At 39.2% G+C, this 221,073-nt stretch overlaps 2 protein-coding genes and 1 pseudogene across 3 annotated transcripts; 2 read left to right on the top strand and 1 right to left on the bottom strand.

Annotated features, from left to right (window-relative positions):
• Positions 1-28,078: 28,078 nt before the first annotated feature.
• Positions 28,079-44,773, top strand: INIP (INTS3 and NABP interacting protein). Of its 2 annotated transcripts, none has more exons than XM_028107891.2 (5): positions 28,079-28,217; positions 29,371-29,453; positions 40,452-40,554; positions 42,880-42,970; positions 44,072-44,770. In XM_028107891.2, exons 2-5 carry the CDS (start codon positions 29,429-29,431, stop codon positions 44,165-44,167), a joined length of 315 nt encoding a protein of 104 aa, XP_027963692.1. In that variant the 5' UTR covers positions 28,079-28,217; positions 29,371-29,428; the 3' UTR covers positions 44,168-44,770. The 2 variants fall into 2 exon arrangements, with proteins under 2 accessions (XP_027963692.1, XP_027963693.1); XM_028107892.2 differs by lacking the exon at positions 28,079-28,217 and adding an exon at positions 37,422-37,464 and having other exon boundaries at positions 29,376-29,453; positions 44,072-44,773.
• Positions 44,774-47,877: 3,104 nt separating this feature from the next.
• On the top strand, positions 47,878-51,335 carry LOC114212827 (large ribosomal subunit protein P1 pseudogene; annotated as a pseudogene).
• Positions 51,336-66,076: 14,741 nt separating this feature from the next.
• On the bottom strand, positions 66,077-213,277 carry KIAA1958 (KIAA1958 ortholog). Its single transcript, XM_028107872.2, has 5 exons — positions 213,199-213,277; positions 138,947-140,141; positions 103,980-104,063; positions 78,435-78,607; positions 66,077-67,139 (listed from the first exon to the last, which is right to left on the bottom strand). The coding sequence occupies exons 2-5, from the start codon at positions 140,115-140,117 to the stop codon at positions 66,333-66,335; spliced, it is 2,235 nt and encodes a 744-aa protein (XP_027963673.1). The 5' UTR covers positions 140,118-140,141; positions 213,199-213,277; the 3' UTR covers positions 66,077-66,332.
• Positions 213,278-221,073: the final 7,796 nt, after the last annotated feature.

The following is a 221,073-nucleotide window of genomic DNA, read 5'->3' as shown; positions in this document are numbered from 1 at the left end:
GAGGCTGCCCTGTGGGGGCTGCGCGCCGTCCCCAGACACATGTTTAACGGAAATCAGCGGTGGAAAAAGACGTTGGAGCATCCTGTTCCATTCCACCCGCGTTTACTGAGGCGTCCGCGGCAGCCACGCGGGGGGCGGTGGGGGGGGGGGGTGAGGCCCGCACGTGAGTCGGGATCTTCTGGCCTCGAAGATAACCCAAAATGGAATTACGCCGCGTATTATAAGAATGGCATAAAAGGCTCTGAGGCGCAGAGGAGCTGGAGGACCTGGGGTGGGGAGCCCAGAAGGGAATTCAAGGAGGCAGTGGGAGGTTTCTTCCCATGCGCGCCGAGATCCCCCAGGCCATCTTGCTTCTCTGCAGGGAAGCCCACTTTGTGTCAGGCTAAACCTCAGTGAGCATCAGGAAAGAAAGAGGGAATGCTACGAATGATGTATGATTCAAACTCACACCTTCACCCAACTGCCTTTTGAGAGAACCGTGTTTTTCATGCGTTTGTGCTTCCTTTCCAGGCCTGTGGCTGAGCTGAATTCTCATTTTTATTTGTTAGCAGAGTGGAGATAGTCACGGCATTACGTGAGCTCTTTGGGGTGGAAGTTCGCCTCCTTTCCCCACCGTACCTGTCTCCGCAGCTTCTCTCCTTAGGACCGCGTCAGCAGAGGGCGTCAGCCCGCGCAAGAACGGCTGGCTTCTGGCAAAGTAGAGGGTAGGGTGGCTCACTGTGAGGGTGTACTTTTTCCTGTCGATTTCCAACCTCTTTAGGTTTGTCCGGTTTTACCGGACACATTTTGCAGTTGGAATTCACCGTGCTCTCCGCCACGCCTCTTACCGCGAAACAGGTAATACTTCAGCAGGAGGAGAAAGCAGAGAGTTGAACCTGACCCAAAATACCGCTCAGAGTCCCCCTGAGCTTCAGAGACCTTCCCTTATTTCCCCTGGTGTGATTCGCTGGGCCTTAGCCCTCAGGTTATCTTTTCTCTCGCCCACATGGGTCTGCCTTGGTTGGGGAGAACAGGATTCAGTGGGCACTGGGAACAACTTTAAACGCTGCGTCTGTCTACCTCACAAGAATGCCAATGTCTGGTCCTCCTAGAGGTGGGTAAAATTAATACTTTTATATTCAAGGGCTGCTTATAACTACTACAGACCCTATTAACTGTTCGTATGAGCACCAACATAAATAGCATGGATATAACTAGAAATGAGTGTTCTGTAGATGGATAACATTGGTGTCTCTTCCTGAATAGTGTTATTTATTTTAACAAGCAGGCCACCTTAACATAATAGAGAGCTTACCTTATGAAGACTCCGCTCAGCTTTCTCCTCAGGTCCCCAGGGAAGAGTGAAAAGAGAGCCACATTTGGATTCCTGCTTAGTCATTACAAGTGGGTGACCATGAGCAAGTTACCTAACCTTCATGAACCTGTTTCCTATCCTAGAAAGATGGAGGGAGCAGGTAAAAATATTTGCCTTGGTGGTGGTTGTGGAATAGCATATTCGGTATGTAACATTCCTAGCAAAATGCTGGTGTGGAAGTGACATTTCCTAAATGTGAATTCCCTTTCTCTCCCTCAGCTTTTCTCTACTATTGTTACAAAACGATAATCCTAGACTTTTCATAACCGAACATGCTGCCCTCCAAACTCTTCTCCTTGCTTAGTTTGGATCAGAGTACCATTTTTCTGTGCTCCTACCAAAAACAAACAACCCCTCCCCCCGAAAACCAGAGTTCCTAAAAGGCCATATGAAAGACTTTATTCATTTATTTTTCAGTTTCCTGGTTGGTCAATGGCATCTGGCCACAATGATCCGGTGGGTAGTCATCAAAACTAAAGAAAGTGAACTTCTATGGAAAACATTTTCGTATAAAGTTTCCACCATTCAAATTTAGCCCAGGACTGCCTATTCATACTCACCACTTCCTGTTGTATTTCAGTGTTCCTTGTGGTGGGAAATTGTCCCTGAAATAACGTTAAGTGTCCTAGAGTATGTGGCTACACTTCTACTGAAAGCTTTCAGAACAACATGGTGGGAAGGAAGAAACGTGAAGTTTTTATATCTGAACAGAAGTTTGTAGTGTTTGTTGGCATTTGTGGAGGGAAGCTTGGATCTCTAGGGCTGAGTTGTGAGGAAGAATGCCCTGGATGTTATATGCCTGGGGGTATGGGGGTGATGCCACCAGATCCCAAGAACACAGGATGGGATGGGGCCTTACACCATCCACAGGGAATCTTGGGCACTTAGGAAGGCACCTTTCAGGAGACGGGGCCTTGGACCCCGGAATTTGGTAAGTTTGCCAAGCTGGAATCCTGTAAACCTCGCTAGCAAGTCTATCAGGGCTTTCCATGTGCACCCAGACTTCAAACCTCAGAAACAAAGCAGAGTCACAACAAAGCATTCTCTCTTTCTCTCCCCTGGTACAGCATGTGCTTAGGCCTTATTCATGTTTGTGTTAGCTGCTTATCCTCTCCTGGTTTTTAATACAATCGTAGCTTTATTTTATATGGCATCCCAAACCCTGCCTCAAAATAACACCAGCACTTCTGAAGTGGACGGCTGAGGAGGACAAAGGAGGTTTTCAAAGAGCATTCAGGGTGACATGTAGAAAGCCACAGAAGGCTGTCTCAAACAAGAGGGGCCACTGAGAAGACACCATCACCAACACAGGCAAAATTGTGAGGACAATTTAATTCAGCCAATGATGGCCTGGGAGAAAGCAAGAGCCAGTAGGTCCACTTGAGGCCAGGATCTGAAGAGTTTTGCAAACAAGAAATTGGACCTTGCCCCAGAACCAGCAGAAAGGCTTGTGGGTAAATGGTAGGATTGTTTAATGCTTCCATATCAAAACTCCTGGCTCCCAAAGCATAGAGACCCTAGGGCATTGGATAGTGCAACACAGACCATGGAGTTGGTGCCTCCGATCCACCTGTGAATTTGTCAAAATGCAAATTTTTAGACCTCACGCAAGAGATTCTGATTCTGGGCTGGTCCTGGAATCGACATTTTTCAACCCCCCACCCCCGCCACTCCCCGCCCCGAGGTGACACTGATACTGATCTATAAACTATACTCTGAGAAACACTCTCTGAGCTCCACCCGTTTGTCTAAACCTAAGATGACATTCCAAACCACCTTTGGTAAACAGCACTTTTAAGTGCTTACTTTGGAGAAATTTCTTGTTTGCTGAAAAGTTTCTTAAAAGACAAAATTCTCTTACAAAATTCTATTATAGTGACCTTCTACCCTAAACTTTTTATGGAGTTTCTACCAGGTGCTTAAAATTTGGGAGAAGAGCATAGATGAACGAAACTATCTGTTGACAGATTCATTTCATAGCTCTGCCAGTGAAATGCCTCACCATGGAGTGGGTATTTTTCAGAGCCCCCCAAAAAAGTTCTTGGGATGGCCCTGCCAGCTTCGGGTAACTGGGCTTCATCAGGCCATAGCAGTGTCATTCACCACCTTCACAAGGGGTACCTGCTACTGGGCTTTCTTCACAAGCAGGCTCTGGAGGGCGTGGGGGTGTTATGCATGCTGTTGTGGAGGCTGCCCATTAGAGAGGGTGAGCTGGAGGACTGACAGGCGCTGGAAAACCTGGCATTGAGTCTCATTGGCCATGAAAGGAAGGGAAACCTATTTACTGGCTGTGTGCTCCAGGATAGTGTTTGGTTTCATCACCCGGCATGCTCCTTAAAAGGCATCTAGAAGGTAAACATCCAGACATCCTATGACCCAGTAGTTCCACTCCCAGAACACAGCAGAAATGCGTGTGTATATGCATCGAAGGATGGATTTGAGAATCTCTACAGCAGCGCTACTTGTAATAGCCCAAACTAAAAACAGTTTCCATAACTGCCAACACTGGTATAGTCACACAAGGGAATGTTAGACAGCAATGACTGGAGGAACAGCATGGTGAGTGAATCTCACAAACACAGTTTTTTAAAAAAGCCATCCCTATGCCTAAGGCAGGGGGTGGGGGGGCAAACTCACGACCCCAAGATCAAGAGTCACATGCTCCACCGACGGAGCCAGCCAGGCGCCCCTCATGAACACAATGTTGAATGCGAGAAGCCAGATACAAAAGAGCGTCTACTTGGGGCTCCTGGGTGGCTCCATCAGTTCAGCGTCCAACTCTTGATCTCAACTCAGGTCTTGATCTCAGGCTCATGAGTTCAAGCCCTGCATTGGGCTCCACGCTGGGCATGGAGCCTACTTAAAAAAAAAGAAAGAAAGAAAGAAAGAGTATCTACTTTATGACTCCAATTGTCTGAAGTTCAAAAACAGGCACAACAAAAGTGCAGTTCTAGAAGTCAGAATAGTGCGACTTTCGTGGGGGTTTCTGGAGTACTGATAATATCGTTTCTTGGTCTGGGAGCTGGGTTCACACAATGCATTTATGATCCGTGAGCCTTTATGTTAGGCTTTATTCAAAGTTTACGTAAAAAAAAGGCAACTAGTCTACGCCCCTCACTTCATAAATGAGGAAGTTGAGGCCCAGAGATATTAAGTAACCTGTTCAAGGGCAATCAGCTAGTTCTACTGTTAATTGCTTCCTTCCACTTGGATGCATAGGGCTTCCCATGTAGGCTTGGGCAACACTCGTTTAAGTAAAAGGTAAGGGAGTGAGGGCAGAAGGAAAAAAAAGAGAGAGTGGTGTCAGCAGCTATTATGTACCTACCAGTCCCGGCCACTTTCCCTGCTGGTCGCCCTGTCTCTCTTCCTCCCTCCCTTGGAACGCAGGCTTGTGAGGGCTGCATGCCTGGAGCTGCTACGGCCATCTTGTGGCCGTGAGCGGAGACATCCCCGCTACTCGGGCATCCCTGAGCCGTGGCCCCTGACTCCAGGCTTCTTCGGTAAAAAGTAAACCTCCCTACGGTCTCAGGCAGTTGAACTGGGATCCCTGTGGCATGCAGCTCAACTCCTCATCCACAGGGATTCAGAGGAAGGGGAATACAAGCAGGCAGAGAGGGTCTCAGAAGAGAGCCCCCCCTTGTGGGCAGCAACGTCCACAGCGGCAGCACCATCCCTCTCTGGCATGCCTTCGCGAAGGGGGCAATACTGTCCCCGAAAGGGGTGAAAATTGGTTCTTGGGGTCACAGTAGGGCAAAAAAGCCTTAGAGATTACAATGGTTTATGGCCCTCCAAAGCTAACCAACAAAATTTTATTCTTTAATATTTAATTTTTTGTGTTTGGGCAAATTGAAACCTACTTCACTTTTCCCCCGAAGGGCAGTGATGAGGACAAAAGATTAGGAAACACTGCTCTCTCAAGCAGGAAAAGCTGTAAAACAGAAGAGGAATAGAGAATTTCCAGCTTCCTAAGGCAGAGCTCTGGAGCCTTCCCAAAGCCTCAGAATTCCAGCAGCTCTTCCCAGAACCTTGGCCCAGGCTTGACCACTGTGATACATCTAGCCAGGCCTGCTCCTCCCAGACCCTCCTGTACTTTGTCACCCGGGTGATAAAGGAACATGCAGGCCCACAGTCTCGTCCGCGTTATACAGAGGGAGGAGTCTGCGGGCAGGAGGCTTCATCTTTCTGCAGGACCTGTGGGCACTGTAGCAAGATGGTGCCTGGGGCACAGGCAGGAAATTACACTCAGCACCCAGACTGTTGGTCCAGGGGAGGTGACTTGCTAAAGGCAGGGCTTCCCCCACACCACCATCTAGATAAGGTAATTGATCATGCTAATATGTCAGGTTCTCTGATTGGCAGAGCAGGAGGCTTGGTTTTTCCTACTTGGGGTCTCTGGTAATGTGGCCGGTAGCCCACCGTCACTACCCACCCCTGAAGAAAATGGCAGATTCAGGAAGCTGCTCGCACCACACACCCATTAGTCTGATTCTCTCTGTTTGCTGGAATAGTAGCCTTTGAGTTGAGGGCAATAAATGGAAACTTTTAGAAGTTTTATCTTGTTGACATGCTCACTTTTTCCAAAGTCAAACCCAGTCCTTTGAAAGATTTCTTAAACCACATGGTGCTACACTAGAATGAAGGTTCATTCAACTTCCAATTTCTAGGACGTGTGGTGTATCTTGGCTCCTCCAAGTCAGTATCCTTGGGAGGTTGTCCCAATCTACTCATTCGGCTGTTTCTTGTCATCAAGTCAAAGCAGACCTAAGTTCTTCCTAGGAAAAGCCACACATCCAGTCCCTCAGAGTGGTATCTTAGGAGGTTATTGATGATACAAGTAAAGTAATTTAACAGTGAAATGAGAGCAGAGTTGTAGCTTCACTTTGAACACGAGGTTTCTGTACAGTCTGAGGGTAAAGGTCTGCTCTGCTGATTTCAGTCTCCATCAGCACCAGTACTACCCAGAGCCCTCTAGAGGGTTAATACCTGGGTATATGGCCAGTGCTGTCTGGGGATCAGGAAAGTTTAAGGGGATACCAGAAACTAAATCATGCTGCTGCTCCCTTCATAAAAAAAAAAAAAAATCTACCCAATCGTAATTTGATATATTAGCATAATTACTAATAGAATAATGTTTTTTAAGCTATTGCCATCTGGACAGCTCCTGTAATTTTCCTGGAGTAGAGAGGATGCCTTTTATATTTGATAATATCGCTGCTGATGGTATTCTGTCACACGGGTAAGAGAAGCTACACAGTGTCCCGTCCTTCCAGCTGAGACCCAGGGGCCCTTAGGCTGGTTGGGCAGGAAAAAATGGTAGGAGGAATATCTCTCCCCTACAGCTTCAGGTAGTACAGAAGTCATGAAACTGTGCCGAGTTGAGTAGAGTCAGAAGCCAAGATAGAAAAACCAGTGTAAGGGGTCTGAATTGGTCGCTAAAGCGAGGGGGTGGGTGGTAAAAGCAAGTGTCAGTGGTGAAGAAAGGAACAAGGCCTCAAGAACCAGGAGCAACAGGTGGAGAAAATAAGGCTCTTGGCGGTCCCGGAGCACCATCCTGGGGCAGGAGGGGATAGGGATATCATTGCAACCCATTGAAACTTGCTGGAATGGGAGGCATGGAGTGAGTGCCCAGGGCAGCCAGAGTCAGCTGTTCTGAAAGGCTTCTCTGAGCTGGCTGGAGAATTTGGACAAAGGAAATGACTTTTCAAAATTCATTTCTGACCCACCCATAAAATTTGTTCAAATTAGGCACTAGGTGGTAGAGGGACACCAACTCTTTGGGAAAGCAGGATGCTTTCTTGGCCCAGATATATTCCCTCAGGAAGGATGTGGCTAGCAAAAATGTCCCCCTCCCTTTTAATTAAAAAAATTGAGAATAATTTTAGATAATTTTAGATTTACAGAACAACTGCAAAGATAGTAGGAGAGTTTTCACATACTCCTCACCCAGCGTCTTCTATTGTTAACACATAATAACATTATGGTACATTTGTCATAAGGAGGCAACATTGGTATGTTCCTATTAACCAAGGAAATGGTACACTTTACTGGATTGTATTAGTTTTTCCTTAGTGTTTTCTGTTACAGAATCGTAACCAGGATACCTCATTACACTGTGTAGTCATGTCTCTTAGCCTCTTCTGGTCTGTGGCAGTTTCTCACACTTTATTTATGATGCCCTTGCTGCTTTTGAAAAATATCAACCAGGTATTTTATAGAATGCCCCTCAATTTGGGTTTGTCTGTTGTTTTTCTCATGGTTAGACTGGCATTATGGGTTTGGGGCAGGAAGGCCACAAAAGTAAAGTGCTATTCTCATCATATCATGTCAAAGGTACACACTATCAACATGATGTTATCCTTGTCATCCTGATGTTAACCTTGGTGACCTGGTCCAACTAGTGTTTGTCAGTTTTCTTCACCGTGGTTACCCCTTCTCCCCACCCCAGCCCTCCCCATACCGTAGTCTCTGGGAACACAGTGCTCGGTGCAGTTTGGCTCCTTTCTGACCCTTGCGGTTAGGACTCCATTTTCAACTCTTTATTTGAAAGAGAAAGTTATGTGGTCAAGGCAGGTCTCAAAGCATCACCTGAGCACCCATGCTCTACCCTAAGCACCCACACATGGGATGATCGAGACGCTGCCTTTTGGAAGTGTTCTTCGTCCTTGCTCTTGCTCTTTGTTCCCGGCCCTCAAGTGTTTACCTTCCCCCCAAACCTGTTGAAAGAAACTTCTCTCTCTTAGATACACTAATCCCTTCCCAAAACTAGATTTTGGGATTCAACAAGTGGGATTCTACCTGATTAGTGATGAGGAAAAATTGAGAATACATTCCAGATGAAGTAAGACATAAATGTAAAAATAAAATATTAGCATAATGTTTAAAGAACCTTGGAGAGAGTAGAAACCTTAAGCCACACAGGAATTTGGGAATCAACAAGTGGGATTCTACCTGATTAGTGATGAGGAAATATTGAGAATACATTCCAGATGAAGTAAGACATAAATGTAAAAATAAAATATTAGCATAATGTTTAAAGAACCTTGGAGAGAGTAGAAACCTTAAGCCACACAGGAAACTGGATAGAAGTTGTAAAAGAGAAGAGGAATATTTGACTACAGGAAAATTAAGAAAATTTGATACTAAAAATGCCATATGTCAAAAGATTGTGATGGAGAGCCATAGATAAAGAGTATGAGATTGCTTTTGGGGGTGATTCAATGTTTTAAAATTGATTTTGGAAATGGTTGCACAACCCTGTGGACATAGAAAGAACTACTGAATTGTAGAGTTTAAATGGGTGAATTGATGGATATGTTAATTAGCTTGATAGTGATAATCATTTCACAATGTACACAGATATCAAAATATCACACTGTACACCTTAAATATATACAATTTTTTTAGATGTATTTATTTATTTTAGAGAGAGACAGCAGGTGCATGAGAGTCAGGGGAGGGGCAGAGGGAGAGAATCCCAAGCCGACCCCCTGCTGAGTGCAGAGCCCAATGCGGGGCTCCATCCCACAACCCTGAGACCATGACCCAAGCTGAAACCAAGAGTCAGGCACTCAACCGACTGAGCCTCCCAGGCGCCCCTTAAATATATACAATTTTTGTCAATTATACCTCAGTAAAGCTGGGAAAAGAGAATATTAATCAATCAATCAATGGGTAAATTATATGGTATATGAATTAGATCTCAATAAAGCTGTTACCAAAAAAAGACAAAGGATAATCTGAAGAAAATTATCTGTAACACATATGACCTGCTAGTATTAACATCCCTAAACACAGCCCCTACAAATTAATAAACTACCAAAAAATGGACAAAAGATCCCAGTCCACGTACTCCAAAAAAAAAAAAAATGGACAAGAGAGGGGTGCCTAGCTGGCTCAGTTGGTAGAGTGTGCAACTCTTGATCCCGGGGGTCATGAGTTCAAGTCTTACATCGGGCATAGAGCTTACATTTTTTTTCTTTTTTAAAGATCGAGCCAGCAGGGTGGTGGGGAGGGGAGGGAGAGAAATAATCTTAAGCAGGCTCCATGCCCAGCACAGAGCCGGAGGTGGGGCTCAATCTCAGGACACTGAGATCATGACCTGAGCCAAAATCAAGAGTCAGAGGCCCAGCAGACTGAGCCACCCAGGCGCCCCTAGAGCTTACTTTAAAAAAAAAAAAATTTTTTTTTAAAAGGACAAAAGAATGTAGATAGTCAATTCAAAAAAGAAGAAATACACGTCCAGTATATATGTAAAAAAAAATGTTCAATTTCACTAGAGATCTATGAACGTCAATGAAAGCAAAAAGATACAATTTTCGCTTATCTTATTGGCAAACATCGAAAGACCAATAAATTATAATTAGGTGAGGATTCATGCTTTATGAGGCCTGAAATTTAAACAGTTTGAGGTCCCTTTCCAAGCAAAATAATTTAAATTTTCATTACAAAACTTAGTACAAAGGTAAATATTTATTTAAAATGAGAAATCACCACAATGAGAAATGTTACGAATCTGATCGCGAATATAAAAAAAAAATTTTAAGTTGCTTATTAACTGCCTGACATACCTCTACAACACTATTCTTCTTTTTCTTTTTTTTTTTAAGATTTATTTATTTGAGAGAGAGAGAGTGTGTGTGTGAGCAGGGGGAGAGGCAGAGGGAAAGACCCTCAAGTAGACTCCCCGCTGAGCATGGAGCCTGACTCGGGGCTCAATCCCAAGACCCCGAGATTATGACCTGAGCCAAAATCAAGAGTCGACGCTAACCGACTAAGCCATCCAGGCACCCCTACAATACTATTTTCCATAGTCTTTGGATGCATATTCCTTAAGAATTTCTTCATAAGACAACTATTTTATAACATTGTTTTCTACAGAAAGAATAGAAAGATATTGAAGTCTTTCTTCTAGCATGGCTGTTTGAAATTTGCGTTTTTATTACTGATAGTTTAGAGAAGTTTCTTTCAGCCCCAGATTCGTTGTTGGTAATGTGCTAAGATCCAATCTGATACATTGACAGGCATAAAATACATGGTTTACCACCAAACATACCTGCTGTTGGTAGTGCTGTTACAAAGTTTTAACCTACAGACACAGGAATTCTTATTGTGTTTCAGGTAAGTTCCAGGTGAGTTTATAATTGTATGTACCGCTTTACCAAGGATATCCCTGATAGAAGAGAAACACTTGCTTGAATTCTATCACTTGGATGATGGAAAGAATTGTCTCCAAGCCACTCCAAAGCCATACAACCCAAGGGGAAGTGTGAAGGGAGGAAATCTGGAGTGAAAAGTCACAGTTGTCTTAAATGGTTGTGGATAAAGGAACCTACTTTTTCAAATATTACAGAAGCACATACCCCTGTGAGCTCATTGCTAAGACTTTTCCCAAGGCCTGGGGCGGGGATTGGTAGCAGTGTAGAGACACCTGTTCAAGCAAAGAGCCCTGAAACAAGCTTCACCTGAAATCTGCCTCCACCTCCACCACTACTAAGGGTACCAGGAGTCAACTGGTTGCCCTCAGTGTCAGCACAAACTTGTTTCGCTACCAAAATAAAAGCACTAGTCCCTGAGGATATATGCGCAAAGATGTTTACTGCAGCACTGTTTGTAAAGGGAGAGAGAGTGGAAGCAACCTATATACACATCACTAGGGAAAAGGCTGAACAAATTATAGTACCTCCACACTATATTATGCAGCAATAAAAAATTAGAGTTTTATGTATCAGAAGGTCTATGATAGGGGCGCCTGGGTGGCTCAGTCGGTTAAGCATCTGCCTTTGGCTCAGGTCATGATCCTGGAGTCCCGGGATCGAGTCCCGCATCGGGCTCCCTGCTAGGCGGGGAGTCTACTTCTCCCTCTACTCCTTCCCCCTGCTTAAGCTCTCTCTCATGCTCTCTCTCTCAAATAAATAAATAAAATCTTTTAAAAAAAGGTCTATGATACATTAAATTTTAAAAAGGAAGTGGTGAAATAACGTATAGTGGGATCACTATATATGAATGTATATATGTATATATACATATATGAACGTATGTGTGTATAGGTTTATATGAGAATAACAAAGAAAATATGATAGGATATGCACCAGACGGTTAAGGTTTTTATCTTGGGGTGAGGGTGCAGCAGGCAAGAGATTCACATTTTCTTTCTACAACTTCATATTGTTTCCCTTTACACATTACAAAGAGCATTTATTTCTTTTGCAATTTAAAATTTCTAATAAGGAACAATTTTTAAATCAAAGCATGAAACATCTGAGTTAAACGTATTTACAATACTTCCTACTTCTTTTCCAAGGCTAAGCCATATTCTCTGTATAAGTCAACCTTTCACTTAACCTTTCTCCACTCCAAAAGTGATATAATTACAAGAACTGTAAGATAATCTCCATTATATCCCAATTAACAGCACTTAAAAAAAATCTCTTATGACAGGTTTCACTTTTTTTTTTTGATTTTAAGTAATCTCCACACCCAACGTGGGGCTCATTTACAACCCCAAGATCAAGAGTCATATGCTCTACCGACTGAGCCCGCCAGGCGTTGCAGGTATCACTTTTTTTTTTTTTTAAAGTAAGCTGTGTGCCCACCGTGGAGCCCGATGTGGAGCTTGAACTCATGACCCTGAGATCAAGACCTGAGCTGAGATCAAGAATCGGATGCTTAACTGACTCAGCCACCCAGACTCCCCTGCCCCCGATATCACTTTCTATTTCAAATTATATTTATATGCTACACAACAACAACAAAGACAAATTCAGGCACAGTCCCAGACCTCCACCTAATAGCTATGTCCCACCCCTCTCCTCCACTTTATGACATACTCCGTTCTATCTCACTTTTATCAGATGCATCTTGGGACATGTGTTAACAAGCAAGATTGAATTTACATCATATAATCTGACCTACACTATAGAAGCATTTCCAATTTAAAAAAAAACTTCAATTTCACTTACTAGAATTGTTTTAACACTTCAGAAGTATGTGTCTCTTTGCTGTTAATTGTATATATAATGTTTAATTTAACTGGAACTGCTATGTTTTCAGTGTTTCACTTTGATGATGATCTTAAAACTTTTTTTTAATATTCTGAATACTACATATGTATAAAATATAACAGCCTAGTCTGAATTGTCTGGGTGACCACTGTTTAGTTGACTAATGAAATAGATATCAGTTCCCACATTTATATTTAAGATCAAGAAACCATCACATATTTCAACTTTAATTTCCTCATGTTAATGACAAAGGTAACACATGTAAACTTGTACCTGGCCAGGCGCATCTGAGCATCTGGGGGACCTGGGGCCACGGCACAGATGCAAGGCTCCATATGTCTAAATATTTACAAGTTATAAACCAAGCTAATAAATACACATAAAGCTATGGCTTTGAAATGACTGAAAGTTGGCTAAATATCAAAGACAACTAACTTTATTATTTTTCGTGTTTGGGTAGTCTGTTGATATTTGATATGAGTAATAATATAAATACATACACAGCTTATAAACTTTTCCTTGCCTTTCTAGCAGCAAAATAATTGTTTACATTGTGAGATTATAAGGTTTGTCACATAAATTGTTTACCACTGACAGGGTTAATAGATAAACTGAGACATGCTTAAAAATTTAAGAGTTTGAGCAAAAAAAAACCGATTCAAATGGGGGCGGTGCCAAAGTGCAATTCCACCAACAGGAGCTAAGGAGAAACTTTTATAAAGAAAAGATGGAAGGAAAGCAAGGAGATTATTGATTGGCTATAGTTTAAAGTTTAGACGGTTCTTTGTGATTGGTTGTCCTGAGGTTTCAATTTCATCACCCTGAAGCATGCACAGGCTTAAATCGAATTAGAGCCACCCCAGTCTAATGGCCTTCCTGTTTAATTAATTTAACAACAGTTGATGTAGAATTAGACAAAGTAACTTTCTCTAGTGATTGTAGTTCTTAGATAGTGTTTTCTTAATTTCAATGTAGAGGAAATGTATTCACTGATAAGGAAACAACGGAAATTGCCAATTAAATTCTTAAAGTAATACTTAGATGGCAGAAATGAATCGCAAATTTTATATCCCATTAAAACATTGAAATGCGGATGCAGGATAAATTATCACAGAATATTAGAATGTATTTTAATCTTGTCATAATTATCACTTATATTGAAATTTTTACCATCTCTTAAAGCAATCTCTAGAGTCATACAGTAAAGGATCAGTATTATGCCTCACTCATGACAAATGTAAAGTGACATATACACAAAAATAAGAGGAACATCAATTGTTTAATATTGCAGGAATATTCTTCAGCCACCAGTATAGCTGTTGTGAATACTACAGTAATTCAGGAGCAACTCCAGAATCACAAATAAGAGTAAGAAGAAAATCAAGAAAATTGAAAATTTAGCACCAAAGACAAATGACTGTTGGTTATGCAAGAATTTATTGAATTCACATCTGATCTGAGACACACTATTTGGAATTTGTTTTTTGTCTTACCTAAGTACTTCTGCTGCTCACTTATTCCCTGCACTAAAAAGCAATGTCCATTTCTAGCCTTGTGTGATAATAGAAAAAAATATACGTTGATTTCTGCCCCCTCTCCCACCTCATTCTTGGCAAAGAGCTCCTGAAACCCTTGTAAATTCCTAAATGATAAGAACACAAGAGCAACTTTGTTCTAAAATGTGGTCTTTGACCCTGGCTCCTAATACAGGGCTCCTAACCCCCTTGGAATTTCCTGGGTGACAGGAGGGTCTTTTGTTCTAATGAGATGACTGGGTGGGCTCCTGCATGGCTTCAGGAAGGGGGGACTGGAAGCTTGAAATTTTCTCCAGAGAAAGGAGAGGGGCTGGAAATGGAGTTAATGATCGATCATGCCTCTGGGAGGAAGCCTCCATAAAATTCCAATTGTACAGGGTTTGGAGAGCTTCCAGGTTGGTGAACACATCTACATACTTGGAGGGTGACACAACCCAACTCCACGGGAAAGAAGCTCCTGAGCCTGGGACCCTCCCCAGAGTTGACACTATGCATCTCTTCATCTGGTTGTTCATCTGTATCCTTTATCATATCCTCTAATAAACCAGTAAATGAAAGTAAGGGTTTCCCTGACTTCTGTGAGCTGTACTAGCAAATAATCAAATCCGGCAGGGAGGAGACTCTAATCTGCAGCCAAGTTGGGCAGAAGTTGTAGGTAACCCGAGGACCTTCTACTTGCGACTGGCACCTGAAGTTGGGGGGAGAGGAAGAGCAGTCTCATGGGACTGAGCCCTTAACCTGAAGGATCTGACACTATATCCAGGAAGACGGTATCAGAATCGAGTTAAATGGCTGCACACCCAGCTGGTGTTGCGGAATGGCTTGGTGTGGGAGATGCACACTCCCACCTGGTGTCGGAGCTGCTGTGAGTGGGGTAGGAGTGTGAGAGCACACAAGAGGAAGACTGGGATTTTCCCAAGTCAGACCTGAAAGGGCACAAACCTTAAATCTTCACAACTTTCCACCTCAGCCGCCTTTTGATTCAAGAACATCGGGCAAGGGGCACCCAGCTCGCTCAGCTGGAGAAGCGTGTGGCTCTTGATCTCAGGGCCGTGAGTCTGAGCCCTATGTTGGGTGTAGAGATTCCTTAAATAAATAAAAAACTTTATTAAAAAAAAAAACATAGGGCGGGCGCCTGGGTGGCTCAGTTGGTTAAGCGACTGCCTTCGGCTCAGGTCATGATCCTGGAGTCCCGGGATCAAGTCCCACATCGGGCTCCCTGCTCAGCGGGGAGTCTGCTTCTCCCTCTGACCCTTTTCCCTCTCGTGCTTTCTATCTCTCATTCTCTCTCTCTCTCAAATAAATAAATAAATAATAAAATCTTTAAAAAAAAAAAAACATAGGGCAAGAGATATGAAGTGTTTCCATGGGGCCTGTAGTGTTCATCATAGCAGCAGATGTCCAAAGTTCTAGGTTGTGTGAGCCAGTGCTGACTGCCAGATCTCAAGGGACAGAGTTTTTCATCCACTCTTGAACAAATGTGTGTATGTTGTGTGTACACGTGTGTGTTATACAGAAGTCCCTCCTGCTTGGGTCTAAAGGTAGTCCTGGGCTCAATGAAAGCCAAATGACTTCACATTACCCTACAGAGGTGAAGATTTTACAGTCATTTTGTTACCGAAACCCAAGTTCAGCTGCTCACAGCTTGAAAGCCCGTACTCAACGGGCAAGTGTTGGTTAGAAAGGAAAGCTTGCTTTATTCAAGAAGCTGGCAACCTGGGAAGATGGCGGACTAATGTCCGAAGACACTTTCCCAAAGTCCTGGACCAAGCAAGGGAAGTGGTGAGGTCGACCTGCAGGGGAAGCATTCTCAATGTGATCTCATGCAAATTTGCTGACATCAGGGAAGGCTATTCTCTAGTGTGGTCAAGCTTCATCTTCTGGGAACACCTGGTTCCTTGTTTCCCCAGGGTCAGTGTTCTGTTGAGATCTCAAAGAAGGTATAATTAGTCAAGCTGTAAGCTAGAAGGCACCAGTTAACGAGTTAGAGATATGTAGACTTTAGGCTGCTGGGAACACAGCTACGTTTTGAATGAAGAAAACTGGTGGGAGAGGCAAGCGAACCCAAAGAAATGCATGCTGTTAAGAGTATCATCCTCACACTATCAACAGAGATTCGAGTTTGGCAAAACATCAACTGTCACATAAAATATAATGTATTGATTTGAGTGTAATAGTTTTGTGTGTGTTGAAGTTATGAACCTGATTTCTAAATAATTCTTAATTTTGAGAAATATCATATTTACTTTGAAAGTCTTGCAAAGGTAAGTAATCCTCACATGGAGGCACAGGACTTATACTGATTTACGGGTATTAAGAGATTATTGAAAATCATCACTCCCATTGCCAATTGGGTATTAGATGGTAGATACTGAACAGGAACCTTCCTTTAAAACAATGGGAAAATATCCATAAGAGATCACATCTGTAGCTCATCTAATAGGCTCATGTCGGTGCAATATTGTCCCGTCTGATTTGTCTTGTATCATCCGCACAGCCCAACATGGTGATTTGCATGTAGAAAGCACTCAGTGAAAAGTTCAGATAGTTATGGAAAAAAGGCAAATTGCAAAAGGTCATATGCATTTTTAGCAAGTTTTAAAATAATGTAATATATGTTTTAGGGATATAATGCAGTAAAAGTTTAAAGGTATGTATTGGAGCAATGAAAGCTACATTCAGGGGGCGCCGGGGTGGCTCAGTCGGTTAAATGTCTGCCTTCAGCTCAGGTCATGATCCCAGGGTCCTGGGATGGAGTTCCACATCGGGCTCCCTGCTCAGTGGGGAGTCTGCTTCTCCCTCTGCCCTTACCCCTGCTCGTGCATTCTCTCTCTCTCTCTCTCTCTCTAATAAATGAATAAAATCTTAAAAAAAAAAAAAAAGAAAGAAGGCTACATTCAGGAAAAGTGGCTCACCTCCGAGGGTAGAGAGAAGAGAACAGGATGGAAAGAGTGCCTGGGAGGATTTAAACATATTTGAAGCATTTTGGTTTTTAGGCTAAGTGGTATGTTCCGGGGTGTCTATTATATTATTAGCTACATATTTTTAGAAGCCTGAAAACAGTTCATTAAAATGTAACCCAGACATTATCAACAATAGCCAAACTATGGAAAGAGCCCAAGTGTCCACTGACTGATAAATGGATAAAGAAGATGTGGTATATATATATATATAACGAAGTATATATATATATATATATATACATACATATATATATGTGTGGTATATATATAAATACCACACATACTGGAATATTACTCAGCCATCAAAAAGAATGAAATCTTGTCATTTGCAACAATGTGGACGGAGCTAGAGTGTATTACACGAAGTGGAGTAAGTCAGTCAGAGAAAGACAAATACCATATGATCTCACTCATATGTAGAATTTAGGAAACAAAACACATGAACATGTGGGAAGAGGAAAAAAAGAGAGGAGAGAGGAGGCAAACCATAAGAGACTCTTAACTACAGAGAACAAACTGAGGGTTGATGGGGTGAGGTGGGGGGTGGGCTAGATGGGGGATGGGCATTAAGGAGGGCACTTGTGATGAGCACTGGGTGTTGTATGTAAGTGTAAGTGATGAATCACTGAATTCTACTCCTGAAACCAAAAAAAAAAAAAAAAAAAGACACTTAAGCTGAGATATGTTTTTCCCTTTATAAAATGAAGGTAATGGGGTGCCTGGGTGGCTCAGTTGGTTAAGCGACTGCCTTCGGCTCAGGTCATGATCCTGGAGTCCCGGGATCGAGTCCCGCATCGGGCTCCCTGCTCAGCAGGGAGTCTGCTTCTCCCTCTGACCCTCTTCCCTCTCGTGCTCTCTATCTCTCATTCTCTCTCTCTCAAATAAATAAATAAAATAAAATAAAATAAAATGAAGGTAATGATATTTTTCTAATAAAACGTGAAGATTCTGGGCTTACTCAGATACACACTAAAAAATAATAATTAATAAATAATAAAAATAAAATAAAATGCAACCCAGACAAAAAAGCCTCTCCGGTATTCGTTCTCAGGCACTCTCATATCTGCTCCAAGGGGCCAGGAATAGCACTGTATTAGCTTCCTGCGGGGGCTGTAACAAGTGACCACAAACTTGGTGCCTTAAATAAAAAACAGAAATTTAGGGGCATCAGGGTGCCTCAGTTCGTTGAGCATCTGCCTTCAGCTCAGGTCATGATCCCAGGGTCCTGGGATCGAGTGCCGCATTGGGCTCCCTGCTCTGTGGGGAGCCTGCTTCCCCCTCTCCCTCTGCTGCTGCCCATGCTTGTTTCTCTCTCTGTGTCTCTGTCAAATAAATAAATAAAATCTTAAAAAAAAAAAAAAGCAAAACAGAAATTGATCCTCTTACAGTTTTGGAGGCCAAAAGTTCGAAATCAGTCTGTGCTAAAATCAAGGCCATGCTCCACGCACAGGAGGGGAGAAGGTCCCTTGCTTCTGAAACTGGAGATGCAAGCCCCCTCAGACACCACAATTAGGACATACGGCTCCGGGCTGCCTCTGACCAGAGTCACGTAGCCCTTAGTTACTGAGAAAGAAACCTGTAAAATTGCCTCAGGAAATAAAAGGTGCCTCCCGAAAAGTCTGTGGGATGCTGTTCTGCCTAAGATAACAAACATAACATGCTGTGTTTGCAAGAGAAAAATAGTTTGCAGCTTAGTAATAGTCACAGGATGTAGAACCTTTGCCTTTGTAGTCTAGGGGTGACATCGCTAATGCAGTCTGAGGAGAATGTCTTGCAGGGCCAGGCCCCTGACGCAGAACAATCACCTCACCACAGTCACACTGAGACCAGACAGGGAGTCACCCAAAGGGACAGGAAGATCAAGAAAGAATTATTACAGCTGGTCAAATCCCTAATCAGTCCCTTAGCCTGAAGTTCCACCGTTTGAAAACCATTGCTCATAAGCCATGTGGGACTTCAGGAATTTGAGCACTTAGTTCCCCCTTCTCCTGGGCGGTGCCACACCAACACACAGCCTAGCCTGCGTCACTGCAAAAACTCAGTGTCAGATTTTTCACTGGCTTGCCGTGTCTTGGACAGATGAACTCTTGTTTGGTTGGGTTACACTTCTTCCGGGACACTGCCTTCTCTTCTGCTTATGTCAAATCTCCCTATCTCTCTCTCTCTTTCTTTTTAAAGTGGGCTCCACACCCAACGTGGGGCTTGAATCATGACCCCTGAGATGAAGAGTCACATGCTCTACCAACAGATCCAGCCAGACTGGCTGCTCAGTCCCTGCCTCTCTCTTATAAGAACATTTATGATTGTGTTTAGGGCTCCCCAGGATAATCCAGGAAAACCTCCCCATCTCAAAATTCTTAATCTCACCTGTAAAGTCCCCTTTTTCCATATAAAGTAACGTTTACAGGTTCTAGGGATTAGGACCTGACGATGAATAACTTTACCTTAAATCGCAATAGGAATGCAGTCCATTCCTAAGGTTGGGGTTGAATAAAATTGGCCCAAGAATAGTAAATTAAAGGTAATAATTAATTAAAAAGGAATTTTAAGAATGCTGGGGGATTTGGAGCATACAACACGCGGCTGGTATTTTACCATTAATGATCTCCAATCAGAGCCCTTCGGGCAATTTATTAAATTTACAACGGGCACCAAGCCTGGAGGACCTGTTAATAATGCTAGTGTAGTAGTTTAAGAAGAGCAAACACCTTGAACTTTGATGGAACAGTAATGCTGAAGAGCATATTAGCTGCATACAGTAAGAGTCCACAAAGCATCCTCTAGGATTAGATTAGTTTTCAAAAGAGTGAAAAAGCAAAAGTGGGGTTCTGGCCTGCACACTCACATTAGAGATAAGGACAGATCATTCCGTTTGTATTTTCATTAAATGTTTATTGAATAAATGAACCAAAGGCCACATCTTGGCTTCTATTTGGTCTAAAACAAAGATCAAAGATCAGTCAGTGGGTGTGTCTGCTTAGTATGCTTGTAGGCACTTAGAGGATACCAAAAGATACTGGAAACCGGGCCCCTTAGAGGTGACCACGTTGGAAGCAGAAGACACGAAGCATTACTCTGTGCTCACGTTGCCATGCTCCGTGAGTAGCTTAATGCAATTTTTCGAGTCTGCTTCATGGCCCACTGAAAACGTCAGGGTTCGATTTAATTAAAGGGACAAACCAGGGACTCCTGGGTGGCTCAGTGAGTTAAGCGGTTGCCTTCGGCTCAGGTCATGATCTCGGGGTCCTGGGATCGAGTCCTGCATCAGGCTCCTTGCTCAGTGGGGAGCCTGCTTCTCCCTCTCCCTCTGCCTGCCGCTCCCCCTGCTTGTGCTCTTTCTTTCTCTCTGACAAATAAATAAACAAAATCTTTTTAAAAAAATAAAATAAAGGGACAAACCAGTGGTAAAATAAAACTCTTACTTTTTAAAGTCAACCAATCTGTTAAATAAAACATTTCCAAACTAATTTCACCCACTCTTGTGGTCCTCTTCTCCTTGCCCTACCTGAGGAAGTACCCTTTGACCTCCCTCCATGGGGAAAGAGGCAGAATGACCTAACCCCTTGGTGCCCCTTGGTGCCCCTTGGTGCCACACAGACTTGACCGGCAAACTGTGGACTAGACCTGACTCCATGTGGGGCCCAATCTACACCAGCCGATGGCATGCGACCACACCACACACTATCATCCTTGGCCACGGTTATAAACACAAGGGGCGGCTTCACCTAGTGGTTGAACTCTGTTAAAAGGAAACAGGCTCGGGCGCCTGGGTGGCTCAGATGGTTGAGCATCTGCCTTCGGCTCAGGTCATGATCCCAGGGTCCTGGGATCGAGCCCCACATCAGGCTCCTTGCTCAGCGGGAAGCCTGCTTCTCCCTCTCCCTCCACTTGCCGATCCCCCTGCTTGTGCTCTCTCTCTCTCTGTAAAATAAATAAAATCTTTAAAATCTTTAAAAAAAAAAGAAAAGAAACAGGCTCAAAATGGAGGAGTCACTTATGTCAAGTCTCACTGAGGCTTAATACCTACACTAACTGCAGTTTCAGCTTCTCCCAGGGGTGAAATTTTAAACCAATCTGTCTGGAATTTCTTGATCAGCTCTGGTGGAGAAATCTGCATGATAAGACCCCATGCCCTTTCCCCCTAAGCGAAGGAAGGTGACCTTGCCTGAAACAATCCTTTCTTTTCTTTTGCTGATAATTTCCTTGTCCTGACCTGTTTCTGCCTATAAAAGCCTTCCACTTTGTACAAGTCCTAAAGCATCCTTCTATTTGAGAAGATAGAAAGCTGTTTGATTCATGAGTCGCTGAATAAAGCCAATTAGAGGTTGAAACTTTTGTCTTTTAACAGTTCATGATTATAAACAGAAAACGGTGACATTTTGTAAAACTTACTTCATTTCTCAAAGTCTCAATGTCTCCACATCTTTTTTTTTAAAGATTTTATTTACTTCTTTGAGCGAGCGAGAGAGAGAGAGAGAGAGAGCAAGAGAGAGTATGAGTGGGAGGAGGGGCAGAGGGAGAGAGAATCTCAAGCAGACTCCCTGCTGAGTGCAGAGTCCACCGCAGGGCTCCATCCCATGACCCAGCAATTATTACCAGGACGGAAATCAAGAGTCAGACGCTTAACCAACTGAGCCACCCAGGTGCCCCCTGTCTCTACATCTTTAAAGCTGAAAGATGATCATTGTATCCTTCTCAAAGTTTTTTTTTTTTCAAAAATTTTATTTATGTATTTGAGAAAGACAGAGCACATGAGAGGGGGGAGGGTCAGAGGAAGAAGCAGACTCCCCGCTGAGCAGGGAACCCGATGCGGGACTCGATCCCAGGACTCCAGGATCATGACCTGAGCTGAAGGCAGACGCTTAACCAACTGAGCCACCCAGGCGCCCTAACCTTCTCAAAGTTTAGTCTTGAGACAATGCAAATAGAGTCCTAGCATTATAGTAAAGACTCCATAAAGGATACCAATTACTCCTAAAGTTTCTAGAGGTTTCATTTCATGGTACGTAAATTCCCCTTAATCAAATCATCAGACTATCTGTCTACCTTTTGATTTAACTGAAACCCACTCTCCTTCAAGGGTAGCTTCTCTGAGATTCCTAAAAGATGGAAAATGCTCGAGTCCAACCATACAGATCATGGCAGAAGCTGCTTTTATTACTCCTTTCCACGGATGAGGAAATTGAACAATTGCACAGTAATTGAACAGTGTTAACTCAGTAAGTGGTAGAGCCAGAATCTTCATCCAGATAGTGTGGTTCTAGAGGTTGCTCTCTTAACGAGTGGGTAATTCTACCCGTTTTTGTAGCTAAGAGTCTCCTGAACTAACTTCACCCCATTTTATGTTACAGGATCTGAAATAAGAATACTTTTTTTTTTTTTTTTTTAAAGCAATGTAGTTTTCGTAGCCAGTTCTACAGTGATCCCTGCTTTGGTCTGAATGTGTCCCCGCCAAAATCTGTATGTTGAAATCCTAGTCCCCAGTGTGCTGGTATTTCGAGATGGGGCTTTGGGGAGGTGTGTAGGTCATAAGGGCAAAGCCCTCATAAATGGGATTAGTGCCCTTATAAAAGAGACCTCAGAGAGAACTTTACCCCTACTGTTAGAGTTGGCAGTTAGATAGGCTTTGATAGGATGCCTGGGGGCCAGCAAAGGGGGAGTCATGGCCCATTATCAAGGAAGATAGAGACCTGTCTTGGCAGCATTCCAAAAACAAAGCCACAAGCAGCTGATCAAACCAGACAGGCCCAAAATAAAGGAGGCCAAAGACCCTGACCAAGTAAGGGAGAAAAGGCACAAAACCCTGAGAAATCCCTTCCCCAAATAATAAGTGCTCCACCCCTTAGTTAACAACTGTCAATAAAAGAGACGCAAACCCCTGGCACAGCTTTCTCTTGAGCTCTCTGGATCTCACATTTTTAGAGTGTACTCCTGCCTTTTTTTTTTTTTAAGATTTATTTATTTATTTTAGAGAGAGAGAGAGAGAGAGAGAGAGCGCGAGCAGGGGGAGGAGCTAAGTGGAGAGCCTGACTTAGGGCTCAGTCCTAGGACCCTGAGATCATGACCTGAGCTGAAATCAAGAGTCAGACGCTTCATGGACTGAGCCACCCAGGCGTCCCATGACCTGAGCCGAAGGCAGACGCTTAACAACTGAGCCACCCAGGCGCCCCAGGCATCCCCTTTTTTAAAGATTTATTTATTTAAGAGTATACTCTCACTTTAATAAACTCTTCACTTGCACCGCTCAACCCCTGTGTCTGGTCTGTCCTTCAATGCTCTCTTGCAGGAGACTAAGAGCCTCCAGTGACATCTGGGGGATGGGCTGGGTGGAGGCCTCAGGGCCCAAGGGTCTCCCCAGTCCACTGGGCAACACTACTACCATATAAGGATACTGCAAAAAGACAGGTGTCTATGAATGAGAAAGCAGGCCCTCACCAGAACCAGATCATACTGCTGCCTTGATCTTGAACTTCCCAGCCTCCAGAACTGTGAGAAATAAAATTGTTCTTTAGAAGCCACCTAGTCTATGGTATTCTGTTATAGCAGCCTGAATGGACTAAGTCCCCAGTGATCTTATCTCTCTGTATGCTTTGTAGTCCCTTCTGCGCTGTACCAGGGCCGTACCAGGGCCGGCCCGCGAGCAACAGTATATGGCAGAAGAGATGATATGTCACTCCTAAGATCGGGTGATGAAAGACACTGTGGCTTCTGTCTTGGTCACTCTCTCTCACTCTTGTATCACGTGCTCCAGCTGTGAGTTGCCATGTCATGAGCAACCCTGTGGAAAGGCCTGCAGGTTGAGGAACTGAAGCCTCTTGCCCTCAGCCACGTGAGTAAACTTGAGGCAGATCCTTTCATCCAACTGAGCTTTCAAATGATTACAACCCCAGTTAGGATCTTGGCTGCAACCTTACAAAAGACCCTAAGCCAGAACCACCCAGCCGTGCTGCTGACATTCCAGTCCCTCAGAAACTATAAGAGAATGTACATTTGTTGTTATAAATTGTCAAGTTTGGAGGCCCCTGGGTGGCTCAGTTGGTTAAGCGTCTGATTCTTTGTTTTGGCTCAGGTCATGATCTCAGCATCCTGAGATCCAGCCCTGCACTGGGCTCTGTGCTCAGTGGGGAGTTGGCTTGGGATTCTGTCTCTCCCTTTCCCTCTGCCCCACCCCCCTCTCTCCTGCGCACGTGCTCTCTCTCCCTCTCTCAAATAAATAAATAAATAAATCTCTTAAAAACTTGCCAAGTTTGGAGGTAATTTATTACAAGCAATAGATAATTAATATGGCAATTGTCTCAAACTTCTACACACTTTATTTTAAAGGCTTTCTAGCTTAATGCATTCCCCATAAATATTTAATCACAAAATAGCAAAAGAGAGTTAAGGTAGCTCCAGCTGGAAACTGGGAACTCTTCTCAACTCTTTACTTTGATATTAAAGGCCCATAATATTCATAATGCCTTCATAGACTGCTACCTGGCAGTCTTATCAATTTCCTTATCAATTAACAGAGCCACAGGACTGTCTTATGCATTCCTTTTATCTTGGACTCCTCCCTAGTTGATGTGTAGGATCTGTGTATTTATCAGCTGACCTATGACTGAATACCAAGGTGTGCAAGAAAATGCAGATCTTTCATAGTTGCCACAATCCCCGCCAGACATCTCCAGAACTCCTTTCATCTTGTAAAACTGAAACTCTATAACCCATTAAACAACAACTCTCCATTCTCCCTTTCCCCCCAGCCCTTGGCAAACACCATTCTACTTTCTACGATTTTTGACTACACTAAGTACCTCATACAAGTGGAATCACACAGTATTTGCCCTTTGTGACTGGTTTATTTCACTTAGCATAATGTCCTCAAGGTTCATGCATGCTGTAGCATATGTCAGAATTACCTTCTATTTTAAGGCTGAATAATGTTATAGTGTATGCTTATACCACATTTTGCTTATCCTTTCATGTGCCGATGGACAAGTGGGTTGCTTCCACCTCTTGGCTACTGTGAATAGTGCTGCTATGAATACAGGTATGCAGATATGTCTCTGAGGCCCTGCTTTCAATAATTTTGTGTAGACACCCAGAAGTGGAATTGCTAAATCATATGGTGATTCTATTTTTAATTTTTTGAGTAACCATCATGTTGTTTCCCACAGTGGTTGTACTATTTTATATCCCCACCAACAGTGCACAAGGGTTCCAATTTCCCTGCCAACACTTACTATTTTATTTTGTTTTTTATAGTAGCCATCCAGTGGATGTGAAGTGGTTATTCATTTAATTTTTATTTCCTTTTTATAGATGACAGAACTGAAGCACTGGAAGGTTAAACAAGGGCTCACAGTCATTAAGTGTTAGAGCCAGGATTTGAATCCAAGTAAACCGATCCACTCTTAACCAAGATGTCAAAATTCTTGTGAGGCAGAAGTTCCAAAACTCTCAAGTAGAAGACAGAGGGGGTTCAAGGGCTAACACCCACCAAGTAAAGGGCAAAACAATTAGGAGCAAGTTAATTTTATCTTTCTCCTGATAATGTTCTCCCAATGCTTGGAGGCTGAACTTGCCAGGAAATTACAAAATATTGTTCTGGAGGTAGAACTCTTTTTTTCCCCCCTTTTCTCCATAAATGAGCTTTTTTCAGAATGTCCATTAGGACTTAGACTGCTAACAGACACATGAAAAATGCTCAACATCACTCATCATCAGGAAAATACAAATCAAAACTACAATGAGATATGGCCTTACACCTGTCAGAATGGCTAAAATTAACAACACAGGAAACAGCAGATGTTGGGAAGATGTGGAGAAAGGGGAACTCTCTTGCACTGTTGAGGGGAATGCAAACTGGTGCAGGCACCCTGGAAAACAGTATGGAGGTTTCTCAGAAAGTTAAAAATAGAACTACCCTATGCCCCAGCAATTGCACTACTAGGCATTTACCCAAAGGATACAAAAATACTGATTCAAAGGGAGACATGCACCCTGATGTTTATAGCAACATTATCAACAAATAGCCAAATTATGGAAAGAGCCCAAATATCCATCGACTGATGAATGGATAAAGAAGTTGTGGTATATATACACAATGGAATATTACTCAGCCATTAAAAGGAGTGAAATCTTGCCATTTGCAATAACACGGATGGAGCTAGAGGGTATTATGTTAAGCAAAATAAGTCAAAGAAAGACAAATACCATATGATTTCAGTCATATGTGAAATTTAAGAAACAAAACAGATGAATATAGGGGGGAAAAAAAGAGAGGCAAACCAGGAAACAGAATCTTAACTATAGAGAACAAACAGTGCTCCTGGAGGGAGGTGAGTGGGGGATGGTCTAAATGGGGGACGGGCATAAAGGAGCGCACTGTGATGAGCACTGCGTGTTATATGTAAGTGATGAATCACTAAATCCTACACCTGAAACTAATATTACACTGTATGTTAACTAACTGGAATTTAAATGAAAACTTAAACAAACAAATCAGACTTAGACTGGAGCTTTCTTATACCCTGATTTCTGTATTGTCTAGTCACGCCACCTAACACCAAAAAAAATTCATTAAGGTTTTGTCAGCCATATACATCCCAGTTGTCTTTTTAGTCAATTCAGGACTCAAAATTGCCCCCCCTTTTTTGGTAAAGATTTTATTTATTTATTTTTTTTTAAGTAATCTCTACACCCAACATGGGGCTCAAACTCACAACCCTGAGATCAAGAGTCCGGTGCTCTTCCAACTGAGCCAACCAGGCACCGCAGGCCTCTTTTTTTTTTTTTTATATATATATTTAAAGATTTTATTTATTTATTTGAGAGAGAGAGAATGAGAGACAGAAAGCATGAGAGCAAAGAGGGTCAGAGGGAGAAGCAGACTCCCTGCTGAGCAGGGAGCCTGATGCAGGACTCGATCCAGGGACTCCAGGATCATGACCTGAGCTGAAGGCAGTCGCTTAACCGACTGAGCCACCCAGGCACCCTTTTTTTTTTAATATTGATTGATTGATTGATTGTAATCTCCACACCCAACCTAGGGTTCCAACTCACAACCCTGTGATCAAGAGTCCTGTGTTCTTGCAACTGAGCCAGCCAGGCACCCCTCAAAAAGGCCTCTTAATTGAAAAGCCGCCCTGGCCGACTACCAGAATGCTCACATATTACACTTTATATCTGTATTAAAGATGCCAACAAGAGCTGGCCTCAAAGAAATTTCTTCCTCCAGAGCAGAGACAATGTGTGAGATTTAAGAACATGGGCCTTAGCATCTGGCAAACATTTACTCCTTTGAAACTCAGCTTGTTACTTGACATAAAGTAACCCAACATTTCTAAGTTTCATATATAAATATGTAAATATAAATAATATATAAATCAGGAAATGATAGGACCAGAACTCATGCACAAGGAGAATCTAGCGTGCAGAAGGCACTCAATAAATGCTTGATAGTGTTATTACTTCAGTCCTAGATCCGTGCACAACAAAACTGTGCATTGTAAACATTTACCATTGAATGTATGTTCAAATTCTAGAAACTATGCGTAACGGGGGTTACCGACCACAGAACAGGTACACATCAGTACACGGTTACCTTCCAATGTAAATATGTAGATTCGTTGCACTAGAATCATGCATCAAGTGAACCCATTAGGAGGGTCTTCGTGTTCTGAGATGTGGCACAGCCACTTCTTGAACAGATTATTGCACAGTAGCAAAAACTTCTGCATGTTTTGTGCTTTTCTTATGTATAATTATGCGAACTATTAAAAAAAAATCCCTGGGATTTGTGAATGTGTGTGGGCGCACAACCTCAGATGTTTGTTGAATCTCGAAAGCCAGCCCAGCCTGTGAAGATTGGCCCTCCCCTCATCCCAGCCGAAGTGCAATCCTATCGTCGCAGGCCTAGCCGGGATGGTGACTTTTCTCTGAACAGTGGTGGCTTTGAGAAAAGGGCCACTCGCGGTGCTCGGGACCCAGCGGGTGTCAGCCCCGCCCCTGCCCAGCAGAGCCAGCGGCAAGCGTCTCCGCGCCCCGCCTGGGCTCCGCCCCACTCGGGCCCCGCCCCCAACAGCGCGGCCTGCATCTCCCATGAGCCTCTTCGGCTGCCACACTTCGGAAAGGAAGTGGCCTTCTGCACCCGGGCAGCAGTTAAAAGATGGATCGCCGCGGGCAGCAGCTGCCGGGCGCAGGCGGGAGGCGGGACTTCCGTTCCTTCGGGTGTACGTCAGGCAGGAGGCGGAAGCGCAGCGGGGGCGGGAAGGTTGTAGAGCCGCACGTTGGGCTCTGTTTGCAGGTCTCTAAGTGGTCGCGCCCCCTTTGAGAGAGCGATCCGAAGGCGAGGAGGGTCCTAGGCGCTTTCTTGGCCCTGGTAAGTAGGACCGCCTGACGGCGCCGGGGGAGGGAAGTGTGTGGCCCCGGCGCTGATCTGCTGCTGCTGCTGTCTTTGTTGCCATAGGGTAGCGGCCTCCCCACCTTCCTCACTTCCCTTTCTCTGGATGTTGGCCGCAGCCGCCCAGCCTGCCCTCCACGCCCTCCAGCAAGGAGCCTTTGAGACGCAGGTGCCGCCCTGTCTCATCCCTGCTTTATGTTTCCCTTCACTAGATGGCACTCTTTCCTCTCGTCCCAACCGGCTTGGCTCGCCCTGTGCTTCTGCTTCAGGGGCATGTAAGGATATTTTGTTCAAAACCGAAATCTGTTTGCCAGCACTTGTACTTTGCCCGGGTTCCCCTAAAGGCATCCCTCATCACGCCGATAGAATCAGTTCCTCTCTACTTCCGGAGCACTGTTTGCGCCTTTTAAAGAGCGCGTTTGTTAAACTTTTTAGTAAGGTTGTTTGAATGAGAGTGTATTTTCCCGCTGGAACTGTGTGTTCCTTGAAGGGAGGAGTAGGGTCTTTGCTCATTTGCGATCTCCCCAAGGCCTAATACAAAACCCACAAAGTTGGAAACTAACAGCCCTAAGTATTCTTACTAGCTTTGTGGGCTTGGGCACGGAACTCCCCATCTATAAAATGGTGATAAGTAAGAGAATTTCAAGCATCTTACGCAGTGTATGGTGCAGAGTATGTACTTGATAAATTCTAGGAGTGTTTTCCTTTTTAGCTTTCAGCATACACAGTAGTTGCTGGATATATTTTTTAAGTGAATCAAGAAGTACCATAGAGGAGTGATTTTTTTTTCTTCTGTCTAGCACTGATTGTATTGATGCCATCAATTGGTTGATACATTTGGTAGTGTTTGGTAAATACAACGTAATGGTGTATATTAAAGACAGCAATGCTAAATGTTGGTAACAACATCTGCAAGAGTAAACATTTAACCTTAACGTTCTAATTAAATACTTGAGGGGCTTGCAGAATTTAAATTTGTGATTTAAGTCTGTGCGCTTCTCAGATGTATATTTCTGAAGCGATGAAAAAACTGAAAACATTTCATTGTAGGGAGGCTAGCTTTACCTGAAAGCTTTTAGTTTGTTACAAAAGTATGCTGCATTTTATATATATGTATACATATTTTTTACAGGTGACTGTAAAGTGCTGACCAGTTGCCACTGAGCATAGTTGAAACAAAATAGGAAGATATGGCAGCAAACCCTTCAGGACAAGGTAATGCATGCTGGAACTTGTTATTACTAGGAACTTTTCCCCCCCTTTGATAAACATGTTTTAATAGAAAAGTTAGGATAGGGCAGTTACTGTAGTCAGAATAAAAAGTGAATAGCAAAGTAAAAACCCTGTACTTGAAGTAAGTCCAACATTGTGTCAGATATATAACCTTAATAGCTATTAATCCTATGTTTTAACCTGTGTTAAGATTATTCACAACCGTGGGCGCCCCAGTGGCTCAGATGGTTAAGCATCTGCCTTCAGCTCAGGTCATGATCCCAGGGGTCCTAGGATTGAGCCCCGCATCAGGTTCCCTGCTCATTGGGGAGTCTGCTTCTCCCTCTTCTGCCCCTCCCCCCGATCGAGCTCTCTCTCTCTCAAATAAATAAAATTCTTAAAAAAAAAAAAGATTGGGGACCCCCTCAGGTGGCTCAGTCAGTTAAGCATCTGCCTTTGGCTCAGGTCATGATCCCAGCATCCTGGAATCGAGTCCCACATCAGGCTCCTTGCTGAGCTCGGAGCCTGCTTCTCCCTCTGCCCCTCCCCCCTGCTCCTGTGCGCTCATGTGCGCTCTCTCACTCTGACAAAATCTTAAAAATAATAAAATAAAATAAAAAGATTATTCACATTGTAAACCTTAGGCCCTCCTCTGACATCTGTGTTCTCTTTTCTTTGAAATCAGAACCACTTTTAAAGAGGTTATATTGTCACCAGGCAATATTCATGCCTTTATCTTCATTTGCTCTAGAAACTTTCATACACATTACCTCTGTTTAGAAGCTCTCTAAAGCAAATCAGGTCAGACACATCCTAGAGAAATTTTTATTTAAAAGTAAGTTTTAAGAAATAAAATTTAATCTCAAGAAAGTATTAAATCCCACTCTGGTAAGTTATGTCCTGTTTCAAAACTTGAAGCAAACCTCTATTTCCTTTCCCTATCAACTCTAAACTCTTGTTTGACCCATATTTTTTTGTTACTTAACTCTGTTCTGATTTTTTTTACCTTAGTTTTATCTTAACTTAAACCTCATATAAATGTAATCATAGAGTGTGTACTTGTTTGTGTCCAGCTTCTTTCACTCACTAAACTGCGAGTTTTATCCATGTTGTGCCATATATCAATAGCTCATTCTGTTTCTTGTGGAGTAGTGCTATTGTATGTATTTACCACCATTTTTAAAAAATTCATTCTCCCATTCAGGAGCTTTGGGGTTGTCTCAGTTTTTGCCATTGTGAATACAGCTGCTTTGAGTATTAGTTTATAAGTCTTTTTGTAGATATTTGGATTAATAGCTGAGTATATTGTTAACGTTTTGAAAAGCTGCCAAACCTTTTCCCAAACTGGCTGTACCAATTTACATTCCCTCTGGCAACGTGTGAAAATTCTGGGTGCTCTATATATAGTGTTATAGGTCGTCTTAATTTTAGCCATTTTAGTGGTAAAGTGACATCTCATTGTATTAACTTGCATTTCCCTGATGACAAATGTTGAGCTCTTTTTTTGTACCTACTGGCCTTGTAAATCTTTTTTTCTTTTTTTACTTAAGTCTTTTGCTCATTTTTTAAAAAATTGGTTTATTTTTATCATTAAGTTTTCTTTTTTTTGGAGTCTAGATACAGGTCCTTTGTCACTGCTAATTGCATCATGTGGGTCATCTTGGAGTTGGTTTCTGTTGACTGCATTTTTTTTTTTGAGCGTGGGTCACCTTTTTTTTGCTATACTTTGTGATTGGATATTATGACTAATATATTGTAGAGACTCTGGATTCTTTTGTATTGCTCTGAAATGTGATTTTTGTTCTAGCAAGTGCAAGCCTTCAACTCAAACTGCAAACTCTTGTCTTCCTTGTGTTGGGCAGTAGCGGAACTTTCTGCTCAGTCTTTTCAGCTTCCAACTGCCGCTTTATTGCTGGATCCCCCTGGCAGGAAGCAGAAACATTGGGTGGATTGTATAGGCATGTTTTGGGCTTTACTCCTTCTGCCTTTCCCTCTGGCGTTTCTCCCCTCGTTTTCTGGCTACTCTGCAAGCCTGAACTGTCCTCTGATAACTCAAAGCCAGTAAGGTGGGGCTGTCCCAACTGTTTGTGGATTGAACAAAAGGTCACAAATTCCCGAATCTCACTAGTTGCAATTTCTGCCTGATTTTGGTCAGTCTCTAGTGCCTTCAAATAATGAATTTTTAATCTTTTGTCCAGAATTTATAATTATACTGTGGCAGGGTTCGTCTAACCAAACTACTCTGCTACTACTGGAAGTTGGAAGTTTGCTGTTTCATTATATATAGATCTATTTTGGTGTATTAATTGCATTTAGGGCACAGTAGCGGTTGCATGAGTTTTATAGAAGTGGAGTAGTGTAAAAAGCCATAGCTGTGGTGACAGTTGTAACTAGCTCCTACCGTTCTGTTCTCTCAAATAATCAGGTGTGATTTGTGTGCTCCGGGGATTAATCACAGGTCAACATTCGCTTCTGATCTCTGATCTCTTCATCAGGTTATCAGATGAAAAATAATTTAATTTGAACCAAAATGAAAACAGAGAGACATCTATTTTGGAAGGAAAATATGCTGTTAAAAATCATACAATGCAGTCCAGATGAAAATAAATTTTAAATTATCTGTTCTAATAGCACAGTAATTGAGATTTACAATTTGCTGGTTATTTATGTATTTTTTTTAGCATTTGCAATAAAACACGATCATTTTTAGGGTTGCCTTTGATTGATCCATAATCATATCTGCTGTGAAACATCCTCTAATCTAAATAGAAGTGAATTTAGATTAGCCTTCGGCCTCTGTTCTTTTGTCAGTGATTTTGTTGGTGTCCTGAGCTGGTATTAGGCACCAGCAGAGGGAGTCCATATCATGCTCTGTAGACGCCCAGTGAAAATTTTAAAATTCTCATCTATTTGGATCTATTGCATTTTACTTTCTATATTAAATTATTTCTGTACTCTTTATATGTATAGAAACTACTTAATACAGAGATTGAATGCCAAGTGCCATAATTATCTTACAATGATTGTTGAAAGAACCATGACTTAAAAAAAAGTCCTGATCCGTACATTGCCATTTGTTAATGTCTCTGGTGTAGGATACAGAGTGCTGTGGTGTTCACTGAGCCCTCTAGCAGATCTAGCAGTCTGTCATACTGTGCTAGCAGTCAGGACTGCTAAATTTCGTAAGCTCTTGGCACACAGTCACTGAAGTCTCCTCCTTACCATCCATCGTAGTCTGGAACATTTGGTTGGTTCTTAATAACTACCTGACTGATAAAGTAACATTTTGAGAATTTTAATATGTAGAGGCAGATTCTCAAATTGGAATTTGGCCAATGGACTATGTAAAAGAATCTTTCATTATTGGTAAATATCAAGGTCCTATGATCGTGTGGTGGCACCTGATTTCAGACACACAGAAACCTAGTGAAATACTGAGTAAGAAATGTGAATTATTTACTTTGATTCTTTTATTTTCTAGTTATCTTAAAATGTTTATAGTAATAACTATAAGCCCTGCAGATCAGGTGGTGGGAACTTTTGACTTGGGGCCATTCTGGATGCTCTTAGCTGTGATTTCAGGGTGCTTTGTAGGAGTGGGGTGGCATAGCTCTTGGGAGGTGTCTTGCTTGGCCTCAGGCCCAAATACAAGTCTTACCCCAAACTATCTATGGTCCAGAAGAAAAGCAAGGTATGCTACCTGTCAATTAACATGTAAATTAAATGTAAATTAAAATTTACGCTGATGTGTAAAAATAATTTAAAATTCTTGTGTTTGTACTTTTTTAAAGAGGAGAGCGTGGATGCAATTTGCAGTAGGTTTTTAGAAACAAAAAAATTTGTTTTTGTCTCATTTTTAGCTGCAAAGGCAGAATACAGTATTTTTCTGATGTGCTAGGAACGATCTGTAGTCCCCAGGCTGAAATGGGAATTAAACTGAGTTGAGGCAGAATATGTTGTAAAGGAGCTTCAGATCTTGTGTATAGTTAGGAGAGAGCTTGAGATTCCCAGGCCCATTCAGACTGGTCTGGGAGGCCTGTCATGTGAGCGTAACCTGGAAAGCTGCATGCTGATCAGTTGTATTCTTTGTAATGAAAAACTATTCACTAAAAGTGAATTGGCAGAATGGGGCTGAGAAGAATCTAGTGATGTTAACTCACTAATGCAGAATGCTAGAGAATGACAGTAATAGTATTTATTAAGCAGTTACCATGTGGCATGCTGTGTGCTAGGTATTTTACTTCTATTTTCTGTACCTCATATAACCACCCTTCGAAGTTACTACTATTGTCTCTTTTGGTCCTGTCTAGTGAGATAATTTCCCAATATTAAATAGTAACTGGTAGTAGTGATATGAGAAGTCAAATTGATTCTTTACCCCGGTACCCTGTTCATTGTTTTTCCATACTGCACTTTAGCCAAGGGATTAGAACATTGTAATTAAGAAAATTCTAAGAAAAAAATTGGGCGCTCTAGAATAGGGGCAAAAGACTTCTTAATCTTTGTATCTCTTTTGCATCTGTTATTAAGCAGAAAATCCTTACAATGAAATGGGCCTGGGAGTTTATCTGTAAGAGGAAATATGAGTGATGAGGAAAGGTCAGTTCAAGCGGAAGATAACTCATCTTTTTATTTAGCCAGTCCTGAAGAAGGGAAACCTCAAATGGGTAGAGAAAGTGGCAGTAGCTCACAAGGAGTAAGTCCTTGACTGAGAGAGAATTTGAAAACAGGGAGGTCACTTGAGCAGATATTAGGGTTCATTCCTTTCCTTTGATATGTATTTTCAGTAAAGTCCAAAAAGTAGCTAAGAGTTGAATAATTTTTAAGATTTTATTTATTTATGTGAGAGAGAGCACGAGCAGAGGGGCAGAGAGGGGGTACGCGGGGCTCGATCCCAGGACCCCTGATATCATGACCTGAGCCACCCAGGTGCCCTGAGTTGAATAATTTTTCAATCTCTCCAGATACAAGAAGTGTTTGCCATTAACTAGATACCGAAAAAACTAATTGGTACTAATCAACTCACATTAACTTAATAATGTTATATGCTTTTATTCTGCTAAGACTTAGACATCAAGCAGTCTCCTCTGGATGAGGTTTAAGCTTTAACCACTGAAAACATTACATATATTATTGGGGAATGTGGTAGGCAAAATGATCCCCTCCCCACCCCACCACCAAAGATGCCCACCTCCTAATCCCCAGAACCTGTGACTATGTTACCTTCTCTGGCAAAAAGAACTTTGCACATGTGATTAAGGTTAAGGGCCTTGAGATGGGAAGATTATCCTGGATTATCCAGGTGGGCCCATTTTAATCTCATGAGTCCTGAAAAGCAGCACATTTTTTCCCTAGCTATGGTCAGAGAGAGAAATGATAGAAGAAGGGTCAGAGAGATACAGTGTTGCTGGTTTTGAAGGCAGAGAAAGGGTACCGTGATCCAAGGAACTCAGGCAACTTCTAGAAACTGGAAAAGGCAAGGAAACATATTGTTCACCAGAGGCTCCAGAAAGAAATGCGGCCCTTGATTTTAGCCAAGACCACTGAACTACAGAACTGTAAGATGATAGATTTGTGTTGTTTTAAGAGACTAAGTTTGTAGTAATCTGTTACAGCAGCAATAGAAAAATAGAAATAATTCACCATTTAATTCTATGAGCCAAAAATCTAGGAGCCATCCATGACACCTTCTTTGTTATTCCTTACTTAATCTTTACTCTGTCACTGTCCTGTTGATTTAACTTCCTAAATAGCTCTTGGATATGTTCCTATCTTTCCATTTCCCTGGCCCGTAATAACTTTTGTCATCTCTAGCTTGTTCTACTGTCATAGTCTCCTGTTTCTTGTCTAGTCTGTTCTCAACACTGCAGCCACAATGCTGTTGTTACAGGGGAAAGTGTCATTTTCCCCTGACCCCTAATGAACTTGTTTGTCCTTTAGATTTCAGTTCAGGCATGACTTTCTCTGGAAGCCTTCACTGCTCCCCCTACTCCTAGCCTAGGTCAAGTTTATTCAACATTGGTTTCCATAGTCATGGATTGTTATCAATGCTTATAGAATTTTCTTTCTTTATTTCAGACTACTCATCTTAGATTCTAAGTATACATTCATTGCTGTAATTATCTGACCATCTCTCTCCTCACTGGACTGTTTGAGAACCATGAGAGCTAGAGTCATGTCCAGCTTTGGCTCGTCATTGTATCCTTAGAACCTGTCTAGTGCTTGTATATGATGAATACACAATAAATATATGTTGATTCAGTAAATAACTTAAAACATATTAAATAGTGCCACAGTGACTTTCCTTTAATACTAAACAGGTATCTTAAGTATGATGTGTTGATTTAATGTATAGTTGTAATATATAGCCTGTAGGGTAACCACTTGAAAGGATTTGAGTAATTTTAGAGTAATTTTCATTCTTTGGCTTTAGATTTTTTTCCCAATAAAAAGAATTCCAGTTAGTGCTTACTTAAGTGTGATAGAGCTATTCATGTAAAGTGGTTATCAGCTGTTAGGTTTAAAATGCAACTTGATGTGATGCCAGTTCCTTGGGAGTGTTTTTAGTGACAAAAAAAATGTGTGGGAGTTATATGTTTCTATGAATGGATGTAGAAATGAAAATATATATGATTGTGAATGGAGATAGGGTTCTAAAAGTAGAAGTAGTTTAGAGTGTGCTGCTTTATTCTAAGATAATTTTATTAGGAAAAAGGTTAATTATAAAGGAATATTAAGTACTATACATGAGATATATCTTTAACACTTTCATGCTTCTGAGAATGTAAAAGTTAACATGTAACTATGATATGTATAAAAGAATGTAAAAATCAAATGTTAAATTATGGCAAGAGATAGGTGAATGTTTAAAAAAAAAACAACTCGCGTAGTAGCGAGTGTAATAAAACAGTTAAATGTTACATATTGATGTCCTAGTTAGAGTTCGTTTGTATAAACCCTGAAGGTGGGAGAATCTTACTATAGAACATTATACTTCGTATAACCAGATAGATTACCTAGTTTGTGCCTTAAGTTTCAAATTTGAAATAAGCTATTATTATCTCCTCAGTGCTATCTGTTGACTTTCATATACTTTTATAATGTAAATGTTTTGTGTAAAATAGACATGTAAAATAATACTGTATTATTTTTTAAAAAATCAAGACGGAAGCATAGGTTTCAGGAACATTAGACAAGATCAGAAAATAAAAGCCTAAAAGATCTGACCATACCCTTTCTCTGTAAAGTAGCTTTTGTGGCTCTCAGCTGCTTGCAGATATACATTAATATCTAGAATATTATGCAAAAGATAATTTTGCTTGGTTATACTGTGGAAAAGGAGTTGAGAAGGGAGGTTATTTTAACAGACATTTGGGACATAAAATTCACTGGACTCGGGGATTGGTTAGCTGTGGGTAGTAAGAGGGAGGGGTTATAAGGATAAAACTTGGGGTTCTGGGTGGGAGTATGGGGCACTAAATGAGATACAGAGATAGGCATCATCCCATCTTTACCAGGGAGGGAAGGCTATGGGCTAGCCCACTCCGGTGACCCCTTGTTTAAATACTTTAATGAGTTCTTTATAAAGTCCAAGGGGATCTCTGCATGGAGAAAATACTCATCACTGCTCATAACTTAATTAATGGTGTATTAAGCCTACACTCATCTAATAAAGTAACTTCTAAAATAAAAAATTTTAAACATTTAGGATTGATTATAAACTTATTTTGTTAAATTCTCTATAATAGTTTAAATTAGAATTATAAATGACTATGTAATACTTCACTTTGTAATGATTGCAAAACTTAGTACACTTAAATCTATTTTAAAATATTAACCCATGGGTTTAATTAATTAATTTACTCTTTCTGTACTTGTTTTTTTTATTTCTTCCTGGGGTTATAATAATCTTCCCAGATTCTTATTTCTGTACTTTCCCAGGATTATAGTAATCTTTCTATGCCTTCCTAGGGTTACAGTAATCTTACCACTACCAAAACAAACCAAATTTCAGGTAAGTCAAGATTTAGTGTTTTTTGATAAGTTTGATTCTCAGCCAAAACGCAAGATTTGGTTATGCCTTTAAAGATGATTTAAAAGCTGTGTTGTTGTGCACTGGGTCCCTTCTATCATTAAACTTTACCTACTGAGTTAATGGGATTTTTTAAGCTCACGCTTGTCTCATAGATTTTTAGTTTCTTGCAGCCTGAAGTTAGTCCCTAAATGAAATACTTCCATGTTCTGTTTTCGTTATGAATTGCCCTTTTCTGGTAGCTTTACTGCCACAATTTAATGCATTTCATCTCCCAAGAGGTCAGGGATCATTAGGTCTTAGAGTTAGCTCTCTTTAGGAATTTCACTAACTCATCCAGTTAGAACTCAGAGTTTCTGCTTGGTCCTTGTGTGACAGGGGTGCTCATCACCACTGGGGCTCCTGTATGGGTGTGTGTGTGTGTGTGTGTGTGTGTGTGTGTGTGTGTGTGAACATGTGTGTGTGAACCTGTGCTGAATCCACCTCTCTTGTTCTTGGTCCCGAACATGCTTTTTCTGGAACTATTTGGCTTAGCCCCAGTTCCCTGTATTTACCCCTTCCTCGGTGTACCTAAACAAAAAAGTATACAGCTATACTTTATAAACAGACATAGACTTAATAGGAGAAACAAACTCCTAAGCGTTAACACTAACCTAATTATTAACTGTGATTATTACAACTGACCTAATTACTAATTATAATAATTATTTTCACCCTTCTTTACAACTATATTTTTATGTATTTTAACTTTCCCTTTTGTATCTTATTATGGAGTCATGGCTTATCATAGATTTAATTTGTTCCATTTAACTATAATTATTATTCTATTATGGCTAACCTCAAATGTGCTTCTTCTTTTTTTTTTAAGTATTTTATTTATTTATTTGATAGAGAGAGAGCATAAATGGGGGGAGGGGCAAAGGGAGAGGGAGAAGCAGACTCCCCGCTAAGCAGGGAGCCCAACATGGGGCTTGATCCCAGGACCCCGAGATCATGACCTGAGTCAAAGGCAGATGCCTAACCGACTGAGCCACCCAGGCGCCTGGCTTCTTTGTTCTTTCAGCACTACCCTGGATGTTTAAAAGAAAAAAAACTAATTGCTTTCTGACAACAAGATGTTCTAGGCACATCTTGATTTTTTTTTTTTCTTGCCCCAAGACATGGAACTAGTACTCTCCCTAGAACTCTGGTTCCTTTTCACAGAGGACAGACATTTAAAATAATATAGGTAAGCTTAAACACATTGAAGAACATTGAAAAGCTCAGTTGTGCTTGTATTTATCCGAACATTATTGATCAAATTATCTTCATATAGTCTTTTTAATGCTTTGTACATACAATTTCTATGTATATACCATTTCTTTACTGATAGTGACCCTAAAATATTATTTGTGAACAAATTAATCTTGAGAGAAATGGATATTTCCATAAACAGCACACCAGTACTTTTGAGTGTGGTTGTTTATTTTGCTCATCACATAATTTAGACACTATCGATTTTTTTTTAAGATTTTATTTATTTGTCAGAGAGAGAGAGTGTGCACAAGCATGAGGAGTGGCAGGCAAAGGGAGAAGCAGACTCCCCGTGAGCAAGGAGCCCGATGTGGGACTTGATCCCAGGACCCTGGGATCATGACCTGAGCCAAAGGCAGATGCTTAACCAACTGAGCCACCCAGGCGTCCCACCACTATTAGATTTTTATATCTACAGTATCTCTAAATTCCTACAAAGATGGAACTACATAATTATCTCCTAAGAATGCATTAGCCTCTTCTGAGAAGTGGAAAAAAGTCTTGTCCTATAGTTAGAAATACACCTAGTGACATCACTTGCTTTTTATATATGCATCTTCATATATACAAATGGGAGAGTGCTACTTTCCCTTGGAAAGCATTCTTCACTTTACAGAGAACTCACTTTAGGCTTTGTTTTCTAGCCTTTTATCTTTCCATTTGTTTTTTTCTAAATTAGGGATCAAACTCAAATGCCCACAGGCATATAAACAAATCTGATAAGGACTGTAATAAGCTAGGGAGTGCCCAGTGTCTTTTTAATGTGATGAAATAGCGATGATTATTTCTTCGTTTTAGTTAATTTTTACCATGAGGATATCCAGATCCCTTGTTGCCAGTGCTTGAGATGTTTCAAGAGAAGCAAGAAATCTGAGGATTTTGTTTACATTCTCGCAATGTTTACATGTTGGCATTCAATTCAGATTTTAATTAATTTCAGAGCGAGCACGGTGGGGGGGGGCAGAGGGAGAGAATCTCAAGCAGACTCCCCACTGAGTGTGATGTTGAAAATGTGAGGCTCGATCTCATGACCCCGAGATCATGACCTGAGCTGAAATCAAGAGGATGCTTAACCAACTGAGCTATCCAGGTGCCCCTAATTCAGATTATAAAACCTAGTTGGTTGCTGCTTCTGGGCCAGGACTTTGCATCCTCTGCTCTAGATCTTATAAAACTTGAAGATCAAAATCAGGCCCAGTATTAAGTAGTTGATGAAGGACACACATTTTTGTACCCCATCTGTTATGCTCCATTTCTTTCTCAGAATTGCTGTGTAGTCCATTGCAGTTCTTTGACTTGTTCCTTGAAAGACTGTGTCACTTCTGACTGAAAGCAGTTGACAACGAAAAATAAATATTGTTTGGATCTGAGCATGTCTGTTGCTGTTTTCCTCCTGAAAACCTTGGTGATTACAGTTCTTTAAAACTAAGTCTTCAAAATCCTCAGTCAGTATTCTACTTTGCATCCATCCATGTGGGCTGTGCTGGTAAAGTCGCTGGGAAGCGGTAGGAAAACGGTATAACCGTCTAGGGGAACTATTCACTAGTGCGTTCGTTATCTTGTTAGAGAACAGAATTTGCTTGCTGGGTTTTTAGATGGCCTGGGTTTCTAAAAATAGCTCTAAAATGTTTTTTTCTCTCTCTCTCTCTCTCTCCTCCCCCCACCCCCTTTTTTAGGTTTTCAAAACAAAAACAGGGTTGCAATCTTGGCAGAACTGGACAAAGAGAAAAGAAAATTACTAATGCAGAACCAGTCTTCGACTAATCATCCTGGAGCGAGGTATTGAAGAATAATGTGGTTTTCATATTCAGGATATAAAAAAGATCTTGGACAAAATACCTCAAGTTGGTTGGCAGACGTTTGTCTCTGTAACGTTGCAATTTACATGTTTTGTTTCTTTGTTAGATTTGAAAAAAATTAAATGAAGTGATTAGATCTTAAATATTCCAATTCTAATTAGAATATTTAATGGTCCCCAGAGCCTACTTTTAAAAAAAAGAAAAGGGTTTTGTGTGGTTTTTGTTTGTTGCTGAAATTATTGTCAGTGTCCCCCTTTTTAAGCATTCTGCAAAGCAGGTAAAATGTAGGTGGCTTCGTCTTTATTGTGTCCAGTTTCTGCCTTCTTCCATCGCATTTAGCCACTGCCCTGGCCTTGCCCCCTCTTTCAGCCAGACCTCCTGAAAGTGCTGTTTGTCCTCACCTTTACTTTCTCACTCATTGACTCCTCAGCACATTCCAATCTGACTCGAGAGCCACTCTCCCCTTCCTAAGAATAGGTGCTCGCCTTGGTCACCTACAGCCTCATGGTTGTAGCTAAATCTGGTGGGCCGAGGGCCTTCCCTTATTAGATGGCTTAGTGTTGTCTGACACCACTGATCACTCTGTCCTTCTTGAAATACTCTCTTTCCTCGGCTTCCACTGGCTCTGTGCCACATGGTCTTGGTTTCTTTTGCAGATGCATCTCCGCTGCCTGTGTCGTGAATGTCCGTGCCCTTCAGAGTCCGTTCCTACAGCCAGTTTCCTGTCCTCACACAGCTTTTCACTGGGCAGTTGCCTCCACTTCCATGACCTGTTATTTATGTGCCAATAACTTTTATCTCGTCTTTTCTCCCAAGTCCCAAATTGCCTCTTGGGTAGCTCCACCCCGATGTCCCTTAGGCATTTCAAACTTGGTGTGTCCCAAGCTGAACTCCTCTTCCCTTCCCGTGCTCTTACTCACCACTTACTATTCTTGGGTTCCTTGTCGTGGTGAATGGCACCGATCTACCAGTCCTCAAAGTCAGAAGTGTGGACTTCGTCTATTATTCCCTTTCATGTCCGTCTCCGATCTGCCTATTTTTCTTCATGGCTACTGATGCCACCCTCGTCCTGGCCACTCCCATTTTGATAGCTGCTTCCTCACTGAATTTCCTGTAGTCTTCAGTCCTGAATATATTTATCAGTTGTGTCAGTTAGGATGTTTTAATCTGGAAGTAACAGAAAACCAAGAAAATTGGCATACACGTTAGGATGTATGTTTCCCGGGAGTGTGAAGAGCCGGTGGTTCCAGAGGGGCTTCATGCAGTGGCCAGTGGTGTGAGCCGTGCTCCGGCCTCCCTCCAGCCTTCCTTTCTGCCTTTCTGTGTGGGCCGGCAGCTCCCTAATGGTCCAGATGGGACTGCCATAGTCTCAGCCTCACCGCACGCTGAGCCAGCTACAGAGGCCAAAGCCAGAAAGGTGCCTGTGCTACGTTTCCCTTTTAAGAGTGCAGAGAATGTTCTCAGAAGCCTCCCAGCAGGCTGCCCGTCAAGCCTGGCTGCCCAGAACTGTGTCTCTTTCTCTTGCTTAAACTAGAAGCCAGCGAGGGGAATGGGAATGGCATTGTCTTACACTGATCAGAGTTCATTCCCTGAGGGATGAGCCTGGCCAGCCCTGAAGCGTGGTACCACCAATACTTGAATGAAGTTTGGATTCCATTAGCAAGGAAATAGGGAGATAAACAGTTGTGGAGGAGGTGACCAGCGCAGTCTGCCTAGCGTGGTCTTTCTGAGCCATCATGTGGTACTTGTGATCATGTCACTCCTCTGCTTTATTAAACTCTCTGGGAGTCTCTCTTTACTGTGAGGATAAGATCTACATTTCTTAATTTATTTCACAGGGCACCTGCCTTTCTCTCCGCCCTGTCATCTTCTGCCAACCCACTTCACCCCTTTCCAACCCTGACCTCCAGTCCTGTCAAGCTCTTAATTTCTTCAGACACGCCAAGGTCTTTATCCCTGGGCTTTTCGCATGCTGTACCTTCTGCTTGCAACATTCAGTGCTTCTGTTTTCATCATAAATGTAACCTTATGATAGACTGGAGTACCTCAGATCAGTTTGAAAGTACGGGACCATAGATCATCCAAAAAATAATCAAAAACAGAGGTGATTTGAAGCCCCAGTAAAATAACATAGGCTTTCTTCATATAAATTAATATAAATCATGGGAGAAGGAAAAAAAGACTTATTCTGGGAGGCCTTTTTTTTTTTTAATCCCTATAAAGAACATATAATGAAAAATGTGATTCAGAAGTAAGGAAGTTTCTTCTACCTTAAACAGCCAAATAACTAAGATTCCCATTTTAGCATTGCACTCTCGAGACCCTCTCTTAATAAGGACTTCCGGGATCATGCTGAGCAGCAACATATTGCAGCCCAACAAAAGGCGGCTTTGCAGGTGAGCAAAGTGGAACTGACACTTGGGTCTCTGGAGAGTTCCCGGGTCTTGGAGGCCAGCACAGTTCCTAGTTCGTATTTCAGTGGAGCAGTATCAATAAAAACGTTCCACACATAACTGCAATGGTTTTCTGATGTTGAGTCATGCCCAGAGGATTTGAAGGACCCATACAGCAGTAATGAAAGTATCCTTTATGGTTTGACACGGTCATCATTGAGTCAGGGCTGTCCTTGGCAAGGGATTGCTTGCGTACAAGGATATTTGGATGGACAGAATGATCTTAAAAGCTGAACCGGCTGGTTGAATAGTACATACATATATTTTTTCAAATTTGTCATGCTGTTACACTCCTTAATAATCTTACTGGTGTACTGGATTCTCTTTTTAATGGTCAGCATACCTGTTGTGCAGGAAATGATAATCCATCAGTTTAAAAAATACTGTTCTTCATAGTAATAAACAGTTTTAGTATCACAGTGATCTTGGATTGTTTAACTGACATTTCCAGAGACCTGGAACAAGCCATCATTACCTATGCTGTTAAACCTTTGAATCTCAGAATTGGAAGAGGCATAAAAGATCATCTCACATAAGGCAACCTAACAACAGTCTTCCTTTCTCTAGTGACAGAGGGAGGTCGCTGGTGGTTTTCTGTTACTTACATTTCAACATTCTCTACAAAATGTTGGAATCTTAATCACCAGTAATCAGCTCCCTTGCCCACCCACTTCCTTCCCAACTACTGCCCTTCTTTCTCAAGCACCTGCTTTGTTGATCAAAGCAGATTTTGGGGATCTTTGTTGCAAGTTTCCGCACTCCAAGGAACAAAGTAATTCATGTCTTTGACTCATTATTCACTTTAGAGAATCACAGAGGACAGAGTGGGTCTGATAAATGAGTGCCTGGTGCAGTTTGTTAATATAAATTCTTTTTTATTATCTATCTCCTGTGTATTTAAACAAAATTAGCAGCAGCAGAACTGATTTTTAAAATAAATTTGGTCTTAAACACTCAGATAGGATAAGTAATTTTAATGCCTTGGTTGAAAAATTGTGATGTCTAATAGTTTAATTGCCTTTGCTTTTTTTAACCCTTCCCTAGCATGCACACGCACACTCATCTGGATACTTCATCACCCAAGACTCTGCTTTTGGGAATCTGATTCTTCCTGTCTTACCTCGCCTCGACCCAGAATGAAGAAAAGATTTGTGACAAAAGTGACTGGAATATCAGATGCCAAAGCTACTATCATTTAGTGCTTTACAAACTGTGACTTTCAGAATTTTGGTGAACTTTTATACTTTTATTGCTTCTTTAAAAGAAAGGCATGTGTACGTCAGAGCAGAAAGAAGGGTCTCCAGGAGGATAAGAGCTCTGGGGGCTGTGGTATCTGAGGAACTGGTGCTGCTGCCTGTGACTGTTTTGGAACACAGTTTGATTTTCTGAACCCAAATCAGAATTGAAGGGTCACATAAATTCACCCCTACCCCCACCCCCCCAACTAGGTGGATTGAGTATATCATTGTCCACAGTAGACTTTCATGAACGATTTATAGTACTTAACTTTAAAGAAATGAGGGTGCTTTTAAAAACGTGAACCAATAGGCTTAAATAAGTTACATTCATATTTGCTGTTTGTAGAACTGCTATCAGTGTACCTTTTGTGTTTATAGTCAACTTGTCATCCTGAAATACTCTTTCACTCATAACCAACTCCCTTATTCTCCATTTTCAAAGAATCTAAGACTAAGTTACCAGTCTTAAACATCTTTTATAAACCTATGCTACTATAAATTATGTGATTAAATGCGATTAAAAACAATGATAAGAAATGTGATTTTAAAATTTGTACATGCTCTTAATTATTTAGTGTTACTACACGTATGGTGTGCCCACGTTTTATTTATCTAACTAAAAACAGATGCAAGTGGGGCCCCTTTTTAGTTACTCTGAGGAGTCAGGTTAAGCAAGTTCCTCAGTATGACACATCTTGAACAGAATTTGGGGTGCTTATTTAAGCTTGCAGTCCCTCCCACCTTACCCCAGTCCTAGAGAATTAGAATTTCTAATTCAAAACAAAGTCTGAAAAACCTGGGTAAGGAATTCAGTTTTCTTTATATCTATATATCTATATCATATAAACTCATAGATTTCTTTTGTCCCTGAAACTTAGCTAAAATTAGCTAAAATCTACGTGGGTTTTTTTTTTTTAACCTTTAATAGGATTGAAATTATATTTTATACTATATCACAGATACAGTACTTTATAGAACTACTTGTAATTGACCTCATATTAGGCTTGAGTCCCCCTCATCTCTGGGGGTAGGATGAAATTTAAACTTAAAATTCCAGTTTGGGTCAATATTTAATTGAAGTTCATCTCCTTTTTCAAAGAGTTTCTTTCCTTCCTTCCCTAGATATTTGCACCAGCTGCACAGCCCTAGGTTAACCCAAACTAATTAAAGCAGGAATGGAGAATTCTAGACTTGGCTGTGCCATTTAGATTCTTTCTCTTGAGAATTTGAACTGATTTTCTGCACTTGGGTGAGGTGACAGCCATGCCCATCGTAATGGTCGCTATTACAGCTGTTATACTCCCTGCTGCTGAGGAGGTCCCCAGGGGCCTCTGGCTCCTGTCCTGCCCCAGGTCCATCCAGCCCTTCCTTGGGTCTTCTACAGTGGCCCTCATTTTCTTGAATTACTTTGACAGTGTCAGTTCTGTGCAACACATGACCGACTGACATGGTTCTAAATCTGTCTACTGATGCTAAGGAGATAAACAATTTGGATTGTATACTTTTTATACTATTGAAGCCTCTACCTAATGTGTGACTTTGATAACCTAGGTAAAGAGATCTTTTTTCAGTGGTATCTTTTCTAATCTCTTAGCCTTTTAAATAGATGTTAAATCCTGCAGTCCTGGCTAGGAAGCACTTCCTCCCACCCCTCGCCTGTGAGTCCCTTACAAATTCAGGTCAATTCCATATGTGTTTGTGAATACGCACTCTGGAAAGCACCGGAGTATGGAGGAGGGTGGGGAAAGGTGAGAAAGATGAGACCTGCTCTGAAGGAGGTCACAAGGAGAGGAGCCTGTTGTGGGACAACAGAAATGATAAAGGAAGGCAGAGTGCCGCACGCCACAGAAGAGGTCCCCAGAGCACATCGCAGTTTAGATAGGCCTGGGAGGATTGGTAGGATTTCACCTGGAAGGGCAGAAGAGCTGCTCCAGGCAAAGGTCAAGGTCTCATAATCAAAGAGAAGGAGGGACTAAGGCCGTTGGGAGGACTGCAGAGGACCAAGGGAAAAGCAGTGCACTAGTCAGAAGCCCTGAGGTGAAGCTGGGATGGGGGGTGGGGAAATGGGGGTAACTCATTTCACCTCTCTCTGCATGTCACTCTGTCTCGCCTGTAAAGTAGGAACAGCACACAGCCTACTTTATAAATTGTCTAGACCAGTATTTCTCGAAGTGCAGGCTCAGCCTGTTACTGAAATGAGAAGCCAACTAACTTAATGGTTTAATGGAGTGTGACCAGCATTTTTTTTTTTTTTTTTGGAAAACTAGGAAGCATGAGAATGCATGGCATGTTGTAATAGGTTTTGTTTCATGAATCTTCTGTGTGTTTGTGTGTGTTTTACTTATTTTGTTTGTTGTATGTTGTACCAGTATGTAAGGTCTTTGAGGCAATGGTTTGTGTTTCCTTCCCTCCTTTCCTTTTCATTCACAAGTGTATTTTGCTTAGACTAATATTTGGCATATAGAAGGTGACCAGTACCTGCTTATTGAAGGAATGAATGAATGAGTATATATGACCTCTGGGTCATGATGGAAAGGGTATTTATTATTATTTTTTTTATTCTTGAGTCATGGCAAAAAGAAGTTGTGAAAGCTATTGCTCAGTAATAGAGATGATGGGGCACCTGGGTGGCTCAGTTGGTTAAGCGTCCAACTCTTGGTTTCAGCTCAGGTCATGCTCTCAGGGTTGTGTTACTGAGCCCTGCGTCGGGCTCTGCACTCAGCATAGAATCTGCTTGAGATTCTCTCTCTCCCTTTCTAAAAAAATATATATAAATAAAATAATAATAATAATACAGATGACAGTGCTTTGTATGATTCTGAAATTAAAACTGAAATGACTCAGTAATTTCAAAGAGAGATTTTGTTTCCCCTGAGCAATCTGTAAAATGTCTCATTAAGTTGTCTCAGTTCTTTCCTTCACTTTGGCAGCAGAAACTCAGCCTTTCTATGAGTTGAAGGCCCACTGGGGCAAGGCTTTTGGCAAATACGGTCACACTGAGAATAGAAGATCAGCCTAGAGAGCGTCAGGTCACTGGGGCGGCGCCACAGCACTGCGGGTGTCCCGCCAGCCAGCACGAGTCCCAGCTGAACACCAGCTCAGCCGGTGCTTACGGAATGCTGTTCTCCTTCCCCTCTGTATGCACAGCGGACACAACAGTTGTAAAATGAGCAAATACAGCACGAGGAGGAGGAGGAGGAGAACTTCATTGTCCTCAGCCTGAGAATCTAGAGCGGGTGGGACAAGCCCACTAGAAGCTAACACTGGTTGCCCCTTATTGGTGAGAGGATGGGCCTGGATAGACCAGTGAAGCCTACAACAGAATAAGCATTTGAGGGGCACCTGGCTGGCTGTCGGTGGAGCGCATGATCTTCATCTCGGAATCGTGAGTGCAAGCCCCACACTGGGTGTACAGATTACTTAAATAGATCCTTATTTTAAAAAGAAGAAGAAGAAGAAGCATTTGAACTTGGCTTCCGAGAGAAGAGGATCTCAGCCAGGAGAGCTAGGACAACAGTGAAAGCAAAGGAGAAGGCTGCACAAAGAGCAGACGGGCCATCGTGAAGCTCCAAAAGTCCAACTTGGCTGGACTTGTGTGGATAGATTTGGATAAATTTGTATAATGTGATAATCAGAATGAGGCCAAAGGCGCTGAGATGCTCGTCTTTCCAGAGAAGCTAAGGCTGCTTCAATCAGCGACTAGCACGGGACCCGGACCTGGCAGCACCACGGCCTCCAACTCAGCGCTCGCCTGCCTCTGCTGGGCCCTCATCCTGCGCAACGATGAGCTGACAGTCCGAGGGCAAGATTGATGCCCCCATTAAAGCAGCGGGGTTTGACGTTAAACCTTTCTGGCCCGACTTGGCTTGCAGAGGTCCTGGCCAATGTCTACATCGGGAGCCTCAGCTGCAGTGCAGGCGCTGAGGGACCCGCCTGGCAGCCGGTGCTGCGCCAGCAGGAGGCCCCACACCCTCCACCCCTGCTGCCCAGCTGAGGAGAAGAAAGTGGAAGCAAGAATCTGAGGAGTCTGCTGATGACGTGGGCTTTGATCTTTTTGACTAAACCTCTTCTGTAACCTGTTCGATAGGCTGAACCCCCTTTTTGGGGGATATATTTTTCAAATTCATTCATTTAAGTAATCTCTATATATACCCAACGTGGGGCTCATTTGGTTTGGTTTTTGGTTTTAAGGTCGGGGGAACATGCCGATCCGGGTAATTTTTGGCACAGCCAGTGTCCAGCACTTGGCATTTTACAGACCGCAGGAATGGGTTCAGGATTGGACATGTTAACCAAATTCAACCCAAATGAGACTCTAGGAGAGATTTGCTGGGCTTATGGCAAAGACATGTTCTCACCTTTGAGAATGCTAACAAAAGGGAGTCTTTCTCTCTAGATGTGTAAAAGGAAATACCAGTGTTTATATTTATATATAATTTATATTTACATAGTGACCGGGAGATGGAACCAGTCTTATAATTAAGCCACTACCATAAAAGGGTCAGCAGAGAAATATAAAGAAACTGGGTCCTTGATGACATCACTGGGTCGCTGAGTCAAACAATCCCTAAAATATGCTACCTTTCTCTGGAATTTCCAGGTATGGGAGGTAATCTTTATTTTTGCTTAAGCCAATTTAAAGTCAGTTTTCTGTTACTTGCCACCTAAGTTCTCCAATATGAGCTGCACTGACTTGGTGGCTCAGTGTTAGCCGCACACCGCACAGCTAGGCAGTGGGGAAGCAGAACGCAAACCTGAGTCTCTCCTCATGCCCACACAGCGCCGCCTCTGCTACCTTATGCCCATCTTCGTCATTACCAAAGCAAGTGGCCCATGCGTTCCCTCCCTTGCAGTTCAGTCCCCTGCCCTGCACCTGCTGACCTATACCCTTCCAAGCCATGTCCCTTCTCGATTACCCTGCTGTGATCGCTGGAATTTATTTCAACCACCAAAATATGTATCTATGCTTTCCATCTGTTTCTCAGTCCCTCCTTTGTCTCCCTCCCCATCTCACTGATACCTGGCTTTCTCTTGAGGTCTGCAGGTGTCTTGCACCTCAGGAGGAAGCAGCTCAGGGGCTCACACCTTGGCTGTAGGTCCAGCTAGTTTCTGGCTTACTCGTTAGAACTCCAGAATATTGTTTTAACTTCATTTTAAAATTCACTTTTTAAAACCAAGAAACTCTTAACTATGGAGAACAAACTGCTGGTTACCAGAAGGGAGGTGGGTGGGGAGATGGGTTAAGCAGGTGATAGGGATTAAGGAGGGCCCTTGTGATGAGCACTGGATGTATGGAAGTGTTGAATTACTACATTGTACACACCTGCAACTAATACTACATTGTATGTTAACTGGAATTTAAATATAAACTTAAATTCACTTGTTAAAAACACATGTCCCCTCCTGCCTTAAAAAATTCGTGCCATGCCAGTGTCCTTGACAATATGTCTGGGCACTCCCTCACAGTCCTTAAGGACCTTGACTCCTACTTCACAGTCTTCATCTCCTCTGCATTTCTCGGCTGTTATCCTGAGGACATCATCGACAGCCTCCTCAGGATGAACTAACACCCCAGTCCACTTGGTCAAATCCAGTTGTCAGCCTTCATCCCTAGTCTTACGTGGAACTCTCAGCAACATTTACCACACTGACACACCCTCATTCTTAAAATGCTCCCTGCATCTGACTTCAGCCACAGCTCACTCTCCTGGGTTTTCCTCCTACTTACTGTTTATTCTCAGTCTCATCTGCTGGCTTCTCCTTCCAAATGCAAAATGTTGGGATACCCTGGAGATCAGCCTTTCCATCTCTTTTCTACCTAGAGTCCTTCCTGGGTAAGCTTATCCAGTACCATGGTCTTAATGGTGATTATCTTCTGATTACTTTCACACCTCTCTCCCCAGCCCTGATCGCTCCCTTGGTGGTGCTTGGTCTCCAGAGATGGCTGCCAAGGATTCCTCCCATCCCCACAGGCATAGGCCACTGTTCTCAAAAGGTGGAGTCTGTTTCCTCTGGCCCGGTGACTTGTTTTCACCAACAGGATAGAGCAGAAGAGATGCTCTGTCAGTTTGGATCTACCCTTTAGGAGGCCTGACAGCTGTACTCCAGGAACCAAGAGGGCACACTATGTTAACTAAAATTAAAAAAAAAAAAAGAGGGCTGACAGTTTATGCCCTAATCCTCTGGGGAGAAGCTAGCCACTGTGTAAGAAGTCAGTTCCGTGACCACCGTGCTGCAAGCTAACCACACGGGGGGCCGTAAGGGGGAGCACTGAGGCGCCAGGCCAGCCGCCAGCTGAATGCAGCCAAGTGAGTGACCCCAACTGATGCCACATAGAGCAGGACTGTCCAGCGTCGCCCAGTCAACCCACAGAATTGTTAAGAAATAATAAATTGTTGCTGTTTCAGACTTCCATGTTTTGGGGTATTTTATTAGGCAGCAAAAGAGAACTGAAACACCCTTGATCTCCAAACTCCCATATCCATTGTCAACATGACATCTCCACTTGGAAGTCTAATAGGCATCCAAACTTAACGTCCAAAGTCGGTCTCTTGACATCTCACCTGCCCAACATACTCGTCCCCTACTGTTACCCATCTCAGTAAATGGCCATTTGCACAGCCACAAACAGAGGAGTCATTCCAGACTCCTTTGTTACACTCCTCTTGCAATCTTATCAGCTCTAGCCTCAGAATCTATCCAGAATCCCATGAATTCTTACCAGTTCCACTGCTATCATTTTGTTCCAAGCCACCATTGTCATTTACCTAGACAACCGCAATAGCCTTCCAACCGATCTTTCTCTTTCCACATTTGCCCCCTGCCCTCCACTTCATCCTATAGCTGAGACCATTCAGCACAGCAGTCAGAGGGATGCTTGTAAAACGTAAGTGTGGCACTTGAAAAGATGCTCAGCATTGTTCCAAATGATGGTCCAGCAATCATTAAGAAAATGCAAATTAAAACCCAGAGCGAGGGGCGCCTGGGTGGCTCAGTCAGTGAAGCGTCTGCCTTCAGCTCAGGTCATGATCCCAGGGTCCTGGGATCGAGCCCCATGTGTGTGTACACACACACACACACACACACACACACATTATATGTATATATACATTAAATGTATATATACATATAATGGAGTATTATTTGGCCATTAAAAAAATGAAATTCTGGTACATGCTACAGCCTCCCTGCTCAGCAGGAAGCCTGCTTCTCCTTCTCCCACTCCCCCTGCTTGTGTTCCCTCTCTCGCTGTCTCTCTGTCAAGTAAATAAACAAAATCTTAAAAAAAAAAAAAACACAGCAAGACCACACCACACCCACTAGGATGGCTACTATCAAAAACAAAAACAAGTGTTGGTGGTGAGGATGTGGAGAAATCAGAACCCTTGTGCACTCTTGGTGGGAATGTAAAATGGTGCCACTGGTGTAGAAAATGGTATGGTGGTTCTTCACAATATCAAATATAGAATTACCATTTGATAAGCAATTCCTCTTCTGGGCATATATCCCAAAGAACTGAAAGCAGGGACTCAAACAGATATTTGTACATCCATGTTCATAGCATTATTCACAACAGCCAAAGGATGGAAATTAGCCAAATATCCATCAATGGGTGAATGGATTAAACAAAAGGTAGTATATACATATAATGGAGTATTATTTGGCCATTAAAAAAATGAAATTCTGGTACATGCTACAGCATAGATGAACCTTGAAGCCATTATGCTAAGTGAAATAAGCCAGACACAAAAGGACAAATGTGTGATTCCACTAATATGAGGTAGCTAGAGTAGTCAAATTCATAGACACACAAAGTAACAGTGGCTGCCAGAGGGAGGGGAAATGATGAGTTATTGTTTGATGGGTACAGAGTTACAGAATAGAGAATGAAAAAGTTCTGGAAGTGGATAGTTGTGATGGTTGCACAACCATGTAAATGTACTTCATGTCACCAAACTCTTAACACTTAACAAATGTCTAAAATGGTTGATTTTATGCATATGTTACCACAATAATTTTTTTAAATATAAGTAGGATCATAGGGGCACCTGGGTGGCTCAGTCGGTTGGGCCTTCGGCTCAGGTCATGATCCCAGGGTCCTGGGATCGAGCCCCGCATAGTGCTCTCTGCTCAGCGGGAAGCCTGCTTCTCCCTCTCCCACTCCCCCTGCTTGTGTTCCCTCTCTCGCTGTGTCTCTGTCAAATAAGTAAATAAAATCTTTAAAAAATAAATAAATAAAAAATAAAAATAGTAGGATCATGTAATTTTTCTTCTCTGATGAGTTTCCTTTTCACTAAAAGTCAAAATCTTTACAATGGATTACAAATACACAAAATATTGTCAAATGAGTCTAATTACTGGAACAAAAAGAATTTAGCTGAAAACAAAGGGAAGTTTTCCCCCCCTTGAATCTTAATGTACTCTCGCTTTCCCCCTTGGAGTTATTAAGTACTTCTATTGCGAGGCCATTTATTGAAAATGGCCAATGATCAAAATGACAATTGGAATTTGAGCCAAAAGTATATGCGGTTCTATCTCATTGGAGAACCAGTAGGTCTGAATGATAATGAAAGTCAGTCCCTGATCCAGAGCAATAGCCTTGTTCTGTGCATCTTTGGTTAGGCAGACCAGTCTGGTCCCTCAAACAAAAAACAGTTTGACCGGAGATGCTCAGCTGTTCCACTCTTTGGGAAAGTGATGATGTTTTTTTAGCCCCCGCTGTCTGCCTTAATGTCAAGCAAAAGCAACTTTGAAGAGAGAGTCTCTGGATACCTCTGGGGCTTCAGGACCTTTGCACTTGCTATGCCCTCTACCTGACATGCCCTTCTTCCTTAGATCCATGTAGGTTGCTCCCTCAATAGCCTCCAGTCTTTACTTAAATGTCAGCTTTTCAATGATGCCTTCTTTGACCACTATTTAAAATTTCATCTCCCTCCCCAGTACAGCCTTGCTTAATTCTTCCCTGTGGCTCTTAGCACCTTATAAAATAGAATGTAATTTACTTCCTTATTTTGTTTATTGTCTGCCTTGTCCTACTAGAATATAAGGGTCGTGAGGACAGATGCTATTATGTGTTTTTCCCCCCCACTATCCCTAGTGCTTAGGATAGTGCCTGATACATCATAGCAAGTGTTCAAATATATTATTTTATTTTATTTTAAATATTTATTTGAGAGAGAGAGAGAGCCAGGGGGAGGGGCAGAGGGAGACAGAATCTCAAGCAGACTCCAGGCTGAGTGCAGAGCCCAACACAGGTCTGGATCTCACAACCCTGAGATCACGTCCTGAGCCAAAACCAAGAGTCGGGTGCTCAGCTGACTGTGTCACCCAGAGGCCCCAAGTGTTCAAATATTTTAACGAATAAATAAGTCTGATCATCCAAAGGGAAAAATGGCATCTTGGTCCTCAGCAGTGAACCCTTTCTGCAAGTGAAATGTACATGTGAACGTGCACAAAAAACAGCACCTATAATTTTGGGGGGGTTCCTAGACTCCCTGAAGCCCAGCCACAAATGCCAGGTTAAAACCCAATGATCACGTTGCTCTTTTTTGTCTTTCTTTCTACAAAACTGGGGTCACAATATTCTGTACTCTGGTTTCTGTACTTACAAATACATCATAAATATTTTCAAGTCATTAAACATTCTTATTTAAAAAACAAAAACAACAACAACAACAAACCCAATGATCAAAAGTAATCCAGCTGGGACACCTGGGTGTCCAGGGAATGTAGTCAGGCATCCAACTCTTGGTTTCTGCTCTGGTTGTGATCTCAGGGTCGTGATCTTGGGGTCATGATCTTGGGGTCATGAGATGGGGCCCGCACTGGGCTCTGCGCTGAGCATGGAGTTGGCTTGAGACTCTCTATCCCTCTCCCTCTGCCCCTCCCCGCCCCCACTCACTGGCTCTCTCTCTAAATAAATAAAATCTTAAAAAAAAATAATAATTTAGCTGCTATACATCTTTGGATGCCTCTCCAGTGCAGCCACAGATGTGATTACTACTTGGAGTCTCCCAGAAGACTCGGAGCCTTGCAATATTGTAGCAAATACAGCAAAGGGGCCGCCATGGTTCTGCTAAGAAAACAAGAGCGTGTGCCAGCCTGTCATTTTTCATAACTGAGCTATTAATTCAAGTTATCTTAGGAAAACATCCAACAGTAAAAGTAGAGGCTCTGAGCAGCCACAAACTGAGGCCCTGCCCTCCATCTCCGGAGGCACAGACCTTCATGTGAAAACTGATCTTCTCCCAGCTTCGCCACTTTGTGAGTCAAATGCTCACGGATGCAAAGCTGCTCCCATGGAGGACACTTGGCTCCTCGGGGACAGGAGATGGCACAGGATGATACTGAGGGGCTCGTAGTTTCTGTTCAATGTTGCCAGCTTCTGAGACAGCAGAAGCCGAGAGGACTGACTGCTCCTCAGGGGAGGAGCGCACATGCACAGCATGCCAGGTGAAAACTGCTAAGTAAGAATCTTATAGAAGAAGGGGGTGATGGCAGAGGAGTGGGTAAAAGGCAGTGGGCCCCCCCAAGCAGAAGGTGAGAAGGCACAGTAGAGGGAGGGAGGGAATGGTGTAATAGCACGAGCCAGCGATCCATGTGGAGGGTTTGGAGCTTATCAGAAAGGCGTTGGAGAGCCATTAAAGGAGTAAAGATAGAATAAGACTTATATTTAGTGAAATTTTCCCAGGAAGCAGTGGAGGGTAGACTGGAGGGAGCAAGGAGACCATGGGTTGCTTAAATAATCATGGGGCAAAAATGGTATGGATTGACCACGCTGATGGCAGTGAGGAGAATGGGAAGGGAAGGAATTCAAAGGATATTAAGGTAGATAGAGTTATCCACTAACGGAAAATGATTATGGAGGATGACAGAAGATTGAGGAGAGGGCAGAGAGAGGTTCTAGAATAACTGTCTGGTTTCTGGCTTGGGCAACAAGGTGGATATGTGTGCCATTCCCTTAGGAAGAAATATAGGGTAGAGACATGGGGTTGAGGGGCCTTTCTCAACTGGAGTTCCACTAGAGAAGTAAGCCCTATTGTCCTAAGGCCTCCATTGTCTGGGAGGAATTCATGTTTCTCCCCTGCACCTGGAATTTGTTTCTTGGGAATGATTTTAGCTGTTGTATATATAGAGCTGAGTACTAGTCATGTACTTGAGTACTAGTACAGAGTACTAGTTAGGTACTTGAGTCATTTTCTGCATTCTGTGGTTCAGAGGAAGGACCCAGTTGAGAAAGGTTTTGATAATGTAGATCTCCTTATGCTAAGCCTGTGGGAGTAGATGAAATTACCCTGAGAAAGGATGTAAGACTGAATCAGTATAAATGAGAGAGTCAAGGAATGAGGAGCCCAGGAGGGAGTCCTAAAGACACACTGGAATAACCAAGAGACCATGGCACCTTAAATTCTCATGGAAGCCAACGAGAAGATAATCTCAGAAAGGATGGGGTCGGGAGGCAGGTTGGTCAAGCTCTTTCCTAAAGTGTGGTTATTGTGTCACTGGTGATGGTAGAGATGATTCTTGGAGTTTATATGGGCAAACATCTTAAACTGCAACAGTTATGTGTTTATTTCAAGTAATAACAGCATTTATGTTATAAATAATAAGCCTATCTGTTACTTTTTTTTGATGGTTACTTTGTACCAGACATTGTTCTAAGTGCCTCATATGTATTAATATTCTTACTTCATCCTCACCACAACCTTTTAAGATAGATATTGTTGTCCCCCTTTTAAAAATGAAGAAATTGAAGCCCAGAGAGGTCAAATAACTTGCCCAAGGTCACAGAACTAGTAAGAAGCAGAGCTGGAATTTGAACCCGAGTGGTCTGATTTTGAGAAACTCTGCTTAAAAGAAAATTATTATTATTATTTGCTTTAAAATAAATTCCAGTAAAAAAATGAATTGATTTAAAGAAAGCATCAAACAAATAATAGGCCAAGTGGACTCAACTATCACAACAGTTGTGGACGAGGTAGATGAATGACTGACACTTCTTGAGGAAAAGTGCCCTGGCTGGAGACTTACACTGAAAAATCATGAACTACATGAGCAAGCGAGAAATACGTGACAGTGGACCAAACACAGTTGACACATGTCCTGAGAATACAGCACAAAAGGAAACATCTAGATCATACTGTTCCCTGCCTAGGGGGAGGTCAAACTGCATCCTTTCAATTCTGGGTCATGATCCTAGGGACAGACAATAACAACAAACCACAAATAGAATATTAACTATTAACTACCACAGATGCACTTGTTCTTGTGAGGGTTAGATTCCTTAGTAATGTCTTAAAAGATTCACTGGGTTTTTAAAATTTGGCCAAGCTCTTCAACGTTATGACCATAGTTAAGTGTATTAGAAATGTGCTAAATTACTTCCTTGATTGCATTTTGAACATTTCAACAGCTGAGTACATTGTAAACACTCCAGCAGGAATTTTTATTTCTCATCATTATTTCTTTGGGATCCCCTGAGAAATACAAGAATCTTGTTTATTGCTGAAATATATCTTGTTTAATATCTTTCATGTCTGTCCCTGGTGTCATACCAGCAAAAACAGGAGTGAAAATGCTCATAAGCAGAGGGAGAACTGATAGAGGGAAACAGAAAAGAATAAAAGGAGAAGGAGATGTATTGGGCAAGGGAGATGGGATGTATACCACCTGGGGCTCCAGGTCCTAATCTGGGAGAAGGCAAGCAAAAGGAGAAAGGAACAGATTGAATGAGCCAAACATACTGGTCATGAGACACTCTCCAGGCCCTGGAAGATAAGGTCGTGACACCTAAGTGAGAGTGAGGGCGCACCAGGCCACTGGTGCATGTACCCACACTCCGTACCCCTTGCTGGTGCTTGCCTGCACATTCTCTGGTCCTTTCAATGTCTTGGTAGCCCATGGTTTCCATGGCAACCCCTGGGAGTGTTTGTCCTCCAGGCCTACAAAGCCACGTGCTATCCCAGGCCCTTGGACCTCCAGGCTCGGTGTGCAATCTTCAAGGCACCTTCAGCACGCCCAGATCCCATCTCAATCTGTACGTCATGACTACCACTCTCTTACAGCTGCCAGAATCAGCCCCCCAAGATTTCCACGGAGCTACTTTCTGCATGAAAGGGAGAGAACAAAATGTGTCCCATCTGGTGGGTGCAAATGAGGTCGCATTACTAGTAACAATTCAAATGTCACGGGTTCTTGCCAGTCCTGCTCCAACCCAGCATTCGGGCCTGAAAATCACCCTCAGGTGTTGTGCGGGGGTCTTACCTGGCTTTGCCAGCATCCTTACTCTCATCTCTCCTCGGGTCGTTCCTCTCAGCCAGAAGATTCTGTGATTCTATGAGATCCATGAGGAAGGTTGCAGAATCTCCAGGCACTTGCTGTTGTTGTTTTAAACTCTTCCTTATAGAAAATTTCAAGCATATACAAAAGAACAGAGGAGAGTATAACAAACCCTCATGTACCCCTTGACTTGCTTTAACAGTGATCTTATTCTAAGCCAATTTGCCTATCATCTACATTTCCAGCGACTCTACCCCTCTGGATTATGTTGAAGCAAATCCTTAAATCTTTTAGACTACATCTCAAAAAGGCAGCTCTTTAAAAAAAAAAAAATCGAATGCAGGAGTACTTAAGCCTGGGTTTATGTGTGTAAAATGCTGCATGTATATATTCCTGAGAAAATGGTCTATAGCTTCCATTAAATTTTCAAACTAGTCCAGAAGTCTAAAACTTAAGAAATCATTGCTCTAAGTGGGACAATGAGAAGAGAGGCAGTCTGCCTGAGGGTCAATAGTTCTCAATGAAACATCTCATCGTTTCAGCATTATCACCATCTTACCCATTTGGACAGATTTTTCAGAAACTTGTTTTTTTAGGAATGATTTAGAGCTGTAAATGTCTCTTTTAAAGGCTTTCAGGATTAAATATACTCTCCCAAAACCAAAAATAATAATTTAGAGAGCAGAAAAACATTAATTAGAGGCACATATATCATGGACAATATACAGTCACCTACAAGGGCTTTCCAAATGGGCTCCCAGACTCCCAGTGAAGAAATCCAAGTCGGAGAACCAGAGTGAGGGTCAGCCAGAACAATTTCACTCAGGGCATTAATTAGCTCAGGAGCATCTGGGCAAAGAACTGCTCAAAATGTCCTTACGCTGCAAACTACAAAGGAAAGTGTTACTTCCAGGAATGTGATATGAAAATAAAAAACATTCAGAAACCATACATACTGCTGATTAAGTTTCAATAACTAAGTTATTTTAATAAAACAGACGTAAAATAGACATTAATTTTTTTATTTTCAAAAATCTGATTAAACAGTCAAGCTGCACATACATAAACCAAACAACTTAAAAAACAAAACCGAACGCCAAACCTTGCAAATTGTTAACAGACTCTAATGGACTATCGGCTAGAGAGCTGAACTAGACGAACAAGAAAGGACAGATGCCACATGGGCTTCCCCGCACGTGTGCTCCCACATGCAGACATCAGCGGGGTAAGAAAGAAAAAGCTGAAAATGGTACATTAAAATCGTTCAAGTTACTGACCGTTTCTTATATTATTCAGAATGATGTTTCCAGTGTTAAGAAATGATGGATATCCTCCTCTACACTAAAACAAAACAAAACAAAACAAAAAAACAAAACCAACCCAACATACCCAGAACAGTGAAAACATTAGGACACAGCTTTGTTGCCATCATTTGGAACATATAGCCACATAGAAAATATTTAAAATTTTAAAGAAAAGCATTGAATTTCTCATCTAAGTCCTTAGAGTGAACAGACTTTTGTCAGTCACAGCCAAGCAATAGGGGACCCTGGAAAAGCTTACACTTGGAACCTCTCCAGAAGAGACTCTCTCCATCTGGAAGAGGTTTGCTGAGCTTCAGAATGAAAAACGAAGCAAATGCAAAGCAACCTATTAGCCATTCTATTGCTAAATTTAAAGCAAACATGCTGGTTGTGTTGAAAATTTAATTTAGAGTTTAAATCGCAAGGAAACTTGGGGGCACTGATAAACCTTTAGACTGCCAGGAAGGAACTGAGCATTAAGGCCAATGATACTCAACATTCCTGGGTCTTTTCAAGTCCTTCCAGTGCAAGCAAATGAAAAACCAAACAAAAGAACCCAGCTTCAGTTCTAACGCTGACGTGAGACTCCAGAAGTAATTAGTTTGGTGGGGTGGGGGAGGTGGGGGGGTGGGGGTAGGGTGGTGGCGGTGGTTAGCTGCTTCTATTCCCTTAATATCTGCATTTAAAACTTTGAGTCCAGCTAGGGAAAGCTCGGTCACTGCCCCAGGCCAGCTTCCTGCTGCTGAAACGGAACTTTCCTTATATTCTAAAACAAGGTTTGTTTTCCCTGGTTCTTTTTTAAAACACAGATATAAATTCCATGATTTTCTAACTCGGCACCTGTTGTTAGTTCTGGATTTGAGGAGAGGGGATGAGCACGTGGGACAGCCTCAGCAAGCTCTCGTCCAGGCACTCAGACCCCTTGCCTTTTTTCACTTGGAAGCGAGGGAATCTCGCTCAGAATAGTATTTTAGGTGGGAGCAGAGGAAACTGAGGGCCATTTAAATTCTATTTGTAAGGAATGTATCTGAATTTTCTATTTATACGATCATGACAATGCATCACTTCAGTAATAAAAATGAAGGAACATGATGCTGTGATATGACGATTATTTTCAGGTACATTTTCTTGCGTTAGGGAAGCCCATTCAGGTGAGGACTTTGGGCACTTTTAGATATGTGGTTTCCAGCCATATTACCTATTTAAGAGCAGACATATCCTTCTTCTCGTGGGTAAATGATCTGATGTTTAATATCCCCAGAGTCCCTTGAAATTACATTAAGCAAAAATTGCTCTTTTTTAAACCAAACTTTGTAGGTTACAGTACAGTTTATTAGAGTAATTCATAGATGGTTTATTTCCTGAATACTTGTTATAACTAAAAATCCTTTTGTTTCTTAATGTGGATCAAATTCCAGAATTCCAGTGTTCCCCCTCCCCCCCAATTCCCTATTGTTTCCTGGCATTTGGTGCTATAGAGCAGAAGGTTGAAGCCAGAAAGCTCTTTGGTTTTCTGGTAGGCAACTTGTTACTTTCTGACAGGATTTTTCATTCTCTATCCTTAGTAGTTTAAATTTTTGCCAGGAGGTGCATGGGTATAGTCTCTTTTCCCTATTCTGGGGTGGGGGTGAGTGCTGGAATGCAGCAAATCCTTTCACCCTACATACACAGATTTTCATTCTGTTCAGGAAAGATTTCATTTTTATAGTCTGATGATATATTTTTTTCTCAATACAGTTTTTCCATCAGGAAAGCAAAACTCAGGAATGTTAGCTAATGTTCTGTCTTCCAAATCCATTATCTTTCCTCATTGTTTTCATCTCTTATTTCTTTTGAAAGAACACGAAGAAGAAAATCTCAAGTCTGTCCTTCACATTATTGATTTGAGTGTTTCTAAGCTCAGTCGTGTTCTTTTCAGCTTCCAGTGTGGATTGTAATCTGTGCTTTAAGCTTCCTTGCAATCCTTCTTTCTAATTTCTCGTCTTTTTCATTTTATTCTAGCGCCTTTTTCTCTAAACCAACTCCCAGTCTAACTATTGCTGCACAGAAGCAATTCTGTTCCTTCAGTTACAGCAAGAAGAATCCTACCATTTTCTTATTTCTCGCAGTAGACCACTTTCATTTTCAAATACTCTTGGAAGCTGTTTATTTCCTTGGTTCAGTCATTTTTTTTTATATACCCCTTTTTGTTTTTTTTCTCTATATGCCATCCTTAAACATGATCTTCTTCGCAGATCCAGTATCTGCCCTTGGTTGTGTTATTTGTCCACGTGAGTGTTTGTCAACTCTCTTTTGTGGGTATATGGCGCAGTGGATAAGGAGGGCATGACTGTCTGCCCTTTAGGGTAGATAATAAGTAATACAAGTTATTTATTGGATAAATACAGAAAGTTTTCAATAGGCAGAACATTCACAGAAAGCCATGAGGCTTTCCAGGAACTACTAAATCATACCAAGTGACCAATCAGTTAGTAAGAGTACATATGAGGTGTGCCACTGTATGACTTGAGAAATGAAGTATTTCCTCAACAGACAGAAATTGTGTTTAATTTTTTTAAAAGTTCTGTGACAAATGGACCCTCTGTAGCCCCAAAGAAGGCAGTTTTGTCTCATGGATTGAGCACCAGATTTGGAGTTAGAAGACCTGGGTTCAAACTTAAGTTCTCCCTCTTACAAGCTTGGTGAGACTTTGAGAAATTTACTTAATTTCTCTGAGCCTTGGGTTTCTCAATAAGTAACATGGTAACACTTAGGCCTACCTTGCAGAGCTGTTGTGAGATTAAATGAGAATATGAGGCAGCTGTGAGAAAGCACTTATCACAGTGTTAGTCAAATGTGAACTTTCTAGAAACTTTTTTGAACTGTAACAATAACGACAGTTAAATGCAAATTAATCAAATCAGTTATATTGACCATAAAATATTTAGGAGCTCATTCTCCTCTCATTGTGAGGGAGGGATCTATCCAATTGCTTTTAACAGTAATGGAAGCAATATGCATCCAATATAACCCAGTGATCTTTTTTTTTTGGTTTTAATAAATATTTCCTGAAATTAACTTCCATATCAGCTGCATTAGATTAATATAGCACTTTAATTGAGCACAGAAATCTGATTCTGGTCAACCAACTAAACATGGGAAACATCTCTGGACTTCTTGGACTGTGAAGAACTAGAAGTACATAAAATCATCATCATAATAAGCAAACTTTGCCAGAAGGATGGGCAGCCTCCCTCAAAGGAGTTTTGGGAAATCCTGTGATGTCAGAATTCATGGACACGGAATACATAGGAATTCCCAGAGAGAAGTTAATCACCCCACATGGCCTTCTCTTCTCTTCGGAAGGGAGTGTGTTGTGTCCTTAGGTCACTACCCAACTCTCCCTCCACTCATGTTTCTGCTAAGGTGATTAATTCACCTGGAGAAAAAAACAACAAAGATTTTTAAGAACACTGACTAAACCATAGAAATGTTTTTCTTTTAATATAGAGCATTAAAAATTCAACCCCAAAGCAAAAACATTTAAAGATATGTGAATTTGAAACTTTTAATATATTCTTCTGCTCAGGACTGTTAACCGTTTCTAAATGTGCATGGGCCCTAACTTAGACAAAACTGGATCTCATGTAGAGAAAATGAAGTAACTTCGAGGTCTTTGTCATTTGCATTTATCGATGCCTAAATTGAAGAAAAGTATTTTTTCAAAAGAAAGTGTTCCAATAGAGTGAGAAGCTCTTAAAATTTAGGAGATTCACTATATGACCTTGAAGAATTAGGAATGTTGTTTCCAAGTTTTGCTACTTCCTAACTATATGGGCTTCAGGAACTGTAATACTGTTCACTTTGGAGATGATCCATTCCAATGATCCCACTTTATCATTGATGGAAGTGAGACCAGAATTGCCAAGTGAGTAGGGAAGGAGCTCCCAGTCAAGTTCTCTTTCTACTATAGCAGGAGGCTTCAGCTTCCACATGAAGGTTATTTTGTCCAGATTCTCCCAATGACTGTCTATGAACATGCTGAGATACAGTGCTCGATCGTTTTAAGAAAGTCGAATTGAAATAAAAATCAAAGTAATAGAATTTCACATTTCTTCAAACACCATTTATCAATCAGGGCAAGATTAATACGGCACATAATCCAAGGAGAGCTGGAAAATGCCACACAACCAAGAAGACCATTTCTTTCACAACTTTGGTAAGGTTCTTCCATAATACTCCCCTTTGCAAACACACTAAACAATGCAAAAGCTTTTTCATAAAGCCTCTTAAGGCATCTCCATTCTTCACGTGTTTTTGCTTACAGCTGAGGCATCAGGGCTTGGCTGTGTTGGAGGTAGAATTTATGGGCATACATGTGACCAGATTATCAGGTTTGGTTTCCTCTTCAAGTTTAACAGTTTAAAGGAGGGAGAATCTCCACAATGGAAGAAATAAATGATGCGATGCAGATTAGTTGAATAATATTAATTATTACTATTACCAAAAGTTGTAGCTAAAATAGCTAATATATATTGCATGCTTACTATGCACCCAGTGCTGTGTTAAACCCTTTACATTTAATGGGATCACACCCTTCCAAGTTGACCCCCTATCACCTCTGCCGGGATACACTTTCAAGGGGAGACCTGCTAGATTCTGGAGAGGAGGTACCAAGCAAGCAGGGCTCATGTTAGAGCAGACTCAGAAGGGGTGCTGTGGGCAAGAGCTCGCCCAAAGTGCTCCACAGGTTCTCCCTAATACCTACAGCTCTACTGTTCCCAATGCCGAGCCAAAGGCAACTTGTGCTTTGGTGAGCTTGTGAGTTCCTGATATTCGTTCCCACTTCTGAGTAAAATAAATAAATAAATAAAGGTAAGTGGAGAAAATGTCCTTAATCTACCCCCACCCCTTCTGTTGGGATTCTCCTTTCTCCTGGCTTAGCCAAGAGCAGAAAATCAGGGAGTCCCCCAGTGGGCATGAGTGAGGGTGGCTCCCTTGAACTAGCTACTCCATCCCCGCTTCAGATCCTCTGAGGACGGACATGGCCATACAAAGAAGAGGTGCTTTGCCATGTTAGCAGGTTTACCAGGCATCACCACATATAAATTTCAAGTGTGTGTGACACACACAGACACCTAACACAAACATGTAAAAAAAGTACCTCGTTCAACGGGTGGTGCCAAGTAGCACCTGCTAAATGCATTTTCTTTCTCCCTCCCACTCCCCAAGGGAGGCATGAAATGCATGGCGTTTAGGATGCTGAGATACAATTCTTTCATTCCATCAGATATCACTGAAGATTCCACCTCCTGATTTTTTATTATAATCATTCACTTCAGAACTCTGGGGATTTACAGCACATCAAACAGTGATAAGCAACCAATGTGCGGCAGAGGTGGTTACTCAGCTGATGAAAAGCCCCTGTCAACAGAAGGATGACAACCTCTGGGTCGGTTATTGCTACTTATGGAAATGTTGAAATCTGAAAAGATCCCAGTGATTCCTAATAGTGATTTCCTCTTGAATCCATTTAAAATAAAAACGGAGGTTTTATTTAATTAGTCTGCAGGCTCTGTCCGCCCCATTGTTCACATGGGTTATATTTCTGTTTAAGTACAGAACTGACAGGAAAAATCACCATCTGCTTTCCACAAACAAAATATCCTTTGGGTGTTTAGCAAACTAAAGAAAACTACACCTAATGTTTTGTGTCTCTTTTTTAAGCAAAACCCTAAAACCACTACAGGAAATCACAACAGAATAGTATGCAATATCAGGTCATAACACTGATTATTAAATATTACCTGTTATTTATACACACATGGAGACATACCAAAATTAACCCATACTCAGGAAAGATCAACTAGTAAACAAAATTATAAATGTGCAGTTTAACTAAAAAGGGAACAACATTAAACCTTAAGGCAGCATTGGCTGAGTCTTTTCTGGTAAAGGATGTATTACATATTTCAACGACTGGTGAATGATTTTTAAGAACAATTAATTAAAATAAATACTACAATAATGTTTTGAAAAAGAACTAGGACTGATTCTAGGACTCTTGCAACATAAATTTATACTGGAATTTTAATTTTGGATTAGAAAGCACACACAGGAACATAATCTTGTAGCAGTCTTTCCTCAAATACAACATAAAGATTCCTGTAAATTATTGTTATTATAGATTAGCACTCTTTGGGCTCCTTTTTCACTTGTCATTCAGAGTGGTTATCAGAAAATTCTGCTCATGTTTCCATAATATGTGGTCAGGCTGCAGTTTACCTGAGTGCATCAATAGCCTATCATCATGCTCTGATTTTTACACGCATGTCCTTAATGCTGAGTCTGCTTACCTAGCAGGCTGCCTCCATCATCATGTCCCACACACTAGGGCCAACCTAAAATGATGACATCTATCGTGGCTGAAAAAATCATACTTTGATGAACATATTCCAAAGTACTTTCATAAACACGTTTGGGGATTTGTTTTCTTTGCAGCTTGCTTTGTTGGATTTTCCTGGTGAAGCCTGAAAAGTACCTTTAGTTATTTTACAGATCTGGTGCTAGATGCTGACGGGACAACTGTATGACACGAAGGACAGATTTTAAAAATTCCAAAAAAGGCTCAAATGGAAATAGCTTTCATATGGTGCTGAGAAAGAACACGTAGGCACTTCTGCTTCAGGAGGTTTTCATATTTTGATTACAGATCGCTTTTTCCAAGCCACTACTACTGGAAATTCCCTCATGGTACAAACCACCCAGTTCACTGGAAACCTTGCTCTCCCAAACATTGTCTGGTGCATTCATCTTTTTTTCATAAAACTAAAATTGCCCCGTTGACGCAGGGATCAAGTCGCTGCCCATGCTGAGAGCGGTGGGGGCGGCCCCCACCTCCCCATCAGCACTACTGAGTGCAGGCAGCTCCACCAGCTTCTATCAGGCAAAGCTGCTTGCTCTGCAGAACCAAACTATCCATCAACAAAACAGAGAGAGGAGGGTCGAGTGCAATTTTTCTCCTGGAAATAGTTAATGTGTCTGCCTCTCTCCTTCCAGTTCCTCATTGTGAGTGTAATTCAACAAAGCATATAGAGTCTTCATAACATTCTAAAGCTACTAGGCTACTGGGAGTTTATTATTATTTTTTTTAATGACTACTTAAACAGTCTCCTTTTTTCTTCTTTTTTCTTTCTTTCTTTTTTTTTTTTTTAAGAAAATCTGTGCTAAAAAGGCACTAGATAAAATGAACTTCCTCACTCTTGTTTATGGAACAATTATACATGGTGTTAGATTCTATAATTTAACAAAGGTGACACACATTTGGATAAAATATCCTAATTATTCAGATTCCTCTACTTTCAGGTAAAAAAACACACCCAAAGTCAAAGAAATAGCAGGTCCCCCTGACCAAGACCAGCCCGACCTTGAAGTCACTGTCATTCCCTGCCACCCCAGAGCTCTGGCCGCGGTTGCCTAAGGGAGCTCTTGCTTGTCAGGGAAGACTCACTGACAGCAACTGTGGGAGCCAAGCCTCCTGGAGACCTGAGTAAACGAGACAAAGGTGAAGTTCTCACAATTTTCCAGCTTGACCTTCTTGGCTAAGTTTGGAACAATCCCCCGAAGAGACCGCAGGCCCATCCTCTGCTCCTCATACCACACGCTGCCCATGTCTGTGGCCTCCTTCCGGGCCGTGAGGTAGAAAGGGGACTTGGCCTCCATTTGGGTGGGTGGCCGGTGGGTGTACATGTACTTGTAGAGGAGGCAGTAAGGGCACTGTCTGTGTCCCCTAGAATGCTCATGGTAGATTTTCCCGTGGCATACTCTTGTGGCACCACTGCGGCTCTCCCGCTTGACGCTGTCTGTCCGGGCAAAATAGGGCTGGTTTTGTGGGTCTTTGAGCAGCTCAATGTCACCATACATCAGATCTGCATGCTCCTGCAGGGTCCGCATATTCAGGTACTGGCTGTTGTACTTGACCACGGTGGACAGGAGAGTGACAGGACTGTCATCACCTAAACACCCTGCCTGCCACATCTCCTCCTCGTCGGAAAGAGAGAAGTAGACAATATTGCGAGCACGGGCCCCTGACATCCCTGCCTTACTCAGCACCCACAGCTTCTCCTTGAGTTTCTTGGTGGAAGAACTGAAGGTGCTGCTGGTGATGGAAAAGCCCACGCCTGCATTCTTCAGGATGCGGTCCAGGCCTCGGCGAATGGCGTGCAGCGAGGTGGCCAGGAAGTCGGAACCGTCACTCTTCTTAACGGTGACATAAAAATTCTCGAGCAGCTCGTTCAACTTCGCTGCAGGGATCTCAAATGAGACAAACACTGAGGTTACACATTTGAGGACACCCAAAGAGCCAGACCCCTTCCTCCTCCTCATCCTCCCAGCCTGATACAGGGAAAGAATTTCAAATGGAAGATCTCAGTTCCATACCTGGAACCACAGTGGTTCAAGCAGCAAAATGAGGACATGATAATCAAGACGTTCTCGAAGGATTATTGTAATGCTTAAATAAAGTAGGGGATATGAAATGGTTTGTAAATAGTGGAGAACACACATACATGTACGCACACATATACATGTATACACTAATTATGATTATTGGCCTTTGTAACTTTCACTATTCTATTCCTCTCTGGAAAGCCTTTCTTCTCTTTTCTAGCAAATCATTTCCTTCTCTCTCCTTCAGTAAAATCCAACCATTCTCTCTAAAGAATTTGTGAATGAAATTTACAAACTCTGAATCCTCCCAGCATTAATTTCCTCAAAATCTGCACATACTATGGAGTCCTGCGGGCACTAAACACGGCACCGTTAGGGAAAGACAATGGGTATGTCTGGGTTGCAGAGCAAGTTCATGACCTTAATTCTTCACTTGAATGTATCTGAATAGGCCCTGAAATATCACTGGTTTAATGAACCATAGGGTTGCAATATCTTTTTCAAAAAATATGAAAAGCTTAATGACTGCACTGACAGAGAGAGCTCCTCACTTGGATATGGTGGGAAAAGAAAGCCTCGGCACTGAGAGAGCTTTCTTTTCTTTAACTTTTAAAAAATCTATATTTATTTTATTTGAGAGAGAGTAGTTGTGCTCACACAGGGGCGGGGGGTGGGGACAGAGGGAGAAGCAGATTCTCCACTGAGCAGGGAGCCCAATTCGGGCTCCATCCCAGGACCCTGAGATCATGACCTGAACCAAAGGCAGATGCTTAACTGACTGAGCCACCCAGGCTTTATTTTCAAGAGGGAGCTAGAAAGAGAAAACCAGACTTTGCTCATAGTCCTTTCAGGCCAAGTACACATTCTAGGACAAAAGAAACTCTCAACAGAAAACTTTTTAAAAGTACAAACTGGACAGGTAACATTCATTCTTCTAACTGCCCTTGGGTCAAACAGAAAATAAAAACTGACTTAGAGATTAAAAACAAACCAAACTGAAAACATTCCATATCAAAATGCATGAGATATGCTAAATACACTCTCATTAACATCAGTCTTGAATGACTTTTTTAGAAAGTTGTATGGAAAATAAGCAAACTGATTATTCAGCTCAAAAAGCTAGAGAAAGTAAACCAAATTAAAAAATAATAAAGTGAATCAATAAAAATAAAACATAATAAACTAGAAGAGATATAAATTTGAATTTAAAAATGAAAATATGTAATCTTTGAAAAGACCTATAAAGTTGACAAACTTCCAGAAGGGCTGACCAAAGAGAGAGAGAGAAAGAAGAGGAAAGGAAATATACATTTATTTTATTTTATTTTTTAAAGATTTTATTTATTTATTTGAGAGAGAGAGAATGAGACACAGAGAGCACGAGAGGGAAGAGGGTCAGAGGGAGAAGCAGACTCCCTGCCGAGCAGGGAGCCCGATGTGGGACTCAATCCCGGGACTCCAGGATCAGACCTGAGCTGAAAGCAGTTGCTTAACCAACTGAGCCACCCAGGTGCCCGGAAATATACATTTAAACAATATCAGGAATGAGACAGTAACTCTAGAAAATGAATCAAAAATATGAAAGAACATTATATACTTTATACATATTAATTTGAAAATCTAGGTGACCTGAACAATTTTCAGTTACCAAAGCTGGTTCAATAAGAAGTAAAAGAGGGCACCTGGGTGGCTCAGTTGGTTAAGCGTCTGCCTTTGGCTCAGGTCATGATCCCAGGGTCCTGCGATTGAGCCCCGCTTTGGGCTCCTCAGAGCTCAGCTGGCGGAGGGGGGGGTCTGCTTCTCCCTCTGCCCCTCCCCCTGCTCGTGCTTGTGCTCTGTCTCTCAAAAATAAATAAATAAAATCTTAAAAAAAAAAGAAGTAAAAGATCTGAAGTGCCCTAAAATAGAGTGAAATTATTGTCAGAGATGTATATCACTCCTAAGGAGATGGCTTTATGGAGTCTATTTAGCTTTTGTATTTATTTATTTTTTTTTATTCATGAGAGACAGAGACAGAGAGAGGCAGAGGGAGAAGCAGGCTCCCAAGGAGCAGGGAGCCCGATGCGGAACTTGATCCCAGGACCCTGGGATCATGACCTGAGCAGAAGGCAGACGCTTAACCATCTGAGCCGCCCAGGCGCCCCTAGCTTTTGTATTTAAAAGTTTTGGAGCATAGGAAAGAGAAAGGGTCTTCATTTTTCTCCAATTCAAATCTAACAGATATACCAAAAAAAAGTATATGAATATAAACATAAACAGGCAGTTTTCGTTTTGCACAGTGCTATGTTAAGTAAGAGCGGTGCATGTCATAACCTTGGAAAATGAGGACAAGCCTCTGATACACAACTCTGAAATCCAGAGTAGCAATTAACACGGTACCACAAAAAACACGGACTGCCTATATTATCAAATCAAATTCAGAGCTACAGGAAAGCAGTACTACATCAAGACAAGTAGGGATTGTTGCAGAGTGTAAGGATGATTCAATCTTAATAAATATGTTAATATAACTGACTTACTTATAGAGAAAGTAATACGAACTTGCTAATTACTGAAAAATTACTTGGAAGTTTGATATCTATTTCAAATTTTTTAAAATTCAAATTAAATTTAGATTGGAAGAAAAAATCCTCTTACTACGGTGAAGAGTATTTTACAGACAAGAACGATAAAAATTACACCTAAGATGGAGACATTAGAATTTTTTTTTATAAAGTCAGGAACAGGATGAACTTGCCGAATATCTGATACTATATATAAAACACTATTTTGGAGGTTCTAGCAAACCAGGCAAAACAAGAAAAAAAAATTACACACATACACACATACGTGCATATGTATATGCGTATATACTAAAGGAAAAAGATAAAATATAATTGTTTTCTGATAATCTGATTGTTGGTCTAGGAAATTCCAAGAGATTCAACTGAAAAGCCATCAGTAGGGTAGCTACATACAAAATATGAAAAGCAACAGCTTTCTTATATACCAGTAAAAACCAGTCAAAATAACCATGACCCTCAAACTCAACTGGTTTCAGATTTTTATGTTGTCACTTCCAACTCCCTACTTGCAGGTGTTAACCTCTCTTTGTATTAGTTGGGATTCATTTGGTCCGAGAGCTAAGCCACATTTGAAGAAGCCTAGGCAAAGAGGGATGTCAGATTTAGTGGACTCCAAGACCATCAGGACTCTGCCTCTCATCTCTGCCTCTCTGTGCAGAGTGGCTTTCTTTATATAGCTTAAAACATAACTCCCTAGCACTCCCTAAGATCTGCATCTTACAGCCTCAGTCAGCTACTGGCAATGTTCAATTCTCATCTACAGTATCTATAGTAGAAAAAAAATCTAAAGAAAGGATTCTGGTTAGTTCATTCCTGATCTAAACAATTGATCAAAAGGTAGGCACTGTACTAACATGATGGCTTCTTCAGTAACCATGGGGATTGTAGGAGAGGAAGGGTTCCTTAATAAGGGATGTTAAGCAGAAAACCTTATTACCGTGGTACTTAAAAACTAAACAAAACACAACAACAACAAAAAAACCAACCTCTGAGGGGCATCTGGATGGCTCAGTCAGTTAAGTGGCCGACTCTTGATTTCAGCTCAGGTCATGATCTCAGGGTCCTGGGATTGAGCCCCACGTCTGGCTCCTCACTCAGCAGGGAGTCTGCTTGAGGATTCTCTCTCCCTCCCTCTCCCTCTGCCCCCCCCACTCTCTCTCTCTCCTTAAAATAATAAATAAATCTTTAAAACAACAACAACCTCTGATAGCTTCCTGTTGCCCTTAGGATCAATTTCAAACTGTTCACCTTGTAAGCAAGACTTTACAGTTTGCTTTCACCCTCCGGTATATTGTTTGCAAAGACAGCCACAACATCTCCTCCCCTCCCTGTTCCCACACACCTCTGCAAAGTGATTTTGCTACTCCTCCCATCAAAAGATGGGATCTATTTTCCCACCCTTGGAATCTGGGCTGGCCATGACTTATCTTCACCAAAGAAGGTGGCAGAAGTAACAATGTGTGAATTCCAAACTAAGGCTTCAGAGATGCTGCTTTTATCTGCTTTGGTCTTATAGGTTCTCCCAGGTGAGAACAACCCATAGAATCAAGAGCAAATAAAATGAATGTTGCTTTCAGCCCCTAAGCGTTTGGGCAGTTTGTTCTGCAGCAATAGTTAACTGGTACACACATACTCTTTCCGTAGCCTAATCTGCTGTTCTCTTTGTACTTTATTTTCCAGCCTCATTGAACTCTGTGCCATTCACAGGAACCACCAGATCCTCTTAGGCTTCTAAGACTTTATGCATGCTATGACCAGAATGCTTTTTTCTCTAAACCTTCTCTATTCGCAAAATCTCTGTTCATTATTTCAGCTCTAGCTCAAATTCTGCTGTCTACAATAAAGGCTTTTCCGGCTTCCCTAAGCAAACTTCCTCTCTCACCTAGGATCCCACAACACCTAATTTAAATTTTTATTATGGCCCTCTTCATATTGCACAGCCTCTTTTATATATGTCTGTCTCTCAACATGGACTGAGAGCTCCCTGAAGGCAAAAACTACGTCTTCTACGTGACCAGGTGGGTCTTCACACCTAGCAGAAGGCCTGCAGGACATCAGTGATCCACAATGAACTGATACATGTGGGTTAAGTCAACGAATTAACCTTGCAGTCAGGAGAACCGAGCTGACGTAAGATGCAGAATATTTTTCTTGATTTACATAGAATACCACAGGTTTCAAAGTAAAACCACAGCAACAGCAATTCCGGGAGAAATGTCAAGTCACAAAATTTATGTTGTTTGCACACAAGAAACCATTCGTTCTGGCCCACTTTGGCTGCCTTCTTAGTTTTCACTGAGTTTTCGTTGGTGGTTATTTGCCCAGGTTACCAAGGTCTTCAATTTGTTGATTTGTTATAAAGATATTGTGAGAAACTATTTTTCTTCATTAACAACTCTGTATGGATTTACCATGTCAAAATTCACCATGGATTATAAACTTGGCTTCCCTGAGGTAAAAATGACCAAAAATAAGTAAGAGCTTGGTCATAGGGTAGGATGACTCCCAAAAGAACAGAATAAGAAATAGCTGACTTGTGCGGCAAATTTAAAGTTTCAGGACTACACAGTAATCCCTCACACTTGAAAGAGTTCAAAGACAAGTAAAACCAAGAATTACTTTTGGGGAATGCCTCAAACCCCTTTGTGGATAATCTTATAGAGGGGGATGAAGAAAGTGGAGAAATGCTTATGAACTGCAAGTACTCTTCTAAAAGAATGAAATGAATGAGTCTTGAAGTCACCTTTGCTGACAACAAAAATGACTTCATTTTTAGCAGTTAATCAGATTTTACTTTATTTAGAAAGATAGGTGTGGAACTTCAGGATGCTCTGTTTTCCAGCAGTATGTCTAAGTCAGCGAGGCAGCAAACCCGAGGGAGATGGGTCAGTGAGGATCAGACCACACTTATGAAAATAATCTCGAGGAAAAATACTATGTAGAACTCACACAGTAGATAACAGAGTGGGGCTGCCAGTGTGCACCCTGCTTATTTAGATGATATTTTGAAGTCTGATTTGACTCTTTCCTTTCTCCCTTGAACAAACAACTAAATTTGAGGCTCACCAGCTACCAAACCAGATCAGGAGCTGTTACTCACCTTGTCTGTTGCCAGCTATATCTATCTTTATTTTGTTTAAAGTCAGCTCCATGCCTGGCATGGGACTTGAACTCACGAGATCAAGAGTCACATGCTCTACCAACTGAGAGAGCCAGGTGCCCCTTTATCTATCTTTAAAGACACAACTAGATTAAAAATATCCTGCATCTAGACCAAGAAAATGAGATTGAAGAATATGGGCTTTGATATCACAATTCTTACTTTTTACTAAATATTGGCTAATTCTCTAAGATACTGACCTCTTTCTTAAGGATTTATTATTAAAAATGTTTAATTTGAGCCGCCCAGGTGAATAGATTACAAAAGACTGAAATCTATCTTCTTTCTTATCTATGATTCCTCTAGCTAACACAGGGGAAACTAAGAAATCCTAGTGCAGTGATAAGGCACACTCTATGGGACAGATGGGACATTTTATCCACCTGGGATGCAGAACTCATTTAAACCTTGGAGAGTGTGGAGAAATTAGGTTCTTTTCAGGGATTCCTGCATGGGAACGTAAAGGTTCTCGGTAACAGACAACTACAAAGTCTGAGAGACAAGGCTCTTGGGCCTAGAAAAGATTAAGGTTAGTGGGGATGAAGAAATGCTGATAGGGGTCTGTGAGAACAGGTGAATTTTAAAATTATTATTAATAAAGGTGAAATAGTTACACTTTTACTGATTTGTTTTTTTTTAATTGTGGTAAAATATATACAACATTTACCATCTCAATCATCCGTAAGTATACAATTCAGTGGCTTTAAGTACATTTATAACATTGTACAATTCCCACCACTATTCATTTCCAGAACTTTCTCATCATCCCAAACAGAAACTGTACTCATTCAACAATAGCTCCACATTTCCTTCTCCTCCAAGCCCCTGGTAACCTCTCTCATACCTTCTGTCATTATGACCCTGCCTATTCTAGATATCTTACATAAATGGAATAATACATATTTGTTCTTTTATTTCTGACTTATTTCGCTTAATATAATGTTTTCTAGGTTCATTCATATAAACTTCTATCAGTACTTCATTTCTCTTCATTGCCAGATAATATTCCATTGTATGGATACGCGACATTTTATCTATTCTTCTGCTCATGGGCATTTGGGTTGTTTTGTCTATTGTGAATAAAGCTACAACATATATTTATGTATGACTTTTTGTACAGATACATGTTTTTAGTTTTCTGAGTATATGCATGGAGTGGAATTGCTGGGTGCAAGAGTAACTCTATGTTTAACTCAAGGGGAAATGCCAGACTGTTTCCAAAGCAGCTCCATCAGAAGTGTACAAGTTGCAGTTTCTCTACATTCTCATCAACACTTGTTATTACCTTTTTTTTAAATTATTACTATTGTAGTCTTCCTGTTGGATATGAAGTGGAATCTCATGTAGTTTTGATTTGCATTCCCCTGAGGTCTAATGAAGTTGAGTGTCTTTTCATGTGCTCATTGGCCATTTGTTTATCTTCTTTATAATAACTGTTTAATATCTTGTCTGCTAATTCTAAAATCTTTGTTAGATCTGGGCTTTTTTTTTTTTTAAGATATAATTTATTTATTTATTTGACAGAGAGACAGAGAGCACAGGTAGGCAGAGGGGCAGGCAGAGGGAAAGGGAGAAGCAGGCTTTCTGCTGAGAAGGGAGCCCGATGCGGGGCTCGATCCCGGGATCCTGGGATTATGACCTGAGCCGAAGGCAGTCGCTTAACTGACTGAGTCACCCAGGCGCCCCTGGGGTGGTTTTGATTGATTCATTCTTCACTTGATCTTAGTCAAAAGGCCGAGAAGCGACTGACTGATTCATTCTTTAAGGGATATATTCTTGCTTCTTTGTATGTCTGATAATTTTTGTTTAGTTGCCATTGTGAATTTTTTTTCTTTGGTTCTGGATATTTTTATGTTCCTATAAATATTGTTATGCTTTGTTCTGGGACACAGTTAAGTTACTTGAAAATCATTCAATCCTTCTGGGTCTTGCCTTTTTTTTTTTACTTAGAAGAATTGAAATGTAATTGGCATATAACACTACATTAGTTTCAGATGTACAACACAATGATACAATATTTGTATGTACTGCAAAATGATTATCATAGTCTAGCTAACATCCATCATCAGATATAGTTAAATTCTTTTTCTTGTGATGAGAACTTTTAAGATCTACTCTCTTAGCAACTTCAAATATATAATGCAGTATTATTAACTATGGTCATCAAGCTGTACATCAAATTGCCAGGACCTATTTATTTTATAACTGGAACTTTGAATTTTTTGACCACCTTCCCCCATTTTACTTTCCTTCCCCCTCCCACCCTACACCTCTAGCAACCACTTATCTTTTCTCTTTTTCTTTATTATTTTTTTTTATCTTTTTTTTTATTTTTCTCTTTTTCTATGAATTCAGTTTAGTTTTTTGTTGTTGATTTTGTTTTGTTTTTATATTCCACATATAAGTTAGGTCATATGGTATTTGTCTATCTCTGACTTATTTCCCTTAGCATAATGCCCTCAAGGTCCATGCATGTTGTTGCAAATAGCAAGATTTCCTTCTTTTTTTATGGCTGAGTAATTTTCCATTGTGTATATATGAACCACATTTTCTTTATCCATTCATCCATCAGGGGCACCTGGGTGGCTCAGACGGTTAAGCATCTGCCTTCAGCTCAGGTCATGATCCCAGCGTCCTGGGATTGAACTCCGTATCGGGCTCCCTGCTCAGCTGGAAGCCTGCTTCTCCCTCTCCTACTCCCCCTGCTTGTGTTCCCTCTCTCTCTATCTCTATGTCAAATAAATAAAATTAAAAAGAAAATCTTTATCCATTCATCCATCAGTAGACACTTAGGTTGCTTCCATGTCTTGGCTACTGTAAATAAGGGTGCAATGAACATGGGGGTGCATAAATCTTTTCAAGTTAGTGTTTCCATTTCCTTCACATAAATATCCAGAAGTGGAATTGCTGGATCATTTGGTAGTTCTAATTTTAACTTTCTGAGGAACCTCTATTCTGTTTCCCACAGTGGCTGCACTAATTTACATTCCCACCAACAGTGCACCAGGTTCCCTTTTCTCCACATTCCTTACTAACACCTGTTATTGCTTGTCTTTTTGACACTAACCATTCTGACAGGTGGGAGGTGGCATCTCATTGTAGTTTTGATTTGCATCTCCCTGATGATTAGTGATGTTAGCACCTTCTCATGCACCTAGGTCTAGCATTTAAATTTTGGTGGGTGGGATTAGAGCAGAGCTTAGTCTAGAGCTAACTATTCTCCACATCTGATGCAAGACCTTTCTCAGTACTCTCATTTGTTACCTTTCTCTAAGGGATCAAGTCCTATGCTGTCTGTTCTATCTGAAAACAGTTGTTGCACATATTGTGCTCAGTTTTCCAGCTGTTACAGCAGAAGGGTAATTTTGGACCTTTTTCTCCCTATGGCCACAAGTGGAAATTCTTTATTTTCAAATCTGCTGGATTATTTTGGTTACTATGTTGTTGCTTGCTCAATGTATAATTCTTTTCATTTCTATAAATATTTCACACATATTAGTCTATAATATACTATCTAAAGTCCTTGGTGTCTAAATCTATTGTTTGTTCTCTCTGTGCAAACTCATTCATGGCGATCTATTTCCTTGAGTGGCTGGTGGTTTCTGTTGTTGTTTTTTTTTAGTGAGCACATATTTAGTTGATTTTAATCTGCAAAAAAACCCAATCCCCTATATTTTGGGTGTTTCTCTTCAAAGAGCCTGATGTGGGGCTCGATCTCGGGACTCTGAGTTGCTTAACCAACTGAGCCACCCAGGTGCCCCTCAGCATCCTCTCCTAAATCAAGGGTTCTTCCGTGCATCTGTCTCTTCCCTTTCTTAATAATGTTATCAATATATGCCCTCAGGGAGAACCTCGCCTTTCATATGTGCTACTGCTCCCTGCTCCAGGTCCAGTTGTCTTGTGTGTGTGCACACGCACACACGCACTGTGGATGTTTTCCTTCCTTTTTGCAGATAGAACAGAAAGGCCCCTCACAGTATCTAGAGCACCATGCTGTCAGAAGTAGAAACCTGGATTTCTTATTTCATCTATTGTTGGTGCCCTAAACACATAACCCAAACTTGGAGATGTCACCTGCCTTGGGCTTCCGTTATGACCTCTATGTGCAAGACTTTTAATTCTATGCTTCCAGCTTTAGCATTTCTCCCATGTTCGCTTGCTTATTTATATTTTTATTTTTTTTAAGTAAGCTCTAGGCCCAACGTGGGGCTTGAACTCATGACCCCAAGATCAAGAGTTGCATACTCTACCGACTGAGCCAGCCATGTGCCCCTTTTTCTCCCATGTTTTGAATCCCACATCCCCAACTGTTTATTGGACATGTCCATCTGGACATGTGTCTGCTTTAGACTCAGTGTATCCAAATCAAAATATGCCTTTTTATTCTGTCTCTACATGTCCAAAAATATTTCCTTCCATTCACCAACCTTGAACATTTCAAATTGGAAGAGATTTTAAGAGCTTGTTTTGCAACTGGAGAAACTGATGGCCAAGGATACTAAATAAATTTTTGCTCATCATTTCCAATTAATTTTTCCAAATATCTTTCACTATATTCCTCCCTGTTAAAGACACTTCAGTGGTTTCCCTTTTGCTTAACCCTTTAGATCTTATAGTCAGAGCATTCTCCCTATTTTGACAGTCCCTTCCCTGCTGCCACACTGCAATAATCCTTCAGATAAAGTCTCTCCTTACAAACAAAAATAAAACAAAACTTCAACGGCTTCCCAATATTCACAAGATTTTAGTTTGGCGTTTAAGGGTTTATCAAAATCCGGTTTTATAGTCCACTATTCCCTATCTGAAATCTTTGCTGCAGGCAAGTGAGTCTATCCCTCCAAATCTTACTCTTCCTCATGTCACTCAGCCTAGAAGACTCTCGTCTTCAGCGAATTCTACTGAAATTCTAACTCTCCTCCAAAATACCGCTTAAATATCAATTCCTTCACTAGTTTCACCAATCTGAAATTAATTTATCCATCTGAATTTTTTGGCATTTCTGATCTGTACATCCATAAGACACTTATTAAATTCTGCTTTGTACTATGTATATTTTTCTTTTGATTTCATGTTCTTTCAAAGTTTTCACAAGCAAAAAGCAACTGTTCTGTGTTCCCCACAATGCTTAACACAATACCCAGCACTTTGAAGCTGTGAAAGTGGCTAAGAGAAGAAGTAAGCTTGAGTTTCTTGGGGTGCCTGGGTGGCTCAGTTGTTTAAGCGTTTGCCTTTGGCTCAGGTCATGATCCCAGAGTTCTGGGATTGAGCCTCGCACTGGGCTCCTTGCTCAGCAGAGAGTCTGCTTCTCCTTCTCCCTCTACCTGCTACTCCACCTGCTTGTACTCTCTCTCTCTGTCAAATAAATAAATAAATAAATAAATAAAATCTTAATAAATAAATAAATAAAATCTTAAAAAAAAAAAAAGAGTTTCTTACCTTGGTGATGTCCGTGTGATCTTTGAGCCCGTTGGTCACGCACCAATATCGCCACACATTCAGAGCATATCGTGTGGCTTTGGTAGTGTTTGGGCTTACTGCACTGGTACACAGATCATTCAAGTCATCATTAATATTAAATACAGGAAATTTGTTGAGCTTAGTAGAATAGGCTAGAAACAAAAACAATAAAAGCATTAAAATAATTTGCCATTCCCTTCTTTAGAGAATTATATCTTGGGATCATGTTAAATAACAGAAATCACCTAAGAGATAACACTTTAAAAAATGAAATGTCTATCAAGTGTATGTATATTAGAATCAATAAAGTAGGGAACAATATTTCTAGCATGGAATCAATGCAGTAACCTTGCATTTGATCCTAGTATTTTTGCTATATATATCAACTGATGCACTAATGCAGGCATTCCAATAACTGAAGGAAAAAAAATGAATGCAGAAAAACAAAGAATGTTCTGTCTAAAATTTTCACTGGGAATAAAAGGCATTTAAATGAACAATAACAACAACAAAAATAGAAGGAAATAAGGGAAGACAAGTTACACATTCTTTCTCTTTACCCTTAGTGTATGCAGAGCTGTTATTTCTCTGTAATGTAGTGTCTAATGTGTCATCCTGGACAGCCTTGTATTAAATGGTGTTGGCATATTTCTTTGATTCTTTTCACAAACGAACAAAGAGATATTTAAACCCTGACTCCCCAACCTATCAGCTAGCTTAGAATCAGAATGGAAGGCAAAGTGAGACTAATTTTACGAGAAAGAAGGGAGAACATGCCAGAGGGGCTCACATGACGTCAGAGGAGACCCAGATTTTAAATTGCAATTGCCAGGCTAAATCAGATGAAAACTGGTCTTCCCTTTAATTGTTGGATACCGAAGAGATAATCAAATCCATAACCATTAGGCCTCTCTTATACTCTGTGATCTACTAAAACCAAACTTAAACTGTTTAAATTGTTGTCTTTGGAAAGAAAAAAAAAAGCCCAGGGCACCTGGGTGGCTCAGTCGTTAAGTGTCTGCCTTAGGCTCAGGTCATGGTCCCAGGGTCCTGGGATTGAGCCCCACAGCGCGCTCCCTGCTTGGCAGAAGGCTGCTTCTCCCTCTCCCACTCCCCATGCTTGTGTTCCCTCTCTCGCTGTGTCTCTCTCTGTCAAATAGATAAATAAAATCTTAAAAAAAAAAAAAAGAAAACCCAACAAGGTGGACCACCTTAAAATGAAAACAATGCCAACCTCTAGTTTTATCTAATGGTTCTGATCGTCTCTGGAATGTTTCTATGTTCAAAAAAGGCATTAAGAGGTTGAGAAATAGCAAAATGGAAAGTTGGTGCAATTACCAAGGTGATCTGCAAATTGGTTCCACTTTGCCTAAGTCACCCCACCTTCCACCACCCCTACTGAGGAACTCCCAACCACCAGCACCTGCTGTCCCCAGCCCAAGACACCATACCAACCTTCCCCCACTGTAGCCTGAGAAATCTCCACATGGTCTCCCCAGTGTCTTTTCTTCTCACCTCCAATTCCAATTCCAAACTCACTTCTACACAACCTTCCCCATATGAACCGAACTCCCTTATTCTCTCCAGTATGTATCTCACTTTTGCTTTATTATTCCTTAGAACTGTGATGGAATTGTGTCCAGAAGATCTCCAGTTGGTTTGTATTGCTCCTTAAGACTGTGTCTTTACCCTTTAAGTTTGCTGTTGAACTGTTAAACACACAATCTGCTTTAATAAATGCCTATAGCAAAAGAGAAATAAACAATGCTAGAAAGACTAGCAGAAGTGACCATGTCATGTGAGTATATTCCTCTCACCACCCTCATAAACTGAGATAACTCACATTGTTTCTGGGACTTGCTTGATATCAATAAAAGGATTCTAGTACAAAATTTATTATCATTACATCTAGTGTTAACTGAATGCTTACTATATGCCAAGAGTTACTGTAATTGCTAAGCAACTGTGTTGTTATACTTATTTTACAGATAAGGAAACTGAACCTCATACATTTAGTAACTTCATACACCACTCATCCAATATTTACCAAGGTGCCCTCTCTGTGCCAGGCACTGGGCTGTCCCAAGTCATGGAGTTAGCAAGTGTTAGAGCTAGGGTTTGGACTCGGGTCCCACTGACTCGATGCTCTGGCCACCACAGCAAAGGAATCATGTACTACATGGATAAAGTTTCAGGATGGAATACAATTTAGATATTAGCCACTTATGAAAAGTATACCCCGGCCCCCAACATTTACTTGTATTAATCTTCAGTGAGGAGAACTATGTCTGATTTTACACAACCACTACAGCTCCACTGTTTGTTTGCTTTTAAACAACCACAACAAAAGATTTATTTGCAACACAGCGCAGTCCCCATCAGTTCAGTATAGCAAAGTCACACTGTAAGACAGGATGTTTAAGTTTAATTATTACATGAAACAATCCCATGGCCTTAAATAATTTCATTTTTAACATAGGACAGAGACCGTACACTGAAAATGTAACACAAAATCCTAGTACACAGAGAAACGTAAAGTACGCTCAAATGCTTACATAATGGGAAAGAAATTGTGTGAAAATGATTAAATGACACATATGGTTCTTTCATAATTGTATTTAAAGATTAAATAAATTTACCCAATACATTGCTTTTTAAAAATTCTGAGTAGAAGTTGTAGAGCTATGGTGCCAAGGAAATTTTTAGGAGACTCTATTGATGGAGAAATAAACAAAAGGGAGGACTTACAACTGAATACAGGAGAAAGAGGGGACTACTCTAAAGAAGGATTTGCATTTTTTTTTCCGTTAGAGAACAGGCAAACTTCAAGCTCAAAGTTCAGAAGAGCTGGCCATGGGAGCAGGGGTGGACTGTGGGGTCATGCACTTCCTTTAAGGACGGCCAGATCTGAACAATTACCCTGCTATGCGTGGTTACCACCTACATCATTTACAGCATAGGTGTTAGCAAGCACAGTGTGGAAAGTGAGGGAAATCGCTGTGAAAAGCCACCCTCAGAGTCAGAGAGAAAAGGGGCATTGCTTCAGGAATATCTAGGCAGCCCCAGTGGACAAAGGGAAGGAAAAACAAAAAGCAAAAAATGGCTGAATACATGCCCTCTGTCAGGTAACACTCCCCCTGAGTCTACATTTGAGAGTTCCCTGCTTCCCAGCTTGTTTTCAGCTTACACACCCTGAAGAGAAACCTATTTGTGGGGACTTCTTTGTCCACTCATTACAGCTGGCTAAAGTCCACTTGCAAAACACTGTGCTCAACTATTACCTTCAAGAGTGAACTGTGTCCAGATATATCAAACAAGAGCCTTTAATAATATCTAAGGAAATCCCTGTAAGCTAGCAGTAATGATAAATCTAGACTTCCATTTTAAAATGTGAGCTCATGGGCGCATCTTGGTGGCTCAGTCGGTTAAGCGTTGGACTCTTGGTTTTGGCTGAGGTCATGAGCTCAGGGTTGTGAGATCAAGTCCCATGTTGGGCTCCGCACTCAACTTGAGACTCTGAGTCTCTGCTTGAGACTCTCTCTCCCTCTCCTTCTGCCCCTCCCCCTGCCCTCTCTCCCTTTCAAATAAATAAATAAATCTTTAAAAAAAAATGTGAGCACACAAACAAGCATTCCTTGGCACCTGGGGAAAACCAATAGCATGAAAGTTACCAAGTTACACAAGCAGAGCAACTAATTCCATATTCCCACTCTCTCATAAAATTAATCCAATGGGAAAAAATTCAAAAGATCACAGATATATCTTTACATAGACTTGAGAGCATAATTCATCCTTAAAACAAGAACAGCTTTCATTGGAAAAGGAAAAATAGGAGAACAAGAAAGACCCAGGAAATTTAAAATGATTGAAAAAACATAATACTTAAAAGAAGAGCTGGGTATTAGAATGAACATGGCTAAAAGACGAATTAGTGATATGGAAGGAATTTTCCTGGAATGCAGGCAAGCAAAGTCATAACAGTTTTTAAATTATGAGGGTGAAGTTAAGAGGCGTAGAAGACTGAGGCAGGAAATTTAAAATCTAGCTTATAAGAATTCAAAAGAAAAAATTCTGAGAGGAGAGAATAAAATAAATAGTGAAAGAAATAATATAAGAAAAGTTCCACTAATCAAAGAGATTTTAATCTTTAGAGTGTTAAGGTTTATGAACTGTCAAAATACATACTGAAGAAGACATATCTTCTTATATAAGATATATATAAACATATCTTGGTGAAATTTCCAAGGTCTATAAACAAAAAGAAAATTCTATAATCTTTATCTGGTAAGAGGGAAAAAGTCTTTAACATAGTAACAAGAATCAGATTTCTCATCTGTGAGACCACATGCTAGAAAATAATGACTCTGTCTTCTCAGAGTTGTAAGGGGAAAAGACTATAAAATGAAGAATTCTATTACCTACTTACGGTATTATTCAAGCACTAGGGCAAAATAAAGATATTTTCAATCATGAAAGACATAGCATCCAAGAACAAGTTAATAAAAGAAATGAAAACTTAAAAATGATGGCAGGAGGACTTCCATTTAGGGCTATAATGGAGTAGCTGGTATTATACTATCTTTCCTGCTGAGAATAAGGCTAGACAAAATGCACTGGAAAACAAAATTAACTGGAACTCAAGGAGCAAAAATCCTGGAGAGATGGGAAACACACAGAAGTGAGTCCTGCACTGATCACCATGTTTTCCTCTTCAATCATCTGAAGAGTTGCAGTGCAGGTCATAGAGCCCAAACAGAAACAAGCAGCCTGAAGTCTACAGCAATCTCAGGGAAACAAGTATACATATATTTAAGTACAAGGCTAATAAGCAGCCAGTACTTGAGAGTTGGATGTCCTGGAGGAAGGGAACCACGGAAAAGTGAACCAACATTCTGCATGCAATTTTCCTTCCAGGAATTGCTGATTCCTAGGCTAAACATGCAGAGGCAAGATGCAGAGAAACCAAGCAGAAAAATCACTAAAAGGAAACTGCATGGCACTGAGGAGTCAAGAATAGTAACAGAGCCTTCTGAGGAGAAGACTTGGTAACAATACAGGCTTTCATCTGAGACCCAGGAAAGGCTTAACTTTAAGAATAAGAAAAACTGGAAATACAGATGGTCCCTGACTTACGAGGGTTCAACTTACGATGGTTCAACTTGATGATTTTTCAACTGTACAATGATGTGAAAGTGATAGGCATTCAGTAAAAACTGTACTTCAAAATTTGAATTTTGATCTTTTCCTGGGTTAAGTGATATGTGGTAGGATGCTCTCTTGTGATGCTGGGCAGTGGCAGACAGCCACAACTCCCAGTCAAACTCGCGATCACAAGGGTAAACAACCGATAGACTCACAACCATTGTGTACCCACATGACCATTCTGTTTCTCACTTTCAGTGCACTATTCAATATATTATGTGAGATATTCAACACTCTACTATAAAATAGGCTTTGTGTTAGATGATTTTGCCCAACTGTAGGCTAACATCAGTATTCTGAGCACATGTCAGTTAGGCTAGGCTATGTTCAGTAGGTTAGGCATATTAAATGCATTTTCTACCTAAAACATTTTAACTTATGAGGGTTTATCAAGATATAATCCCAGTGTAAGTCAAGGAAGATATGTAGAACAGTCTCAACTGGATTAAGGTGATCTGCCTACCTTATTTGCTAGCTGGCAGAAATTTAAATCCTCTCTGGAGGAAGGATAACAACTTCAATAAATTTTCATACACAATGGCCAGAATTCAATAACAAGTTATACTATAAAATAAGACCAAATGAATGAAAAACAGGGGAAAAATCAGACAACATGATTATCCAGATTACTGGAGTTGTCAGACATGGACTTTAAAATAATTTTAATATGTTCAAGGAAATAAGGAAAGGATAGAGAATTTTACTAGAACGTTAGAATCTATTAACAAAATGGAAATTATAGAATTCTCTCCCTTCTTTCTCTTCTCTTCCTCTTCTTTTTCCCTTTTCTTCCTGAACTTTTCAGTTACAAAGCTGTTGGTGGGGCAGAGCAAAATAGACATCCATTTTCCTGGAGTATGTGTGTGTTGAAGGGGCTGTGGGGGCTTAGAGTGAAGCAAGAAGCCTGCCCAGTAAGGGGTATAGAAAACTGACTGGGGCAAGAAATAAGTTTCAGTGGGAGGCAACAGAGCCTGAACTCAGAGAGAAGAAAAACCCAAATATCCCATGCAGGGGTAGCCAGAGTATGTGGTGTGATTGCCTGGAGATATGGGAAGAAGCCCTATGTGAAAAGTCAGAGTCTTACTGGAGTGAATAAGGCTTCCCTGCATGGGAGTGGTCTGGTGCCAGGTATCACAGCTCAAGAAATATGATGAGGGCTTCCATGTAGGAAAGCTTCCCAGCATGGGATGTCAGAGTTTGAGTGGAGTGAGAGAGTGGAGGATGGCCCAGTGCAGAGTGTTATAAGTTGAGTAGATAAAAGACAAGGAGAAAATCTTAAAAGAAACTGGAGGAAAAGTACAAATTACTTTCAAAGGAGCAACAACAGATTGATTGATTTTTCAACTGATGTGATGGAAGCCAGAAGACAGATTATCTTTAATGTGCTGAAAGAAAATTGCTACAAGTGTGGAATTCATACTAAGCAAAGCATCATTCAAAAATAAAGGTGAAATACAGGGTAAGTCGTACAAAATAACAAATGTATTTATTATCAGCAGTCAAGTATTCAGTGATAATAAAGTGAGTTTTTCAGGCAAAGGAAATGATCCAGGATGGAAACACATTGATATAACAAAAAATAAAGAACACCAGAAAGATTGAATATTTAGGTGAATCTAAATGAACACAGCTGTTTATAACAATACAGCTGTCTTGTGGGGCTTTAAATGCATGTAGAATTAATATTCATTACTATAGCACAAAGAGGGTAACTGGAGCTAGTGTTGAAAGGTCCTTGCATTATCCAGAAAATGATGAAAACACTAATTTAAAGTAGACTTTAACAGTGCAAGAATGCATATTTTAATCTCCATGGTAACCACTACAAGAATATTGAAAGAATGTATAAGTTGATAGAGGAGGAAATGGAATAAAAAAGACTTGTTTAATCAAAAACAAGGCACAAAGAATAGATGGGACAAAGCAAAAAATGTAGGATTATAGACTTAAACCTAAATGTATCAGTTATTCCAGGATCAATATTCCAATTAAAAGATAGGTGATGTCAGGGTGCCTGGGTGGCTCAGGTGGTTGAGTGTCCAACTCTTGGTTTCAGCTCAGGTCATGATCTCAGGGTCATGAGACTGAGCTCCACGTTGGGCTCCATGCTCAGTGGGGAGTCTGCTTGAGATTATCTCCCTCTGCCCCGCCCGCCCCCCCCCCCCCGCCCGCCCCGCTCATGCTATCTCTCTCTCTCTGTCTCAAATAAATAAATTTTTTAAAAAAGATAAGTGATGTCAGTTTGGATAAAGAAACAAAACTCAGCTATGTGCTCCTTACACATAGGAATCAATAGGGTAGAAAAGTTGAAAGTAAAAGGATGAAAAGAAGGTACACTATGTAAACAGTAAAGAAAAGAATGCTGGTATAGCTATATATCAGACAAAACTGACTTTAAGGCAAGATGTATTACTATAAATAAAGAGTAATGTTTTAAAATTCAACAGAAAGATATAACAATCCTAAATTTCTACTAATCACAGTCTCAAAATATAAAGAGCAAAAGTTGAGAATTCTAAAAAGAAATAAGCAAATCTACAACTAAGACTTTAATACATCCTTTTCTATAACTGACAGAACAAGGACACACAGAAAATAGTACAGATATAGAAGACTGAAACAATGCAAATATCAAACTGTACTTAATTGATACACAAAGAACAACATATCTAACAACTGCAGAAGACACATTCTTTTCAAAGATACATGGTCCTTTTACCAAAATAGAAATGCTAGGACATAAAGCAAACTTCAACATTCCAAAGGATTAAATAGGATTATTTAAGGATTAGAGTATCAGCAGAATTAAAATATAAATCAGTTACAAGAAGATAACTTTTAACCACTAAGCAATAATATGTTTCTAAATAAACCCCTGATGAAGGGGGAAAAAAACAATGGGAATTAGAAAATATTTCAGGGGTGCCTTGGTGGCTCAGTGGTTTAAGTATCTGAACCTTCAGCTCAGATCATGATCTCAGGATCCTGGGATCAAGTCCTGCATCAGGCTCCCTGTTCAGCGGGGAGTCTGCTTCTCCCTCTCCCTCTACCCCTCCACCCTGCTCATGCTCTCTCTTTCTCTCTCAAATAAATAAAATCTTAAAAAAAAAGAAAATATTTCAAACCAAATAATAATATATATGTCAAAGTTGTGGAAGGCACTTATTGCAGTATCTATAGAGAAAATTATAGCACTGAATGCAGAGATGAGGAAAGAAAGGTTGAATATCAACTGTACCAGGAAATGATAAAAAGAACAACATATATACTCAAAAGAGTAGAAAGAAGGAAATAGTACACATAACAGAAATCAATGCAATAGGAAATTTATAATTAAAAAAGAAGTAATGCCAAAAAGATGGATTTGAAAAGACTAAAAAAATTAATAAACTGGTAAGAAAAATGAAAGAAAGGCACAAATTGCAACACAAAGAATGAAACAGGGGTTATCACTACAGATCCTACAGATAGTAAAAAGATATTAAGAACAACTTGATGCCAATAAATTTGAAAATTTGGATAAAATGGACAAATATATAGGAAAGCCACAACTTACTAAAACTGAATAAGAAATATAAAATTTAAATAGTCTTACATCCATTAAAGAAACTGAATCTGTAATTTAAAATACATATATAAAAAAAAAACCCTTCAGGTTGAGATGGATTTCACTAGCAAATTCTTTTAACATGTAAGGAACAAATAATGCCAAACCTAAAAACTCTTGCTAGTGAATAGAGAAAGAGAGAATAATACCCATTTTCTTTTTTAGGGCACCATAACTTTTCTATTAAAAAATATGACAAGAACAATACAAAAAAAGAAAATTACAAGCCAACACAGCTCATAAACAGACACAAAAATCCTTAACATAATATGTGTAAATTGAATGCTTACCTCACACCACAAACAAAAAAACCAATTCCAAATGGATCATGACCTAAATGTGAATGGTACAATAAAGGTTCTAGAGAAATATATAGGAGACCATCTTTATGCCCTTGTGGTAGCTGCATATTTTTAATTGAACATCAATATTATCATCTCAAAAATAAAAGATTGATAAATTGAATTTCTTTGAAGTTAAAAAGACATTTATTAAAATGCCCCATTTAGAGGGTGCAAAGGAAAGCCACTTAGTGAAAGAAGATATCTGAAGTGCATATATCTAACAAACCAATTAGAAGGCACCTAGACCAATTAAAAATGGGCAAACATGAATGGGCACTGTATAAAATAAAAAACAGTAATTTCTCGGGAAACATAAATTAAAGTCCATCTACCAAAATGTCTAAAATAAAAAACAAAATCTGCAAATATCAAGCATTGGTGAGGATGTGGAACCATAGGAACACTCCTACTCAGCTGGTAGAAATGTCAATTTGCACACCCACTTTGGAAACTAATTGGTAGTATCTACTAAAGTTGAACACACAAATACTCTATGATCCAGCAACCCTCACCTGAGTATATACCCAACAGAAATGTGTACATGTTTACTGAAAGGCATGTAAGATGAGTGTTCATAAAAGTACAATTAATAATGAAAGCCCCAGGCGCCTGGGTGGCTCAGTCGTTAAGCGTCTGCCTTCGGCTCAGGTCATGATCCCAGAGGTCCTGGGATCAAGCCCCACATCGGGCTCCCTGCTCGGCGGGAAGCCTGCTTCTCCCTCTCCCACTCCCCCTGCTTGTGTTCCCTTTCTGTGTCTCTCTGTCAAATAAATAAATAAAATCTTAAAAAAAATAATAGAAAGCTCCGAGCTGGAAATATTCATATGTTCATAAACAATAGAATGCAAATGAAATTGTAAAATATTTATACAATATATTATACAATAACGGCAAGGAATGGACTACTGGAATCAACTAACATGAAAAATATGGATGAAGCCCACAAACACAATATTAAACAAGGGGCCAGACACAACAGAGTGAGTTGAAATGGTCCACTTATGTAATTCAAAAACAAAGAAAATGACTCTATGGTGAAATAACAAAGTGGTTGCTTGAGCCTCGGAGGGCACAGGAGGGAAGTTTCTGAGTTTCAGGCAATGTTCTAGGTCTTCCTCTAGGTGGTGTTTTCAGCAATATGCTTGCTCCATGAAAATCAGCCAAGCTGTACATTATTTGTGCCCTTTTATGTCTGTAAAATTCAGAAAGAAGACTTTCAAAAAATTCTTTAAAATTATGTTTATTTATTTATTTATTTATTTATTTATTTATTTATTTATTTATTTATAAAGAGAGCATGAGTTGGGGGGCAGAGGGAGAGGGAGAGAGAATCTCAAACAGACTCTGTGCTGAGTGTAGAACCCAATGCAGGACTTGATTCAAGACCCCGAGATCATGACCTGAGCTGTAACCAAGAGTTGGACACTTAACTGACTGAGCCACCCAGGCGCTCACTCAAAAAATTCTTAAAATTAAAAATGTATATATAAACCTAATAAATGAAGAGTGATACCATGTACCTGGATGGAAAGGCTCAATATCATAAGGATGTTTAATTTCTCCAAGTAATCTTTAATGTGGGGTAATTCTAATTAAAATCCCCCTTTTTGTTGTTACTGGTCAGGTTGATTCTAAAGTTTATCTGGGAGAGTAAATCCATAAGAAAAGCAAGGAAATTTTGAAAAGAGTATTTGGGAGGCTTTGCCCTGAAAGATATAAATATGTACTATAATACTGCAATAATTTAAAGTTTAAGTTCTGGAAAAGAAAGAGACAAATAGATCAGTGCAACAGAAGAAAGTCCAGAAACGGCCTGTGTAAATATGCAAATTGTGTATATAATAAAGGCTCCAATTTAAATTGCTGAGGAAAGGATGGACTCTTCAATAAATGCTTTGAGATAATAAGCTATTGGGTTGGAAAAACAAAAGCAAATTTAGATTCCTATTTCATACCACACACATTTCCAAATAGATCTTTTTTTCAAAAGGCTGTTTCCATAAAGAAGACAATTTTCATGATTTGGGAAGTAAGTAAAGCCTTTCTCAGCATGATAAAACCAGAGCTATAAAAAAGATTAACAAATCAGATGACATAAAAATTCAAAAGTTCTGCATTGAATAAATTTTAAAAGACAATAAACAGACCTGGAGAAAATACTTGTAACACATAAAGTGACGAAGTACATATGAAAATCTCCTTTAAATCAATTGGAAAAAGATTACTCACTAGAATATGGGCCCGGGATATGACAGGCAATTATTCATAGAAGAAATACAAATAACAAAAGCATTAATAATAATACATTATAATTAAAAGAAGATGTATTTCATTTATCAAACTGGAAAAATATAAAAAGGTCCATATCTAGGTATTGGCTAGGATAAGGGGAACTTTGCACTAGTTTAGAAAAAAATTTGGAAGGATACATATCACACTGGTTAGTATTTACCTTTGTGAGACTTGTAAGCTTTACAATATGAATATATTATTTTTTAAAGTTATAAAAATAAGTACAATTTTGGAAATGTATTTGTAGGAAAAATAAATGTTTTTTTATTTGGCCCAGGAATTCCTCTTGTAGAAATTTATGCTAAACATTTAATCATAGTTACATACAAAAATGTATGCTTAATGATGTTCTTGAAGGCAAATTTATAAAAGTGAAAAACTGGACACAAATCCAATCCAACAAAAGCACCATAAAATGGATTTTGGTACTACTATGCAATGTTAAACTATGTAACTTATAATAATCACACTTTCAAAGGCTAAAGATCTTTTATAAATACACAAAACAATAAATGTAGCTTGACTACAATTTTTTAAGGACATCTATGCTTAAGAATTATAAAATAAAACACCAAAATATTTGTTGAATTATTTTTATGGGTAGTAAAATTCCTGTGGTTTTTATTTCCTTTTATTATATTTATTAGTATGTGTCAAATTTTTCACAATGAGCATTTTTGCCTTAACACTTTCTAAAAGCATTATAAATTTTAATAAAGTGTTCTTTTAAGAAAACAATAGTTTGGTCTGAAAATGTTTGCCATCAATTCAATGTTTGCTTTTACCATAATCTTTTCAGATGGTATATCACCAACGTGAAGTATTTTGTACATGTTAGACATTTTAGTTACTTGATATCTTCTCATAAAATGATGAATAAATTAAATAAACTTTTTTTTAAAAAGAAAACATTTTCTGACTTGTAGGCTAAATATTACTCAACTTGAATTCTAATATTCTTCCCCTATTGAGGAAATAAAATTTGACATATTTTATTTATTTATTTAGGCATGTCTTAAATGTATAACTTGTAAACAAATTTAAAGGTAAGTTCTTTGTTTCTTGAAGTACCAGGAAAACATACTAAATTATAGCGATTTATAAAGTAACTTTAAAATAATATCATACAAGGGGCGCCTGGGTGGCTCAGTCATTAAGCGTCTGCCTTCGGTTCAGGTCATGATCCTAGGGTCCTGGGATCAAGCCCCACATTGGGCTCCCTGCTCCGTGGGAAGCCTGCTTCTCCCTCTCCCAATCCCCCTGCTTGTGTTCCCTCTCTCGCTGTGTCTCTCTCTGTCAAATATATGAATAAAATCTTAAAGAATAATAATATTATACGAAAATACAGTTATCACGGGGCACCTGGGTGGCTCAGCCGTTAAGCGTCTGCCTTCGGCTCAGGTCATGATCCCAGGATCCTGGGATCGAGCCCCGCATCGGGCTCCTTGCTTGGAGGGAAGCCTGCTTCTCCCTCTCCCGCTCCCCCTGCTTAAGTGTTCCCTCTCTCGCTGTCTCTGTCAAATAAAGAAAATCTTAGAAAAGAAAAGAAAATACAGTTATCCCTTGTTTGCAATATTCAGCTTTCTGTGAGTAAAGACTGGTGGATTATTCATAGATATGAAAGAAATACATTTGCATTTCTGTAAAACAAATGACTGTGATAAAGAACATTGTATTTTCTGGCATTTTAGTTTTTCTTTATTGAAGAATTTTTGTGACACAACAAAGATGTCTGAAGTTAAACAATTATAATCATTTTGAATAACCATTCCTATTCTGCCTAAAGAATAGGAATATTTACCATCAAATGTGCTAAATACAACAAATGGCACATGGGGAATTATATCTGACCAAAAAGATTTTCATAAAAATGAGGACGTATGGAACCTGACATCTACTTAGCTTGGTATAACTTTGTGCAATTGGCCGCAGAGCTCATAGATAGTGAGTTTGTAGTGGAGACTTCTGTTCCATTAACAGGATTTTTGGACCTGGGGCTCCAGGAAGCATATGATTAATTCAGCTGTCTGAAAGTGTCTTCCCTACCCTATGGGCTATGCGTGAGCATATTCATGTAGAAATGCTTCTCCTGCCATGATTTCCCCCTCCTTAGTGGTTAGAAACAACACCTGGGGCAACCCATCTCGGGTCCCCTCTCTCTTTGGGAGCTTTGTACTATCACTCAATAAACTTTGCTGCGTACATAAAAAAAAAGACAGACAGAAAGACAGACAAGAAAAGAAAAGAAAAGAAAAGAAAAGAGAGAGAAAGAAAGAAAGAAAGAAAGAAGGAAGGAAGGAAGGAAGGAAGGAAGGAAGGAAGGAAGGAAGGAAGGAAGAGAAAGAAAGAGAAAAAGAAAGAAGAAAGAAAGAGAAACAACACCTGATATGGAATAGTCTGCTCAATATGTATTGACTATATCCTGGGGCCTAATGCACAGTGACCAGGACAATTTTTTTTTTCAAAATGTGGCTTGTTTTTAAAATTGTTTGTTGTGGCTACAAAAATCAGCCAGCTTTGCAGGAAACCATTTATTAAATGAAGGAAGACTGGTCATATCCAAACAGAGACAAAATACTGTGATTAAAGCATGCTCTCATTATGGAGACATCACTGATGCTCATTAGCTGATTTTATTGGATTTTTCTTTTCCTTTTTTTTTTTTTTTTTTGAGAAAGACAGTACACACACACACACGTGAGGGGAAGGGAGGGGCAGAGGGAGAGGAAGAGAGAGAATCCCAAGCAGGCTCTATGCCCCACATGGAGCCTGATGCTGGGCTCCATCTCAAGACCCTGAGATCATGACCTGAGCTGAAATCATGAGTCAGATGCTTAACCGACTAAGCCACCCAGGCACCCCTACTGGATTTTTTTCTTACATCCTTAAATTTTAGGCTGTACCAACAAATACTGAAAACAATAGAAAATTATGCGACGTTAGAGACAAATATTACACACACAATGGAATAAGCCGCTGGGACATAAAACTAGAATTTTATTTAGAGCACAAGTACACAGACAAATATGAAGCAAAAACAGTGAGCTGAAAAAGATGAAAACACCTTAGTATGAAAAGCAGTGAGCAACAAAATAAGAATGAAGCCAACAGTATATTCTTATTAACAAAAAAGTTCTATCATATTAATACAAATATCAACTTGGCAAAGGATTAATTAACCAAGAGCATCACAGTCACACATCTTAACATATTAACAGAAATTTCCCTCCATTTCAATTCACCTTTCTCTCTTTCACAAATTTTAATTGCAGCAGTTTAAAAAGAGAACTTTAAAATAGGATTAGAGTGAACATCAGGCACACATATGCTTTTTTCCCATAAATCAGTTAAAAGCCAAGTGGCCAGAAAATATATAAAAAATTACAATCTACCAAATTGGGGGGGCAGTAAATGCATCTCCAAAGAACAATATCATTTTTCATAAAATTTTTCTAAGTATTAATTGTGGTGGTTATATTTGTTTTACAAAAATGCCTGGTGTTAAATTATACTGAATAAATTGACAAATCTACCTTTTTAATCCCAATTAACTTCTAAGTGGTAGAGTAAAAGAAATCTTAAAATTACTCTTAAAATAATCTTAAAAATCTTAAAATAATTCGTAAGATGGAAGACCTTAAGTTGAACATAGCATTCATTCTATTAAACAAAGTTCTTCACTTTAACAGATAAATGAGTCATTTAAGTGATTCTGTTGAATCCAAAATGCTTCCAGTCATTCTCTTGCCAGGTCTCAGGCCTATGGGGTTACAGTTACATTTCCAGATTACAACGAAAAAGGTACAAGCTATTGCTCACAATGGGGCTAATCTGGCAAATCTATCTGTAATTTTAGCAGTGAAAAAAAGCTTAAAGTCATGATGGAAACATACTCTATAAGTTAGAAACCTAATAAATATATATGCATGATTTAATTAAAGAGTTGCCCTGGGCATAAGGTCCTCAGGACAGACATACAAAATGTACAGAAGACCCGAAGTGGATAAAAAAAATCCAAGAGCAGAATTCAAATAAACGTGCCCACAGCTATCTAATAGAAACCGTTAATCATCAGGATATATCGTGCCATAATCTTTGGTGTCCAAAATATAAAAAAAATTCTGAGTATAAAGGCCTTGCCTGAAAACCCCCAGTGCAGGAGTCAAGAAATACTTTAGTGTTGCTCTGGAGGCCACTGGACAAGGGCAGAACTTCTTTAGAACATACATAATTGAATTTCCTTTTATTGCTTTATCACCTCCATTGAGGGGTAAATATTTAAAGCATATTCTGGAGAAAAGTCTCACAATTAGAATCTGCCTTTCTTTTCCTTTAAGCAAAGAAGTGGCAGGGGCCTTGATGAATTAGTTTTAATATTCTTAGAATTAAATCAGCAATTTCAGCAGCAATGTTTCCAAATACAGCACTGGCTGTCGCCATATATCTGCAGTCACACAAAAAGCCTCTATATAATTCAGGAGATTATCCCTTTATTAAAGAAATCTCATAATTAGAAACCCATTGAACAGATAGAATGAAACCCTGCACTAAGCAAGGAATTCTGGTGTGTTGGTATTAAAATGCTCTTAAGGAAGTAGCCTTCTTTTCTTAGCATTTTATGACAGTTTCACTTCCATTTTAAGAGTATAAACATATAATGATATTTCCCCCATGTGGAATTCTAACAAACTATAGAATTCATTCACTGAAATAATTTTCTCTCTACTTTCAGAGTGTGTTTGTAATTGCTGAGGCAAGATGGAAATACCAGGAACCAAACTAAAGACAGGTGGGCATGAAAAAATTCTGATGGTCATAAGTCAAATAAATAAATATGTTAAATAAGCCCATGTAAATGCTGAATATAAAAGTTAATACTTGGGAACTCTGAGGTTTCTATAGTCCCTAATAAATAAATTTTAAAAACTAAATATTCTTATCAAATGCATTTCAAACAATAAGCCATGATAACCAACAAAAATAATGTAGGCACCTCATAGTCCTGTTATCATTTACCTGGATAAAAATAACCAGATAAAGGTAATCATGCTGCTACACTTTCATTCTATCGGATTTCTCTGTAATGTGTTCAAGTATCGGAAGAACAAAAAAAGATCTAAAGTGGGGAGAGTACTGGAAGAAGTTAAGAATTCTTGCTTTTTCTTTTTGCAAACTTTCCTTTCAAAGAGTTGGGGAAAGTATGGAAGAAAATCTGACCTGGAATTACACATGTGAAACGAGATTCTGAAGTTGGCACAACTCGACAACTACTATATTTCCTTCTGTAGAGGCCACTAAGTGCTGGCTCAAAATATTAAACAACTAAGTACACATTTTCACAAGTCACACATAACAAATGTTGACTGGCACAGCCTCTTAGCACAGTTTTTCAGTTTAACTACAATAAGTGATAGCAGCAGTGGTTAACAATTCCATATAAACACCACAAACACAGACATGAAAAAGCACCTACAACAACATGCAAATCTCAACAGCGACGTCACTGAATATTACACAATGCATAGAAATTGTAATGGTTTTTGGCAAGATGGGTTTTTTTTTTGTAACAAATACTTTATAAAACAAAAGTTCTTCTGTTATAAATGCTATTTAAAAAGTTGTAATATAATGAATTATAGATATAAAAATTCAGTTAGATAAAGTTAATCTGAGTGGATTAATACTAAAATGGACCTGCTACTTCATCCAGTATAAATAATCAATTATAAATTAATTTCTAGTGGAAGTATACTAAGGTATTTGATTTATAAAATGTAAAAATTACAGAAAGTAAACAGGTATAAAAATCACTTAAATACAGTATGCACAATTACTTTTAGGATTCTATATTGCTGATGTCTTCCTAATTCTACTTACAAATAAATAAATTGTGCCAAAGCATGTTCAAAGCTCTCTGAAATTAATGTACTATGGTAAAAATACTCTCGAATTCCAGTGTAATACAAAGAAGAACATCAGAAGTCTAGCAAAATTCAACATTGCATTCAAAAGACAAATAATTCCACTGTACTTTAAAAAAAATCCTAGAATTTCACCTTTTTCTTCAGCTATAATCTGGTAAATATAATTTGTAAAATAAAAATTTGTGAAAATTTTTTATATTTATGCTTGAATTCCTCTTTAGAAGACCAAGCAGGATAATAGGAAAGTTTACAAATACTTTGTATTTCAACATCTTCCTGCTATAAGTCTTCCATTAATTCCCATTTTCTTTTTCCTCCCTATAACTAAATACATTTCAGAAACATCCTTATTATGTTGATAGAAGTTTGATCTTTTGAAGATATGTCCCAAACCTTCAAATGGTATCTTAATCTTTCCATAGAGTAAAAAAGGGTATTATAGACTGCATTCAAAACTGGTAATATAAGTACTATGTAGCTGGATATACAAATAAATACCACACTAAACAAAAAGTTACTTTTCAGTTCATAATCTATAACTGGAATTCATATACTTGAAAACTAGTTTTCCCTCTGTAAATGAAAACTAAATATGAATGGGGTAAGCTGAGAGATGTTCGTTTAAAAAAGTGAACAGTTAACATTTAGAGATTATTTCATCAATTCCAAAAAAAGAAGTTGCTAAAATCAAGATGTAACAGTATAAAATGAAAAGTGAAAATTCACATGCAAAAATAGCCTACTTGGAAACTGGCAGCTTGAATCTACTCCTAGTACAAACTTGACTGAGGGCTTAAAAACTATTACAATTTTGAAAACAAGAACAGGATACCCCTTCTAACTCAGTGGAAATGTAGGATTGTTTTACCACCCTCAACTCTTCTCTGTGGACTAAAAGTCAGGGTGCCTGGCTTCTAGTTCTGGTTCTGACTCTAACAAGGTGTGTTCACCTGGGCACTCATTAATGTATCTGGGGCTGTTCTCTCTCCTATAAAAGAGGGGTGGGTTAGAGTAGATGTTTTCGATCTTATTTTCCAGCTTCCACGTGAAGGATGTGTCATGGAGTAAGTAGCTCATTCAGTCGGGTGAGTTTCAAAGTAGGAAGGTAGGGGCATAGGGAACATGAGAATTCCTGGAGAATCAGCGTTTGAAGATTCCCTTGTAATCTCTATCTTCTTGCCCTCCTTGCTGCCTACCTGCAAGACATGGTGACTCCTATTCGACATAGCACTGAAGAGCACTGGGCTAGAGGATCTCTTGGGTCCTTTCCAGGTCATCCTCTATAATTCAGCAAAGATGATGGTTTACACTAATATTCTGACCTAATTAATATTCTGATCAAATTAGTACTGACTTAATACTGAGTGTAATTCAACAAAGTCATGGTTTATATAAAACTCAATTTAAATGTATTAAAATACTGTCTTTAAAAAATAATTTAAAAAAATGCAATCTTTAATACCAAATCAGGTGTTTCCTTCAGCTTTGGCAGGCCCAAACGATCAATTTACAGATAGGATGAAGCATGAGAAATTCTGATTATCTTTCTTTTCTCTAATTAGAAGTGAAATCAGAGTTGTTGGCAGTTTGCCAATATCATCCCCTTTTCTGTTTTTATATCATTAGAAATACACCAACCACTGAAGGATGATATATGCAGTGTATTTCTGTGTCCCAGTTATATTCAATGGCAAGGATTTCTTAAAATCATCCTATCTTCATCACTTTGCCTTATGAAAAGCTATACAATTCATTTCATCTCAGCCAGATCCAAGTGGGGCAGAGAAGCAATGCTGAATACGAAAACGCAACTGAGGGTGCCTTTGCCAATGGTGTGTTTCCTAATAAGCAACTCTCTCTCTACCTGTATATGGTAATATGCCAAGATCTGATATAAAGGAATTCTCTTTGAGAAAAAATCTATTAGACTAATTGATGAGAACTTAATTCTTTAGTATTTGTAATACTTTTTTTCATAAAGGAAACTTTTAAAAATCAGCTTACTGCAATACATGATCATATACTCCCCTTGACTTCTCCTCTAGGCTTGGAAATTTATTTCCTTTATCACATAGTAGAGTTTTTATTTATAGATATTAAGTATTACAACTATATTTTGGCCAGAGAAATAAGGACCAAAATACTTCTTTCCTATAAAGAAAACGAGTCACAAGAAGCCGATTAAAATCAGAAATGTTTGTTTCTAATATATTGAACTATGGAGATAGTCAAACTAGAGAAAATCTGAATGGGTTCTGGTCAATCTCTGAGAAGCACAAGGATAGTATTTTTCCTTAAAAACTTTCTGTTAAAAACAATCTTTCTTTCTCTCTTTCTTTTCGTAGGCTCCACGCCCATGTGGGACTTGAACTCATGACCCTGAGGATCGAGTCATATGCTCTACCAACTGAGTCCGGCAGGTGCCCCAAAAACAATCTCGATAGATTAAAAAAAATTAACAACAAATTCCTATATTAAATATTGTTAATTTGCAGGCAAGATGAAACTCCCTGGCAAACTGGCAATCAATATTCAGTATCTGGTGGACAGCAATATTGGCTTTTGGGCTTGAGATATTCCCTCTGCCTAGAACCCCCCCTTTCCCCATCTGATTTATAAAAACAAATGACAATCATTTTTAAAATATAATTACTTGTACACACACTCATCTCCATGACAAAGTTAAGTGTCCTTTAAAAAGTGACACAAACTTTTGCTCTCTAAGCATGGCCAGGGAGGAAACAAAGTACCGAATGTTCCATCTCAAAGTAACTAAAATAATGAGGCCTAAACAATGTTGTACTAACAAACATGCCAGGTGATGGCACTGCTCTCATTATGGAGACAATGAATACTGATGATTTTATTGCATCAGGGATTTCATTCATAATTTATCACTTCAGAGAGTCTACAGAAGCAGAGCAAATCACTTTGTGAACAAGCGGCTACAGCAGAAAAGGACAGTACTTCATGGTATCTGGATCTGTTTCAGATCCTGATGCTCTTTGTATTAGCTGTGATATGGGCAACGCATTTGGCTCCTCTGGATTTCCTCATCTATTAAGGAGAAATAATCATACTTACCCTCAGGATTAAGCGAGAGTTAAGTGAAACAACCTACAGAAGCACTTAGTACTCTGGCACATTGTAAGTACTCAGTAAATGATAGTCATTGTTGACAATCTACACCTTCTTATACATGTGTGCACCTACGTGAACACACTGGGTGGTGTAGGAATGGCTTTGCCTTCATATTGATTTTAAAACAGGCTCTTAAGGAAGATTCTCCTCAAAATACTCAAAGCAGTATTATGTATCCCACAGCAAACCAATATTTTCAATGGCTGAATAATTGACAAACTGCATGAGTACAAAGACTGGGAAATGATGCAAGATAGTATTGGCAGACTTTTTTGGTGAGCTCTCAAAAATGAAATGAAACTTTTATTACAGTATCTTTTATAAATTCTTTGAGGGTAGGGACTATTTTATACATCTTTGTACCCTTCCCAGTCTCTAGACAATAGTGTTCAAGTATTTGTTGATATGACTGGAAATTCTCATCTCAGTGAAGTCATTTGATATCATGACATCTAAAAAGCTAAGCCATATGACTTAGACAAATTAATGTGATGGAAGTTTCAGCTAACAATAACCTAACTGAAAAACCAGAGAGACTTGATCTACCCTAGAAAAATTTCAGACTATTCTTGTGTGCATCAGAAAGTAATTTAACATAGGGAAAAGTGAATTAACACAGGGAAAAATATCTATAAGATAACAAATATTTTAAGTAGCTGGTGTATTACAAATCATATTCAGACCACCCCTACTACCCATGGTAAGAAATGGAATTTTAAGAATATGCTCTGTTGGATAAACAACCTGAATATCTCGAATTTTTTCAGACATTATGGGTTTTTAAAGAAAAATTGCTACCATCCATGGTTTTCAACAGCCAGTCACTCACTTAGAAGAAAGACTGAATTTTGCAGGTATGTCCCCCAAAAGCTGACAGATGGGTTTGACATTTTTGTTGTGGACAGTGCAAAACTTCCAGAGTCATGTGAGGGGCACGGTCTCTTTCTTACATGACCTTACACTGACCTAAAAGTGTAAATTTTGCAAATATGGTTTTATTGTTGTTTTATGAACCAGAGGATTGCCTGGGAAGGCAGCACATTCAGTTGTAGTAAACACCTGCCGGACTGCTGAATTTTCACTAAAGCACATATACGATATTTTGGCATGTACCACTGCCACAGTATGAACATAACATTTTTTTAAGCTAAAATAACAAATAATAAAAATGGCATCAGGCAGTAGCATGTCTTCAGTATTGTTTATATAAAAACACAAAATTTAGAGGTAGTTGTAGATAATTTTTGTAATTTCATTAACCCAAAAAGATACTACAGTTCAGCTAAACTTCTACCAAGCCATTCTTCAGAAAAGTTTTCTAAATCTAGATCACAATGTTCCTATTTGGTTTGAGTTATCAAAGCAAAATATAAATAATTAAAAAGTAATTCACATTCTCAATTTAATTGTGTTCTGAATGAAAATGCGATAGGATAAAATAGGAGAGAGACTTTCATGTTAGTACTACCTCAATAAACACACAGAGGGATGCAAAATCTCCTAGTTCTGCTTTCTCAGTACATACTGACTGCTCTTCTTTCTCAACACAAACTTACTTTGTTGTCAAAAACATATTAAGAATTTTTAAAAGTATGTCAATGCAAAAATAAAATGCACAATTACATTTTAAATGTTTCACAGAAAAAAAATTTTAAACATGAGAGGTAACCCATTAAAAACAACCTTATTTTTTTTAAAAAGAATTATTTTACAGTAGGCTGTCCTGTGTACTTACAAACCGGGTATAGAATAAGGAAAGTTTTGTAAAGAGAACTTGAAGAAAGAGGCCCTGTGGTTCAAAATGAACAGAAGAGGGGGCATTAGGGAGCACAGTGTGCCATCATGAAAGATCACTCAAGCATTCCATTTAATTAGATAGCCTTCAGAGAGGGAATGATACTGTGTCCCCATTTCTGGCTCAAATCACTGGAACCTGAATAGGAGTTGGAAATAAAGAAAATAAACAGAAAAAAACCCTGCAGTCAGATGACAGACAGTACCATTTCCTTAACTATACCCTAACTGATTTGTCTTGATCTCAACATAAAATGGAGATAACTAACCAACTAACCTTTTCCAGGATTGAAAGGATTAAAGATAATATATATAGAAATAAATATATATGTATTGAAATGTCTAAAGAAATATTCACCAAAATATTAACAGTGGTTATTTTTTGGCCAGCAGATTCAGGAGAATTTTCTTTATGCTTATCTGAATTTTCTAATTTTCATACAGTTAATAACTATTGTATAAATGATGCATGTAATAAGTCACTTGGCACAGTGCTGGCACACACACTAGCTCAAAAAATGGTGGGTATCATCGTTAATATAAAACAATAAAGCAAGATATCTTCCACCCTTTCTTCTTGTTTCTGGATGCCTCCCTATAGAGGAAAAGTCACGAAGTAAAGTGGATTCCACACAAAGTCCACAGCAGACTTTCTACTCCGGAGCCCAAGGAAAGGTCACAGCTTAGAGGAATGGGTCTTTATATGTTTACAACTTAGTGTTGGGAAAAGATGCCTAGCCATGGGAAAGCTCAGTTAATGTGATGATTTAGCAAAGCAAATCAAAATGAAGTTTGTCCTGGTCTACGATAAATTAATACATAAAATACCACCTACCCTCCTAGCTAATGTGAATTATGAGGTTGCCTTGAAGAACAAATACTTCCCAATAGAATCCAATAAAGCTATTAAGATTTGGATTTTTTTATGTGTTAATGCTTATACAGGACAGGAACCTAGCTCAACTTTATTGTCGTCCTATTGTCTAAACTTATATTGTTATTGAAGGATCTTAACTAAAAATATACCACAGACTTCAAGACTTGAAAAGAAAGACCTTGGAAAAACCACCACAAAGAGTTGTTTAACCACAATTATTATTATTATAATTGCAGGGTATCACAGATAAATTTATATTTACTGTAGAAGAAACTCTGCACATTTTCAAGAATGCTTTGAATTCAGCTAAATCTGGTGACAAAATGTTGTTACCCAAAATGAGTGTCAATATTCTTTTGATCTCAACTACAGAGTCAAGTAATCTCCTCGGGAAAAGAGACCAAAGTTTAATGCTTATAAATAAATAATTCAGGGGATTTGGGCTTTGAAGAGTGGACTCTTGTGTTGTCTTGACTAGTGCTTCTGGATTTTTAATAAGACTCTCCCATTCTCTACCTTCTTTTTATGTTTGATATACAATCTAATGCTTGGGAACATTTTTAAAAACTTTGATAGTTTTGTAAATCTGAAAATCACACTTCATTTTAACTGATTTCTTAGGGAACAAAAAATATTCTATCCAGATTTAAGCACAACAGTAAAAATGAGCTATTAACAGTCTTTATCGCCACAATATTGGACTTTGCATATTATTTAAAAATTATGTATCTTCCAAAAAGAATGGCACCTTTATTGCCCCCAAAAGAAAAGATGTTAAACATCTAGATTTTCAGACATTACAAAAAATGAGGCACAGGAGCTAAAATTCTAATTCAGCTAAAAAAAGTATGTAGATAATTTGCTGAGCTTATATCAACATGTTCATATTCTGGATCTGATTGAATACAGTTCTGTGTAAGCAGTAGAGTTAATATTGTCTCCTCCTGATTAATACAAAATTTTAAAAATTAAAAAAATAAAGCCATTTATTAACTAGACTAAAAATGAGAGGTGGGGTGGGAAGGAAAGCAGGAGTTGAGGACACAAGTGTCTAGGATAACTTTCAGTGACTTTTCTGACAGTTCTTTAAAAACGGAATTTCTTCTCTACTTTGTGTTGCCTGAGAACCACTATGGTTTTGTAGAGTCTGTAACAGCAATTACATTTAATCACCCACAAGTACATTTGTGTTAAGCCTATAAATACTATGTTAGCAATACTAAACTATCTCCATTGGCTTATTTGTAAAAAGAAAAATATATTATATATTTATATTTTTATAAAGTTAATACTGAGGGCAGAGGAAAGGGAACGAGAAGCAGTGTATAGTCAGTTTCTCTGGACGTAGTAACCAAACTGGGCTCTTGCTCAAGCCACCTGGTCAAGCAGTGTCTGAGGAAGAGTCATAGGAGGCAGAGACAATGAAATTGCCACTGTTGGAGTGCCCAGCCACTGACTGAGCGGCCTGCTGGCTCAGATTGTTACAGATAAGCACCAGCTGGTTGCTCTGGGCCTCAGACAAGGTGCTGCAGCTTTGATACACACTGAAGTTGGTTTTCCTGCCAGGGATGTTACCCTTCTCACACATGGTCTTCACCATCTTGGCCAGCTTGTTCTTGCCGAGGGCTTGACAGTTGTACCAATGCAGAGCTGCCAAGTTCACGACTGGCTTGATGGACAGGTAGAAAGGAGCATCCTCGTAGCGCATGGCAGGAGGCCGCCGCTGGGCATACTCCTTATAGTCCTGTACGGGGCAGGTCTGTGGGGCGTGCTGGGTGGCATACACACGAGAGTCCGTGCCACCTCTCTTGGTTTTGGCATTTAGGTCACCGGTGTCTTGACCCATCCACTCTAAGTACTCCAGCCCTGTTTCTGTTACCCGGAGCCGGATATCACCCCACTTCAAGGTAGATCCATGAAAACCTGTGCAGTGCCCAAAAGCTTTTGTGTTGTTGAGCCAGACAAGGTTGAGAAGACCCTCGGGATTATAGCGGCTTAGTAGTCCCCTTTTCCGCAGAATGAGTTCATCAGCAAAGGTGAGTTTCATGGACTTGTGTGGCTTATTTCCTTTTCCTTTGCAGCGGAGTTCAATCTGCTTCTGTTTCAGGGCCTCCTGGGAGCGCTTGAATTCCTTATCCCTGGTGATACTGTAGCCATACCTGTGTTCTTTTAGGTACCGTTCAAGTCCACACTGGTAATTGGCCAAGCTGTTGGGTTCATATTCAGACCCATCCTTCTGCCTGGCATCCACAAAGAAAGAGGCCAGGTAGGCATCCAACTCCTTGCAAGGGATGACATAAATCTCTCTTGTTTCAGAGGGATACTTGGAGATGAGGAACTCTCGGAAATTGCGGAGCGCGGTCTGCGTGCTCCGGATGGTTTTCTCATTCTGCTCCCTGCTGAGCTCAGCTGCTCTTTCATCCTGGTCTGCAACAAATTGGGGAGGGGAGGGATAGAGAGGGTGTTGATGAGTTCAGACAATGCATTTTCTACTCTGAAATAAAGTTTCCTCTTATAATGAAAAGGGAAAGAAGGAATCCATTTCATAGAGATCACTCAAAATGTTATTATTTACATACCTGCTGCATTATAATAGCCAACTTCAGTTTCACAAGTGATGTGCTAGACAAGAGTATGGCCTATTACAATCAAAATGAGCTTCTCGTGTCACTGACATGCAAGTTTTGTGCATGAAGGTTTGTGGGAAGAGTGAGATCAGAGCCAGCCTCTGTTTTAGGAGGAACGTTGAGACAGAAATGTGCTATTCACCCTACTGCAGTGTGCAAGGGCCCCATTAAAGCTGACACACTCATTTTGAATCACTTCATTTGTGAAACCAGAGGTTTTACTGGTTCCATTTTACTGAACTAAAATATTCAAATTTGTTACTTAGCACATCACTAGAAATCTATATTTAAAAGTTACTAAACAGATCATTTGTAGTAGTTTATTCAACACTCTGGCAATTTAGGTAAATACAGTTTATAAATATTCTGTATGCAATTGCGGGGCAGTTTGTAATAAGTGATAAAAATATTTAGTATTTTGTAAAGTAATGAGGATAAAACTTCACAGGTATAAAGACAGGACAGTGAAACTTGAATCAGGCTACTATAATCCAGATGTAAGGAAAGGGGTATATCTCTTGGACAAATCATTTTATTAGTTCATTAGTTACACTCTTCCACCAAGGACTAGGGTTGCCTCTTTCCATTATGGATCACCCACGATTAAGTAATGTTGCTGTAGACTAGCAGTTCTCACACTTTAGTGTACTTGTGAATTACTCAGGATGCTTGATCAATATCCGATCCTCGGTGGCAGGAATCCATGCTCAGGATGAGGTTTGAGAGAAACTACTTTTTTACTCAGTTGTTTTTTTTTATATTAAGTTCAATGATATCATTTAAATTGTTTCCTTTCAGTAATATGTAATTTAAATTTGGATTCTTAACATTAACAATAAAAACATTTTGTCAAAATTCACCACTGTTATGTCAGACATGGGTGTAACTCAAAAAGAGAAATTCTAAAAATGAAAGTACACAATAGAAAACTGGGCTATCCAATTGTTGAGAGGCAAGCGTCAAGCTCAACTTAAAACAACATAAAAATGTAATTTCTGATTCTACAGTATGTAAAATAGTTTGTTTATCCTGATTATCTTCTTTAGGAAAATTTTAATTTGTAAGGTTGCTCAGTGGAAGTCTTTGTAATAACCATATATATCTAATAAACTGAATTTTATTCATAAAATACACTTTTTGTATTACTATACACATTTATGAATGAGAATGTTATTTTTAAATGACAGCTCTAATGTACAATTGCCAAAATCCTCACAAGTTTATAAAATGAAATGAACTAAAAATCACTAAACTAGCTAATTAGATATTTTTATAGGCACATTTTTGAAAGATCATCTTTCTAAAATTCAATATACAAAAGTATATTTTATGCCTCTTTAGACTTTTTTGATTATGTCATTTTCTTCCCATTAAAACTGTTTATATATCAACAATAAAGATGTGTATCTTTCCATCAAAAAGAAGGAAGGCACACTTTGCATGTAACCTTTTACCAGGCTGGCTTCCTTGGCTGTTTACATGTAAAGCCAAGGGGCTGACACATCTGTTCATTTTGACTAATTGTTTAAATATCTACCATAGTGGACTTCAAACTCCAAAGACTTTCTTAGAAATAAACATTCATAGACAACTTCAGGGAAAAAACTTCTAGTTTCTCAAGTTTCACACAGAATCTTTTATAAAACTTATTTGTCTGAGATGAAGACTGAGTTTGCACATGCTGCCATCCCAAATCTACTATGGTATATACTCTGGGGTGTAAAAGACTTTGAGGAGGCAAACAAAATTTATAAATCGATGATTAAATCCATAGCATGTCTTGTCCTTCTTTGTTCTTACACATATTCTGATGTAGGTGAAATCTGCCATCAGAAGGAGGATATTTGGGCCTGAGTTGGGGTGAATTTAGGACTTCTGAGGGGGTTATAGGTTAGTGAAGTTGGTTCTTTTCACTAGAAATAGAATATTCTGCAGGACTATCAGAATGTTCAAGACAGAGGCTTAAAACTATTCAGTTCTTTCAGATTCAGCATGCTTTTGTTCATAAGATGCTTAACTATTATCAAGTACATGAAATATTAATTCTACTTACAGTCAATCCACATCTTCACTTCATAAAATACTCAGTATTTCCTACCTCCTTTTTTAAAAGATAAACTGTTGGAAACCTTTGGGTGTCCATTTAAGTATCAGTGAATGCTATCATTTTTTTCAAAGTTCTTTCAAGGGGTATGTGAATAAAAGAGTTTAAGTCTGTTGAACTTAATTACACCTCCTTAGTCAGTATACTGTAAGAGGAACTGGTGAAGAAGAATGGAAGGGTCTGGAGTCACTCATCTGCAAATTTCCTGGGTAAGGCAGCCAGTTCTTTCACATCTGCATCTCCTCCATTCACATTTGGAGAGCCTGCTAACACTCTTACAGCTGACCAACACGTTAGCACTGCTTCAACAACCTCAGCCCAGTTTTGTTTCAAGCCTTTCTCCTCTTTCTACTCAGTCTCAATCTTAGTTAAGAGCCATTATATCTATAGAAAAATAGAACTAAAAAATCCTTTTCCTAAGAGCCTGGAATGTGCCACAAAAGGAGGCAGAAGAGTAGAGGAAACCCTCATTCATTTTGCATGAATAGGTGGAAGTAAATGGCTTCAAATTCAAGTAATCGTTTTTTAGCTAATTACACAATCAAATAAGACCAGGGAAGATTGATAACAAAATATAAAACTGTTACATTTATCTTGCTTTTATGTCTAGTTTTAGAAAAACTTCTGATCCACTTCCTTTCAAAAACTTTTTATTAGGTATAACAAACATACAATAAAGTAGACCAGTCATTAAATGCATGTAATTAATTTTCACAAACTAAATCCAGTATCCAGATCAAGAAAAAGAACACCACTAGCATCCCCGGAGTCTTTCTCCTGGCCCCTTCTTCCAGTTGTTCCCTCCCATCAAGAGTAACAGCTATCCCTCCCATCAAGAGAAACATAATACAATTGTCTGGTCTATTATTATTACTAGTATCAATGGAATCTAAGAGGATGGACTCTTGTGCTTGGCTTCTTTATTTCAACATTTTGTTTGTGAGTTTCATCCATTTTGTTTTGTAGCTGTAGATAATTTACCCTCATTATTTTGTAACATTCCATTGTGTGACTATATCACAATTTATGTTTCCATTCTATTGGGCATTTGGGTAGTTTTCAGTTCAGGGTTATTTCCAATGAAATTGTTATGAACATTCTATGAAATGATCATGTTGGGTGTTTACTTAGAAGTGGAATTATTGGGCCAGAGGAAATCATAGGTTTCAGTAGCTTTAACAGATACTGACAAACAATTTTCCAAAGTGCTTGTCTTGTACCAATTTACTTTCACAAACAGGAGTATATGAGAGTTCAGTTTGCTCCATATCTTCAGCAACACTAAGTAGTTTTTTCTTTTTTTTTTTTTTTAGCCATTCTGCTGGGTGTGGGGTGGTACTGCACTGTAGTTTTAATTTTCATTTCCCTGATGACTAAAGAAGTCGAACACCTCTTTATATACTTATTGGCCATTTGAATATTCTCTCTGTGAAGTACCTGTTCAAGTCATTTTTCTGTTGGATTGTCTGCCCTTTTCTTACAGTTTGTAGAAGGTTTTAACATATTGTTTGAGTCTTTGTCAGTAATACATATTGCAAATATCTTCTTCCAATCTGTGGCTTGCCTTTTCACTTTCCTAATGGTGTTTTTAATAAATAAGAGTTCTTAATCCTAGTATCGCCCAATTATCAATTTTTTTCCTTTATTGGTTCATGCTTTTTGCATTTTGCTTAAGAAATCTTGCTTATCCCAAAGTAATGGAAGATCTATTTCTTCCAAGAGCTTTACAGTTTTATTTTTCACATTTCAGTCTGCCATCCACTAGAACATCTACCTGTATGTCCTGAGATAAAAATTATGATTAACTTTTTTCAGTATGGCCCACAATCCATTTAATTTTAATAAATTAATAAACTTTCAATAGGCAATACAGCATATAATTCAGTATCTGAAAGTTACACATGGGTATAGAATGAAAGTAAGTCACCCTCCCACCCCATCTCCTTGCTGCCACATTTCCCTCTGCATGATGACCAATACTGCCAATTTATGGGGTATAATTTTTGATTTTTCTATGCACATGCACTTACTTTTTGCCCCGCAAAAAGGGGGATGGAATATACTATACATTCTATTCTACACTCTTTTTACCATTACAATGTATTACAATGTAGCTCCATATCATCATATACATAGTTGCCCCTATCTATAGCTGTATTTATAATGGATATACCATAATACATTTATCTAACCCCTAATTCTCTACTGATAGACATTTGCATTATTTCCATCCTTTTGCTGTTACAAACAATGCTGCAGTGTACATGACATCTTGTATACATGACATCTCCCATATATGGGCATGTATAGACACAGAAGTAATTTCCAAAGTGGAATTGCTCTATTGCTGTTGCCCTGTATGTATAAATGTAATAATTATTACTTCCATGATAAGGTATAAGAGTGATGGTTTAATCATACCTTCTTAGACATAATGTATTATCCATCTTTTTAATCTTTGCTTATTTAATTGGTAAAATATACTGTTGTGGTTTTATTTATTTTGCATTTATGATAAATGAGATTTACTATTTTTTTCAAATACTTATTAGCTCCCTATATTTTCTCATTTTCTTTCTGTGAATTCTTCTGGCCTCTGTCCATTTTCTTTCTTTATATTGATTTAGGAGCTACAGATACATTTAGGAATTTTTCATTTATATTTAATCTTAATATTATGTTCACACTATTTAGCCTAATCATTTTTATCTTTAGCCCTTTGTGATATATATGATGTCTGTGTATAAATATATAATTCTTTTTAGGTTACCTTTGGTATTTGTGACTGTTACACATTTATGGGATTGAATTTATCTCTCTGTTAAATGCTTTTTATATTTTGTGGTATACTTAGAGATGTTTTCCCCATTCTGAAATCATAAAACAATTCTATGTTTTCTTCTAAAACATTTTTATTTCAATTTCCATTTTCATTTTATTTCATTAAAATTTCATTTTTACTCTTTAGATATTTAAATTAAATATTTAATTATCTAATTTATTTTGTGTAAAAAGGTAGGCATCAAATTGACATTTTTCTAGATAGTCATCCTGCTGTTAATAATAGTGGTGACTGTGGCTCATTATTGACATAACTTGACCTTTAAAATTATTTTTTTCACTGTAAATTCCTATATTTGCTGTACTGTGTCATTATTTATTAGAAGTCTATCATGTCTTTTAAACTACAAGCATTTTTATTAGAATTAGTTTGGTTGGTTAGTGATCTGATTACAAAGTTGTATAAGCTTTGAGTAGTCTGCCCCAAAAACTCTGTCATTTCTCAGTGTGTCATTTGCAAAATGGTTTTCAGAAATGCATGTATTCTTTGATGACAGTAACACGTGAACAGGGTATCACCGGGTTTCAGACTGTGATCCATTTTTAGGGTCAACGCTGAGTTTATCTCATTTCTTTGTTTTAATATTAGTTGTGTTACTTTGCACACTAACATTAATGCATAGACTTTTTCCCAGTTTTACTGAGAAATAATTGACATATATCATTGTGTAAGTTTATACATTAGAGCATAATGGTTTGAATTACATGTATTGTGAAATAATTACAATAGGTTTAGTTAAAATCCATCATCTCATATAGATACAATAAAAAGAAAAGAAAAAAATTTCTCCTCATGGTGAGGACTTTTAGGATATACTCTCTCAACAACTTTCTCATTTCTATTTGTTTCATTTAATCTTAGTTCTTGTGATCATAATATATGTCAGGCTCTCTGTTTTTCTGTTGTATCTGGGCTTTTGCTCAGCTCCTCTTTCTCTTGGCTGAACCCTCTTTCTTGTGTTGGCTTCAACCCCAAGCAGGGTAACAACAGCCAGAGACTGAAAAGGGACCATCGATTCCAGTAATCTCCCTTTAGGCATAAAAAGACCTCTTTCAGTTTATGTTCTCTTGCTAATTTTTCTAGTGGTTATCATTACTTTGATAACTTTGTGTATCTATTTTTATACAACTTAAATTGATACCTCATTACAAGCAATGCCAAAATTATACCATATACTTATATTTCTCCAACTAATCATTTTCAATTTTATTATTTTTCTAGGTCCTTATGCTTACTATCTTTTATTTTACTGTTTGGTTTAGTTCTTCTAGTATTACCTTTATACCTTCAAGTATCTGAATATCCTATTACTTGAATTGTTAGCTTTAAGTAATATCTTTTGAATCTTGGTTTACACAGTTTCCCACATTCTCTCTCCTGTGCTCTCCCAACTTTTCAAAAATTATACATTTCTGGGGCGCCTGGGTGGCTCATTTGGTTAAGGGTTTGCCTTCGGCTCAGGTCATGATCTCAGGGTCTTGGGATTGAGCCCCACGATCAGCAGGGAGACTGCTTCTCCCTCTCCCTCTGTCCCTCCCCTTGCTTACACTCTCAGACAAATAAAAAAAATCTTAAAAATTATACATTTCCACATGGTTGTGGCTTGTGATAATATAAATATTTATAAAATAATTTATAATATTCTGTTTTTAATTGTAATTTCCACATTCTGGTCTCAGTCTTGCAATTATTAAATAGATAAAATCAATGCTTACCATCAGTGTTTTACCATTCTCCTCTCAGCTAAAGTTTGTCCTCCAATAGCTTATTCAAGAAAGTATTTATGAAAACCATTTTTTCCTGAGGTCTTGAATTTTTGAGTATGTCTTTAAGCTTTTTATTGTCTTTATAAATGAACAGTGTGACTAGGTGCAAGACTCTCCACTCATACTCCCCACCCCTCCCACACACCCTAGACAATAACAGCATTGCTCAAATATCTTCTAGAATTCAATGCTGGTGTAGGAAAGTCAATGGTCAGCCCAGTCTTTCTCCCTTATAGGTCTCTTGATTGTTCTTAAGGCAGGGGCCTAGACAGCTAAATGATTATTTCTTTATCTGTGAAGGGCAGTAAGGTTCCTAGGCTATGTATCTCAGTGTTGATCATTGTGTACCCATCTTTTTTCTGGTATACGGTGTGATCTTTCAAGCCATAAATTCAAGTATATCTTCACTGGTTTATCATACTGGCAGACCACCTCCACAAAGATGGCAAGTGTGTATGTGTTTCTTGCCTCAGTCCTGCCTCCTCTGTTATTCTCTGGTGTCAAACTGGGCCCAGCAAAGCTCTCAAGACCAACCCAGCAGCCCCTGTTCCAGTTCTTCAAAACTGACTGTTAATTTTACTGCTCAGCATGTACCATCCTCAGTGGAAAACTGAGTTCTTACACCTCCATCTGATATCTACAGTCACATGTCTTTGGTGTCATATCCAAATCCCCAACAGATTACTGCATCCAGCAGACTTTCTTTATACACTGTGGTTGTAGCAGAAGACTTCTAGTTTAATTTAAGAGAAAGTTTGTTTCTGTTTCTTTCTTATTTTTAAGTGATTTTAAAGAGAAGCCAGAATTCAGATCCAGTTCTTTGCATATGAATGAGATTGCGGCAACTTTTAGTCCCTAACCTGGTGCCTTGTACTTAACAGGGATCCCATAAATGTTCATTGAATGCTTTCTCATCACATGAAATCTACTCTATGAAGAAGAGTTACATTCCTCAAGATTTTGTCATTCATCAAAAATTCAGTACCCAATTTCATTAAATTTTGTTTGAATGTATGTGGTAAGGAATATAACTTGGATTCTAAGTAGTTCTATTGTTTATCTAATGCTGATGATAAAATTGTTTCAAAACAAACAAAAGATATTCTATAAAGATCACTTTCAATTTTCTTGAGAAGTATGTATATCATTCAGCAAACCGAATGAGTCACTGTTATTGATGAAAAAAAATACATGCATTGAGATGAGCAAAATGGTCTTATATATAGGTACTTGTGATTAAGTAACAACTTTTAAAAATTGAATGTGGATAAAATCCCAAAGGCCTTGAAAACTGAATGGAGAAGACAAGGTAGCAGCCAAAAATACAGAAGTACAAATTATTGCTTTCTAACAGAGCAGGTATTTAACAATTAGAAATACAGTTTTGCTTATGGTGAATGAGTAGGCATCAGAATCATGTCCCCATGGCTCCCATGAACCTAACACAGGTGTTAGCCTAATCATTGTATGTGCCCAGACCTAAAATATAACTTTGGCTCTGTTCCCACAAACCTGCTCTTCCACCTAGTCAGTGCCTCCACCACCTACCCATTTGCCCAAGCTTGAAACCCGAGCACCACACCTGACACCGTGCTCCCGTTCCTCTGCAGCAAATCCATCAATCCCTGCTGAGCCACCTCACTCATTCAAGCACACTTAATGAGTGAATGACACACATTAGGAATTAAGTAGGCTGATTCTACAGTATAACGAAACAGTCTGAGTATAATGGAACAGTCCTTGCTTTTGTGGAATTTACCACAGAGTGAGTGAAGATAACACAACTACGAAAATCTTGGACAAACTGACACAAATACTATGAAGAGAACTAACAGAGTATTGTGAGAAAGAATAAGTGACCTACTTAAGGATGGACGTTCTAGGAAGGACTCTTTAAGAAGGCCTTTTAGTTGAGACCTAAAAATGAGAAGCCAGTCAGGTAGACTGTAGGAGGAGGAAAAGCAGAGGGAACCGCACATGAGAAGTTCTTACAATGGAAACTAAGTTTGAAAAACTGAAAGAATATCAGTGTGCTTGGAGCAATCAAAAGGGAGAGTGGTACGAGGGGCGGTCTGAAAGCCCACCGGGCTCAGATCACACCAGGCCTCGCAGGCCGTATTAATAACGTTGTATTTTATCCTAAGAAAACTACTTAGTCAGAAAACTACGTGGTCAGGTTCGCATTGCTCTCTTTATGACATAAACCTATCTATAGGTTTGTAGACCTATCTCTTCCCATGCTAAGAACGTCTTCAATAAACTTTGCCTTGTATAAGTAAGGTTAAGTTCACATCTGAATGACCTGGTGCAAAACATTCCCAGACAGTGAAATGATGCATAAACTACCTCTATGGAAGAAGCCAGAGAAAACAAGAGACTATGCAAGTCAACCACTACCTCAACCTTCCCCCTCTACCCACCCCCCAAAAGAAGGAAAGGTATTAGAGTTTGTAAAAATTGTGGGATAGAGCTAATAGACGTGAGCTCATCCTTCTGAGATCTTAGAGGTGATAAGTGGATTATGCTTCCGTTACCCTGCCCTATTTATTTCATTCCATCTCACATCTCTCTGTTAGGTTGTGACCTCCTTGAGGAGAAAGGAATGCTTAGAGACAGTCTTAGGAAAAATCTTTCTTTAAAAAAAGGATTTTATTTTTAAGTAATCTCTACACCCAACGTGGGGCTTAAACCTACAATCCCAAGATCAGGTGTTACATGCTCCACCGACTGAGACAGCCAGGTGCCCCAGTCTTAGTAAAATTTTTAAGCAACAGCTTATCTATACTTATTTATATAGTCTCTATGTCCCATTAATTACATTTTTCATGTATTCATCATCTATGAATCCTGAGTATCCAGCATATGTTCCAGCACTCCAGAGCTACCCAAAGTATGAAGACTGAATGGAATATATGAACTGTTAAAATAATTTTATTTATTTATTTAAATATTTTATTTTTAAGTAATCTCCACACCCACCATGGGGTTTGAACTCACAACCCCGATATCAAGAGTCACATGCTCCACTGACTGAGCCAGCCAGGTGCCCCCAAAAGAATTTTAAATCTACAAATCCTATACATGTATCTCTAAGACTAAACATCTCAAGCTTTGACCTGAGAATGACAGGAAAGGGAGAACTTCTGGACATGTGTGGCTTTCAAAAATGCATTTTTAAAAATGTCTGCCTTTCCTCCAGCTTTTAATTTGTATTAGCTCCCTTCTACCCATACCGTATCCTGCCGGACTACTATTTTAGGGGGTCCTTGATGTAACTAGTATGCATCACTAGTATGGCTGTGGTTTAAGTATGAAGGGGGAATGAACTCTTCAGGTAGAAGGTCTGAACGACCCTGGTTCTTTGAACGAATTGTGACTTATGTCTTGCCTATACCATACTCAAGAGCCATAACACAGGTCACTTAAACCTACTCTCCAAAGGAAAAGTCATACCATAAAACCTAGTACAGTGAAATGGGTCTTCTACAAATACAGCCAAGAGATGGAAAAGTTTTAGGTTACTGTTTTCCAAGAGATCTGTGACCTGGAACAGGGCCATAGGGAGAGCCTCAGCAATGGCACAGGAACTCTTACCAAGAGCCTGAGTAAAGTTTTTACACACACAGCTTTTCTGTACTTATTTACATAGTCTTCATGCCCCATTAATCCAATTATTTCCTCCCTTGTTAGGAGATGGCATGGAAAAACACATAATTAGTGCAGTATCTTGTGTTCTCATTTAATTTGAGGAGATTTATGTTCAGTTTAAATTCAGATCCATTTCCTTCTACTGCTGCAGAACTCAATTTAACAAAAAATAAGCTTAGCTATCACATTCCTTTTGTGATTTTATTAAAGCAATACATCTGAAGCAATAAGAAACATTGCTTGATATTTAACTTGTTATTTTTATATGAATATTTTGTCTTTTCACTTGATAGAGAAATGATGTCCAAATTCTTTCAATGAACGATAAGTCCACCAGTTTATTAAATAAGAATGCATTTTTAAGTTTGAAAAGTAAAAAAGAAAAAAGAAATTTGGTGAGTAGATTTATATTTATGAGACTGCAGCTGGGATTAATATTTTAATCTACATTTGTGAGTACCCACCCTGCCTCCTAGCATTTCAAGAAGTCCTGTGGGGTGTAGTCAAAGGCAAGTCCCTGATGGTTATGTAGATTACATACATCATAGCCAGAAGAGATGACTAACACACATAAAATTAATTAAAATGACCATACATGGCACTATGCAATTAGGCGCTGTGTTTGTGGCATGACCTCTAGGTCCTATAGGAATTCAGAAACAAAAGAGAGAGGAGTCAAATAGAGCTTGAGATGTGTTGGAGCTCTGTTCCATGGGGGAATGGGTACCATTTTGTAAAGAAGAACAGTAGGGTAAAGCGTAAAGCGTTCCAGGAAGAAATTGCATGTGCAAAGGAAATGAGATGGGAGGGAGTCTGGCTTCTGGTCATGAGGATTATAAAACACTGATCCTGGTCTGGAGGTGGGAGAAGGGTTGGAAGCGCCACATGGAGCATTTTATATAGTAATTATAAATATATACACCAGGAGAGGAAACTGAATATGCTAAGTGCAAAGAACCTCCCAATGCCAAACTTTGAAGAAACAGCTTTTTAAAAATAAATCAACAACCCATTTCTCTACTTCTGACATTCTTTATTCCCCTTATGCTGTTATTTTATTCTGTACACCTGTCACCATCTGACATACCACATATTTGATACCTTGCTTAGCATCTGTCTCTCCCTGTGAGCTGTGAGCTCTGTAAGAGCCAGGACTTTGCTACTCTACTCAGAGTCTGGAAAAGCACTTGAGAAGTAGTAGCATTCAATAAACATTTGTTGACTGAATTAACACCAAAGCTAAAAGGAAAGTTATGAGATAACAGTGTGTGTAATTACATAATCACTTTAGACCAACCATACTGACTGTATTTAAAAACAAAAGTCAATGGCATAAAATTAAATTTGGCGGCTCACAATCAGAATCTCTTAGTCACCTCTCCTTCATTAAGCCTCTTTAGAGAGTCTGTTGTGGTTGGGGCAGGTGATATGAACATCTATAGTAACTTTATGAAATGACTTATAAGGCCACTGGAAGCTTTTCCAGGGCTAATTCCTTAGGATAAAAGGACAGATCACACAAGGGGTGGGAGTGGGGGGCTGGCTGGCTCAGATGGTAGAGCATGTGACTCTCGATCTCTGAGTCTCAGGGTTGTGAGTTTAAGCCCCATGTTGGGCATAGAGCTTACTAAAAAAACAAAACAAAAAAAGACCTAATACATGAATTGCTACAAGAAAGTATCTTTATCTTACTGTCAGGATAAGGGAAAAAACAAACAATACTTTAACAAAAGTCCATAACTAGTATGTCCATAAAATCAAGGGATAGCTCCCCCGCCCAGTCCTGACCTTCACTTTAAAAAAAGGTTATACTGACATGATGATGTTTTCTGTTAAGTACTTACTTCTTCCATAAATGTATTCCTTTGAAAGAGATTAAATTTTCTTAGGACTCTTTCATATGTTAAAGGAAAATAATCTTGGTATTAAAAAAAAAAAATGTCCTGGTTGGTAATCTTAGGAAACACCATTTTATTTGTCAAGGCTTACAAAAATCATTTTGCCAACATTCATGTTTCATTTTTGAAAACAGCAATAGCTCCTAACTCCTGCAGTTTATTGGTGGAAAAAAAGTTAGCTGTATTTACTATAAAAGTGGAAACTAGGGGCACCTGACTCGCTCAGTCAGTTGAGCCTCGGACTCTCGGTTTTGGCTCAGGTCATGATCTCATGGGACATGGGATGGAGCCCCATGTGGGGCTCCACGCTCCACAGGGACTCCGCTTGAAGATACTCTCTCTGCCCCTCCTCCCACTCACGCACACTTGCTAAGTAAATAAATCTTTAAATAAATAAAAGTGGAAAATAGGGGCACCTGGCTGGCTCAGTAGGTGCAGCATGCAACTCTTCATCTTGGGGTTGTAAGTTAGAGCCCCACACTGGGTGCAGATATTACTTAAAAATAAAATCTCTAAAAAAAGTGGAAAATAAATTGAGATAACCTTGTAACTACCACAAAATGTATTAAAAGTTAGTGTCTTCTTTCTCCTTTAAACACCCAATTCCTTGCACATTTTTTTTTAAGTTTATATTTATCCACCTATTTGAAAGAGAGAGAAAGCACGAGCAGGGGGAGGAGCAGAGAAAGAGGGACAAGCGGACTCCGCCTGACGCAGGGCTCAATCCCAGGATCCCAAGATCATGACCTGAGCCAAAATCAAGAGTCAATGCTCAACTCACTGAGCCACCCAGGTGCCTGTCCTTGCGCATTTATATGCTTTCTCCTAGAACTTTAAAACACAGGCTATTTTGTAAGATTGTTAACATCACTAATTGAAGACAGACTTGTATGTTATTATAGCTATCTGACCAGCAAATTATTTTAATGCTCAGTTTATCTTTTCCAATAGTGAGAGTAAAACACACTTCTTACAAATATTCAGAAGCATCAAAATTTAGAACAGTACCAGTCAGTCCAGTATGATTTTTTTCTTTAAGATTTATTTAAGTAATCTCTACACCCAACTTGGAGATTGAACTCACAACCCCGATCAAGAATCACATGCTCTACCAAGCCAGCCAGATGCCCCAATCCAGTATGATTTTTGAAAGTATTTTTCACTGAAGCAGAAATCACTTAAATAAACATTAGTCATCTGTTCATTTCTCTCAGTTATATGTTATGCAACTCTAGAGTTTCTGGAAAATTTTCTCCTTAATAAAAATTTAGAAAAATAGGGTGCCTGGGTGGCTCAGTCGACTGAGCGTCCGACTCTTGATTTCAGCTCAGGTCATGATTTCAGGGTTGTGAAATTGAGCCCCACATTAGGCTCCATGCTCAGCGGGGAGTCTGCTTGAGATTCTCTCTCTCCCTCTCCCTGCTTGTATGCTCTCTGCGTCTCTCTAGAGAGAGAGAGAGAGAGAGGAAGGAAGGAAGGAAGGAAGGGAGGGAGGGAGGGAGGGAGGGAGGAAGACAGAAAGACAGGCAGGCTGGGTTCAAATCTCCAGCTCTACTGCTTAAGCAGCTATGTGAATCTGCATGTTTTTTAAACCTAAGCCTCAGGTTTTTCAACTGTAAAACAGGTGTAATAATTATACCTATTTTTTAAGAGTTGTATAAAAATTGAGCAAGAAAGAAAAACAAATCATCTAGCTCAGTCTTGGGCACATAAATCATCTAGTTCAAGTCTTTAAAAACATCATTTCTTAGAAATGTGTTCCAACCCACTAAATCTTACTTCACTTGAGTTTCTTTTCTATTGATGCTTCAGTTTGTAGCAAATATTTGCTAAGTCTTCCAAGTTAATCTATAAAGGCCACCAGTGTTAGGCATTTGTGCATAACTGAACATATCCTGTCACTGACATATGTAAGCAACCAGAATTAATATCCGTATCTAAAACAGCTCTTAGGACACCTTCCATTCGACACCACCTGGAATCTTGTGATGTGACAAGCTTACTGTGTCACTAAGGAAGAGATATTATGTGACTATGAATTCAGTACAGTACTAAACAAGGGTAAAATCATAGAATTCTCTAAGAATTCTGCTTCTTTGCATTAAGAAAATGAGGATTTCTCCTCAATTGCTCCTTCCCTTTGAAAAGTGAGCTGTAGCATCACAGGTGTGACCTGAGAAGCCTTGGGGTCAGCAGTGCTAGCTGGGAACAGCTGCAGGCTAGCCCCATTTGATCAGAAGGGAGTTACACAGACTTCACACACACAGGACATGCAACATTAGTGACAACTAAGATGGCACAAAAAAACAAAAGGGAGACCAGATGACAGAAGTGAATAAAAACTAGATGAAACTTCTCAAATCTCAAACTTAATTTCAAGTCACAGAAAAGAAATTAAGCATTCCAAAGGTGAAAGAAGAGTAGAACAAGAGAATAAATATTGTACTATATTAATCACAAGGAGCTCTTTTGTCTTGGCCAAAATATATTCTTAAATCAACTGTAGAATGTGGCTGCATTTTCAGGCTTAGCAGCATGAAACCCACATGACTGTAATTAACGTAATAAATCATGTTGTGGAGTGTTCTACAGAATCTGACAGTATTCCATGATAGACTGCTTATTAGAGACTGCAGAGATTTCTCCTCCACTTTTTTATTTTATTATTATACTGCCAGAGACACTGGACCTTCTGATGGGTCTAAAATATCTTCAGCTGGTGTAATACATAAAATATAGAGGGAGCTGCTGCCATCAGACTTGCATATATAAAACATCATACAAATTTCCCCAAAGAACCTTGTTTTTTAGTTCTCACTTTAAGGCAGTTGTAGAAGATACAGGTATTCATTACTGATGTGACATTTACATTTTCTAGTTTCAATCATGAAGTCACAGCTTTACACATGTGGCTTTCTTTTCCAGTTTATTCTATGGTGACTCCATTAGTACACAGCGCAGAATACTGTTAAACAGGCATTATTTCATCAACCTATATATGTTCTTTCATTGCTTTCAACACCTGAGTCTTAAGTTAAATTTTATTGGATAGTAAATCATTTTCAAAAGTAAAAATTACTCCTTGCACATTTCAGGGATTCAGCCATGACTGCATTTCACTTCAGTGAATTCACATATCCTTAAATATGCTTTGTATAAATTTAGAAATATCTGAAGTTTAAAAAACAGATGGTTTAAAGAGTATTCACATGAGGAAAAGGTTATTTTATGTATATTTCCCCTAATAAAAATGATTTTATTAGTTTTAGCATGAAAGTAGTACATGTTTAATATAAAGTTTTTCCCCAGAAAATAAAGGTATAAAGAAGAAAGAAAAACTGTCCGTAAATCCAAAGGTGGCCACTGGATATATTTTGATATATATCCTTCTGATTTAAAATTTTAATTAAAAGTATGACTCTTAATCAGCAAGGGTCTAGTCTGTTCCATCTTAATTATATACTTCAGTTTTCTTTCGTGATGTATTTTTATTTTTCTCTGGAAATACTGCTTTGTCTTATGTTCAAGAGGAAAACTACTGTTAACACAGTAATGCCTGGTTAAGTTACTATTTTCTGACATATTCCTGTTGATCATCCAAAATTACAGATTTTAAGACCTAAATGAGAATTTGGCATTGGATTTATTATCCATTGATGACTACAAATTTCTTTCTTAGGTATTAAAAATTCCCTGTCTATTCTTGTCCCTATCCAAACTGTTCTCCACATAGCAGCTTGAGTTTTCCCAAAAGAAAGCAGAAGAAATGAAAGTTACCTCTTTTTCTTTCTAGAAATTTTAGCATTTGCATATTTACTTTGACACTCAACAAAAACACATTTGTACCTCAACATGGGCAGGCACAGTTTTAGACACGTCTGTGTATGTCTCCTCAACTGTTTAAATATTTCAGTTTTCACCCCCTCCTTGTGGAGACAATTAGACAATAAAAGCAGATGGAGAGTGGGACTAGAAAAGGAAGAGTAAAAAGGAGAAGTTTTGGCAATGAAGTTTTTGGAGAAATAAAGAAAACTGAGGGAAAGTTGGTGCAGGTCCTAAAAGGATTTCTCAATGCTAAGAGGGAAGATGCTGAAATGTGCAAGAGAAGCATCAGCATGGCCAGTGACCCTGGTGGCTAACAGCATGAACCTGGGAACCCAAATGACTGTCAGAATCCCAGCTCCCCCACCCTCTTACTGTGTTGACCTCCAGCAAGATCAACCTTTCTTGACTTAGCTTCTTCATCTGTAAAATGGAGTTAATTATAGTCCTGGCTTCATAGAGCTGTGAGAACTGAGTCAGCACAAGCAGTTAGTGAGATAATAAGCACCCTATAAGTACTGGCTATTTTTATAGGCATATGACCCTGCCTATGAAGAAAAATAATCATCACCATTTGTTAATAGCTCATCAGTATGTCAGTCAGAAATGAGATTTGAAAAACACTTTTCATGAGTTTGCTAAAATGCTATGGCTTCAGTGACTAAAAACAAACAAGCACACTATATTAGGTAACATCTGATGAATTTAAGAAATGAAATGCTATACTATAACAGAAATAGTTATAAAAAATTTTGATTAGAAACTAGGTCTTCCTTTAAATTTACATTCAATTTATAGGACTGCATATCTTAATTAGTAAGGCTCAAAATGTGAAGGCATCCTTTACTGAAAATGAATAATAAAGTAAAAAACACAAAGGAATTATTAATCAACTTGAAACAAAAGATGTATGGCACATAATGCAAAGGAAAACAGATAACACATAAAAATAGAAATGCAGAAAACTCTAATAAATTACCTCCTGTTTTCTGAGTTAGTCTATTAATATTCATTAAATTCCATCCAAGAAGTAGTAATTTAATGGATAGGAGAATGCTAATTTCTCTAATTGGGTCAGTGGGTAAAAACAAAATATATTTTGAAAACTTCATTATAAAATAAAAATGAAATTACTTTTCTACATGGATCAGCTTTCTATTACCCACTTATAAGTACAGGCAAAACAGAAAAATAAAGCTTTTTTTGTAATGGTGAGATGGCTTTTCATTTCATAGAATAATTTAGCAGCAGTAATTATAACAGTATTAAGGTATTAAAAAGTTAGTGATCCATAACATAAATCTTAATATACTCTAGAAACTAAAAAAATATATATAAAATATAATTTCAGGCATTATTTTTAAGGAATATGTACCAAACCCTAAAGTCAAATTCATACCAACAGCACATTCTTGGATTGTAAGGAAAATTAAGTAATACTAAAGTTATTATTTTTTTTAAGTTTCTGGGGGTGGAAGGGAGTGATATCAGCAAGATGTCTGAATATCACCCCTATCAACAATAATTTGGCATGCATGCGTGGACAAAAGCGCCTTTGTGGGAGCTTTGGACTGGGTGGGAGATTGTGAAACCCCAGTAGAGTCTAAGATCAAGGATAGACATTTTGAGAAGGCAAGTTCACACCTAGGTGACTGTAAGGCAAGTTCACACCTAGGTGGCTGTCTCACCAACCAAGTTCCTGACCACAGATCCTCAAACAGTTCCATACCCTTGAGGACTCAGCTACAGCTCCATTTGGCTTTAGTTCTGTCACCAGCACCATATGCCAAGGGACCCAGGAGGAGTCATGCCCACATGCATTAGGTAATAGGCATACAGACCCTGGTTCAGGATGTGGACTCTCAAGTGTCCTGTGAAGCACGTCAGCCTCTTCTTGGGTGTGGGCAGGAGCCTCTGGAGGTAACCCCTCCAAACTCAGTCAGACTATAGTTTCTGAAAGGCCCTGTAACTCGGTTCCAGCTGGTTCTAGCCATAGCCTGAGAATAGTCCGGCTGACACAGGGACCTGGCAGGAGACACTCCCATCTGCGCCTCCAGAAATTCCAAAAGGGTCTTATACTTGGCTGCAGTCCTCTTATAGCTGCAGTTTGCCAGCAGTCCTACAGGTCCAAGGACCCATCTACAAACCCAGAAATTCAGGAAGGGCCCAATACTCAGCTCCAGCCTCTCAGCCACAGTCCATGAGTAGTACTGCTGGTCCAGGGACTCTGCAGGAGACACTCCTGTCTGCACCCCCAAGAGATCCTGAAACAACCCTATACTCAGCTCTAGCTCCTTTTGCCACAGACAGGGAGCAATGTAGCCTACCCAGGGACCTGGCAGGCAACACACCCATTCATGCCTCCAGAGCCAGGTCTGCAGACCTCGACTGTGGCTGTGGAACCAGAACCAGTGCTGGGGATCAGTTACAGCCTTCTAGGCCATGGTCCAGGGCCAGTCCTGCCAACCCAAGGACTTATCCAGTGACCAGGAAGGAGGCTTTCCAGCGACCTGGTGGGAGCTACAACTGTCTGCACACCCAGTTAATAGGGCCACTGTCTGAAATGTGAACCCTAAAGTGGACCTTTGTCCCACCACTACCCTACCAAACAAGGTACAGAAGACAGTCGCATCCACTAAGGGACCAGATAAGATCCACACCACCTGAGCCACTGGTAACAAGAGTACCAACTGCACCCTGACTGTAACCCAGCAACAGCACATGGAGTCAGGAGGGCCTAGAACATCCAAGGTAGAGGCCAATCACTCTGCTGGAAACTCAAATGGGCTCTGAACTTAGGGACAACTGGCAAGGGAGTGTGACAGTGAGAAGTGGAGCTGAAAACCAGTCTCCCTAAACTTCCCACTGATCTACCCTCACCCCTTTCAAAAAAAAAAAAAGAAAAGACAAAATTTTGCTAAGGAAATTGAACCCAATCACCCAATCAATGTGGGAAAGCCATGGCCTCTATTGTGGGTGCTGGTGCCTGAGACTTGTCTTTGGAGGCCTTGGTGACCAAGCACCAGCTCTCTGCCCACTCTCTGTAACCAGAGTCCTGCCAATCAGTACGTCCCACATACTTTTCACTCAGGAAAAGGCCCAAAGTAAGCAAACTTATTTACACAACTGCAGAAGAAACTAACACCAGATTCTTGTCCTGTGTTCTTAAATGTGAACAATTTGAGTAGGCATCAGAAGAAAACTGGCAGCAATAAAGAGCATGAAGAAAAAAGAACAGAAAAAAATGGAAAAGATAATACAAGGACAGAAGATAATTTTTTAAAAACTTGTAATCAAAATTCTGAGATTAGATTATTTTAACTGTAATCCTTGTGAAAGGAACAAGTACTAAAGAAAAACTTTTAAAATTCATATTAGAGGGGTACCTGGGTGGCTCAGTCATTAAGCAACTACCTTTGGCTCTCAGGTCATGATCCCAGGGTCCTGGGATCGAGCCCCGCATCGGGCTCCCTGCTCCGTGGGAAGCCTGCTTCTCCCTCTCCCACTCCCCCTGCTTGTGTTCCCTCTCTCGCTGTGTCTCTCTCTGTCAAATAAATAAAATCTTTAAAAATATTTAAAAAGTAATAAAAAAATAATAAAATTCATATTAGAGGAAAGGAATTTTCAGTGATTTAAAAGCTGAGTTTACTTCCCACGTATCCATTCTTGGGAAATTATTTGATGGACTCCAGCAAAATGAGAAAAAAAAGCGATGCATGAAATCTAGGAAACAGACGATACAACCTAGAGAAACCTCAGGGTGGGAGGGTTATCTCAGGCTTATATTAAATCAATTAGTCCAAACTGCAGCAGGAAGACTGAGGCCCAAAATGGAAATCTTGGGAGGACCACACAGATATGATGTCACAGTGCTCTTCTGTCAAGAAATAGTACCAAAAATTTTAAGAAAACACATACAAAAAACCCCCCAAACTAGTATAATACTATATTTCATTGATTATAAGATGCATTTCTACATTTTAACATCTTTGAAATTTGTCTCACAATTCCTGGGAGTTACAGTTTAATTGGTAGCATGCTTTTTATTTCTTTGTGGAACATAAAATAATGGTACATTTTACAATCAATGACATTTCACACGCAACAAATACAGTAGTAATGCAGGGACATACTTATTGAGGACTTACTCTCTGTTCCAGGAATTATTCTAAGCCCTTTACATGGATTAAGTCATTTATCCATACAACAACCCTTAGGAACATCCTCCTTTCAGTGTCCCAGATGTGGTGAAATTCATCAGGATGAAAAGAGATTCAATTTTAGAACACTAAGAGCTACTAACAATATTTACACTGTCAAAATAACATAAATGGTGTTATTGCTTTTGAATGTTTACAGTCAATCTAAGGATAAAGCAGGAAAGACTCGGGTGCCCGGTGACTCAATAGGTTGAGTGTCTGGCTTTTGGTATCAGCTTAGTTCATGATATCTCGGGCTCCTGGGATAGAGCCCCTAGTTGCATTCTGGGCTCAGTGAGGAGTCTGCTAGAGATTCTCTCTCTCCCTCTGCCCCTCCACCATCTCGCGCATGTGCTCTCTCCCTCTCTCTCTCTCTCAAAATAAGTACATCTTAAAAAAAAAAAAAGGCAAGGAAAGACTCAGTTTGGCTGCCAAAGACAACGAAAAAAATATTGACAACTTTGTCAGGTTAAGATGGTTAGAAGGGAGGTGAGAACAGTAGAAGGAAGGATAGAGACACTAATATCTTCCGTCTTAGGTTGAGAAAGCATATTTATTTCCTTTTTCATTATTTTTATTCTTCTATTGGTTACTTGTGTATTTTAATAGCCTAAAACTAAAATACTGTAAGGTTAATGAAAATGAATTAAATTCTCATCATTCAAAACAAGGAGTCTGTAGATATTTTCTCAAGTTGATAAAAAAAGAAATAGAAGTATAAACAATGTGTTCAGAATTCTGAAAAGAATTGAAAATAGGCTCAAATGAAGTTTCTCTTAAAGAGTGGGATTATGAAGTGATGACAGCTAAGGTGAGAGACTGCTAATGTTAAGCAATATTATCTTACTGACTGCCATGTACATGTATTACCTTGATAAAAATACAGAAAATTGAAAAGGGCACTAAAAAGTGTTTTGCCTAAAAAAAGCAATCCTATAGATATTAAGGCAGAATTGAAGAATCAGCTATGTGTATTGTAACTGAAGACAGTAAGCTAACTAAGGTACATCAATCATTAAATAAGATTTACTTGATTATAAATCTGATCACTCTTCTCAACTAAAATAAAGCTTAAAATCACCTTGAAGCCATAGAAGCATAATTTATCACGTTTACTACATTATATAAGTATTTCTTTTGGTTCTAATAGTCTTGGGAACACAAGCCATTAGTTACATAAATGTAGGCTGAAAGAGAAGTTATTGCTGGGCCTAGGATGCAGGGGATTACCGGCACTCTGCCCATCCCTGTTGAGACCCAAGATGGTCAGGGAGCAAAATGTGTAAGAAGAGGTTGGAGGCTGTTGCTTCTCTGAGGAAAGCAAACAGGGAAGATGTTTCAATCCCGGGACACTGAAGTGAAGACTTCAGTACTCTGGCACTGACTTTTCTGCTCAGAAGTTGTACATTATTTCATCTCTTCAGACTACACGTAATGGATACCAAGACTAGAAAATCAAGGTCAATGCCTCTTCAATTCTGAACTTCCTAGCAGCCTTACTCAAATCTAAATTCACTGAAAGAAAATTACACGGTGAGGTTTATAGCTACTTGCTAGTCTGCTGTATTTGGGTACACTTTGCATATCTGGAAGTCTTAATTATATCTGGGTGAACATTAAATAAATAACAGAGCTCTTATTTCATTGGTATAATAAAAAATGCCTTTTTTTTAGAAAAATAAAAAGTCAATTGGGAAGATTTTCTTGTGAAATACTAAGACAAGTGATATTTAAAAAGTATGTGCAAGAACTAGAGAAAAGCTGATAAAGTGAATTTCCCAGAACATTATACATATGTATAGGAGAGCAATTAGGTTGATTTTTTTTTTATTTTGCCTTTTGGAAAACTTAAACAATCATACTTTTAATTGTTAAAGATAAGTCTCCAGTTATATGCAAAAATAAGCAATATTACAATTTTAATATAATTAGGCTCATGTTATGTTTAGCTGAGTATCAAGTATTTCAAACAAATGATGTAGAATGGGTTGTCTGTAGTCTCTGCACTCTTAATTTCCAGCTAAAACTCACCTTTCATTTACCACAGTGGCTTAATTGTTCATTTAACCACGTTTAACCATACATCATTCTAGAAACAACCTTCATAAATGTATTATCTAAAGGCAACTAATTTAGGGCGCCTGGGTGGTTCAGTCGGTTAAGCATCTGCCTTCACTTCAGGTCATGATCCTGGGGTCCTGGGATCGAGTCCCACATCAGGCTTCCTGCTCAGTGGGGAGCCTGCTTCTCTCTCTGCCTGCCACTCCCCCTGCTTGTGCTCTCTCTCTCTGACAAATAAATAAATAAAATTAAAAAATGGAACGCTACATCAAAAATGAATGATGTAACGTATGGTGATTAACATAATAAAATAAAATTTAAAAAAAATAAATAAAGGCAACCAATTTAGTCTTACAAACTCATTTAAAGTTGAACAGCATCATGGTCCAGAAAACATTTCAACTGTTTTGTTTTTTTTTAAATGAGGATGTTCTGAGAGGGCTAGCATTAGGATGTCTCTTTCCCATTAGACTGTAGGCAGTATGACAACAAGAACCATATGTTTGCCCCGAATGTTGGTGTACTAGTGGTAACCAACTTGAACTTGGCGATTCATAGCCTTCCAGTGGATGAATGGATGAATGAATGGTCACGGCATGCTTCAGAACTACAAACACTGTGTTATCCTACACAAAGAGAATTAAAACTTCACTGTAGGTACCTGTGTTCCGAAAACTTTTGGTATTACTAAAACAGTGCTATGCTTGTGGACAAAGAATATGACGGTAGCAACAGAGATATCAAGAGGCCAAACGCTCAGAATAATCAAGGTCTGTACTTTCTAACTCCTGAAACATCAACCTGTCTCCTCCTCTGCGATGCCTTTATTGTTGTGTCATGAGCACTCACAGCCATCTCCCACAGGAATCACTGTAATACCCTATAAAACATCTTGTGTCCCAGCCTCTACTTCCCCACTGCTATCAGTGTAATCTTCCAAGATAATGAATTGTGTCCTGTTTCCCATGTACGACATTTGTGACATCACATGTACAGCCCTTCATGGGAGGCTCCAGCCTACCTTTCCAGCAGCAACTCTCCTGATCCCCTGGAAATCTACTCTCAAGCCACACTCAAATCCATGCTTCCTTAAGTCATATACAAATGTTCATGCCTGAATGTCCTTGCTCATGTTGTTCTGTTTTCCTGAAATACTCCTCTCTGCGTACCATAAGGCTAAGTCAACTGCTCCTCATGAGTGTTCCACTGCATTTCATATACCTCTTTCTATACACTTGGAATTAAAGTTGTTGGTTTACTGGCCTCCTTCTATAAACAATGCTATGGGGACTTTGACATTCACCTTTGTATTTTCATCACCTCTGTCATATAGTTGATCCTGAAAAAATGTCTGATAAATTCAAGCGCAAGTGACCTGGCCAGATGCTTAGCAGAAAAAGAGACCAAGACTCAGACCGGCTCCTAGTGCAGTGAATCCTTCTATTAAACCCTGGGTCCTTTTAAAAATGGTTCTCAGAGAAAATAAATTCTCTCTTTAAGATGTACTCTAGCAGCCTAAAATTTGGGTAAGTGATAGGCACAACCTGCAAATGAAAAAAGGGGAAGAGGAAGCAACTGGAGGTTTAGGCTATTCCTATCCCAAGACAAGTGGAGGTAGGGGCATAGCAGTGACTCAATGCCTCTGAGTTAACAAGCAGGAATTGTAAGTAAGCAGTCGCCTAGTTTCTTTGTGCCTCATTTCCCATCAGTAAAATAACAGAAACAACCTTTTTCTTCATGGAACTCAGGCAGTGTTATTTTGGAAATAAAAGCACTAAGAGGTAACAGAGAACATTTGGGGCGGGGGGGTTGGCTGTTTTTTAATTTATTCCAGCAGAAGAAGTTGAAAAAATTCTCCATGACAGCATCCCATTATAATCATAAGGAGGAAAGCCACAGTGTTGAAATTTGTAAGAATAATCCCCAAATTCTTTGTCCATAAACAAGTACCCTAGAAGACAATGTTAGTTAAGTTTGCTCTTACAAAAAAAACCTTTCTATATGTTCAGTAATAACGTCATAATATCCTCATCTCATAAATACTCCACAATCGATCTTGTTTCATAATCCATATTTATTTTTTTTAATTTTATTTATTTACCTGAGAGAGAAAGAGAGAGAGAGGGAGAGGGAGAGAGTGTGTGCACGTGCGCACACAAGCAGGGGGGAGGGACAGAGGGACAAGTAGACTCCCTGCTGAGCGGGGAGCCCAAGGTGAGGCTCAATCCCAGGACTCTAGGATCATGACCTGAGCAGAAGTCAGACACTTAACTGACTGAGCCACCCAGGTGCCCCCATAATCTATATTTAAAAAGTAATCACATTTTAAATATAGAGAAAAGTATACAGAATAATACTAAAGTATGTGTTTACCATGAATCAGAGGGCTTAGTATGGATTAACGTAATCCTTATAATCAACCCTATAGAATAAATACATTATTTTCTTCATTTTACAGATGAAAAAGTGAAGCCACAGAGAAGTTAAGTAACTTGCTGAAGTCACCCAGAAAATAAGTGGTAGAGCTGGGATATGAATCCAAGCAGTTGTGTGTTAATTAAGCAGTGCACTTACATTGTCTTTTATATAACATGATTCATGTTCCTGTCATTCAGATTTAATATGTTATTTTGTCATATTTTTACATGTTTTTGAAAGAAAACGTTACAGATACAGTTCAAGTTTCCTGTGCACCCATTCCCATCCCCCTTCCTCCCCAAAGGCAACCACTATCATTTGTTGTATGTCCTTCCCTGCTTCATAATTATTTATTTTGCCTTTCTGATGGTACCTCATTGTTGTCTTGTGTTCCCTTTGATTACCAGTGAGGTTGAGCATTTTTCTTTTTATTTATTTATTTGAAAGAGTGAATGGGGAGGGGCAGAGGGACAGGGAGAAAGAATCTGAAGCCGACTCCGCACTGAGTGCAGAACCCGATTCGGGGCTCGATCCCATGACCTATGAACTGAAATCAAGAGTCTGATGCTTAATCGACTAAGCCACACCCAGGTGCCCCTAGGTTGAGCATTTTTCATGTTTACTAACTACATGGGTTTCTTATTAGAAGTGCTTCATTTTCTTTTCTCCATTTCCCTAGTGGATAATCTGATCTTTCTCCTACTGATTTGTGGCAGTTTTAAATATATATTCTGTGTACGAATATTTTTGGTTATGTGAATTAAAATCATCTCACAGATGATTGCTTATCTTTTAACTTTATTTATGATATGCCTTGTCCCAGCTAAGACTTTTACTTTAAGGTTGTCAGCATTTCCAATCTTTTCCTTTATGGTTTGTGCCATGTTTTAAAAACTCCTGACATCAAGGCTATTTTGCAAGATTTCCTTCAGATAGCTTTAAATTTTATAATTCCACATTTAGATCTTTAAATGAGACTTGTTTTCATGTCTGATGTGAGACAGGATCTAATTTTATATGTTCCACATGGGTGACCAAATGTCCAATACCATTCATTGACTGGTCCGTCCTTTTGCCACTAATTTGAGATGCCATCTCTTTCATATACAGTTCCCATTTATGTGTAGGTGTGCTTCTGGGCTCTCTATGCTGCTCCATTGCTCTACTTGTCTATCTTTATGTCGTATCATTCCATTTTAATTATTATAGCTTTATACAAGAGGTATGTAAATTATATATGATGTGTTATGTAAATTACAACGGGTTTTCATTATTGTCTTGGTAAAACTATCTTTGTAAAAACCTAAATACTTTGAAAAGACATGAAAATATAGTCAATTCTTCTTTTTTTAACAGAATGGCTGTACTTCATCACATATTCCCTTCACCTACCGTCCCCCCTACCCCCCCCGCCAGTGTAGAAAATAAAACTAGAAATTACTAATTTAAAACCAAGTCTTTTATCTTTTCTAAGAAGTACATTGCAGGAAGGAAGGAGGGGAGTGCTTACCAGCCAGGGGCTAAAGACCAACATCCTCAGCTCCTTAAACTCATTATTACAGGCTTTCTACTATGCATGATAAAACCTAAGACAACCCCCACCACTCCACTCTGACAACTGTCCTTTGATCAACTGGGCAGGAAGGGCTTTACAACATTTAGGTAGAGGAGAGGAGATCCTGTGACACTCAAGTAGGAAGTCAAGAGCTGGTGATCTTCAAGTAGAGGAACAACGCGACTCTGTGATACTCGGCAGAGGGATGGAAGGTGGCATCTAAAAGGCGAGGGGAAGAGGTGCGTGCTGACTGTACAGACCTGGAAGGGTTCACAGTGTTCAGTAACACATTAGCGATCTATAACTTTATCAACTTGCTCTCTCTTCCTGTGGACGTGCAGTCCCATATCATAACAAGATAGAGGGGCCTGATTTTTTTCATTGCCCAATTAGGTGAGTAGAGGAATGAAAACAAGGTTATTGCTTTTTAGATGATGTTGCTAACAGCAAGCAGTGAGTCCCAGAAACTCATGGATCCAGGTACATAATTTTTTCCCTAAGATATATTCTCATGGTCAAGAAATTACCAACACAATGATCACACTCAAACCATGTGCAAGGCACTGGAATTGAAGAAAAGGGTATTGCATAGTTCCATTAAAGCCTCTTAGAAGAGAAGGGGAACACAATAAATTAGCTAAGTATCTAGATCATTAAGTTTCTTCTAAGAGACCTAATGAAATAAAGCTTACTCACCTTCACCAGATCTTATAAAACTCTTGACATTACCACCACTATCAATGGCAACTCAAGGGCAAAATTATACAAGGAGAGAAAGAAATGGAGGGTAAGAAGGAAGAAAAATGAAATACACAAGGCAATAAAAAATGTCAATGTCCAGATTTCCTAAATCCTCCTTATTTGGGCTGCTTCCAGGTGATTTAGCTGTTCAATCCCTCTGTCAGAGGTATCAACTTAAGAAATGGTAAAGAAATAAAATAGATCATTTCAGGAAACAGTACGACGTGAGTTCATGTGGAAAAAGGTATGCCTAAGGGAAAACTAATAATTCGAAATTAACTTTTAACAAATATTTAACATAGTAGTAAGAAGTTCCAACTGGGATTTCTCTCATTTCCCAGAACTGCCCTTTAAAATCCATAGCTGAAAGCAAAGGTCCTAAATACCTCCTTCCCCTATTCTAGGTTCAGGGAGTATGTTAACCTGTGCTTCCAAGCACTCCCCACAAGGGACACATTTCAGCAAAAACTCCCACTGGGAAGGGAGGGAAGGTTTAGTGTGAGGAGAATCCATATCCTATGGATTGCTTGTGCAGTATGTACAGAAAGATATCATACAATGTAGGGCATCCTGGTATCAGTGGTTAATTACCAAAGGGATGTCATTAATTTTAGCTGAAAATAAACCTAGTGACAAAAAGAAAATTATTTTATTTTTCACGCAACACTTAGGAGAGGCTAACACCTTTCCTAGGTTTAGAGGTTATATTCCTCCAGACTCTTTATTTAAAATAAAAAGCCCAGTCTAGCCAGCTTAGGCAGAAAAGAATTTAATAAAGGCAAAAGAATTTCCTAGAACACCAGTAAATCAGGTTTGGAGGTGTCCACAAATAACCCAGCACAGATTGCTCTGGTAGAGGCCAACAAAGCCACCAAACTCCGGCAACAGCCTCTACAGTCAGAACTACTGCAGGCATGCTGTTCCTGCTACCTCCAGAAACTACAAGATTTGCAACTTGCAAAATAGATTCTTCTAGGTACTTCTGGTTAGTCTGGTGTGAGTGCATCTGACTGGCAAAGCCTAAGGTCACAAGACCATGCCCTCACTGAAATATATACTTGGAATCCAAGTTTTTGGCCTCTCCAATAGAGAAATGCAGATGAACAAAGGAGGGAATTCTCCCACACAGGACGTGTTCAAAGTTACTAGGTGGCAGGATGGAAACAATGTGCCCCATAACACGGGTCTTGCATTCATTCCCTTTATCACTGCTTCTCCAGCTTCAGTGTGCATACAAGTTATGTGGAGATCTTATTAAAACACAAATTCTGATTCTTTGGGTCTGGGATAGGGCCTGAGACTCTACATTTCTACTAAGTTTCCAGCTGATGCCAGTGATACTGTTCCATGGACCATTTTCTAGTAGATGAAGGGATGTAACTGCATAAGATCAGAGTCTACTACTACTTAAGAGTACTGAGCACAGCATAATAATGGCAATAATAGTGATGCCAATGAAAAAATATTAATAATGGTAGAAATTATTTGCTGAATGTTTATTACATGTCAGGTATTCTCTTTACCTATATTTTTGCATTTAGTCCTCAAACAATCCTGCAAGACAGACATTATTGTTACTTTACAAATGAGAAAACAGTCTCAGGAAAATGAAATGACTTAGCCAAGTTCACAAGGCTAGCAGGAGATAGGGCTGGGAATCAACCTAGGCATGTCATATTTTGAGAGACCAGTCTCTACTTTCAATGCCCAGCACTGCCTGACATATCAATCTTAAGGTAAGCACCCAGTGATAAGGAAGGAAATGATGGCATAAATTGAGCGTGAATTTTTACTTTGCCTCTCTTATCTTTCAGAATGTACGTCTCAGGTCGTCCTGCAGGAAGGTACAGGAAAGGATAGATATGGCTAAGAAAACAAATTTAGTCGGGGTGCCTGGGTGGCTCAGTCAGTTGGGCATCTGACTCTTGCTTTTGGCTCAGGTCGTCGTGATCTTGGGGTCATGATCTTGGGGTTGTGGGACTGAGCCCCATGTGAGGTCTGCTTAAGATTCTTTCCCCCTCCTCTTCCATCCCCCTCTGCTCCTCCTTTCATCCTGCACACACTATCGCTCTCAAATAAATAAATAAAATCTTTAAAAAACAAATTTAGTCTTGTTCTACCTTGCAAGAAGAGGCATATATTTCTTGTGGAATAAGGAAATATGTAAAATACAATGCATATGTATGCATACATACACATACACAAGCATAAATATTCATATATGTTTCTACCCCTTATATTATTAGAACACCATTCTAGTATATCCTGTTCTTAAATGACATATATAAACATCTCCTCCTATCTGCCCATGTTAAAAAAAAAAAACTTAAGTGCCCAAAACAAAAACAAAAATATACACAAGTAGCAGCAGGTAATTCTGGTTTGCTGTGCCTTTCAAGATTAGAGCCTAGAATGTCCTTGGAAGGATACCCCCATCCAACCTCCACACTTAGCTATGTGGTTTATGTAAACTGGTCTTAATACCATTTCCAAGTGGGGGTCTAATGCCCCAAAGACCGATTCAGGGGTTAATGGGAATGTTGTGACACAGGTTCTGTCTACTGCTAGACATGAATCCTAGCAGCACTTGGCAACCGCCTTGGGGACCATGCAGAAATCAAGTATCTATAGGGAGAGCTAATACCAAGGAACCTAAGGTGAGAAATGGCAAAAAGAAATTAGACATCATTTAACCTTTGGCTAAAAGCTTGTTTCAAGATATGTCCTCAGACTATAAAGCAATTTATTCTTTTTAAATTTATTTTAACTTAGATTTTCTGTTTTTGACAAGAGAAACCACTGTTTATGTTGTCAACCTATACCAAACAACGAGAAGTAATATATGACTTAATTTTTAAAAGCTTACTGAACTCAATTTTACATGAGTAGGTTTCAAAAAGTACTCTATTAAATACTTTAAATTATGCCCTTCTTTTTCTATGAATGCATTTTGTTTTGTATAAGATATAATCAAATAGTGGGGTGCCAGGGTGGCTCAGTCAGTGGAGCATGCCACTCTTGGCCACCGGGTGAAGTTTGCACCTGACATTAGGTGTAGAGATTACTTAAAAAAAAGTAAAATCTTAAAAAAAGGACATAAACAAATAATAAAAAATTAGAAGAAAAAGAGATCAATAACAACAGAAGTGAAAACCTAGAAATGGACCCAATTATAAACAAAAATGTTATGCATAAATCAATTCAGTAGTGACTGGAAATTATTCAATAAATGATGCTGGAACATTTGACTACCTGCAAAAATAATGAAGTGAGGTTCCAATCCAAAATCTATTCTGGCTTCACAGTTAAATGTAAAAAAAGAAAGGAGACCAGGGGGTGGGGGCAGCTGCAGCAGGTGGAAAACCAAAAAAGAACTAGAGGAAAATATAGGTAAATAGTTATCTGATTCAAAGGAGGGAAAGGACTTCCTTAGCAAAATAACCAAATGCTGAAAAGATGACAGCTAAATAGAGGCTGAAAGGAATAACCTTCATAAAAATTAAGAAAATTCATCTCAAAAAAAAATGCCATCAACAAAATTACTTTAATTACACCAAAGTTACTTTAATGGTAAAGAGGGAAATGTATTCCCAATATATAAAATATACTATGAGTTAATATTTCTAATATATAAGAAATCATATAATTTATTAGAAATAACTGAAGATGTGTATTTTCAAAAGAAAAAATATATATATTTCAAATCTGATAAGCAAAAGTTGATTGCTTGCTGGGGAAAAAGCTGATTAATAAAGGAAGTCATGTGTATGTGTGTATATTTAAAAAATATACACATAAAAACCCAACTCAGAATGCAATAGAGATTTAAATTTATGACAAATGCCCCAAATTTACATTTAAAAACCTCAAAATTTAATGGAATCTAAGCCACTGGGGAGACCGTCAATAATTCTTCTAATAATATGTCCTCTTCACTCATTACTGTTTGCTGAGATTTGGGTTGAGCAGTATAACAGGGCTGACATGAAAATGAATAATTTTATCCATACCTTGATTAACATTTTATCACTTTGTGAGTTTAGTTTTGAACATAAATAAGGATGACTTTCCACTAGGAGAACAGAATTTAAATGGTATCAGTAAAACTAAACAAAATGAAACAATTTCTCTTTGTTTCTGGTTCCCTCAACAGTCATTTGTCAGAATATTCATTTTAAAAAATATTATTCAAAGATATGCAGTATTCCTACAATGATCTGATAAGGACTCCAGCTTACACAACATCCGTTTTAAGAAGAGCATCTGAGGGGCGCCTGGGTGGCTCAGTCGTTAAGCGTCTGCCTGCGGCTCAGGTCGTGATCCCAGGGTCCTGGGATCGAGTCCCATGTCGGGCTCCTTGCTCAGTGGAGATCCTGCTTCTCCCTCTCCTTCTACCCCTCCCCCCCACATATGCCCTCTCTCTCTCAAATAAATAAATAAAATCTTTAAAAAAAAAAGAAACAAAAGGGGCACCTGGGTGGCTCAGTTGTTGGACATCCACCTCTGGCTCAGGTCATGATCCCAGGGTCCTGGGATCGAGTCCCACATTGGGCTCCCTGCTCCACGGGAAGCCTGCTTGTCCCTCTCCCACTCCCCCTGCTTGTGTTCCCTCTCTGGCTGTCCCTCTCTCTGTGTCAAATAAATAAATAAAATCTTAAATAAATAAATAAATAAATAAGAATGAACAAACGAAAGAAAAGAACCTCGATGTTTCATTCACTGTCCACTAGGCAGATGCAAGGAAATCGGGGGTAAGTTAGCGGAAGGGGTAATACAACAGTATTACTAAGCTGGGGTAAGTTAGTAGAGGGATGCTGGGGTAAGTTCATGGAAGGATGCGTGATACAACAGTCTCACTAAGCTGTTTTGGTATACTGGACTACTTTGCAAAATACAATTCTTAATTCTACCCTCAAATATAAAGTAAGTGAGAATGTAGAAAACTCTGTCAGGCTAAGTCTCCTATTTTATTTAAAAAAAAAAATGGGGGGGGGACACACAAATAAACCAGATACAACTATTTATTTAAGTGAAAAGGTACCACTATTTATATCCTATAGGTACTAAGAGTCAGATTTCCTACCTAATACAAAGACTTTCACCAGCCTAATAAAAAAATGTGTCTAAATTATGCCAGGATTAGCCAAAGACCATATTGTTAAAAAGTTCAACATCAACAGTCACTAAGGTAATGGAAATCAAAACCACAATGAGATATTACTTTATGAACCCAGGATAAATTATCATTTTTTTTAATGGAAAACAACAAATTTGGTCAGCATGTTAAGAAACAGGAACGTTTTTACACTGCTGGTGATTTTGAAATAGTGGAACTACTGGGTGCCTGGGTGGCTCAGTCGGTTAAGCATCTGCCTTTGGCTCCTGGGATCGAGTCCCACATCGGGCTCCTTGCTCATCAGGGAGCCTGCTTCTCCCTCTGCCTGCTGCTTCCCCTGCTTGTACTCTCGCTCTTTCTCTCTCCCACACTCTCTCTCTGGCAAATAAATAAATAAATAAATAAATAAATAATCTTAAAAAAAAATTGTGGAACTACTTTGGAAAACAGTTTGGCAGCTCCTCAAAAAGTTAAACATAGAATTATCATACACCTAGCAATTCCACTTCTAGGTTGTTGCCCAAGTGAAATGAAGTTATATGTCCACTCAAAAACTTGTATACAGTGTTATTAGCAGCATTACTCATGATGGCCAAAAAATAGAAACAACCTCAATGGTGAAAGGGAAAACAAACTACGGTATATCCATATAGTGCAATATTATTTGGCAATAAAAAGAAATCCTGATATATGCTACAATGTAAAAAAAAATATGCTAAGTGCAAGAAGGTAGTCACAAAAGGCCACATGCTATGATTCCACTTACATGAAATGTGCAGGACAGGCAAATCCATAGAAACATAAAGTAGATCAGTGGTTGACGGGCTGGGAGGAAGGAAAAAGGGACTGCTGATGGGTATGGGTTTCTTTCTGGGGTGATAACAGTGTTTTGAATTAGATAGTGTGATGGCTGCACAACTCTGTAAATACACCAAAAACCACTGAACTGTATACTTTAAAAGAGTGTACCTTATGGTATGTGAATTATGTCTCAGTGAAGCTTTTATTTTAAAAAGAAAGAAAAATGAATAAACTGAAAAGCATAATTTTGAGTCAGGATATGAATATTTTCATTGTGTATCTTATTAATAATATCATGACTGTGTCAGTAAAATCATAAATTGGGTAAAGGCACAGGTACTGCAGGCTTCTAGGAAACTTTTCCCAAAATATATGACTTCCTTGAGAGGCATTAAAATGAAACAAACCAGGGCGCCTGGGTGGCTCAGTTGGTTAAGCGACTGCCTTCGGCTCAGGTCATGATCCTGGAGTCCCGGGATCGAGTCCCGCATCGGGCTCTCTGCTCAGCAGGGAGTCTGCTTCTCCCTCTGACCCTCCCCCCTCTCATGCACTCTCTCTCTCATTCTCACTCTCTCAAAATAAATAATAAATAAATCTTTAAAAAAAAAATAAAATGAAACAAACCAAAACATGCCACAAATTTCTGCTTTCTATATACTCTGTTCTGTATGTCTGTTCATCTTTGTCCACGTTTCTACTTCTGGCTTATTAGATTTGAATAATGAACCCAAATGCAAGACACCCCAAACCCTCTTTATATAGTAATAGCCTCAATGAAATAAATTCAATAAATACTGCAAGTTAGAATTACGAACATTAGAATGTCAAAATTAGATAGAGACCTCATACAATTAGTTCCCTCTCGTCTCAGTCCATTCCAGTTAGGCCCATGTATTCCAGGAGTGCAAGTTATCGGACTCTCTTAAATTTTGAGATAAAAGATAAAATACTTTTTTTAGAATTATTTGTTGCTTTTAAAAATACTTGTTCTAAACTGCCACACCAACTAAAATGAATAGAAAGGCCAAGTTGGTTCAGACAAACAAATGATAATGGAAAAGCACCAGTTCTATTGTCATTATATGCCTAACCCAACATCGTATCATTTTGGATTCAAACAGCAACCAAATACCTTGATACTGATAGGAAAGCGTAAAAAATTTTTTTTCAAAGATAACGTTAATATACAAAAATTATTCAGCCTGCAGCGCCTGGGTGGCTCAGTTAAGTGTCCAACTCTTGATTTTGACTCAGGTCATGATCTCAGGGTTTTGAGATCAAGCCCTGCGTCACGATCCGTGCTTAGCATGGAACTGGCTTGAGATTTTCGCTCTCCCTCTAGCTCTGCCCCTACCCCCACTCACTCACTTGCTCTCTCTAAAATAAATAAAATCTTTAAAAAATAATAAAAATAAAAATTATTCAGCTTAAGATCAGATACAAACCTCAAATCTAGCCATGCAATATCAACAGCACAATCCTACAGCTGTCCTCTCAGCCCTGAGGTACACGGACTGGACGGATGGCCTTAACTGAGATGAATTTCCTTCAGAGTATCACCTGGATAGAATATATTTCATTATTTCTATCTTTCTGAGAATAATAAAGGCCTGAATTCTAGCAAACTGAGCCAATGGTTTTGTAAGTGCTGACGGCGCAGAATTCTCGGACGTGCATGGATGAGGGACTCTCTGTCACCTCATGTGCCATACCTGGTATGCACTGTGCTGTGGCCTCAGTGGTTATGGTTGGAGCGACTGGGGCCTGCTGCTGACTGGAGCTCACTTCTGGCTCTGTGTTAACTGAGGGAGAAAGAGCTACCTCACAGGAGGAAACCTGGCTGGGCAGATGGGGCAGGAACTCTTCTGAAGCAACTTGGTCATCCTGTCCAGGCAGTTGCAGTGCAGACAAAGGGATGCTGATCTGTTTGTTAGGATGGGATGTGCTCACAGGCATCTGCATGGACACCTGCTGGTTGGTGCCATGGGCACCAGGGGGTCCTCTGTTTGGTGAAGCCAGAGATACCCTGGCAGTCTTCTGGACGACTGGTCTGGACATGACAGAGGGGGATGCAGATACACCATGTGGGTCTAGCTCTGTGCCAATGGCAGATGTCACATGGGGAATCAGCTTAGCAGACCCTATGCAGGAGGGACCAGCATGAGTTTGAGGCTTGGGTTTTGCCATCTGTGTCAATGACAGGGCTGGTCCATCTACCCCTCCAGTCAGCTCTGCATTCGCCACAATGTAATAATCTTCAGGAATCTCTTGTTTGATTTTCTTAATGATGACATCATTGCTGCATTCATCAACCATTTGAGCCTGGGAGCTGGAATGGAGAGAAGATGGGACTATTCCAGGCCTTTTTCGAGCAATGCTTTGAGGCCTTTGGGTTTGGGGTTCAAAGTCACTATCCTCGTCTGTAACAGAAGACTCACAAACCATGTCAAACAGGGTGTTTTCATCTTCATATTCTTCAACAGCTTCATCCAGTTCAGAGGGCTCACTGCAATAAGAGAAGTCACAAGAGTCTCTGGTCCGATTACAGTCTAGCTTCGCTTTCACTGGTCTCCCAGGGTACCTTTCAACGGGGCTAGTTTGTGTCTCAGAGGGTACTCCAATTATACTGGGACTATCAGAGTTAAAACTTCTGTTATCCTGGAAACAGACCCTTTCTTGGGACCCAGCTCTGCAAGTAGCTGTCAGTGGCCAGTGATAAGCATGGCCCGCACTACAGCCCCACATTGCTGTGAGGTTCCCATGGGAACCTTCCGAAAGCAAGTGTTTCAGGTTTGGAATGAGGCTGCAAATGGTCCCATGGCTGTGGGCCCAGCTGACCAATTTGGACAGATTCTCAGATGAAGTATGAAGGCAATCCTCCATGTTACAGGATCAGCAGTGTCTTTCCTAAAGGGAAATAATCAAAATAAGAAGCCATTATTACCCAAGATATTCCCATATCTCCATTACTTCAATTTCCTTGAACTATGATCATATGGCATAAAAAAGAATTGTACTTCAAAACTGTATTTAGTTAATATCGCTGCACATGGGCAGACTGGAAGAGAATACAAGGAAAAGTAAAAAAAAAAAAAAAAGTGATGCCTATTGGCTGTGAGACGAGAAGATTTTTGATAGTTTCCTTGATTGTTACAACAGTATCTGCATAAAAATATTTGCATGAGAAAAAAAGTGGGAAAGAAAAAAAACCAATTAAGCAATAAAAAAGAGGTGAGCTTTTTCATGGTGTTTTACTTCCAAAGTCATAAAGAGAGGTTTAGTCAGCTCTTTAATAATAAAATGTGTGCATTATCTGTATTAACCAAGAGGATGCACTTCCAACTTTACCCTCTGCCATCAGAAACTTCATTACCAAAGGCAGAACCAACAAAGGCTTAGGTCCATTCTAGGATGAGTCACAAAAGAAAAGTCAATCCTCTGCGGGGCACCAGAAAACAAATGATGTAACTGAGAGTCCAAGGAGAGAATGAAGTGCTATAGTGGGGAAGAAAAAGTCTTTAGCAGGGAAGGGAGAAGGGACTGGGAGGAGAGCCACTAGAGGGCATCTGCTGGGGTCAGAAGCACAGGCAGTCTATAGGCCAGAAGCAAGGATGGGTGGGCCAGGTGCCAGGACTCTAACCAAATCTTAGGAGCTGGCTTTCTGCCTCCTTGCTGTCTGAAACTCCTGAAATACTGCCCTTCATCTCACAATTTGGAGGTAAAAGACGTGTCTGGTTTATTCCACCATCTAAGCTTCCTGGGCACCTAAGGATAACCAACTATCAAATAGGAGTAAACCATTCTTTATCGGGAGGAGGTCAAAAAGAATCACTTGTTATGGGCCTGTGGCTGGGTAACAGTGAGGACATGATGGGCAAGAAAAGTAAAATGGGACATGTGGAGTCTGCATGTAATTAGAAAGGTCAAGTAAGTTTCTGATAAAGGGGAGATCCTAGGGAGAACTGAGCAGGGGAGGGGCAAGGATCTTGATGTATGTATGTTGTCTGTCCCGTTTATCTGTAGCTGTGAGTGACAAGTGGTGCCTCACTGTAGGTGGGCTCTGCACTTAGGTGCCAAGGTCTAACTGCAATGTCAGGCGGCCATTCAAAAGGGGATATCTGAACCTCCGTGGCACCCCATCAATAGTTAGGTAAATTCAAACCCTTTCACATATTATGAGGCCTCTGTGATGTGGTCATGGCTACAGTCAACCCCTCAAGCCTCATTTCCTATTACTATGGGCTTTTCCCATCTTTCTCCTCTTCCTCTAAACAGTTTCTCACACCCACTGGGCCTCTAAAAACTCATTCTTCGGCTTGATATGCAGCCCTCTTCTTTCTTCATCTGGAAAACCCTTTCAAAACTGAACAACTTGGGACCACCTCCTATTGAAATCTTTACAGACCTTCTTTCAGCCTCAGACATTCATTCACTTGTATTCACTCTTCACTTGTATTTCCATCATCTCTTGAGTTATCTCTGTATTGTTATCACTACCATTCTTGTCTGTCTCTCAAACTTGACTGAGAAGTCCCTGACGACAGGAACTATAATTTTTTTAACTTTTTATTTATTTTTAAAATTTTAGTATAAGGGGCTATAATTTTTCATTCATCGATGAGGACCTAGTTGGGGACAGATATATTAATACATATCGATATGGTCCTGCTCTTGAGACCTTATAATCTATTGTTAATGATGAATAAATGAAGAATGAATCAATAAACATATAAATACTGGCAGTACCACCAACACTAACAAAATAAACATAAGACCCTCAAATAAGAAACATGAAATTTCCTATCACTTTTATTGTAGTCACTGAAGAGAACACAGGATTTTTCTCCCCAGTGGTATAACCAAACTGCAGTTGTCTTGTGCATAGGAGAGTAATAAGTGAGCTACAGATTTTGTGAAGCTTCACAGTAAATGGAAAGACCACTGACTGGTGTTGGAGTTGGGAACTTCAATTCCAGTCTTGGAACTGATGTCTGTGGCCTCAGACAAGTCACTAATTACCTCTAAGCTAAAATGTCAGGACTATATGATCTTTATGTTCCCTTCATACTACTTTAGGAATTTAGGGATTTACTTGATTTATATTCCTTTCATATAACTTTAAAGTAAAAATGCAGATAAAAGAGAAAGAGTGGTACACTTATCACAATGAGCACTGAGTAATGTATACTATTGCTGAATCACTATATTGTACACCTGAAACTAATATAATACTGTATGTTAACTATACTGGAATTAAAATAAAAAACTTGGTTAAAAAAAAGAAAGAATGAGGTTTTTGATATTTGTTTTTTAAGCTTTCTTAATATATCTATTTAATTGGTATGGCAGACCATTTGCCTACCCAGTATCCATTCTTTTTCCTTACAGAGAGTCCCAATTTGTTGAGGCAGCAATATGCTCACCTAAAACACATTTCCCAGCTTCCCTTGAAATAGGAATCGTCATATGACACAGTTCTGGCCAAAAATATGTAAACAAAAGTCACTGAGTGACTCGTCTGATTTTGGCCTTTTGCCTTATTCCCTTTGTCCTTCCCTTTCTTTCTGCCTGGAATAAGGACATGATGGCTTGACTTCCAGAGGCCATATTGGGAACATGAAATAAGAACTTAAGGATGAGAGAGAACACCCAGAAAGAGCTTGGGTCCTGTTGACATCATAGAGTCACTGCATCAACTCTGAACTATCTAGGATTCTTTGTTACATAAGGAAAGATAAGGCCCTGATCTTGCTTAAGCCACTGTTGTTGGCAGTATTTGATTACATACAGCTGAACTCAATTACTAACTGATACACAAAAAATAATACTCATCTCTGGTTTTTGGAACCTCAGAGCAAAATCCTTCAATTTCTCTGCACCACCCCCCAAGTACAACAGTTTCTCAGACTGGACTCCACAAATAAATTATTGGGAGGTCTATAATTCTATTCCAAAATGTTGATAACTGCTTTCATTTTGATTCTAGTAAAAATATGATTAACATAAGCATATTATGAATCATCTAAATAATCACCTTGGATCCGAATATTGCCTTCATATCTATACTCACATTATTGTCCATAATCACCTAAAGTGACATGACTCAACTTTCAATCTGTTGGGAAACCTGTTCATGCTGTTTCCTTTTTAGCAAATATAAATATAAAACTTGTCTTTTGCATTAATAATTTGCAAATGAAAGGCATCATGATTTGACATCATGAAAATGGAATGTGATACTGAAACAATACACTACTTTAAGTGTCACAGGGTAATGAGAAAATAAAAGCAGGTGAGATAAATATATATGCTCACAGAAAGAAAATAATATATGTTATGGCACAATATATGAATGAAAATGTTGTAACAGTTCAAATATGTAAAAATGTGGCAGAATCAAAACACAAAATTATATAAGCATGTGGAACTCAAAATAACTTATTGTTCAGGTAAAAGCTACTATACAGTAGTAAAACAGTACCTTTGCTGAAGGTCCCACAAGCCAGGAAAAAAAATTATAATAAAAAACAAAATAGATACAATTTTAAATTTTGTTAAAAGATTTTGCACTTAATTCTATAATAATCACCAACCTTTAAGAATCAATAGGTAGTAATCATAAGTCACTTTTATTACATTCTGAAATTCACTAGCAATCTCATGAAGAGGCTCTTAAACTTCTCTTGAGTATCATAAAATGAAAATATTTTTCCAGTATCATTATTAATATGTTTCAGCCAGGCAACCAATGTTAACCAACGTAGTTATGAGAGCATAATTTGCTGATATTTAGGGTAATTAAATGGATTGAGTCCAAGCTGACAAGGAATAGCTATCAATAAACTGTAATATATTCTAAATTTAATACAGAATAGAATCAGTAAGAAGACAATTAAGGTATTTCCGAACTGCTGAAAATAAGTCAGTTCTAGAACCTACTAATTTGCTTCAAAAGTCTGATGATGAGCTCTACACTGAAAGATAATGCCTTTTCCACATTTTCAGGAATTAAAAATAACTTCACATAGTATTTCCCATATCTGATACAGGCAATGATTGGATTAGACACTCTGATTTACAGAGTTATCATGTGACACTTGATTAAAAACAAATTCAAAGAGGGGGGTCCGGGTGGTTCAGTCAGTTGAACGTCTAACTCTTGGTTTCAGCTCAGGTCATGATCTCAGGGTCATGAGATCAAGCTCTGCATGAAGCCCCACATTAGGGGGGAGTCTGCTTGGGATTCTATCTCTTCCTCTCCCTCTACCCCTCCCCACTGCCCGCTTGCTCAAATAAATAAATAAATCTTAAAAACAAAACAAAACAAAACTCAAAGAGTCCTGACTAGCAAAGTTAAGGTTAAGTATGAAATTTGCTTATCCTAAATTAGCAAACAAAGCTATGAAGTTATTATCACCAATTGTATGTTAACTTAGGCAAGGAGACATTTTATATATTAGTATTTACATTATTAAAGTCAAAATCAGAGAGCCGTTAAATATAGAGTCTCTCTTACTATTAAACTTAACACTAGGGGTGCCTGGGTGGCTCAGTTAGTTAAGCATCTGCCTTCAGCTCAGGTCATGATCCCAGGGTCCTGGGATCGAGTCCCACGTTAGGCTCCCTGCTCAGCGGAGAGCCTGCTTCTCCCTCTCCTTCTGCTGCTCCCCCTGCTTGTGCTCTCTCTCTTAAATAAATAAAATCTTTAAAAAAATAAACAAGGGTGCCTGGGTGGCTCAGTTGGTTAAGCGACTGCCTTCGGCTCAGGGCATGATCCTGGAGTCCCAGGATCGAGTCCTGCATCGCTGAGCAGGGAGTCTGCTTCTCCCTCTGACCCTCCCCTCCCTCATGCTCTATCTCATTCTCTCTCTCAAATAAATAAATAAATAAATAAATAAATAAATAAATAAATAAATAAAATATTTTTTAAAAAAATAAAAAATAAAAAACAAAAAATAAACCCAACACTGATCATTAAGTTTTCAGTAGAATAATATAAAACTAGTTATTATTACAGCTAATATTTATTGAACAATTACTAATTGCCAGGCACTATTCTAGGACTTGACATACCAATAATCCTAATTACAGCAAGAATCCTAATAAGTTAAATAAATTATTATCCTCATTTTATAAATGAGTAAACTAAATCACTTGAACAAAGCAGTGGTGGAGCCAAAATTTGAACTGTGGTCATACTCCAGAGCCTATGCTCATAACATACTATGTACTTCTGGCACTGTGATAGCAGAAAAGATATTGTCTCAAATCTGGTTCCCTATCATATTAATGTTAATTTGAGTTTATGTTGGTTTTACAGTTTAACTTTGTTTGAATTTGTGGGACTATTTTGGTTTACAGCTGTCTCGGAACTATAAGCATAAGTTATATGTTTATACCTACTTAAACAGCATTATGACCAAAAATGACTTAAGGCAGCACTGGGTATAAAGGTCCATGAAAATGTTTTTCTTTCAAAAGACTGAGAAAAACTTTTTAGAAAAAAAAGAGTATGAAAAGATTATGTCACTTTTCCAAAACCTGACAAAATGAGTTACCAGCCAAATACCAGTTGGCTTTTACCTCACTTCAGTTACAACAATCTGCCCCACAGCACTTATTGTCTCTCTCTTTATAAGGTTCTGAACCTTTTAAAGGATTTGGTGTTGCTGTTGTTTTAATACGACTAAATATCAATTGCTTATGGATGAAAATATTGACACAGGAAAAAAAAGGAAATCTTAGTAGCCATATATCTATAAAAGAAGTTGAATGTTTTTTTAAAAAAAAATCTTCTCCAAAAGAAAGATTTCACTGCTGGGTGCCTGGGTGGCTCAGTTGGTTAAGCGTCTACCTTTGGCTCAGGTCATGGTCTCAGGGTCCTAGGATCCAGACTTGTGTCAGGCTCCCTGCCCAGCAAGGAGTCTGCTTCTCCCTCTCCCTCTCCCCCAACCCCTGGCTCGTGCTTGCTCTCTCTCTCTCTCAAATAAATAAAATAAAATAAATAAAAAAAAAAAGGAAGAAAGATTTCACTGGTAAAGTCTATCACACATTCAAGGAAGAAATAATACCAAAATTATGCAAATATTTTCAAAAAATAGGAAGAGAAAGGAACATTATCCAACTTGTCTAAGGAGGCCAGCATAACCCTACTACCAAAACCTGACAAAAATATTACAATAAAGAAAATTACAGATCAACATTCCTTATTTTATGCAAAAAATCCTTTACAAAACATTAGCAAAATGAAACCAACAATATATAAAATGGGTAATACATCATGACCAAGTTAAGACTTATCCCAGGAATGCAAAGTTGGCTGAACATGCAAAAATCAACCAATATAATTCAACATATTAACAGTCCACAGGAGAAAAACCATAACATGATCATCTCAATAGATGCAGACAAAGCATTTGACAAAATTAAATATTCACTAACAATTAAAAACCTTAATAAGCTAATAATAGTAGGAACTGCCTCAAGCTAATAAAGGATATCTTTAAAAAATCTACAACTAATATTAAACTTAATATAAAAGACTGAATTGTTTTCTCCCAAGATCAGGAGTAAGACAAGAATGCTCTTGCATCATTTTTATTCAACACTGTAACACTGAAATAATGCAATAAAAAGAAATAAAAGAAAAATTAGAAAAGAAGTAAAACTGTTTTTACATGTAGACAATACTTCCGTTTATGTTGAAAATTCCAGAGAATTCATGAAACTGCTACAACTCATAAACGAATTTATTAGCAAAGTAATCAGGTACAAGATTAATATTTTTAAAAAATCAATGATTTTCTATATACTAGCAACAAAACATTAGAAAATTAAATTTTTAAAAATTCTACTTATAGTAGTGCCAAAAGTATTCAACATCTAGGAATATATCTAACAAAAGTATCCAAAGACTTTTATACTAAAAACTACAGAACATTGGGCGCCTGGGTGGCTCAGTTGGTTAAGCAACTGCCTTCGGCTCAGGTCATGATCCTGGAGTCCTGGGATCGAGTCCCGCATCGGGCTCCCCACTCAGTGGGGAGTCTGCTTCTCCCTCTGACCCTCTTCCCTCTCGTGCTATCTCTCATTCTCTCTCAAATAAATAAATAAAAATCTTAAAAAAAAAAAAACTACAGAACATTGCTGAGAGAAATTAAATGTGACATCAATAAATAGAGATAAATACTGTATTTGTGGACTGGAAGATTCAATATTGTTAGGTTGGTATTATTCCCAACTGATCTATATATTCAATGCAATTCCAATAAAAAATTCCAGTTGGCTTTTTTAGAAGAAATAGATAAATTAATTCTAACATTTATATGGAAATGCAAAAGATCTGGAATAACCAAAGCAGAATCTTTCAATAAGGATAAAGTTTTGATTGATTGAAAGATAAATCTTTCAATAAGGAGAACTCACTATACCTGATTTCAAGGCTTAGAAAAATTTCAAGCGATAGTAATCAAGATCATGGGGTACTGACAAAAGAAAAGACATATACATCAACGGAACAGAATAAATGTCCAGAAACAGAACCACACATATTTTGTCAACTGATTTTCTTCAAAAGGCAAAGGCAATTCAATAGGAAAGGAAAATTTTTTCAACAATGCTAAATCAATTGGACAGTCATTAAAAAACAAACAACCTTCAGTTAAACTACACATAAAAATTAACTCAAAATGGATCACAGACCTAAATCTAAAACATAGGGGGTGCCGGATGGCTCAGTCAGTTGAGCGCCCAACTCTTCAATTCAGCTCGGGTCTTGATCTCACATTCGTGAGTTCAAGCCCTGCACTAGGCTCCACCCTGGGCGTGGAGCCCAGTATATATGTATGTATGTATGTATGTATGCATGCATGCATGTATGTACGTACAAATAATAAATAAATAAAATCTAAATTCTAAAACTAGAAAAATTCCAGAAGAAATCATAGGGTAATATCTTTGTCACCTTGGGGTAGGCAAAGGTTTCTTAGGATGTAAAAAGCACAAGCCACAAAAAATTTGATATATTGAACTACATCAATTGCTAATGGAATATAAATAATCCAGGGATGGTGAAGGTATCCATCAAAGGTATCCAACAAACTTAAACACACTCAACAGTGCTACCTTCTTTCAGGAGATTCCCTATGCAATTTTCAATGCTATCTAAGGAAACTTGGGTATGGTCTAAAAAGCACCAATGACGTCTCAACTAACAGACCAATGACTAACAAAGCTAGAAACAAAAGAAAATAAAACAAACTGTTACAACTCTTAGAATCTAAAAAGTGTTTCATATAAGCCTAATTTACCCATATTTTCATTAAAGGACGCAATTTATTATGTATGCTAAATATGGAAAAATATTCAAATAACTGGAATTCTACCAAAAAACATCTGAAGAAAAAAGTTCCAACATTAATGCACAATAATGTGCAGGAAGAAGATACTACTTTAAAAATATAAAGGATAGGGAAAGGGTATTTATTCCTACTAAGGCCTATAAAATGTGCTTTCCAAAATTTAATACCCATCTTTTGTGGGGGGGAGGATGCCAAAGGGGTGGTTTTATTAAAGTATGGGGACAGGACCCATGGCAGAAAGAACTGCCAAAATCCATCTATTGTTTAAAAAAAATGTATCTGTAAGTTACATAAATTAGTACACGCATTAAAAGTGAGCTTACAGATAAAGAATTCAGACTCTATAACATGTGCTTTTACTTTAAGATAATACATGTATTAATTTTCAAATGTTACAAGTACCATGTAATCCATCATGTAATTTTTGGAAACAGACAAATCTAAAAGATACTTTGTACCTAACAAATTAAAAAATCATAATAAAAAAAGCTTTTAATTCTATGCCATGAATATATAACATGTATTTCATTTATATTCCAATTCAGTAAATATCTATTAAGTACCTGTTATATGCTAAATACTGTGTTATGGACTCCCTCCCCCACAAACAAAAGATAGGTTTTAATCCTAAATCCCAGTACCTCAGAATGTTATCTATTAGGTAACCTGTAATTGCAGATATAATTTAGTTAAGTTTCCATGAAGTCATAGAGAGGTAGAATGGGCCCCTGATCCGTATGATTGGTGTCCTTATGAGGAGACACCATGTGAAGACAGACACCAGGAGGAAGCCATGTGAAAGCAAAGATAGAGACTGGAGTGGGTCCTGGGATCGAGCCCTGCATCAGGCTCCCTGCTCCACGGGGAGTCGGCTTCTCCCTCTGCCCCTCCCCTCTGCTCGTGCGTGCTCTCGCTCTCAAATAAACAAAATCTTTTAAAAATTATCTCTATAATAAAGTCAGAAGTCTTTTACATAATCTATAAGACCATGATAATCAGGCCCTAGCCTACTTTTTCAGACATACTCTTGTTCTTCCATTCAGCCATACCAAACAACTTCCATTTCTTCATTATCTTCTTGGCCTTCACACAGTTTACTTTGCCTGCCTCTCACCTGACTTTTATGCATCCTTTTGTTCTCAACTTGCACATCGTTAGGTTTTTAGGTAACCTTCCCTGACTCATCCTGGTCTAGGTTAGATGCCCCTGTAACACCTTATTCTGTGTTGCAGCACTTACTATGCTTTATTGAAATTATTTATTTTATTGTTTCTCTTTCTTAAGACTATAAGCTCTGTGATGATATAGAATGTCTGTCTTTGTCACTTCTCTTTCTAGGGGTCAGGCCAATGCTTCACAATGTCTAATACACATTTATTGATAGAATGGGTGACAGGTGACATTTTATGTTTGATTCAAGGAAGTTAGGTGAACCAGTGAAAATCTCTGAAGTCTCATATTTTATACACTCACTCGGATGCTTAGAATAACTAGAATGACTCTGAAAGTCAACTAAAATGGTTTTCACTTGGGCAGAGTAAAAAAAATTCTTTCCTTTTTTTTTTTTTTAAGTAGGCTCCATGCCCAGCATGGAGCCCAACACAGGGCTTTGAAATCATGACCCTGAGATCAAGACCTGAGCTGAGATGAAGAGTCAGACGCTTAGCCGACTGAGCCACCCAGGCCCCTAAAAAAGTTATTTTAAAATTATCTTAAGTGATTCTCCAAAGTCAGAAAGGACGTACTTTTCATAGAAAGGGTACTTATGCTTGTCTTTAGGTTGGGAGGCTTTTATATATAAGTTAGACTATTGATGTTATACCCTCAAAATCAGTGATTCCTGAGTTCACTGTCTTTTTAAAGAAAACTGATTAAATCATCACTCTTAACCTATACATTTGCTCTTCTCTTACGATGTTTATCTTGAGAACAACTCTATCCTGGTTGCTGAGTTAGAAACCTGAGAATTGGCCTGGTCTCTATTTGCCCTCATCCCTCAAAAGTGATTCGCACCAATTGCTGCCTGTTATCTTCTAACAGATCTGCCACCTTCCTTTCTTTTCCATTCCTGATGCAGGGTTTGATCCCACGACCTGAACAGAGGGCAGATGCTTAACTGACTGAGCCATCCAGGTGCCCCTGACTTTATTATAGTGAGAATTTAAAAGTATTACATGGTTGTAAGCAACAAAGTGACTTTAGAATCATCATTCTGATTATAGCTGAAGAGATCAAGACCAGAGACAGGAATCCAGTTAGGAGATACACTGTAGCAATTCAGTTAAGCTATAACGGTAAATTACCTTGGATGGTAGCAGAGGGATGTAAAGAAGGGGACAGATATGAAACTCAAGTAAGAGGTAAAGATGAAAGACTGGATAAAGGAGGTGGGAGGAAGAAAGAAGTTATAGATTCTGACTTGACCATTAACAATAGCCCTGTGAACTCTGAGCTCAAGGAGGAGTTCGAGCTCATTTAGGGATTTACTCAAATCTGGTAGGGGGTTCCTGGGGGGATGAAAGGGGTGTCTTACCTTGTCAATTCATGGCTAACCTTTCTGTATCTCATCAGTGACAATTTTTCCCCTATGTTTCTACTTCTTTGGCCATATATATAAGAAGTTAAGATGAAAGGGAATTAAATGTATGAACTTAAAGTGTGACTGCACAGACACCATTTGGCAAGTGTCAACGTTCAGGTTACCTGAGAGATGAGACTTGATAAATCAAAACAAGATTTATAGGAGGATGGCTACAGAAGGAAATCAGGTCACTCAGTTAGAAAGCAGAGTATCAGCAACATTTCTCCACTGACTGACAGAGATAAAAGCTTCTGAGTCTCCCAGAAGGGCCTTAACCACTTTCCTCCAAGCCCAATTTTAATATGCATAAAACAGAAGAAATTCTGCACACAGACTATTCTGGATGTGCATGAGGGACCACTTCCATGTAAGATGGGACAGTGCAGAGGTTAAGAGCATAGACTCCACTGCCAGACAGACTGAATTTAAATTCTAGCCCTGCTGTTTGCTATGTGACCTTGGGCAAGCTTTTTACCTCTCTGCACCTTAGTTTCCTAATCTGTAAAATTATGGTAAGAATAACCCCAACCTCACAGTGCCATTGCAGGGATTAAATTAATTCATACTGTAAAAATGCTTAGAAGAATCGCTTGATAATTTTTCACCTGAAATTAGAGGCTTTTCCCCATTTCAGTGGTCTACAATATAACTCTAGAGAGCATACAATCCGGCACGGTACACCTGTGGAAGAAGGAGACCCAGAGAACATACAATACACAATGGTATACTCAGTCAAGAATAAGGTCCTCAATTAACGTTCTCATACTCCTTAGACTAACACAGATTCATCAAAGTACACATTCATTACAGAACAAGGCCTAGCTACTCAAACATCCCTGGGAATCATGCAAATAGCACTTAGACCAGCTATAGGATCTATTATTCTGTAGCCACCTTTAAACTTTGGTCCTAGAGTTTCTTTTAAATCATACGGACTTTTCAGTGGCATCCTTTCGTTCAACAAATATTGAATGACATTAGGCTACTAAGCACGAGAATATTGTCATGAACAAGGCAGTCATGATCTGTGCCTATATGGAACTCAACGATGCAGGGTGGGATGGGACAACTAATTATATAAGAAATAATTTTGTTGAGGGGCTCCTGGGTGGCTCAGTCGTTAAGCATCTGCCTTTGGCTCAGGTCATGATCCCAGGGTCCTGGGATCGAGCCCCGCATCGGGCTCCCTGCTCGGCAGGAAGCCTGCTTCTCCCTTTCCCACTCCCCCTGCATGTGTTCCCACTCTCGCTGTCTCTCTCTGTCAAATAAATAAATAAAATCTTAAAAAAAAAAAGGAAATAATTTTGTTGCAATTTTGGCAAAAATTCTGCAAAGACAATCTACTTTATCTAGTTTATGCTAAGAGAGCATAAAACTAGAGAGACTTGTTCTATTCAGGGGATCAGAGAAAGCTCTTCTGAGAAAGTAGTATTTAAGCTAAGAACTGAAAGATTAGTAGGAATTCATAGATGAAAGGGGGAAAGGGCAGAAGGAGAGAAGAAATTTCCAAGTAATTCAAGTACAAGCAAAAGACCTCAGAAAAGTTCTGGAATCCCATGATATACCCACTCTTAGCAACTATTCTGAAACATTCTAGCACCCCACACAGAGGTGAGGATAATAGACCCAACTACCCGAAATACTTCTTGCCTCATCCATTCCACCATAGTTCACCTACACCCTCCTAACAAATGCTGTTCACCATTTCTTTGAGAGACTGATCCAGTAGAAATTTTAACTTGAAATATACATTTATATCATCCAAGCTAATTATGCATTTGCCAAGAAAACAAATTCATTATTAAAAATAATTTTTAGGAGCCTCGGTGGCTCAGTCGGTTTAGCCACCAACTCTTGATTTCAGCTCAGGTCATGATCTCAGGGTTGCGGGATGGAGCCTCATGTCAGGCTCCACGCTGGGTCCCTCCCTGCTTGGGATTCTTTCTCTCCCTCTCCATCTGCCCCCCCCGCCCCGCCTTAAAAAAACAATTCTTAACAAAATTCCTACTGTCAAGGAAAGCAAACACCTTAATCTTAGTCAACAATTTTTATTTAAAATCAACTTAACATATAGTATATTAGTTTCAGATGTAGAATCAGTGATTCGTCAGCTGCATATAACACCCAGTGCTCATTACTTCAAGTGTCCTCCTTAATGCCCACCACCCAGTTACTCCATCCCCCCACCCATCTCCCCTCCAGCAACCCTCAGTTTGTTTCCTATAGTTAAGAGTCTCTACCGTTTGCCTCCCTCACTGATTTTAATCTTAGTCAATAATTTGATACTGACATTATATAAAAAAATGCTTCCAAAAATATTAATGCATCTAGGGGGCACCTGGCTGGCTCAGTCGGTTAAACATCTGCCCTCTGCTCAGGTCATGATCCCGGGGTCCTGGGATAGAGCCCCGCGTTGGGCTCCTTCTCCCTCTCCCTCTGCCCCTCCCCATCCCACTTGTGCTCTCTCTCTCGCTCAGCTCTCTCTCAAATATAAAAATAAAACCTTTAAAAAATATATTAATGCATCTAAAATACCATAAATACCTCAGAATTCTTAATGACTCCCAATTATTCATGTTTTTAATTTCTACAGTTTATACTGAGTTTGTACTACATACTATTAGAAAAGAATTAAAATTAATGGCATTCCATTCATACAAATTGTTCCTTATGTATTGACTAGCAATATTATCCAATCACATTTTAAAGTGGTTTTTCTATCCATGAGCATGATTCAACATGATGGTTCATGCTTTTTACAGCCCACTCAAAGAAGAAGTATTATAAATGGAAAAACTGAAAATTCATTCTCAAAGTGAGTGAGTGATGTTAACATTTTTAGCTACTTTTAAATTTACATACTCTCATTCTACTGATAGAATTTTCTAAGACTTGAGTAGCAGAGTCTTATAATGAAGACTCGGTCCTAGATGCTGGAAATATAGCCCGATCTCAGTAGATGAACGAAAGCCAGGCTGATCCCAGATTTCAGAAAACAATGTGAAAATATACGTGCCACTCCATTCTCCACTAGAACTGCTCTAACCAAGATCATCAATAATCTTCACATTAAGAATTTCAATGGATATTCCGCAATTTCTCTTTTCTTGGCTTCTCAACAGCTCAAACAGCTGTTTTCTTACTTGAAATTCTCTCTTTCCTTGGCTTCCAATACACTCAGCTATTTCTCAGTTTCCTTTGCTGGGGCTCATCATCCTCTTTTTGACCTTTAAAACTAGAGTTTATCAGGGGCACCTGGGTGGCTCAGTTGGTTAAGTGTCCGACTCTGGGTTTCAGCTCAGGTCGTGATCTTGAGGTCCTGGGATCGAACCCTGATTTGGGCTTCCCGATCAGCGCAGAGTCGGCTTGTCCCTCCCCCCTCTGCTCCTCCCCAGTTGTGTGCTCTCTCCCCAATAAATAAATAAAATCTTTAAAAAAAAAAAACCCACTAGAATTTACCAGTGGTTCTGGCAGTCTTCTTATATTACTGTCTCACTAGACAATGTTTTGTTTTCATCTATCCCTATGAACCCGGTTATCAGGTATATACCCTGACAACTGATATCTAAATTAATATCTCAGTAAGTGGTATTACTACCTCCTCAGCTGCTGAAGTCTAAATCCTGCAAGTCACCTTTGACTCCAAAGTGTCCTTCACATTTTTATGCAGAGGAATCTGGAGGCCAGGTTTAATTCTAAGAATTCATCTCTAGTCATGGTTTCCAAAATTGCTAGGTTTTACAAAGCTTCTTGTTTATATTACTGTTATACTTCTAAAGCCTGTAGAAAAAAATGAAACATTCAGACAGAGATGCACTTTCTCTATGCATAGTGGATAAACCTTAAATTAACATCTTAAATGTATTAATACGTTAATAAATATGGATAACAATTATTTAATTCTTATATATGGGTACAATTCTAAAATATATAAATTAATTCTTTTATCCTTACTGGTTCTCAGTTAAAGGGAAGACAGTCTTTCTTATTATTGTGAAATATTTGCTCATGGGAATGAAATTATGAAGCTACTATGTATATATCATATTAATAGTCCTCCACTCTGACTCTCATTTTTAAGAATAAGCATGGTTGAGTACTGAAAGCGGTATCATTGTTCTGATGAGATGATGAGTCAGTGACATGGGGTAGGAATGTGAATAACCTAGTTTTGTTCATAAAGAAATATTTTAGAAATTCTGAACAGACATCAAAATGGCTTAAATTTCAGGGCACTGGTAATAGGACTAAACCCTCCAATTTGGAGACAGCATTCTTTTAGAAAACATACAAGAGGGAGGGAATGAGACCATTTCCCTGAAAAATGCAAAGGAATTTAAAAATTGATATGGTTTTCGGGGCGCCTCGTTAAGCATCTGCCTTCGGCTCAGATCATGATCCCAGAGTCCTGGGATCGAGCCCCACATCGGGCTCCCTGCTTGATGAAAAGCCTGTTTCTCCCTCTCTCACTCCCCTTGCTTGTGTTCCTTCTCGCGCTGTGTCTCTGTCAAATAAATAAATTTTAAAAAATCTTAAAAGAAATTGATATGGTTTTGGTTGAGTATTATGGACCCTTTGCAAAGGCACAAAAATGTCCTTTCCCATATATTTCTAGAGTTTATATTCTGATTTATTGATCTACTTATCTATTTTATAATTAGTATTGCATCATTTAAAATCCCTATAGAGGAATATGGTTTTACATTTAGGATGGCAAATCCCTTCTCATTATCCCTACTTTTCAAAATTGTTTCCTAATTCCAACTATTATGGCAAAGCTTCTGGTGTTTAATTATGATTATCAGTTATTTGTTCCTAATACATTTCCTTAACTATGTTAAAAATGTTGTCTGGTTTCTTAACTGTAAAGGATGTTGAATTTTATCAAGTATTTACTCAAATATACATCTGATCTTTTTTCTTTTTCACATTAGAAGTTACACTTGCAGGGGTGCCTGGGTGGCTCAGTTGGTTAAGCGTCTGCCTTCGGCTCAGGTCATGATCCCAGAGTCCTGGGATCCAGCCCCACGGGGCGGGGTGCATGGCTGGCTCCCTGCTCAGCGGGGAGTCTGCTTCTCCCTCTCCCTCTGGCCCCCCCCTTCTCTCTCTCAAATAAATAAATAAAATCTTTTTTTTTAAAAGTTACACCTGCAGATTTCTCAGTGTTGACCCACCTTGCATTCCTACTGCTACTTCTCAATTTTTGTCATTAGCTCTTCTGACCTTCAAAACTGGCACTTTTCTCATGGTACTGTCTTACCAAATGATACTTTCACCCATCTCTGTGCATCTAGACAAATATTCCCTAATGTTTCCCTAATTAATATCTCAGAAAGTGGCATTACCATTCTCCTGACTGAAGTCCAAGTTCCATAATTAGATCTCTATTTTTTTTAGGATTTGGGGATCTTTATACAAATACACTGCTGAGGGGCTAGGCAGTTATGTACCAGGCATCTTCTTGCCCTCTAATCCTCTATAAGCACTAAATGCAGACTACTGGAGGGCAGAAACCTTGACCAGTATTGTGTCTTTAGCACCTTTAACAAAACCTGCAAAGAGAATACATTCATAAATATTGAACAAAAATCAAACGATTATATATCTAAATGAACAACTCAACTGAGTTCTCATGAATTCTCTGATTTGAAATATGCTACTCACCTGATCTGCCACCTGTCAGCTCAACCCTAGCATTGTGAGTCTCCCCTGCCCCACTACTTCCTGACCAAACTGATAAGAACAGATACCACTCTTGTCCACTCACATACAGGGTTGCATGAAGCACAGCAGCAATTCAGAGAAGGGGAATGGGTCAACAATCCAAGTGAAATACTCACTGGCTAAAATTTCTTTGATAAGAATACATCATCTTTAATTAAAATTATACTTTATTGAAAACTGACCCAGAGGGGTGCCTGGCTGCTCTCAGTCTGTAGAGCATGCAATTCTTGAGTTCAGGGTTGTGAATCTGAGCCCCACTTTGGGCGTAGAGATTACTTAAAAATAAAATCGGAAGGAAGGAAAGGAAAGGGGAAAGAGGAAAAGGGAAATGGGAAGGGATAGGAAAGGAAATTGACCCAGAAAGCCTGCTACAATCTTTTGCCTTGCTCACAAAAGAAGTTTAAGTCAAGAGGACAGTATAATAACACACAAGTCACAACAAAATCAGAGAGAAAAGGTCTGTGAACTAGGTAAGAGTTAAGTAAGTGTGTGTACATTAGGTAGTAAACTTTTCAGAACGGTGCCCTGCTCTACTCCAAGGAGCTCAGCCAGAAGCTATGTGGCTTTGAAGATAGCTGACATTGCCCTCGGTGCAGAGGGTGCTTATTAGGAAAGGCTGACAGTTGGGTCCCCCTGAGAAGTACAAAGGCAGAAACCAACACAACCTGGATATTTTCAAGGGAGAGCTGAGATGTCACAGAATATTCCAAACTTTACTTGGCTCCCCAGGGGTCCCTATGAGTAAGAGGATGAACACCATGATCACCTACAGTGTGGTATAGTATCTCAGCCTTGTTTGTTCCTTAACTCTCTTACTTGCTCAGCCTCTGCTCATGGAATCTCAGGACTGTCCACGGTGACCAAAACTATAAATGAGTTCACTCACTCTTAATGAGATTCCTTCAAAATGCTCCCTGGCAATGAGCTCTAAGGTAGATGCTCTGTACCAGAAAGATGGTACCAGCAACTACAACTACCACCTCCAAATCAAGGCTTGCTACTCCAATATTTAGGAGAATCTTTTGTTCTTTTTTGGGGAAAGTCATCCACTAATTCTTTGGGGGTGGAGAGTACAGAAATGACATTTCTTTGGCTTGTATTAGATGCTCAGCACTAATTAGCTTTCTGGATAATCTGATCTCATCTTCTTCCCTTGCAGATTTTTTTTTTCCTGGTTCTTCTTAAGTCCTCTTTTTGTTTTGATTTTAATATAGTTGGTATTTCATTTGGTTTTAAGATATGAGTAGAGGGATGCCTGGGTGGCTCAGTTGGATCAGTGTCTGACTCTTGTTCAGCTCATGATCTCAGGGTCGTGGGATCGGGCCCCGCATAGGGCTCTGTGCTGGACTTGGGAGCCTGCTTGGGATTCTCTCTCTCACTCTGCCCCTCCCCACCCTCTCCCTCTCAAAAAAAAAAAAAAAAGAGAGAGAGAGAGAGAGAGATAAGTAGAACCTTTGGCTCAGCTGACTGAGAGTCAATGCATAACGAGAGAGCCACTGCAACAGTGGCTCCTGAATAAGGACACGCACTGAAATCACCCAGGTTTCCTCTTAGAAAATGTAGGGCCTGTTTCTTAGCTCAACTGTAGAGATTCTGACTCATTGACCGAGAGGTTGGCCTTGGGCGTCTGCTTTTATCTAGTGTTTGGTGACTATCTTGCAGCCAATATGAGAATCTCCATTTGAGAACCATGGTTCTATATGATTTTTAGTAATTAATATACTATAATTAATAAGTCTTTCCTTTTAGACATTTTCCATAGTTTCACTCCACTTATTCACTAATATAGGTGCTACAGTGAACATCTTTCTATATTAACCTTTTAATATACCTCTATGCTTAGACATAGAGTCAAAAGCAGAGACTTCTTTAGTTCTTTTAGTCAACTGCCTTCAAGGTAAGGTCTGTCACAGACAGCTCCCAACTGCAGTACATCATAGCGTCTATTTCCTTACCTCTCTGCCTCGGTATGACAGCATTATTTTTTAAAATCTTTGCTAACTGTAGAGGTAAAATGACATCTTACTGCATAGTTATTTTATAACTGTAAAATACTTTTTTATTCAATAAATAGTTATTGAACACTTATCACGCCTTGTGAGCAATGTGGGAAAAACCAAGTATGATTCTTACTCTCATTTATGTATAAAGTGTCATTAAGGGGCCCCTGAGTGGCTCAGTTGTTAAGCGTCTACCTTACGCTCAGGTCATGATCCCAGGGTCCTGGGATCAAGCCCCACGTCGGGCTCCCTGCTCAGCCAGGAGCCTGCTTCTCCCTCTCCTGCTCCCCCTGCTTGTGTTCCCTCTCTAGCTGTCTCTCTCTCTGGGTCAAATAAATGGATAAAATCTTTTTTAAAAAAAAGAGTCATTAATTCAATAATCAAATAAATAAACCTAGTAAATAGTACTTTTTATCATCACTGTTATAAGTGGTGCCACTAGATCTTATAAAGCAGAGACTGGATCTATTCAGAAATGTCAGAGGAAACTCCCCCAAGAAAGGAAGTTAACAATAAAGATAATAAAACACCCACTGACAGCACTTACTAGTGTCAGACTTTAAGCATACCAGATATATTAATGCATTGACCTTTATGAGGAAATACTATTTTTATCTCCACTTTAGAGATGAGAAAAGTGAGTCAGACAGTTTAGGAAACTTGTCCAATGTCACATTCCTAGTTAGTCAAGGAGTCAGGATTCAAATCAAGTAGTCTACTTGAGTCAATGCTAGTAAACACTATGTTATACCACCTCTTAGGTTCCTGAACCCTGTGCCCACACAGGCTCAGCGTGCTCCCCTCCTCTTGCCTCATCAGAAAGGGATGATGTGCTGGTCCAAAGGAAAGGCATGCAAGCTCTACAATGACATGAAGTTCCTAAGAGTTATCACAGAATTTACTAAAGATGGATAGCTCCTCCCTCTCACTTTCAGAGCTGCAACCATTGCTCCGCGATCCCCAGAGTACCTGACCAAGGTGCTGGAGAAGTCAAGTCAGGAGGAGGATTTTACTTGTTTTTAAATTAGTAATCCCAAACTTACCCATGTTGATGATTTCTTGGTAATCATCTCTGTATTATATTTGAACATTAAACACCACTGTTTCATGAGGATGTGGGTGGGAAATCCATTGATTACTGATTTTTAAGCCTCTCAGGCTAAGAATGATTGATTGCCTCTTATAGTGACCCTGCCTGACACAAGCCTGGTTCTCATAGGCTGCCAATCTATTTTTATGTTCTCCAGGTACAGTAAGCCTGTAAACACTAAAGATGGATTACTCTGAATATAGTGTAAGCGGACTAGGCATTAGAAACAAGGGAACTGTAAAGGTTTAAAACCAAAGACCCTTAATCCTCTGTCAGTCTGCCAAACTTTTTGAAAGTTTGAAGTGTGACAACTTAAAGAAGCACGTTCCAGGGATTTCTGTAAGGAACATTCAGTCACTTCAGGCCCTGAATGAGTGAGTGAACTAAATTAAATTCTCTAACAGATCACTGAACAAACACTCAGTACTCCCACAAATAAAGTACAGGAGTCCTCACTATCCAGATGCTCATTAACCATGACCCTATAATCGGGATTGTGAACAGCAAAAGCTGTCATGCACAAAAATATTCACTAATGAGCTGACCAGTCTCCACTCAAACTCCCCCTCCCTCAAATACTAGTGTCTATTTCTGGGAACCTGTTTACATCACTCACCTGACCACATAAAATGAGGATGAATGTAAACTGAAACTACAAAGATTTCAAAAAATGCAGGACTTGAACAAGTTGCTGAAAAATGCTAGACAACTGCTATAATCAAAGTAGGTCCATTTTAACAGATTAATGTCTGCCAGACTTACAGCAGTTAGCAAATGCAGAGAATTCTCAAAGATGACACAGTAAATATAAAAAAGAATGGATTAAATCTCCAAGAACTAAGAGAGGCCCTTAGGAAAACTGAAGAAGCCAAATAGTGTCTCTGTAAAAACAAACCTCTTTCTGACCTGGTTGAATGAAATGAACTTGGTGAAGGATACTGCATTATGCTCTTATATGATTTCATCAGAAAACTTACGCTCCCCAAATGAACACTCAAACCTCTTCTTGTTCATTCTAAGGATTAGCACAGTGCCTCAAATTATATAAACTTTGTTAAATATAAGATTTTTTTAAAAACCTATCAAAAATTTTCAGTTTATGTATTCAAGATGGAGCCCGTGCAGGATCAATGTTATAAAAGAATGAAATTCTGGGACACCTGGGTGGCACAGTTGGTTAAGCGTCTGCCTTCAGCTCAGGCTGTGATTCCAGGGTCCTGGGATCCAGTCCCACATCGGACTCCTTGCTCAGCAGGGAGCCTGCTTCTCCCTCTGCCTGCCACTCCCCCCGCTTGTGCTCACTCTCTGACAAATGAATAAATAAAATCTTTAAAAATCTTTAAAATAAAAAAGAATGAAATTCTAATATGTGCTACCATGTAGATGAACCTTGAAGACATTATGCTAAGCCAGATACAAAAGAACAAATACTGTATGATTCCAAAGACATGAGTTAACTGGAGAAGTCAAATTCAAAGAGACAGAAAGTTGAATACTGCAACCTGGGGCTGGGGGAGAGTGGGATGGAGAGTTATTATTTAATAGGTACATTAAGTTTTCAATTTGAGATGATGAAAAGTTCTGGAGATGGGTAGTTATGGTTGCACAATTTGCAATATGAACACATCGTTATAATGCCACTGAACTGCACACTTAAAAATGGCTAAAATGGTAAGTTTTATATTATGTGTATTTTATCACAATTTTTAAAAACCTCATAGTAAGGGGTGCCTGGGTGGCTTAGTCGGTTAAGCGTCTGCCTTCGGTTCAGGTCATGATCCCAGGGTCCTGGGATCGAGCACCACATAGGGCTCCTTGCTTGGCAGGGAGCCTGCTTCTTCTCCCTCTGCCTGCCATTCCCCCTGCTTGTGCTCTCTCTCTCTCTCTCTCAAATAAATAAAATTAAAAAAAAAAAACAACTCATAGTAAAGCAGAAATATGTAATTTCCTTAACAAACAAACAAAGAAACAAAAAGCCCACGCAGTAAAAGATTAATTCAGCAGGTTAGGGTTGCTTAAACCCTGAACATTAAAGAAAGAAAAACTCCCCCTTGACCAGCTCCTAAGAGATAACCTCTAAATTCATGGAATATCTTGCCTGTTAAGAGTGTTTTTGTATGCCAAAGGCTTTGAGCCACATTGTATCAGTTTGATATCTTGGGGGTTGGAGACCTGATAGACTGCAAAGCCTGTGTGACTGCCGCTCAATAAAAACCCTAAGTACCAAGGCTCAGTTGAGTTTCCCTGGTTGGCAGTATCTTACATGTTCTGTCACACACATGGCTGGAAGAATTAAGTGTGTCTTCATGTGACTCCACCCGGACAATCTTATGCCTGGTTTCTCCTGGACTGTCACCCACCTGCCTTTTCCCCTTGCTAGTGTTAATCTATATTCTTTCAGGGTAACAAACTATAACTGTAACTGTGTAACAGCTTTCTGAGTTCTGTCAGTCCTTCTAGCAAATCATTATGCCTAGGATAGTCCTGGGGACTCCCAACACAGAGCCCCAATCAAGTCCCCTCACTAGCTACTTTAAAATTTTTGTCCCTACTTGAAGTGGGTTCACTTTAAATGCCCTTTAAGTGCCAGTTATACTCAGCTAACAAGAAACTCCTTTATCCCTTATTCTCATCAATGATCCTTAGTAGATGGGTAAACCAAGAGTTCAGACTTGCTAGAATGATTGTTCTTAGCCAATGGGTGTCTACTAATAAATTCAGATTTGTTACTAGTTACAAAGCACCAGAATGTATAAACTGTTCACCTGTTTTACATTTGCATTAATGTGGATTTAAGGTTTGCCTACAGGAACATCAATCCATCAAAGGCTTCAAATAACCAAAGAGAAGATGTCCCAATTTCTCAACATGGCTTTTCAGGCCTCTTGATCTGGACCCTGCCACTGAAGCTTACTTCTCACACTGAATTCCTTCCCTTTCAAAAGCTGAGCTATTAACAAACTCATTCTAGTTCCCCAAACTATGGTATCTCAGCTCCAAGTCATAAAGATAAGTAAAAAATACTGTCTTTTTTTTTGGCCTGATTAAACACCTTCGTATTCAGTCCTTACAACTTGATTTAGTGGTTTCTCATTCTTTGACATTTGGAGCTGGATAAATCTTTCTTTGGGGAACTGTCCTGTGCAAAGGATATTCTGCAGTATCCCTGGCCTATACCCACTAGATGCCTGAAGCACACTCTTCCCCCTAATTTTGTGACAACCAAAAATATCTCGACGTTGTCAAACACTTTCCTCTACCCCGCCTCCATTTGAGAACCTAATTTAGCCATTTCTTCAACACTGTCCCCAAACCTCGCTTAGGTGCCACTCCATTTGCTCCCCCAGGATCCTATGTTACCCTAAATAAATGATCACATCCATTTAGAGTGTTAACTCCTTGAGCATAAGGCTTATAACTTTATTAATCATTATACTCTCAGTTCCTAGCCCAACGTCTGGCACATAATGAGGTCTCAGTAAATGCTTGCGGACTAAATGGATAGAATCAGGATATAAAGGGTAATATGGGAGTTACAGGGAGAAAACAATGTTGAAGAAAGGCAAGGTGGGAAGCTCAGGGTGTGCAGAAAAATAGCAAATGTTTTCATTTGCTTGAGAATACAGTGGGTAAAAGAAAGTAACAGGAGGGCGCCTGGGTGGCTCAGTCAGTTAAGCGTCTGTCTTTGGCTCAGATTATGACCCCAGGGTCCTGGGATCAAGCCACGTCGGGCTCCTTGCTCAGCGGGGAGCCTGCTTCTCCCTCTCCTGCTACTCCCCCTGCTTGAGCTCACTCTCTCTGTCAAATAAATAATAAAATCTTAAAAAGAAAAAAAAAAGTAAGTAACAGGATATGAGATAAGAAAAATAGGTTGGAATAGCACAGAGAGTTATAAAGGCCAAGCTAAAGAGCCTGAACTTACTGGGAATGAGCAATCAAGAGATTGAAACAGACGGTATTCGTTACAGTCCCCTCTACATATGCCATTCGTGAGTTTATATGTTATCAAGCATGAACAAAAACAAGACAGCACATCCTCTGGTGTTTCTTTGGTCAACTGCTGCTCTGTACAGCAGTACTCTGCATGTTGAAAGCCAATGTGTGGAAATGTGTAAGTTGTAGAGTTTGGCATGCACTTAAGGAAATTAATCATTTCCACCAGCCCTTACTCTCTAGGATGGTGGAATAGATTACAAATGTCCAACTTTTAGTGTGCTGAAAAGGGATTCAACAGCTGTGAGCTGCAAGTCCCTTCACCAAGCTTGATTCATTTACTTATTTATTCAACACCAATAACTGAATATCTTTTCTCTTCCAAGTACTGTGCTTGTGCCAGAGATGCAGTATTAAATAAGAGAGACGTGGTCCCTATCCCACTGAGTTTAAAGTCTGGCTAGAAATGCTTACAATTAAGCAATTATATAACACTGTGGTGTGAGCTAGAGTGAGGAAATAATTAGAACTTAAGGTTCTTCCATCAGTGTAATAAAGAGGTTGAACAGTGATCTTTCAGGACCATCTCAGATCTGACATTCACTTCAAGTCTAACAGTATAGAAAATTTTTAAAAACTTTTCAAGTTGCTAAACATTTTCCTCCGTTTTATAGTAAAGAAGGCCACAGATAAGAAAAGGGCTCAGAAATGAATCTAATATACTATGGAACAGAGGGAAGGAGGATTTTAGTGCACAAAGATTGGATCCATAGACAAAAAGAGGACATTTTTATCAGGACAGTAGAGACAGAGACAAGGGTTCACACCTACCTCCTCGAACTAGTTAATGGGCAAAATAGCAACACAAACATCACAGGGAAAATATAAATATTGTAGGAAAATCTATGTTCCAATGACTTGGTATTTCAGGTGAAATCTTTTACAAACATTATGATAATCAACCATAAGAAGGTATTTCTATAATCAATATTTCATATATTTATTCATTTAAAAATATAAAGATTAAGCATCCTCTATGTACAATAAATTGTGCCAGATGCTATAGCACAGCAAATATAAACCAGACATGGGTACTGACCTTAAGAAGCTCATGGCTTAGTGGTTAATGAAGGAGTTAAGCATTTTAGAGAATTCTTTGCACATATACGAGACAATATCACATGCAAAACATCATATAACCAAGGTATTCACAAGATCTGGCCCACTCAGCATTTTTTTTATTTTAATGGTTAATTGTTTACTCAGATATGTATGTTAAATAGATAGTTATTTCTGAATATCTATGGAATGTTAAGAGATTTTAATAATACTGTTTTTCCAAAAGCTGTGCCTATAATTGGCTTTTTTTTTTTTTAACATAAATGTGTTGAGAAATTTGGGTTGTTGCTGGCAGGAAGCCTCTGGATGAGCAGTGTTCAAGCTATCCAGAGCTTCAATCTACTCATAACAAGGCCATGAAAAATGCTTGATTTATGAGATCTCAGAGTAGCAAACTGTCTGAGGCCTCAGCATTCCTTTCTGAACTACCAAAACATGAAGATGAGGTAAGAAACACACAAAGCAAGCCATGTAGATTCCCAGAGTCCCTCTGTTTTGAGTTTAAGCACTCTCATCTTGCAGATGGAAACTAAACTCTTCAGCCCCCAAATACTACAAATTCAACAAAAGAAAACAGTAAACTCCAGAATATCATTAGCTCCAGGTTTGAAAATACATTAAATTATCCTATAGCAAAAGAAAGAGATGCGCCTATCCCAGGTACACCCTAGATGTGTTTGCAATCTAATAATATAAGTGGCACCCACTCATTAATGTTGCTGTGAATGTTAAAGGAGAAGGTATGGTAAAGCACCTAATGTAGTATCTGGCACTTCACTACCAAAAAAAAAAAAAAAAAAAAATCTAGATCCCTAAGTGGCCTGCAAAGCTCATTCTGAAATGACTCATTCCAACTTCTCTAGTCCATATCTAAACTAAAATCTGTTAATAAATATTAGGATGGCAGTCCTTGTAGTAATATTCATAATTATTTTGTATTTTGTTGCTAAAACTTTCATTTTAACCACTGTAGTTGTCTCAGAGTAGATATGCTGCTTAATACCTACTAGGTATTTAATACACTATAACTGATAATCCTTTCATCCAAAAAAAATGTTGAGAAATGAGTATATGTGTCCACAAAAAGCACAAGAATATAACTCGTAGTCTTATTCCTAACAGTCCAAACTGGAGATAGCCCCAAATGAGAATGGGTTAAAAATTTGTTGTATATTCATACAATGGGCAGCAATAATAAAATATATTAACTGATATACACAACTACAATGAATAAACTTCAGAGACAGAAGCAAGGAACATCAGAATATCTACTGTATATTCCATGTATGTGAATTTTAAGCATAGGCAAAACAATCTATAGTGACAGAAGTCAGCATAGTGGTTGTCTCTACATGGTAAAAATCAACCAGAAAGGGGCATAAGGAAACCTTCTGGGGTGAAGGAAGTATTCCACATTTTATGTCAATGGTGTTTACATAGTTGTATACATATGTAAGAATTTATCAATCTATACATTTTTTTTCAATCTATGTACTTTTACGAATTGTGCATTTTACTGGATGTAAATTATACCTAAATTAAAAAAAAAAAGACTTGGAGTCTTTTGTAAGTAGTCCAACTCTAGAAACCCACTCTTATTACTTTATTACTAAACTGTACAATTTCAGGGTGCCTGGGTGGCTCAGTCAGTTGTTAAGCATCTGCCTTTGGCTCAGGTCCTGATCCCAGGGTCCTAGGATCGAGCCACACATTGGGCTCCCTGCTCAGTGGAGAGTCTGCTTCTCACTCTCCCCCTGCTTGTGCTTTCTCTCACTCACTCACTCTCTGTCAAATAAATAAAAATCTTAAAAAAAAAAAAACTATAGTTTCATGAATGTGAATCCAAAGGAAATGAACAGAAGTTAAAATAACAAATGTCTGGCTACACTCGCTGACTGGCATACTAAGCTCATTTACCTGAGTACTGCTCTTTGGATGTTATGTAGGGCTTGAAGCCCTCCCTTCTAAGAGGTACCATCATTTCTGTAGTGTTATCAATCAATCTCTGAGTATTTTGATAGCCCAGCTGTTTTCAATACCCTCTCTTTCTTGTCTTGGTTTTCCCAGAATAGATGCTGCAATAAATAATGGTGCTTGTTCAGACAGAGGGCTCTAAATTAATTTGCCAAAACCATTCACTAGGAGCCAATTCATAAATAGATCAATTCACTGACTATACCAAATTTATACTCTTTCACTTTTTCAATATTTCAGTGGAATTTCAGTATTTGCTTCATAGCATTTTAAGAACTATTTAATTTGCAAAAAGCAAAGAGTTGTAAAGTGGTTTAGTTTTCTTATGAATATATTCTTCATGAATATATTCAATAGATGTGAATATATTCTTTATGATTATATTCATGAATATATCCTCCTTATGAATATATTCATGAATATATTCTTCTTTGCCCTATTGGGAAAATGTTTTAACATAGTTTAAAATTAATGAATATCAATATATTCATGAAGATTTCATAAGTTTATATTCACATTCATGAGGCATGTTCTTGACCATATTGGGACATTTTTGAACTTGGTTTAAAATTTAATGAATATCAATATAGTCACTAAGACTATATTCATATTTTCATCAGCATATATTCATATTCATGGCCTGTACTCTTAACCCATACTGGAAAATTTTGAGCTTAGTTTAAAATTTAATAAATATCAATAGATTCATTAAGAAGATATTCAAAAGAATACAATCATATTCACTGCATATATTCAAGAAGAATATATTCACAAGGCAATGGACCCATCCAATAATTTTCACCTTTGACAAAATGAACATTCCTTAAAACAGTGTTAAGAATATATTTGTTTTCATCGGTGAACTGACACACTACCTTTTAAGAGGGTTTTTACCTCCAACCAAGAACGTATCAGCCCCAGGATTTACCCAGTGAAACTCATCTGGACATGTGCCAGTGATGTCCCAGTATTTCTCAGCTCTCACAGGCTCTGTAACATGTATGGTTTTCTTGTTTTACTCAAACACATTGATTTGGAATACATACAGGACTAACAATGTTAAAACTTCTAGCAGCCCCATCAGCTGATTTTCACAATCTATCTTCAGGTATCATTTCCATTCTACCTTTTAGAATTGTTTTTCATCATATATTTTTTCCATTTAATTCTCTAATTTGACTACTCTGTTTCACTTAACTGTTTTAACCTTTTAAAAGAAAACATCCTTAACCCAATCAACAGTATTTATCAAAAAACATAAAACCTTAACATTAGAACAAGAGATTGACATTAAAAATTAAAAATAAGGATGCCTACTCATTGTTATCATTCAAAACTGTTCTGTGCTAGCCTATGCAATAAGGCAAAATGATAGACAAAAATACTGGAGAAGAATCACAAAACCAGCATTATTTCTAGATCATATGCTGGTCTACCTAGAAAAAGAATAATGAATTTTTTTAAATGGAATTAATAAGCAGAATATGAAATTCTAAATAGCTTGGAAATTTAACTTAAAAATCAAAAGGAGGGCGCCTGGGTGGCTCAGTTGGTTAAGCGACTGCCTTCGGCTCAGGTCATGATCCCGGAGTCCCAGGATCGAGTCCCTCATCGGCAGGGAGTCTGCTTCTCCCTCTGACCCTACCCGCTCTTGTGCTCTCTCTCTCTCTCTCTCTCTCACTCTCTCTCTTAAATAAATAAATAAAATCTTTAAAAAAAAATAAACCAAAATCAAAAGGACTAAAAAATAATTTTATAATTTTGGGATGTTTAAGGCATTTTTCTCTTTAATCATGATTTTAACATTTTAATATGTGACAACAGAAAACATTCTAGTGAGAGTTTTTCCAGATTTTTTATTATTGTCAAACATAGATCAAAGTTCACAGACTAGTGATCACCCATATAACCCCCACATAGAGTCAATTATTATTAATATAATAAAATATTAGAATACAAACTTTAAATATTTTTTCCTGATACCTGGTCATTGTAAAATATTCAGATAACACAGCAAAAGTTATAACATGGATGAGCCTTAAAAACAGTATCCTAAGTGAAATAATCAAGTCACAAAGGCCCATACATTCTATTTACATGAAATGGGTAGAATAGGCTAATCTACAGAGATAGAATGTACATCATTGGTTATGACTGGGAGAAGGTCAGGGAAGGGGGGAGCATTTGGGAGTAAATGCTAGTGGATGCTAAAATGTTCTCAAATAGACTGGGTGATCAGGTTGCACAATTCGGTAAACATACTAAAAGCCAATGAATTGTACAGTTTAAACAGGTGTATTTATGGTATGTGAAATACATCTTAAAATTGTTATTAAAAATAAGAAATTAATTACAGTTACATCATTTGACTTTAAAAGAGCTCCCCATGCTATGTTTGAGTAAGGAAAGTAACATGCAGAAAAGTATACACATGATTTCATTTTTGTAAAACAATGTTAAAACTTTACATATAAATATATGCATGTACATAATTATAGGAGCATGGGGGGATGTTAATGTGGGGAAAGGGTGACTAGAGGGAAAGGAAGTAGTAGCAATGCAATATAGGTTCTGTTTAGACAAACTGCACTTAGAAAGAAACCCATGATGTGTCCCATCTGCAACTTACTTTCAAATGATTCAGTAAGAAAGTGTCTATGTGTATACATACATGATATCATATACACACATATGTATACACACATAAAAATAGGTAAAGCAGGGGCACCTGGCTGGCTCAGTTGGTAAAACATGTGACTCTTGATCTTGGGGTAAAACAAGTTTGAGCCCCATGTTGGGTGTAGATTACTTAAAATCTTTAAAAAAAATAAAAAAAATTTTAAATATGGGTAGAGCAAATATGAACAAATGTTAACAATAGTTTTTTTAAATTATGATACATAGTGATTTCTCAATATTGAAACAGTTTTGTGAACAGACAGCCAGGTTTTGTTGCAATAATTTCCAAGGGTTACTTTGAGGGCCATTATTAAGGAAAGAGGTGTTACAGTTCTGCACAGTTTTTTTTTTTTTAAGATTTTATTTATTTGACAGAGAGAGAGAGAGAGCACAAGCAGGGGAGCCGCAGAAGCAAGCTCCCCACTGAGAAGGGAGCCCAACGTGGGACTTGATCCCAGAACCCTGGGATCATGACCTGAGCCAAAGGCAGACGCTTAACCATCTGAGCCACCCAGGTGCCCCTGTTCTGCAGAGTTCTTGATTATCATTTTAGTGTACTGATAAATCTCATTATGAAGAATTCATGGGCATTCTACTGAAAGGCACACTTGTTTATCAAGGCACACACAAGGCAACATTATACCATGCACAGTGGCACACAGGCAGACTGGAATAATCCCACTAACATCATGAAACCAGGCTATCTAGAATACAAACCCAGTAGTTGACACTGCAATCCTAATTCCAGGGCTGAGCTATCAAATGCTATAGTAATCTCGCCACTGTTACATCATAATCTTCTATTAAAACAGTCTACCCCAGGGGCGCCTATATGGCTCAGGTGGTTAAGAGTCTGACTCTTGATTTCAGCTCAGGTCCTGATTTCAGGGTTGTGAGATTGAGCCCTGGGATGGGCTCCGAGTTCAGCAGGGAATCTGCTTGAGATTCTCTCTCTCTCCCTCTCCCTCTGCCCCTCCCTACCGCTCATGCATGCTCTCTCTCAAATAAATAAATCATAAAAACAAAAACAAAACAGTCTACCCCACCTCCAAGGAGACAACCAGGGAAATGACCACTCCAGTCCCTATTCTCTTCTATATCATGATATTTCCTAGCAACAGAAAGAACAAGAGGTTGGGCACTGGCCATTAGAGACCAGGGTCATATTAGGAAGAAGAAGAAAAAAAAGGAAATTTCCTCTGACTTAAGGACAAAAGAACACATTATCTTTGAATTTATCTATATACGTTAAGTTAAAAAGAAAAGTATGGTTTACCTAACTGAAATTTTTTAAAAAGGCTTTACAAAAAGAAAAGATACAAAATGCATCCGTTTTTAAGTGTGGTACCTTTGCACATTTTTTGAGAACTGGAACATATTTTTTGTAAACTATAATCTTCTATCTATGACCCATCCTGTGGACACCCAGAGACATCAGCCTGCAAAAGACTGCAACTTCCAAGCCTCAATTCACCTCCCCCTCGCCACCAGAAGCTAAAAATTAAAAGCAGCTTGATAATGCTAGGTATTTTTAACCCAAAAAGGCTCCCCAAGGTATCTATTGAGGCCACCAGTCTCCAAAGAGAGGAATGTGAGGTTGTCCCTCAAAATGCGGTCTGTCTGGCAGCAGCAGCAACGGCAGTAAAACCCAGGCTTTCACCTCGCGGCTTTTAGACCCTCAGTCCCCAACTCTGTCCAGCTGAGCAGACATTAATGCAGTCCTGGTTTCTATCTGTCAACACTGAATGTCAACCTTTATACTGTGGCCTATTTGCATGTATAATTGAAGTAAAAATCCATCTGATATAGATTTTTTTAATGAAATAAGATGTACTTAAAAACTTGTAAACTCTCAAGTGTTATTATTATTATAAGAATTGGCTCACCAGTGGAGAAAACCAACCTGAGTTACAGAATGTTTTTTTAAAGGCCTTTTAACTTTCAGTATCTAAAATGGAACAAACAAATTAGCACCTGATAAAAATCCCTACAGAATATGCTTTTTCCTAAATCTAAAATATGTCCTCATTGCCTCATTAAACAAGTAACATGGCCATTTTTTAAAAGTAAAAAATAACAGAAAAGCCGTGTCACACCACCTAAGAAGACATTCACTGTTAACATTTTGGTATTTTCCAAATGGTCTTTTGTTTGTTATCTGTAATCAGATCCCTTTTAAAGTTATAATCAAACTAAATATTATTGTTTACATACTGTTATCTTAAGCATTTCCCATGTTGCTATACAATCACTTGTTATGTTATTCCATCATCTATAACTCAAAAATAAGCTGCACATATAATATATAATGGAATTACTGACAGTTTCCTAACAGTCCCTGAAATATTTAGTTAGAGATAAACATATGAAGAATTTCAGGCTTCTAAAAGCTAAACTTAATTTCTGGCAAGCATGACTGGTAATTATAACCAAAAGCCAAATATTATGAAGTCCTTTTTTTAGACTAAGCAAGCTTACTACTCAGCATATATAATCACTGAAACACTTCCTGCATAATATCTGCTCAGCCACTGGCAACTGTAAATGTCCCTGAAACCTAGAGAAATGTAAAAATTTTCTAATATGATTTGCAAAGTGAAAGTTATACCTGACAAATTGAAAGTATAAACTGGTCACAATATTATTCTGAGAAGTATTTACACATCATTTATTCCGAGAAACACAATATATTCTGAGAAAATACATACTCATATATATTTTCACCTACTATATATAAATTATCACAAAAAAACAAAAATCAATATTGAAAATTTATCTACTTAATAATCTTGAGTTCATATAAGCACATCAAATTATTTTCAAATTCTATGCAAAATCATTGCAGGGAAATTACTTAAATTTTCAAAACTACATAGTTGAATACCCTTATAATACCAGAAAATAAGGAAGTGTTCATAAAACAAGCCAATGGGAGCATGTCAACGGGACACAGAAGCCAACTCAAAGAGTTCCCAATGGCCAAACTAGAACAATTTGAGCAATAAATAAAGTAGTATTGGATTATAAACCAAAGTACAAAATAAATAACCATGAATCCATATTGATATAAATAAATGACTGACTAAATAAATAACTGGGAGAGAACAAATCTGTACAGAAGAATTTGTACTCTACAGAGGTAGAGCATAACGCCCCATCACTTAAGTGGGCTCCACATAGTAACTTCCTACCAAAAGTAAAGCATGTGGTGGAGGGGAGTACTTTACAGTGTAAGAACCTGACAAACATTACCTCGGTCAAGTGACCACGGCATCAACAGCAATAATTCATGTTGATAACATGTACCACTGATACCAATGATATGATATGATGAAAATGGCACTTCACCTCTGTGATCTTCTTCCCAAGAACCCATTATCCCCATCTAATCATGAGAAAAATTTCAGACAAACCCATACTGAGGGACAGTCTCTACAGAATACACCAATATCCTTAAAACCGTCATGGTCACCAAAACAAGGAAAGTCTGAAAAACTGCCACAGCTCAGAGGAGCCTAAAGGGCATGATGACTAAATGTTATGTGGTATCATGGATGGGATCCTGGACAGAAAAAGGACATTACGTAAAAATGTAGGAAATCCAAAAATAGCATAGACTTTAGTTGATAATAATGTGTTTGGTTAATTAGTTGTATCAAATGTACCACATTAATGTTAAGTGAATCATACAGGAAACTGGATGTGGGGTTTCTGTAAATCTAAAAGTATTCTAGAATTAAAAATGGGTTTGAAATGGATATGTAAGTATCACACATCTAAGTTCCAAAAAAGCAGAGACTTTGTTTTGTTCACTACTCCATACTCCATTGTTAGAACACCTTTAGGCAATCAATAAACATTTTTGAAATGAGGGGCGCCTGGGTGGCTCAATCAGTTAAGCATCTGCCTTCAGCTCAGGTCATGATCCCAGGATCCCGGGATTGGGCCTGCGTTGCGTTGGGCTCCCTGCTCAGTGGGGAGCCTGCTTCTCCCTCTCCCCTTGCCCCTCCCCCCACTTGTGCTCTCTCTCACATACATAAATGAGATCTTTTAAAAGAATGTTTTGAAATGAATAAATGAACATATGTTTTGTGACACTAGTTTTATTTCTATAATTCCATTCACAAAAAGAGTATGTTGGGGATTCAAAAACAAATAAAACATGAAATTCACAATTGCTTTGGGTTATTATGAAAATGTATACCAGGGTCACTTAATCTTGCATGGGATGGTAAGTGCTGAAGGATTCATAGGCAAAGAAAGTCAAGCAGGCCCAAAACAACTGATGTGTGGAAAGAGAGCATTTCTGCCTATGAGGCACTAAATGCAAGGCAAAGCATAGTGATGGATGGTGCCTGAAAGGCAAGCAGGCATCAGACCATCGAGAGGTCTAGGGAGTCACTGGGGGTGGGGTGGGGGTGGGGGTTTAAGGAGGACAGTGGCATGATAAGAGAGGTAACTTCAATAGATCGCATCTCTCTGGAGACACAGTAGAGCATGGTTTAGGCAGAGTGATTGGTGTGGAGTTATGAGAGCACAACAGGCAAAGATGGTGACCTGCGACAGTGTGGAGGGGACAGAAGTGAGAACTATGTAGGACGTAATATAGACAGATTTGGCAATTACTGAATATGGAGAGCCATGCTCTTAAATCATTTCTCCACTTCACCCTTTGCCCTCTTCAACCTGTTCCCCCACAACAGACAGAACTATCTTTTTAAAAAATAAAGCAGACCATCTTAAACATACACACCCTTAAAACTTTCCAGATGGCTTCCCATTACATATTCTAAAACCAAACTCTTTAGTGTGGTCTCCAAAGGGCACCATAATCAAGTTCCTGCTTTCTTCTCCAACTTCACTCTGTGTTACCTTCCTCCAACTACAATGTTTTTCTTTCAATTTCTTAAAAATGTCAAGTGTCTTCCTGTTCTAGAGCCATTTATGCCTGAAATATTCTTCTTCCTAATTTGTTTCATGGATGTCAACATAAATGTTACCTCCCAAGTGGCCCCAAAAAAGGGAAGTCTCTGTCTTACCACTACTATTCTCCACCATAGCATCCTGTTTGTTCTTTCTTTGCACTTAGGATAATTTGCAAGTACAGCTGATTCTTTTTATCTATAGTAATTATGTTCTGCCAACACTAAACACTGAAATTCCTAGAGGAAATATAGGGTTAGGTTCCTGGGAGCCACTGGTCATAAAACTTTTGCCAATTGGTCAACATATAACCTTGTCTTATTTGTGTTTCTGTTTAAAGATACCAATTTAATATACTGTATATTGTTGAATAATTAACATTGAACTTGGCCAATGGTCCTAATACTCATGCCGGAACAAAGTTTATCTAAAAGTACTTTCTCCAAAGACACATCACAGCTTTCTTGTGTTCAGGAACATTAGATAGCACGTTAGCACTACCCTTGGGACCATTTTAAACAGTGAAATCACCATCAAAAAGCAGAAAAATGCAAAAAGTGTGGCATTACATAGAGCGTGAAAAGAACACTTGTTTACAGTATGAGAGCTAAAAGAAGCGAAGCATCGCCTTCTTCAACCTCAGCTGGGAACATGTGCATCAATTCAAATTTTTTACTGCTCTGTATGTGTCTGCAAATGACTACAAAAGTACTGCAAGTACTGATTTTGCAGTTACAAATTAATTTTAGTGAGCAGGTGGTTTCACAAATAGAAAATCCACCAATAATGAAGATCAATTGTATCTGACTACCATTATTTGCTTTATAATCTGTAAAAACACAAGGATAGGGCAGAGGCCAGGATTTTCTGTCCTCTTAGCATCCAGCACACAATAGAACAGACATTCAATAAATAACTGAGAATAAATAAATGTAGGAGTGCCCAACAGGTAGGTGGATATATAAACCTGAAGGTTAATGAGATGAGAAGCTTAAGATAAAAAAAGACAGGGGTGCCTGGGTGGCTCAGTCGGTTAGATGTCTGCCTTTGGCTCAGGTCATGGTCCCGGGGTCCTGGGATCGAGCCCCGCATCAGGCTCCCTGCTCAGAGGGAAGGCTGCTCCTCCCTCTGCCTGCCATTCCCCCTGCTTGTGCTCTCTCTCTCTCTCTCTCTCTGTGTCAAAATAAATAAATAAATAAAAATCTTTTAAAAAAAGATTTAAAAAGGCATGCAAAATAATCATAGATGTAATAAATGCTAAAAAGAATTTAAACAACATGCTATGATAGAGAATTACAAGAGAGACCTAATGAGGATTGTCAGAGAAGGCCTTTCTGAAAAAGTGATTTTTTTTTTTTTTTTTTTTAGTAGCCTCCATGCCCAGCATGGAGCCTCACATGGGACTTGAACTCACGACTCTGAGATCAAGACCTAAGCTGAAATCAAGAGTGGGACACTTAACTGACTGAGTCACCCAGGAACCCCCCTGAAAAGTGAATTTTATGCTGAAAACGAAGAAATATGAAGGGACAAGCCATGTAAAGGTGGCGGGGGTTCCAGAGACGGAGAACACTAAGTGTAAAGATGCTGAAGTAGAAAAGTGTCTTGTGGTGCCTGGCTGGCTCAGCTGGTGGAGCTCTTGATCTCAGGGTTGTGAGTTTGAGGCCCATGTTGGGTGTAGAGATTACTTGAAAATAAAATCTTTACATGAGAGAGAGAGAGAGAGAGAAAGAGGGAGAGAGGTGTCTTCATGCCTAGACAACACTGTCTATTTAAACGCTGAGATGAAAAAACCAGTACCTGAACATGTTAGTACCTGTATGAGTTCATCACAAACACTTCCTAGGCTTCTTTATAATAAAGCAGCAGTAACTTCAACCTGTTTAGCACCTCCAGAGATGTACAAAGAGGACTCCTTTCCTTAAACCCTGGAGAACAACTCAGATAAATATGGACCCCACTGACAGTCAGTGATTCGGATGGCACTGGAAGAATTCACTGATGGGGACACACCAGAATAAAAAACTTAAAAGAAGCCTCCCGGTGTGTGCCACTCCCACGGCCCCTAACACCATCCCCTGCATCCCTTTGACCTATTCCTTCTCTTCTGTGCTTATCTAGACTCAGCTGAGGTCTATTTGTTCCATTTTGGTTATGTAATATAGTAAGTTCGCAGAACAGCAACAATAATCAAGGACACAATGGGCTTCTCTCATTCCAAGGAAGTAAAATTGTGCAATTCTATGAGGACTAGAACGTTATGCAAAAAAGAAATATGTAATAAATCCTTCATATAATAGGTCCTAGGCAAAATTACTTTTATATATGAATAACTGCAATAATAAACACCAATAAAGCAGGAGTACTGGCATCATTAGGATCAGCCAAATAATTCAGACAACGAAGAGACCACTGGTGGTCCCCAGAATCAGTCCACTTCACCATTACTGGGAACATACCATTATGAATAAATGAAAACCACAGGATATGCTCATTTTCTCAAGATCTGTATGCTTACAGGGAGGTCAACTGCTGTGGATTTCAGGAGAAAATGCATTTCTAGTGTTTGTAGTCCTGAGAGGATGGGAAGGGGTGACTGATGGGAAATCAGGAGCAAAGTAAAAAGGAAAGGTGTCAAACGTCAACGCACAGCAAGCACAGTAACATGTCCTCTGGTCACTCTGTATATACAGAACACATACCCCAAAACCTTCACGGATGACATGACCTCCGGCACACCAGTTAAAGAATCAACACGTAGCGAGCCGTACACAAAGTGTGCTATAATCTGCTGTGGATGGGATTCTGGGGAAATAAAACACATGACAAGTCTCCACAAGGAGACTGAGGTCCAAAAAGTGGTAAATCAATCGGTTTTGAATATAAATGAGAATTTTATCATAAAAACAGTGCTACACAAATTATAATTAGGTTCTCAGGCCACCCACCAAAATCTCATTTAACCCCCTCTGCTAACTGAAACACAGACCTATTGTTGCTACAGACCACCGCCAACTAGAATTTTTACTATGTCTATGAGAAAATGCACCTCTAGTTATCCCAGATGGCAAACTCTGACTCCATTGTAGGCATCAAAGCCCTACCCAGCAACCATCCCAAGATGTCAGGGCAGCAGCAGGAGTCGTGACTATTTTAACTTAAAATAATTAAAATTAAATATAATTAAAATCTCAGCTCCTTACCAGCCACATTCCAAGTGCTCAACAGTCACATGTGGCTAATAACACCACAGTGGGAAGTGCAGGAAGAGAACATTTCCATCCCTGCCTCAAGTTCTGCCGGACAGCACTCACTACTTCACGTCTTTATGAATTAAGGCTTCTCACTTTTCTAACAGCATCATAAAAGAAAATAGCTCTTTGAGGAATGGATGGGGGTGATGATAGTATAACAATGTGAATGACCTTAATACCACTGAACAGCATACTTAAAAATGATTAAGATGGTAAGCTTTATGTTATATGTATTTTCACCAAAACAAAAGGGGTAAAAAAAAGCCAGATCCCTCAGTTACACTCTTTCCTTATATTCCAAGGTGTGGCACGAACTGCAATTAGTTGCTAAACTGGACCCCCTGCAAGTATGAGACACCAACGCCAAGAATTTGTACGTGGTTGTGAACACACAAAAAAGGGGCAATTCCTAGAGTCTGGTTCTACTGCTCATGCTTCAGTTTTCTGAGTTTATACATATCATTAGTTGGGTCTTGGATCCATTCACATTTTATTTCAACTAGACCCCTTCTCAAATTTCTACCACACATAATTCTGTCCTTCAGAGCCATGTTAATCCCTCAGTACTAATATCAGTGCCACTAGTAGCATGTTCTTGGCTTTGCATATGTGAAAATATGGATGGGAAATGATCAATTAACACTGAAAAAAGAGCTGAAATGGGAGAAATAAGATGGAGTGCTCCCTCAGTTACGAAATCTTATTCAAGTGTCCTGCCTTAAACCTATAGGGGGTCTGCATATTATGCACACTCCCCCACTTGAGGCATATTTGATGTATACAGTGACTTCTAGGAATGCAACTCCCCACATGAACAATGCCTATTCATCCATGAGGTCCCAGAATAAAAGCAAAGCCATCTGAATCAGAGCCAACTTTATCACCGTATCTTCATCTTGCATTTTGTTTTAGCATTTCTTTTATATACAGAGAAATGCTAACAACATCAACCACGCTTAGGTCATATACACTATGTCTTCTATGGTTCTGCTAAACCACCCACACTACTTTCTTAATCCCATTCGTCAGCAGTCTGTAAACATGGAACAACTGGCCTTTGAAAGAAGCCAACTCTCCCGAAACGGCATCCCATGTGTGACGTGGGCTCTGGTGCAACCAGCTGGCGACACGCTCAGATTTACTGCTGGATGGATGCTGAATGAACCTACTGCATTATCTCTCATTCAATCCTCAAATCTTAAACCAAAGAGCTACTTGCAAATTTCCATTCAGGTCAAGGTTCCCGTTAAATCTGTCTGTTAAGACATAGTTGGGCAAACTTCTAAGCTTTTTTTTTTAATAGGAGAATTCAAGAAAAGTTACAGATGCATTTCACCCCATAGGTCTTATCTGCTATACACAGTGGTTCAATACACTATGCACAAAGCTTGGCACCAGACAGACATGACTCAAATCTTGGCTCCAGCAATTACTAGTTGTGTAACTTTGAACAATTTATTTAACCTCTGAGACTCAATTTTCACATTTATAAGGTGAAAATAAAAGTAACAATACCTTAGTTGTATGACTGCAGCAAGATAACCTATGTAAAAGACTGACATCACATCCAGCAAAAAGGTTTTTTAAGAAACTTCTCTCTGCATGACCACCACTGTCGGATTCAGCCAACTGCCTCTCAGGTTTTGCTATATGTTCAGCACTCACCTTAGCTCACAAAGTCTGTCGTTAATAAATGGTAGCTATTATTTTTTATAGTACTATACTCCTCATCCAAACCAGCTCTATCCCCCGACCTCACCTGTGCTAGTCTGCAGATTCACTGACCCCATCTACTAATTATGGCATCTCAGAGCACACTCTATAGCCAACCAGTGCCCCTGCCCCTCTCCAATTGGCACTCTGGCCACGCGTAGCTGATCCATCAGTGTCTATTAATACTAGGGACAGGTCCATAAAATTGTAGAGGTTATAGAACAATCTATACTAAGCTGACACTAGAGCATGTACTCATATACACACCTTCCAGAAAGATTTGTACAAGGACTCACTTTTAATTATTTTTAGAAAAACATTTCACTAAGAAATTCTAAACTATCTTTCCCAGGACTTTCAAAAGCACAAAATGAGGTGAGGAAATTCCAGGCCAGACATCAGATCTGATAAATGGCTTAAATTTCATGTAATCCAAGGCAAAACTTCTAAAACCACGTATCTACTGGTTGATGCTTTAAAATCATCACATCCAATTATGCATGTATCTGAAAAGTCTCAGCATCTTACCAGGACCATCCTCCACCCTCAGCATCTCATTCTTTTTTTTTTTTTTTTAGATTTTTATTTATTTATTTGACAGAGAAAGACACAGCGAGAGAGGGAACACAAGCAGGGGGAGTGGGAGAGGGAGAAGAAGGCTTCCTCTGGAGCAAGGAGCCCGATGTGGGGCTCAACCCCAGTACCCTGGGATCATGACCTGAGCTGAAGGCAGACCCTTAATGACTGAGCCACCAGGCGTCCCTCAGCATCTCATTCTTGTCACTTCTCAAATTAAGAGTCATAAGTACAAAAAAGAAATCAGTTTCTGATGGGTAGCTGTGATGGTAGGTGGCTATGCTATGGGTAGAAAAGATATTGTCCAGTTGTCATCATATAGCCCTGTATCTTGCTAATTCAGGCCACCCATACCTGTTAACTTGGGGATACTCCCACCATCCACTCAACTCTAAAAGCAGTCTGAGCCATGTGGATTCAAATTTCCATCCCATCTAATGTGATCAAAAGACAGATGATTGATGTTGGGTCCACACAATAAGAGTAAGTTCCTGCACTGGTGCTCTGGGCAGCTATTCGAAGGACCCACTAGAGGCTGAGCCAAGACCTTCTGAATCAGTACATTCATTTCGTCCAGCTTTAGACTAGGGGCTGGGTAAGGAGGATATGCTCTATGGCTGTACCCAAGGATCAAGCCACAGAAAAGTAAATATGCCAAGCAGAAATAAGGGAGCTGATACCAAATGGATCAACAAGGACCAGGGTTCAAGGTCAAAGTAAGCAATGGGAATGACTGCACATGTCAAGCTTATCACTTCTGTGGTGTGAAACCAAGGAGGAGGGAATCCTGGCCTTTTCAAAGGCATAAGGAGCTGAGATAGGTGTATGAAGAATAGAGACTGGATAGATATCAAATGTGACTTAGATGAAAGGAAACTAGGCCCAGGGCTACTTAGAGATGGTAGAGATACTAAACAAAACAGAACAGGGTTAAGACTTGGGTAGCTGTGGTTGTGGGAAAGCAGTACTAAGGATAAAGTACTAAATCAAAATATGAGATAACCTACCTGCAACATGAAATACTAGAGGACAATAAAGATGAGCTACAGTTTCTTAGGGAAAAACTATCTAAAATCAGAATTCTATGCCCAGCAGTCATCATTCAAGTGTGTGGACAAAAATAAAGGCATTTCATTTAGGGCAGTTAAGGCAATAAGAAGCCCAATACACTTTTACTGGGGGGGAAAAAAAGAATAGAAAATGTATTCTGGTGATATGAAAAATAAATCTCAACAAAGATTCAAAACAGACATAAAAAATCAGAAAAACACAATTAGATCTGAATTTTTTTCAAATAATGTACATTTTTTTCCAATGTTGATAAAACCTTTCTCAAAAATTATCGTGCAATATGCCAAAAAGAAAAATCTCAAAATTCTAAAAAGCAAAAACCATATAGGCCATATTTATGAGCAAAATGCAATAAAACTGAAAATAAGCATAATAATCAAAAGAAGAAATCTTTAAAAAATACTATTTTAAATAGTATACACTATTCAGAAATACAAAACACTAAGAATAACACACATTAAAATCCAAGGAGAACAGGATTCCTAGAATCCAGGAAGATGAACTGCCTTATATGCTTTTATTAGAAAAAAAAATTTGAGATTGAAAGATAAATCAACTAAATATTAAACTCAACAAGCTTGAAACATGATAAACTAGAAGAAAAGGCTTATAGGTAAAGGAGAAATTAAAACAAAAACAAAATGAAAGAGGAGATGGCAATCTAACAAGTCACAGTATCAGGGAGAAAAAAAAGATCAAATGTAGACATTATTTACCGAGCACATCCTAACTCCCAAGTAATGCGTGACAGGTGCTAGGAACAGAATGTTGGGGGAAAAAAACAACATATGCTTATCTGACCCAAACCATAGATGGTCTAGAAAGGATTCCTAAAAAGAAAACGCAGGACCTTAGTATGTCTAGTTTCCATCTTTAATCTTCCAATTTTAATCTTTCCAAATCTAATCAGTTTGACTTTGTTCTTATTGGAAAATAATCTAACATTTACATGTATTCAGAATTTTCTTGATGATCTGGATTTCTTCTTTTAGAATCACTTATAACGAACAGTTACAGTAAAAAAGAAAATCCATGTATTTCTCACAGTTTCAATACCCTGTTCACTTCTCTGTTCCTTCAGTTTTCTTTCTTATCAGTGCTTCTGCGTCCTCTATCATTCTCCTACCTGTAGTTTTAAGTTTGTGGATGTTAATTTACCAAAGAAGTCCACAACTCTTACTGTAAAAAAGTTAACCTAGGATTAATATACTCACTCACTTGGAGTATAGAGTATCATGCAGATGGTGGTAAAAGCATCAGGCGTATGCTGTTGCTTTATCAGACATGATAAATAATGCATAACTAATGTAAAATATCAATTTCATTTGGTCTCTAGTTACTTGAGACTATACCACATGCATTATCTTATCTACAACAGAAGGTAGTACTTCTACTCAAAGCCATTGCTAACAACTAAATTAAATTTCCTTGAAAGTAATATAGTATGTTTATCTACCTCTGTCTTTTCTATTTTCCATCTTAAGTGTTTTAAAAATGTAAAAGCAATTTAATTTGCTGCTTCCTTTCTACAAACCAATCTATTCAATCAAGCCAAGTGTAAAATGGCAAAAAAAATGTTTTCACTTTGTCATTTTCCCAAACACATAAACTTAAGAACTCCTTGATCTTAATTTTTTTTTAAGATTTTGTTTATTTATTTGACAGATAGAGAGAAAGCACAAGTAGACAGAGTGGCAGGCAGGGGGAGAGGGAGAAGAAGGCTCCTCGCTAAGCAGGGAGCCGGATGCGGGGCTCGATCCCTGGACCCTGGGATCATGACCTGAGCTGAAGGCAGCCGCTTAACCGACCGAGCCACCCAGGCGCCCCTCCTTGATCTTAATTAAGATGACCATCAAGGGGACTGAACCACCTCTCCTCTATTATACTGATCCACTTCCTGCAGTATAGTATAATCAGGAACAAGATACAAGGTAATGTATTTATACCAGCAGTTACTAAAATACAAATTAAATGCTTTAATAATCCAAAAATTACATGAACATAATCCAATGGGATCAAATTACTCCCATATAGTAATTGTTTCATCAGAAACAAGTTAGTACAAAAAGGTCTTTGAACTCCAAAAGGTACACCAGCATTTCTTACCATTATGACTTTTAACAGTAGTATGTATCTGCTGGAAATGCCTCAAAGAACTGAAGGATCTGGAACTAATTTTCATGATAATCACACTTTAACAAAATATTTGCTCATTCAATAAATAATCAGAGTACCTACATACCAGGTACTAAGGAAGGCAAACTTATGTACTGAAATGTTCAGAAGAGTCATAAGAATAATTCAAGACAACCAATTCCTAAAAGCCTAAAAGTCATCTATATTTAAGTTTGATAAAGATTTTGCTACTGTGAAATTATATTTAAATACCAGAACATGTGATGTCCTGATAGTAATCAACACACAAAAACTAGATCGTGAAACTTCCAAATGGATCCAGGACAGTGTAGTATGCTATGAGCACAAGTTTAGACATCATAAAGGGACGTTTCATTTGTGTTAAATCTCATGTTAGTATGATAACAGCATAGATTAGGAACAGCCACATGATGTTTCATAGAGCAATCAACAGAGAAATCATAAATTAAAAACAGCAAAGAATGATCTTTCTTCTGCTTTTTAAAAGAGTTTTAAATTTATTTTTTGAGAGAGAGAGAAAGGTGAGGACAAGCAGAGGGAGGGGCAGAGGGAAAAGCAGACTCCCCACCGAGCAGGGAACGAGATGTGGGACTCTATCTCAAGGACCATGGGATCATGACCTGAGCTGAAGGCAGACGCCCAACCGACTCAGCCACCCAGGCGCCCCTTTCTTCTGCTTTCTTTAGCAGTCATTTATTCTAAGAGTTTTATGGTTTTAGCTCTTACATGGTGTTGTTGATCCATTTTAATTCTTCTATATACAATATGAGGCAGGGATCCAACTTCTGGAAATACAGTTGTCCCAGCACCACCACCTATTGAAAAGACTATTTTTTTTCCCATTGAATGGACTTGACACCCTTGTCAAAAATCATTTGGCCCTAGATATATGGGTGTATTTCTAGACTGTCAATTCTATTCCATTAGTTTTATTTCTATCCTTATGCCAATACAACACCATTTTGATTATAATAGCTTTGTAGTAAGTTTTGAAATCAGAAGTGCAAGTCCTCCAGCTTTGCTCTTTTTCAAAACTGTTTTGACTACTCAAGACCTTTTGTAATTCCAAATGAATTTAAGTATCAGCTTTTTAATTTCTGTACAAAAGGCTACTGGAATTTCGATAAGAATAGCTCAGGGGAATGTTGACATATTAACAATATTAAGTCCTCCTATCCATGAACACAGGCTATATTTCCATTTATTTAGGTCTTTAATTTCTTTCAGCGCTGTTTTATAGTTTTCACTGTGTAAGTCTTTCACCATCTTGGTTAAATTTATTCCTAGGTTATTTTATTTTCTTAGATGCTATTATAAATGGAACTGCTGGGGTGCCTGGGTGGCTCAGTCGGTTAAATGTCTGCCTTCAGCTCAGGTCATGATCCCAAGGTCCTAGGATGGAGCCCAGCATTGGGCTCTCTGCTTGATGGGGAGCCTGCTTCTCCCTCTCCCTCTGCCTGCCACTCCCCCTGCTTGTGCTCTCTGTCAAATAAATAAAAATCTTAAAAAAATAAATGGAACTGCTGTCTTAATATCCTTTTCAGATTGTTCATTGCTTGTGTATAGAAGTACAAGTGACTTTTGTGTGTTGATCTTGTACCTTGCAACTTTACTGAATTCATATATTATCTCTAGTTTTCTTGTGGATTCCTTGGTATTTTATATATATAGGATCATGCCATCTGCGAACAGATAGTTTTGCTTCTTCCTATGAATTCTAGTCACCATGGCCTCCTCAGACTTCCATCCCCACCTTCTCAACTCAGTGAAACTGGCAGCCTCCACTTGGGTTCCCCCTCCTCGGAAAGCAGAAACCCTTTCCAAGAAGTAAGCTGAGGCAGTCATGCGGTTCATCTTGTTTGTTTCTCATCTCTCAGAGATCATTTTTACTTCAATGCCTGATATCCAATGTTTTAAAAATCACTGTATTTAATATATTTTGTCTGGTTTCTTAATTGTTTCAGGTGGTGGGATGGTTAATTTTATGTCAACTTGACAGGTCACAGGTACCCAGACATTTGATTAACATTATGCTGGGTGTGTCTGTGAAGGTGCTTCCGGATGAGATTAACATTTGAATCAGTAAACTACATAAAGCAGATTGCCCCCCTAAATGTGAGTGGCCTCATCCAATCAATTGAAGACCTTAATAAAACAAAAAAGCTGAGTAAGAAGGAATTCTTCCTGTTTGATGAATGAGCTGAGTCTTTTCCTGCATTCAGACGCTAAGGAAACATTGGCTCTCCCTGGATCTTGAGCCTTCAGCCTTTCAGACTGGAAAGTACACCATCAGCTTTCCTAGTTCTCAGGCCTTCAGACTTGGACTGGAACTACACATTGGCTTTCCAGGGTCTCCAACTTGCAGACTGCAGAATTTGGGAGTTCTCAGCTTCCCCAATTAAGTGACCCAATTCCTTATAATAAATACATAAACATACACATTCTATTGGTTCTATTTCTCTGCAGAACCCTAATAACAGGTAGGATGATAAATCTGCTCCCAGTTACTCTGCCTTGGCCAGAGGCGTAAGTCTAATGTATTTTTAAGACAACATTTTATTACAAGACCAGTTATAACAACAGTCATGAATAATTTTTTTTTTTACTTTTCTACAAGATTCGTGTTTTTGTAATAGACACAAGGCAAGATTCTTTGCAATACATAAACAAAATACAGGATACAGAAGAGGAGGAGGTCGGTGTGGAAAACAGTGGAGGGCACTGATTAGGAGACTTCAGGGGCTCCTGGGTGGCTCACTCAGTTAAGCGTCTGACTTTGGCTCAGATCATGATCTCGGGGTCCTGGGATTGAGCCCCGCGTCAGCTCCATGCTCAGTGAGTAGTCTGTTTCTCCCTCTCCCTCTGCCCTTCCCCCAACTCGTGCTCGCTCTCTCAAATAAAACCTTTAAAAAGAGAGATGGGACTTCATGTTTTATAAAACACTTTCATACACTTGTCTCTTGCTTCATATTCTGAACAACTGTGAGACTAAGCTATTAAGTACTTTTAGTTCTATCATGCAGATACTGAATTGATTCAGAAAAGTTAAGTAACTTACCCAAGGCTAGCTAACAAAGGCAGGACTTGAACTCAAAACTTTTGACGCAAAATTACTTGCTCTGACATATAATTCTCAAGCAGGAAATGCTGATTTATGAAGATACTTGACTAAAGGGAAAATAACTGTAATTTAGAATCAATCAGATCTGTGTCAGAATTTCTTTCACTGACCAATTCTTTGACCCACTGGGACCAAAAGTTCATTGATCCTAGCATGTTTTCACTGTCCCAATGATCCATTCTCACTTCTTTCTTTATGCAGTTTAGATTTTGCAGTACATCATTTAAAACAATTCCTTGTACACACTCAATTCCCTCATCCCTTTCTTTATTCAACATAATCTAATGACTATTTTCACATTAAACTTAAGATCACTAAACTCAAGTAGGTCCTCAGGGCTACCTAGTAATTGTACTTAACTCTCTAGTCCAATGGCTTTCAAACATTTTTGTGCGTAACCCAAAAAGCTTGTTAAAACACAGACTGTTTGCCCTCACCTCTGGAGTTTCTGATTCAGTAGGTCTGGGATGAGATTAAAGAATCTGCACTTCTAACACATTCCCAGATGATACTGGTGCTGCTGGTCCAGGGATAACACTTTGCTCAAATCCATTCTCTCTCTACTGTCCTAATTGAACATCTCTTCAAATCTCCAATCCCTTCTGCTTCATTCTCACTCTCACTGGGGAAAAAGAAGCAATCAGAAGACAATTTCCACATGCTCCCAATGTCAATCTACTTACCTCTCTGACATCATTCCCTTCTCAGTCACTCTATACCATCTGCAAAACCCTCCCTGCTCTTCTTCAAATGCACCAACCTTGCCCCCACTCAGGGATTCTGCATTGGCTGCCTGGAATATTCTTCCCAGATATCTGTATGATTTGCTCCTTCACTTCCTTAAATCTCCTTTAGTGTCCACTTATTAGAGACCCCCCAAAAAAGAGAGAGAGACACCTTCCTGACCATCCTAGAGCCCCCAATCCCCAACATGTGCCTGGTATTCCCTAACTTGAATTATTTTTCTCCACAGCACTTATTATCACTTGATCATTTACTTAGGTATTTATTTGTCTACTAGGTATGTTTAATTTTGTGAAGACTTTGAGTAGAAGGGAGGTAGAGACAGCCAAATTCCCTGGGATTAAAGAGAGTTAGTAATAAAAGAAAAGATAGCACTGTAATCCATTTATTTAAGAATCTGGCTATGAAAGAAGGAAATAGGGACAAGAAATAGCAGGCTCAAGCACAGGTTTCTCAGGATGCAGAGGCAGAGATGAAGGAACAGAGGCCAGGACCAGTGCAAAGAAAAAGTTTGAAGATGCTGATATTGAGGGTGCCTGGGTGGCTCAGTTGGTTGGGCAACAGCCTTCGGCTCAGGTCATGATCCTGGAGTCCCGGGCCCGCATCGGGCTCCCTGCTGAGCGGGGAGTCTGCTTCTCCCTCTGACCCTCCCCCCTCTCATGCTCTCTATCTCATTCTCTCTCTCAAATAAATAAATAAAATATTTTTTAAAAAAATAAAGATGCTGATATTGAAAGAATGTATAGGAGACAAAATTGCTTAAATATCTGGAAAGAATGGGCTCACCGGGCACAGGATTTTTGCTTTTGTTTTAAAGCAGATATCTACTAAGAGCTTACTATAATGCAGAGCACTGTAGGAAACAATAAATATCCACTTTCACATCTAATTTAATTAATCTCCACAATAACCCTAGGAAGTGAAAATTTCCATCTAGACTTTTTTGTACATAATCAGAGTCCTCTACTAACAGATTGCCCAACTACAAAAATAACACAGCCTTCTCCTCCAAATAGTTTCATCCTTCCTTTTTCCCTTACCTTAATTATAATTCATCCTATAGGATCTCCAACTTCAGGGTCTCATGCAGTCAAATATCAGATCTCAGAAGCAAACTTTTGTGGAAGAAGCTGAACCACTTCTTTATCACCTTAGGTGGTCATCAAGCTGCCCACACAGGTAGCTTGATGCTTATGCTCAGAGAATTTGAGAAATCACCCTGACGCACAGGAACCAACCTTTCTTGACTGACTCCATGCCGCCTTCATACAATTTACCCTTAGAACTCTTAGAGCTACACCAAATACTTTTTCATCACAGCTATTCTAAATCCTTTCTTTTCATTCTTCTTAGTTGCCCATTTCCCTCTTAGCCCCTCCACTTTCAGCAGAAAGCCTTCATTCACCAAAAAACATGGAGGGTACTCAATAGAAAATGTTTCAACCTCCCGCCCCTCCACTTTAAACTTTCATCTTATTCTCAAAAATATTCTTTTCCTCTATGCCATCACTATTTTTACAAATGGTGATAATTATATGGTTTCCTTTCCAACATCTATATCCATTTTTCTTGCCTTATCTTAGGACTCCAAAACAATGGAGATAACAGACATCCTTATCTTACTCCTCCTGATTTAACCTGCAGGTCTTCCGTGTTTTCCCTATTTGGACATACCTTTAGTGTTTCCCCACCAAGAATGGGCTTGGCTTCTCACAACAATGCTTATTTTAAATGCTCAAGGATGGAACATCCATAAGGAGTCAGTTCAGGCTCACACAAAACCTCCTCTCTAGGATAAAGTTTATCCATATACTATTCTAATACAGACAGAGAAGACACTAGACATACCTACATTATTTTCTTTTTTATCTTTTTTTTTCTAACCATATATAGTAGCCCCCCTTATCTGAGGTTTTGCTTTCCAATATTTTAGTTATCCACAGTCAACTGTGGTCTTGAAGACGATGATCCTCCTGACATAGTGTCAGAAGGTCAATAGTAGCCTAACACTACATCACTCACCTCACCACTTAGGCACTTTATCATCTCACATCATCACAAGATGATGGCTGAGTACAGTACAATAAGATATTTTGAGAGAGACCACATTCACATAACTTTTATTACAGTATATCATTATAATTGTTCTATTACTGTTGGTTATTGTTAATCTCTGAGTCTAATTTATAAATTGAACTTTATCATACATATACATCAATAAAAATAGTGTGTGTATATGTATATATGTCTATATAGCTATATACAGATATATAGGTATCTCGTTTGGTACTATCTGCAATTTCAGGCATCTACCGGCAGTCTTGGACTCTATCTCCGGGAGACAGATTAACTGCATTAACTTTCTAGGCATTTTAATCATAAGTCAGCTATTTGTTGAAATGTTTATTTTAGTGTCTTCTGTATCACCAAATAATTTTCTTTCTATAATAACTATAAATGCAGGGCTATGTATGCTCATTTTGCAAAAGTACAATATAGGTGACTAGCCTGTAAAAGTGAAAAATTCTTAAATTGAACCATATAGTTTAACTAGTGGCCAGCAGGGCCAAATAATCTTATACAAATCTTATTAGAAAAAAGAAAATTAGACAATCAGCTTTATGGTACAAATCAGCCAACAGAAAACTGATTTCAAAAACAATTCTCAAATGTTTAATAATGTATATTTTTATGACATGACTTTCAGCTGTTGTTTCACCTTCCAGCTAGACTGAATCAGATTTTAACCACCCTTATGGCATTGTACATATGCAGGGAGCAAATGCAATCTATTGAAGCGAAGCAGTGTGTGCAAAAAGGGCTCAATTAAATTGTGGAATGTTTCTTGTAAATTAAAGCCCTATTGAATAATCATCTTCCATGCAAATTATCTTTCATGGGGTGTTCCAACAATGTGCCATCATCATATGTAGCTGCTTTAATACATGCTTATTTGTAATGCTTGACATAATGAATTCTCCCTCTTTATTCCCGTAGAAATGAGAATGAGAATTTAAGCTTTTTAATTTTTCCTTGCTAGACTGCCTTTGTGAATGTACGAGTAGTGAGACACTATTTCTTCATAACCTACAGTGCAGAAGAATGATTTAACCAGATGCACTACTCATACATTATCAGAAACAACAGTTTAAACAGATTTCTGATGGAAATATACCATGGTATCCCCTCCTTCAAAAACATAAATTTTCCCTGGAAACCCATAAGTTCACTCTCCTAATCCTTATCTCAAACCTTTAAGGTTTCCATTCTAAAGAAAACAGGAGAAAGTCATATGCTAAAATGTAAATACACAAAATAGAGGTTGTTAGCATAACATGTCAGAAAGATCCACATATTTCCTAAAATTTATACAAAATTGCATGCTGTATTTGCAGATGTGCATTTTCTAAGAAGAGAATCCAAATTTTTTATACAATTCTCAAAGGGGATGAAACCCCCCCAAAAGATTAAGAATTACCAAGTAAAGCTAAGAGACACAATATCTCAGAGTCATACTTGATCTTAAGGGAACAAAAAGTTTGACTGATAACCTAGTTGATAGGAATTTAATTCCCCTGGTGCTAATGCTGTATATTTATCACAAAGAACAAAAAATTCCTACTCAAAAGAATCAAACTAAAATATTCAATCATAGTCATTTCTTAAAACCTAAAGAGAGATTCCATACATCCTTCCTGAGTATTCAGATTAATTATGTGCATATGATACAACCAACCCAACCCTGAAAAGAATAACAAACCCAAAAAGGGTGTTAAGGGGAAATCTGAGTCATATGCTACTCTTTGGACCAGAGCCTGGTGTAACAGCAGAGCGCCGGGAAAGAAAGGCTAATTCAGTGTCACAATTTTGTGTTTCATGAAGGTCTCTGTAAATGTATGGCTTCCTTCCTCCCACTTCCAAATGCTTCTAAAAGTCCTTAGCTTAACCATTAACTAAATTATAAATACTGAATTGCATTTTAAAAAACCTTCTCAGTTTAATATAATGGACTAGGAAAATTCCATGGGACCTTCAGGTTCAATTAAATACCACAATTGCTACAACAGCAATGTCTTACTGAGCATAAGTACCTGAGTCCTGTTAGGAACTCTACCAAAACCACCACACTTCTAGTTAAGCACAATCCCCAGGTTCTATTCAGAATTAATGTGCCCACAGAAACCCTAAGTTATAACCCATGATTCTGCAAGGAAGGCAGAAACTTTCTTATGACGCTAGTGTGGCAGAAACACTGCTGACTACAACTGTATTAATCCAGCTATGTTAAAAAGAAAAAAACAGCAGCTTGAGCAGGTAAAACTTCTGAAGACTTAGTGCTGAAGAAAACAAAATCAACATGTCAAAAAGATTTCAGATTTTTCCCACTAAAAAGTAATAGAATTTTATGCAATCCCCAGAAAGTCACAAACACAAACTACATTAGGGACACAGCATGTATATAAAATTATCCTTCACTAAGATAAATACCTCTAAGAAAAATATAACTTTTTTTTCACAAATTGTCAAAGTACCTAAGTTAAATTTTGTTTTATCCATACTTCAAAATTTTTTTAAAGATTTATTTATTTGGGAGGGGAGGAGCAAGCAGAGGAGAGAGGAGAGAAAAACTTTAAGCAGACTCCGAGCTGAGCGCAGAGCCCAACTGGGGGCTCGATTTCACGACCCTGAGATCATGACCTGAGCCAAAACCAAGAGTCCAATGCTTAACTGACTGTGCCATCCAGGTGCTCCCATACTTCAAATTTTCACAAGTTTTATCATGTATTTTGAAAGTCATTTTCTAGAAAAACTTTTTTTAAAAAGTGTTAATTCTTAACTATACCTATTATGTGAGTAGGAGCACATGAGAGGTGCTCAGCCTCTCTGAGATTAAGGGCACTCAAATACTAAAATTTTGATGGCACACTTCAAAGGACAAGGTTACATCCTCATCAGTCTCTACTTGATTCCCTTTCACCAGTGTGTGTCTGTATATGGAGCTCTTTACTGCCCTGACCTATATAGGCACAAAACAAAGTTCTTGCATGCTCCAGTAAACAAGCTATCTTTCCTAGAGCTGGCTGGACACTGTGCCACCCAGATTTTTTTACCACTCATCTTGCTCTGTGTTTTGTGACATGACCCACTTACTCAGGCCATTCACTAAGTCACAGTATTTCTCCTACTCAAGCAAAAATAAGTATTATTTCCCCCCAAATTTGATAACCATCTGTGAAGGGTTTACAGCATAAGCGCTACAAAAGCACGACTTGAAGCCACTGTGCTAATTAAGATGATAGGCTTTAAAATGTTAATAAATTGCTACATAATACCCATGAAATCAAAGTAGAGAGATATATACACTCTCAACAATATAATTCAAGTATTTGTTGAACTCAATTTTCTCTGGTACCTAGTGTTCAAATAGCTTCCCTTCCTGATATTTAACCCTCCATAATAATTTGGTCTAGGTGCCTGGCATTCTATGCACATGAATTCATTTAATCCTCACAACAACCCTATGAGGTATATACCTAGTAACAAATCATTTTGTGAATGGGAAACCAAAGCACAGAGAGGTTAAGCACTAACAAGGGCCAGAAACAAACCCAGGCAGTCTGAGCTCTACTACATCCATGGTCTTAACCCAGATGCTAGCCAAAAGAATTCATTATTAACACCATATTTGCTACACTGGTTTTCACACTAAGAAGATCTGGACAACACAGATTTAGATTTCATTATTTTCAAGGATTTTATTTTTATGTTAAAGATTAAGTCATTAATCACAAAAATCACTAAAGTGCAGAATAATCTCCGATTAAATAGTGATGGAACATACAAACAGCTAAGAAAAAGAACTGAAAGCCTGAGTTCCTTCACTTCTCCGGATCATTTCCTTACCTATAAAACATAAAATGAAGGGGTTAAAATAGATAATCTCCATGGTTCCTTCTGGTTCAAACACTGAAAAATTAATAATTAAAAAACCAGCAACTCCTTAGATGATTTAAGACAGTGCTATCTGGGGCGCCTGGGTGGCTCAGTCGGTTAAGCGTTGACCCTTGGTTTTGGCTCAGGTTGTGATCTCAGGGTCCTGAGATTGAGCCCCATTACGTGCTCTGCACTCAGCGCGGAGTCCGCTTGAGATTCTCTCTTCCCCTTCCCTCTGCTCCCTCCCCCCACTGCATGCTTGTGCCCTCTCTCAAATAAATAAATAAATCTTAAAAAAAAAAAGTGCTATCCACTGGCAGGCTACAATCAACTAAAGTAATCGATCTCTAAAGTATGCAAAATCATTCAAGTTTCTAAATATACATTTTATTATAAAAGACAGCCAAGGGGCACCTGGATGGCTCAGTCGTTAAGCATCTGCCTTTGGCTCGGGTCATGATCCCGGGGTCCTGGAATCGAGCCCCGCATCAGGCTCCCAGCTCCGCGGGGAGCCTGCTTCTCCCTCCCCCACTCCCCCTGCTTGTGTTCCCTCTCTCGCTGTCTCTCTCTGTCAAATAAATAAATAAAATCTTTTAAAAAAATAAATAAATAAAAATAAAAGACAGCCAAATATATATTAAGTGTGGCAAGAAGCATAATTCATAATCCCTGGACATTAAAAATGTTGGCATTATTTTCTAGTCTTTTCCTTATTATGCACTGCTTTACATGACTGAGCAGAGAGGGAGGGAGGGAGGGAAAATGGAAGTCAGAAAAGCATTCTTTTTTTACTTGAACAATTTATGATAGGGATTTTTCCTGTTGCTACAAGGTTGACCATGATGCGTCCTCACAGCCACCCCCACTCCCATTACCTGTCCAACCTCATCCCTTGCTACTCTCTCCCTCCTTCACTCTTTTACAGCCCTTCATCTTATTGTTGTTCCTAGAACACATCAGGCACATTTCCAACTTTGTCCCTTTGTTCTTGCTTTTTCCTATGCCTCAAATGCTCTTCCTCCAGCTACCTGCATGTCAAGCCCCTTCACTTATCTCAAGTCCTTACTCAAAAGTCATTTTCTCAGAGAAAGAAGGCAATCTAAAATGTCAAGCCCTCACCCTGAAATTTTTCCTATCTTCCTTCCCTTTTCTTTTCCATCTTGGCACTCACCTCTTAACATGTTATTTCATGTACTTATTTATTTTCTATCTCCTTCACTAAAATTAAAGTTCTATGAGGGCATGAATTCTAGTCTTTGATTTGCGAGCACCTGGAAAAGTACCTAACATGTAGCAAATGCCCAATAAATATTTGCTGGATGAATAATCTCTATCATCATCATTTTAGATGGCTATATCCTATTCCATCAAGTGCTTACACCAGGATTTATCTAATAATTCTCCAACTGATGGATATACTGGTTATTGCTAATCTTTCACTACTCTAAAAAAATGCTCTAATGTACGGGTCAGCAAGCTTTTTCTAGAGAGGGTCAGATAGTAAATATTTTCTGTTTTCCAAAGTTTCTGAAATAACCACTAAACTCTTCCATTGTAGCACAAAAGCAGCCAAAAACAACTTGTATAACTGGTTGTAACTGGATTTGGGCTACAGCTGGCCAGATTTAGCTTGTGGTCTCTGGTCTCTGATTCGAGGCATGTTTTGGTGCATGTATCTTTTTCCATCCTTTCAATTAGTAGAATTGCTAGATAAATGGGTATAAATATATTTACAGCTTTTTTTTTTTAAAGATTTTATTTGTTTATTTGAGAGAGAGAGACAGCGAGAGAGGGAACACAAGCAGGGGGAGTGGGGGAGGGAGAAGCAGGCTTTCCGCGGAGCAGGGAGCCCGATGCGGGGCTCGATCCCAAGACCCCGAGATCATGACCTGAGCCAAAGGCAGTTGCTTAACCAACTGAGCCATCCAGGCGCCCCTATTTACAGCTCTTGATACATTCTGTCAAAATACTTTTCAAAATGATAATCATGAAGCAGTGGAGCAACTGGGACACTGACACACTGCTGATGGCAGTATAAATTGATACAATCACTCTGGAAAACTGGCAGTCTCTACTAAAGCTAAGCATATATACCCTATGACTCAGCAATCAGTCAGGATACTGTTTTCCTTCAGGAAGATTGTGTTAGATATGGGAAGGAGTACAAAGGGTTCCTCTAAGATGCTGATTAAGTCCAGCTTCTTGATATGACTGCTAGTCACATTTATTCAATTTGCAACAATTCAACAACTGTATACACAATATGTTCATTACTGGTACACGTATTATATTTTGAAGGGGTTCAGAAGGTGCCAATATGTCACTTTGGCATAGTGATTATGTTGGGCTGAACGCATGTGAGAAACAGCAAATGCAGGAAGGTCTCTCTGACCTCCCTCTTTCTACCTAAAAGCAGGTCATAAAATTTCCCATGAGAAAGGTGCCCTTCTTATATAGGAAGAGAAGCACATTCTTAGCACTAGAGGCCGGGAGATGATGCCAAAATGGATCTGTACAAATATATCTACTAAAATAACCCCTGGGGCGCCTGGGCGGCTCAGTTGGATAAGCGACTGCCTTCAGCTCAGGTCATGATCCTGGAGTCCCGGGATGGAGTCCTACCTCGGGCTCCCTGCTCTGCAGGGAGCCTGCTTCTCCCTCTGACCCTCCCCCCCTCTCATGTGCTTTCTCTCTCTCTCTCAAGTAAATAAATAAAATCTAAAAAAATAAAATAAAATAAAGTAACCCTTATCTTCCATTAGTTTCCCCCATATATTTTTCGAGTCACTGTCTCACAATTTATGGCCTCTAGCTAAAACTCCTTTGTCTAGTCACTTCCTCACAAACATACTGATTCTTTGTTTTAAATACATATAAGCTCTCAGTCCTAACTGTTTATTCAGGTCTTCATTTGCCTTATGAAGACTCCTGTGTGCACATAAAAATATTAAATAACATCTGTATGCTTTTCTCCTGTTAATCTGTTTATTACTTAGGCCAAGCCATAGAATCGAAGAGGGTAGAAGTTTTTCATCCCCTACACCTTCAAAATTTAAAAGAAAAAAAAGAATGCTATATACCCATCAGCAATATATCTGAGAATAACCTCCTCCCCTCCTTTCCCCTCACCAACGATGGGCATTATCTCATTTTATACTTTTGCTAATTTGATAGATTTAAAAAAAATGGATTAAGAAACAAAGTAAAGGAACATGGGAAAAAAGAGACAAACAAAAAAACACTCTTAAATATAGAGGAAAAACGTGGTTAGGAGCAGGCAGGTAGGTGGGGGGATGGGGAAAACAGACGTAGGGTATTAAGAGCACACTTTTGGTGATGAGCACGGAGTAACAGAATTGCTGAAACTAATGTACACCTGAAACTAATATATAACACTATGTTAATTATACTGGAAGAGAGAAAGAGAAGGAGGGAGGGACAAAGGGAGGGAGGGAAGGAAGGAAGGAACGAAGGAACGAACGAACGAATGAACGAACGAACGAACGATGGACAGACTCCTCAGTGGCACAGTCCATGAAGCCTCCGACTCTTGGTTTATGGTGGTCGTGATCTCACGATCATGAGATCGAGCCCCATGACGGGCTCCACGCTCAGCCCACAGTCAGCTTGGGATTCTCTCTCCCTCTGCCCCTCCCACTAGTGCGTGCGCACTCTCGCTCTCTCTCGCTCCCTAAAATAAATAAATATTTTAAAAAAGAAAATTAAAAGTAAATGGATTGCTGTATTATTTTATGCTTATCAGTGAGGCATATAATTGCTCTTCATTTTACCTATTCTTCCCCAAAGTTTTATTCTTTTGTAAGTCATTAAAATAATATAGTGCTATGAGGACCTCAAATCTCTATCACTGCATTTTCTCCAAACTGCTGCCTTCCTTTTTTACTTCATTTTTTTAAAAAACAAGCTTTAAAAGCACATAGCCAAATTGACCTTTTTTACCTATGTACACTTTTCTCAAAAAACATTATACAGAATTACGTTCTCTCATTTTTAACAAAAATACTGTTTCTTATTACATAATGTATAAGGATATCCTTACTTCTCAGGCCAATAGTTTGCTCTTAGAAAGACAAATATCTATTTGGATGATTAACAGGAAGGCATCTACTAAAATGGTATTAAGGCAAATCTATAGAATGAATTTTGACTCTAAAAATAATTTTTAAGTAAGAAAAACCCCAGGGGCGCCTGGCTGGTTCTGTCAGTAAAGCAAACAACTCCTGATCTCAGGGTCATGAGTTTGAGCCTCACATGGCGGGGAGGGGAGTAGAGTTTACTTAAAAAAGAAAAAAACCCTAAACATTTGAGGTAATTGTTTTATTAATGGAAAGCACAGATTTTATAACATCAATGTATAAACACATCACTAAATACTAAGTATACAATAAATATAATTTGTGGTAAGACTTTCATCCATCAGAAAGAAGCCAGCCAGTTGGCAAAAAAAAAAAAATTATGAACATTACATATCAAGAATATATTCACATATACTATATTCATAACAATATACGCATAGGAAGAATATTATTTATAAAAATATATACTTTTCATTGAATATATTCACTTGCATTATGTATATTCAAAAAGAAAATATTTACAGGAAGGCTAGACCATCAAATAACTATTAGCTTTCAAAACCAGAACATTCCTTAAAATGCTGCTCTGAAGGTAGAATGGGAATACCTTCAGCTAAAATTTCAAAGAAATCTTCAAAGGCTATTTAAACAAGGTTTGGTAAATCCATGAATTTGACAGATTTGTCAGTTGGGGGATGGAACTTTCCTTGCATTGGTTGTAGGAAACTGGTCTAAAGTTGCAAAACTTCAGAGCCAGAAAGCTTAAGAGAATTTTCTGGGGAGAGAAACAAATTTCTCTCTATCTGCTTGTGTTCATCCAGATGCCAGAAAAGGATTCTTGGCAGATTTCCATAAGTAACTGAATTGCCACCCTTTATTTAAATTTAACCACATGTGGGAAACATTTTCCCTAAAAATAATTAAAACTTTAAGTTTTGTCCGAGATAAACTTTAGTTATACAAAAATCCATTAATGCAGAGCTCCGTTTTCTCAAGATGCCAGATAAACAAAGCGTACTTATTACATTACTGAGCCATAATTATCATGAAAATGTTAACAACCCAAGTAATTTAGGCAAGAACTGAATTCTCTGAAACAAATATGTTGACTTATCACTATATTATAGAGAAGATAAACTCGAAAAACTGTTAATAATCAAATTATTGCATATCTTACACTTTTTTTTTTTACCTAGTAAGATATCTGTCCCTTTTGATCAAGAGGAAAAAAAAAGTTTTCCAAGATACTAACAAAAAAAAAAAATTAAGCCACCCAGGCGCCCCAACAAGGAGTTGGGGCGCCTGGGTGGCTCAGTCGTTAAGCGTCTGCCTTCGGCTTAGGTCATGGTCCCAGGGTCCTGGGATTGGGCCCCAGGTTGGGCTCCCTGCTCGGCGGGAAGCCTGCTTCTCCCTCTCCCACTCCCCCTGCTTGCGTTCCCTCTCTCGCTGTGTCTCTCTGTCAAATAAATAAATAAAATCTTTAAAAAAAAAAAAAAGAACGAACAAGGAGTTCTAAGCAAGCTGAACAGTAGCAAAGGTTTAGTTTGGACTCTCCTCAAATCTATTAACAAAACAGATGAAGTAGACCAAGAAATAGACCATCCATATGTATGCTCAACTGCTTTTTTACAAAGATGCAAAAGCAATTCAATGGAGGAAGGATAGCTTTCTCATCAAATGGTGCTGGAGCAACTGGACATTCCTAGGCAAAAAAATGAACCTCAACCTAACTTCACACCTTTAATAAAAATTAACACAAAATAGATCAGACTTAACTATAAAATGTAGAACTTGGGGCACCTGGGTGGCTCAGTCGGTTAGGCGTCTGCCTTCAGCTCAGGTCATGGTCCCAGGGTCCTGGGATCGAGCCCCGCATCGGGCTCCCTGCTCCGCGGGGAGTCTGCTTCTACCTTTCCTTCTGTCCCTCCCCCCTCCACTGGTGATTTCTCACTCTCTCAAATAAATAAAATCTTAAAAAATAATAAAAATAAAATGTAGAACTTTAAAATGTGGAGAAAACAACATAGGAAAAAATCTCTGAGATCTGGGGCTAGGCAAAGAGTTCCTGGATTTGATACCAAAGCATAATCCATAAAAGGAAAAATCGGTAAAATTTAAAATTAAAATCTTTTGCTCTGTGAAAGCCCATGTGAAAAGGATTAAGACAAGGTACAGGCAGGAGAAAAACATTTGCGAACCATGTATCTGACCAAGGACAAAGAACTAGTAACTAGAATATATATAAAGAACTCTCCAAATAGTAAAAAAGTTAAAAATCCAATTAGAAAATAGGCAAAAGACATAAAGAGACATTTCTCAGAAGAGGATATATAGATGGTAAATAAGCACATGAAAAGATGTGCTATATTAGCCATTAGGGAAATGCAAATTAAAACCACAGTGTTACAACATATACATCAGAATGCCTAAAATAAGAAATAATGACAGCAAATGCTAGCAAGGATGTGGAGAAACTGGATAGCTTATATACTGCTGGTAGGAATATAAAATGGTACAATCACCCTGGAAATGTTTGGCAGTTACTTAAAAGACTAAACAGGTAATTACCATGTGATACAGCAGTTACACTCCTGGGTATGCATCCCAGAGAGATTACAAATTATGTTCATAACAGCTTTATTTTTTTTTTAAGATTTTATTTATTTAGGGCGCCTGGGTGGCTCAGTCGTTAAGCATCTGCCTTCGGCTCAGGTCATGATCCCGGGGTCCTGGGATCGAGCCCCGCGTTGGGCTCCCTGCTCGGAGGGAAGCCTGCTTCTCCCTCCTCCACTCTTCCTGCTTGTGTTCCCTCTTTCACTGTCTCTCTCTCTCTCCGTCAAATAAATAAATAAAATCTTTGGATTTTTATTTATTTATTTGAGGGAGAGAGAGCAAGAGGGAGTGAGCACAAGCAGGAGCAGCAGCAGAGGGAGAGGGAGAAGCAGGCTGCCCCGCTGAGCTGGGAGCCCCACGTGGGGCTCAATCCCAGGACCCCGGGATCATGACTTGAGCCGAAGGCAGACACTTAACTGACTAAGCCACCCAGGTGCCCTTTGTAACAGCTTTATCTGTAAGTCAAAAAATGGAATCAACCCAGATGTCCTTCAACAGATGAAGTTAAATAAACTAGGACACACCCATGGATTACTACTCAGGAATAAAAAAGAACAAACTACTGGGGCGCCTGGGTGGCTCAGTCAGTTAAGTGTCTGCCTTCAGCTCAGGTCATAATCCCAGGGTCCTGAGATCGAGCCCCATGACCGGGTCTCTGCTCAGCGGGGAGCCTACTTCTCCCTCTCTCTCTGCCCCTCCACCTGCTTGTCGTCTCTTGTTCTCAAATAAATAAAATCTTAAAAAAAAAAAAGAACTGATACATGAAACAACCTAGATGAATCTCCAGGGAATTATGCTTATTGAAAAAAGCCAATCTCAAAGGTTACATATAATATAATTCCATTTACATAGTATTTTTTTTAAACAACAAAATTTCAGAAATGGAAGACCCATTAATGGTTGTCAAAGCTTAGGAAGAGGCTGGTAGGATATGAGCAGAATAGAAGGGCTGGTAGAAACAGGAACATACATAAGTAATAAAATGTACTGTACTGATCTAATACACACAAATGAGTACCAATAAAACTGGCAATCTGAATATGAGTGGTGGACTGTATCAATGCCAAAGTATTCATTTATTAGGGCTACCATAACAAAATACCAGATTGGGTAGCTTAAATAACAAAAATTCATTTTCTCAGTTCTGGAGGCTAAAAATCGAAGATCAAGGTGTCAGCAGGTTTGGTTTCTTCTGAAGCCTCTCCTTGGCTTCCAGATAGCCAAGTTCTCACTGTGTCATCACATGGTTTTTCCTCTGTATACAACATCTCTGGTGTCTCTTTTTGCATCCAAACTTACTGTTCTTACAAGGACAGTGGATTGGATTAGGGCCACCCTAACAACCTTGTTTTTGTTTTTTTATTTTATTATGTTATGTTAATCACCATACATTACATCATTAGTTTTTGATGTAGTGTTCCATGATTCATTGTTTGCATATAATACACAGTGCTCCACGCAGAACATGCCCTCTTTAATACCCATCACCAGGCTAACCCATCCCCCCACTCCCTCCCCTCTAGAACCCTCAGTTTGTTTCTCAGAGTCCATCGTCTCTCATGGTTTGTCTCCCCCTCCGATTTCTCCCCCTTCATTTTTCATTCCTGCTATCTTTTTTTTAACATATAATGTATTATTTGTTTCAGAGGTACAGGTCTGTATTCATCAGTCTTACACACTTCACAGCGCTCACCATAGCACATACCCTCCCCAATGTCTATCACCCAGCCACCCCATCCCTCCCACCCCCCTCCACTCCAGGAACACTCTGTTTCCTGAGATTAAGAATTCCTCATATCAGGGGCGCCTGGGTGGCTCAGTCGTTAAAGTGTCTGCCTTCGGCTCAGGTCATGATCCCGGGGTCCTGGGATCAAGCCCCACATCAGGCTCCCTGCTCTGTGGGAAGCCTGCTTCTCCCTCTCCCAACCCCTCTGCTTGTGTTCCCTCTCTCGCTGTGTCTCTCTCTGTCAAATAAATAAAATCTTAAAAAAAAATAATTAAAAAAAAATAATTCCTCATATCAGTGAGGTCATATGATACATGTCTTTCTCTGATTGACTTATTTCGCTCAGCCTAACAACCTTTTTTAACTTAATAACCTCTTCAAAGGCCCTACTTCCAAATACAGCTATATTCTGAGGTACTGGGAGTTTGGACTTCAACATATCAGGATGGGGGGAATACAATTCAGCCCATAACAGTTAATATCCTCATTGTGATATTATAGATATAGTTTTGCAAAATGTTACCATTTAAGGAAACTGGGCAAAGAGGCAAAGAATCTATTATTTCTTACAACTGCAAGTGAATCTACAATTATCTCAGTAGAAAACAAACACACAGATGGACAACAAGTATAACAAAAGACACGATGTTCAACAAAATTAGGTAATGAGGTAGCCCCATGAACCCCAAATGAGTGGGCAGAACTAAAAGACACAAAATAGAACTCAGGATCAGCAACTGAGCAGATGAGGGGAGATAAAGGAGACTTCTGATATTAACAAAGCTGGTGAACAAGAAATTACCAATAATCACTCTAAAAAAGAGAACACCCTACTTAAGTGAAATTGGATCAAGAAAGTAAAGTTTGGCAGGCTTCTATGGAAGACAAGACCTACTAAGAAGCCTGAGAAAGAAAACTGTTGGAATTAATATCCAAATCAGAGCACCTGGCTGGCTCAGCCCATGGAGCATGTGACTTTGATCTTGGGATTGTAAATTCAAGCCCTATACTGGGTGTAAAGATTACTTAAAAAATAAAATCTTAAGGGGCACCTGGGTAGTTCAGTTGGTTAAGCATCTACCTTCAGCTCAGGTCATGATCCCGGGATCCTGGGATGGAGTCCTTTTCAGGCTCCCTGCTCAGCAGGGAGTCTGCTTGTCCCTCTCCCCTGCCCTTCCCCAGCTCACACTCTCTCTCTCTCTCAAATAAATGGATAAAATCTTTTAAATAAAAATAAAAATAAAATCTTAAAAAATAAATAAAATAAAATAAAATCCAAATCAAACAAAAAGGCATTGCTAGGGATAAATGAGAGACCCAAAGGAGGTCAATCTTAGAGAATAACAAAAAGGAGACTAAATAAATGGACATTTTCTTCCTTTATGATGAAAGATAACATAAAATCAGGGTTGTCTGGGTGGCTCAGTCGGTTAAGCATGGACTCTTAATTTTGGCTCCGGTCATGATCTCAGGGTCCTGCGATAGAGCCCCACCAAGCTCCACGCTCAACAGGGAGTCTGCTTGAGGATTCTCTCTGCCTCTCCTCCTGCTTGCATGTGCTCTCTCTAAAATAAATAAATCTTAAAAAAAAAAAAATAGAAAGGAAGGAAGGAAGGAAGGAAGGAAGGAAGGAAGGAAGGAAGGAAGGAAGGAAATAGGGGTGCCTAGGTGGCACAGTTGGTTGAGCAACCGATTCTTGGTTTTGGCTCAGGTCATGATCTCAGGGCCATGAGATTGAGCCCCCAGTCAGGGTCCATGCTCAGCTCAGAGTCTACCTGAGATTCTCTCTTCTCCTCCCTCTGGCCCTCCTGCTCGTACTCACTTGCTCTTCCTCTCTAAAATGAATAAATAAGTCTAAAAAAAAAAAAGAAATATAACATATAATCAAAAAAGGAGAAATAATAAGTGAACAACTAGCTGATATTCCACACTTCACAAACAGAACACATGTATGTAACCAGCAACCAGATCAAGAAACAGAACATTACCAGCACCCCAGAAGCCTCTACTTTCTCCTTTCTAGTCACTACTTCCTCAAGGTTCTGGCTTCTAAAAGAATTTGCTGATTTTGCCTGCTTGGGGAATTTTGTATATGTGGAGGCACACAGTTTGAACTCTTTTGTGCCTGGCTTCTTTAGCTCCACATAGGTCTATGAGATTCATACATACTATGTAGTTAAAGATTTTCATTCTCATTGCTCCACAGTATTCCACTGTATGAATATAGAACAATTTATCCGTTCTGATTCAGTTTCCTATTGTTGTATAACAAATCACCCTAAAATTTAATAACTTAAAATAATTCCTCATTTTGGGGCACCTGGGTGGCTCAGTCGTTAAGTACCTGCCTTCGGCTCAGGTCATGATCCCAGGGTCCTGGGACCGAGCCCCGCATAGGGCTCCCTGCTCTGCGGGAAGCCTGCTTCTCCCTCTCCCTCTCCCCCTGCTTGTGTTCCCTCTCTCGCTGTGTCTCTGTCAAATAAATAAATAAAATCTTTAAAAATAATAATAATAATTCTTCATTTCTCAAAATTCTGTGGGTTATCTGGGCAGTTTTTCTCCTGGCTTTACCTGGATTTTGCTCATGTGACTACTTTTAGCTGGAGGGTCAGGTGAGCTGGGAGGTCAAAGATGGTCTTACTCACCTATCTGGCAGTAAGTGCTGGTCATCAGCTGGAGTACCTCAATTTTCTTCCACCTGACCTCTCCTACTTGAGTATTTCTTGATGTTATGGTCTCAGGGCAGTATTTCCCTCCAATGTGTATGCATTTATCAAGCTTCTGCTACACCACACTTGCCTAATGTCCCATTGGCCAAAGTAAGTTACATGGTTAAAATCAGAATCATTGTGCAAAGGGATAATACATGGATATAGACACCAAGAAATGTCATTTACTTGGGGCCATCAATGTAACACTCTACCACATATTATACTGACTTGTCATTTGTGCAGACTTCAGTTTGGGGGATATTTTAAGCAGTACTATGAACATTCTAGTACATTTATTTTGGTAAGCATATATCTTTGAATGGAATTACTGAACCATAAAACATGCATATGCATAGCTTCAGTAAATACTGCCAAACAGCTTCCCAAATTGCTTGTATCCATTTATATTTTTTTAAGATTTTATTCACTTATTTATTTGGCATGGGGAAGGTGGGAAGAAAAGAGGTGGAGAGGTAAAGAATCTCAGACTGTGCACTGAGTGCTGAGCCTGAGATGAGGCTCAATCTCACGACCCCAAGATCATGACCCTGAGCCCAAACCAAGAGTTGGATGCTCCACCGACTGAGCCACCCAGATGTCCCTCCATTTATATTTCTGTACCCATTTACACTTCCAATAGCAGTGCTTGAGAATTCCAGCTACTCTGCATTCTCATCACCACTTAATATTTTTCATCTTTTTCATTTAGCCATTCTAGTGGGTATGCAATGGTATCGCACTCTAATTTTAATTGAGTGGCCATATTTTTTAATATTTCACATAAGCAACAAAGGAAAAATTTTCACACCATGGAACTTTTTAAAAAAGAACTACCTTGGTCTACTTCCATCTCCATCACAGAAACCTTCTCCTAAAGTACAGGTAAATCCATCTAATTTAAACATGAACAAGAGAAAGGAATGTAATCTAATCCCATGTGGGGTACTATGAGAAAAAGATGGAAAAGAACCAAATAAGGTACCAATAGTCAATGAAGGCACATCACAAAAATATGGCCATAAAGTGAGAATGATAGCATAATATTTTAATATTAAAAGAAATTAAGAAAATGATAGAAGCTATAAAATATATATTAGAAATAGAAAAGTGGAAAAAAAGGGGAATGGCCACACAATGAGAGCATTTACAAAGAGAAATGAAACAATTCAGGACAGAATAGGAAAGAAAAAAAATTCAGAAAGGAAGACAAAACTGGACTTCATGGATACCATGGAAACTACCTCATAAAGGATAAAAGGGAAAAAATAGAAAAATAAAACAAATTATTAAAAAAGATAAAAAGAATTTGAAGAAAGGTATAGATATAAAAGACAGGCAAAGAAGACCCAACATACGTGTAACAGGAGACCCCCAAAAGAAAATGAAAGCGATAAAACAGATTAAATACTAAAATCTATCACTGATGAAAGTATTTATGAAAAAATATTTAAACCAACATTATAAAATCCACATTGTGTATCTGGAAAAATTAACAGAGAACAGCCAACACTTAATACATGCTCTAGTAAAATTACTAGCCTTTAAAGATGAAGAAAAAAGTCCTTTGGGCATCTAAGAGAAAGATAAAGTCACTTAAAAAAAAAAAAAGAAACGAAAATCATAGTGGTACTAGACTCTAACAATAACACTTTTTACTATAATACAATAGAGTAGGACTCCAGGGTACCTGGGTGGCTCAGTTGGTTAAGTGTCTGCCTTTGGCTCAAGTCAAGATCTCAGGGTCCTGGGATGGAGCCCCACATCAGGCTCCCTGCTCAGCAGAGTCGGCTTCTCCCTCTGCCCCTCCCCCTGCTCATGCTCTCTCACGCATGCTCGCTCTCTCAAATAAATAAATAAAATCTTAAAAAAAAAAACTTTTTTTTTTAGGACTCAGCAAACTATGGCTTGTGCACAAAATCCAGCCCACTGTCTGGTTCTATAAACAAAGTTTTACTAAACACAGTTATGCCTGTTCATTTACATACTCTATATGGCTGCTTTTGCACTGCAGTGGCACAGTCACATAACTGTGACAGCGACCCATGTTCCACAAAGCCTAAAATAATTGCCATTTGGCCTTTCACAGAAAAGGTCTGCCAAACCCTAGAACAGAGTAACATATTTAAGAAACTTGAGGAAAGAAAGTGTGAGCCAAGTACTTATATTCAGCAATACTGGCCTTCAAGTATAAAAACCGCAGATAAACAGCTTTAAACATGAAAGACAGGACACATTATTCACATGAGCCATTTGTGAGGATTCAAAGAGCTTTAGACTATTAAATGATGATTACAGAAGCCTTAGCACAAGGATTTGTGTTGTGCATTGAATAAATTTAACTGCAGAACCAAGACTAATTAATGATAGGCAAAGGTGATAGAGTAGTATGTGATTTGTATGGGGACAAAGAGAACTGAGAAATCTTAAGGAGTAGGAATCAAGTGGTCTAGGGGCTCGATTATATCACACATATGGAGTAAAGTATGTATGTCTGTATGTATGAAAGACAATGAGTGGAGGAACAGGTTATAGTTATGAGCTGTATTGTTTTTCCCCCCAAATTCATACTCTGAAGTCCTAATACCCAGTACCTCAAAAGGAGACATTATTTGGAGACAGGGCCTTTAAAGAGGTAATTAAGGTAAAACAAGGTCATTTGGGTGAGTTCTAAGGCTATGGATAGATGATAAGAAGAGGAGATTAGGACACAGACAGGCATATTGTGAAAACATCTGAGACTGAAATTGAAAGCCAAGAGAGGCCTTAGAAGAACCCAACTCTGCCAACATCTTGATCTGGGACTTCTAGCCTCCAGACTATGAGAAAATTTTGTTGTTTAAGGCACCCAGTCTCTCTCTTTTTTTTTTTTTAAGATCTTATTTATTTATTTGACAGAGAGAGAGACAGCGAGAGAGGGAACACAAGCAGGGGGCGTGGGAGAGAGAGAAGCAGGCTTCCCACGGAGCAGGGAGCCCGATGTGGGGCTCGATCCCAGGACCCTGGAATCATGACCTGAGCCGAAGGCAGACGCTCAACGACTGAGCCACCTAGGCTCCCTCATAAGGCACCCAGTCTCTTATACTTTGTTATGACAGCCCTTGTTAATTAATACTGGCTGGGGAGAGGAAGTTGTGCTGGCTAGGTAGGAGTTCACAAATACTGTTAACTCTGTCCCAGAAGTATGAAGTCTCAGAAAAGTAGAGCTTTTGATATGTAGTGATTACGCCTTAAATAATGCAATGATTAAAAAAATTTCAAATAGGGGTGCCTGGCTGGCTGATTCAGTAGGGCACAAGACTCTTGATTTCAGACTCATGAGTTCAAGCCCCACACAGCGCATGGAGCCTACTTTAAAAAAAAAAAAAAAGTTAAAAAAAAATTTTTTTTAAAGAGTAAATATTTATAAGGGAAAATATGAGGGAAAACTGAAGGGGTACAATATTTGCAACCTGAAAAGGCCAGAAAAGTTTAAAGTAGTTGTCAGTTTTGAGGAAAACCAAGAAGAAAGAAAACCCAAACAAGATACATCTTATTCCTGAAATTAAAATTAATTAAAAAAGGTAAATAAATAATCCAAACCAATCCTGCTAAGCAAGGGTAAGTAACAGAAGCAACTTTGGATTATTTTTTAGAATTCAAATTAACTTTTTTTCCCAAAATTTTATTTGACAGAGAGAGAGCAAGTGAGCACACACAAGCAGGAGGAGTGGCAGGCAGAGGGAGAGGGAGAAGCAGGTCCCCTGCTGAGCAGAGAGCCCAACATAAGGCTTGATCCCAAAACCCTGAGATCATGACCTGAGCTGAAGGCAGATGCCCAACCGCCTGAGCCACCCAAGCACCCTAACTTTTTTTAAAGATTTTATTTATTTATTTGACAGAAAGAGACACAGCAAGAGAGGAAACACAAGCAGGGGTGGTGGGAGAGGGAGAAGCAGGCTTCCCACCGAGCAGGGAGCCCGATGCAGGGCCCGATCCCAGGACCCTGGGACCATGACCTGAGCCAAAGGCAGACGCTTAACGACTGAGCCACCCAGGTGCCCCAACTTTTTTTTTTTAAGTAACCTCTACACCCAACATGTGGCTCGAGCTCACAACCCCCAAAGCAAGAACCACATGCTCTACCAACTGAGTCAGCCAGGTGCCCCTCCAATTAACTTAAAAAAAAATTTTTTTTTCAGGGGCACCTGGGTGGCTCAGTCAGTTGAGCATCCAACTCTTGGTTTCCACTCAGGTCATGATCTCAGGGTCCTGCGATCAAGCCCTGCATCAGGCTCTGCACTCAGCAGGGAATCTGCTTGAAGATTCTCTCTCTCTCTCTCTCTCTCTAAAATAAAGAAATCTTTAAAAAAAAATTTTTTTTTTTCACCTAACAGAATCCCTGATGATCAACAAACAAAACATTTTCAGGCATCAAATGAAAAGATATTTTCAATGGGTATTAATGGAATTCTGGTTCACTGTAAATTTTCTTTTTAACAAACAGGTAATAATTACTAGCAATTGCACATATATTATTCCTTGCCCTGCATCTAGAGCTATAGATTTCAAGAGGAGAGTAAGGGGGAGGGAAAAGCTATTCTCCAATTTATAGCTACCTAAGACAGACTTGCTCCCTGAATTTAAGCAGGCCAAAATTCAGGCAGATCAGAGAGAAAATAGCTAGAGTACCAATGTATCATTTCACAGTAAGACTTTTTTTTTTCTTTTAGATTTTATTTATTTATTTGTCAGAGAAAGAGAGAGCGAGCACAAGCAGGGGGAGTGGCAGAGGCAGAAGGAGAAGCAGGCTCCCTGCTGAGCAAGGAGCCAGATGCAGGACTGGATCCTAGGACCCTGGGATCATGACCTGAGCCGAAGGCAGATGCTTAACCGACTGAGCCACCCAGGCTCCCCAAGACTTTTAATGTTTTCTTAAAATGTTTTAATGTCTTCTTAAAGTTTTTAAAAGTTCTATTCTTTTTTTTTTCTTTACAAGAGTCTGACTACACTCAACCAAGTGAGCCACCCAGGCCCCCCTAAAAGTTGTATTTCACATGAAGTTGCACAATTTATCTTTAGCAACATATATGATGTTACTTTTCTTTCAATACAAAAAAGCCAGTTACTGACATCCTAGACAATATCCCTTTGCTTTCTATACTAAAGTGTGATAAAGTGTTTTGAAATACATTTTCTGTTACTAGAGCCATTGGTATTACCAATAATGGAAGAGTCAAAAAGCTCTCCAACTATTTAAGACTTTACAAAATACATTTGAATACTGCTGCATAATTTGCCTTTCTCCAGAAAAGCGTATTAAACTTTGTTGACATTGGATACAAAATAAAATTCAAAAATTTGCATCTTGAGTACTTTTGGTTTCTTGACCTTTATTTGAATTTGAGACTAAGCTTTACCAAACAACAGAATTTACACTGTAACTAGCCCACCACAGTCCTCATTATGGAATCTATGCAGTACATTTGTTACCTAGGAAACAGACCAGAGCACAGGCAGAGTGCAATTTCTGTACAGCAAAAGAATTCTCCAATCATGCTGGTAAATAAAGTCCATAAATCAACTAATCAGAAGCAAAGTCAAGAAGTATCACATAAGAGTTAAGCTCTATGGAAACTTTTTTAAAGGAAAAAAAGAAACCTGTGGGGCTTCTTTGGGCAACTATGTAGATCTCTTACGTAAATATTATGAGCAGGTTTCTTTACAAACACAAACTGTCAGAAAATAAACTGTTCAAAATAAATGGCTTCTCTCCAATCTTCAGCTTCTCTATTTTTGACAGTATTTAAGAGAAAAAGCTTCTTCAGAGCCAGCCTCGTACATCTGGTAGCAGAATATTAATCCAAGAATGAATTCCACATTTTCAAAGAGCAGCATGAATTTATGCCATTCTTAAACAATGCAGGCCGATAAAGGCTGGAATGAGAGGTCACTGTCCATACTTCTCACAGTCAGACCTGCTTCCACACCAAGCTATAAAAAACTTCATGAAAAAGAAGTATTTGAAAGTCACAGATCTATTACAAAGAATAAAACTGTTACTTTTCAGTTTTCCATTTGGTTAGTACTAATAATACTAGTCCTTTGAGGGTTCCAGGTAACCTTAAGTGGCCATTTTGAGTTTCCTTTCATGGTACCACCCTGATAACTAACAAGCAGGAAAAGTCTATGGATTTTCAAGCCTATCAAATTTAACTGGGCAGCTTAGCGTTGTTTAAAAAAAAGAAACTGGTAAATGTCAGTTTATATTGCTCAGCTATATTTAAAATCCAACTTTACATATTCAAAATTTCTGGAAGTAACATTTGTCGTATCAAAAGTATCAGAAAAAAATTTCAATCATGAAGAGTGAAAAATAATTTATACGCCTTCCTAAACACCACCAAACCAGAAGAGAAATTAGTTGAAAATATGTAAGGTTCTCTGGACTGCTTCTGATTACATGAAAATATTAATGTTAATTATACAAAAACCAAAAAATTAATATCCACTTTTCAGAGCCAAAAATAAAAACAAAACAGAAAAAAAACTAGGTGTTATCTTTTAGCCAGCCAACGTGAAGACACTACACTGCCAATCCCCAAAAAATGTTAGGCGTAACTACAAGTTGCCAAGCAATTCTCAACACAGGCCACACTCTTAATATTTAATTTACACAGTGACTCTTTGTTAAACCTTATTCCTCTGATTGACAGTCCTATAAATAAATACATAAACAATTCAAGTTGTTAGCTTATCTTTTTTAAAACTTCTAAGAACTAAGAGTTTGTAATCCATCACCCTGGGAGTGTTTTTGAACTCCATCCCACCATTCCTAATAAAGCCTGAACAAATTTCAATATCTATGCTCTTTGGGCCATCCTTACTGAAAAAGAAAGAGGAACCTTCCTCAGGGGCCTACTAGCGCCTTGCACTGAGCCCTATGCAGTCTAAATTCGTTTAGCTAATCTAGACAGGAAGTCAAAGCAAGAATAAAATTTGATAAATTCAAAGGGACTAGTGAAATTAATGTTAGATGTAGCATCTTCTAGGTTTTAAGTGTACAAAAATGTACACTCCAGATATTTACAAAATTAGGCATGCAATAATAAATCTGTTAATGTAACTAGGGCAAGAATCTAGGCTAATTTTTTCTCCTAGAAAAAGACCACTCTTTTCAGCCCACTAAAACGGTCTCTTTATAATGACAAAAATCAGTTTGCCTAATTAAAACTGCATCAAAATTGTACGTTTCTGATGAATTTCTACATCTTACTCGATGAAGATTTAAATCAATTGTTTTCCACCAAAGTGTTTTTCCTTTAAGTTCAGATGTTTAACAAAGCCTGTTTTCTACATATAGCTGTACATATAACTGAGTGCACCCAAAACTGTTTTTTTAATCTCCTTGATAACCCTCAGATTTAAATTTGTCAATATGGATTCTCACACAATAGGCAAAAAAAAAAAAAAGTCTCCAGAAGTGAGCACTAGATTGAGATTAATACAAAGATATAAATCCATACCTGCATTAAAAATCTGAATCTGTAAAATGAAATTTTTGGGTGCTTATTCAACTTCATTTATAATTTGAATATCTACAAATACATATCAACTCTTCATAAGAAACTCATCCAGATAAATAATATAATTCAAAATATCACCTACAGTACTTTTCAAAAAACTATATCCACCATGTACAACCCAATCGTTGGGTTGTATAGAGAGAATACATAAAAACAGAATAAAAGAGGGAAAGCACAATCACAGAGAGAAAAATCAGTTCTAACATTCACGTTGTCCCCATATGCTGTGGAAGACCTCATATTTTAAACCAGCAAAAATACAGGTTTCAGCCTAAACGGAAAGCTAGATATTTACTGCACTCCAATTTAACCTCCACCGTGGAAGCTGTCACTATCTGACTCGCTTAACTGTTTACTTAATAGGTAGAAGATTCTGTCATGCTAATCCTAAAGAACACGGGAAATAACAAAACTTTACCATCAAACTTTAAAATATGTATACATGTAAAAAAAAATCGTAAAAATCACAGCCATGTTTACCTTTGATTTGCCTGTAAGTCCCTACCTAATCTTAAGAAAAGAAGAAAAGCCACCTGAAAACCAGAAACAGTGTGATTTGGGTTTGATTTTGGTCAGCCGCGCCTCCTCGCACCCAGGGGAATACATTTCTCGATGTATTTGATAACAAACACAAATCACTGTGCGCAGCCTCAGATGGGGGAGGGGGGCGGAAGAGCCCTTCGGAGAAAGCCCTCCTCCGTTAGAAACAATAAATAAGGGACCGAAGCGATGCACGTTCCTCCACACACGCCCCACACGCACCTCAGCGTGCCTCTCGCGAAGGAAACAAGTCGGGCAAAGACCCGAACCACCTCTCTCCCTGTCTCCACAACCGTCTCAAGACTTGGAAACTAAGAGGGCAGATCTTTTCTTTCTCCTTCCCGCCCTCCTTCCCACCTCCAAACAGACCCAAGAGCAGGAGCAAGCGAGCCAGACCCACGCAGCGCGCCCGCGGCGGCGACAGGAGATGCTAGGCGGCGGGCCAGCCCCGCCGAGGCTGACCAGAGCCGCGGCCGCCCGCGCTCGGTCCGGGAGCCCGCTCGGCCGCCCGGGGTCTCACCCCTCGCGCCCCCAAGCCCGTCGTCGGCGACGGCCAGCCGCCCAAGTCGCTGCCCAGACTCTCGGCCTTCCCACCCCGCCCCCCCCAGGAGACAAAAGAGGGTTCAGCCGGGTCACTGCTCGGCTGCCGAAGGGGAGGCAGTGCGGACCCCAGCGCGGCCACCCCCTACACAAAGGGGCTCCCCGGCCCAGGTCGCAGAGTCGGCGCGCTCGTCCCCGCCCCGCGCGCGGGCTCTCACCCACCTGCAGGTGTCTGTGCGTCTGTCCATAGGAACGCGGGCGGCGGGGGGGCCTGCGGGAGCCGGGCAGCCCGGGCTGGACGGGGCGGGACCGAGGGGAGGGAGGGAAAGCGGCCGGAGAGCCGGGGAGCGAAGGCAAGAGGAGCGGGGAAGGTGCCGGGCGGGCGGCGGACGGAGGCGCGGGGCGGGGGGCGGGGGCGCCAGCCTGGCTCTGCCGACCGGCGCGCGCCGCTCCGTGCGCCCCGGGCTCCGCGCGCCCGGCTCGGAGCGCGGCGGGCGGGGGGCGGGGCGCGGGGCGCGGGCGGGGCGGGGCTGGCGAACGGGGCGGGGGCTTGGACCCCGGGCTCCAGCCGGCACCGGAAACGCGCTGTGGTCCGCGAGACCCACAGGAAGTGTGTAACGACACCTCCTACGAAGCGCTCGGAGCTCCCGGTCGTCGCTGCCGGGAGGAGGTGTGGACCGATCTTCCTAGCACACACCGGCGCGCACGAGCTCGGTCTCTTTGCCCAGACAGGTGTGGAACCCACGGTCCCTGCGATGTTCTGAAGTAGGGAGCACTCCGTCTTGCCGCGCGCCCTGGCCCGCGATCCCTGCTGCCCCCTTGGAGCTCCGCAGAGCTTCACCTAAATGCAAGGAGCGGACCTTGCAAGAACCTGCTCCGTTTGTCTGGTGTGTAACACCTGTTTTAACGCACCGAGCAGTCATGTACAGGAACATCTGCTGACTTACAACCCACAGTCACTGCTGCCCAGTGGAAGTTCCCAGTCCCAACTACAACACTCACATCCATCCCATGGTGGGAGGGGGTAGTTTAATAACACCTAAAACACACTAGGACCAGGGAGGCATACAATAACACCACCTACACAGCTCGGTATCCTAGAGGTAAGGCTGGCGCCCTCCACCTTTATTTTACCTAGCAAACACTTTTATAGTACTTACTATATGTGACCGGGGTTTACACTAAGTGCTTAGGGGATATTTAATCCTAAGAACTCTATGCAGTGGGGGTTGTTAGCTAATTGCCAATTTATGGATGAGGAAACTGAGGCACAGAGGAATTAAGACATCTGCCCAAGATCATACAGTAGCTGGAAGAACCCGGATTCATCCCAGACGATTTGGAGCCAGATTCCAAGTTCTTAATCCCCTTTCCACTTACAGCATTAAGTATCTCCAAAATAATAATAGTGGTAATAAATAACATTTAAAGCATGTCTGACTGATTAGCCAAATATGGTGCTCACATCCTGACCTCACCCCACTGTGACAAGGAAACCTCAGTCCCTCTTACCCTTGCTGTACATGAGGAGAGAGAATATGAGGCAGAGAAAGAAAGAAATCCTGTCATATGTCACAACACAGATGAATCTTGAGGATATTCTGCTAAGTAAACCAGACTAACTTCCGAACAAAAAAGAAAGGATTCTTTTTTTTTTTTTTAAAGAAAGGATTCTTAACACCTTGTTCTGTCAACACTCTTCCTGGTCTAGGCTGAATTAAAAAAAAAAACAACAACTATGTAAACATTTTTGATAGAATAATGTCTGTCCAAAAAAAAAAAAGTTAATTGCCACGTATTTCAAATATGTAATCCTGTGGAGAAATTGGAACCTTAAGCATAGCTGGTGGAAATGTAAATGGTACAGCCACTATAGAAAACTTCTTCAAAAAATAAAATAAAATTATGATGCAGAAATCCCACCTCTGGGTATATATCCAGCAATTAAAGCAGTAACTTGAAAAGATATTTGCACACCCATGTTCACTGCAGCATATTCCAATGGCCAAGAGGGGAAAGCTGCCCAAATGTCCATAGATGGATGAATGAATAAACAAAATATGGCACATACATACAATAGAATATTACTCAGACTTAAAGAAATCTTATATTTCTTCATTAAAGAAAGAAATCCTGTCATATGTCACAACATGGATGAATCTTGAGGATATTCTGCTGAGTAAAGTAAACCAGTCACAAAAGGACTACTGGAATATGATTCCACCTACATGAAATACCTAGAGTTGTCAAAATCATGGAAACAAAGTATTATGGTGGTTGCCAGGAACTGGAGGAGGGGAATATGGGGAGTTGTTCCATGAATATAGAATTCTAGTTTGACACAATGAAAAAGCTCTAGAGAGATCTGTCACACAACAATGTGAATATAGTTAACACCACTGAACTGTATACTTAAAGGTGGTTAAGAGGATAAATTTTATATTGTTTTTTACCACAAATAACTTCTTTAAAATACAATCTCATTTAAAGGATATATCCATCATGATGAATTTCTTTAATGATGCAGACTTCCAGCTATGATGGGCTACCTTGTTGAATAAACTACCTCTCCCACTAAGAACTGGAACTATAAACGTTGTATTTAAAGGTTGTTTAAAGCTATTCTAGAGCAACCAAGGCTTGAGAGTCCAAGAGCTCAGCAAGAAGGGAAACACACTGAAGTGAATCTTACATTCTCAACCACTTTTCTTTCTTAGGGCATTGTTGATTTGTGTCTAGGAGTATAGAAACCAAACAGTGAGAAACATCCTAGAATTTTTGACAGTCTGATTGGGCTACAGATACAAAATTTGGAGGTCAAGTCTATCAAGACAGCTAGGAATTGAAAGCCCAATATCCCAGAGAAAAGGTAATCACAGCAAGAAGAGCCAATCGCTCTACACGCCATTTATCCTCAAACCATTTGATAATTCCTAATCTGTACACACAAGGGGCAAGAAGCCAGGAAACGAACTGCTAAGACAAAAAAAGAAAAAAAAATCTGAGCACTAACACTTAGCTGTCTCAGTGCTAGAAGGAATTAAACAGGAAGGAGGGGCCCTGGTACACACCTCAAGAATCTCAACTGAGACACTTGAAGAACTATACCCTGAGAGTAAAAGCAAATCAGAAACAGCAGTAACAATGCCTAAAACAGCCTGAACTATTTCAGTGACTAGGTGGATCAAGATGATCTTTCCATGTTCTGTCTGCCTGCAAGAAAAATAGCAAATCTTCTCTAAAGAGACTTCATTTTTTAAAAAAGATTTTACTTATTTAAGAAAGAGGGAGAGGGAGAGTGAGAGAGAGCGTGCGAGCAGGGGATGGGGGAGGCAGATGAGAGAAAGAAGCAGACTCCCCGCTGAGCAGGGCGTCCGATGTAGGACTTGATCCCAGGACCCTGACATCATGACCTGAGCTGAAGGCAGACGCTCAACTGACTGAGCCACCCAGGCTCCCCTCACTCATGAATTCTAACAAACATTTAAATGAAGAAACTATACCATTTCTCTCTAGTCCCTTTCAGAAGACAGAAATACAGAAAATATGCCTAATCCACTCTAGGAAGACAGCATTACCCTAATCCAAAACCAGACAGAGACATTACAAGAAAATTACAGACACGTATCTCTCATGAATACATACAAAAGTCCCCAACAAAATATTAGTAGATGGAATCCAACAATGTATAAAAAGAACTATATGCCAGAACTGTCATAGCCTGTTCGCACTGCCATAACAAAATACAGATCTTCCTCAACTTACCATGGGGTTGTCCCAGTAAACCCATTGTAAATTGAAAATATCAAAATGCATTTAATACACATAACCTAGCAAACACCCTTGCTTAGCCTAGCCTGTGTTAAACATGCTCAGAACACTTACATTATCCTACAGTTGGGCAAAATCATCTAACACAAAGCCTATTTTATGATAGTGTTGAATATTTTATGTAATTTATTGAATGGTTGTATGGGTACAAAATGGTTGTTAAGTGTATCCGTTGTTCCTCCTTATGACCGAGTGGCTGACTGGGAGCTGTGACTAACTGCCACTGACCGGCATCATGAGAGAGAGTATCATACCACATATCACTACCCCAGGAAAACATTAAAATTCAAATTTCAGAGTCGGTTTCTACTGAATGTCTAGCACTTTCACACCATCACAATGTTGAAAAATTGTAAGTTGAACCATCATTAAATCAGGGACTCTCTGAACCAGAGACTGGGTAGCCTTTAAACAATAAGCTTTATTTCCCACAGTTCTGGAGGCTAGGAAGTTCAAGACCAAGGCACATGCAGAGTCAGTAGACATAAGGGCTTGATTTCTGGTTCATAGATTGTTCCATCTCACTGTGTCCTCACATGGTAAAAGGGAGCAGCTAGCTCTCTGGGGTCTATTAAGGGCACTAATCCAATCACGAGGGCCCTACCCTCACGATCTAATCACCTCTTGAAGGCCCCATTTCCTAATACCATCGTCTTGGGGGTTAGGATTTCAACATATGAAATGGGCATAGGGCTTGAATACTCATATAAAAACAACCATATTTCAGGTATGCAAGGCTGGTTCAGCATTCAAAAATAATAATCTACCACATCAACAGGCAAGAAGATCATATCAATAGGGGCGCCTGGGTGGCTCAGTCGTTAAGCGTCTGCCTTCGGCTCAGGTCATGGTCCCGGGGTCCTGGGATCGAGCCCCGCATCGGGCTCCCTGCTCCGCAGGAAGCCTGCTTCTCCCTCTCCCACTCCCCCCGCTTGTGTTCCCTCTCTCACTGTGTCTCTGTCAAAAAATAAATAAAATCTTTAAAAAAACAAAAGATCATATCAATAGATTCAGAAAAAGCATTTGACAGAATCTAACACCCACTCATGATAAAATCTCTCAGTAAACTAAGAATAGAGGGAACTTCCTCAACTTGATGAGGAATATCTACAAAAACCCTACAGCTAATGGTGGGAAACTAGAAACTTTCTCACTAAGATCATGAACTAGGCAAGGATGTCCCCTCTCATTAATGCTTTTCAACATCATACTGGAAGTCCTAGCTAATGCAATAACACCACAAAAGGAAATAAAAGGAAGAAATAAAACTATGTTCACAGCTGACATAATTGTCTCTGTAGAAAACCTGAAAAAAATGACTAAAAAAAAAAACAAAAACCCTCCTGGGAACTAATAAATGATTATAGTAAGGTTGTAAGATATAAGGTTAATATACAAAAGTCAATCACTTTCCAAAACCAGTAATGAAGAAGTGAAATTTGAAATTTAAAACACATTACCACTTATATTAGCACCCTCCCAAAATACTGAGGTAAAACTCTTAAAATCTAACAAGATCAAAAAAAAAAAACTAACAAGATCTGTATGAGGAAACCTACAAAACTCTTATGAAAGATACCATAGAACAACTTAATAAATGGATAGTTCATATTCATTGATAAGAAGACTCAATATTGTCAAGATATCAGTTTATCCCAAACTGATATATGGATTCAATGCAATGCCAATCAAAATCCCAGCAAATTATTTTGTGGCTATCAACAAATTGATTCTAAGTTTTTTTTAACTGAGAAATACTTGTACTTTTGATTTCAAAGTTTTTCATTTTAAGTAAGCTCTACATCCAATGTGGGGCTTGAACTCACAACCCCAAGGTCAAGAGTCACATGCTTCACCAGCTAAGCCAGCCAGGTGACCCTGATTCTAACGACTTATATGGAGAGGTAAAAGACCCAGAATAGCCAATTCAGTATTAAAGGAGAACAAAGTTGGAGGACTGACACTACCTGACTCCCAAGACTTACTATATAGCTGCAGTAACCAAGCAGTGTGGTATTGGTGAAGGAATAAACAAATAGATCAGTAGAACAGAATAGAGAACCCAGAAATAGACCCACATAACTACAGTCAACTGATCTTTGACAAAGGAGAAGACAGTCTTTTCAACAAACAGTGCTGGGACTGGATATCCACATGCAAAAAAAAGAATCTAAACAAAGACTTTACTCCTTTCACAAAAATTAACTCAAAATGGATCACAGATCTAAATGTAAAATGCAAAATATAAAATTCCTAGAATATGACAGGAGAAAACCTAGATGGCCTCGGGTATGGCAATGACTTTTTAGATAGGACACCAAAGGCACAATCCATGAAAGTAATGATTGCTAAGCTGGACTTCATTAAAATGAAAAACTTTGGGGCACCTGGCTGGCTTAGTCAGAAGAGCATGCGACTCTTGATCTCGGTCGGGGTTGTGAGTTCGAGCCCCACACTGGGTAGAGATTACTTAAAATAAATAAACTTAAAAAGATTTTTTAAAAAAATGAAAAACTTCTACTCTGCAAAAGGCAATGTCAAAAGAATAAGAAAACAAGTCCCAGACTGGGAGAAAATATTTGCTAAAGACATATGATAAAGGGGTGTTTTCCAAAATATACAAAGTACTCTTAAAATGCAACAGTAAGAAAACAACTTAATTTAAAACTGGGCCAAAAACCATAACAGACACCTTACTAAAGAAGATACAGAGGCAAGTAAACATATGAAAAGATGTTCAACATTGCAAACTAAACGGAGATACCACTACACACCTGTTAGAATGGCCAAAATCCACAACACTGACAATACCAAATACCCAAGAGGATGTGGAGCAACAGGAACACAAGTTCATTGCTGGGGGGAATGCAAAACAGTACAGCCACTTGGAAGACAGTTTGCAGTTTCTTATAAAACTAATATATATTTTCCTTTGCACAATTTGCCACTTTAGAAACTCAAAGTTGTTTTCTTTTGTATTATTTCTCCAAAAATCTATTGTTCTTTTAAGATGTTATGAAAGCTCAAGTTCTAACCACTCCTTAGAGGTACTCATGTCTGAATACTCCCATGTATATTTGTAATGCACGTCAGTAAACTTCAATTTCTTCTTCTCTTGTTAAGCTATCTTTTGTTAATCTAATTTACAGGGCCCCAGCTGAAAACTTGATAGGTAGAGGGAAAAGACTTTTTTTCTTCTACTTAAGAGGTTTATTTAAGAGACACTATATAAGAGGATTTGTTGAAATATTGGATTACTAGCAACAAACCATCTTAAAAATAATGTCTAAATAACTTCACTCAATCATTAACAAGGCCCATGGCCTTGATTTACCTCCATACCATTTAATTCCAGAAATGGGCTCAATTGGCTGCTGGACAACACACAAAATGGCCATTCAAAACTTCTGGGAGGTTCTACAACTTCAGTGCAATTAACGGGCAAGATCCATGGAAAGGGAACACGTGAATTCATTAAGGTATCAGGGGGATGTTGCAAGAGGCTTCAGGAATCTTGGTGTGGCTATCTTTATTTCTGATAGGATACTGCAAATTGTTTGGTACTTCTTAGTAATAATGAGCACAAAGGGGCTGCAGATGACCTAATCCAACTCCCTCACTTATAGATGTGAAAACCAGGGCCCTGTGAAAATATTTTTTCCTGATATCCCAAAGCCTCTTAGTAAGCAAGTTCATGTTTTAGTGATTAGAACCCAGAATTCCTGTCTCACAATATTTTTTTATTTTCCCAAAGCTTTGAGACCATTTGGAAAATGCAAAGAGAGAAGACTTTAATAAGCTTCAGTAGAAAACGAGCCGGCTGGCAACACCTGACCAGGATCTTCACATAGCTAGGAATGACTGGCAGATGCAAAGGGAGTTGTGAGGCTGCCACCCCAAAGGCAATCCATCTGGGCTTCCTGGATGGGGAGGTAAGGTCTTCAGGTTCTATTCAAGGCTGATGCCCTGGGGGGTTTTTGTTGGATAGGGATTTTGTTAATTTTCTCATTTTCTGATCCTGTTTCCTCATTTGTAAAATAGACATTAAATGCTTCTAACATTACAATTCTAGGAAATGTCAGAATTAAGCACAGTAATATTACAGAACGGAAGATGAGAAGTAAAAGAATTACACTGAACAAGTATTTTTAACTGATTAAAGTGAAAGGAAAGGACTTTTTTTTAAACCTTAGCTTTAAAAAGAAAAAAGAAAAACAAACCATTGTATGAGCTTACTGGGGCTGTCAAAACAAAATACCACAGACT

This window comes from Eumetopias jubatus, unplaced genomic scaffold, assembly GCF_037043125.1.
Source record: "Eumetopias jubatus isolate StellerSeaLion01/CBP00866 unplaced genomic scaffold, mEumJub1_p1.0 scaffold_15, whole genome shotgun sequence".
Classification (NCBI taxonomy): Eukaryota; Metazoa; Chordata; class Mammalia; order Carnivora; family Otariidae; genus Eumetopias; species Eumetopias jubatus.
The sequence above is the reverse complement of the archived record's forward strand: the minus strand, read 5'-3'. Positions and strand labels throughout refer to the sequence as shown.

What these genes read in the sequence shown, in the direction of transcription:
- INIP (XM_028107891.2), top strand. Translation starts at nt 29,429, where the DNA reads ATGGCAGCAAACCCTTCAGGACAAG. An exon ending in AGCAAACCCTTCAGGACAAG is followed by an intron (nt 29,454 to 40,451) that starts GTAATGCATGCT and finishes CCCCTTTTTTAG; the next exon opens with GTTTTCAAAACAAAAACAGG. An exon ending in ACTAATCATCCTGGAGCGAG is followed by an intron (nt 40,555 to 42,879) that starts GTATTGAAGAAT and finishes TTCCCATTTTAG; the next exon opens with CATTGCACTCTCGAGACCCT.
- KIAA1958 (XM_028107872.2), bottom strand. Translation starts at nt 140,117, where the DNA reads ATGGAGGATTGCCTTCATACTTCATCTGAGAATCTGTCCAAATTGGTC. An exon ending in CACAGCACAGTGCATACCAG is followed by an intron (nt 104,064 to 138,946) that starts GTATGGCACATG and finishes AATTTGTTGCAG; the next exon opens with ACCAGGATGAAAGAGCAGCT. An exon ending in GACCGCGCTCCGCAATTTCC is followed by an intron (nt 78,608 to 103,979) that starts GAGAGTTCCTCA and finishes TTTTGTTTCTAG; the next exon opens with CCTATTCTACTAAGCTCAAC.